The 250,844-nt window shown below is 42.6% G+C and overlaps 3 protein-coding genes across 5 annotated transcripts; 2 read left to right on the top strand and 1 right to left on the bottom strand.

The window, feature by feature from the left end:
* The first annotated feature begins 31,051 nt into the window (after window positions 1-31,051).
* On the top strand, window positions 31,052-171,700 carry epha10 (EPH receptor A10). The gene is made up of 18 exons (XM_066717577.1): window positions 31,052-31,184; window positions 55,869-55,933; window positions 56,676-57,345; window positions 114,192-114,347; window positions 116,067-116,402; window positions 140,763-140,887; window positions 143,829-143,991; window positions 146,260-146,368; window positions 151,308-151,403; window positions 154,201-154,256; window positions 157,699-157,824; window positions 158,029-158,214; window positions 162,552-162,613; window positions 163,033-163,236; window positions 164,193-164,345; window positions 165,648-165,841; window positions 167,231-167,395; window positions 168,692-171,700. Exons 1-18 carry the CDS (start codon window positions 31,100-31,102, stop codon window positions 168,804-168,806), a joined length of 3,066 nt encoding a protein of 1,021 aa, XP_066573674.1. The 5' UTR covers window positions 31,052-31,099; the 3' UTR covers window positions 168,807-171,700.
* Window positions 171,701-239,151: 67,451 nt separating this feature from the next.
* Window positions 239,152-244,154, bottom strand: cdca8 (cell division cycle associated 8). Of its 2 annotated transcripts, none has more exons than XM_066717574.1 (11): window positions 244,049-244,154; window positions 243,124-243,230; window positions 242,901-243,029; window positions 242,511-242,551; window positions 242,332-242,407; window positions 242,024-242,100; window positions 241,532-241,617; window positions 240,849-240,944; window positions 240,588-240,717; window positions 240,213-240,299; window positions 239,152-239,934 (listed from the first exon to the last, which is right to left on the bottom strand). In XM_066717574.1, exons 2-11 carry the CDS (start codon window positions 243,215-243,217, stop codon window positions 239,905-239,907), a joined length of 846 nt encoding a protein of 281 aa, XP_066573671.1. In that variant the 5' UTR covers window positions 243,218-243,230; window positions 244,049-244,154; the 3' UTR covers window positions 239,152-239,904. The 2 variants fall into 2 exon arrangements, with proteins under 2 accessions (XP_066573671.1, XP_066573670.1); XM_066717573.1 differs by lacking the exon at window positions 244,049-244,154 and adding an exon at window positions 243,906-243,927.
* Window positions 244,155-244,357: 203 nt separating this feature from the next.
* Window positions 244,358-247,207, top strand: airim (AFG2 interacting ribosome maturation factor). Of its 2 annotated transcripts, none has more exons than XM_066717576.1 (5): window positions 244,358-244,393; window positions 244,655-244,929; window positions 245,744-245,923; window positions 246,442-246,560; window positions 246,786-247,207. In XM_066717576.1, exons 2-5 carry the CDS (start codon window positions 244,661-244,663, stop codon window positions 246,824-246,826), a joined length of 609 nt encoding a protein of 202 aa, XP_066573673.1. In that variant the 5' UTR covers window positions 244,358-244,393; window positions 244,655-244,660; the 3' UTR covers window positions 246,827-247,207. The 2 variants fall into 2 exon arrangements, with proteins under 2 accessions (XP_066573673.1, XP_066573672.1); XM_066717575.1 differs by having other exon boundaries at window positions 244,391-244,527.
* Window positions 247,208-250,844: the final 3,637 nt, after the last annotated feature.

Genomic DNA, 250,844 nt, shown 5'->3' with positions numbered 1-250,844 from the left:
TCACAGTGTCCATTTGTGTCCAGGCAATTTCTCTAAATACCTTATATTTTAAGTTCTGGATAATTCCGGCCACAATGTGTCGACCCTTAATCTCTCCCAGATATAATCCCTCACACAATCTGCATCATGGATGAATCAAATGAGCCTTATATATATATATTCTTGTGTCGAAGGATAGATCGGCTTTATCTTAGAAACAAACCTGCATATTGGGGTGTTAAGTTAGTGGAAGGTCTGGGTTGGCCCTACAGTTTGGTATATGCAGTTGTCATTGAAATTATTCACACCCTTCATTTCAATTGCTGTGGTTCGGTGATTGTGGTTCATTGTGCTTCACTAATCATATAAAGACTGAAAGATGCCACTCAGACCTATGTCTTGCTTCTCTCTGTTTTTCCCCTCCTGAGCTTGTAAAACAAATTGTCAGGATTAATTAATTTGACGCGGACTCATCTGAGACTGACCCGTCATACGGCAACCCATCAGCGCCTCATTTCAGATAGTCTAAATGGACTCTTATCCTTATGATTTCTAATTGGTTTTGACTGCACCTCCACTCACACATACGAGTTCAGCTAAGAGGTACAGTAATGAAAATATGTTCTGTAAGAGGTTCTGTAAGTGTCTACAACTATCTATCGCTTTCCCCAGACAAGCAAATGAAGATGAGCAGTCTCAATTATCATCTCGCCTCTCATTATTGTTTTTATTTTATTGTAACGCTGTGTGTTTTTCTGCTGCACTGTTTTCCTGTGTTTGAGACATTAGGTTCAACTTTATCTTAGCAAGAAGTGTTTATCAGCCCCTAGTCTGCTGTTAAATGTGAAATTAAAGTATTAAAGTTGTAATAAAGTTATACATAAACTTGAATGATGGTAATATGCCTGAAATAATAGCCCTATTACATTTGTTTTGCTTTCAGGTATAATAAATTATTAAAAGCAAAAACAAAAGTGCAATATTTTACAATTTTAAATAAATTATTAAAGTCCATCAGAAACACATATGTTGCGGATATGTATGTCAAGAGAATACCTCTCCATGTCTGAGTCACATGTGAATGACGTGAGAACTTTGTAAACAGCAAAAGAAAGCATTAAACAGTAATCACGCTACATACACGCATCATGTGTTGTATGTTTTGTAATGCATTTAGACAGACTGTATTGACACAAACCTCAAAGACAGTCGCTGTAACACAATTTAGCATATGGAATGTTACTATTTATTGATGATGTGTGTGTGATGTATTGTGCCTGGTACCTCCATGGTGCCAGCTGGTGTATCTCTAACTTTGCAGTTATATTATCATCTGCCAGTGCAGCTCCTCGGGAGTTCAGTGGGCAATTCATGCAGCTCGACGTGCTTTTAAGCTCCATTTCCCAGAAACCTCTGCAGGTCCGTCCCTCCTGGGATCCAGACATCTTCCCAGGAGATATCAAAAAAGAGCTGATATGAATCTGGCTGTTAGAAAGAAAGAGAGAGAGAGAGTGAGAGAGAAGGCCTCAGGGATCGAGAGTGGCTTTTGATTGATTTGGTAAAGTTATTGATTGTCTTTTTGTTTTAAATTTTATTTGCATAGACTCACAGACCAGGAGGTTCATTGGTGTCAAACTCACATGTTGCGCTGCCATTTTTATCTTCTGAGTGACACAGTTCAGCCATTTCAAGTCCATCTCCACAGTCCCATCAGTGGCAAGCGCACTGGAGCGAAGATCTATATAACTATTTTTATATACATTTAATTTAATTCCTTATAGTCTTTTATTCTGTCAAAGGCATTAGATTTATTTGAGTTAAGTGTATATGCACTGCCTGGGTTGTACGAGTCAAGTATCCGATGATTAATATATTCTAAAATAAAAATCTGCTTGCTCAGCTCTTCGATTCAAGTTGTGTCAGTGTTTCCAGCGCCGCCCGGTCTCTCCCGCCTCCAGGAGTGCGCCGCCGCGCCGCCTCTGTAGTCGCCGGCCCAGGAGAGATCTGGTAACAAGCCGTTCTTTGCTGGAGCACCTCCATTGACCCCGCGGAGCTGCGGAGATGTGTCAGGCCCGATGAAAAGCCTCCCGCTCGCTCTTAACTTCTCCTGACGTTCGTTTCAAGTTGAGAAAAGAGAATCATTAATTGTTCTCCTTCAGCCCCAGGACAGCATCTAATCCCAGTTGCAGATCCGAAGATTTTGATTAAACCTTTCTTTTTCCTTCTTTGCTTTTAAGCTTTGCAAGATGGTTCCTTCATTATACCGTTTAAAGTAAATATATATTCAATTTTGCGTGACTGGACACTGGACACAGATCCCAAACTCATCCAATCCCACATAGAAGCAGCTCATTAAAAAGTGGGGCGTCTGTAAAGTGATATATAGTCTCTGTCTTTCTCGGTGTACAGGACATATACACTCACCTAAAGGATTATTAGGAACACCATACTAATACTGTGTTTGACCCCCTTTCGCCTTCAGAACTGCCTTAATTCTACGTGGCATTGATTCAACAAGGTGCTGAAAGCATTCTTTAGAAATGTTGGCCCATATTGATAGGATAGCATCTTGCAGTTGATGGAGATTTGTGGGATGCACATCCAGGGCACGAAGCTCCCGTTCCACCACATCCCAAAGATGCTCTATTGGGTTGAGATCTGGTGACTGTGGGGGCCAGTTTAGTACAGTGAACTCATTGTCATGTTCAAGAAACCAATTTGAAATGATTCGACCTTTGTGACATGGTGCATTATCCTGCTGGAATTAGCCATCAGAGGATGGGTACATGGTGGTCATAAAGGGATGGACATGGTCAGAAACAATGCTCAGGTAGGCCGTGGCATTTAAACGATGCCCAATTGGCACTAAGGGGCCTAAAGTGTGCCAAGAAAACATCCCCCACACCATTACACCACCACCACCAGCCTGCACAGTGGTAACAAGGCATGATGGATCCATGTTCTCATTCTGTTTACGCCAAATTCTGACTCTACCATCTGAATGTCTCAACAGAAATCGAGACTCATCAGACCAGGCAACATTTTTCCAGTCTTCAACTGTCCAATTTTGGTGAGCTTGTGCAAATTGTAGCCTCTTTTTCCTATTTGTAGTGGAGATGAGTGGTACCCGGTGGGGTCTTCTGCTGTTGTAGCCCATCCGCCTCAAGGTTGTATGTGTTGTGGCTTCACAAATGCTTTGCTGCATACCTCGGTTGTAACGAGTGGTTATTTCAGTCAAAGTTGCTCTTCTATCAGCTTGAATCAGTCAGCCCATTCTCCTCTGACCTCTAGCATCAACAAGGCATTTTCGCTCACAGGATTGCCTCATACTGGATGTTTTTCCTTTTTCACACCATTCCTTGTAAACCCTAGAAATGGTTGTGCGTGAAAATCCCAGTAACTGAGCAGACTGTGAAATACTCAGACCGGCCCGTCTGGCACCAACAACCATGCCACGCTCAAAATTGCTTAAATCACCTTTCTTTCCCATTCAGACATTCAGTTTGGAGTTCAGGAGATTGTCTTGACCAGGACCACACCCCTAAATGCATTGAAGCAACTGCCATGTGATTGGTTGGTTAGAAAATTGCATTAATGAGAAATTGAACAGGTGTTCCTAATAATCCTTTAGGTGAGTGTATGTTCAAGTGCCCAGCCTAAATTACAGGACTTTTTAGATTATACAACCAATGAACTCAACAAAAGCATCAACAGCAGACATTATTTTAATCTCAAACAGCGTCTTTATAGGAAATCATAAGCAATCTCAAATTACTGGATTGTCAATGGACCCAAAGTACAAAAGAAAGAGCACTGTGGAAATTGTGTATCCATTTCACTTGTCAGGGCAGTAAAGTTAAGTAAGTTTGAACAATGTTTCTCCTCCATTGTGTTACTTCGGTAACTATACCTTCTTTGGAAGTAAAACACAACCTTTGAAGTTGAAGCAGCGGAGGACCCGTAACATTGCGGCGGCGCCTTAATTACATTATAATCACGGTGCTTTACATTTCTTGTGCCTCAAGCGGCGCGTTAACCACAGGGCCGTTGCCTCCTTTTGATGGGTCATTCAATGCCGTTATCATTAACATTTAGATACGATTTTTTCTCTTTCCTTCCACGGAGCACAAAGCGGGAATGAGGCATGTGACTCGGCCGCTTGTCTGATTGGTTTTTAATGCTTTGTTCAGCTTTGCTGCTAAATATCTGCAAACCTGCTTTCTCCTCCTCAAAATACACTCTTGTGAACTCCTGGAGATGGAGAGCTTGCTGCCCGTGGGCTTCTCTACACTTTCTCCAGACTTTCTGTCCGTTCACTTGCAGCCAAGAAGAGTTCACTACGAGCCCCCCAGTCTTTTAAATCACATTTCCAATTAAAAGCCTTGATTAATAGTTCTTTAAACAGCTTGAGCTCCCTGTTCAGTTGATTTATTATTATTATAATCTTTTGTGTGGCACGTTTGAACTAGTTTTTTTGTGGTAAGAAAAGGTTTTTTAAATATATGCATAAAATCTCTCATTGTATTTTTAGTTTGGAAGAGAAACATTACAGAATAAACGTTTCATTGTTCACATAATATGACATCTATATAAAGCAATACATACTAAGTAAAAATCAACATCAAAAATCAAAGCTGGTCTTAAAAGTGGATCAGAAAAGCATGTTTATTTAACAGAATACAGGACAATAGAGAGAGAGAAAGCTTATGAATTAATACACGGAATGAGTCGATATTAAAGCTGAATTTGTAATCCTTCAAAGTTTATTAATCTGTACCTCTAGGACCTTTGTCAGTCACTGATTCCCAGCATTTTTATCATAAGGAAAAACTGCAGGAAACCGGTGTTCGTCCAGTTTCTATCGAATGCCTTTTTTGAAACACTTATTTGAAATAAGCTGATTGAACTGGTTTTATTGTAGATCTGGCTCGCTTAATTATAGTGTGTAAGCAGTTCAGAGAAAGTTTGATATATTTTTGTACACACGCCTTAAGAAAGATTTAGATACATTATGAATATTCAAATTAATCTGCATGTGTTTAGCTTAGTTTCTGCCTTTGGCCTTCTCACCTTTTGTGCTTTATTAAAGTTTCAGCGGTATGTAAACAAACTCCACGACACGCTTACTTGTGTTAATAATTCAGAGGAGCGTGACGTTTATCAGAGATTTCCAATACGACCAAATCTCCACATGTAAAAAGTACCCTTTATTACTAGCTTGAATTAAAGATGTTACAGATACAAAATACTGTACAAATAAGCAAGGACAGTTCTCCACCATTTCGATTTGTTTTATTTCACTATATGAATTGTCCAAATATAATTGTCGTAAAACTAAAATTGGTTCGAAAGGAGTTAACTGTTTATCTATCTAAACTAACTTTCAATCTAGTTACATTATGTTTTACACTTTGGGGAGTTCAATATCAAACACAGAATATGACAAAAGGTCTAATTGAATAGTTTTTGTTTCTGCTCAATCTTTTTGGACGCGTGGTTTTTGTCAGACTCTGCGTCTGACAGTGTTCATTATCCAGTGAAGTGTGTTTCATTGTTTCTGTCACGATCGCTCGTTCACTGTAATGATGGATGAGGTTTGCACTTGTTAAAGCCACTCAAGGGAAGAAGCAAATATTAACATGTCTGTAGCATTGGGCATGGTGATTGAATGTACTACACCATGGCATGGTGACTGAGTTCTTAATTAGAAGGCATGCGTCTGTTAGTGTCATTTAAGAGATGAGTTTAGTGGGCAGAGAAGAGAGAAAAGCTACTTTGCTTAAAGTTAAACACCTTGTTTAGGCCTCTCTGTCTGTATGCAGAATAAGTAACATTATATTCACGTATTTAGAATATATATTAGGGTGAAAAGTCTTGTTTATGTTTTCCTTTTGTTTTGCGATTTCATCCATTTTCGGTTGTTTGGGTTTCGAAACCGCAATGACATCACAGTGCGCAATCTTTTTCATTTGTGTATTTATTTAATTGGTTCAAGTCTCGTCTTGAACTGCTCTAACTGCCCTGGTCTCTGGCCTCTTCCTCGGTACAGAGTTCAAAACGTTTTGTAGCTTCCTAGTACATGGAATTGGCAAATTGGTTTTCCTCTTGGCTGTTGACCGTTTGCCTGACCTGGATCTCCATGTTCGAAAGCTTGTGCCAGGTTTTTCACTGTGAATTATCTGGGACACTTTGCTTGTCCTAATTGGTATTTTGCTCCGAGACCATCGGGGCCTTTCTGGGTCAGGAGAAAAGTGTGGTAAACAAAAACTTTCTTACGGAAACAATAACAACAACCTATGATGAACACAATGTCTTTCGTGGCAGCTTTCCCACAAGGTCACTTTTCAGATCATCTGTGCATGATGGGTTGAACGGCCTCCTCTTGTTTTTAAGATGTCTGCCAAATCTGCTGATAAAGTCCTGAGTCTAGTGAGGTGACGCATCCCACCGCCACGGTGCATAAGAACCGGAGTCGGGTCGTAGGGACGCACAGCAATCCCGGTAAAGTTACAGAAAAGTATGGCAAGGGGGGAAGGACAGGACGAGTTGAATGTGTGAGAGAAAAGCTGAGTGGTGTCCAAAATATCAGGAACTTCAACAAAAAGTCAGAGTTGTGTGTAGGGGCCAGTTGTGGTTTTTGTGACAACAGTTACATCATGATAATACTGTAGATGGAGTACAAACAATAAGACAAAGTATGACAAAGCACCGCGCATGCATGGTGGTAAAACTGGCAAATAACCGTGCAAATATTAATGTTGTAAACTTTCATAAGGTCACACATTGTTTTTGCTAAAATAAACTCAATTTGGTCTTAGAAAAGGGTGAGTACAGTTTCCCACTAGAAACCTTTAAAAACCCAGGAATTTGGCCTTTAAAGAAATAAATATGTTACTTAAAGTGATGTATTACTGCTATCTGTAGTTCCATTTTGCTCTGGTGAAACTGCTTTCTTCTCCCTCTTTATTCCATTTCTTTTAAAATAATGGTTTTGGTTGAGAAAAGTCTGTTTCACATTCTGCTCGAACACCAGGTACTTTATTCTGGCCTTTCACGGAAATTCTGTCTACTTTATAACGATCATCTTTCTTCGGTTGCACGAGTTGAAAAGATCAATTTCTCCCGAACAAATCAAGACGTATTCATAAATAAAATGCTGCTGGTTTTTATTTTGCTGTTATTCATCGTAATTATTCACATTGGGAAACGACTTGTCTCATAACTTAAGTCAATGGCAGATTTTCACAGTATTATTGATGTGTTATTTAGGAAAGAGCATCCGTAGAAATAGTATTGTTTTACTGCTGCATCTCTGAAGCATTATACCTCAGATAGTACGCACACAGAGATTAGTTATCATTATTTAAAATCGTTAATTTGCATATTTAAATACGGAAAAGACAAGAGCTTTCTTTCAGATTAGTGAGTGTGAACCTTGTTAGATTAGGTATCCAAAACAGAGCAAATAATAGGGTCCCTAAGAAAGCAGAGATTGAATAAAGACTCCTGTTGGGTAGCAATTTGATCCATTTTAACTCGTACAAAGTATATAGCCTACAGCAGGGGTCGGCAACTAGGTTTGGCCTCGGGCCAGTCTGCGGGCCAGAACATAAGTAGCATATAACATTACGGTGTTTTCTCCGGTAAGAGGCTTTGGGGGGCCAAAAAATATTGGTGGTGGACCAGATTTGGCGCTGCCTGTTGCCGACCCCTGGCCTACAGATTAAAATAAAGTATCATAATATTAACAAAGGATGAAGTGAAAAGCATTTGGAATTAGATCTACGTGGAGTTTAAAACAAGGGCAGTGATGTTCAGACTGTACAATGCACTAGTTAGAGCTCATCTGGATACTGTGGACAGTTCTGGGCTCCACACTTCAAGAAAGATATCGCTGCTCTAGAGGCAGTTCAGAGGAGAGCAACCAGACGTATTCCAGGTCTGAAGGGAATGTCCTACTGAGAGACTGAGGACCTGAACCTTTTCACCCTGGAACAGAGGAGACTACGTGGGGACTTGATCCAAGTCTTCAAAATCATGAAAGGCATCGAACACATCAAACCAGAGGAGCTTTTCCAGATCAGCAGGGACACACGCACCCAGGGACACAAATGGAAATTGGGCTTCAAGGCATTCAAGACAGAAAACAGGAGACACTTCTTCACACAGAGAGGCGTCACAATCTGAACAAACTCCCCAGCGATGAGGCTGAAGAGACAATTTGGGAACATTCAAAAACAGACTGGATAGGATCCTTGATCACTTAGTTATTAATGGACACCAAACGAGCACGATGGGGCGAATGGCCTCCTCTCGATTGGACACTTTCTTATGTTCTACACAAATACATACAGTATGTATAATTCATGAAAGTGCGATGCAGTGGGATCTTTCATCCTTGTGTGCCACGTCACAGTATTTCAGCTGCTTAAGTAAGTATTTTTCTCTTACTATTGTTTATATACAATCTTCATCTCTGTAAGTTCAATGCAGTCATCTCCTTGTTCCAATCTCGATAAGGTGGCAACCCCTGCATTTGTCTTTTCCCATCAAAGCTACTGTGGATTTAAGACGCCTACCACCATCACATACGCCCGCACTGAGGCAGGTTTCCATCCTGAAAGACATGGCATAGACTTCAAAGTTTCAAACTCCACGAGACGTGAATAATGACAATGCAAGTGACGGGCATATTAGAAAATCTGAAGCAAAGGACACAGATGCATGAAGCTAGATTTTTCGAAATCCCAGTATTTGTTGTTTATTACGTTAATTTAAGACTGAGGCCCAAATCAGGTTTGAGGTTTGTCTTGTTTGTGTACGGACCTCCGGAAGCAGCACATTAATGCAATGCGTTGTGAGTCCTAGGGAGACGGGGTAATAAGGCTTATATATGACAAGACCAGAGCATGCTGTAGTGCACAGCGGATAATTAACTTGTCAACGTGCATAACTGCAAATGATTTCACCGCCTGTCTGTCAGCTCTTTACGTGGCCACAAGAAAAGGTATATCAGTTGAATACTAATTTGTGCTGCAAATGTTCAAGGTTGTTTGTTTTTCTTGTTTTTTTTGTGTGTTTTTTTATTGTATTTCTTTTCTCCAGAGCAGCACTTGCTGAAGGTAATTGTAATAACTTCCAGATACAAATCTTGTGAGAAACAATATAGGAATGGAAATTTAGTGTTATTTATTTATTAACTTATTTCTTTTTAAGTGCAGCCTGGGGAAATTAGCGGACGTTCGGAGAAAAGAGTTTCCTGGATAAACCTCAGAATATTTAGTTTATTTTAAACATAAATGGAAGGTGTGTAGGTGTGGGGAGGAATTTAAGAAGGAGAGGGTTTTAGAGCTGGTGTGTGAAATTCCCCAGGGATGGGGGTGTTTGTCAGGAAAGAAATGAAACCTTGTTAATTACATTATGGCATATGCTACTTTTTTCATTTCTTCAGCCTAAACAGTTTTCCTTTACAAACACATGCTAATGAGATGGCATCTTCTGACAATCTGAATCATGTCACTGTGCATTACGACTAATGCGTACGGTTATATGGAAGATTACATTCCTCTCCTTCTGAATGTTAAAAGGAGACGATTAATTTGATCAGGAATGGAATATGATTTCATCTTAAAAGCATTCAGCTTAATTCACATCTCCTCCTGAAGAGAAATTATCCTTCGCAGAAAAAAACCCACACTATGTGATTCAGATTGTCACGAGGTGCTTTTCATTATCATTCATCGCTTGTAAAAATAACTGAGATGGGAAGAAGATAGGAAGGGAAAGTGCATCATACTGTTAACATGTTATAACGATTCACTTTCTGTTTCCAGTGACCGCAGTCTGCTTAAATTGAAGTGCTATTAACATGTTATAACAGTTGGCTTTGTTTCAAATGACAGCAGTCGGCTTAAACAAAATCAAAGCAGATACACCCTTAACTAAATGCATATATAATATATGTGTATATATTATTACACTGTGGGGGGCACCATGGTGCTGATACACAAAAGGCAGGGCAATGGTGCAAAATGTGGTGATTTATTATGCAGTGCAGGGGCGAAAACAAAAGAAAACCAAAAGAAAACCCCACCGTTGTCAAGTCTAGTCTAGCCTAGTCGAGTCTAGTCTTTTTTCCAAGGCCCTGGCAATAAAAAATAAACACAACAAACAGTCCAGACCAAAACCCTAAATCAAAGTCCCAGTCCAGATCCAAACGTTAATGACCGTGAAGTCTTCCTTCTCTCTCCCTCTCTCTCTCCCCCTCTCCTTCTCTTTCTTTGCCTCTCCACCTCTCCCACACCAACCATTTTGTGCTCCTCCAAGCACCGTGCCATACTATGTATATTGTATTCCAAACATATTCCAAATATATGAAAACATATAAAAAATATATTTTTACATTTACGTTTGCACTGCACGAAAAGGCTTTGATTTAGTTTGGAGGTTAAACTGGTATTAGAATTATAATACTAACTACATTAAATACGATCTGATCCTCTGTGTTGACATTTAAGCTTCAAAAGTAGCATTATTTAGATACAGGAATTAAACCTCCAGCAAAGCAGTATTATCCCTTTTTACTGATAATGAAGGGCTTAAATGTAATATATTACCTAGATGAATTATCTGTGCCTTACTGAGGCTTAAATATTTAAGATTAATACTGTAAGTACTGGGGATCAGAGAAGATAATATTGCATTGTAGTCCTGTCCGAGTCCGTACGGTTTTCTTGTAATCATTCTTCAGAAAATAAAATGCAGATCCCGTACCAAAACTGTTCGCCATCCCAACAGTGTGGACACACCTTTGGCAGATTTAAACCCACTGGGACTTTAAATCTGTGTCAGCAGGTTAAGAATAAAAACTTTCACCATCAGACATGAGTGCTGAGCTGTTCTCCGTCAGCCCGGGATGCCATTTGAATTTCAGCGTGCTCATTGCTCTGTTGCTGTTATTTGAAGCCACTCCATGATGTAAAGAGCTGTCAGCCAGAACCGCATTGTGCTGTAGTGCGTTGTTAAGATGACATGAATCTCCGGTTCGTTTATGAATGTGGCTGAGGTGCTTCCTGTTGTGTTTGTTCCCCGGAAAGAGACATCCGTTTTCTCTGTTGTATTTTTTCAAGAGTAGGGAAAGTGTATTTACTCACACAGTGGTGCTACACCGTAGTGCCTTTAACAGTGGATACGATACTTAATATATTTTGATATTTAATGAGATCTCGGCACTCAGCCTTAATGACGGCTCCAGTCCTTGTGACGGACGATTGGAGGAACACTTTGACTTGATTTCCATTTGGTTACTGTTGAAACACTCGGTAGAATCATGTTCCCCTGTAAGACAGAAACTGCTGTGTCCAGTGAGGGCGTAACTCCTATTAACACATATTCGTACCCCAGTTAGGCACTGGATTAACAGGAAGTGCAGTATACTAGAGGGGATGCTTTTCAATGGCAGGCAACATCTGTATGATGTTTTCAAATCCCTGTCTGGGGACGCTGTTGTCCTCATGTGCACAGAGAGCGACAGCAGTCATCTGTCCCGGCTTTATTTCCCCCCGCGGCGTTTGTTCTGAAATGGCTGTCAACACCAGGATGTGAACAATGAAAATCACTTTCATCTCAAAGTTGGGAGCGACTGAACTGTCAGACAGAAGCACTGACTTCACATAAACGTTGTAGTGCTTTCCCAATTCGGAAAGAGCAACTCCTGGACTCCTGGGTGAGGTTTCTCTGGTTACACTGGCATGTTTCCCGAATCGTTAGCTCATCGTCGTTTGCTTAATTTATTGATCTCTCCAGGAGGATCATCAGTAATCAATATAATCTCTTCAGACAACATTGCCTGCCCTCTCTAGTCCTCCTCGGGGCAGGAAATGAGAGGGCGAGAAGTGAAGAACTCTCGGAAGGTTTCTGGAGCTGGGGACGTCTTTACAGGGAGGACTAGCAACCTCTATCTTAGAAATATACGTTAATAACGACGCCTTTGAGATTAAATGTGTGTCTTTCACTCATCTTCTCTACACAGGACAGAGTGCAGAAGGAACCGGACTGTCCAGGGAAGAAAAAATGCATTTGATATTAAAATCACGAAGCTGCAGGTAATGGATTCAGGACATTATCTCTCAATGGGAGAAACAGTATTTGAAACTGCTCGTGGCCCTTAATTACTGTGGAATCACTTTTGTTTTGTTAATTACTGTACATTTCATGCTGGAAAGGAAACTATGAGTTTTAGTGCCTAAAATCTCCCTGATGAGATTCAGCACCAACTACATTCTGCGGCAGACCTCTCTCTCTCTCTCTCTTCCGCTCCGTCCCTCCCTCTCTCTCTCTAAACCTCTCACTCTCCCTGCTAATGTTTCCCCCCGGCTATCGCAGGGGAAATCCCTACACAGAGCAGGGTTAACGTATCATGACTGGCCAACCCCAGCTTCATTAATTAAGGCTAATGCATCCCACTATAGGAGTGTCCAGTGACTGGTCTCACTGGGGCTGGAGCGGGGCGGGCTTTGAAACGGTTTAATGTGAAACTGGATTAGAGACCAGCCGAGCCGGAGGGAGGCGGCGATTTCTGTTCTCTGAAGGCTGTGAATTCAGACTCTGTACTGAAGACAATCTTTACTATCATCCTCACTGGACTAAAGACTGTGCGACTATATCACCCTTTACGGCCGCAAGTAACCAGAACAAGGAACAATTGTACTTATCTGTGTTTACATAGTGACACTGTGTTAGGGCATTACACAGTAACACAAAGGCATTATATTGGCTAATTAGTTAAATACAGTACATACATTGTATACAGTGTGATACTGTAACCTCATCTGCTGACTCTGCAGTTACTTAAGGATCTTTTATTTTCAGCATTTCTTTCTGATGTGCTTTAAATTGCAGATGGCTAACAGTAGAGACTCAAGCTCCCCTGTATCCCTCAAAGAAATCTGCTCTCTGTGCGGCAGCATGAGTGAAAATAAACACAGCTTGTGTCTTATATTACCTTTGTTTAAACATAATAACTAAAGCACATAATTAGGAGAGAAACAAATAATTGTCAGAGTAATGAATCAGTCAGACAGTGTGCTGGTGAGGTTGTTTTTTTTCCCTTTGCGTAATTCCCTGGACTGGAAACGGGGTCTTGCTGAAGTCAGTCTTGGCGTTAATTGACTTGTCTTACAGTTTTTAAAGACTACAAAGGACACTCGGATGCAGTGTGTGTGGGCCGCCATCCTATTTACTAGATACATAAGTGTATGCATATGTATCACGCAAGGTTGTTTTTTTCCTTGCCTGTGCCAGCTGGTCCTTTCTGGCGCACATAGAGAGATGCGCCGGGTGTTAGATGTTCGATTTTCACATTTTCTAAAACGGCTGCCGTGCTTTTGTACCCGCTCCCTCCATCTGCGTACCTCTGCCACTTTAGAGAGGTACCAGAAGCCTTGTATGCCAATAACAAAGGTGTGCGTCTGTGGGTTACACAATATGTTCACATTTGCAGCTACAGCATATTTTGCTAGTGGGGGAAGGCAGAGCAACATGGCAATTTGTCTTTAATGATAAATTCTTAACCGGGTCCCTGGAGACGTCCAGACCGTTCTGGCAAATCAACACATTTTTCACCCCTCACAGTCCTCTACAACCGTATGCCACTAACCTATTTCTCAGCCCCTCCATCTGTGCGTTTATCTCTCCGCTGCTCGGTGCAGATGCACAAAGACTTCAACCTTCACGGGGGCTTTCTTTATATTTTATTTCGTGTATTTGTTCCCCCTTCTGCTGCTGCGGACACTACCAGACCGGAGCACGGTTTCACAGAGAAATACGATTTCGGCCTTTTGTTGAGAAGCGCCGTCACGTTGCCAGAGTCTCTGAGATTTGGTGATGGTGAAAAGAGTGATAGAGATTTATAACTACATTAGCTGAGATGTGTTACCTCTTAAGAAAGAAAAAGAGACATTTCGCTCCCAGCCAGTCTCCTAACTCCACTCCTTTTTAATTCAGCGCAGTTTATGTTGAATGGACGTTGTGTGAGACCTCCCAGACGCACGGATATATTTCATCAAGACACAACGCACGATTTTCCCAGCCGTAAGAAGGAACCCTTTCAAGACGTCTCTGATAATGCGATCTGACAGATTCAAAGCATCCTGTAATAGAGCCATCTCTGGCTTCTCGGCGACACAAAGCACATCACCTGGCATAATAAGGACCATCTGGAATATGACAGCTCTCCATCGAAAAAAAAAGAAAAGAAACATCTCCAAACCGGTCTTGATCCACGGTCTGAAATTACGAAATAAATAACCTCAGCGTTCCTCGTCTTTGGATCGACTGTTTTCCCGGAGATCGATTCGCATTCTGTAAAATTTGCACTGGATGCAAAACGGTGGCCCGGAGAGGAAATGAGAGATGTCAACATTGGTTTGGAAGGGGGGAAGAAATCTCATGCAGGCGGGGGTGTTATATACTGCTTCACTGCTTTGACTTTTAAATGAAGTTTGTTCCACCAGGGCAGCAGAATAAGAGAATGTATAAATTGTAGCACATGTATTGCCTCTCATGGAGCCCAAATGCTTTTGCAGTAACAGTTACTTTTAACTTCCTCCAAACACACTGCCTTTCGCTGATATTGGGCCAGTGAATCTCGCTGTTTCGCCAGCATTCACACAAACTCGCAAAGAAACATAAACCGCGTCAGTTCAGAGCATCCTGGCCGGCACAATCCTTTAAAGTCTCAGAGAAACTCAGATCTCTGTATCTGTATGTACAACCCCCCCCACATCGCTGCGGTGAGCATCAAGGACCTTTGCTTCGGGCACAACGGCTTCAATAGATCACTGTATTGTTTCTGATAATTTCATCACCGTTCTTAACTGCAGACGGCCACGCTTCAGCTGCGCTGGGCATGATGTGCGGTTTCTGTTTAGATTCGGGTTGTTTGTGTTTTGTTTTTTTGCGGAGGTGTCTTCTGTTCTCTCTGATTTGCCTACTTAAGATGAGGGCCTGTTACGAGTCTGATTTAATCTCAGATGTAATGGCTACTCCGGCAGCTTTAAGTGGGACCGGATGAGTGGATGAATGAAAATCAGTCTCTGCCAGGATTTCCCCATGTCCCTCCTACAATAACCTTGGTGACGTTTGCTCCCCAGAGCCAGCACAGATACTCAGTGGAGACGGAGAGAAGAACTCTGTCAAGATTTTGATCTGTCTCTCTTCTGCTATCTGCCTCAGAAAGAGCGGGCCTGCGACGGCTGGCGTGTGTGTGTGTGTATGTGTGTGTGCTGACATGAGGAATTGCATGTTTGCCGGGTTTCTCCTGCTGTAGCACAGGTTGCCCTCCAACAATGTCTGGTACATCTACTTAATCTTGTTGTCACATAACCTTATCCCACTGCAAACCCCTGGGATGTCTCGATAAGGATGCCACGTCTGGCGATAGTTGCTTTGTACCAGGACAGATATTTCTCAAGCCTCTCTGACTGTTGATTTGAAACAGTCAAGGTGTTGGTGTGTCCGAGTTCTCTCGTTTGGGAGGGAGAGACAGAGGACAGTGTTTGGACCGAGCAGATAGTACGTCTCCGTGCAGGAGTCGGCCGGGAAACTACAGAGATGCAGAATCCATCCTCAGCTGCTTTAGCGATGATGCATTCCGTGTAATAAAACGCGCCGTAGTCTAATTACTCTGATATAAATGTACCCGTATCTGATAAACCCTTAAAAAGCTTCGGGCACAATAACCGAATGATACATATCCTGCAGATGGTGTGTTAAAAGAATGAATAAAACAATGGGCATTTTAAAATGTATTAATCACTTTGCACAGCCTAATTAACTATTAAGCACTGCACAAGGCACTTTAAGTTGCTGCGATCAGCATATTTTGCTGTGTGAATCACAAATCACAAACGATATGTAATGTATGTATTTCTATAACTTGCAGATTTAATAGCATCAAAGGCAAAGACTAATTTTTCTTACAAATGACCAAGATCTGTATTACTATTTCGTTCCAGTAACAATGCGGTTATTGTCTGCAGATTAAACCAGGTAACAAACAAACAGCTACACTAAGCATACGTAGACCTTTATAGGAACACTGTAAGTGACTCTTAAAAGATGCCCTGCCAGATATTATAAATACAGAAATAAACACATCGAAATTTGTATTAATTGAACACATTTTCTGACAATATTGTAGCTGCCTGGACATTATATTTTTTGCGTACAATAGTTTCCAATCATCAAACATATACACTCACCTAAAGGATTATTAGGAACACCATACTAATACTGTGTTTGACCCCCTTTCACCTTCAGAACTGCCTTAATTCTACGTGGCATTGATTCAACAAGGTGCTGAAAGCATTCTTTAGAAATGTTGGCCCATATTGATAGGATAGCATCTTGCAGTTGATGGAGATTTGTGGGATGCACATCCAGGGCACGAAGCTCCCGTTCCACCACATCCCAAAGATGCTCTATTGGGTTGAGATCTGGTGACTGTGGGGGCCAGTTTAGTACAGTGAACTCATTGTCATGTTCAAGAAACCAATTTGAAATGATTCGACCTTTGTGACATGGTGCATTATCCTGCTGGAAGTAGCCATCAGAGGATGGGTACATGGTGGTCATAAAGGGATGGAGATGGTCAGAAACAATGCTCAGGTAGGCCGTGGCATTTAAACGATGCCCAATTGGCACTAAGGGGCCTAAAGTGTGCCAAGAAAACATCCCCCACACCATTACACCACCACCAGCCTGCACAGTGGTAACAAGGCATGATGGATCCATGTTCTCATTCTGTTTACGCCAAATTCTCACTCTACCATCTGAATGTCTCAACAGAAATCGAGACTCATCAGACCAGGCAACATTTTTCCAGTCTTCAACTGTCCAATTTTGGTGAGCTTGTGCAAATTGTAGCCTCTTTTTCCTATTTGTAGTGGAGATGAGTGGTACCCGGTGGGGTCTTCTGCTGTTGTAGCCCATCAGCCTCAAGGTTGTACGTGTTGTGGCTTCACAAATGCTTTGCTGCATACCTCGGTTGTAACGAGTGGTTATTTCAGTCAAAGTTGCTCTTCTATCAGCTTGAATCAGTCGGCCCATTCTCCTCTGACCTCTAGCATCAACAAGGCATTTTCGCCCACAGGACTGCCGCATACTGGATGTTTTTCCCTTTTCACACCATTCTTTGTAAACCCTAGAAATGGTTGTGCGTGAAAATCCCAGTAACCGAGCAGATTGTGAAATACTCAGACCGGCCCGTCTGGCACCAACAACCATGCCACGCTCAAAATTGCTTAAATCACCTTTCTTTCCCATTCAGACATTCAGTTTGGAGTTCAGGAGATTGTCTTGACCAGGACCACACCCCTAAATGCATTGAAGCAACTGCCATGTGATTGGTTGGTTAGATAATTGCATTAATGAGAAATTGAACAGGTGTTCCTAATAATCCTTTAGGTGAGTGTATAGAAGTACTTCATCTGTCAGTCACAGGACGGCACAGTCTGTTCTACCCTTTCTTATCCTATTAACCATTTAGAAGGAATGTTATTATTGATGAAACTGGATACATCTGATTAATGTATCATAACTGTAATCAAACCGAATGGCAGTGAATACAGGACTGACATGTTGTGGTACACAAGGAAACCTGTGACTGAAACAAACAAAGAGAGGAAATTAATACGACTTGATTTTCTCTCAGAATCAAATGCAGCTGCTTCGGCAACATAATTCAATTTAGATTAGACAAAGCGGGAAGCAGAAAGGACATTATTTCAACTATTTGTTACATCATACAAAAACAAGTGCGCGTTGACAGGTATGTGGGCGGCACACGGAGTTCACTTCGCCGGTAAGGAATAGGAAAGGAGGAAAATCAAAATGAATGTAGATTTAATTACTCTGTAACTGCAGTATAATTACAGTGTAGCAGCTCACATACGTTTACAATCTAATTCCATGGGCCGCAGATCACAGAATAAGTGTGTGTGTGTGTGTGTGTGTAGGGGGGTGTTTACACATTATAAAGCAATTTTCTCACATGTGCTTATCAACCGTATTATAAGTGCCCGGAAAGTGTAAATGGAGAGAAGTGCAATTAAGGAAGAAAAATCTGGTGAACACGTTGATGGAGGCAGGCGGGCGCTGGGCCACCGTTGGGGAGATTTCACAGATGGATGTTGATGAATTGCTTCCCTTTAATGCTTAATTCTCTCCATCCTGTTTCACACTAATGAAATCCTTCAAGGCTTTTTACCAGGAGTAGATTAATCTAATCATACCAGGAGAGCAGGAGCGGCAACGAGAACCGCGAGCACAATCGAATCGCAAACCGCTACCTGCACGAATCGCCGTGTTTGCATTTCACATCTGTCTGGGTGTTCGTAGGAGCTCGGGGTGATTCATAGTTTGAAGCGTACGTAATGTTTCACTGATTAGTAGATGTTGAAAAGTCACATTAAAACAACATTTTCTGTTAATTTTATCAAGTACACTGTATCCTCTGCCTTTTCTTTCTGGGTTACGAAGTGCCCAAGGCGTCCGGGTCAGACTGCAGTTTCGGAGTCCTGTATTAATTGCATTGCAAACGTGACGGGGACAGTTCAGAATAGAAACGGGTTCAATCGGAGGTTCTGAGTTGAGAGAAAAGTAACGGTGAAGACAATGTGTGAACTCTGCAGAACTTTCCCTTTTTTGTTAGTATAAAGCTGGGAGTCGGATTTAAGCTGTTTCTGTTATTCAAGGTCAAACGTGTTCCAAGAATTGTTCAGATATCTATTGTGTAACCGCAAGCTCTTTAGAGGATTTCCAAGTTCAAGTAATCCTTTTTATCTGCCTGTTTTCCCCAAAAAAGCAGAGGAGCCCATGAGGTCGAGCTGAGGAAGGCATACCAGAGGATTCCTCCCTCAAATCCCAGCCTGGCCTCCCGGCGGCCCGGCGACCCTCAGGGCGAGGCGCTCCGTCTTGCTTTTCCCCGGCCCGGTTTAATGCAAAGCCTGAGCACAAACTCCATCCCCATCTCACGGTGAAATACAGCAGAAACAAAGCAAAACAACACAGATTCACATGCAGATATTTCCTGCAGAATCTCATCAGATCAGGCATCCTGTTTATTTTAGTACCTGTTTGTCACAATGATACGAAAGCAAAATCATCTTTCTCATCCACTAGCCTGCAAAGTTGGTCTGTAATGTTATCTGCTGCTGGTCTCTCGCTGTGAGGGAATCTTATCAAATATACAAAAGTTCACCCTGACCTGCCGTCGAACAAGGAGAACGCGTTCAGTCAGGAGCGTGAGCCGACGACAGCTCAGATCGGTTTCTGTGACAAGAGATCGGCGTTACAGTGCAACTTAGTGATAATCTGTATTTCTTAGCAGATGCTTTTATTCAGGGTGACTTGCGATAGATGCTTTGTGAATATGTATCAATCATTTATAATTACGTCCCAATGCAATACGGCACATTGAAACAGAACGGAAGAATAGGATTTGCTGTTCAATATTTTGATTCAAGTTCAGTAAGAGACAGAGTATAAGTCATTTAGGGTTGCACAAACAGTGAGCCAACAGAGTAGTAGAGGTATACGTTTTAATTTGGACCGCTTGAACTGAAAACCTCTCAGAAGGTTTTGGCACCTTATTTTATGTACACTGACAGCAAAGCCATTTAAATATTAAAAATACCTTGTTGTCTAGCTATCTTGGCAGAGCATCAGTTTAAAGGGTACCATGGCAGTAGCGTTGTGAACAAAGTCATTTCACTACAGCCCAGCAACTTCATACAGCAGAATTTCTTAGCAGCTTGCTCATGAATTAGTCAAATAAATGTACAAACGCACATTTGATTGTGTTAAAACATTATGATGTTCTTTATGAGAACAGGAGGCAATAACTCGGGCTTCGGCAAGTGGAAACGGGAACCTAAATATCTTTTTGTTTAGGGGGAAAACAGTTAATTAACTTTACTGGGATTAATGCAACTAGTTATGTTGTCTTGCTTGATAGTCTATCTAATATACAGCAAATGGCTTTAATTTAAATTGCAGGCATTTTGTGTGTTGTTTTAAGTTTGTTTTTGGCAAAACTGCTGTGATTGATTATACTTAGCAAAGTGATTCTAAAACAGGATACAGAAATGACTGCGTTATTGGGTTGGACTGCGAGGGATTTCTGCTCTGAATACTAATACAAGCCGCCGAGCTCCACTCGCAATCCTGTCCCCTTGAAACTCCCAGCAAAAGCAATAAAAGCTTGTGTCGACCTCCCACCCTAGCTGTAACCCCGGGCTTGTAAGAGCTGCTTAATTAAGTTTAATTTAATTTGTATCACCTTGAGACAACCTGGTGTCTTATGCGAGTATAAGCAAGATTATTGGAAGTAAAATCCTTGTCAAGCTGTGTCCTGCACACATACACACACACACACACGCACACACACCCGGCTCTGTCTGAAATACCTGCAATGCTAATGCACTTTTGGAAATATGATGGTTTATATCACTTTTAGCTGGCATAATAATTACCACAAGGCACAAAATAAAGCAGCATTCAAAGCCAAATACATCTCAGTATTAAAGATCTGACTTCTATGGAGTGAAGAAATATATTTGTATATTTGATTGTCAGTAAATGTCAGTAATGTAAACAGGAAGTGAACTGAGAAGTATATTCACACTGTACGGATCCGAGTATGGGTTGGGTGTTTAGGAGATTAGTTCAGTGCTTCCTGGGAATCTGTTTAGGTGCTTCATTTCTGCTCCAGACCCCTGACTCTCCAGCCCTCCGTGCCTATTGGTGGAGATCTCCACAGACGCTCATAATAAACAGTATGTACAGTAGAGACAGAAGGTCCTATGTGCTATAAAAACCACACCCTCCACTTTCTGTTGGGCTTCTGATCGGAAATTAATTGAACAAATGGCTAATTACCAAAAGGTGGTTATAAAAAGGAACTGGCTCATTCGAGGGGGGCAAATCTGGAGTAAGCGGGTCGTTACGGGGGAGAGATTGAAGAAATTAGTGTGAATTGGTGTTTATTTTCTTAAGGTTTTATTTTGTGTATAGTGTTCTTTCTTTTATTGATGGTTATTAGTTTGGATTTGTTTTTAGTCCAGTGTAATTTCTTGTTTTATTGATTGTTATTTGTATTTGTTGGTTCTATTATGTTTGGGTTGGGTGCCATTGGGGGTTCTATTCTAAAATCTCCCCTTAATTTCCCTTCTTTCTCGCAGTTTGTCTGAATGGAACGTTTTGTGTTTTTATGAATAAAAACTGACTCTGAGAAATGTATTCCCAGACCTCCCTGGGATAATAAAGGTGGTGGCAGGAATTACGCTACTGGGTTATATACTGGTGAATGCTCAGTTTGGGACCCCCTGACCTGTCTTTTGGTTAGGCCAATTAGTGGTGTGTGCAGGTTATTACAAGTATAATTTCACAGAACATAATAAGTGCATAAAAGCATTGCCGTCAACAACCACACTTTTTGCATTCAGTGCTTTCATGGGAGAGGCGATCTTTTAAAGAAAGCGGTGCTGGTTTCTTTTCACATTCGCCGTTCGACAGTAACATGAATTGATCAAGACAGGGAAAAATATATATTTTAAATTGGTACTTAGAGCGCAGAAGAGACTGGCTAATGGCTCAGCTCTTTGCAGATGAATTCATAATTTGCAGTATGGTACCATCTCTCAGCGCAGTGTTTTGTTTCATAAAACGTTTTTGATATTTGTACAGTTTTTCATTTTAGGGCAAATAAGTGCCACCGGACATCCGGTCCTTTCTCTGTTATTCATGTCTCTCTGTATGTTTTACTCTTTGAACGTGTGCCCTAATGGCTATATTATAAAACTCAGTATTTATGGTACATTTCACCAGTATGTGCGAGTGTGTGGATCTCCGGTGTGAGCTCTCGTAGTCCTTAGCTGATCGATTGTGTATCCAGGCCCAGGTGTGCCCGAGCGGCAGGCTGTCAGAAGGATGGACACACAATGGCGATTGGGGCAGAAAAAGCTTTAGCCCGATTCCTGACTGCTGCCTGTTGACGGTAATCCCTCTTCGCCTTTGATTTAATAGGTTCAACCATAACATCCCTTTTACCAGATCAGCTGCACTGTGTTCTCTGTTCATTTCTTATTTAGAAAGCTTATATTTATTTATTCATGGTGCTCCTCTTGCAATTCTTTGTTTCTCTTATTCCCCCTTGCCAATACCTATCTTAAGACTTAAGATGAAATTGAAGCTGTGCATTAATAAGATCACATGTGGAGACTTTTGACCTCTTCAATCTCTTGCTGTTGGAGCAGTCAGCCTGTTTTGTGGCCAAACGAGTCAGGGTCCTTGGTTGTTATTAAAAGCACATATTGTGAAAGTGTTTGATTGTATCACACATTGTTATTTCTTTTGCAAACTGCAGAACTCAGTTATTTGCTTTTATGTAAACAGAGTATTTTCAAGGTAGAGAATCCCTTCCACATCATACTAATGTAGGATAGTGTTAAAATACAATATATAAGTTATACAGACACAGACTAATTTGTAATTCGAATTCTGTTTACTACCAACGTAATATTGGACATTATACTGAAGATGTAATCACCTGGAAATTGGAAATAGTCCAAACGTAAGTGGAACCTGAGGCCTGTTTTGGACCAGTCCTAATTCCAGTAAAATATGGCCGCTGTACATTGTAAAGCCTTGAAATGTCTGCATGACATATTCCTCACTGACATTCTTGTGACAGCACTCATATTTTTTAAGTAACGAGAAGAAGAGAAAAGAGAGAGGCCTGGGTTTCGAGCTGTGACTCGGGCTCTGTTCCTGAGGACAGCTGGTTTGCCTCGTCTGCTATTCTAAGCAGTGTCATCGTTACTGGTGCCGGGAATGACACGCGGATGACAAGGGGTCTCGTCATTGTCACACAGAATCCTTTTATCCTTTTATCTTCAGTGTCATTCTGCGGTACAGGCTGGCATCTCACGCATGCTGGTCTGCTCCTGCCATCACTGCCCTGGGAGAAACAGAGAGCACTTTTCCAAGCCTAACTATCGTGGGGCTTGTGGCCATAGATGTGCAGTACGTGGATGGATGTGAAAACCGTACACAATCTAAACCATCACTACAGTTTTCTATTTTCAAATCCGACAACTTTGAATGACCTCATAGACGATCCATATCGGCAGACGTCCAATCAAAAGAGCACGTACAAAACGACGACCAAACGGGTCCTTGTGTTTCCCACTCTGTCCTGAGACTGAGGAAGAGTAACTTCTGATCTCTCTGACTCCAGCTGTTCTTAGACCCAGCATAACTGTGTGATGGGTTTAAAGATGAATACAAATTATAATCATTAAAAAACACCCACGTCATGTTATCTGTACATGGTAAGGTTACCACCAAGTCTTTACATATTAAGTATATGAAAACCAAAACCAGCATCACGGGGTACATTATTAATTATGCTGAAACAATGTTTTTTTTGTTTTTTTTGTGTGTAATGATTTGACTTCATGTTTGGCACTAAATTGGCCCATTAAAACACCTGCACTTGACTTAACAATGGGTTGAATCAAGCGCAGGTAGGAGCTGCAGGCAGATTGATGTATAGGAGAAAGTCACGTGCCTCCTCTTAAAAAATACAAGACGTGTAATTAGGAGGCACAACCGCGACTCCTATTTTCTCCCCAATAATGCACCCTCTGAAAATCACCACCCGCATGTCTTCCCAGTTAGGATAATAGATCGCAAACCACTTAAACTGATATAAAGTACTGCATAACAAGTTGCCAAAGAGGATTTAAATGGAGAGAAAGGGAAAATCACCTTGTGCAAGTAAATGAAACCCTGATAAGGTCACCGAGTCCCGACAAACCGTTGCTTATCTCACATGTACTGTTAATAGAGCAGGTATGAATTTAACATTACCTCTCTAATTCAGAATTACAATTAATATTTCTACGCTATCAGTTTGAGTTTACAGGGCCGCTTTGACTGCCCCTTTAAATATACTTTTAATGCAAATAGCTGCGTTTAATGAAAATAGAAGCTAATGTGATCATTGCCATGTTTTCCCACGGGGGTTTACCATGCAAAGAGATTGTGTTTGGAGCCTGAGCAAATAATATAGCAGGAGGAAAGCAAATTAGGATGCTGCGGAGAAGAGGAAACCGTCTCGCACTCGGAGCTTCGAAACCTGCCTTTGTGTTTCGTTTTGTTTTGGAGTTGAACAGTAGAGTCCGAATATTGCAATCGGAAATGAAATATCTGTCAATGTGCCTCAGATGCAGTCGGACATTTTTAACATCATTAGACACTGGAAGCATCAAGGCTTTAAATTTAAAATGAAAACATCAAAACATTTCACTCGATATCCCACCCCACAAAATGAAAGCATACTATATTGTTGACGTGAGATTAAAGGCTGGAATTAAAATACCTTGTGCTCTTTCCTTTTAATGAATAGCTAAGTGCACCTGTAGTGGTTTGCTACATCATTGTAGTTTGTGTTTTTTGTTTTCAGCCTTTTGTGTTTAAAATCTTGTTCCTAGTTTCTTGTGTAAACTTGCTTATTTCTGATGACAAACCTGTTTTTCACATTAGTAATTAAGGCTCCGGTTTCACAGCTATCTGACACATTTACTGTTTCACGAGATGCCGTGTTCTTGTGTGTCAACCCTGGGTATTAGAAAGGTCAAACCCGTCAGTACCACCCGAAAAGTGTGTAGCATTTGCATTGTGTAACCTTCAGCTTCTTGACACGTCTACACTAGGATGATATGTTTTGAGTGGGAGCCATCTTGGGCAATGTTATCAGACAGCGCTTTTGCTGCCACGATGATTTCTTGTTGAAATCTTCTACACATTGTTTCAAGTTTGCTTTTTCATTCCTAGTTTATTTCCTTCTTTTCAACATCGGTTCATCATTTAACAGGAGATTCAAACTCTACTTTACATTTATTCTCACATAAATTAGTATTTATAGGTCTATGGTCCAATAAAGATACTCTCCAAAGCAGCACACTGTCAATAGTATGCATAGAGTGTGTTTCCCAGACCCTGTTTCAAGTGGCTGTATGTGAATAAACCTGCTTTGTTTTTATTTTTCTACAGCTATCCAGTAGGTGATAGTGCAGAGAAAAGAAAAAGACATGAAGCTCTGTACTCTCCAAACTGATCTTTAAGTCCAGGTCCATGTTGGTTATACTCTTTTCTGACGCATATTTTATGAGCCCCTTGAGATTATTCTCATTCTTGTTTTCTGATTGTAATTATCTTCCTTTTATTTATTCAATTATTCATCCCTCCCAATTTAACAAGTGACAGACATGTGCCAAGGTCAATCGGGGTCACTCACAATGTAAACAGCGGCCATACTGCCTTTGATTGCACATTTCAATCCATAAAGGCAAACTAGCCGATCTCCTGTATCTTATGGTCAATCAGTTTCTCCTCTTCAGTCTGCTTGTCCACTGATCGACTCACTGATGTGGTCAAACTTGCTGGCGGCAACATGTGCGATTTCTGAGAATAATCCTGGGCAAATTGGGAGACGAAGCCAGGTCATTTCACAGCACTTATATCTCCTTCCCAATGGCAGCAGGAGATGTGGCGTTTATTGCAGTTCATCAGAAGTTTTTATTTAAGAAAAGTGCAGCTGGGATTTGCGTTGTACTGGAGACGTTATCAACACGTGGAGGAGAATCCAATAAGTGAAATAAATCTGTAGCACAGCATGGTTTCTGAATAAGGACAATAAATGTTTTGTCTCTAAATCAGTATATGTTGGGTAAGGCAATAACTTTAAAAAAAGAAATTACAATATTTCAGGAAGTACAGTTCTCCATTCCACTATAAATCTGGAATACAGGAGACGTGTCTTACCAGCAGGAGAATGGCCTTGTTTCCGTTAGATGCCTTTAATATGCCAGTGTTATGCTGAAAGCAATTTGTGTTTGTAGTAAGTCTTGAGTAGCAGCTGATGTCAACATCACACTGTTGCAGCAAAGGTGGCATTGATGCCCCTTTAGATTTGCACCCAAAGACATCAAACTATGAGAATAACGTCAGCAACAATGTGTTCAAGAATAATCCCATATATTATTATTGTTATTAGAGAAATCTTCAGACAATATCAGTTATGAAACAGCAACAGAACAGGACCTTGGCTGGAACAAACATCATTGTAATAATAATAATAATAATAATAATAATAATAATTGTAGTTGTAAACTGTCGAGCTAACAGTGAACACGGGAAATAAATTACAAAGAAGCCATTTACAGTTTTTCACAGTAAACACCTGTCAATATCCAGGATGATCTCTGTGATCTGGGCACACTTACTACATACACACTACCAGCCAAAAGTTTTAGAACACCTACATTTTTCCAGTTTTTATAGAAATGTATGCAGTTTAATGTCTCAATGTACTCTAGTAACCAAGAGAAAAAGCTTTCAAATGATGTGTGCATTGTAGGAATACAGTGTCACTTCTATGCACAGGAACTGCACGTAACACTGGCAAATAATGCTTAAGAGGTAACCTAAACTTTGGCTTTTAACCTCAGGCAGTTTACCATTTACCTTTGTACCATTTCAGGTTATTCACTGGACTTGAACTGCTTGAATGGTAGTGTATATATATTTAAAAATATCAGACAAATAAAATATACTGCACACCCCAATAATTAGTTTTCATCCACATAATCCTTTGTGGAAACACACTAGTCTTTTGCAGATTAAAAACAGTACAAATGTTAAAATCTAAATTATTGCGCAAAGGTTCGTTTTCTTAACGGGCACGTTAGTAAATGGAAGACCGGGCCCACGGATTCGAAACAAACCAGCGCGTGTATGATCTGATGCTACAGTTCTGCTGGCGGCCTAAAACGACTTCCATTTCCTTGAAGAATGAGCTTAACTCGCCCCCCTGAGTCCTTTTAAACAAGTTTTTCTGAATGAATCTCTCCCCGAGGACTTCCTTGATTTGCCACATTAATACCTTTCCGTGAACCGAGGTAACACAATCCATTGTATGAATATTAAATGGCAGGCCGTTGTGGTGCCCCCCGAGGCTGCTAAGTGAGAACCCATACATTACGAAGCAAGGGGGCTCGTGTCATATTAAAGCCGTGCCATTTTAAAGAGCATCTTTCAGACACCAGCTCGCTTTTTTTCACACTCGGCTGATTGCTAAAATAACTAAGAATAAAGGTCAAGTGACTGGGTTTTTCTATTTTGGTTTTTAAAAATGTACTCACGGAGGGAAATGTGGCGAGTTAACCTAGCATGAAATTGTTATGCAGTTATGAGTCTTTAAGGACAGCTAAACATCAATTTAATTCCTCAGCTAACTGCCATCACTGGTGATTTTTTGTTAGCCTCCACTTGTGCAAAGTTACTGGAGCCAAAAAAACGACAGGCAGAGTGGAGCGAGCTCTCGTCCGCAGATCGACAATTGATTCAATCCAGATCGGACCGCTAAGCAGGCCGGCCGGTCCCTGGCAATCCGATATATTCTTATTTTGGCAAGTATTGATCAAGGTAACATATCACTTACCTATATGTTTTTTTTATTTATGTTGTTATTGTTTTTCTGCCGTTGAATTCCCCCTGGGTGATTCCTTTGCAATAATCACTTTCAAATGTGATCATTTTACTTAAAAACTGATTCTGGCAGTAATTGAGTATCTGGAATGCAGATTAGAGAAGTAGAAGTGATGCTACAACTTTCAGTTTAATGTCACTCACTGATTAATCATGTACAGCAACAGCAGAAAAAGTACGTCCTGTTGTAAATATAATGATTCACTTAAATTCTCCTCTGAGTGCTGTACTATAGTGTATCGTGCTTTAAATGGATCTCGATTTGATAACAGGCATATACTGTTGCATATATAAGTCTAAGGGTTGCAACTTCTGTGTAGAAGTTAATTCTGAACATTTGGTTTCCATGCTCTTCAAAAGGAAACGGACAGAAACGGTCCTGCCCGTCACAGAGTGGTTGTTCTGAACTCTTCCCTGGAGTGTAAAACACCGTCCTTGAGTTTCAGCAGGCGTCAGAAGAGAAGCTATGGTTCAATTTATTGTCTGCTTCTGCGTGGCCCATCTGGAGCTTCTTCAAGAGACGAATGCCTCAGTGATCCTAAGAATAAAACATCCAGAGATTCAGCTTTCTTAGAACAATGGTGTTGAAGAAACAAGACGTAATGTGTCGAGAAGCAACACATTACCGGGTGTGATACAGGGAGGGGAGCACGTGTGTTTGTGTTGTTTTTAATGCAGGCGGTGGGCTGCGATATTAGGAGAAACACAGGCTGTGCAGAAAGCTAAACACAATGTATCAGTGTTGACGCACTTATGTGTGTAATGTCTACTAGTTAGATTTAATAGTGTTTTTACACTATACACTCTTTTTATGTTTGTGAGCGAAGCACCAAGTCCATGGAGAGGGAATTGGTGACTGACTTTAAAATGGAAATCTGCAATGGTGGATTAGAGGCATCTTAAGCGATATCTGTACTTGGGATTCAGGGATTTGTTTCGAACCTTAAGCACCAGGAGATTGAAAATGGAGTTGCCTTCTTGATGGAGATTACAGCCAAGATTCGGTTTAATTAAGTTTAAAATGCGTTGTCTGGGAAACAGGATATTCTCAAAAACACTCAACACATGCGAACGATAACGACGATCGCACAGCGAGGTGTTTGCACATCTACAGCAGAATCCCACCACCAAGGCCACCGAAGCTCCGCTTTTACTGTATGTGGAATGATGTATAGGAATACATTTTTTGGTTTTAATTATTTATTTTGAAATCTGATCAATAAACAAATGTTGGCTCTAGCCTTATCGTTAGAGAGGTCAGACACGACACTGTTCTTAAAAGAAAGAAAGAAACAAGCAATTCCCTTTTCCATAACCTTTCCGAATCAATACAAATCCCAATTCACATGCCTTTGCTGTAACGGACAGCTGCATTGGAAAACGATAGGGGCTCAGCAGTGACTACTGCCGGGGGAGAGGGAACTGCACACTGCGGGGGCCTTTGATTGAGCGGAGAGACACAGCCGTCCTGCCATTTGACATCCCAGCAGGACGGCTGGAGAGAGTGGATCTATTGACCGTAAAACACAAACAAGGTCACCTCTGGACAGGACTGGTTTCCACTGTGCCTTCACAACTGGAAATGAACATTATTGCTGTAGCTCTACTGTAAAACACTTCAAAACCTCTAGGCTGAAGCATTGAACACACACACGCACACACACACACACACGCACACACACACATGCACACACACACACGCACACACACACACGCACACACACATGCACACATGCACACACACGCACACACACATGCACACACACACACACACACGCACACACACACACGCACACACACACATGCACACACACACATGCACACACACACACGCACACGCACACACGCACACACATACACATGCACACACACACGCACACACACACACACACGCACACACATGCACACACACACGCACACACACACACACGCACACACATGCACACACACACACATGCACACACACACGCACACACACATGCACACACACACGCACACACACACACACACGCACTGTATTTTCAAAGCCTACAGCATATTAACGGGTTGCCTGATTATTAACCTTTTTTTCTTAACCGTTTTAAAATAGTTTTGGCTGATAATATTGAAACAGATTAATCAATCTCTCATTTTCAAATCCATCATGTGCAGTAATTCGCAATGCACTTGTTAAAATGTTGGAACAGATATATTATTATTATTATTATTATTATTATTATTATTATTATTATTAAATACACCTCAAGCTGTTTGTAGTTTTTGATACATCTCGGGGAGGTTGTTGTGCATGCCTCTAAATACATTTTTTTGTGGTTTTAATGCTAAGATAGGTATTCATTTACATGTGAAAAATACATTTAAGGATTAAAAAAGTTGCTTTTATTTAAAGTGAAACTGATCGATTCCATGCCTAGTTAGAAATGTCCCAAAGAAAAAGCCAACACGAGTCCCGCATGATTGAACAATTACTAACATTCACTTTTTAACTATCTTAAATAATAGTGATAATTATTATTTGTATTTCACAATGTGAGTCACAGCCCAGGTTTAAAGTAACATTAAATAAACAAGCAAACAAACAAATCCGGCTGCACTGGGCTTAATTACCAGCCGTTACTTTATAAATAAGTCCTGCTGCTGAGCATTGATACCCCCATCCGCTGTGCACCCCCAGAAACCACACCAGCGATTCATCTATCTATCTATCTATCTATCTATCTATCTATCTATCTATCTATCTATCCATCCATCCATCCATCCATCCATCCAAATAGCAACTGAACCCCAGGAACCCCAGACCGCAGCGCTGTACCTCGAGTATGTATTTATATTCTTTCAAATGATGTAACACAATAGAATGCATAAGAAAAACAAGAACTCATTAATTTAAATAAATGGAGATATAGGAAGAGGGGGATTCAAATGAAGCTCCCCATCGGTCCTCAAAGCGCTCCAGTGTGATGCGCTGCGGCTCAGACTGGTTTAATGCAGCCGGCGGCGCACTGTGCTCGGGTGCGAACTGGGAGGCGGTTAAATGCTTTATTGTTTCTCCTCTCTGCTTGCAGACATTTATAATTGGGTTGATAAGCTTCCAAAGTAATAACCACATTGCCCTTGCATAACAGCGATGAGATAATTCGTGCACAATTGAGCAGTAATTAAAAGTGCGCCCAACTTGGCCGGCGTGCGGGGTGCATACGGGGGGCAGATGCACCGAGGTGGCCGTGAAGAGTTAACGCACTCCGGGATGCAGAGGATGAGTCTCGCCGCGCAACACCTGGCGGAGCATCTTCTCCCGCCTTGTGATTGGTGACCTTCTTTTACCCTTATCCCCAGCTGAGCGCCGGTTGGGCGGCCGAGCTGTCACTCCGCGCCCGGCGCCCGCCCCCTTCTTCCAAATATGGCAGCGCGGCGGAGCCCGGCTGTGCGCGCGGATGTGCGGGGCCGCTCGAGACGGCGATGAGCTGAGCGCGAGACAGCCGCACCGCACCGCCGCACCGCAAGCATGGCGCCCCGCACCCCGCTCACCCGCCTGCTGTGGACGGCACTGCTGCTGCTGCACAGGAGGCTCCACGGCCGCGCCGAGGAAGGTGGGTGCGCCGGGGGGTGGGGGGTCCACCGCGCTGCCCCGCTGCAGGTGCATGCCCGGACCCGGCGCCTGGGCTGGGGGAAAGTTTCACACGCTGCGGGGCAAGTGTGCGGGTTGCGTTAGCCTGGGCATGCCTGGCAATTACTGCCGCGCTCAGGGAGACAGAGCCGGGCATTGCTCTGATGTGCGGCGGGGTGACCACAGGATGCGCGCACAACCGAGCTCTTCTTGTTGGGATGATGATGATGATGATGATGATGATGGTTATTCTTTTATTGCTTTAAGTTTAGAAAGTTAAATACCTTTCTCCTGAATGCATGACATAGACTGGCTTTCTCTTTCTACCAAGAAAACGGACTTGATGGATATGTTTGATAAGTTTGAGTCTTAAATAATAATTCGATAATAATAGATCATTATTCAGTACTAATACTAATAAGGAAAGTAAAGCCGCGTTATTTCATATTAAGGCATGCCATTAGATGAACTGTTGTTGCTTGTGCTCCCGCAGTGGGGCGAGGGGCCGGGCTGGCCGTCTGCTGGCACAAATGGCACTTTGTCTGCTTTAATGCTCACAGCAAAGTGGGATTTGTAGTCCGCTGTGCCCGGGTTGCGCTTCGGGCAGCTCTCTCGCACTGTGCGGGATCAATGCAGTCCAGGTACAGCAGGCAGTGCTTCAGTATTCAGGGTGCACGCTTCATCTGTTTTGCCTGAGAGGATCATTGATACGCAGCCTAATTTAAACCATCCAGGAGAGCTCAAGTGTTGTGAGATCATGCATTTTCATGGACAAACGAGAGAGAGAGACAGTGAAATCCATAGTAGCCTTTTGTGATGAGTTGCTTTAATAATGTGACACGTTCACAAGGTTAATGGCACCAGTTAATCTGGGGACTGTGATCATTGTAGTGAAAATGGATGCAAATGCTGAGCAGTGGACTGGGTCACTAGATAAAGATGGGTTCCCTGTTTTCCTGAGGGTTGTGTAGGGGACAGATGTGTGGCGCTCTTGCTGTGAGACGGGCTCGTGTTGGAGCAGCAGAGACCAGCAGTGTCACCACATTGTCTCGGCTCTTTCACGCAGACCACAGCCTGACCAGGCTGCTCCCTATCCCCGCTGCTCCCTGTCAGTGGATACAATAGCGTCTATAACCGTCCATTCAGCTTTCTAAATCGAATGGGAACAAAGCTGGCAGTTTTCAGAGGAATGCCATGACGCCCCAGGACCGCAGATCTGTCCGTGTTGCCGGCATCTTCCGTCAGGGAAAGTTGCAACCTTAAGTGTGCGTCCTGTAAGGAGAGATTCCCAGCACAGATGCCCACAGACATCCTGCTGTATCGGTGGGATTGTGTCCGCTGTGTGCCTTGTGTATAACCAGTTACACATTGTGTTTGTAGTCATCCTTTCTCAAAACATGAAAGTGCTTTTAAAAGATCTTTCAGGTTACTACTTCAATAATAATATAGCTTTCCTCCGGTAAACCTCCCCACAATATAATTTTCCCTCTGGACTGGTTTGGACCGGTGTGTCTCTAAAATATCCCAGAAACCTTGTCAACTCCACTGAGTTTCATGCAGATCTGTGTGTCTGCGTCTGTGTGTGTTGCATCCTTGGTTTGGAAACATTTGAACGTTTTGCCCCCAGCAGTCTCCTTATTCATTTTAATTACATTCCCTCATGGCACCTGCTCGTTAAATTAATCATATGGCTCAGACCAAAGTGCGCGTGTCTCTGTGCGCTCGGGGGGCCCGTGTCTCGATCGGGAGAGAAGGTTGTGGACGGAGGTGGCTGCCCGTCTCCACAATCAGATACAGGTGACAGATTCCTGCGTTGTGTTGCTGATGGGCTTGGGATGAATCGCAGTGTTGAAAACAGTTGCGGGTCGAGAGATGCCGTGCAGTGTCTCTCCAGAGATGAGCTGGAGATCTCGGTTGAACTATCTACCTGGTTTGATTAATGCTATTGGGGGGAAAAAAGGATTGTTCAGACCGGCACCTTTCTATAAATAGATAATAATGCCTACCATTAAAAATAAAACCGGCAAAAACAGGAGCTACTGCTTGTGTCCGGGGTGAAATGTCCCTATGTGTTTATATTTGAGTGAAGTGTCTCGCTGAGTGACAGCGCAAAAGTCACGCATTACAGAAAGCACTTTTCACATTAGATTGGAGTGGATTTCATCGAGGTTACAGCTTTATCTGCTTTCAAGCCTACCGACTTCCCTCTGTGGACAAAGAGCGACAGCCTGTGGTTTCATCTGCTACAGCGTACGATCCGATCTTCTCGAGCGTCGCAGTCGAGCACCTTACGAAACGAGCACGAGAGCTTTCAACGGATTCCATGTGGTTCCAGTAACAAAAGACACAACTTACGCAACCCCCCGTCTCCGCTTTCGGCAGCCTTGCGTCCACTCTGCTCAAAACCAGCCCTTTTGAACAGATTTTACCTTGAAAAGACAAAGGGCAGAATGATTTTCCAGGTTGTCAGACGTAATGGCATCATTCATCTCCTGTATCTGGCGTTCGGCGCGTCTGGCGTCACCTGCAGCCGTGGTAGTGCCACAAGTCAGCGCGTGCGACTGAAATAAGAACCTTCAAATGCAAAATCCTTTAAATCGTCTTTTTAAGTATTTTAGCCTCCTGTTTTTAACGGGACCACGTTGAACTGCGGCCTGAATGGAAGCAAGATTAATCTTTTCCAGTCTGGCATTTGTTGGCTCGTCTGTCTGCCGTGACGCACGCTTCAATCTCTCTCTGTAAAAGCCACGACCCATTCAGTGTGAGCGCTCGTGGAACCAGGCCCGAATCCAGCCCATGGTGCTGCCGCCGTTTCTCCTGTCCGCTGTGTTGCACATTGTGATTCCCTCCCGTGACCAGTATTAAATCGCTGATATCAATCAGTGCCCTCCATCCAAAATCACTCAGTCTGAAGACAGGGTTACTGATGCTCAGATAACCTTGTGTTGGAGTGTACAGCCGCACACAATGCAGCTCTTAGATATTGCTTCCTATACATAAAGGGGAACAAAGCTGGCTCTTGTTCTCCGGCGATAAAGGTGCGGGAGACGTGCCATCCATCTTCGCGGATAAAGGGACGGCTTTCCGGCTGATTTCAAGGGAACACGGTCGTGTAAATAATCGCGACGGGGCCAGTGTCTAATTAAAGCGTTTCTTGGAGGAAGGCAAATACCAGGGAGCGCTTTTGTTCTCTCCAGTCGCCGAGCGCATTCCTGTCACCTTAATAAGCAGCGTGTGAGCGTTTCTGGTGCCTAATGGAGACGTTTACAGCGGTACTTATTCCTCCTGCACAGCGAGACTCGTGAAGAAAGACACGCATTTTCTTTAGATTATATGTAAAGCATAATCCTACAAATAACCTTAACAGCGTAATATATAGATGTGTTCTCTGCTTTTAGTTATAATCGTTATAACCATCTCTCTCTCTCATACTGTTCATTTGACATAATCTATGCTGATGAAAATATTGTTCATAAACTATACTTGAATGTTATGTTCCAGAGTTTATTGAGCATCGATTGTGCCTGGAGAAAACGCTTTAAAGTTAAGACAGTCGAGGGTGTCTAAATTGTGGACATCCACTCCTATTCCCTTCAATGTCAATTCTTTCAGATACATAGTGGTGGTCAGACAGACCGTTAGGAGAAATACTACTCTTAACAAATCTGTTTAGACTGTGCTGTGAGGTGTAGAAACGGTCTAATCTCGCACCAGAAATCTGATTAGAGTTCATTTTCAGCCAAGAGTATTGTTTCACTGTAGGGCTCAGAGCCTTCCACACATCGACCAATTGAAAGGAGGTGACTACAGAGGCTAGCCCTCTCCCTGACGGAGGAGAAAATCCCCTCCAAGAGCACAGTTACAAATGGCCTGAGACAATATTTCGAAGAACCCAAGATGCTCATTCCCCAAAATAGGAGTATACGTTTAAAAAATTAAAAGTAACATCTCCTATCGTTGCCTCTACTCTTAAGAGAAAAAACCCAGCACCACCGCCTGCTCCACTCCCTAAACCAGAGGCTTCACCCGAGCCGGACTGAGATCCCCCTCTGGCCGGACCCCCGGTCCCCCGGCTGTGATCTACCGCAGCACTAGGAAGAGACCCGGAGACGGAGCTCTGTCTCCCCTCAGACCCAGGGCCCCGACTGACTCCCCTACCCCAACCAGAACCAGAACTGTAGTAAAAGCCTGGTTGGTGTCGTCTGGCTCTATGACACTGTCAAGCACCGTTCTACCTGCGGCACTCGCCTGTCAGCACCAGCGCCACTGAGAGGTCTCTCTGTCCGCTGTGCAGTCTCTGTGTGGGCTCTGGGCTCCGCGGTTCGGCTACCCCGATCTCTGTCTCCACCACTCGCGTCCTCTGAACAATTTCGGCAGGCACCGCTCCCGCCCTGTTAGCAGCTCCGTTTTTGAGTGCAGGCCGGTTTCAAATGCCCTAACTCCCCACAGTAAAAACACAGCATAGTGTCTGAACTAATATATATATATAGTGTAGTCGTTACTATCTACACTAACCTTTAGCAAAATATCCATTACATCGTGCTGGTTATTCAGTAACATAAATGTTTTCCTCCTGAAAGACATAACATGTTTCATTTCAGGACTTTTGCACCCCAATGGTATCATCTTTATGGGTACAATAATTTTCAAACAAAATAAAGTTTGCCAGAGCTTCTACTCGCAACACCTCTGCACTCACCACCACTCAAGCCCCTCCCACTATCGAGAGACGGAGAGACACCTTTTCAATTCCCTCGAAGTGATTGCTTCATCGGCCTTGACAGCCGTCACCGGCCCGTCTCTCTCTACCCAGGAAGGCAACAATTGCTTTGAGTTGTTTTCCTACAGATTGACAAAAACTGATATACAAATGTCTCCTGCTTGTGCTCGGAAGACGTGCATCGTTTTTTAAAGTTACAGATTCAGCAAATCCACGAAAACGTTCTTAAAAAACAAATAACTGACAATATCACAAGTCCACCGAGTAATTAGTTACAAGGGAGGTGGAAGTGAACTCTTTTCAGGGCTGATGCATAATTGAGTAGAATACAGCTCACCTGAGCACCGGTACAGTGAATACCGGGGTTGCAGTCGTGCATCTGTGTTCAAGGTGGCTCGGTCCTCTCGGTTGACCTTCAAACAACACGTGCATTGCAGGAGATTATCATGGGACCAAAGATATTAATCAGAAGAGCCCCATTAAGGGTGGACTCGTCTCTGGGATTGATACCGTGGTATCTCGCCCGGCTCTTTGCAGGCGTATACTACCTTCACCGATTTGACTTTCAATCCATCCTGGGCCAGAGCAAACGATGGCTCTGTCTGCTCCCCCGAGAAAGCAATCTAACTTTAACACTGCTTGTGTTGGCTTTAAATGTGTTGTTTGCGTTTCGTTTTCTACTGTACGTGTATTGGCTGCAGCTGTGGTCTACACACGTGTTTGTATTGTGAAAAAATCTGATTGTCACCATAGACAGCTGCGTGTTTTTTGATTTTATAGAAGTGTTGAAACCATCTTTCTCTATTATAGTGTTGTCAATTTCTCTCTCTCTCTCTCTCTCTCTCCATTTCATCCATAGATTATAAAAGCTTAGCATAATTGCAGCCCCATACCTGGATGGTGTGTCAAACTTGTGAAATAGAGAGACGCTGCCCTCAGGCGGACACCCTGCTCTCGTGTGGAGGGCTGTGCTGTTGCGTTTTCATATCTCGGGTCGGGCAGATTGGGCTCAGGTGGAGAAATGTACCAGGAGCATAACCTAAAACAAAGTTGACATCTTATGAAAAAGCAATCGGTGTTGGAGGGATATTACGAGCACCGTGGATCACGGCCAAATGGTGGTAAAAATATATCGCACATGTATACATTTTGTGTGTCGGTTCCTGTGCAAACGCCTTGTGCACTTTCATCCTGTGTGTGGGCGTGCCTGAATAATAAATAGGCAGAGTAAACAGACACGCTTAGTCCATTTATTTCTCCCCTGAACCCATTCCTCCGACTCTGTCCTCACCTGCATTAAAACTCCCAGGAATGACACGCACACACTGAGAGGTCTCAGACACTGTCCTGTCCTCTTTAGATGCATCTGATTTGGGATTAGTGTGAAACGACAATACAGATCTCAAACTCAACACAGCACTCTCCCAATATCATTAATTTAATTTCATGTTCTGCCTGTCAACTGCCTGTCAAACAACATACCACCATCACCTTTTGCGTAACTGGCAGACATTGGTGACCTTTGTACACTTGTTGACCAGGGGAAGTAGGACCTACTAATTGTTCATCATTTCATCTGATATTTCCCTGTTTCTGTAGCGCAATAATAGTATCCATTAGGGGGGTATCTCGTGACTGCAGGATAAATAGTATCTCTCAATGTATCTGTTAGGAGTGCAGGACAGCGTGTCTGAAATTAGAGGTTTCGTATTAACTCGAAATTACAGGCCGTCTCTGCGTGCGCCGTCAGCGGTTCTGGGCGGCTGGAAATTAATTACGTGAAGACGAGAGCCAAACTTGTGGTCACAGACATGTGGCACAGTGGTCACGGACTCCAGTGTGTGTGCGTGCCGAATCCAAATCAAAATCTGTGCTGACAGACATTAGTTTAAATCAGTTTAAACTTAAATACAGTACAATAGAAATAAAATACCAGCACAATTTCAATTGAAGCGAGGGTTTGTTCTCTCCGTCAGCCTATTCCAACACTACTGTTGTCTTTCTGTCTAATTACGGTCATTCATTTGTGCTGTGAAGATGTTCTCCCGAATTATAATTTGTTGGCGCATAGTCTGACAAAGAGGTGACCCAAATTATATGCCTTTTAATTGAATGAACTTCTTATGCAATTTTCCCTTTTCACAGATCATTTGAATTATTCTGAAGTGTTAATACATATATTTTTTCCCCGCCGCTGCTTTTTTTGATTGACATAACATTTTACACCCACAGAAAAGTCCCAGTGTCTCGTTGACAGGGTTCCACAGTGATGTCATTCACACGCTTTGGGAACTGATTCTTTCAAGAACAAGCGCCAAGGCTGAGAACGAGACTATGGAGACGCAGAAGAAAACGAGTAGGAAATGCAGAAACGCGCACGGAGTGTAGTTTGACTTCCAGGGCACGGTTAGCCTGCTTGTGTTGTTCCCTCACAACTTCAAAAGATCTTTGCCGTGTTGCAGTTGGTTGCTGTTGTTTTGGAAGAATTGTAAATACTGTGGACATTGGCACTCAGTTCTTTGAAACGTAAATACAAATATTGTTTGGTCCCAGAACTTGAATTTTATATCATCTGAGATTACACTGGAATCAGAGATGACAAAACTTGATTATTTTTAAATGAGACTGAAGGAGCCACAGATATGCATACACAGCACTGTATATATAAAGTGTGGCTTAGATGTCTCTCTCGTATTGTAACCTATTTTCTAAAACATTTAAAGGGTGATGCATTGGAGCCTTTTGCTCCAGGACTAACATCTTTTGATGGACGTTGTAAAAGCTGAACGGTTCAAATCTAGCAAGTGAAGACCTGCGTTTGCTGGAGGGGGATGTTTTCTTCCCTCAAATGCCAATTTTAGAAAAGTGATGTGAATTTATTCAGAAAGAGAAAAAAACAACTAATAATTCTTCTGTTAGTTTCAGTTGAATCCAGTGATTTTATTAGTCAATAGAATAGAAAATTTAAGATGAAGCTGGCCAACAAACTACCTCCAGGGCGTGTAATTGGTGAATAGCAGGTCGGTTGAGACCTCAGCCCTCGTCTCTCTTATGTAACCTTCACTGGGTTCTTGTCTTCCAGTGTTTGCTTTTCTTTCCAAATGACACCCTAGTGAGTAGTTTGCATTATTTATACACTTTTCATAGTATTTTTTAATTGACTTCAGGTTACTGTACAGCGGTACTGTGCTAACTTATTTATCACACTGCTGTAGCTGCGTAAAAACATTCGCTTCATTCCCTGGACTGGGACGCTAATGAAAAATTCACTGCCTTTGCTGTAGTGTAAGCGGGCGCACGGTGGGGACTGTTCTTCTCCCAACCTGCTTTTCGTCGACTTGTGATTTGCTCAAACTGCTGAACGGTTGGGAGCTTGATCCATCCCTTTTGACTCCCGATGTACAGGTGTGACTGTGTCTGTGTAGGGGGTCAGCAGATGGAGGTGGGAGTCAAAATGTGATCTCCCACAGTCTTGGCAAAAGGTCCAGATGCGTAGGCGAGGCGGTGATTGTGGACTCCTTGTGCCGTGGACACGAGACACGGCCGTGTGTCTTACAGACGAGAGATGCAGATCGAATTCTATTAACATGTAATATGTGCATGTAAAATGCATGTTTTACGGTTTGTAATCCACCACTCGTGTAGTGAGGGAACTGGAGACGTTTTTAAATGTCTTTGTTTGGATTTGGAATCGACAGGGCGTCAGTATCTTGCTTGAGCAGACTGACTGACAGGTCACGTTGATGTTTTCCTCTTCAGCACCAAACCAGAAATTAGATTTTCAAAGTAAAAATTCAAACTTAAAGGTTATTTGCTTTTAAAGTAAGCAAAAACGGAGATCAATGTAATGACTGAAGGAGCAATTTCCAGCACAGTGATGTCAACAGTGTCTGTAACTCTTGTAAATTGATGTAGATTCTATAATGCTAGTGGTTCTGCACAAAACCCCATTTCTGACCCATTATAGGAAATGTTCGATCGAGCTACAAAAGTCTAAGAAGGTAGTGCATTAAAATCACACTTTGTTGCAAAATTATAGTCACCATTTTGTAGTGCCGTCTCCGGGGTTAACAATTATCTTGGGTCTCAGTCTCATTTCACAACTCCCTGAGACTGCAGTGTGCAGTTAAATGACTAAGAATTGTAGGCTGCTGCTCTGACAGATATACATTTTCTTACACTAAATTTTTATGGTGCTGTGTTATCCAAGCCTTAATAAACCCTATATAGGCCATCGCACATCAATCTGCACATAAATCATGTGTTTTTAAGCAAATTCTTCTATGAATGCAGGTGTACGATATTTACTCTTTTTTGAGAGTTGTGTTTTGATGTAGGAGATTGCTAGTCCTCTACACGAACACAACATAAACAACCAGAACAAAACCAGAAATATCCTTTGAGAAAAGATCCACCGAAACAAACAATCATTACGAAAGTGAAACGATTCCTGCTACTCCTTCTGTGACAAAAATAATTATGACACAGATTTTAATAGTGCTGCCATATGTTTCAAAAGCTTTTAAGACAAATGGAAAACACACAGGTATTCCCAGCGGGCTGTGTTTGCATAGCATTCCTCCGCTTGGCAGAGACTCGAGACTGACAAACATCTCAATCCACAAAGAGGTAAAAGGGCACCCCAGGCAAGGGCTCCCCGCTTGCCCCAGGGGATAATTAAACCAATGTGTCTCAGAGACGTGATGGTTTGCTGGGGGTGCTCCTCAGATTCCCGTCACGTGATATTCGGCTTTGAACGCGTCTCTTTCCACGGGATTCGCTAGTGAAGGAGTGCTGTTGTTTCCCAGAGCTAATTAGCTGTGAAATGGAGTTATGCTCGGCCTAAACCGGGCTGTGAAAGTTGAACGCCGTTGACGCCTATTTGTTGCCCGAAACAAGCGGAGAGGAAAGGGCAGCCAACATCTGGGCTCCGGTACGTACGCAGTCAAATGTGTAGCATTTGTAAACAGTTACAAATTGATGTCCTTTCTTACATTTTAAGAGCATAATTCTGAGTGAATCAGCCATGAACAGATATCCAGTTGAGACCAGATCAAAGCTGATCAAAACCCATCCAGCACCTGCGGAGTGGACTTCTGTGAGGCTCCACCAGGCAGTCTGTACCGGACCTTGCTGTGGGGGGGTCTTGGCTTCAGCTACACAGATAACAGCTGTCACTGTTGTGGAGGGGGAGTGAGGAGTTGTACATTTTTTCTCCTAAGTACAAAACCATTGGATTAGAAACAACTATTAACATGTCAGATGGTCAGGGGAGGAACACAAACACTTTTTCTTCTTTTTGTCTTTTTCGTTCTCTTTTTCTCAGAGGTTGTTGTTCTGGTTCTCTTGCCTACGATCTCACCCCTTTTGTGGGCTCACGCAGGGGAAGGTGTGAAACGCTCGCAGCACAGCCGGAGTCTTTATCGAATCACAAATGTGTCGTAGCGCTGTTTTTTTTTATTTTATTATTTAGTGGGTTTGTCTTTTTTCCCCCCTTTGTGTCCCGTCTTTGGCAGTGGTTGGGTCTGGCATGTAATTCTGAAGATTTTAAACTAGAGAAATAACACAGTGGTCAATGATTTGAATGCACTGTCCTGATAATTGCTTGACTTGATAATCCTGATCAGACCGTACAGCAAAAGAATAGCTGTGTACAAAAACAACCTTTCAGTCCAAGCCAGAGCTCTCTCCCCGTCAGCTACACTGCACCGTTAAGTAGCATGTGCTCAGGAAGAGGGTGCATTTACTGGAAGGCTGGAGAGAACTGTGATGCCTTTACTGTACAGGTGATAAATTAAATTAAGCCTTAAGTGATGCGTGTGGAGAGAACTGGCTTTGCTCTTATCTCGGTTCATTTGCTTCAGATCAAAGACGTTGCAATCTCTCCTGTTTTGATTCAAACTTACTGTATTTTTTGGTAAATGTATTTATTTATTTGTTTATTTATGTACGATTCTTATCAGCCACAGTAAAATGTTTATGCTATTGCCAATAACCGGATCCTATACTAATGTATGGGTTTGCTTTGCAGACACTGTCTACCTCGCTTGGATCTCTGTTGTTCTTTTCAACACCGAGCTCAGACTTGTCTGTTATTTTGATTTTAAGATTCATATTTTTGTTTCGGGGAGGGTCTGATGGGCTGACCTTTGCCCTCTCTGAACACCGGGTTAATGGCACCTGGCAGGGGGCGGGCGAGTTTTTGCAAGGGCTGCCCTTTCCAACGCCAAATCTCCTGAGCGGCCGCCCATCGAGGGTCGGGCCTGTGGTGTTCCCAGCGTCGCTCACGAGCAAAGAGATCGACACGGCCGTTACATTAAAGCGGGAGGCGCAGGCAGGCGCTCGTGAGGATTTGTCCTTGCCACCCAGGTGCAGTATGCGGGTAATGTGGTTTTCATTGCCCTGTTATAAATAGTTATCTGCATCCTATTTTTGCTCCAACGGAATGAGAACAATTCTCACTCAAGGAGCAGATCTCATCGGCATTAGTAATGCAATGAATATGTGATTGTTCTTGTTGTGGTTTTGTTACTCAGTCACTTAGATGTATGTAAGCATAGGTATATTGTATGAATTTGTCTTAATCCTCAAGCTTTTTTGTTCTTCTCTCCCCTGTGATCAAAAAGCATGGAGACTAAAGCTTCATGACATCCCAAACTCACTCTTATACCTTTTAAGTTGAAACCCCAATATAGTTCAGATAATGGGACAGCTGGAGGCTTCGCACTCCTGCTGCAGAAACCCAATAAAGTCCACATCTGTGCCTCGTTCAAACTTCCTCTCACAACACCTCACGTCTCCACAGAGTAATCCTCCTGCTCTTAACTGGAGAACGAACGCTCGGAAGTAAATGGAAGCGCGTTCGATCCCTCGGGGAAAGTGGGTTTCGGTGTAAGAGCCGCGTACCTGGGCCGTAATGCATCGCGGCCGATATTGGGCACACGCCACGAAACAACCTTGCAGCAAGGGAGACCTGTCAGCCGTAAGCATCGCCTGCGATTAAATCCACCGTGAGAACGTAACGGTGCGAATATTGCCTCACAAGAGCTCCGGGGAAAATCGCCGTCACAGGATGCGCTCTCGTTGTCTTTCGGGCAGGGGTGGAAGTCTGTGAGTTGAGCCAATCAAATTGCGACTTCAGTCTCACCCTTACTTCTCCTTACTTTGTGAATTTTAAAATCATACATGAGGCCACAGAACACATGTCTGTCTCACTTAGTCAATGATTGTCACTTAATTACTCAATGGATCTAAATATTAGGATAGTAACTCAAATCACCGGTCCAAGCCAGGTGTTCATCAGTCCTTCATCTAAAGGTACATTTGAAAACCAGCGTGAATCCGTTCATTGAGGACCAGAGATGCTCATCTCTGGAATAGATGTGGATCAGTAATCTTACAAACAAAGAAACAAACAAAGAAGAAACAACCCAGGGAAATGTAATTGGTTAAAGAAGTCTCTTTACAGAAGCTTTATGCCACCACTGTGTTCCTGCAATACAATTTTAAACAATCAGCTCAAAACACAGAACCGTCAGCTATTTTAACACGGATCAAATCAAGGTAATTAAGGTGTATAATTTTATCCGTGCGGGCCTGGAGGAGGAATTCAATTGCACGCGGTATCTAAAGATATTATTTGCGTGATGAATAACTGCATGCATTAAATGGTTAAACAAAGGGAGAAGATAATGTGCAAGGAGTTATCAAAAGTGGCAGTTGTATAAATTATCGCAAATTGCAACAAAAGCCGTTTCCCGCAGGATTTGCTTTTGCTCGCTGGTGGGTTCAAAGCAATCAATTGGGAAGTGCTTATTATCTTTTATTAATATTCTGGCTCATTTGATTAATTACTAAACTGTGATGTGTGTTTTGTCTCATCAGAAGTTTGTGCTGTATTTTTAATACGTTGATGGGCATCGACACGAAGGTTCGCAGTGAACACCGCAGGAATGGTTTATTAACAACCCGCATGGCCATTAAGTCGGGTATGACTGCTCTGGGATTTGTAATGCTGCTGGTGATAATACAATTTAGTTGTGTCTGTGTGTATGTTTTCGTTTAAACTTTCATTGAAACCATTAATGCAACAGAATGGCCGTAAACCTCCTTAGTTTACATTTATAATGGCGATTCCCTCTGAACTGCCTTTTCATTCTGCGATGATATCTAGTATTAATAAACACGCAGTTTAAGGACAGATAAATTACATTCACTGATAAACGGGTCCAACTGTTTCACGGCGCTTTGCTAATATGATTTGCTCAAGGCGTGTTCTGGATGTTTGTTTACAAGGAATTTGCATATCTCTGGGCTGTTTCCCCCCCCTCGTTTACAGGGCTCTTTCAAACCTAAATTAAGATGCCTATTAACAGTCATTCTCCGGTATTTGTTTGTGTATTTGTTTATGAGAGAGCATGTTGCATAAGCTCCCATTATTCAGAAAAGATATCCAATATGTTTTGTGTTCCACTCCACTTGTAGCAAGCACACAATTAAGGATGAACCCTCATTACGGACACATTTATGCAGAGATCTATGTTTGTGTGTTTTGAGTGCTTTAGCTGTGCCTCGGATCTGTTACCTTGATTGACACCCAGGGGTTTCCGCCCCAAGGCTCGGCTCACCTCTGCCTTTCACGGGACATTAGCTATTGTTTCCGTTTCAGAGAAGTGTTAAGAAATATGCCTTTGTGTTTTTGGACTGAATTACACGTTAAACCGTTCAGTGATATAATTGAAAACCTTGACGGTAATCTGACATCCCGGGCTGCAGGTGAAGGTGTGCTTGTTTTTCAAAGCCTCAGTGTGGAGATCATTGTGGAAGTTAGGGCTTGCATGATTGAATGAAATAAACTGAAACTATTTTATTAAATGCACATGTTCAGGGTCTCTAACCTCTTACACTTTGTGGTTGATTTGGACGGCTCTTGAAATTACTATTTTCAAGTATTTTTACTGGAGGAATCTGGTCTGAAATAAAAGCACAATGCAGACAGTATAGGCCTGTTACAAAGGCATCCGTAGTGGATATGACATTTAGTTTTTCCTTCATTTAGCTTCTTTATTGATTGATTGTTATCTCGTAGAAGGTTCATAAAGCCCAGACATATTGTTATTGCCTTTCCTGTGCTTTGGATATGATCATTTATCAATGGGAGATAGATAAATGATTACAAAAATCCTTTCCAGGAACAAGAGGTCCTGTTAGTACCGAGGGCTAATACTCAGTTGATATTATCAGAGTTGTATAAAAAATTACTCTTCGAGTGAGGACATTTGTATGCGCTGTGTCAGATAGGACAGTGCGCTACGCCCCACATATATCAAACAGATCTGGTTTATATTTCACCTTCAATTTTCTCAGTTTGGGTTTCGTTCGTTCTCACCCGTTTGCTTTTTCCAACGCATCTGACGGGGTTATGTAATGTTTAATAAGGTATCTCAGAGCAGGATCTACTGTTCAGATAGTATATAATTATGCCGTGTAACATCTTAATTGCAGGATCCATATTTAGTTATCTGTTGCAACGAGAAAACTAATTGTACGACTACAGCTGCCAGACACTTTATACACAAACTCGAGTGCGGAATGAGTGCCGTGGATTCGGGGCATTCGCTGAATTATTAAATACTGCCGAATGCACTTAAATCCCTTTTCTCTTGTGGAAAAACTGCCATTCATTTGAAAACATCTGCAGAAAGAGAAACTGATAGAGTTGTTCGGAAAACAAATACGAATGCTCAGCATATCCTGACAATCCTCCCAGTGACGAAGGAAGAATTATAGAATAGAGCAAATGACAGCTTTACAGCCCTTGAAATTACTTTAAGCGATATGTGATGGATGTATGCATTGAGTGTGTGCGTGTGTGTGTGTATATTATATACAGTCACCTCCAAAAGTATTGGCACCCTTGATAAAGATGAGCAAAAAAGACTAAAATGAATTACACAGGTAATGAGCTATATTTTATGCTCAAAATGATGGGGAAAACAATATTTTATTCTGATACAACTGCTCAGAGAAAACCATTTATTTTTGACAAGCAATATATTTTTTTCTCGAAACGATAGATGTCAAAATTATTTGCACCCTAAAGATTCTTCTAAATAAAATCAAACTAAATTAACATTCTACTAATATTCTAACATTTAAGTAAATCCCATTCCCATTCTTAAGGACCTTTATTGTGTCCCTACACGGCTTCCTGTTTCACTGGGGTACACAAATGAGGTAACGCCCAAGTAAAATCCACTTGTCATCCATCACCACAGGGAAAGGACTCACAAATGTACAGAGACAAATGCTTGTTGACCTTCATGAATCAGGTAATGGGTACAAAACAATGCCTAACTATACCACTTACCACTATTAGGGCAATAATTAGGCGGTTCAAAAGCAGTGGCACAGTGGTAAACCTGGCTGGTGGAGGACGCAGGTGCATCTTGCCCCCGCGCACAGTGAGGAAGGTGGTTCGGGTCTCCAAATCTACAATGAAATGCCACCTCCATGCCAAGAGCCTGTTTGGGAAGGTTGCCAGAAAAAGCCTTTATCGAGAGCAACCAACAAACGTCAGCGTCTGGAGTTTGCTAAACGGCTTTGGCACTTGGATTGGAACCAGGTGCTCTGTGGCCAAAAGTGGGGCTGGATGCGTGATGTTATGGGGCTGTTTTGCTCCCACTTGTCCTGGGGTCCTTGTTAAGGTCAATGTCATCATGAACGCTAACAAGTACCAGGACATTGTTGCCAAAAACCTGGTTGCCTCGGCCAGGAGGCTGAAACTTTACGCACGTGGATTTTCCAGCAAGACGATGACTCCCAGCACAAATCAGAATCCACACTGAAAGGGTTAAACCCATTGGAAACCTGTGGTTTGAGTAGAAGAGCGCGGAGCAAGGGATATGGAGGATTTGGAAAGGAACAGTCAGATCCCTTCCAATGTGCTCACTGATAAAGACCAATATATCCCACATGCTGGACAGATACCATATAGCTTTTTACCTGTGTTTATTTTATACAGCCTTTTTTGCTCATCTTGGTCAAGGGTTACAAAAATTCAGACGTGCGTGTGCGTGTGCGTGTGCGTGAATATATAAATAAACACACACACTCACGCTCAATGCATTCCACCTCTTGGCATCCCATGAATTCCAGTCCAGTTAGCAGCGATCACAAGTAACAGCCATCTGCTCGGCGCTTCGAGAACTAAACCTCTAAACTCTAAATTGACTTTAATAATTGATACCTTTGTTTGCAGTCTTTCGAGAGGCTAAATGGGCATCAGTACTGAAATGTCCTCATAGAGAGAGAGAGAGAGAGCCCCCCCCCCCAGGCGTGAGTGGAGCACACAGTGGATCTGTGTGAAAATGCGTCCCACAATGCAGCTGACTGTTCTCGCTGCGCTGAGAAAGTGTCTCTCTGGTGATGCAGCTCCCTTCACAACTTTCTTTAAAACTGGGGACTTGAAATCGCACGCATCACACTTCAGAGGTTCTGGAAGTGCAGAGTAATGGCAACAACACTGTCGGTGCCCATGAGACGGGCATTGTTGTTCTCGGAGGCGTTAAGACATCTGAACTGTGGGTATGGATATCGGTGACATAACTTCTAATCCAAACGCATTCGTTCTGTGGGACACAGGACTGAGAGCCCTGCGGATGTTCGAGTCGGGTTCCTCTCGTTTAATTTTATCTAGTGTTTCTGCTCGGAAACGGATCATGATTTCTAAAGTAGTGATTTGACGACTTCCTGACAGTGAGTGACTTATTTTGTCACCACTCTTCACCCTAGTGTATGTCTCCATGTCTCAGATCTCCCCGGCATCGCTTTTACAAGACAGACAAGCATGCAGAAACATGGGGCTTCACTCCCCACTGAAGAGGAAATGATACTTGATTAGTGTATTGACACTTTATTAAGTCTCAGGTGACATGCAGACTCGTGCATCCTCTCCTAAGATGTGTGTGAGAAACGCTTCGGCTTCGTCCCGCTGTCCTCTCGGTCTCCTGATCACATTAATGCAAATTAAAAAAAATAATCAGCAGTTTAACGTCCCCCCTTTGACATTAAAATTATAAAAGTGTAATGAAATTTTCATATTTCTCATTAAAAGGGGGAGTTGAATTTGCCTGGTTAATAAAAAATGAAAAGGTCGTGATTACGGTGATCAGCTGTGCCTGCACACTGTGAAGAGCACCTTGGTGCCAGAGCTGGAGAGTGACCCCAATTTAAGGTCCACACTTATTTGAAAGCCGTCTGAGCAAAATGGACCCGAGCCGATTTGATTCTCTCAACAGGCCGAGGCCGGCCGGACAGGATACAGATTCCCGATCCGTTCGTTCCAGAGAACCGTCCCGTCATCCTGCGATGCTCTCTATTCTTAATAAATCAAACAAATAAAAAAAAAAACACGTCCGAATGACGTAAGGGCTCTCAGCTGGCAGATCTTTTCATAATAAAGTTTCCGCAGATATCATTAAATTTACAGTATATTGGTTGTTGTGGGGCATCCATTTTTCATTACCGAGCGCGGAGTATACAACAAGAATGTATTATTTAATCAAAGTGTATAGTGTGCTGAAGTGACTGAGATTAAATTTGATTCTGTTATTATTCAGGTTGACTGTATTCCTCATTTGACTAGGAGAAATATCATCCCCTCTGCCTCTGACCAGTCACGATGCGTTACTGTAATTGACTGTAATACACACGTTTGAATCATATACATCTCTGTATCAATCATAATAACGGCGCTCTGGTATTCTCTCAAATAACGGTGGATATAATTTGTTTCCTGTTGAAGTGTGATCACTGCGGATGCGATGGAGGGAGAGATCAGATTGTGTAAAGCTGCCAGGATCGAGCCGGGGCTTTCTGGTGACGTGGGGTTTGGCTCGGCCTACACAACGGAGAGCTGAGAGCCAGAAGTCGAGGTTGTCTCTGACCGGCTCCGGGTCACGCTTTGAGGGAGACGGGAGCAGTCAGACTAGCGCCACGACTACTCAAGTGTCCTGGTTTTAATCTCTTTTGTGGTTTTCGGAAAATCCTGCAGCATTAACCACCTGGATTTCATTCCCCCCTCCTTTCCAGTGCATTAAAATAATTACTTTGGATGGAAAAGGCACATTAAAAACTGTCAAAATAAAATATCCAAATGAAATGATTGCAGGCTCCCGAGGGATGATTCTGTATTCATCCTTTCCTTTGTGCATCTGTCTGTGTGCGTGTCAGTGACTGACTTTACTGAAAGATACACGAATAATCCCTAATTAAATTATTAACATTATTGTGAGAAAACCACAGCAACAAAAAACATAGAAGTGTAATATTGATGTAAAAATTTAATTTGTAAAAGCAGAATTGTAGTGCAATTTCTCTTGGCTGTATTTTTCCAAAAGTCTTTGATTTTCTTAATGTTAAAATGGCATCGGGCTGGACGCACTGCAGGAAGAAGAACTCAAAGATGGACAAAGGAAGCTATTGAATGGATACCGAGAGAGTGGAAGAAAACCATATAAAAGATGGGAAGGTGAAATCATAAACTTTGCAGGTGTGACGTAAAATAAGGAAGCTGTAGATCGCAGCTGTTGTATATTCTGAATTGTCTGATTAGTCTTCACAACGTTATGATTGGAAATGGATGTTTTACCAGTCTAGAAATATTCAGCTGAAATGGTTTCAGGTGCGTTCAACTGCAACAAAATGGCATTTGATCAAGGAACAAACTCAAACGAATGTACTGGACTGTAATGTCACGTTTTAAATGTGACCTGGCTGATATTTCTCAGTGTTTAAAGGAGAGTTTAAGTCGAAACACACGCACGGCATATGTGAGGAAAGAGACTCCATCCGGAAAAGGGATAACTTGATTTTTTTAGTAGTGCGATTTGCATACAAACACCAAGCTGAGCTTCCCGAAGTGCTGTGTGGAATAATTCATTCTCCACAGCCCAGGAGCGGCCCCTATGAGTGAGATTTGACAGTTATTGTGACAGCGGAGATCATACCTATTTAAAAACCGGGTTGGGTGGAATACTGCGGGGTAATTTCGGGTACGTCTGGAATTTCAAATTGGAGATGTAAATGCCCAAGCTTTTTTTCCTCTCTTCATAAACCCATTAAAGTGAATTTCCTGTCCTGAGCTCGGTGCCGGCTTTAAAAACCGTTTAGTATACAGGGATTGAGATTGGTAGCGGTCAGGGACTGAGGCGCCGCGGCACTGAGTCTTGATTTTCTGGGCTGTCCTAGTTTGACTATATTAATTACACCGCCCCGCGCCTGGAATCGGCCTGTTCGGAGGATTAGTGAAGTGATATCAGTCAGTTCAGTCCGTAGGTCATTAACGGGATACCTGGTGGGGGTTGTCAAGGCAGCTTTCAGGACAAAAGATTTATTTAACCAGTTTAAAATCCATTTAACGGGAGGCCGATGCTTTAAATCTATCTCACCTTGACAAGTTAATAACTCTTTAAGGGTTCAAACAGAGGACTGCTGGCTGGGCGGCTTCCAGGATTTAGAGCGCGCTCTTTCTTTCAGCACAAACGGGGAGATAGCGCCCCTTTTCCGATCTGTCAGTAATCGTAGTGCTTTTTTACTGGTCCCAAAGTGCACCAAGCAGCACTCACTGAGGAGATGAGCCGGGGGGTTTCACGATATCCAATGACACACAGGAGAAGCACAGCGTGCGCTTTCAGTGTCATTTCAATTTGCAACCTTCTGCCAAACCCAGACCGTTGTTCATATCCGAGACTTGTCGGAATCTTGTGGGTTGTATCCTGATTTATTTTTATGCAGAAACTTGAGTCTGAAAGGGCTTTAGAGGTCATGCCGTCCAAATTCTTTGATAAAATGTCAGATTTGGTGGCTTAGCTCACGGGAGGCCAGATTCCCCGCCTCCGTACTTAAGATGTGGGTTTGAACAACACGCTCACCTGACTGAGATGTTTCTTTGATTGCACTGCGGCGAGAGCAGGAGGGGGGGATCCTGATTACAGCTTTCCACTTCCGAAAATACCTGATTTCTTATGTGAACTCCTACTGCCCAGTGATTGAAACACCTGCTCCACTAATCTACCTACTTAAAAGAAAATGCTTATGGCTTAAATTTGAGCTGAAGCCATTGAAAACACACAACTGAATTCCATTAGAGTAAAGGAAGGGGTATCATTCATATTACTACTATATTGCATTAATGTAACCATATGACTTTACAACTGTGCATATATTAGCTTATTCTGAGACCAATAAGGGTGAGAAGTAATATGTTTTCCTAATCAAGAATAACATTGACTAATTCTCAAATACCGATAAATAAGTCCTTCTGAGTGAGGAAGTGGTTCTGATTGGCTCTAAAAGCAATGACCCTAAATGCTACAGTTACTTTAATCAAACGTTACTTTACTTATAAGTGACTGTCGATATAATGAACAGTAATCCCCCCTCATTTGTGTATTACGCTCAGTCACTTTTATTTAATTGATAATTGATAATCATTGGACAATGAAGGTCTAGTCTGTTTGTGGAAGGACAGTCGGTCAACAACATGGTTTTGCCATTTTTACCGAGTCTGTGAGAGAGGAGCTCTGATCTGGTCTTCAGCACTTTAAGAAGTTTAAATTAATTCTGCCTCTTGCATAATTAATCTTTAGGTGAATGCTGCAGCTTTATTCTGTTCATTTAAAACGGTCCCATACTATAGAAACACAGTGATTACGCTTGAATTATTACTCAGAGGTTTAAATGTATAAGAGATTTATAGGCACTCGCATTAAGATCTAATTCCCAACGGGGCGCCAGTTGTATGAAAAAATGATAAGGGCCACATTTTTCTATGTAAGAGCAAATTCAATTTAAGTTGTAGTCCGTCCATAGCCAATGGAATTAGACCAGAACACGATGGGGATTTTTTGTGTGTGTGAAAGTTTTTGGAATAAAATAACGCTTTAAGCAAACGTGAGAGGCTATATTTGTAATATTGTGTAGCACTGCATTTGGGGGGCCGTTACTCCAGATACAATCTGTCCACAAGTTTTAGCGGAGGGGGGGTGGAAGCTGTGACATGTGGACGCATATTGGCGTCGTTTTTTAAACAATACCAACTTTGAAATGTATTTCTCGGGTCTTAATGTGGCGCAGCATCTGAAATGCCACAGAGATCCTGGGGGATCGAGTTAAAGTCATGGATCTCCTCCAGATAGGTCAGAAAAGACTCATTTCAATAAGCTCTCTGGAGCCAGAGGAGCACTGCAGGCTTTGATAAGACCTATCAGTCTGATACACGCCCGACATATTTTTACAGTGCGGTTCCCTCTGAAGAAGCAAATATTTACTCTCCCCTTTTCCCATCTCTTGAGGATAATGCGCATGCCATCGTGGAGTAAAATTAGCCCAAATCCCTCTTAATGGAAACCTTGAACTTCTTTGGCAAGGATGAGAGCTGGAGGTGTTTATAATAAGCGGACCAGAATCGACTCCGCACTTAAATCCGGCGGCACATTTCAATCCAACGCTCTTCCACCGGAGAACTTTGAACTCAGATACTCGTAGAATAGAGATGTAAAACTGTAACGGGGAAACAAGGTACATTAGTGGAATTCATCTTCTTTATTGCATCTGCATTGTGCTTTAAATACATAAAGAGTGGTTTTGTTCTAGTTCTGTCATCTCAGTTTTTTTGTTGTGTTTTGTCACCTGTGGTGTCTGTAGTGTTGGAACACAATGTACCCCATTCAAAGTTTTTGCCTCAGGACGAATTTGTAACTCCTATTCTCGCAATAAAATAAAGCATAACTTCCAAAAGTAAGTTTGAGTGAGGGAAGAAAGTATGAATTGTGTTTATCTATTCATGCAGAACAGCTTGTCCTTTGCTAGATCTGCTCATCTGGACTTTGCCAGGTACCTTCGATGACGAAATTTAGCTTCTGGACACAAATCTGTGTCGAATATGTGGATCAGATCTTGTTTTGTTTTCCCTCCTGAGAGCTGTCCGAGGTACTGAGGGGCTTGTGTCGATGCGAATGTTGAAAAGGCATTTTATACTACAGAAAAAAGGCGTGTATTGAATATATAAGTGATTTCTTTACACCTGAATCACGCAAGAATGCTCCTGTATTCATGTCGCCTCTGTTTGTCTTGTGAACGTCAGGGACGGCTTTATCTCTCTCTGGGCGTCAGTGAGCTACATTGCTCCTCTTACCTCTGCCCTGCTCTCTGGGTGATCTTATTTGTATTTGTCCTCCGTGCCTTCTGAAAAGCCCATTAGGGGACATATTGGAGTGAATTCAATTGATCCAAGGCATACCTTAAACTACAAATTACATGCAGGATAATGAAAACAAACAACTGCGCACTTCCTCTGGGCTTTTGCGAGTATTTTTTCTTTGGAAAACCAGCATCAAAATGTGATTGTATTGCATGAGTGTATCAGTGTGTACACGGCAAAAGCATCATAAAACAAAGAGTGTATTTCCTTCTTCTCACAACCAGAATGGCGAGAATCTGATCCGTTGTGACCTTAAATGATTGGGGCTCAGAAAGCATTGCCCATTGAGCCTGTTTAACACACCGCACATGATGCCCCACGCAGATATATTGCTGTATCGAAATGCCGTCAGTAAAGGCGTGAGAGGAAAGTGACAGAGAATTATGCACGGCCTCCCCCTGTCTCTGTACTTATGTTTTCTTTTCCCGCATCGATCGACTATCTAGAGGAAGTCTATCTGTATCTAATGAGCCTGCACTGGCGCTTTCCTTCAGCGCATACACAAATACAAACACTGGTTTGAATCGCACGTGCGCAAAAAATAAATTATAACAATCGACCGGAAAAAACGTGTGCTTTGATTCCCATGTCACAGAGAGGCAGGAGAGAGAGACGCATTGATGTTCTTCTAATGTTGTCTTCCCCTCAATTATAATTATGATTTTGTGTGGCGTTTTTTCCTCCTGGTTCAGAGAGGGAGCCAGACTCAGTCCCTTGTACGCACACAGTCATTAGTCTCATTGTCCCGTCAAGCTCGCCATTGCTCATTTCGTGACAGCTTGGCATTCTGAGCAGGGCCTCGCAGCCCCAGACGTGCACTATAATGCAGCCCTTGTTAATTGCAGTTGTTTTGCGGTGCAGTTGACGACTTCCCTACAATGAGAAATGCACCGGGGTTCAGTGTGTGGACACATGGCATATCAATTACAATCAGAAAATGTCAATAGAGGGCTGGGAATCGGCAGGAGGGTCTCGATCATATTTCTCCCCGAATGGAGGGAGATTCTCTCTTCACACTGGATCGAAAGGTCAGTGATTCTGTTGAAGAGAGGTGTGCGGGGGGGCAAACAAATCTGACCATTTTTAACGCTAACAGTTCAGATCAGGGCCTGCAGATTACATTTCAAGCTTCTGTGTGAGTTACTGGTCAGAAGTCATGAGTTAGTATGGCCTTGATTCAGATGAAATGCGTGTAACCAAAGTTTAAAAGCATTTCTAGTTTTCCTACTTTGATCCAAAGCCTTGATTGTGTGTCAGTTTTTGGTACGAGATGATCTGCAAGGTTGACTTTTTGATTGTTGCACTCGTGTCTCGTTAGCCTGAACACTCGTCAGGAGAAGACTAAGGATGAGGCGGCGGTGGTGTATCGCACTGTTTTATGTCCTCAACGCAGTTTTATTTGGTCTTGATGGTCTGTTTTAAATCCTGAGTACTTTTGAGGGCACAGCATTGAGTACCGGCCTCACAATCTCCCAGTAATAGTGGTTAGAGATGTGGGCAGCACATAAGTGGTCCTCAGGGACGGCCCATTCATACAGATAGGGCCCATTATGGATGGAAACGGCAGAAACAAAGCAAGGGAGTGATTATTTAGGCCCAGTCCGAGGAGCTGTGGAACCTCTCATGAACAGGGGGCCGTTAATTTGGGTCTGGAGCCACACTGCTGTTTCGGAGGCGGGGAGCTGCTGGGGGCACGGTTTGCTGTCACCATTATCCACCATCTCTCGCCGAGATCCTGGGAGCAGCGTGGCTGTTGTGTGCCAGGTTGAAATGTCAGGGAAATAATGAAGCTTTGGTTTGGGTTTCACACTGTGGCATTATACCGCTGAGAATGGCTCACTCCGTACTTTTTTTTCCTCCACACTGTAAAGCTTTTTACTTAATGCACCTGCTAATATGAGCGCACAGGCCCTAGCAGTGGGACAGAGGCCAGCTCTGTGTGCAGCAGAGAGCGAACAGACTGTTAATGCAAAATGGGTTCCTGCCGGCAGGCTGTTCACTCACCTGCTGAGTTCGCAACGCGCTCAAAGACGGTTTCATTTCCCAGAGTGCATTATCATATCTTTTCTGGATATCTATACAGTTTGGGGAAAAAAATGCACACAGCCGATTTCAGATAAAGGATAATCGTAGCTCACTAATCTCTTTATAGATCGTGTCGCAGTATTTACAGCCCTTATTTAGACAACAATGTCTGTTAAAACTGTACGTATTGATCACTGATCTAAATTTTTAAGCATTTCTTCAGCTCAGAACAAACTGTAGATTTCATTTGATCACACTGGTACAAGACTTTGGACTGCCACTGCCAAAGAAAGACAAAACTGATAGAAATACTGAATTTCTAAAAGACACGTCTGAAATGTGCCAGGAATGTTACTCTGTAAAAATAACATGTCAGGTTTGCGCCACTTTCCAGAGAATATGCAATGATTACATTTAGACTTGATTGAGTGTGTCCCTGCTTATCATAGTGTAATCCTTTCTTATTTATCGTCTTTATCCACAGTCTTCCGAGACAAATATGCAGAGTGACTCAGACGGGGGTTTATGAGTTAGAACAGCCTAAACCCTTCCACGGTTCCTCTCGATGCTTTCGTCTGTGCACTTGCTTTATTTACACAATGTGTTTTATTGCCGTGCCACAATCCTGTGCTAACACCCTCCCCTGTTTTAAATTGTAGTTCTTTTGCTGAATTCGAAAGAGTCGCAGGCAGAGCTGGGCTGGACCTCCCACCCGTCGAATGGGGTAAGTGTTTATTCTGTCGACTGCTTTGGCAACACGCCTGTTTGGGCGCCTGTTGTATTGTTAATTTTGCCCACCTGAGCATCAACAATGTCTTTTACTATGTACAGTTAATATGATGCACTATCCCAGTGTTTATAATTACTAAATACCAGTAAGACAACATTTAAATGTAACCCCACTTCATTTCATCAGTTGACTTGAACCGTACTTTATATGAAGGTCGATTTACAGAAGTCAAAATGTGTTCCCTGAGCTGTCGTTGAGCGCTAATTAAGACAACGAGTATTAATTCCACACCTTTGTATTTTAGGATTCGTTTTTGCAGATAAACCATTAAGCAAATGAATACATTGCTCATCCCATAAAGCAATCAAGTCATGTTTCCCCTATGTAACTAAAATAAATGAACGCAGGACGCTTTATCTCTCCCCATACAGAGCTTTACATTTTGTGTCGGTTTGTGGAGCATGTCACATTGGAGGCTGTTATTCATCTTGTTAATTCTACAAATGACAGTGATTAAATACAGAGTGCGATGGCACAGCAGATTAATCAGCACATCCACGACGACTTTCAAAGCTTTCCGCCGTCCTTTGTTTGCATCTCCAAGCCGAATCGAGTTTTCACCAAATAGTAATGTAGAAAAACACGACTTTGCGTTTCTCCTGGTCTGTTCAGGTCAACGGAGGTCTAGCTTTGGAAATCCCCCTGCTGAAATTAAATTAACTTTTGTACTTTTCAGTGGGAAGAGATCAGCGGAGTGGATGAGAACTACAAGCCCATTCGGACGTACCAGGTATGCAACGTCATGGAGCCGAGCCAGAACAACTGGCTGCAGACGGGCTGGATCTCCCGGCAGAATGGCCAGCGGATTTTCATCGAGCTGAAGTTCACTCTGAGGGATTGTAACAGCATCCCGGGAGTCGTGGGCACCTGCAAAGAGACCTTCAACCTGCACTACATCGAGTCGGACACAGACCTGGGCCACAGCATCAAGGAGAGCAAGTACGTCAAGATCGACACCATCGCCGCCGACGAGAGCTTCACACAGGGGGACCTGGGGGAGCGCAAGATGAAGCTCAACACCGAGGTCCGGGAGGTCGGCCACCTCAACAGGAAGGGCTTCCACCTGGGCTTCCAGGACGTGGGGGCCTGCGTGGCCCTGGTCTCGGTCAGGGTGTACTACAAGAAGTGTCTGTCCACTGTGCAGAACCTGGCCGTGTTCCCCGACACCATCGCGGAGGCAGCATTCTCCACCTTGGTGGAGGTCAGGGGGGCGTGCGTCAACAACTCGGAGGTGGACATGGATAATCCGCCCAGAATGCACTGCAGCGCCGAGGGGGAGTGGCTCGTGCCCATTGGGAAGTGTAGTTGCAGCGCCGGGTTCGAGGAAGGACACAGCAGCTGTGAAGGTAAGAGATGCCGGGACTTTTGTTTTCGCTCGAGAGCCGGATTAGTGCTTCTTCTTTTCACTCCACTCTTATTGCTGTGACTAACGGTGAATCGCACTTGTATTGTGCAGTTTGTGAAGCAGGTCCCCAGCATGTAGTGTACAGTTAAAGGTCTTGAATATTGGATGCCGTTTTTATTGTGTTAATGAGTTACTAGCGTCGCTACAGTTAGGCCCACAATTGTTTCATGTTAACAGTAGTGCTTCAGAAAACTTGATCAACCCAAGCAGGCCATCTTGTGGGATTATGCAACACAGGAGGTGTAAACATCACACCAAAGTTGTGCGTCTCCTGAAGATGCTCTTAAAAACAGACTTGCCAGAGGAGGTGGGGAAGAGAAGGCGACGGATCTGGAGTCTCCCGCTGAGAGACGTCCCTGGACCGACGCCACCGTTTTTCAGGGTGACAATGGCGAAGTGCGCAGTGGGAGAGGCGTGGAGCCCGATTTAACACGTCGTGCTATCGTGCGGTGAGAGCCAGTAACCGTGGGCCTGTGAGACGCAATCTGAACCTGTAGATGATGCGAGACCTGTGCTGAGAACAGCGCTGGTGTGAGGTGCGTCACTGAAGGTTAATTTCGAATGAATATGATTGACCTTTTCAGAATCCAGGACGTATAAGCCGTATTTGAATAGGAAGTGATGACGTGGGGTAGGGGTCTCATTTTTAGTAGTTTGAGTTCATTTTCATGCAGACGTGCTTACTTGCACAGCCTGTGTGTGTATGTATGTGTGTGTATGTGTGTGTATGTGTGTGTATGTGTGTGTATGTGCGTGTGTGTGCGTGTGTGTGCGTGTGTGTGCGTGTGCATATCCACACAACCTCACAATAAGCAAACGATCACCAACGGTCACATAGCAGTTGCATCTTGTGTTACGCAGGATTTTATGGAAACGATGGTTGAGAAGAACGGTATTCATACAACAGTCGCAGAAGATTGGGGATCTGCTGACCTATATAAATGTTTTACATATATTGCTTTGATTATAAAAATAAAATAAAATCACAGCTATGAACTCTATGAGCATTCGAACAGCAACAAAAACGCTTCCTTGTCAATGAAATCAAACCCCTCACCCGTTGCCGGGATTAATCGAGCGCTTTGCTTCCCTTCTCTCGAACGCAGCATGTCGGGCTGCTGAACTGTAGTAAAAAACCCTGAACGTTCCTTGTCTTTTTAGTGTAAATGATGTTGTTTTCCGCTGCATTCTCAACCTTTGCATACTGAGCAGCTGCCGTTTCTGTCGCTCTAATATTTCCATGCTTCATAATCGCGGCGACACGGCGTACAAGATGGAAAATTGAATTTCAAACAGAATTCTTCAAAGTCTGCAAATGGCGTTGACACCCCTTTTTTATTCTTTAAATGAAGTACAAGATATTTGTCAGCAAACAAGAGAGGCGGAGGATTACAGTCGGCAGGCTGTTGCTGCCGCAATCGCAATCCAATATTTCAAATCACTTCAAAGTCCCGTAAAGACTTTTTTTTTTTACGGCATAAATATATAATCACACTGGAGTTCCAAGGCTCCTGGTGACATTGATTTTCAGTAATGCTTGATTAAACTCTCGAATTAAAATTGTGCTGGCTGTGTGTCTGCGGTGGTAATAGTCACATGTGCATCGCAGGAATCGGAGCCGCTTTTACACCATGGACAATAACTATAGCCGATCTGTTGATGGTGGTTGTATTTTTGACATTCATGTACAGTAAAGACTACTGTTCTTTTTTCTTAGGAATCTTAGGTAGAAACGATAAATCTCTGTCAAACTCAAAGCTGTTACAAAGTATCGGGTTCCATCTATTTGGTGGAAATCTTGGAATTCTGTTTTTCGGCAGAATGGATGTTTGTGAAATTCTCTGTAATGAAATCTCTCTTTTGGTCTTTCTGATCTCTCGCTATCCTCAGTTGGGAGAGCTAAGCCTTTCGGAAACACTTAATTCATTTTTTATTTTGCATGATTTGCTTGACCCGGCTACACCGATGGCTGAACCCGCCGCGCACGAGAGGAGAGATCTTCCACGCCGTTTTAATCTCCCGTCCCGTACGCATTAAAATCCCCCAAATTGCCAATCAGAATTTCATGAGCTGGGATTGGGAATGCGGCGATAAACGCACATTTCCTCTCCCCTTTGTTAACCTTTTTGATTAAGTGCTTGTCAAATGGCAGGGCAGTCGCTTATTTAAATGCTAAAGCTCTGAACGTTAACCTTTCAGTCTCTGTCACAGTTGAAGATCTCAAATCAGCCGGCCAAAACGCATGAATTATATTCTCTGGAAGCGGCGGCCGTTTCATGTGCCTTAGAGAGACGGTTTTGAAAATCATCCCTCTGTGTTTGTTTTGTTTATATCTCACACGATTTCACTTTGTTATGTAAAAATCCCCTCCGTGACGTTAGATACACCGGGAGACGCACTCCGTATAAATAAATACACGACGCACTCCGTATAAATAAATACACAGCTGAGTAATTAAGAGTGAGCGTGAGATCAATTTTAATTCACGTATAAATATCAGATAAAAAATAAAATTGGTCGTGATTTTCTTCAGTTGAATGGAAACCAGAACTGTCAGAAAGTCGTGGGCTTCATAAATAAGTTGATTAGAGTCGTCTTAGATTCAGTCTATTCCCAGATGGGAGTTAAGATAATTCAGCATAGTGTGTGTGTTATACAAGGAACTAAAGGGATAGAAGAAGGACAATAAATAAATGATGATGCATAATGAAGTAACTAAATGGGAGGGATATTGGAGCACTTAATGAAATCTCAGCCCTGAAATGTAATCACCACAGGTTGGGGTTTGTGTGTCGTCTACCGTCATTGTTCACTAGACAAGAAAAGTTTCCTAAATTCTCACACACAAGGAGTAGAAAAATACAGTCTGAAGAAATACACCTTGTCTCAAACCTCCCGGCTTCAAACTTCTCAATCATTTTGAGTCCGAGCTACCTAAGAAACAAACTCGGTGTGTCTGTGTCAATAACAGATTACAGTAAAGGATTAAAATAGTCTTCCACACAAGCAGACTGGATTACCGGCGGTTTTATTCATGTTCTTAGTCAATATTTCCAGATATGCTGTCATGCTATCCAATCTATACCCTTCTGCTTGACATATGATGCATTGAATGACATCATCAAACATACTAAAGAGAAACAGGATTAAAATCCAACAGCTGTTATTACTGTGATAGAAATGGCCTCCAATCTGTTGAATCTGTGTTTCCAAATATTGTGTAACTTGTTGGATTTTTATAACATTCCCTGAGCTCCTATTTTAACCCTTCTGCCCTGTCAATAAATCTGTATTCCAGCTTTCTTTTGCACGTCCACATTTAGCCGTCGGAGGCCCTTCCTGAATATTAAGTGAGTGCAGGGAAACAAATTCTGCAGAGAAAGAAAAACTCCTGAGTAAATAGTGACCCTTCAGAACCATTTAAAGTGTTTTACATACTGGGACGCCATCCAGAATGCAATGCAGCTTCTTCCACTGCACATAAAATAAGGGTACCGCTTTTATTTTTATCATCAATATAGATAAATTGTGAACTGCATGGGGTGATTAAACACTGGGCTGCAGACGCCGCATAGCGCTTCAGATTTTATTCATTTTCTGTGTAGCTGTCTAGCATGTTCGGTTGGATGACATCACCGTGGCTTTTTGGACACATCCTCGTGTCTCTTAACACCTTTTTACAGGGTAACCTTGACTCGTTGGGTTTGCTGATCACTGGTCAACACAGGCTATAGGACTGCAGGGACTGCATATGGTTTTGTGGCTTGTCAACACTCCCCCCCCACACATTGTGTTGTGTGTTCTGCTTATATAACGCCAACGTAATTTAGTCTGCACACCTTGAGCTCTTTCTGCTCAGTTGAATATGTTCATTTTGTAAGCTCTGGCTTTTGAAAACATCATCCTCAGGACCATAAAACCTCGTGGTTTGTGTTCCTTCCCTACTCTGCTGCTTCGCTGAGCCCTTCATTGAAGCCATAGTTTGCCTTCTGAGACCTGCATCATGATTTGTGTAAATAGTATATTAATAATAGGTTTAATAGTTTGTAATTTGAAGTCTCCAGCTGTGTAAGAATCCAGAAGGAACTGGAATCTCCAAATCATTATTTGTGTATACTGTGCTTTTTAAGTCAGCAAAAAGTGCTGGATACAAATATAGATACAAATACTGAACACAAATACATGCAACAACTTTTTTTAAAGGAAATCAGTCCATTGAAATAAATTCTTTAGACTCTAATCTATGTATTTCAAGTCTCAGATTTTGAGGGAGCATTTTGTCACACAACTCAGATGTTTGCGACAAAACCACACATTTCAGAGTGGCCTTTTATTGTCCCCAGCACAAGGTGCAATGAAGTGTGTAATGATGCTGTTTAATCAGTCACTATAGAAGCGTTTTAGTTCATGAACAAGAGCAAAAACGGGACGTTGTGGCAGCAGCAGTGTGTCTCAGCGGTCAGGACTTGTGAACAACTGGGTTAGGTTGTCCTGGTCCAGGAGTGAGTGGCGTAGTGCTTTCAGGTTTCAAGGGGGACTTTGAATGGTCAACAAGCAGAGCCGTTGAGTTGTTAAGACTTAAACTTTGAGTGACATCAGAGGGGGAGAAAAAGAGCAAAGCTTTTGTCAATGGCTGTGAGTCTCTGGGTGATAAAAGCATTCATTTTGTACATTAGCTCTCAGTTGTACTGTATACTTAAAACGGTGATACAGTTTGGTGTCAGGACAGGAGCACTAATCTGCCGTCGCCGTTTGCAGGACAGCTCGTGCGTGCAAGGTGTGAGAGAGTGGAATAGGGATGGCTTTTTCTGGGAAGATTTAGCGGTGCATTAATGAGCCTGGCAAAGTGTCGCGCGCCGGCTTTTTGATTAGCGATTCTGTGTACAGTTACTTAAAAGCACAGGAGCGAGGCCTGGATCGGTCAGTCCGCCCGCTTCATTTTTGGACTGAAGCTCGTCTGTGCTGACTTCGGAACCTCCGCAGGTGAACAGGTTAACGGGCCTTGTTTATAAAATCACTTTAGTTAATTTGCTGTCGGAGAATTAACCGTAAAAGCATTTGCTACCTAACTACCACGGTGAGATCTTGTTATTGTTCACAGCTTTTCTGTGACTCGCGTTGGCACGGCGCCATGCTACGCCATCTGTTTGAAGTTAGGAATTTACATAGTGGGTCCCCGCAGACACTTGCTAATGTTTCAGATTTCTTTGTGTTGAGTTTAAATAATTAATATCCTCTCAGGAACAATATCTGGAGTTATTTAGTGGACATAATTACGTTTTTGGGGGGTTGGTTTCTTTGCTTGAAAGGGGGGGCTTAGTCCTGGAATGTGTTGGGACTCCACAGTGTTGTCTGGGTCCACAGTTTTAAATGCTGGGGTCGATCACACAAGAAGAGTGACTGATTGAAGCACCTCCTGGTTTCACCTTGATTTTTACCCCGGCCGTCTTGCTTCTACTGTATCTATCATTTAATTTTTTCAAGTGCTTTTAGAAGTTCCTTGTAAATCATATTTTTTTTTATAGTGCGATGGAATACTGAAGGTTTCTGTGATCGATCCTTCTGTCTGTTTTATGGACCACCAAGGACAGGTGGACCAATGTTTGTTTAACCCTTTTGATGTTAACTGCTTTTCACTGTATCTGAAGTTAGCCTTTCATCCCTACTTTTGTATTGAATTTTGTAGAAATACATAAAGAAGTGTTATTTGGAAATCCGCCACTTGCTCTTGTCCCAAAGCTGTGTAATTCATAGTAGTGTATCGGCTGCAGGGCTGTTTTGCACAGTAGATGGAGGGAATAGTAAGAATGAGGAAGGAAAACATTTTAAAGCTTATTATTGATGGCAGCATCTTTTAAACGTGCAGAAGAGGCTTTCCAATCATCCACTCAGCATCTAGTTTTTCACTTGATGAGTGTCTTGGCATGTGGAAATTAGCGGAGGGAGTCTGGGCTCCTGTCTGTTTGAGGCCTGACCTGTAGAGTCCGGGGATTGGGAAATGGAAAGACGCTGCTCGACTGGAACACTGTTGTAACTTTATTGTAACTTCAAGGTCAGACTTGAAAGAAGGATCTCCAGGAGACCAGTGGGATGTGTGTACAAAGATGCTCAGGGCGAGAAACAGGAGTCCGCTCTATAGCCAGCGCTGTAGGTTTGTGGGGTGAATCAAGTCGTGCTTTTGAAGTTCCTTCACCGAACTCATTGTGAGATTCTTGGATAATGATTGTTTTCACTACCAAATAAGCAAGATGGCAGACTGGCTTGCTCTGATTGGTAGACCTCTTTAATTTAGCAGGAAGTGATAATCCAGACCCAGGAATATAAAGTCCCACGTCGGGTGTTGCTGGAGCCACCGTTGTCTGGACAGTGTTGACCCATTGATGCACTGATGGATATTCCCCACCCGAGTGCTGGGGAGTTGTTACACAATGTTCCTTTGCCACATTGAGAGCAACGTGCCAATCGTGAATAGAAAGTGTGTTTTCTGTTAAACCTGCATTCTTACAGACCCACACACTCACACTGCAAACACGCATCTTCATTGTCAACAGGCTGCCCATTGTTATATAACATTTGTGTGCCGTACCGAAGAAAAGAAAATGTGCAAAGTGTTTATTGTGAAGTGGTACAAAAAACAACCCACAACAACAAATGCAAAGCCCTCAACAATGGTTGAATGGTTTTTAACCCCAGCATGTCCTGGCACTTTGCATGAACCATTTCCAATCTGTAAGCTGTGTGATTAAAACTCTATCCTTTGATTGTTTACCATAGTAGATTTGCATGGTGATGTAGCAGTTTTCCTGTGGTTTATCTCACAGGAATCATTTCACATGGGTTGTTTTTTGGTTTATAATGCATCTCCATGCTCTACCACAAATTCACTTTGCTTTTTGACATTTACTGAGCTTTCACCACAGTATACTGCAGCTACCTTTTTCATAAGGGTGAATTCAGACTTTTCATTAGGCAATCTCATTTTGGAGTCAACACTTTTTCTCTGTGGTCGTGGCACCATTCATGGCCGATTCTTTTCACTCGTTTTTTGTGCTTCGGCGAATGTCACACAGAAAGAACTCAGAGTTGAATAGGTCTTTAAACCGTGATTGTGTTTTAAACGGTGCTTACGCACGGCTCCTTGCTCACAGTTAATGGATAATGAGTTTATGTAACTTACAAGTACATTTTGAGTACTTTAACAAGGACATCTTTGAACAAACCAAACGGAAGGTAGCCACATAATTTGCACTCACTGAGAATAAAGCCACAATCAGTCTGGTTTTAAAGAGGGTTTGCCAGAGGAATAGCTGATGCTTTAATTAAGAAATAAAGACAATTAATCAGAACTAGAGCTTTTCTTGCCCTTGGGTTGGTCGAGCGTAAACATTGAAAAGTGGAAACTTTCTTGTAAGGCGTACTTCCAACCTGATCCTCTCGTGGGATTACGAATCAATTCCAGACAAGTGTCGTAGAGAAGTCTGCTCTCGTTTGACTCGAGTCAGTCTGGTCATCTCGGGGAAGGTGTTTGTGTACGATTTCAGCTCCGCCGTGCGAAACTCACTCAGTCAAGACCCACGTGTCTCTAGAAAACAAAGAGGAGGTCACCACAAGGAATAATTAATTATCTGGATGCAATTAACAGAGATGCGAGGGTCTGCATTTCAAAAAGCACAGCGCTGCTCGTATTCCCTGACTGAGCAGATGCATGTCTGTCTGCAGCCGAGTATCTGTATCTTATTTTGAGCTATCGGCCATCACGATCTGAGGGCTTTCCTGTAATAGTGAGATTTGTGAGTCTTTAAGACTGGATGAATGGAAGTTAATCGTGGTGGTATTTTAATCTTACATTATGAGCCGCTTTGTGTGCAAAAGGACTGTCTAATTAAACTGGTATGTTTAGCGAGAGTAAATACTACTTGTTTGTGTTGTACTGTGGGCCTTTTGCCAATCAGATTGGTTAAAGGGGAAAAAATACATTGATGGTTCACACTGTTTCAGAACTTAAAAACCGTGTTTGAAATTGGAAGTCCTTTTGGGATAATTATGCTTTATAGTATTGCTATGTTAAAATATAATATTCAAGAACTACTTTGGAAGAGCCTGATTTAATACAGTAGTTCATTACTAATGTAGAAACATGATTCCATCTGTGTTGCGGAGATGCGTCTAAATGGAAACAGTTCAATTTGTTCTTATTATGTAACGTAAATTTCCATGCACAATATTAAACCTGTGATGCATTTGTCAAGGATTTTCAACGGCAGCGGGTAGATTTAATATCAAAGCTGCTTCATACTCTGTGTGCTCTGTACACCCCCCAGCCTCCATATCCTTGATTAACTTCTGTGAATCACCCGTTTCAATATATTACTTTTATTTCTGGTGCATCTCCCTGCATTTTAAACAGATTTTAAGACAGTCTTTTATGTTTCTATTATTATAGTCGGGTTCAACAGACCAAAACAAATGGGGGCGGGGGGTGTCAGAAGTTGATGCCAGTCTTCTGAAGCGTGCGCTGCCAAGCCATGCGCTGCTTTTCACACCGCGAGTCCACGAGGCAAACGGCCGAGCTGGTGCATCATGGGAAGGGAGGAGGCGGCGGTTCTTGCTGCGATCGCTGCGGAGCTGCCGGCTCTCCGTGAAGCTATGGTTGCTGTTGCACGACGGGCAACTGACGCTCAGCCCAGTTCAAGCCCAGCAGAGCCCAGCCGTGATGAGCCAAGCGTGTGCCGCCCCGTGGGGAATCCCCGCCACCGTCAGCCTTCCCTCCGTGTTTACAGTTATTAAGCAGGCGCCTACAGCCTCGGATCGGGCCGAGGGCTCCGCAAGTGGCCTGTAATTAACGATGTCCAAGCGGAGTGTGGAAAATACTTCAGAAGTTGTAGACTTTGCTATACTGGGTAAGACACTTAGATCGGCCAGTGGCTGATTAAAGTTGATGGCCACCAGACCAGCAGACCACAGACAATGAAACGAAGGTTGACAGAAGCAGCAGAGCAGCCGTTGTCAAGTCTTTCCTTCAATTCAAAGCGCCCTCGTTTGTTTTGTCTGTTTTCAGGGCATCTTGGGAATATTCGGAGTCGGCTAATTCATCATTCCGCAAATGTGGAATGAAAAGAAACCTAATTATCTATATCTGCGCGGTAAACTTGTAGAGTTATTTTTCATTTTTTACTAAAAGCAGAAATCTGAACAGGATGTGTTCAGGTGTAGTAGCTGTTTGGCTCATTTACAGGCTGGAGCAGAGCTGTGTTTTTTTTTTCTTCCTCTAGTACATTCAAAATTAATGCATCGACTACAATAGAGAGATGAACTTTTGCCAGAAAAGCTTTTTTCCCTCCCCCTGCCTTCGACAGCGGTCCCAGCGCTGCTCCTAACTGTTGTGAGAGGTTTCAGTGAATTCTCCGCAGAAGTGCGCTTGAAACCAGATCAGTTTATTAAAGATAAACCCAGCGTTGTATAGAATGATCTGTTTAGGGCAACTGTGGAAATGTGGGAGACTAATCTCTCACTAATCATGTTAATAATAATAATATTTGTTTCATGCTGATGGAATCAATAATATGAACAATCTTTTTATCCGGGACTGAAGAGAAACAAACATCTGCTTTTCTGTAGCAAAACTGTATTTCACACCAGCAAACATAGACAGTTTTCAAAGCCTTTCATAGTAATAGCTTTTATATGAACTAATTTAAGTGAAAACATCATGAGCTCCTCTGCTTTACATTCACGCAGTGCTGGCAGAGAGCTTTACTGGTCTAAATGCATCTGTGAATGGATTGCGTGCATGACCCTGCTTTATTGCTTTCGGTCCGTGTGTGTGTGTTGTAGGATTTGCAGTAGCTTCAGAACAGTGGCGGATTTTATTTCCCAGGTCTTAATAGCGGGCGTAGCAGCGTAGAGACGATCTGTTGGAAATGCACCGAAGTCTTTAGAGACGTCTGTGAAGAGCCATCTCTTAATCGTGCGTGCAGGAAGAGAGAGAGACAGAAAACAGGCCAACTAGGCACCAGGTAGACCATTTTGGAAACTGCCTCTACTCTGACTCTCATTTCTTTGACCTTTCTCTTCTTAGCCTGGTTATAAAAGTATGTGTTCTTCAGTTTGCTGACTGCGGGATAAATTAGTCATGAACAGGACATCTTGACCGAGTTGGACAACGGTGCTCAGCTGTTATTTTACACTGAAAGGTTTAATCTACATGGATACATCGCAGTGTTATAAATACTGTAAATCAAACAAGACATTTCAGGTCATGTTTCACTTTGGCGTAAGATCCCAAAGAAACAAATGACACGTGTGCCTGGAATGGGTTTGCCATTCTGTTAACGGCTTTCACTGGCAGAAATACAGCCGCCTCGAGTCTAACAGCGGTATTACTTTCCCGTTTTGGATTTTAAACAGTTAATTTATAGCAGCACTCTGTGTTTGGCGAGCTCGAGCGTCCCTCCGTAATTGAAGTGAACCTAAGTGTTTTTTTATTGGACGTATTCGCTCTAAATTAAATTCTGCATTTGATTCACGATAGATGTTCTGCATTAATGTATTTATCTATCATCAGAAGCCAAAGCCCGGGTCACTCTGCGTTTATAGGTTCTGGTATAGCCGCAGAAACCCGAAAATGATTGACGCCACAGTGTTAATACCATCCCTGACATTTACACCAGCTACATCTCCACCGCGCCGCATCCCTCCCCACCCCTCACCTCCCGCTCCGTGCAAGGAGAATCTCAACGAAGCCCAAGGTTAATATTTGCCGACCCGATGCGTTGCAAATGAGATGACTCTGAGCAGACATTGAATTAATGTGATGGAGACCTGTACCCGCAAGAAGCCGGCAGCTGGTTGCTTTTGACAGCAACATATAGATTGTAAACTGCTCGCCCTGTCCGACTCTCCATTTCAATTTATTTCCCCTGTTTTGACAGTGTTGGCATGAGCCAAGTTTCCCTGCTTTGTCATTCTGCCGGCAAGCGTTCGCTCTTGGAAGGGATGCCAGAGTGGCTGTTTTCTCCTTCTCCGTCTCCTTCCCCCTCTATTGTTTTCACACGACTAAAATCATAAAAATGTAAAGCCTACCAGTCAAACGGTCTTTTTCATTTTATTTTGACAGCAATCTATTTAACAAGCATCCCAGCACCGCTCTCTCTTTGGTGTGCGTGTCAGAGACTAATAGCGCTACAAACGCACTCGGAGGTGCTGTAATAAATTACCGGCGCCGGGACCCCGGGAAGTCTCGGAGAAGCGAGGTACTTTATTTTCACGAGGGGGGCTGTTGAGACGGGGCCAACTGGGAAACTTGCCCCAGACAAATCCATCTTGAGGAGACCGGAGGAGTGTTTCAGAGGCTTGTCAGCAGACAGCCGGGGATGTGACGTGTGTCAGAATCTCGACAGCGCATCGGTAACATGCTAGTCGACGGGATGGGGAGATGACAGAGACTCTCTTGTTCCATTTCTGTGAATGATTATGAGCCGTGTTTAAAAGAATAGGGTCATTATCATTCTACGATGTGAGTGATGGCTGAGTATCTTCGGAGAGTTTAAGAAAAGGATTGATTTCATCCGGAGTAGAAGAAATAAACAGTGTTTTGCCAGAGACAACCCCGAAATATCTTTACAGTCCAATTCCTTTTTTGGTTGGATGGGGCTTATGAACTATTCATGCACTGCGGAGACTTAATTTCGGCAGGAATCCAGGGCAATTACTTTTACAAGCGAGCGAGAGCGCCACCCCCCACTGAGAGAGGTGGCCAACCCAGTCACATGACCACATACCCTTTCACAGCGCTTTGAAAAAGAACGAGAAAAAGCAGTATAGACCCTGATGTGTAACAGTAAAATCATTGATATACAGATATTCACTTCACCCCACTAGGCTACCCCATGGGGTCTGACCTCAGAAGCCCCTTTTTAAAAGATGACTTGAGAGGCATGCCCCAAAAGAGAGAGCTTAATATCCAAGAACGTGTGATTTACAAACACATATTCACCAAAATAAATCCTTCTCTCAAATGTAACTGTTTTTATTTTGTTATTCAATCATTTAACTTTCTTTTTCTTCCTCTGTTCATCTATGGATGCATTCATGTTTCACACAAAACTAAGAAAGATCTGAGGTACCTTTCTTTGTGTAACAAACGCACTGGGTTCTGGGATATCGCTCCGTTCCTGTAAGAGAGCACCCAGGGTTCCCTCTGATCCTTAAATTGACTCTCACTTGTGCCGCTTCTGTACTTTCCAAACTATGATTTGCTACGCGTTCGCAGCTCCATTGTCTCGAGCGCACGGGGGGGTGCTTGTAAATCGAGTTACCTGAGCTCTGCGGAGTCACTCGGCTGTGTTTAATCTCCCTCGGATTGCCAAGGAACTGCCTTCGGGGCAAAACCAGCATGGTGTCGTTTCAGATCCCGACGATCGGGCTCGCTCTTTCAAACTGATATTTTTGTGTGCGTCTCCCACAATGGAGTACAGTGCGGCGTTTCTCCTCTTTGTCGCTGCACATAACAGCGAGGATTACACAATAATGATTCCATAGGGGATATAAGCCGGTTTTTATGTCAAAACACATTGCCCTTCTCTGGGCTGCGTTTGTAAAGATAAGAAGTGGGTAATAGGTTGTTCTGATGGAAGTCTCCGTGCGCTGATTGTTGTTTATATGACTGTAAAATTCAATTAAGGGCTGGATATCATGGATGGCATTATGGGCCGAAGATGACATTTAATTTGCAGTGAATCAAACCACCTTGAAGGCACCCGATAGGTCTTGAGTTGTTTCAATAAACACCCATAAAACCCTAATGCCTCATGACCGTGTCACATAAATAACAATGGAGGAAGACGGGGAAGGCTTGTGCTTTTATCGAGCGCAAGCGTATGGGAGTTGTGTGTTCGTTAATTATGCTTAAGGCGTATAAATTTACAAATAATAATACAGACGACACACCAATGAAAATTTGATTAGCCTGGTGTGTTTGCGCTGTTTATTATCTTATCCTGGGAGCCAGACTTTGATGAGCTGAATTTGAATTACCTGAAGGCCGTGGCGATTCCTCACGCTTTATCAAGAGTGTTTTCTTAACTTAAATGAAAACGTCGTGGCATCAAATATTTATATTATTATTATCGTGCTTTTTTATTTTTATTGTCAGGCATTTTTCTCCTCATATCGACAAGAAAGCTCTCAAGAAATGGAGATTAATCATTCGTTTGTTGGTTGGCGAGGGCCACAACAACGCTTCGTGGGGATTAGTAAACACCGTATTATCTTTTTAGCACTCTTTCTAGGAAGATGCGTAGTTGTCTGGTAAAGTTTAGAGTTCATTCCACCTCTTTACAGCGTCAGACACCTGTATTTTCTTGATCTATCTTCTGTCAGACTGCCTAGGCTCTCAAACACAGATCCGAACGCCACTTCTTGTCCGTGGTCGTGAAGGGGTTATCTCTGGGGATACATTGACATGCTGGTTTAATGAGGAACTCTGAAAGTACCGGGCGGGTTTAATAGACTTTATTATCGTGCGTCTATAATTGTAATGCACTCACTGCTGACCTGAAACCTTACATCGACGGTGCAAGAGGCCGCTTATTAGCCAAGATCTGTTTCCATGGACGCTTGGCTGGAGCACCTCGGGATCCCAGAAGATTCCTTATCCTGCGCAAGGTTATGTCCAAGAAGAAGTGTCGCCTCAGGAAGCGATGCACTCGATGGGAATATCCGTTCCCTAGCAGTCGGGAGTAAATCGGCGATCGACGAGCAAAGTTTTCCAGCCGTTAAATGTTCTTGGGTTTCTGAGATACTGAATAAACTTTCAACATCAGAATTATTTTCTACATTTCTGTTGCTGTGCTGTTGGTTTATTTTATTTTATAAATTGTGCACAGTTAATCACTCTGTAAAGCGCTCTGTGGCTACACAGTGAAGGACGCTATACAAATTTAAATTGATTAATTGATCCTGTGTACATAGAAAAAAAAACTGCTATTTGTTCATTATTTACTCATTTAACACATATATATATATATATATGTATGCTGTGTAGCTGACCTTTCCAGTGTTTTCCATTGTAGGATTTTGGCACAACCCACTTGTATATTATTTGATTAATTAATAATCAGTTAGGTTACATAATTAAGCAGATGTTGAAATCAAAGACCTGCACTGAAACAGATTTGCTTTCCCCAGCTACACAAAGAGTTAATTACACTAGTGTCAAATGTCATTCAAGCGGATCTGTGTACGGCAAATTGGCACAAATATTGTGATTTTAATTACTCTCTGAAAACATATGAGAAACATCAGGATCCCAAAGGGAGTTTGGATTCAAACCCAGTTGTTTCTCCATCAGAATTACAGATTCTGCCTTTTCTTTGTTTACGATCTCCCCCTCCAGTCAGATGTCGAACCTGAATGTCCTTTTATGTGCTCGACTAAGTGCGTCTTCAAACAGAGAGGAGAAAAGATTGTGTTCCCGTCAAACGAGATCTCGGATTGCTCTGGGCTGCGCTGTGCAGCCTCTCTCTCTCTCCCGTCTTTCTCTTTCTTCTTGCTCAGAAGTGGCAATCACAGAAGTCGGGGGGACGGGAGGGACAGCCACACCGTGCGTTGTTTAACAGCGGAGGCTTGTCAATTAGGAACAATCTTCACTGACCAGCCAGTTTGGGAAGCTCAGATCTCAACTGGGGGCTGATTCGCAGACTGTGGAAAATTACATCAAAGATTGCTAACTGATGCCATAGAAGGCTGGCTAATGGGGCTGGGTTAAGTGGCGTGGAGGGAATATCAAGCTGACAGACATGAGAGGGAAGCGATCGCTGCGGTCTGTACAGGACCACGGGAACGCTTGAGTCATAGAGGGTTCGATCAGGATTCAGGATTGAACCGGGTGCCACCGTGGCTGTAGTGTCTGATTATAGTCAGTTGTACGATGTTGTGAGCTTCAGAAACTGCGTGGCTTCAACAGATGGGAGAAGAAACTCGACTGCATGTCCTTGAAACAGGTGTCAGGTGCGCACGGAGGAAAACAATCACCTGAAGAGGAAATATGTCTCCCATTATCATCGAGGACCTGTGCTTATTTAGTGCTTTAAATTATGTACTATAGTATATCAAAGTCAGTGTGTGTGCATTGTGATGACATGCGGGGCAAGAGACTGGCGACTGCCCCGACATGCGCCTAACCCCACCTATAGAAGCGTCTGTCGGGTTTTTTCAGGGCAGATCAGATTTACAGGGTTCAAGAATGCAGAGACCCACGTGTTGTGTGGTCAACAATAGTGCGTTTTCATTACCGTCACATTTACACCAGGGCTTCGTCTGACCTGGTGCCGGCTGATCAAATGGCCGCAAGTTCAATCAGTAGAGGACTGTGTTTTACTGCCTTTGTCTCTAATCAATGGCTCATAACACACTCTCCGTATTACTGTGCGGAGCAAGGCTGGCCAGCTGTGGTCCTGGAAATCCACCCATACTTTTGTTATATCCCAAATATTAACGATATCATAGTTTCAGCCATTTGGCTTAATTAGTAAAAATGGCCCTGTGCTCATCAGGGTGTTGACTGAAGACCTAAAATACCTCAAAGACCGTTCTGTTCAGGAGCAGGCCCGGTGCCCCGTCTCTCTGCTCGAACCCAATGTCTCAAAGCCCAAAGTTTGAAAGTAGTGCAACTGTATAATGAACACATGTATAATATGTTCAATATTGTAACAATCTAAAAAAGTGTTAATGATAGTTGATTACCTTTCATATTGAACAAAAATGTCTAAAACAGAACATATTCAAATACTTTCATTAATTGTGATTTACAGTTTTATTACATGTTAATAACAACGTTAATAATTCAATAACAGCAATTTTGGACATTTAGGCCATTAGTATTCTCCTGCTAGCTAATATGCATTATAATAATATTTGCACTTCTCACAAAGGCTTTTGCCAACATTGTCAGCATAAAGGGTAAGTCTCCGATTTGATCCTTTTTATTTTTTGTTCATAATTAACATGATCTCAGGATTTTCCCATTCTGGAGACTCCGGCACCCTTTTCATTATAGATGTATCTGTGCATTTTAATCTGGCTTTTCCCATGCAGACTTCCATCACGTTCATGGATATTTACCGTCACGGGGCATTAGTTTTGACAGTGCGTAATATCATGTATGGAATAATTATGGCTTCAGAATAATCTTATTCCCACATAAATTACTGCGTGACAGTTAATTCTTGTGCAAACTACTCAGAAAATTACAGGCATCGCAACACAGTTTGTGAAATGTCCGCGGTGGTCTGGAATATTAATAAACTCATTGGGAATTGATCACAGATTTGGGGTGTAGCATGATTTCATTAACGGGTTTCATTAAGTGTAGGGACTGAATCAAAGCTTTGACCTGTCCCCGAATCACAAAGCACAAATCTGCAGCTTTTCCACGGTTTAATGTATTTTTAGAGGCCACTTTCTACTATTTTTAAATTAAAACGTGACTTTTTAATTTGAGATTTGCGGGTGGGTCAAAGTTTTGATTTGGTCGCGCCGCTGTTTCAACTTTATGTCAAAAACTTCACACACTGTCTTCGTTTAACTTGAAAATTACAACCCCAAACCTGTTTCCTGCCGTAATTCAGTATTTTACATTTCTGTGCTGATCTGAAACATGATCGTCGTCACCCGCACTGCCGTGATTGGTCTGCTTAGTGAAACTGGATTCCTCTGGCGATACCTGAACTAAATTTGAGCCGTTCAAGCCAATGCGGACGGCGGTTTTGATGCGAAAATGACGGAGCATTGAGTGTTTTGGCGAGCGATTCACCACACTGAACAAACTCGTCACGGGGTGTAATGGCTTGGCATGGAGCGATGTCATTTTGTTATTGATCCCCCTCTCCCCGACTTTGTCCTCACTGCCGATGTGTCCTTCTAACAAGATTTTCCCTTCTTTTGTCACAGTTTGATTTTGTTACAATATCGCTCACAGTTTGCTGCGTATCGATCGGCTCTGTGAAGCTGCCGGGCCGGCGCTGTAATCTCAACAGTAGGTGAATGTTTTGCCGGAGGGGCCGGTCAAGCTTGTGGATCAGGGCCATTAACGTGTGTATATATAGAAAAACTCTGCACGTTTTCCTTTAATGAAAGTGGTGATTCACTTCTCTCATGTTGGAGGATGCCGTTGTTCCTGTGGAGCAGTAACCCAGCGATACACCGGTAGTTCACTACTCTGCCCTGTTGAAAGAACTGGGCCCAATAACAGAACTGGAAACGGACGCACACTGGCGCATCGGAAATGTGGGTCTCTTTCCTCTCTTGCTGGTTCGTCCAGTGAATATAGAGGACTGCGGTGCGGACTAGTAGCAGGCCAGTCTGAGTGGGAGCGAGCCGGAGCAGAGACGGAGACGGAAGATGATGGAGTCTGGAATCCGAACCTGGAAATGCTCAGGGTTGCGATTTCAACCCTGTATTGTGTTGGTGTGTGGAATTGGCTCTGTGTGTAGAGAGGGAGATGTGTTGATGTTTAGTTGAGGCTCATAGAGGAGCCAGGATTTTGTTCATAGTTCTGTATAAAATGTTTATCTTCAGTAGGGCTCTGTATATAAATATGCACCTGTTTCACTAAAGCCTGCCTATTAATCAGGCCCAGCACTGTGTACAGCCCACTCCCACACGGTGCCACAATATACGTACATACATATATACATGTTTTAAGGTATTCTTTTTTAATGTATGTATATTTTGTTTACTTATTTGGCACAGTTAGATGTTTTTTATAGTTGCATTTGCCAAGCAGCTCAAATGGAAGATCTAATATCTAAAGAAATCAACACTGCTTTATAATTGCTGTTAAGGGAACCCACTGCGTCAGGTTACAGACCTGGGGAAGAGAAGTCCTGTTTCCCTTCACCAGTGAAGTCAGATTTTGGTTTATGGCTGCAAGGAGGGCAATCGGGGGTTACATGCGTATATTCTACACGTCTTACCAGAACACAGATAAAGACGTATATTTATTCAGCTGGAACAATGCATCAGCCGCGGGATGCACTGAGGACTGAACTGCGTTTATTTACTGCCCCTCCGCTCCCCTTGCTGCCGGCCGTGGATTATGGGAGATCTGACGGCCGGAGCCACTGAGTCACACGACTTCATATCCAGAGAGGCAGAGGAGTGAGGAGAGGAAGACTTTCTTACTGAATGTAACCAGGGACTCATTTACCAGTGCGTTACATGACAAGACTACTACTACCACCACTACTACTACTACTACTACTACTAGCATTACTACCGCACCACTACTAACGACTGCGTTTCCTCAGGTGCTCTGTGTGAAATCAGGCTCAACACTGTGGAAGTGGCCGTGTGCTATAAAATCACACTCAGTGGTCAGCTGTATGTGGATTAAATTGTGCAGTAGGAGGCAGATTTAATTTTTCTCTTTCTGTTGCCAGAGTCCTGACATGTTTTCCAGAGATACAGTATCCTGTTGCTCGAGACGGGATGCACAGGACAGACAGAAGGGTGCTCTGTGCTATTGTTTCTTTGGAAGAACAGATATGACAAGGTCGTAGCGATGAAGATGGAAACCATAGATAGACAGTTTACAGTCTAATCCACCGTGGCACATCGTTGTAAACACCAGTCTTCTAATTAGTTTGGAAATATGTTTAATTAAAAGCAAATCTCCTGTCAAGGTACACCCCTGATACCATATCCTAATGAACTCTTCCAGACACAATTTGATTAATACTGTGGCAAATGAATTGACCTGAGGTGCCAGGAGTTTTTAATTCATTGACGGCTTAGTTATCGGCGCTGTGTAAACTTCCTTTTTAGCGATCTGAATTTCATCAAGGCCGAGCTTATGGTTGTGACACCGCGAGGTAAGCCGTCCCGTGTGCATTTCGCGGTGTACGTTTTCATTAGCGGCGCCGCCATTCTTGCGGCGTCGGGCTTTGTTTTAAATTGGACTGCGGTTCTCCCTAATTGTTCAAAACTTGACTCCATTCACAGCGCCTGATCTTTTTAATTAGCTGCCGATTCCCTGATTATTCCAGTTTATTTATTTATTTATTTATTTCATTAGAATGTGACAAAATGAATTAATATGTTCTGTCATCCCCCTTTTTGAGTATGAAACAACGGGCGCAGTATTTTCATTCGGGTAAATTTAGTTAAAACGACCAACAACAAGCTTGAATTTTTAGAATGTAATTAAATGTCACTTCTTTACACAAACAGTGGTGTATGCTTTACCAAACAGCCCAGACATGTTATCAAAGCAGAAGCTCTGAGATCCGTTGAGAATTTACGCCTGGCTGGGATGCTGGGGATCGGTGGCCTATTAGTCAGCTCTAGCTAATGGCGTCCTCTCATATCTAACCTTCCTTCTGATGTGCTGTGTCGGGCCAAAAAATCTCTACACACACACGCTCTTATTTTTATTGGAGTGACCAGAAACATACGTCTACATCCAGGAAAGTGGACGAGCAATCACATGAGTGAAGAAATAAGCCGTGTGTGAAAATCCCCGTACGCAGCCCTGGTGGCAGACATTTATTAAAAGCTATTTGGAACAAGATATCACCTCTGAGCGTCAAAGCAGCAGACTTTGCTCCAGGCGCCAGCCACCGCACTCACTGTCCTGAGAGTGAAAAAAAAGGGACTTTTCTACCTCCAGTCAAAATGTCAATTTTTTGTTATTTTATACACAGTCGACTTCCTATACTAGTTCAAATACGCTGTGTTTAATTACCTTAAGTGTTCCAAGTGTGAACGCAGGAATGAATGCATTGTTGTGTTGACGTTCGTTCCAAGCAATTAAAATCAAAGAGGGAAGGAGAATCATGTGGCAGGAATGCAGAGTCATCGTTGAAGAAGAGACCGAACTGTTTTGGCTGAACCCACTACACACGCACACACACACACACACACACACACAGCGCTAATGTTCCTAACAATCGCTGTCATAAAGTATCAGGCGTTTAAAAGTGATGCTTTGTACTTGGGGATACATTTAAAAACAATAACCCAGTAGGGATCTGTAAATATTCTGAGCCCTGGCTGTGTTTCTCTCGCAGAGCATCTTTATAGAAGACCTTTGGCTTTTCCCCGTGTGACTCACATGCTGGCAGTTAATCCGGCTCTGCCTGAGCTGAAGTGTGAACATCCTCCTCCTCAGCCAGTCGGGCCGGGAAGAGGTGCTTCGCTGATGATCGCTAATTTAACGCGGTTTAAAACGAGACCCGGAGCCACTTTCGATGGAACTGAACAGGCGCTCATTGGGAATCTTTTAATTTGAATTTGTCATTGAAGCAGCAGAGCAGAACCCGGAAAAAAAAGGCATTTCACACGTCTTTTTTGTCCCTATAGTGTCAAGAGGCTTGTCATTGAGATCTCGTACATTGTGTTAATCAGAGAAGACCCTGCCGTCTGCAGCCTGCTGTTGGGTTATAAATGACGGTGTACTAACATTTCAAATGTTTATAATATTCAGAAGTTGGTCAAATGGTTGATAATTGTTTCCTAATAAATATGTATATTTCTGCTGCAACAGATTTGGAGTTGAACTTTGTAACCTAAACAAAAAGTGGAAGGCGAATAATTTACCAACAAGTGTTCCATTCTTCCCCGCACACAATGAAATCAATTGCACCTCTGTGACCTTTTATTTACATTTTAAATGGTAAATGCTTTGGCAGACTTTTTCAGAAAACTAAAATAATATTTGTTTGCTGACACGCAGATGAAACAATTCAGAATTGTATCTTTTTATTGATCTTAGAGAAGCTGGGATTATAATGCACGATAGATATCTTTTCTCCCTGTAAGCGCTCTTTCCCACTTCTTATGCAGATGTATTCTCTCATTATGTGGTTGATATTACAGTGAAATCTGCCGTAACCTTCCGTGACTTTCTGGAAAGCGATTTGAAATACTGCCAGAGTCCATTCTCAAAAGCAGTGTGACTGAATGGGTGATTAAACACAATGGTCAATGTACCTGATGCCCCGAAGCTGCTGGTCCTCTTTGGTGTAGACTTTGTATAAACCACAGTTTGTTAACAATGATTGTCAATTGTATTGTGTACACTTATTGTGTCTTTTGAATATCCAGCTTTGATTGTGCTTTCAAATGATAAATATGCAATATACAATTTGAGATCTGTATCCCTTATAACACAACACCTACAGACAAATTTGTGTGCCCTACAAATGCCAAGCTTCAGAGTCAATTGTAGTGTCACATAAAGAATTGCAAGGGTCTACAAAACTGGCAGAAATCTTTGGCATTCCTGGACGGACAGCAGATTTGATTTGTGAAAAGTACAAGTGAACAGATGTCAAGAGGACTCACTCCATATTGGTTGGTTGAGGAGGTTAAATATGGAGAGAGCGGCACAGTGCTTGAGAGGACTGTATACATATAGCTCTAATGGCCGAAAACAGACAGGACTATTTCTGGAGCCCCAGACAGCAGTCTGTGATGGGTCAGTCGTCTGACACTTAAATGACAGCTTCACGTTTCGGCCAATTTAATAGCAGAACTTCTGCAGAGTGGAAGGAGCCGGTGTCTGTTCACACCATTCCCAGCACCTGCCCTGAGTCCTGTGGAAACATCGTGGGTGGATTTCACTGAAGACAGAGCGAATCGAAGGCACGGTTGCCGGACCTGAAGAACAGCGTTGGCCGAAGCTATAAATAACATTTGCCCAGCTTAATAGAAGCATTGTGCGTTTGTGAAAAGATGCACTAAACGCTAAATTGCAATGTCGATACATTTGCCCATGAATGATCTAATTCTTGCACAGTATGACACACACCATATTCATTGTTATACTCGTGTATTTCTCCCCTTAATTTAATCCACGTTGACCTTTATTGCACTGCAAATCCAGTATTTGTTATTCACTGAACATTAAAATCAGGAAATAATTTACTTACTGAATACATTGTTTGTTAAATAAACAGAGCTCATCTTATCTATCCAGCGACTGGCAAGAACCAGACTGCATTTTTAATGTTGTTTTTATTTATTTTTTACATAACCCTTTGGCTCAAGTGGCCGATGTCTTTATGCGAGGGACCCCAAGGCATAAACATCCAGTAATGCCAATTCTAATGGATTTTCAGATTAAAGCATCTCATCGCAACACCACAAAAATACTTAGGATCGTTGTGAACATCATATAACTGCGTTCTACAGGGAATTAGTTATTATGACTGTGTTGACCTGGATAAGGGCGTCTGCCAATAGATAAACAATAATAATATTAAACCTCATGTTGCAAAAAGGCGATGCTTTGAGATGAGGTCTTGTCTTGTGTTAAATAGATGTTAGACATTAACTTCTGCCTAAATAACTTCATCCTCTGCTGTTTGTCTCCTAATGTTCCCTCAGCGCCGCTGGATTAAATGGTCATCGATGCCTCACGTGGGCTGGGATATAGACCGCCACAGAGCCCTGATCGAAGTGACAACTGTGAAAAGACCTGCTCTATGTATATATAGTGTCCCGTTTACTTTTACGATCACTTAATGTATGGGACAACAAAACTGAATAAAACAGCCTTTGAGTCACCAGTTAGACGAATACCTGTCGTCCATTAAGCCCCAAGCCTACGGAAACGCGTTCAGTTCCACGGTCTTCAGCGACTGTGCTGCTGTGCCTCACAATGCCCTGATTTGCTGCTGGCTGCTGCTCTCCCGTCGAGTTGTGTTGTTTGTTAAATAAAGGCCAGAAAAATATGCTCCTATTTTCCCGGGCACCTGCCATCGCCTGCTGTTTGCAATGTGAGATCTATAAAATCACCAGATCACACGGAGGAAACACGCACAGACACAGAGTAATGGTTCTGTTGTAATTTTAAGCTCCCTTTGGTTTTGTTAGTTATTTTACACCCCTGAGTGTAAGAAGGCAGGAGTAATGCTGTTTATATCAAGAACACACTGGGCAAGAAGGGAATGGGAACGCACAAGAGCTGGGCATTGTGGGTAACTTTCCGGTGAAGACACGGCTGCACGACTCTGAACGAAGTATTGACTGAGAGGTGGCTGCATCCGAGTGAGACCGAACCAGTCGGGGTCAGCTCCTCTTCGTGCTTTTAAGTGTCTTAAGCAAAACACCGCAGTGCTCAGAGATATAGATGTTAAGACTTGACACACACACACACACACACACACACACAGGCGAATGTTCTCTCCCCTTGCAGCTAGCTGAAGGCCCTTGTCATACATTATTCATAGTATATGTGTGTATATTTTTTACTATACATGTGTTGTTGCATCTTTTGTCACAATATTGGGTTTTGACAGCACATGCATTACTCCTGGCTGTTTACAGAAGCCACCGCGGTTCCAGGCAGACGGGAGCCGAAACGCCGAGCAGATGAAACAATGTCAGTCCTTAAATACCGGCGGTAACAGAGCACTGCTTGAGCAAAAATGCGCACGAGAGACAGTCCTTGACTCGCCAGCATCTCTGTGTTTGATTCCAGTGGGGGGTGGGGGTTAATGGAGCTGGCTTGGGCGACTATCTTGATCTTTCCGTAACTGCTCTGAATGGACATCCGACAGACCTGAAAGTCTTTTTCGATGTCCCCCATCCCCCACACAATAATGACTCTCCCTGAAAACAAACAAACAGAAAAAGAACAACAACAACAACAACAAAAGTACATTAACCACAGAGTGTTTGTGTGCTGCGGTTATTGATGTTTGCAAAACCCTTGACCTCTTCAGCTTCCCGGTAGAGACAGGACACATGCTTTGCACTGTCACTTTGTTTCCAAGGCTTGTTTGATGGACAGGCCCTAGGTGCTAAAAACACACTCTCTCTCTCTCTCTCTCTCTCTCTCTCTCTCTCTCTCTCTCTCTCTCTCTCCTCTCTCTCTCTGTCTCTCTGTGAAACGGCTGTCGATACGAGCCGAAGGGGCCGAGGCAGCAGTGGAGCAGGAGGCTCTGTTAAATCAATGTAAGCTTTAAGGATTGTCAAAAGAGTTTTACAGCTCTGACCCCAGGACCTGCCATCAGAGGGGACAAAAGACGGGAGCGGACTGTGGCGAAGTCCTGCTAGAAACACAGTTCACTCGTGTCGGCCACGGCGCTCACAGAATTACAAACGGGCCAGTGGTGAACGAGTGCTGGGGCTCGGGACCTGTCCTTGTATTGATAAACCGTGCCAATCGGCTCGCTGGCACACCGGGGGCCGTGACGTCCATCCGTCTGAGGCAGGGGGGTGCGGGACCATTGTTTCAGTGATTGTGCCACAATAGGACAACTAATTAATCTACAGAATTTTTGGTATTTGCTTTGTTTGTTTATTTATTTGATCATTGATGCGTTTGACGTCTTGTTACTTCATTGTTATTGGAGGAATCCACAGATCTTCTCAACCAATGAAAGGCTCCTCTGTCAGCCCGGGCAGTGGGTGTGATGTCATCAGTCTGGCTGGTTGACGTTGTTGCCCAGAGAAGCAAAACCAAAAGGACAGAGAACCCTTTCAAAATTTAAAATTAAAAACCTTGGTGAACACAAAGAAAGATGATTAAGCCCTCGTTGAGTGTTGATGAGCTACTAGCCATTGTATTCCTTTCCTCAGTAATTGAATCCTAAGTGCTAATATACAGCACTGTTAATTAGCATGGTGCACTTTATTTACCAGGAAAAAATGTCCTGGACTCCTGTCTCAAAATACAATACACGTACAATTATTCATTCTGAACTTGTGAAAATGTGACAAATCCTCGGAGATATTCTGGATTTGAGTGTGTGTTAAGAAACAGACCGCCATATCGATTGCTCATAGGATAGGATTTTGTTTGGCTCTGTATCTGCGCCACTGCATCAGACCCCACCGCCGGCTGTACCGTAAATAATGGCCTCGGCTCGATCTGTTGATTGTGATTTTGTTGTAGCCTCTTGTACTTGTTCTGGCTACTCCAGAGACCACCAGCGAAGTTGAGCTTTTTGGGCGTCTTCCAAGCCAGGAAGGAGACTGCCAGACTGGCCGCGCTCAGCTCTTTTTTTCCCCTAGGTCTGCTGAGAAGCCAGGTATCGATTTGAAATATTTTTTTTCTACAGCGTTACCAGTTTGTTTGTACATTCCTTCAGTTAGCACCGGCCCAGTCTGCGTCTGTGAGACAAACTCACCGTGACGTGTCCCGCATGTCTCCGGAGATGCAGATCGACTGATGGGGATTGCTCTCCGTCTCGTTGCTTAGAATGTAAATAGATAATTACATACATACAAATAAACATAAATAAATAAATAGGCCGGACTGTTTTTTCTTGCCTTGATGGCAGCTTCTGTCAGTCCAGTCGTGACTGACTCAGACAGGGCACATAATCATGCACGGCGTGCTGCTGTTTGGGAAGGGAGATGTGTCGTGCAGAGCGGTGGAGTGCCGGCTGGCCCCCGGAGGTGATGGGGCTCGTTACTGCGGTGCCACTAGCGCCCTGTCACTCTTTATTGGCAGGTGCAATTACGGCGCCCTGCTGGCGGTGCCGCGTGGTTGTGGCTGTCTCCTGCGCTCTGCGGTGCCCCGGCTGGTGGGCTGAACGATTCGTCTGCCAGGGTTTCATTTCATTAAGTTGCGTTTCGGCCGCTGCTCCCAGGTTTCCGGGGTTGTTTCATTATAAATGGTGTGGGAGGGTGTGGGGCGGTCTCCCTTTGTCACTGAGATTGCTTCCTGCTTATTTTTTTTTTAACCTCATACCTATATCACACTTACCTATTTCTCCCGTCCCGAGGAACAGCAACGCTGCGCCGATCTGAAACCTGCTGAAAGATGTGCAGATGGCAATAGGACAAGGCCACGGGAGATTTCCGCCGTGCCTTGTTTATTTTAGGGCACCTTGTACGAACTGGCCCTGTTTCTGCCTTGAAACACTGTGTATTATCTGAAGATGTGCTTTGGAAATGTACAAATGTAATTCAGCGCTCTGATGATCCGCGCCTGTCCGAAATCAGCCAGACATAATCGATTGTGTCATTCTTCATGTTGTTGCCCTTTTACTCGGCCCTACCCTTTTATGCAATTACTTTTAAGAACATAAGACAGTTTCCAATCAAGAGGAGGCCATTCGCCCCATCGTGCTCGTTTGGTGTCCATTAATAACTAAGTGATCAAGGATCCTATCCAGTCTGTTTTTGAATGTTCCCAAATTGTCTCTTCAGCCACAGCGCTGGGGAGTTTGTTCAGATTGTGACGCCTCTCTGTGTGAAGAAGTGCCTCCTGTTTTCTGTCTTGAATGCCTTGAAGCCCAATTTCCATTAGTGTCCCCGGGTGCGTGTGTCCCTGCTGATCTGGAAAAGCGCCTCTTTTGTTTGTTAATGCTTCCAAATACAGTGAGAAACGACAGCCTGTTTAATAGCAGTGGGGAATGGTGTCTGTGTCCGCGTGCCATTGCGTGGCATCCTCCGTGCTTTGTTCGGCTCTGACAACAGTGATTGAGTTTAGTCGGACTATCCGTGTCCTAGTTTTCCAAGTTCATTTCATTACAGACTAATATGAAGTCTGAATCGATAGTAATGACTGCTATCAGCAATACTGGAGATTCTGTACAAACAGCATTTTTTTTTTCTACTTTTGATTGATGACTAAAAGAATTGCATTTGTTCAGCTGAAGGTGACAAAACACACCCATTACCACAGATGACCTTGCTGGAGTCTTTTTCGTAGTTAAATCACATTTGCTGGAGATTTAAGCCGTTTTGCTGCAGTCTTTGCAGTTTTTTTGTGTGTTATTTTTTTCCTCGGCGAAAGGTACACTTCAGCAAATGACTCTCTTTCATATCAGAGAAGTCATTTGAGGTGATATCGCTAGACTGAGGCAATTATGACAGCTGATACAAAGCCTCGGCTTCTTGCAATTGATGATAATGCGCCTCGATTGGCTGTCTGGTCTCTGCACTGAACTATCTTCCATCTTCGCTTTAATTCTTAAATTGCAATGTTTTTTTATTCAGTCTTGGTGTCGTCTCGTAATAGACAGGAGCAAGTGTTATCTTATGGCACCAAAGGCCATTACTGCATTACACGTACGTTCAATGAGCTGCTATTTGTTTAAAGCTGTGTTGGGATATCGATCGTGTGTGGCTGAAATCAAAGACTGTTGTGTGTTATTTTTAAAACCATATTCAAAAAGCAAACGCATAATAGTGCCAACAGAATAACAGCAAAGAAGAGTTTTTATGTATTATTCCTGCACGGTGTACAGGTCTCTTTACATCGCCAATCACTAGATACCTTAAATGCTTGGAATTGTTGACCTAATTAAGTTATTGGCTCAATTAAGCAATTAACAATCCGAATTAAACAAAAACCAGGAAGCACTGCGGCTCCCGAGGACCAGGGTTGGCCACCCTTGCTCTAAAGCATGACAGATATTTGTTTATACTACTTTTACAGATTTACAGGAAGTAGCATCTGATGTGCATTAGTACTGTAGGTGACAGGAGGTTACAGTGTGTGGGATAGGGGTCTCAGTGACATGCTTTATAACAGTGTAAAAGCGAGAGCATTGTAGTTAAACACCGACAGTACAGTGGCACAACATAAAATGCAGAACAGCATCCTGTAGGTGAGGGGTAACATACTCTGTCTCGCTCTTGAGATGATAAAGAAGTCAAGAGCCACAGCGCTGGAGTTGGAACGGGAATGCAGAGAATGGCACCATCTCCGCGAGGCCGAACCAAAAACCTGCACAGAAGTGTGCCGAGGGAGGGAGAGGCAGCAAACCTTCAGGCTAATACAGCTGCCGAGCGAGTCTGCAGCAGATATTGATGTGGAAATGTGTTATTTGCATTTGAAGGGCCCTGCGTGTGATTGAGTGAGAGACAGGGCCGTCTAAAACAGAAAAGGACTGACTGACTCATCTGGTAAAACATGGAATACAGTTCCTCTATTAAAGAACCATGTTCACATCATATGAGCTGGGCTTTATTGCCATTAGGTGCTTGTTTACTTCACTGGCCAAACCTGGGAAAGATGAAACCAATTTATATATGGTTTTGCAATTGCTTTTCACTGAAGCGACGTCAGGAAAAGGTCGAATCGTTCTTGTTCTTGTTAGGGAGTGATGCAACCCACACATTACTGACAGCTTCACAGAATCAAGGCCCGCGAGTCGGATGACTTTACACAATGGCAAGAATCACCCTCCTGTTCACTGTGGTGGGCTTTCTGACGTCACATCCATTTTAATCTTTGCAAGAACTGTCAAGTGAGTATGTGTTTCAGATTAGCTAGTCATCGTCGCTGGTTTTGACCGAATCAAGCTGAACTGTGATCGAAGTATTACGTGTCCTGTTATACTTTGTTAGCTTAGACTTTGGAATTGTTTTTCTGGTGCATTTTCCATCTTTTATTTAGTGTTGCTTAATTAAAGCCAGTACAGCACCCTTAGATAATGTGGTGGCATCCACGTGGACACAGTATTTGCAAATTTAGTTTTATACATGTCTAGAAGTTGGTTGGAATAGAAACACAGCAATGATTGTGTGGGAAATGCAGGAAAGTTGGTTGACAATTGTTTTTTGCAGAGGAAAGCCGTCATTGATTATGCACTTAAACTTGCTAAAAGAAACTGTTGCCCAGCAACCCTTGCATTTACTAGCCAATCGTGTACAGAGATAAATCTAATTGGCTTTCTCATCAATCTCCAGCGATGGGGATTACGGTTTCATCGAATCTGGTATTTTTAATGATAAGGACCACTGTGGAATTTACTGGAGAAAACTGTCCTCTTTCTTATTGACGAAGGCGCATTAGTCTTCCCTGTGAAGTGCACTATTGTCTGGCTTGACACTTGGCTTTGTACGCAGGATTGGAAGGTCAAACAGTCTTATCTCATAAATGAATTGCGTTGCATTGTTGCATTAAGAGAAATGTTTGCTGGCTTATAGCCAAATGGGTTCAGGGTAGCAAAGTGAAACTTCCTTTTGTGTTCTTGGGTGTATCTTGGCATTGCAAGCAGGGAAGAGTGTTTTTAAATTAACTTTAATGCAATCTAATCCCCCACTCAGATTTTCAATTACTTTTAGAGTCGCTGCCGTTTTTTGTGCGGCTTCAGTATTATTATTTGTATTTAAAGTAGCACTGTCAATCAAGTGTCAAATCATAGAGTCACACCTGTTCCCATCACACTTTTCTGTCCTGTTGAGGGTACAGCGTAACTCCTGTGGGATGAAATTAACACGTTACACCAACAACAAAAAAGGTCTTCATTGATATTTACATTTACAAAGAGTTGGCCTGTGCTGTGAAGACCTTGGTGCAAAAACACGTGGCACGCACACGAACCAGGCCGAACTCTTGAACACTGTTACACTTCAACTAGAGGAATATCTTCTCTTTTCAATACATCAAATGCTTCTGGTCACAGCCGTACTGCCATTGTTTATTAAACGCTTGATCATATTATTTACTTACAAACAGTCATATCATCCTTAGGACAAAGGAGTGGTTGCTTCTAGGTAATCCCAAAGTCACAGCCTCCCCAAAACACCCCTCCATCTGAGCGGCATCTGTCTTCTCACAGCAGCCATTTTGCCGCAGAGATATCTCAGAGTAACGAGCTCCACAGGCCGCCTCCTTGTCCTCCAATGTAAACATTTTCAGAGATGCTTTCCGCGTTCCTTTCGAGTAATCCTCAGTGGCGTCGTGTTAAGGAAGCTTGGGGATGTTTGGGCTATTTGTCATCATCTCTTAAGGGCGGCGCAAGATCCGTGCTGTGAATTGCTCGGTCAAGACTCATTGACGACACAATGATGTCTGTAATGGTGCTGCCACTATTGAGGTATTAGGGGCAACAAGAACAAAGGCCAGGAACGCCAGGCGCCTGACACGCAACTCAGCTGTGATGTCAGCAAGAGAAGGGATCACGAATTCAGAGAAAGATGGCCGCTTCTGTCCAAATCCACACCAAGTTGTCCATGAAAGATCACATTCATTTATAACATGTAGTTTATTAAGAAAAACAACATTTTTCACATGTGTGTTTTCCTCTGAGCATACTAAGAGGGATTTAGGACTACGACTTAATATTGAGCAGGAATGTGAGTCTTTTTCTAGGCATGTTGTTGTATCTGTTTGATGGAATTGACCAAACGTTGGTCCTTGGATGAAGCGCTCTGTGTTTCACAGATGTTTCTTTATACACTTGTGTAGTGTGGGCTTGTAGCATTTCAAAACAAAACCAAAATACTAATTCTGCAATTAAAAGAAACATAGCCGATCCAGTCTGCCTGTGTAACACTGACAACAACTGTTCTGGGTCATCTTAAATCCCCAAAAGTTCAAGACCTCTAAATGGTGTTAAATCTCACCAATTAAGCACATAAATTAGTTCAAGTTAGTGTCTGAAGGCTAGGGAGGAATCCACAGCCCTTAAAGATTGCAACTGGATACCCCTGCATTGATTCCTTGAGGAGTAAATCATAGCAATTAACAGAAGGAACTACTTGATAGAGAAACTTTCAGCCTGTCTGCAACTGGAAGCAGAAGTGCGGTGCTTGGTAGAAGATATTGAATATTGTGACAGGAAAAATCTGCGACCTCAGAGCCAACACCGCAGCTTGTCAGTTTATTTATTTATGTATTTATTTATTTATCAGCCGGAGAGTGGGCATGGTGGAAATGATGACATCGTTATATCGCAATCGCTGACATTGAATGACCGGTGTACATTTTGTTTTATTTCGCTGTTCTTCTGTAACCAGAGCTGATAAAAACACAGTGTCATTGCTTCGGTGGCTGCTGTTGAATATCTATGCAAAGTGAAATAGGTTAAAAATTATTAAGTCCTGAGCAGAATGTCTTCCCCGACAGGCCAAGGCCCCCGGTACGGTGGCAGAAAAGACTGGCCTTGCGTTGAATGAACCACCGCTGATTGTCGGCTGCCTTTATTGAGTCCTGAATTAAAACAGCTCGTGCTCGGAGGTGGAAATTGCAGAGTGCGATAAAGAAAATCCATTTAATTACATTTTAAGGTCATGTGTTTAACTGTTTAATAAGATAATCTGACAAGTATGAATTTGATTATGAGTGCCTGGCTTTTTATTTAGCGTTTATTACCTCGGCTGGAGTGTCGCGCTGTGTTGAAGCAGCATTGGATTTCAGTTTGGTGGCTGATCTGCGCAAGGCCTTGGCTGAACAAATACATTTTTCGGTCACCTTTGCCTATGATATTGACAGGCCAAACAAACAAGCAACAGCTTCTCTTCTTATGTAAAATGTGTTTGCAAGTCACAGAGTGTATTTAGCAAGAAATTAGAAGCTAAAATAAAATATTTGTAGTGTTTGACAGAATGCATTAAAGATGCTGTATCACATTCCTACAGATTCCTATATGATCCGCTTTCTGTTTTGTTTTACCATGTGTGGTCAAATGCCTGTTAATATCCAATAACTGAAATGTGTGACCCGGCACTAAACACACTACAGTGTTTATTCAGTGCCCCCCCGCCCCCTGGCTTCATATTGAGATCCGTGTTTGGACAGTACAGTCAGATTCTGTTTCATCAAATCTTAGCGGGGAATCTCGGCAGTAGATTTAATCTGCACTATGCATTGTAATTGGAGCACTGAAAGTTTCATATTTTGATGACAATATAGTTGGTTTTAATATTCTCTGCGAAATAATACTTAGTCAAAAGCGATGCAAAACTAGGACAATTAATGATCACAATGCCCCGTCTGTTTTTTGTCCGAAAATGGAACGGGTTTCAATAGATTTTTGTGTTTTTTCAGCAGCATATATGCTTAAATGTGAAAGGTAAGATTGGATTGCATCTTCTTAAAATGGTCTTTTCAGAGACTATGATATGAGAGCCTTTTATGATCATCTATACCCCCAGTCAAAGAATAAACAATGTGATTATTTTCAGTTGAATGGAAAGGCCAACTGCCGTGTTGTTTTCCTTCCCATTACTGGATAAGAAATCTCACCAGGTTCAGTTTCAGTCTGACACATAAAACCAGTCAATTATGTTTGTACACAGCAAATGTCTGTTATAATATAAGAACTAAAAATGTAAATCCTTGCTCTGAAGGATTAGTGCTGCTCGTAGTTCTGCTATTGGTAGAAATTCTTGCCTGGATAGTCTTACCATTGTGTATTTGTGTTGTTCCCCTGATCCCAACCAAAACCCACAACTTAATCTGAATTGCGAGGGTCGAGGGTCACAGTAGTACAGGACCGAACCCGGGCTCTGTGTTGTGAATCCCATTAACGAGCCCTAACTACAGACACCTCTGGGACTCGTGTCTAATGCATACACAGTGTTTGTACATTAATTAGTTCCTGGCCAGAGTTCTGTACTTGGCCCAAAAGTGATGAAAAACTTTTTCTTTTAGTCATTTATCAGGCTGTTATTGCATTATGCAGTTAAGTGCATTTGCTCTAGTGATAAATTATTCAGCACAGATGAAAATGCTTTTATGTATATATAGTCTAACAATTAAGAGACATTTCTCCCAGCCACAGGCCTGCTGTTAATTATCTGATGATACGTTGCGTTACGCAACTCCGCCAAAGTCATGGTCCGATTCGGGGCTGCCGAAATGGGTCAAGACGTCCCAAAAAGAGGGAATAGCGAGTATCTCGTTACAGAAATAAAGGACAGTCTGCTTTATGAAGCTCGGAAGGGGCTGGCGGGAGTAAGAGATGTCAGCAAGTCAGACTGTCCTCGGCAGTGGCAAACTTTGAACACAATCACAATGCAGCTTTCACATGCTGATTGGACCACAGCGATGGGGTAATCATCTGACTTTATTGCTTTGGAGGAAAAAAACGGAAAAGCATCTTAATCTCAGGTGGTTGGGGTTGGTCTGCTGATTGTCCGTCTCGTCTTTATAATCACAGCGTATGGCAGAACTGAAAGGAACAGCTCTGTTAATAACACAGGATTACAGCGTGATCAGTGTTCGCCCGACACCACCCCGAAGTCCCCGTCACACTTCCAGCACCTTCACTGTAGTTATGCTCGGCTATGACTGTGTATGTAAATCTCGAGGCAAAACAATAAAGGCAAAAAAAAACAAAAAAAACACAGAGAATCACATTACAAACTGCAAGACAAACAACAAGGAACTACAATGCAGAGTCAATTTGAACCAATTGCATTACAAATAACTCTCGCAAAGTGCTGATGGGGAGGAAATGGTCTTTCAGAGCGCCGTCCCGCATCTTAATGATGGAACGCAAGTCACAAATTATCTCACACACGAGCAGCATCCTTCATTAGGTTCATTAGGTTTTTCTGTATTTCTGTTATTATTCTTATTCTTTGTTTTCATTTTCAACTGTAGATCAAATCAGACCGGGTGACATCATAAATGTACCACACGTTGAGGTATTCTGGACATTGGTAGGTACTAGAGTAGAAAAGCAAAAAGTGAACTATCTCTACACATTCCTTGTATTTTATAATATTCCTGTACTGACATTGTGATATAAGTCTTGTCAGATTTGTCGGAAAGTCGACCCAGAATGTTTCCTAGATTATATTAAAAAACACATTCTAATAAAGTGAGTATCTGTCATGACACAGTAATTACATTTTATCTCCAACATGTAGACACCTGTAAAATTGCATAGCTGTACGCTATTATACACACAACCTTATGAGAAAATAAAGCACGGTGCTGATGTTACACAAAAGATCGACACGGGTTTATCTCCAGGCCAGGACCAAGCCCGCTAAAAGAGCCAGGCCATTTATTTTGTGTAATCCTTGGTGGCTTGAATAAAAGTCTTACAGTAATCAAGGTTTCATCGCACTGCTTATAGAATATGTTTTTATATCCTGATGAATGTATCCGCCATGAAGCCGTCGCAGCGTTTACAGTTGTGAACCATCATTCAATGAATCACGGGCCTAATAAGACCATGGTAAATGATTATTGATTTCTTCCCATAGTAAATCAATGCTGCGAGGCCCCCTGACTGGGGAGTTAAAATATGTGCAGTGTGTTCCTTCACATAGACATTCAGGCTGAATAAATAATGGTGTCATTAAAAACACATTGGAACCGAATGCCTCTTTCGGCAGCAGACGCGGCCTAACGCCCCCCGAAAGGCATGGCTTCTCGCGCCAGGAACGCTCCGTGTGCCGGTCAGAGACTCAGGCTGGGCCTTACTGAGCCTGAATGTGCCGTATCTAATCCGTTATCTGTTTTATTAGTCATGATAATTTCCAGTAGAGCAATGTGTCGCCCGATTCGCTCCTGGGTACTGCGCCGTAATCCCGGGTATTTAAAAGCGTGTAAGAGGAATCAACACAAATCTGTCCCGGCGAGGTGAGACGCGCTATTGGATGACCTACTGCGTTGGACACACCTGCTCGGCTTCGTTGTGAAGTCGCACGCCACCCGGGGACGTGAACCGTGTGGAGGAGAGGTGCATGCTGGGAGTCTGTTGGACACGTGTTTAGTGGTTTGAAAAGAATGGTCTGATAATAATAGAACATTGGTCAAACTTTAAATTAATTCATGAATCTGGCTTTTGTATTTGCAGGCGTTTCGTGAGGCTCAATAGCGGTTCTTAAAACATTTGTTGATTTAGTGTGATTGGACTTAGCGTTAATGCCGGTGTGATTAATAGAGCCCGAAACGACTCCTAATTACACGTCCCCGTGTGCTCGCTTGGCCGGCACAGGTACTTTTTAATTAGGGGATTTTAGCAGAACTTTAGACGATGGGGATGGGGTATTACTTTGTCTTGGTAGTGGAGTCCTAGATCAAATAATTTAATTGCTTTTTTTTCCTTCCTGAAATTGTCACACTGAGAACGTATGTTGACATGTTGAAACCAAGACAATGCGTGTTCCTCCTCCTTTAGCATGAACAGTATCCTGTGTTTCCAGATATTCTTTCATCTGGCAATACTATAAGCATGTTTAAAGCTTACATTATTCTAATTCCTTATTGTATTTCTGGTGAGGCCTTGTGTGGGTTGGAATAGCAATTTTACTTTGAATACCAGAAAAGGAGACTTTAAAGAGGCATTACAGCTTTGCAGACGTGGTGTGCTTTGTGACTGACTGTGATGGAAATGAGATGAAGAGACTCTTAACCCAAGTCAAGAGAGTGGCCAGATCCTTATCTCAGATGCACTAAATCTTAGTGCCCTTCAGAGGGAAATATCAGGAACAAAATGCTTTATAAGTGACTGTAAATGTTGGGGGTTCTCTTTGAACAGCAGTCTGTTATTCAGATCGAACACTATGTGATTTTCAGGGCAGGGTGCCTGTCTGAACTTCTTTAGTTTTGGGAGTGTTAAGTGGGGGGAAAATAGGCCCCAGTCTAATGCCGTTCTCAATATCGAATGCAGAAGTTTTCTCTTGAGCTCTGCACCAGTCCTTGCTGTGGTTCGATCCTTCTTCTCGAAGATGGAGTCGTTGACTCATCTGCCCTCTTTTCTGGACGTACACTTCCATGTTTACAGTTGTGATCTCACACACTGGACCTTAAAAGCTCTTCTCCGTCTGATATGTATTTTCAGTAGCTGGCTAAAGATGGTGTCAGTCATGACTAATGTAGCCAATTAGTTCAATTCTATAACCACAAATGTTGTGTACATAAAAACAGAAGACACGGTAGCTGTTCTGGATGGGAAGGTGTGAGATCTCTGAGTTACCTCATGCGATGCCTACCAGCACTCTCGGATAACAATAAGAGTTGTGTAACAATTGTGTACATTACTCGTCAAAGCAGATAATCATGATTTTCAATAGCTGTTGGCCTGTAAAAGTGAAAACGCTTTTTTATTTGTCATTAGCAGGTATAGTCTCACGCTTTGTCAAATCCTGACCATTAAAAATAGTTTATACCTGCGATTTGAAATCCCGTGTCTCATTTTCCATTGCGTTACATACCTTGAAATGTATTTTTCTTAAGTATAATTGGGAAGGAAAGTAAAAGTGTTAATTGCAACACAAGGTCACTTGCTTTAACCTTCGCATCTTGATGGCGCCTCTTGTTCTATTTCACACACGTTTTAATTCCGACACAGTTGACAGATAATGTTAATTGCTCTTCCCTGATCCATCCTTCGCACGGCGCCCGTAGAGGTCTAATTTGGCACCCAGTGGGATATTTACTGTTGTTGTTTCGCGATTTTCCCCCACTACTTTTAACAAGATGTTCTAATGAATTTTATTTACAGCATAAAACAAGTAGGCGTGCTTGGTACTCTCATTATACATCAATTTGACAGAGCCGTGATTTGCAGAGAAAGCCAACAAGAAACTAACTTCACAGATCTCTTAAAACTTTGCGGAGACGACCTCGCCGATATCGCCTGATTAATGTTTTAATAGATGTGTGGAGATGAAAAATAAGAGCGGAAAGGTTCAAGGCCTAGTCCTACCTGTAAAAGCCCATTTGTGCTTTTCAGTCAGCTCTCCCTGACAGCCAGTCAGTCAACACGCTTCCTGCGGCTCGCGTGTGCTCTCCCCACTCGATGCACCGCAACGTCTGTCACGCTGACAGTCCGGACTGGCGCTCGTATTGACAGTCTCAGCGAAACACCCGACCGGAACCCGCGATTTCAGTGAATTAAAAACAAAAGCAATAATGCGGCGCGGTGCTGGGTTTCTAAAGGGGGTGTTTTGATGGCTGTGTCTCAACAATAACTGCAGCTGAGCAAACGCGCTTTTCTGTGAAAGAATTGTTTGTATTTCTACATGTTGGTGTCCCGAATCAGTTCTTTATTTCATTTATTAACATACAAGGATAGCTACATACATATTATTGAATACATTTCTTTATTCGTGTATTGATTTGGCAGATGTGTGTGCTGGTGTTTACACAAGCATACATGTTTGCAGGGACTCAGTGAAGGTCTGGCAGCTCAGCCAGTGAGATTTAAATGTTGTGGCTATTTTAACAACTCAGAAAATGTATTTGTCCCCTTTTTTATAATTGTCATTGTGCCTGACAAAATGTTTCTTTATTCCCAAGTCTTCCTTCCTACCGCTGTCAGTAATAGAGAAAGAATTAGAGTAGAGATCAAAATGTTCTCATAGTGATTACGACTGTGCTGCTCGGGAATGAGTTTGATGAGAAGATGACTGGAGACATTGTGTCGAACGACACCCTCTGTTGTCACCCGAACACTTACAGCTTTATTATTCACTTGTGTGACTTTTTGTATCTTAATAATATATCCAGCCGATCCAAGCAGTTATAGTCTTCTGCATTCTGCATGTGGGGAACAAAAAGAAAGAGTGAATCATAGAAGAGGCGCATTGTCTGTGTGTGTAGGTGTGAGAGTGTGTGTGTGTGTGACAAGGATATTAAATGTACCTTCATTTTCAGTGATGGGTCACCAATCAGATTGAGGACAGGATCTTAAGATAGAAAGACACTTCAGAATTTTGAAGTGTAATTAAATGTAACTAACAAGGACGTGGGGTTTCCCACAAGAACCAGTCAGAAGCTGGGCTTGGGGTTGCATGACTGCCCGATTGGAAACAGGAAACTGTAGTCCTGGAGCAGATTATCCATGAAGGAAAAACGCACCCTTTTAAGGAGTGGAAATAGAATATTTGAAGCTATTGATTGGTCATTATTAACATTTCGGAGTGTCTCCTTTATCCACGGTGCTTCACATTCTCTGAGAAAGTGTTTTATAACTAAGCAGATCGAATACAGTACAACATCATTAAAAATACAGTGAAATCAACATATACAACACCGATTTAAATTAAGCTGTTCGGCCATGAGCTGGGTGAAGCAGCATTACACAAGCGATACATCCTCTCCCATTATTTCAATTACATTATCTATTGATACACACTTCAGTCAGCTGTGTTTTATACGCCGGGGATCTTTGCCCCACTGTGTTTTGGCAACAGCAATAACGCTAAAGCCCGACATCAAGGGGCAAATCAAAATCCAGACCTATCCACAGAGCGTATAATATGGATCTGGTTTCGGTGTTAATTTTCTCCTATCGCTGCTCTGAGGAGGCAGTTTCTCAGAGCCTCCGCTTCCTGGAAGATAACGCCGCTCATGCAGATCATTCCTCTTTATGATGATGACTCGGTGTCATATCTCGGTCTGGGTGTGTATTTAAACAGCAGTCAGACAGAGCAACGCGCACATAATGATTTCCGTCAGACTCTGCCTGGGCCCGGCTCGCTGCGGCAGAAATGCTAATGTCAGGCTGGCAGTTAACGGGGTTAGTGTAGGACGGGCCTCCGGTCATTGTTCAGCTTAATGTTTGATGAATGTGAATGAATGAATATCTTTACAGCTTTAAGGGGTACAATCTCGTAGTTCATTCTTTACAGTGGTTGGACACACAATTTTGTCACGCATTGAGGAACAAGCAAAAGAAGATGTAATCAAATGAACGCTTTATGGTGCCGATTCAATTTTGTTGCAGCTCTGGTCTTTTCAGGTGTCTGGTCTTGGGATAAAATGCGGCCGTGCTTCTCCCCCAAAATAATGTTGGGAGATTTTTCTGTGTCTCATGCTAAGTGATAATAGCCACCGGGTCTCTCTCTCGTCGTCTTGAGAAGTGATCTGGGTGTTGCGTGTGGCATGACCGATCGTTCTGCTCACACACTAATTCCTCCTCCAGCCGAGCTGTCCATCACGAGAGGCAGTGTGCTGGTTGTGCCTCACGTTGCATATGATGCCATACTGATAGTGTGTCCAACATCTACATGATTTAATGTAGCCAGTCTTTCCAAGTAATTTGTGTTGATTTCCATTGTGTTTCTTTACTTTCAAATATCGTAATACGTGCTTTGCTGTTTAATGCCAAGTCAGCTGTTTAGAATAAAACAGACTCTGCTAAAGTGTACTTTTTTGCTCATAATTGATGGGGAAGGTGCCCAAAACTCAATATGAGCTACTGCTTATTTCAGCTTACACTAAGATTGCAGTTCTTTTATTCGTTGTGTGTTTATAATCTATATAATCTTCATTGCATTCATTTATATAGCGCCTTGTCGGGATGTCAGGGTGGCTTAAAGAGCTTGACAATTAAAATAATAGACATCTGAACCCCGTAACAAACAAGCTAACTATTTGGTTATGGTGTTTCTTTGAACCTACAAGTGAAATGGTTTCTGTGCCATTTTTCAGTTTTTTGTGTTATTGTATTTCGTCAATACATACCAAATGGAGTATTCCTGATTTGTGTTCGTTGTGAATTCAGCACTCGTTAGGGAAATGAGCTTGTATGGTGGTGTGGTGACCTTGCTCGGTTTAAGTTCTTTCTGCATGGTCTGACAGTGATCACTCCTTGAGCAGTCTTGGTCATTTTGCCGGTCCCGTCGCTCGCACGTCCGCAGAGATTGCATGTGAATGAGCCGGGAGCCTTTCAGCTTTGGTTGAGAGGCCAAAAAGAAAAAAACAACAGAGGACATGATAAATGAACCTTCACTGGATGTTGAAATAGCAGAGCACTGAGCCCTTCTCGCTTCAGGACATTCGTACATGATATTGAATCGCTGGCACATGAAATGTCTTGTACTCTCAGGCGAGATGTTGTGAAAAGAGCCCAAAGTTTGTTGCCTCTTTCTTTTGAACGTCCGGGATTTTTGCAGCAGAGGAAAAAAACACCCAAAAAAGTCTGCCGCACTTCAGATCAATACGACGCGGAGAAATATTTAGTTTAGAGGCCGAAAGGACGCGAGAAAAACAAGACCGTCGCTGCTTTCTGCCTCGTAGAGGTGGGTTAATCAATTATCTGACTCACGCCGGCAGCGAAAATGACTTGTCTCTGTTCTACCGACTGGATCCTTGTAAATTATTATCCTTTACTGTAAGAGAGAGGACCTTTCGCAGGAAGGGGACGATGTACCGTCAGCACGGCTTTGAAGGCGTTGGTTATTTACTGGGGCTGACAGCTTTTGCTCGCTCAAGTTTGTGTGAAAAATGGCAGAGTCTACTCCTCCTACCACGATACAGGCCAGACACAAAACTCACCAGCGCTTCCGCTCGCCATTAATCTCACGCAACACATCTGATATTCCTCTGTGTGGAAATCCGTGACCCATATTAAATAGTGCTGTGTGGTGCATGCAGAGTGCCTGACACTAGATGGTTACAAAGCTAGGCTGAAATGTCGATATGTGCGTGCCCAGTAAGAGGGGCCATACACTGTAATTAAAATGAGAGAAATTACACTGAAGTTTGTTGGATAGACACTTAAGAACATCGGAAGAAAGAACATAAGACAGTGTCCAGTCGAGAGGAGGCCATTCGCCCCATTGTGCTCGTTTGGTGTCCATTAATAACTAAGTGATCCAAGGATCCTATCCAGTCTGTTTCTGAATGTTCCCAAATTGTCTCTTCAGCCACATCGCTGGGGAGTTTGTTCACATTGTGACGCCTCTCTGTGTGAAGAAGTGTCTCCTGTTTTCTGTCTTGAATGCCTTGAAGCCCAATTTCCATTTGTGTCCCCGGGTGCGTGTGTCCCTGCTGATCTGGGAAAGCTCCTCTGGTTTGATGTGGTCGATGCCTTTCATGATTTTGAAGACTTGGATCAAGTCCCCACGTAGTCTCCTCTGTTCCAGGGTGAAAAGGTTCAGGTCCCTCAGTCTCTCAGTAGGACATTCCCTTCAAATCTCTCCTACCGATGAACGAAAAGGTATTTAATTTTGACTGAGTTTGCCGTGGAGTATCTGATGCACAAATAGACCATTCCGCGTTGGAGACAGTGTGACAAAGGACTACTAGTTTAATAGATCACCATCTCAGTTTATTTATCAGTTCTGGTCCGTAAGCACTAACCTAAATGGACAGGCGGTCAGAGTCGGAGTTCGTACGAAAGCTTGTTTACGGTGCAGCATTACTGAACCACGAAGGAGCTTTTATTTCAGATGCACTGATTAATAGTCTGTAACTGAAAAACACAGTGTCTGGAGACTGGAGACCGAGGTGGACCTGATCACAGTCCCAATGCGACTGAGGCCAGAGGAGAGGGACTTACATTAGACAACAATTACTTTCCCTCACAATTGAGACAAATTGGGGTGAGGGACGCGTGGAAGCAGGTTAGAGAGGAAGGAGTGGCTCTGTCTGTGATGCAGCTGTGAAAGCATATTGCCTCCTAAGTGAGGCAAATGGGAACGATCATTCATAACCCGCACTCTGAGATTTATTAACTAATGACCGGGAGAGCGTCTAATGGCCAGCGAGGCGCAGACGCGGACAAACCCCACCAGCTTGAGACTGTAATTGAAAGCGTATGAACATCAATATTCTTAACGTGGTTAACGGCACGATTGCCGATTGCGGCGAGAGAGAGGCGGTGAACACGGAGGCATTTTAACTTTAGTGAAGTCAGTTCCTGTGTGATCGTACGATTACGAGGACTGCTGGGAAGGAAAGGGTAGACTTGAAAAAGACAACGGAAATCCGGTCACCCCAGAAAATAACTGTTCTTGCATTTGTCTGAACCCCAGTGTGATATCTGTAGAAAAAGGTAAATGTGGTCACTTGGCAGTTGTCTTCTGTGAGGTAAAGGAGATCCTCGCTGCTCAGTGATCCATTAAATCAATGTTAGGCTTTCGTGTTCTGCTGTTTTTGTTTTTGGTCTGACAGATTGCTGTCAAAAAGCCCTCTCTGATATGAAGACCACGAGTCCGTTCTGTTTAGGCTTTGTTTTTCTTCTGCAGGACTCGTACTTGACAGAAACGTTGATCAAGGATGGCAGGGCCTTGATTTATTTATTCCTCCCCCTGGTTCCTCTGGGTTTCGTTAGATGCTGCGTTTCTGTGTGCTGCAGGAGACGGCAGCGAGTTGAACCTGGTATCTGAGAATGCCTTCCTCTGATGTGTATGAGTTTTGATTTGATGCTTGAGTGTAAAGCCAGTACGAATGGATGTGTTATGGCCTTCATGAGCCCAAGTCTTATCCTATATGTGTATGTAAATATTGTTTAAAGCAACCAAATTGGGTGTAAACAAATCATTCTGTCATAAACATCTGATGCATTTGATCAATATATATGTTATTCCAAGCATACATCTCTCCGTGCTCCTTTGTGTTGTCCACAGTTTCTGTATCATTTTTGCTCTTACTGACCAGGACTCTCAGCAATAAGTATAAGAATATATTGTTCAATTTGATGACTGTGTGTTTGTGGAGGAGATCAGTCTAATTGTGTTTGTATAAAGTGCTCAGAGTCAACAGGTCCGCGAACTCTGTCTGATTAAATACAGCTCTCACTTGGATTTAGAGGACTCTGCAAAATACATTATCTTTCATTGTGTTTAAAATGCTGTATTGCGCCCTGCGTGGGTGATTTAAAACCCCAGACTGCAGTCTCGGGCACAGGATCTGAAGCGCCAGAGATTGAGAGAGAGCAATGTGATTAAAAAAGGAGGAATTATACGAAGCCAGATCATGCGAAGACGCTTCTGTAGCACAAGCTCGTCTGTCACTCAGAGGACGGATCTGCTCTCCCCGTGTGGCTTCTGAACCCTTTGCCGGTGACCTTTCTGTGTGTGGGAACAAGAGATCAATAGGGACTGGATCGGTGCCCAGGCACTCCAGGGGGAAAGTCCTGGAACGGTGAGTTTTGGCATAATTACAACTTGGGACTCTACGAGGTTAGCAACCAGCCAGGGCCAAGATCTGGCTTTGTAGTGTCTCGTTGTTTTAACCCTCACAGGCATCTGAGGGTAACCGTTTTTGTCTTTTCTTCGCTGGTATATATATATACACTCACCTAAAGGATTATTAGGAACACCATACTAATACTGTGTTTGACCCCCTTTCGCCTTCAGAACTGCCTTAATTCTGCGTGGCATTGATTCAACAAGGTGCTGAAAGCATTCTTTAGAAATGTTGGCCCATATTGATAGGATAGCATCTTGCAGTTGATGGAGATTTGTGGGATGCACATCCAGGGCACGAAGCTCCCGTTCCACCACATCCCAAAGATGCTCTATTGGGTTGAGATCTGGTGACTGTGGGGGCCAGTTTAGTACAGTGAACTCATTGTCATGTTCAAGAAACCAATTTGAAATGATTCGACCTTTGTGACATGGTGCATTATCCTGCTGGAAGTAGCCATCAGAGGATGGGTACATGGTGGTCATAAAGGGATGGACATGGTCAGAAACTGCTCAGGTAGGCCGTGGCATTTAAACGATGCCCAGTTGGCACTAAGGGGCCTAAAGTGTGCCAAGAAAACATCCCCCACACCATTACACCACCACCACCAGCCTGCACAGTGGTAACAAGGCATGATGGATTCATGTTCTCATTCTGTTTACGCCAAATTCTGACTCTACCATCTGAATGTCTCAACAGAAATCGAGACTCATCAGACCAGGCAACATTTTTCCAGTCTTCAACTGTCCAATTTTGGTGAGCTTGTGCAAATTGTAGCCTCTTTTTCCTATTTGTAGTGGAGATGAGTGGTACCCGGTGGGGTCTTCTGCTGTTGTAGCCCATCCGCCTCAAGGTTGTACGTGTTGTGGCTTCACAAATGCTTTGCTGCATACCTCGGTTGTAACGAGTGGTTATTTCAGTCAAAGTTGCTCTTCTATCAGCTTGAATCAGTCGGCCCATTCTCCTCTGACCTCTAGCATCAACAAGGCATTTTCGCCCCCACAGGACTGCCGCATACTGGATGTTTTTCCCTTTTCACACCATTCTTTGTAAACCCTAGAAATGGTTGTGCGTGAAAATCCCAGTAACTGAGCAGATTGTGAAATACTCAGACCGGCCCGTCTGGCACCAACAACCATGCCACGCTCAAAATTGCTTAAATCACCTTTCTTTCCCATTCAGACATTCAGTTTGGAGTTCAGGAGATTGTCTTGACCAGGACCACACCCCTAAATGCATTGAAGCAACTGCCATGTGATTGGTTGGTTAGATAATTGCATTAATGAGAAATTGAACAGGTGTTCCTAATAATCCTTTAGGTGAGTGTATATATATATATATATATATATATATATATATATATATATATATATTAGTGCCTTCATATTGCTCTGGCTTGGCATCATTTACAGATTCCTGGGTATGGACAGAGTCACATGTTCACTCAGAGCCTCAGAGCAGAGGAGCGGGGGTTAATGTATATGTGAAGGATGCAGAGATGCCGTGTGCTTGCTAAACAGGACTCAGCCCTTCAGAACCGGTCAAGTACTGAGTGTCTTGCTTTGGCACAAGATTTATTTTTTGCAATTACAGTCATGCATTTCATTGTTAAGGGAATTCAGTCCAAATCAGGCCACAGAAGGGTTTCTAGTTTAAGTGCATTTGTAAGACTGCATTAATATCGCCTCATCTCGGAAGGACGGAGGGGAGTATCAATTATTCACAACGGCAGCTGATGCATTTCTGTGGGACCTTTCTCGATTTTTTTTTTTTTCAACCAAATTGCACAGGAGGTTAAGGTTAATAATAGACATTTATTAAACAACAGATCTGAACCCGAAGTGTTGTCCTCTGAGGTCCAGCCCCTTGCATTTCTGATGAAAGAAACCCTTTTGGGGAAGCACAGACTTTTTACACAAGCACTAGAGGGTGGCCGTTTCCACTTTGTCGAGCCACTTCGGGTTTACAGTCCTGACATACCAAACACTGGCCGAGGCTGAAAGGATATTCTTGGAGGCATACATTTAAAAAAAAGGCATTATTGTCTATCTTTGGATGTCCCTGATGTCTTCACAAGGTAATCGGTTTTGGGCTCCTGTGTCATTAATTCTAACACCTGGCAGATCAAGAATAGAAACAGTATCTTTTATTCCTCTATCTCACACCTGTAAGCTTTTTTAAAGATTTATTTTCCTCTGGAGTAGAAATTATTACACTTTCCCTCTCCATACTACACTCTCTTCAGCTGTTTTGCACTATAGTATAGTTGTGTCCCTCTATACCACCATCTTTACGACCCCAACCGCCACTTATAGCCAACTGAAATTCCCATCCCAGGCATGGTGATATAAAGAGGGATTGTCTTGTATTCTGAGAGATTCAGGACACCTTTTCTCTGAGAGATACCAACAGGAATAAGATATGGTTGGCTGAGATGGGCTAAGAGACCTTTTCTCCTCTGTGAACCTAAAAATGACTTAATTTCCAGCTTGCGGATGTCGGACGTTGACGGGAACTCAGTTATTTCTTTAGTAGGTTATCTCTGTTGATCAAATTCCATCTGAAACGTCTTGAGTTTTCCCAGACACAGAAGATACAAAACAAACCTCCACCAGAGAGCATGCTCTCGTCTGAACAACACAGACACACGGTAGAAATCAGTTTTATTAAAAAATTTCCATCTCTTCACCCCTGACAAGCTTGCGTTTTCAGTTCTCAGACTGGCTTCATCCTGTAAATTTTGTTACCCCTCCCACCGCTTTTCTCCCGAGGAACAGCGGCCTCCTCCCCGCAGTTGTCTGGGAGTATTATTGTGTGATTTCTGATTTGGATGTCACAGATGGCATTGTTACAGAGGATGTGAAATCATGGAAATGACTGTGGGGAATCGTTCGCATGATTCCGCATTGTTTCTCTGAATGTGGCATTCAAATGTAAATTGAGAAGAGTGCGTTGAAGTAAATTGTGGAAATTAACACAATGTCATCACACGGATATGTACTGAGTACGTGTGTGTGTGTGTGTGTGTGTGTGTGTGTATCTATCTACAGCTCTGCAAACAATTAAGAGACCACTGCAAAATTATCAGTTTCTCTGGTTTTACTATTTATAGGTATGTGTTTGGGTAAATCGAACATTTTTGTTTTATTCTATAAACTACTGACAACATTTCTCCAAAATTCCAAATAAAAATATTGTCATTTAGAGCATTTATTTGCAGAAAATGACAACTGGTCAAAATAACAAAAAAGATGCAGTATTGTCAGACCTCGAATAATGCAAAGAAAATAAGTTCATATTCATTTTTAAACAACACAATACTAATTTTTTAACTTAGGAAGAGATCGGAAACATTGTCAGAGCAGAAGGAAGCAAGTTGTAGGTCAAGTCATCCTACGGTTGTTGAGTGACATACAAATGAGCTGGCGGTCATCCCGGTCTGTAGCTCTGTTGTCCCCAATGTCTGCTGCTTGACCTTGTTCTTATGAACCGCCGTCTTTGACATTTCAAGGATGGAAGCAACCTGATGCTCACTGTATCCCTCTGCCAGTAAAGCCAGAATTGAACCCTTCATTTCCTCACTCTTTTCCTCACTCAAAACTTTCCTCGTTAAATAAGATTTGTAGCTCATTCAGTACAATGAGGCGTGCCTGTGTTGGAATCCAACAGACACTGGAATGGAATGGCTGCCATACATGCAGAGATGCTGATTTAAGAACAATTTGCAATGGTCTCTTAATATTTTCCAGAGCTGTATGTGTGTCTGTATGAATAAAGACAATTAGAGGCAAGGAGACTTTTTTTAATGTCCACTCCCTTAAGAATTTACATTTTAAAAACTCAATATTTTGTGGAGTCAACATGACATACAATCAAAAACATGGAAACTGAGACATAGGCACAGGAGTAAGAAGACTTTCAGCTCTTACACGACTCTACTGGATCCATCCTGTAGTCAGAGATGCTTTAATAAGTGAAAAGCAGTACAAAGTCAGTGATCTGAATAAGTTGCTATGAATTATGAATTGTGCCACCCGCGAGCCTGCCTTGACATTTAGAGAAACGATCTCCTTAAATAATTAAGTATAATGAGATCAGCAGAAAAAGGGTTATGCAAAAACCTTGTTCATATCAGTAGTTTACAAGAATGTAAGGTTTTTAAAAGGCTTTTCGAGGCATTGGATGATTTCTGTCCTAAGTTTCTGTGGATTTAGAGGTGAAGTGCACTGTCTGTGTTAAAAAGAACAGGCGATATTAAACGGTTTCGTATTGCTGAGCGTCTTTGCAGTTTTTTGTTAACTATGGATCAATAGACATTTTCTCCCCAATGCAATATAACTTTTGATGGAAAAGGAGAAAAATACATATTCCAGGATGAGGTAAAGGGCCAGAGGTTCTTCCTACGGTTGTATCGGCCATAATTATATAACAATCAATGGATAGTTTACAGCACTAATCCTTCCCTATGTTGCCTCGGCTTGTCATGCTTAAGAATTAATTTAGTCTTATCAAGCGAAGGCCCAGACCAAATTAAAACATCAGCCCACCAGCCAATTCCAAATTAAAAACTTGACTGCGGGTTTGCAAACAAAAATCTATGAGGTATTGAAATTGTAATTTGTGATTGACAGGCCGGGCAAAGTTCTGATTTAGTCTGGGATACGATACCATTAAACCGACAAGGGTTTTAGAATAAAAAAACTGTCTGTTTCAATGTGTCAAGCTGGGCGAAAATGCAGCGGAGAAAGAGTGTGTGGTGGATTGTGGTGAGTATGTTTAACGCTGTACATCTGTTTTCTAGTTGAACTGGATTCATGTGTTTCAGAAGAAAAAAATGCTTGGATGTGGTTAGATTTTAATTGTTAGTTATGATACACATTCAAAATTTGACCAGCTCACAATTCATGTCACAGCCACGCAGTAATTACCGAGTTTGTTGTTGTTAATGTGAGAACTCTGTGAAGAACACAAAGTGCAGATCTCACAGTGCGTCCTTGAAACCTCAGCTCTTGTACTTATCAAGATTGCGCTCGCTATTAAACAAACAAAACGTGCGAGCTGAGGATCTAGCTGAGAGGGAAGCTGGCAGTTGACTAGGATTTCCCACCAGTTGACCCTTTAGACTTTGTCCCCATTCACCCAGGAATCTCTGGTGATGAACAACAAAGCTATAAATGGCAAATCCGCCTCTCCTCTCGTAAAACAAAACACAAACACTCATGTTTATTACAGCTCAGTAAGTGTTACTGCGGCAAGGTTGTACTTTTCAGGAAAGATAGCAAAGACTAATTATTTCCGTGCCATGACAAATGTAATTTAAAAGTGAAAACGAGGTGGATCTTAAATGTACACTCTAAGGCCCCTCCAGAGCTTGAAAAGAGACTGTCTTTGTGTAGTTGAATACATCCATTTGTGTTCACTATATCCACACACACATTGGTGAAGGTATGTGTGTGAGGAACTTATATGCTAATTGCAGTCTGTCTCGGGCACAATGCTGTGTGAACTTCAGAGCTGTGTGTAGCGTTGCTTGCAGAGGCAATGACAGCTGCAGCCGTTCGTTCACGCGGCCCGCCTGTCATTAATAATGCTGTCACTTAATGTCGCCTGGCCTTAATGGAAATTCCTCTTTACAGCCTGGTAATTGATTTAAGATGGAGTGTGTCACAATGTCACAACGATAATCAAGTGTGACTCAATAAAAATAATACCAAAAATTAGAACCCTGCACTTTTTACTGTAGTTTTTTTCTGCTTGTTTTGTCTGTGCTTGTAAATCACATCTGTAGAAGCCTGGAGGGTGCTTCTGAAATAATAACACATCGCTTTAAATATTTATTAATACAGTAGGCATGTCTCAGATTTTAATTTAAAAGGTAATCTGCGGTGGCTTAATTTGCATCACAAATGAGTCACGTGCGGGAGATGCCGCCTCTGCCAGGGTAAACTTTATTCCCAGCATATGGACAGCGGGAGCATTCCAGATTTGTTTTTAATAATATGCAATATTGCGACACGGCTTCCTCAAAACCCGGCTTTTGGAGGTTAGTTCTCAAGGTTAAGCCATTCATCATAGTGACAACCTCTTAAACTGAGCTTTTTATCGTTCTCAGGTTGGTTTGTGGATAAAATAATCATATTTGCTAGAACACATTTGCCAAAATCCAAAATGTAATCTTGAGAAGTTGCCAGATTGGGGTCATCGCAATTATGAGAATGGAGCAATGAGACAGAGATTGGATTGGATAGATTCGAGTGTAAAAAAACAACCCAGAAAAACCCAGTTGTGCCATTTTACTATATTCAGAGATAGTCTGTGTGTGCTATAACTTAACACAGTACAGAAATTAACCAAAGCTGTCCAACTGGAGTGAACTTGAAGAATGAAAAGTGTAAACCGTGGAATAATTAAAAAGCCACAACAGGGTTAAAATCGAGAGCTTGGGATGGGAGGGAGTGCACAGCAGGGACGGTGAGGAATTGGCCATGCACGTGCAGCACAGATAAATACAGCCGGAGTTTCTCCTCTGTGGGCTCGGCGCTGTGTCGATGGCGCCCGCAGCTCCGCAGAACTGCTCACACACGTGGATGTGGAAATTATTTAATTACTTTCCCACCTATATCCCTTTGTCTACACTGCCTTTGTCTATTCTCGCCTGATTACCCTGTGAGTATGAAGTGCTAGTAATTCACTCCTGTCTCACAGTGACACAGCGCCGCTCCTCTCTGGGCAGCCAGCTCTGCCTGTGTCAGCCCGTCTCTCTGGCCAGGCTGTGGTCACTGAGCCGGTACTGGGTCAGGATCCGCCTCTGCTTTGTGTTTGACAGTCTCCAGGTATTCTGCCAGGCTGTAGTTTCTATTGAGGGTCCGATAGCACTCCAGTGTGTTCTGTGTTTTAGTGTTGGTTACCCAATGGGTCAGATAGGAGTGTTTGGGGTGTTGTGTAATTTGGCTCAGTCGAATTGGAGCTGTTTGTGCAGTGCTGTCCTGCAGCTGAGCCTCAGGACCAGCTGTCTTAGGAGCCTCTTCTCTGGGCTGAGCTCCTGGTAGGCTTTGAATAGGTGAATCCAATATTTCAGTGCTCTTTTTTGAATGTTAATAATCAATGGATAGAGGCCTAATTCAGCCCTGCATGCATTGTTTGCTGTATTTCTCTGAACTTTCAATATATGTTTACAGAACTCTGCATGCAGGGTTTCTGTGGGGCGTTTGTCCCAATTTGTGGACTCCTGGTTGGTGATTGGTGATATCATGACTCTGGCTTTATTCATGTTTACTGCCAGGGCCAGGTCTGACGGTGCTGCTCTAGCAGTGACAGCCCCTGCTCTGTGCGCGTCAGCAGCACCAGGTCGTCTGTAGAGCAGGAACTTAACTTCAGTGTCATGTAGGGTGAGGTCGGACTGCTCCAACACTGTGGCAACTTATTGAAGTAGATGTTGAACAGTGTTGGGCTCAGACTGCAGCCCTGCCTCACTCCCCACCCCTGTTGTGTTCTTTTATTGTCAATCTTTACTCCACATTTATTTTCTGAATACATCGATTTGATGATGTCGTATACTTTACCCCCTACACCGCTTTAGAGTAGTTTGAGAAATAGTCCTTTGTGCCAAATTATGCAAATACCTTTTTAAAATCTATAAAGCAGGCGAAGATTTTACCATTATTTGTTTGGTGAACGCGTTTATTAATTTAGGGTGTGTAGGGTGTAAATATGATCAGAGGTGCGGTTTTTGGGAGGAAGCCAGTCTGACTCTGTGTGGTAAGGAAGGCCAGTATCCAGGCGTTGATGATGCTGCAGAGCACCTTCCCCAGCTTGCTGCTCACACAGAAAGTTAGTTATTACTGTCCGATTTGTCTTTTTTGGGTGGTATAATCCCTTGGTTCCAGATTGAGGAGTTTAAGCAGCACCTCCTGCAGCTTAGGGCTGCTCTGCGTTGATGCTCTCTGGCTTTCTTTGATTCGAGGGCCGTGAGTTTGTCGCTCAGCTCCTCTGCTGTGATCGGGGTGTCTAGGGGTTCTGATTGTCTTTAATACAGGATTCTAACTGTATTCATGTTTCGCAGATGGAAATCTGAGTTTATTTTTTGTTTTCTACTTTGTATTTTTCCAGATGTTTCCATTTTGGATAGCCATTTCTTCTTTATTTGTTAAGTTTAGGTTGTTCTAGGTTTCCCAAAAATTATTGTCATTTATTGACTGCTAAATTTCACTGAGCAGTCTGAGTTTTTTCTTTGTCAAATCATTTGTCGTTGAATATATAAATTGTTATTTTTACGATTTACGTTTTTTAATTTGGATTTTTCTTCTGCTTTTTTAAATCATTTACAGTTGTTCAGCTCACAGGGCTGTGTGTGTGTGTTACCCTGCTGTGTTCTCTTTATGAACACAGTGATTTGGCTGTGGTCTGACGGGGGGTTGTGGTCTGACAGTGAATGCATTTATTAAGGAGGGATCCATGTCTGTGATGCCATAGTCCACTACACTGGATCCCAGAGCTGAGCAGTAGGTGAATCTACCTAAAGAGTCCCCTCTGATCTTGCCATTAAGGATGTGTATACCCAGGGCCCGACAGAGATGCACTAGTTTTGTTCCATTGTTGTTAATTGCGTGGCCAGAGTTGTTTCTGTGTAGGAATGTGGGTGTGAGGCACAGAGGGGCCTGGCCGAATACATGGCTGTTGCTCTGTGTATTGATGCAGTCGGGCTCTGAGCCGGTCCTGGCATTGAAGTCTCCACAAAGCAGCACGTTACCCTGGGCCTGGTAATGGCAGATTTCTGTCTGGAGGTTTGGGAGATATTCCTCATTGTGATATGGAGAGTCAGAAGGGGGGGATGTATGGTGCAAGTAATTATCTTTTTGGGAAAATGTGATATTTTTGTTTATTTTCAGCCGTATATGGGACTCTCCTCTTTTGATTGGGTGGATTAAGGCGGCCAGTCCCCCTCTGTACCCCCAGCGTCTCTGGCGTGCCGGACTGTGCTGAGTTTCAGAGAGGGCACTATGACCTCCCTGTAGCCTGAGGGGCAGCGCCTGCACACGCCCTCACTGCACCACGTCTCCTTATCTTTGCCTGGGGGGCTGGCTGGTTCTCGGCTCAGTGCACAGTCTTTCAGGGTCTTTGCAAATATTTTGAGTGAGGGCAGTGCGTTTGGCGGGGCAAGGGGCAGTGCGTGTGGCGAGGGCAGTGCATGTGGTGAGGGCAGTGCGTGTGGCGGGGGCGGTGTGTGTGTGTGTTTGTGTTAGGGGAGTGTTACCAGGGTGGGGGGGGTCATTACTGTGGGTCAGTGTGTGCGCCCTGGTTGGTGTGGCCACTGTGTGGCGGGGGGACTGTGCTCTCTTGTGGGGGGGTGATGGGTAGGGGCGGTCAGTCAGGTGGTGTAGCTGCTCTCTCAGGCCCTGCAGTTCTTCGGTGAGGGTCCACTCTCTGCGCTGCTGCTCCTCTCTCTCTGCTGTCAGCGCGCCCCTCGGCCCCTGGTTCTCCTGCTGCAGTCCTGTCAGTTGAGGGCTCAGCTTCCCCTGGGTGACCTCGTCTCGCAGCTGCTGGGTGAGGCTGGCCTCGGTGAGCCTGGCCAGGGTGAGCTCCCTGAACTCTGCCAGGCTCTCCTTGATGTGAGTGATGGTGCTGCTGAGCCGGGGGCTGAGGGGGAGCTGTGCTGTCCTGGTCTGCTGTTTTGGTGACTGGGGTGATGGCATCACAGGTGACAGGTGTCTGGAGTGATTTCTCCATCTCAGCCTGCTCCTTTAGACTGAGAAAACACTCCTTGTCATCTGTGCCCTGGACAGTATAGTCCCGTTGTGGTACACATTTACAGTGAATATTGCACCATCTGGATCTGATTCCCAAACCAAAAAATCTGGTTTAGATGTTAAACGATATATAAAGATATATTAAAATATTGATCTCTGCTATAATTACTTTATATTTCATTCAAAATAAAAAGCTTTTTTTTTTTTTTTTTAAGAGCTCATTATTTCCGTGACTATCCGCTCAAAACTCTCTCTCTCTCTCCTGTGTGGGGAAGTGTCAGACACAGAGCCAGGCTGAGGGCTTTACAGCGTGGGTCTCGGCATCTGCTGGTGCAGCCGAATGCGAGTGAAACATTATAAGCTAAATTAAGCCTCTCTTTTGACATGCACGTTTGTGTTTCTGCGCCACTCTCCCGACTCCCTACTCTCTCTGGGGATTGTCATCTGCTGTGTTCACCCGCAGGGAGAGAGTCAGCAAATACACTCAAAGAGGGAGAAACCTGAAGCTTCAGGATAGTCGCAGAGTACGAACAGGATACAACAGTTAAGCGACCGAGAGCTCAGCGAATGCCACCAGGGTAGAAGATGCGAAGGTGCTTTGAAAACAACTGACAGAAATAGTATTGGAAAAATATGCCATGTATTTACTGTAGTAAACCGTACCAGTAGATTGCCCTGAGAACGAGTTGCTTGTCTATGTGCATTGCTGTCACGGTTTGTTATTACAGTTCATCAAGGTAATTAATGACCTTGTCGGATTTGTTTGCAAAGTCGCTGTCACTCGTACCAGCGTGCTTCACTCCACGGTCAGGTCTGGTTCTCGTGACCTCCCGGGCGCCTGTCAAACCCAATCATGACAGCCTCTCTGTGCCGCGGTGGTTTGTGTGAGAAGCGTGCAGTTCTGTCTGCAGTGATGCCCTCCGCTGTGAGGTTGTGCAAATTTACCAGAGTGTAACAATGGAAGACTGGACACATCCTTTATACAGGCGTTTTGTAAACCCTAGACTGTCTCAAGCAATCCAGCACCATTGTGTTCCTTCTGAAGTGTAAGCTGAAGCACATTTGTAATTCTTTCCCGGCGAGGATTGGAGCACCACTCGGTGCCTGGTCTGACCACGGTGTGTGGATCCACATCTCTCCGACAATAGAGGCGTCTTAACAAGTGCTCCACCAACACAGTGCGCAGATCACTCTCAATTCTCCTCCTTGCGCTGTATGTTACTCTCCATTACGCCCCTGCAGATGTCCGCACTGGAAGTCAATTGACCGAAACACCATCTACGATGAGCTGTCCTTTAACCCTGTCCTGAAAACTAACCCCTTCCTTTTTTTTAAACCCATTTTAGTTTCCTGTTATGAAGCTGTAGGCCCATTTCCCAGAGAACCCATGTTTACACCTGAAATGTGTATGTATTTATGAGCTTAAACTGTATTTATAATAAACTCATATTTTGTATCAATATTTCAAGTACATTTATTCTGGAAGTAAATACATTAAAGGCCATTGTGGGAATTAATAAGATTATAGTTTGTTAAATGATATAAGAACATAATAAAGTGTCCAGACAAGAGGAGGCCATTCGACCCATGGTGCTCATTTGGTGTCCATTAATAACTGAGTGATCCAAGGATCCTATCCAGTCTGTTTTCCAGGAACCCAGGGTGGCTCATGTGCGTGTGCGTGTGTGTACCACGGGACACTGTCACTCCGATCAGGAGAGGGAAGAGATACAATACATGACACCAAAACACTGGCTCTTCATACAGGACACGCACTCTGTGTAGAAACATAAGAAACATAAGACAGTGTCCAATCGAGAGGAGGCCATTCGCCCCATTGTGCTCATTTGTTGTCCATTAATAACTGAGTGATCCAAGGATCCTATCCAGTCTGTTTTCCAGGAACCCAGGGTGGCTCATGTGCGTGTGCGTGTGTGTACCACGGGACACTGTCACTCCGATCAGGAGAGGGAAGAGATACAATACATGACACCAAAACACTGGCTCTTCATACAGGACACGCACTCTGTGTAGAAACATAAGAAACATAAGACAGTGTCCAATCGAGAGGAGGCCATTCGCCCCATTGTGCTCATTTGTTGTCCATTAATAACTGAGTGATCAAGGATCCTATCCAGTCTGTTTTTGAATGTTCCCAAATTGTCTCTTCAGCCACATCGCTGGGGAGTTTGTTCAGATTGTGACGCCTCTCTGTGTGAAGAAGTGTCTCCTGTTTTCTGTCTCGAATGCCTTGAAGCCTAATTTCCATTTGTGTCCCCGGGTGCGTGTGTCCCTGCTGATCTGGAAAAGCTCCTCTGGTTTGATGTGGTCGATGCCTTTCATGATTTTGAAGACTTGGATCAAGTCCCCACGTAGTCTCCTCTGTTCCAGGGTGAAAAGGTTCAGGTCCTCAGTCTCTCAGTAGGACTTTCCCTTCAAACCTGGAATAAGTCTGGTTGCTCTCCTCTGAACTGCCTCTAGAGCAGCGATATCTTTCTTGAAGTGTGGAGCCCAGAACTGTCCACAGTATCCAGATGAGCTCTAACTAGTGCATTGTACAGTCTGAACATCACTGCCCTTGTGCTCAATTCTACACTTTTGACAATATACCCCAGCATTGTGTTTGTCTTTTTTATTGCTTCCCCACATTGTTTGGATGGAGAAAGTGAGGAGTCCACGTAGGCTCCTAGGTCTTTCTCATGCGTTACTTCATCCAGTTCTATTCCTCCTATAGTGTAATTATAGTGGACATTTTTGTTACCTGCATGTATTACCTTGCACTTGTCCACATTGAATTTCATCTGTCAGGTGTCGGCCCACAACTGAATATTATCTTTGTCCCTTTGAATAGCCTGTGTTGCCAAGATTGTATCTGCTGAGCCACCTATTTTAGTATCATCTGCAAATTTGACAAGTTTGCTAACTATCACAGAGTCCAGATCATTAATATAGATTAGAATTCTGTTTCACAATTAGTTTTGTTTGTTTGACTTCCTGCATACACAAAGGGACATATTTAATTATCAATTTGAACCAATCACAATCTCCCATCTCTTAATGGCGCTTTTTCCTGTTCCACTGGTGTCTCAATGGGAAGCCGCTCTTGGGCAGTGGATATAAACAGTGCTATTTGAGTCGGTCATTTTAAATTTGGATCTGGGCCAAGCAGACGACACAGGGAAAGGACGAGTTTGCAAATTCACTTTCACAAGGTAACAGCAAAGTGAGGGAACGATTAATAACATCCCCCATGTGTCAATGTAATGCCAGTCATCATTTTAAGAGCATTTTATCAGTGTATCAACATGGAAGAGGACTTTAGGTGACACACTTGGGGGACGAACACGTTGATTGGGAGAAGGAGAGGAGAACTGACTTAACTGCTCCTACTAAACAAAAAGTTTGCCAATGTAACCTTGATGAACCTGCCTGAAAACCAATAAGACAACGAGAGATTAAAAGTAATCTCCGTCAGAACTTCATTTAGGAGCTCTGTGAATTAAGCCCTGCTTGGCTCCCATTTCAATTTTCCCCCGGACCCAAATCTTGATCGCAATCCCTCGCCAGTCTTGACACTAATTGAGTGCTCTAATTCAGCAGAGTCAAACTCATCTACCTCGCCAAGGTCACAAGGACGCTTTCAGACAGGGCTACTGGTGGAAACTTTTACCTCGTGTATGTGTGGGTGAACAGAGCCAGGTGGTACGGCATTTTAATTCAGTATCATGACCAGAGAGGCTGGTGAACAGCAACGCACTGCTTTCAATGTGTTCTGGCATTCGTTTATCTATTTTCTCTGAATGGTCTACATCAGTGGTGCTCAAACACTGTCCTGGAGAGCCTCTATCCAGTAAATTGTGTCAGTCACCCTAAATTGCGAATGTCGACAGATTGGGAACACGTGGAAGTTATTGATCAATTCAGCAATTAACTAGTTCAATGAAGGGAATTCTGGTCACTGAGAGCTGAAAAGGGTAGTTTTCTTTTTACCAAATCTCTACACAAGTTAATCACAAATCACCTGCTGAATTGATCACATTGAAATGGTTCCAGGTGTTAAGAAATCGGTCATGGATATAGGGGCCCTTGAGTTTGGGTTTGGGTAGCACTGGAGTAAGTCCTGCTTTAGGAAAGACTTTATTGAATTATGTCCTACTTTGTGTGGACTTCAGACCCCAACACGTACCGCTCTGTTTAATCAAGTAATTAGATTGCAGACACGTGATCGAATACGAGAATGCGACGATGCGGTTGCTTCCACACCTATCTGATCAATGTCTCATCTCCTCCGTCGCAGTTTGACATTGCTCATGTCACTCTCCAGTTAATTACATAAGCGCTCCCCTCACCCGCAGTGTTGTCACGTTTGCGCTCTCGGATGTACTCCGGTGTAGACAGATGCTCCCTGCGATACCTGCGGCCGCTCTCCGGTGCCCGTGCTGACTGTCTCCTTTGTGCCTCCCTCAGCTTGTCCCACGGGCTCCTACAAGATGTCAACCCGGCAGCAGGAGTGCTTCCCCTGCCCCGAACACAGCTTCACGGACGAGGAGGGCTCCGTCCTGTGCGTCTGTGAGGAGGACTACTACCGGACACCCCTGGATTCCCCTTCATCGGCATGTACAAGTAAGCAGAAGTGTCTTTTCCTGCACCTAGTTGAAGCACAAGCACGTGCCCTGTGAGCTCATATCCCCATAAATACGTAGAAAATGACAGAAAAAGATTGTGTACACACCCAAATAGAGCAGCACAAACACACCACCATGTCGGAGACTGTTTATACTACAGGTGTGAGATTATGATGGGAAAACTGTACAATCCCACTATGTTGTGACTTCTCTCTGAAATAAGACAGTGCCAAAGCATGATTGTGTGCCCCTGGTGAGACTTGCCCTTTGATCGGGGTAAGAAGCGCTCTCTAGTAAACTGGAAACCTCCATCAGGGCACATGATTGGAATTTGTAGCTGGCAGGCGGATTGAAGTTTGGACTTAATCTGGGAAATTGCTGAATCTTTAAAGGTTAGAAACTTGGGGGAGAAATGTTAATTCTGACCGTTTAAGACAATAATACATTTAATTAAGTAGTGTCGAGGGCTGTGGGAGTGTAAAACAAGCCACAAATCTGTCGGTCGTTGGGAACATACTGTGTCCGCATCCATGTATATTTCGTTTGCATTGAAGTATAGGAGCAAACTCGATTCCTCTGATGGACGATGGCGACGGCTTCCTCCCTCAGAGCGAGTGCTTTCTTGTTTGTTCGCAGCCTAATCAGCACGGTGCACAGCTGGTTTGCATTCACAGCTGAGGGCTACATTGAATTACACGTGCGCCTAATTGTATAACTCTCGATACCTTCTGTGCAATTGCTCAATTCGTTTTTAATGACATCATATGGGGAACAGAAGCAAGCGGGGGGGTTTCTGCAAACATCTGATGTGGCGCGGTGCAGTGAAACGCAGCACTGAGAACAGAAGATGTGAAGACAGGATTTGTTGTTACTTTTTATCGATGGCTCTTGGGTGACTGGTCGAACGTGCCTCGTATCATTACAAAGCGCCGCAGATCGGGCCTCGGGGTTTAGGCTGAACGCAGTCGGATCTCAGGGTTTGGAGAGAGAGAACAGAGCTGGGAAAGCTTGAAGATGGAGACACGAGGATGGGTGATTGAAGTGCACTGCAAAGGCTCAGATCATAAATGCACTCGAGGTTAATACACATTTCAAAGCACGCCATGTACGATTGCTGTGCCTTGTGGTAATCCCTGTTTTTTTTGTTGTTGTTGTTAAATTACTTTGAACATTGACACCAAGAACATACTTGACATGTTTTTTTTACCTGTCTGTAAAAAAACCCATTTCAGTTCATTATTTAAATGGGTATATACAACCTGAAGTACGGTGGCCCCCAGTAACCAAAAACATTCATGTTGAAACCCAAATCGAAGGCCATTTGTTTGTGTGTTTGATGTTGTGCTTTAGTACTTGTGGATTGTAAATGCACAGTTTAGAGAGAGACATTTATTGTAATAGAGTTCAATAATGTTTATTTTGTAGCATCTCTTCTCTGTCACTTACAGCAATAATAAAATAAACTACTTTTTTAGGTTATTTTTTTATGAATTCAATTAATTTTATCGCTTAAAGGAATTGGGATGCATCTTGTACAGATTTCACGCATATTATGAAACAGGCCTTCACAGAGATTGTAAGTAACGCTGGAATTCTAATACTTCCACAGTAATTTGGAGAAAACACACACACACTGTCACGCACACACACACACAAATAAACAAACAAATGGCTTGTCCGGTCTAAAGGCTAACAAATACTTTCTGGTCACTTCCAGGGCCTCCGTCTGCTCCCAGAAACCTGGTCTACAGCGTGAAGCAGTCGACTCTCATCATCGAGTGGGACCCTCCCTCGGACATGGGGGGCAGAGCGGACATCGCCTACAGCATCGTGTGCACCAGGTGCACCGGGGCCGCCGGGCGGTGCGAGCCGTGCGGCGGCAGTGTGGGCTTCGTGCCGCAGCAGAGCGGGCTGCTGGACCGCACCGTCACCGTGGTCAACCTTGCACCGCACACCAACTACACCTTCCGGGTGGAGGCCCTGAACGGCGTCTCGGACCTTGTGCCGTCCAGGAGACCGTTCGCGCAGGTCAACGTCTCCACCAGCTTGGCAGGTAAGGAGCGGGCTTTGTTTGGATTAGAGAGAGCGAGACCGGGAGGGAGAGAGAGGGATAGAGAGAGAGAGATAGAGACTGAGAGGGAGGAAGAGAGGGACTGAGACCAAGAGGGATGGAAAGAGGTACAGGAAAGGATAGCGAGAGAGACCGAGAGGGAGGGAGGGAGGGAGAGAGAGGGACTGAGAGGGATAGAGAGAGAGAGATAGAGACTGAGAGGGAGGAAGAGAGGGACTGAGACCAAGAGGGATGGAGAGAGGTACAGAAAGGGATAGCGAGAGAGACCGAGAGGGAGGGAGGGAGGGAGAGACAGAGACCGAGAGGGAGGGATAGAGAGAGAGACAGAGACCGAGAGGGATAGAGAGAGAGACAGAGGGACAGAAAGGGATAGAGAGAGAGACAGAGACCCTGAGGCGATGGAGAGAGAGACTGGGAGGGAGGGAGAGACCGAGAGAGGGAGAGAGACTGAGAGGGAGGGAGGGAGAGTGACCGACCAAAAGGGAGGGAGAGCGAGAGACTGACAGAGAGAGGGAGGGAGAGAGAGAGAGAGAGAGAGAGAGAATACAGAGTGGGAAAACGTGATTTCTGACGTAGGAGTGAAGTCACACGTAAACCAGGTGTAATGTTGCGTTGATTACGTATTTTAAGGATTCCCATAATTGTGATCCAATTCCTCCATCGCTTCCCTGCCTTTCTCCGGTACTGAAATACCCCTCAGGCTACGGGCTGGAGTCAGGCCAGGGAATCTGCATCCTACCTGTTCACTGAAGAGGAGGATGGCCTCAAATCAAGAGGCGGCGATGCGTTCTGCCGTACGGTTTCATTCCCACCCAGAGACGGGGTGGGCTGGCTGGCTTGCTTTGTTTGATACGCTGGAACATTAATAAACAGCCAGTGGTTTGACTGCGGTGTTTAAAAGCACAAGGAATGGTCTTTTTGCATGATGTGGAAGCTGCATAAGTGGCGTGCGTAGGATTTTTTTCTCTCCGTGCAGCAGAACCGGCCTACTCTCAGACAGAATAAATCAAGTGTCCCTCTGCAGGCTACACAAATTACAGGATGAGCCTAAATGTCATGGGTGTCTTGCTTTATTTATCTTGGACAAAACATCACATTAAATAACATGACTGCATGCTTTGTGATTACAGTCCTCTGATATGACTTAAGCAAACATATCGATTGTGTATGGAAAGACTTCACAGGTCACAGAATCGTGTGTTTTTAGCGTCCGGACATGTGAAGGAGCGCTGAATATTTGTTAATTTAAAGTGGCGTGGGCCTGTGCTCTTTTTTGGGACGAGAACAGGGTCTTTGAAGAAACAAACAAGACCCTGACTGTGACTCCTGCATATATAATGGACTCGGTTGTCGTTACTCATGTTTCAGACCTGGCAGCGGTCAACAACTATTGTTTGTTGTTTTTTTTCAGAGCATTTAAATTTACACTGCATACAGTGCCTGGCTACTCACTCCTTGTGTTGTAAATTGGACTAATTTAACTGCGAGGGGGAGCTACACATCTGTTCGCAGTGGAGAGCGCATCAGTGAGATATTCCCTTCTTTTTTTTCCTGTAACATAATTAGTCTTTCAATTTAGCACGCTCTCTGCATTTCTTTTGTTCATTTACCTGCCTTTTCTCAGATTTGGATCCAGTATGATTTCTTAATTAAAACATTTCAACTCTCAAACACAGTCCGTTTCGATGTTTTTTTCCCCATAGCTTCGATGGTCCGTTTTTAAAATGATTGCACACCAGGAAAAAAAAAAAAGCATCCGATTCAGGTGCTAACAAGATAATTGTGCCCGTTTAAAACAAAGCCAACTGTGCGCCTGCCAAACTCATACCAGACCCTTCATTTAAGGAAAAATAATTACACGATGGACTCGTTTTTACATTATTATCTACTGAAGCGTAGGCAATGAGTAACACAAACCCCCAAAATGTTCAGACAGCACTTGGAGGCTATTAATAGGCATTGCTGTGATCTGGATAATGCAGGTTTATTGACTTTTGATTTTAGCTCAAATACAATTCCTGTCAATAAAATAATACCCAAAGCCTTATCTATGAAATTGGAAAGTACGGGCGGTGAGAACAACGCCCACTGTCTTCCCCTCGCGTTTGACTCTGATCCTGAAAGCGCGTCACAGATGTCATGAGATCCACACGGCCTCCACCCTCACAGAACTCATCCCGACGTGAGAAGAACGGGCTCTCTGCCCTCAGCAGTGCCGCCCACCGGCTTTCTCCCCGTCACCTGCCCTACCGCGAGCTGATGCCTAAAGGGCTTTTGACTCAGGTCTCAGACACGACGGCTCCCTCGCAATTCACACTGAAGGCGAACCAGAGTCACAGCTCTTGAGTTGTCAAGAGCCGCGTGAAGCTCGATCGCTCACGACTGGGATGAGCAGGCGAGGAACGAACGCACGGACTTTCTCCCTCCTCGAAAGCAGTGGTTTGATGCTCTCGAACCTGGGGAAGCCACAGTCCTGCTCTTTATTGGGAACCTTCCTAATGGTCAATGAGCAGATGCCTGGAAGACAGTTTGGCTCGCTCTGACGTAGCAAACCATCAGTCCAGTCTCCCCATGGCTCTCAGATTCTACGATCTCCGCTCCATGTGCTAAACGTGTGACGTGGTCTAGTATTCCAGGTCGGTGTGATTGTGGAGCTGTGCACTGAATCTGGTAAGGGCAGGGTCTGAGACGTGAGAAAATAACCGTCATTGGCCGATTTGCTTTCGCACGCTTTATACTCTTGCTTAATGGCTTGAGGTCAACATTTGGAATTCAGAGGGTTTTAGTAGTGAGTGAAAAACGAGCCAAAACACGCGGTTGTCCGGGCCTGGGGGGTTCCCGGGAATGACATTTTGTTTCTCTGCCACTGGAGGGGAAACAACCGGCTTTTTGAAGTTCACCTTCTTCCCTTGCGTGGTTTCGTAATATCTCATCTGGGGCTGTGAGCCAGACATCCCCGAAGCCATGGACCCGATTCAGAGACGTCAAATTTGCTTGTATTGGAGATTCAGGGGCCAAAACCTTGTTCTCTTGTGCGTTATTATTGATTGGGATTTAAATTCTCATCTGATGAATGGAAATATTACAGGCTGACGTATTGTGTTAAATATTCAATATTGTATAGTGATATTTTATGTGAGGATTGGTTTATTATGGACAAAGCATGCAAGGTTATTGATTGCATCTATCTAGAGATTTATGAATTCATTAATTCATTCATTTTTTCTTCTAGATTTTCATTTTACTTATGTATTATTGTGTCCAGTTGCCCATATGTAAAATACACCATTGATCATGATGTCTCAATAATATATACATGTTGGCCTTGTTTCTGCTGACTGCTGATCTAATGAATACCACCTGATTTTAAAATCCATAGAGTTCCTGCAAAGAGCATTATAGTATTAATTAGGGCCGATAGAACAGCAAGTATTGGCAAATAATAATGACATTAAAGGATGGAACAGATTGAAGATGCTTCATGTTTTTAGAAAACCTGGGTGAGATCACTGTATCGTCTTGTGTTTATGGTAATTAAGCCACATTATGACTTTGGCAATTCATTGTGAGCAGTTGTCTTCGGTTAAACAAGGCTCCAATTGGCTTAAAGTGTGCGCGGTTCAGGCACAGTGACAATCAGTCGCTTTAACTCAACACTTGACTCACAGAGCCAGTCTCTACCTTGCTTTATGAATTACAGAAGAAAATAATGAAAACGTATGAAATAATGACTTGGGGAGTTAATTAATTAATAGCTTAATTGACACATGAATAGTTGAGAGCTTTTGGCACAATTTGCTCAATAGTTAACCACTAGTCTCTTCTTTTAAGCTTTTGTTTTTTAAATCTTCACAGAAACAAAGTCTGCTTCCACTTACAGACAATTGAAAAGGCTTCTAAACATTCTTCCCAGCATTTCTATTACCTTTACTTTTAACAAACAGGGAAATAAATCACCCACTTATCTGTTTCTGGGCACAATTATTCAAAGCCTTTTCCTCTTCTTTTTAAGATGATACATCATAATCACTCTCATCTGATATCCTTCCCAGCCTCCATTAGGCTAATGTTGCAGTGTACCAGTACAGCCTCGATAAACCACGAGGTTTCTTTGTGTATAGATCAAAACGCTGTCTTGTTGTTTTCAAATATACGTTTCACTAATTAGTTAATGACATTGTTTAAGTATAGCATCTGCATATAGTAAGAGTCAGACTGGGGGAAAGAACAACAGCAGGCTGATTTGTGTGTATATGTGTGCATGATAGCCTGAAGACATACTGGGAAAAATATATAAGTACATATTCATGCAGTGGCTTATTGTGTTTAATGAAATCAGACAAAGCATGGTTGTTCTAGCAGCATAATCAAGAGCTGTTATTGGATTAGTTGCAGTTAAATGTTACTAGATATGCGTTAGTAGTGTTTTCTTCTCCATAGTGGCAGCCTATAAATTGGTTCTACTTTCACAAATATCCCAAAAACATAATTACAGTAGTTTCTCAGGCAGTCCCTTAACTTCACATTGTTTAGACCGAAGAGGAACCCAGTGAGACGTTTATGGAATTGGGTTCACAAATGTCATAATTACTATAAAGAGAAAGTGTCTGAATGAGTTCTAATTTGAGTGATTTTGCCATGGTGAGCAGTATCTCAAAGTGCTTTACAACCTCGCTAAACAGCAGGCTGACAAACCATACAGGTTGCATTTCAAAGTACCTTAAATGTGTAGCACTATGTCAAAACCTTAGAAGAAGGCTGAAATCCTTCATGTAAGGTCGAATAAAGGCTAATGTTTAACAATGGTAGATTGTGCACATGGAAAAGGAGAAACCTATATTATATTGAGGAAACAAAATGGGGGTTAAAGGAATTTGAGATTTTTTGCCGGCCTGCATTATTCATTCACCAATCTAGCCGAGGAAGACAAGCGGCCGGGTGAGGATCTCTTTAGGAGAGTAATGGACCGGAAATAGCCCTGCTGAAATGGCAAAAGCACACCCTGCTGGAGGAAATGGATTTGATGTGACCTTTGTAATTTCTAGTACCTTGCTTTAAAAGACATCCAAATCAGTGCTTTAAATATACATGTTGTGACTCAGATGATAACATTAATGCAAAGCTATAGCACAGAGTAATGCGTCAACTACACAAGTGGCTGTGTGTGAGTGTGCAGATGCATGCGACAGTGCGCTGCAGTGGGAAGTGCCCTCGCCGTGGCGGGGGGGAGGCTGGCGCGGCCGCGTGTCAGATGGTGAGCGCTGCATGGGTGTTAAGCCAGCCATTTGTTCGAGCAAGTCATGCACAAGAAGTGAATCTGTAGTCGTACCGCTTGTGACTCAGACGAGGAACAGGACCAAGAAGCAAAAGAAAAGAACAAACGTGATTTAGTGTGTTGTGTTCCCAGGATAAACAATCATTCCAAGAGAAAGCGTGCGCTGCGAGGCCTGGTGCCTGCTGGGATACCGTCTCTAACGGTACCTTTGCCATGGCTGTGGAACCAGAGCCGACGCTGTGATCTGACACCGAAGGGCCACCGTCTGGATCAGCGGGGTTTGTAAGTCTTGAAATCGGCAACCCCTTTAGTAGAAGAAGGTCAGATCGGTTCGATGATGAAAACAATTAGTTAAATTATGTTATTTGGGGTTCAGGGGGAGCGAGAGGCAGGAGTCGGGCGTCTCTGGTCTTGGAGGCCGATACAGTTAAAGACTGGAGCCGCCCACTGCTGCTGTCTACAGTTCAATGTGTTTCGATTATACTTTTGATAAACATATACATTAAATTATAGGTCGCTGTAACTGCTCCCGTTAATGCAGTGTTTCAGCGTATGGTCAGCGGGTGAGTGGATCTCCCTCCCCACATGAGCAGAAGCGATACAACAGCAGCCCCGCTAATTTATAACAACCTGGAAACGTGTATGATTTAAGTGATGCGTTGATCGTGCTGAACTAGGACTGGGCGATAAATCGATAAAAATAATTATCGCGGTAACTATTTATCTCGATAATGATATAAAGACGTTTAGATACATTTTCGATAATGTCGATAATTCGGTACAGCAGTCCAGTTCACCTCTGTGACGCAGCAGCAACGTGCAGAGAAGTGACAGTAGCCTGCGGAGAGGAGCACCCACTGAAACACTGGCGCCTCGGACCCCTGGCTCAGCGCCGCGCCGCCCCAGAGCTGTCTGTAAAACCTGGCCGTGTCGGAAGTTCATTTGCTGTGGGAGGAGCAGAGCGACTGGGTTTAGTTAGTGTTTCGTTTTAAAAACAAAAACCGAAAACAACACTACAAGCGATACAGCCTGATGTGGAGAGGACTTGTGTGTCTATTTTATTTTTTATGCTTTACATGATTGTAAACAGCGTAATAAATACACTTTTCTGTTAAGAGATATTAAGAAGAGCTAAACGTGTATGGACAACATTATATTCAGACACGCATTACGTTACTGTAAGAAAACTTTTCCATGTGCAGCAATACAATATTCGCTATTGTTATTATGTGGTCATCAGCAAGATATGTGCTTGTAGATATATATTTTAAACGGCACAACTTGACTCCCTTAACGTATTACTCTTTTGACCGTATTATTTTTAATTTTCAGAGGAGACGCTCTTAACCAGCGCAAGTTACAGTTGAAACAAAATACACATTTCACGATTAATCATAAGTAACAGCAGATACAATATAGCAGGTTTAATTTAACTAAAGTGTGCACGTTTCAGCCATGGCGTTCATGGACGCATTTATATAATGTTTTAGAGGGAAACCCAGATCTGCTGTATTTATTTATTTATTCATTCATTAATTTAACTTGTAAATGGGCACGTTAACTAAATCGTGTTCACCTTCATGCTGATTGTCTCTGCGGGGCTGTTATACATCAGACTGCAGATATTTATGTTGTTGAGGAAAAAGGACTGAAAAGGGATTTTACTTAATTATACTCATGCATATTTTTATGTTGAAAAAAGTTTTCATTATAATTGTTTTGAATGTTCTACCTCAGATTTGTGAAATGATCCACTGTTTGGCAAGTGTTTGTCATGTTCTGACCATAAATAATAGTTTAAAACCACAATTAATCGTCTGGTTTCTTCAACTTTCACTCAGGAGCAAAAATCAGCCTTTAAACCTGAAAGAAATAATGATTTGACATAATTATTGTGATATTTATCGATATCGACCGATATTTTTTTTATCATGATAACATTTTTGGCCATATCGCCCAGCCCTATGCTGAACCCCTCTTACCCTGATGACACGATCCATGTGGTTAACCTACTACTACCTGCTGTGAGTTCAATGTTTAATTTCTCGTCTGGAATTTTGGCGGCAGTATGACAAGCGTGCGTCTTAATAAATGAGCTTCATTGAAGGATCTCCGGTATTATGCAATTCTGTTTTCATCCAGAGGTCCCAAGGGCTTGTATCATTTTAGGATTTGATTATATATAACATGCATTAATAGCCCCAAGGAAATAACTAATACTTCATTATGTAGTGGTTATGTAGTGGGACTAGTTGAGCTGCTTTTGGGATGAAACAGGAAGTGATTTATCTTCTAAATAAACATGTTAAGTCAGCTGACATCGAAGCCAGAATAACCTATGACAATATTAAAAGGTTTTCTTACCATAGATTGAATAGATGAGCCGGAAACACACGGACAGATGGATGTCATTTGAATCGAAGTTTGATAACATTAAGACTCCGGGACCTGTGTGGTTGTGGCGGTGAGGTTAGGAACTGAAGCTACGTATGATAAGACTCTTCCTGCTCTTAATTTGATTTACGGTGCTTTTAAGATATTACCTGAGCTGTAAAAAGACAGCGATCATGTTCTGAAAGGGACGTTTACGGGGAAAGTGAGAGACTTTTAAGATCATTTACCTGCCATTCAATAGTAATAAGCGGTGTTTACTGGAAATGATTCCGAGATTTTATATTTCCATTATGTTTTATATTGTTTGTAATGGAAATTGTAGCCGGGTGGGTGGTTGGCTGGTTGAATTACTATCACTTTTGAGCTCTTGTTCGTGTGTGTATATATATCATGTTCCCTCCTTGCCGTAATTAATTGCATAGCTTATCAATGCACCTTCAAGGTAAGCTTCAAAGATCATTAGGGTGTAATTCAATTACTTTCTGCCCTCGTAGATATTGTTCTCTCCATGCTTGATTACATTCATTTTTTGATTTGTTTTGAGCTGTAAATCGGCCTTTTAAGATCTGAGATATTTTACAAAGCGGTGTTTTGATCTCAGGCCATGGGAAAATGTGTACGGATCCAACAGCCTGCGGTAAAAGATGAATTTAATAAAAGCAAACTAAAAAAGGGGTTGAAGTGATTATATGAAGTTAAAATACTTTGTTTTAAATCATTCATAAGACATTGCAAGTTTACTAAGATGTGTATCTGCATTTGCAAGAAAACATGCAAATATTTGTATCCATATTCATCTTGCAAAAATGTAACATGTTATTCACTAATGCAAAACCTATACTCTTGTTAATTAATCACATATATATATTAAATGCAGCTTCCACATTGTATCATTCTCCTCTACATCAGAAACTGCTTCCTGACAGAAGGACTCCCATTTATTCCTGAAATGGCCAGACACTTAAAAGCCATAGCTTCAGAAGGTTTGACAACTTCCTCCTGCCAGCCGGCGAGGTGACATGTTTATCTGCGATACGAGATATGGAATCACTGTCGTCTCGCTCCATAATGCATGCAGGTTCACCCAGGTGGGGCGTGAACAGCGGTGCATGCGAGTGTGCAGGAACGCCGAGGGCTTTTCATGCTCGCCTGGATGTCGGGAGCCGGACTCTCATCGCGGTGGGGAAGAGCTGGGCTCCCGCTGTGCGAACGCCCCGCTGCGAGCGCCGGCCCCGAGGGGAGTGTGCAGCCGGCGCCGTGTAATCATGTACTTAAACACCAGTGGGGAAGGAATTGATGAATGACACAGAGTGGAGGTGACTCGGTGTCGGGAGCGGGAGCTGCGAGGGATCTGAGAGGCGCCGCCGTGTCCGGGTACACAACGCACTGCGGGGCGTCGCGGCCCTGGGGTTTGGCACGGAGATGATCTGCGCGATGGCGGCGGACTTGGGTTAGGCGTAGCGGCGGTGTCTGCTGGTCGGCTTCTGCTGCATAAGCCAGGCCTGGAGAAATATACCTGAGCCCACATTTAAAAAGAAATGTGTGTCACCATATACACTCACCTAAAGGATTATTAGGAACACCTGTTCAATTTCTCATTAATGCAATTATCTAACCAACCAATCACATGGCAGTTGCTTCAATGCATTTAGGGGTGTGGTCCTGGTCAAGACAATCTCCCGAACTCCAAACTGAATGTCTGAATGGGAAAGAAAGGTGATTTAAGCAATTTTGAGCGTGGCATGGTTGTTGGTGCCAGACGGGCCGGTCTGAGTATTTCACAATCTGCTCAGTTACTGGGATTTTCACGCACAACCATTTCTAGGGTTTACAAAGAATGGTGTGAAAAGGGAAAAACATCCAGTATGCGGCAGTCCTGTGGGCGAAAATGCCTTGTTGATGCTAGAGGTCAGAGGAGAATGGGCCGACTGATTCAAGCTGATAGAAGAGCAACTTTGACTGAAATAACCACTCGTTACAACCGAGGTATGCAGCAAAGCATTTGTGAAGCCACAACACGTACAACCTTGAGGCGGATGGGCTACAACAGCAGAAGACCCCACCGGGTACCACTCATCTCCACTACAAATAGGAGAAAGAGGCTACAATTTGCACAAGCTCACCAAAATTGGACAGTTGAAGACTGGAAAAATGTTGCCTGGTCTGATGAGTCTCGATTTCTGTTGAGACATTCAGATGGTAGAGTCAGAATTTGGCGTAAACAGAATGAGAACATGGATCCATCATGCCTTGTTACCACTGTGCAGGCTGGTGGTGGTGGTGTAATGGTGTGGGGGATGTTTTCTTGGCACACTTTAGGCCCCTTAGTGCCAATTGGGCATCGTTTAAATGCCACGGCCTACCTGAGCATTGTTTCTGACCATGTCCATCCCTTTATGACCACCATGTACCCATCCTCTGATGGCTACTTCCAGCAGGATAATGCACCATGTCACAGAGGTCGAATCATTTCAAATTGGTTTCTTGAACATGACAATGAGTTCACTGTACTAAACTGGCCCCCACAGTCACCAGATCTCAACCCAATAGAGCATCTTTGGGATGTGGTGGAACGGGAGCTTCGTGCCCTGGATGTGCATCCCACAAATCTCCATCAACTGCAAGATGCTATCCTATCAATATGGGCCAACATTTCTAAAGAATGCTTTCAGCACCTTGTTGAATCAATGCCACGTAGAATTAAGGCAGTTCTGAAGGCGAAAGGGGGTCAAACACAGTATTAGTATGGTGTTCCTAATAATCCTTTAGGTGAGTGTATATTCTGGCGTATTGCATCTTCTTTTTAGGAAGCTGTTACTGAGCTATTACCAAATTCATCATCCTCGCTAATAAAGGTAAATACAGATTTGAGAACTGAAGTCGCAGGAGTTTTTTGTTAATATACTCCAAATGTCAGCCAACAGCCCTGTGGAAGAAATCCTTTGGATTCGGAAACCCTCCATCAAACTTTTAAACAAGCCAGCTGTGCCAGAGCTACTCTAAACATGGGGCTTTTAAAATCCGTTTAGGCCGGGGCGGGAAATCCTTTTGCTGCGAGTAATGTGGTCATAATTACTGGATGGGCACCATTGTCTGAAGTGAATTAGAAATTGAGTGACAAGGACTGTTCTTTCTGATATCAGTAGAAATTATTTTAGAATATTTGTTTATTTAGAATCATCTTTCTGAGAGAGAGAGAGAGAGAGAGAGAAAGGGAGAGAGAGGGAGAGAGAGAGAGGGAGAGAGAGGGAGAGAGAGGGAGAGAGAGGGCCCTGTTTAATGAAACTCCCCTGGTAATAATCAGCCTGATGCGCAGACCTCGGATTCAAAACCCAGTCGTGAACTCGGATGACGAGTCAGCGAATTCTTCAGAACAGCACTTGTGCAGACTAATTCCACTCTGTTATTCTTCCTGAGATGCTTTTAAGTGTCTTTTCATTTCTCTGAATGTCTTTATTACTCAGTTGTCACTTTTCATTTTAGGCTATTTTCACGTTGTTGCCAGTACAAAGGAAGATGAAATCCACCTTGTTTTCTGGATTGCTCATTTATTTATCGTTTTATTTTGAGTAGCAAGAGACGCCTTCAGACTTTTTGTGCCACAGGTCACAGAACTCAAATCGTGTAGATGTTTTTAACAGGGAGAATATGATTACACTAAATACCCAGGAAAACTGTTCCTCTTGCGGTTTTATTTCATCCCCTTCTTTGTCGTTCTTTCTCACAAAGCCAGGCCTGGAGTATTTGGGCATCTCAAAGCCTCGCCTGATTCCTTAATGCAGAACAGCATTTGTGCCACAGAGAAGCCAAAACCCTGAGACTGATCTGGCACAAGTAATATATCTAACTAACAGAGCATAAACATACAAATGAAAGCAACTCCTTGGCTCACTATAGAGTAAAGATCAAAGATAGAAATCATTTCAACACAATGTACACAAAACAATAATAACAACCACAAAATAAGAATAATCATAATAATGAAACCCTATAAAGTACAATTCTACTTCTGCAATGCTGTCTGTTTTATGGACAGTTACAAGTTTTGCTTAACTAATAAGCTCAAGAGTCAGTCTTGCAGTTAAAGGAAGAAAAAAAGCAGCACCACTTTCGGCATCATGTTGTAATTTATTTTGATTGATTTGCCATCCAGACCTTTTTAATATATATTTTTCTCCCTGCGATGTGTGCGTAAAGCATTCTTCCATTGTAAGCATGTTTAGATTGCTTTGTGGCGTAGTTAATTCCCTGTTCTGTAATGACACATCTTTGCACCGGGAACGTGTTTCTTACCGAAGGGCCCACTTCACGGGCCATTAGAGGGAAACAATGCGAGAGCAATTTCAGAGATGAAACCCAAATTAAATATGTTTAATTTTTTGGGCGCTTTGTATGAGAGGCACTGAAAGACGTCGGTGCAACATTAGTTTCTCTCGCTTCGGCATGAAAGAGCATTCGTCTGGAAGTGGTTATTTCTTTCTTATCTCCTAATAGGGAGCTTCTTATTTGTGTTTTGTATTCACTTGCGTAGCAACCCGTTTCAGAGCCAAGGTTAATGGAGATGAATGGCAGCGCTGGTGTTGCTTAAGAAGAACAAGAGGCAGTGTTTAATTTAAAAGAAGATGCTCTTTGATTCTGCTGAAAATCACTTTATGGGAGTTTGATCATATTGTTACAGTTGCCTTCCTTTCCTTTCCTTTTCAAAGCTGGGGCTGGTTGCATACAACTTTATTAGACTAGTCTAAACTGTTAGACTGTGTTCTGTGTTATTTTATTCCATGCATTGTGTTTGAGTGTGTTCAAGAACATTTCAACCAAAATATACAGTGAGGGAAAAAAGTATTTGATCCCCTGCTGATTTTGTACATTTGCCCACTGACAAAGAAATGATCAGTCTATCATTTTAATGGTAGGTGTATTTTAACAGTGAGAGACAGAATAACAACCAAATAATCCAGAAAAACGCATTTCAAAAAAGTTATAAATTGATTTGCATGTTAATGAGGGAAATAAGTATTTGATCCCCTATCAATCAGCAAGATTTCTGGTTCCCAGGTGTCTTTTATACAGATAACGAGCTGAGATTAGGAGCACTCTCTTAAAGGGAGTGCTCCTAATCTCAGCTCGTTACCTGTATAAAAGACACCTGTTCACAGAAGCAATCAATCAATCAGATTCCAAACTCTCCACCATGGCCAAGACCAAAGAGCTGTCCAAGGATGTCAGGGACAAGATTGTAGACCTACACAAGGCTGGAATGGGCTACAAGACCATCGCCAAGCAGCTTGGTGAGAAGGTGACAACATTTGGTGCGATTATTAGCAAATGGAAGAAACACAAAATAACTGTCAGTCTCCCTCGGTCTGGGACTCCATGCAAGATCTCACCTCGTGGAGTTTCAATGATCATGAGAACGGTGAGGAATCAGCCCAGAACTACACGGGAGGATCTTGTTAATGATCTCAAGGCAGCTGGGACCATAGTCACCAAGAATTGGTAACACACTACGCCGTGAAGGACTGAAATCCTGCAGCGCCCGCAAGGTCCCCCTGCTCAAGAAAGCACATGTACAGGCCCATCTGAAGTTTGCCAACATCTGAATGATTCAGAGGAGAACTGGGTGAAAGAGTTGTGGTCAGATGAGACCAAAATCGAGCTCTTTGGCATCAACTCAACTCGTGTTTGGAGGAGGAGGAATGACCCCAAGAACACCATCCCCACCGTCAAACATGGAGGTGGAAACATTATGCTTTGGGGGTGTTTTTCTGCTAAGGGGACAGGACAACTGCACCGCATCAAAGGGACGATGGACGGGGCCATGTACCGTCAAATCTTGGGTGAGAACCTCCTTCCCTCAGCCAGGGCATTGAAAATGGGTTGTGGATGGGTATTCCAGCATGACAATGACCCAAAACACACAGCCAAGGCAACAAAGGAGTGGCTCAAGAAGAAGCACATTAAGGTCCTGGAGTGGCCTAGCCAGTCTCCAGACCTTAATCCCATAGAAAATCTGTGGAGGGAGCTGAAGGTTTGAGTTGCCAAATGTCAGCCTCAAAACCTTAATGACTTGGAGAGGATCTGCAAAGAGGAGTGGGACAAAATCCCTCCTGAGATGTGTGCAAACCTGGTGGCCAACTACACGAAACGTCTGACCTCTGTGATTGCCAACAAGGGTTTTGCCACCAAGTACTAAGTCGAAGGGGTCAAATACTTATTTCCCTCATTAACATGCAAATCAATTTATAACTTTTTTGAAATGCGTTTTTCTGGATTTTTTTGTTGTTATTCTGTCTCTCACTGTTAAAATACACCTACCATTAAAATTATAGACTGATCATTTCTTTGTCAGTGGGCAAATGTACAAAATCAGCAGGGGATCAAATACTTTTTTCCCTCACTGTATATTATTCTGCATTATATTTCAATAACTAATATAGATTTTCAGTAACTGTTAGCTGGGATCGTCGTTGTTACTGAGAAATGTTCAAGTGTTGCGCGATTTACTAAAACCAGTCGAAGGAAAGAGTTTCTCGTTAGTATGACTTAGTCTGTTTATTCCGGTCTATGATAGGGTATTAAAAATATCATTTTAAAGTTAATTGAATATATACATTATACCTATATCCATTCGTACATCCATATTCAATGACCGCTTCATTCAGTGCAGGGTTGTGGTGAATCTACCCCAGCAGACACAGGGTTAAGGGCAGGGCACATTATATGATAAGAAAAAGACCCCTGTACCTTCATTTTGGAATCTGCCCATCTTTAGCTTCCAGGCATGCTCTCTGACTCTTCTTCCTGAATCCTATAAAAATAAAAGATCGGCCCTCGCTCTGTTTATGACTTGGATGGCTATTATTTCCCTTAAGGGCATCATTGTTATGGCAGCAGCTTGTTCAGTTTCATTCCTCAATTACCGATTCAAATAAATCAATCTGAAGTGGCTCTGTTCTTGCATCCAGTGGAATGTGCAGCCCTGCCAAGCGAAAGTCTGTGTGGAAAAAGGGGAATACATTTCAGCATGTCGGTGCCTGACCCCTCCACATTGCACTCCTCTGAAAGGTTTATTACAAACAAAGACGTGCTATAATAATCTATTTTTTGGATTCAGATTGAGGACCAGAACTGAATAATATCAGTGAGGATTGTAAATCACGGGAGGTACGGCCAGCGTAGTGTTGACACTGCATCTGTCACATGCTAAGTGCTGCGGCAGAGGATTTGGGAAAGGAAAAACAATAAACAAGGTTTTTGGATGTGGCCATCGGGTACAGTGGACAAAAGTGGTCAGATGCACACAGAAAATGTCTGATTACCTTCACAGATTGAGTTTTAACTGAATGTGCTGCATGATACTCTAACAAAGAGAGAAGTGAACCATTTTTATTGCTTTTGTCTCGGCGTCATTCAGAAGATGCTTTTATCCACGGTGACGTCCAGGCTGCTCAGGCTGCGTGGCAAAGGGTTACAACATCACAACGAAAAATAGATCGAGCCTCACGTCCTGTTGAACAACATCGTCGTATCGAGTAGCTTTCAATCACAGGGGCCCAGTTAGCTCACAAATCAGGGAGCTGTAGCTTCGGAGAGTCAAGGCTAGTAATTTAAATCGAAAGAGGTGGAGCGGACGCACATATTGACAGTGTTGTGGGGATGGATTTTGGTTCAATCTCATTTATATAGTTGTTATACATACATCAATAAGACATCTCACCAGGTGTACACAATTCTGGTTTTGGAAAGCTTTGAGGTATTCATGTTTTCATTCAGAGTGTACATTATTTAACTGAACCACGGGGAAATGGCGTAGGGGTCCAAATGAAATAATTCTGTGTGACCTGTGAAATCTGATGTATCGTGGACCTCCTCGAACGCAGAACTGGTCACACCTGCTGCCGGTAATTTGTTTTAAATTTCATCACAGTGAGAATATTCCAGCACATGGCGAAGGCTGGCAGAACGCGTCTCCGCTTATTTAAGTATCAACAACCATTCAGATTTAGCTCAGCTGGTAATTAAAAATTTAATTGCGCTGAATTCTTGAAAGTTAAACACTCACCAGGAAGTGAAGCTGGATGCAAATTACTTTCAGGTCCCCCTCGTTTGCAACAGGTTTAAAATAAAGTAACGTGTTCGGCATAGCAGGACACAGCGAGGGCGTGCGGATTTAAAACACAGGAAGCAGAATCCAAATCTTAGTGTGCAAAATACTTTAAAAAAAAAAATGCGTCTTTATGAAGAGGGGCCACTTCTTTCTAAAATAAAACACACAAACACACACAGATGGGGAGCAGGCTGTCAGGCTGGTGCAGCTGCAAGCAACATAATTGTGTACTTTAGATGTAAATTTATTTGTTGCCGTTCTGTACTTTATTCGATCCACAATATGTCTTCCTAAGAAATGCAAACACCGACTCCGAGAAGACTTCGTCCTGGGGGACCTTTTATTTCCCAACACAAGGCACTTTTTCAATTTCAGCGATAATATAAATGATAATACCTGACTGGGTATCAAACGCCTCTAGCTGTGAAAATATCCAGTGCAATATTCATTTTGTATATTTGACCCACAATAATTTGCAGTATAATAGCAGGTAGAATTGCATTAATTTCCAAAGCCAGCGCAGATGTGTGTGAACCCTGTCCGACCAGCGGCATACTGATTGCCGAGATTAAATAGATGTTCTGAACCGGGGAAGGAAGTAGTTGATATTACATTATGCTAAGTATGACTTTGGTGGGTTGGGAACAAACTGTGGTACAATCTCAGCTGGTGCTCTGCTTCCCGTGTGGAGTTGTGTATCGGTCAACGTGCCGGACAAAATGTTTTTAAACGCCACGTCTTTCCGGCAACTCTCGATGGGCAGAGCACCCCTGGGGGACGAACGGACTAAGTTGCTTTTGCAGTGTGTGACCGATCAGTTGTTCATTTGTTGATTGCAGATTGGTGTTTAAAGGGGGAAGAAAATCATTCCAAATTGGTAATTGAAAAGGCACAAAGGTAACCTTGGTAAGTTATCATCTCCCCATCCTGTGTTTGTACTGCGATGACAAATGCCACCCGTCCCCTGGCAGCGGCGGTACTTAAAGAGCCATATTCTCAAAGGATATCTTTCACAGGAAATGGGAAATGCGTAAAATTTTATTGCACTCACCGCCGTTTTGATGCGTTATGGACCTAATTTTGTTTAATTGAGTTAAAACTAATCATGGGCTATTCACACCTATCTCAGTTGGGTCGTTTTGCTCTAATGACTCCAGTAAAACTGCCGACTTGCTTTTAAATATTCTATGGCTTTGTGACAAGTTTTTTTTTTTCTTTTTAAATGGCAGATTCTAAACCTTGGCAACTGTCCAGCAGAGGTCAATTAAACGTTGGTTATCTTTTCAATTTCCGTTGATTCGTTTTATAATGTCAGGCTGGGTTTCAGCTTGCAAATGTATTTCTGTGCGGACGGCCATTAGTGGGTCTGAGGAGACGACTCCCCAACGCTAAACCAATCAGATTCGTTTTTAAATCCGCGAATAAGGGAATGATCCGAGCGAACGATCTTCGGGAAGGACGAGAGACTTTTCCTCGGGAAGAGAAGTGCAAAGCGCTTAACTAATTTGTATACAACGAAGAATAGAGCTAATCTCCTCGTTGTAGAAATGTTATAATCATTTTTAAATGGATCTTAACACGTTACAGCACTTTATTTTAGCAGCCTATTTACACACCCTCTCTCCCTTGACATTTCGCGAGGACCACACCTTTTCCTTTCGCGAAGTTCAGTCGCGTCTAAGTAATGCTCAGACTTCACCTCGGTCTCTGTCTCGGGCGGTGCTAAGCTGTCCTGGGCAGCTGTGTCTACCGGGGGAGTCTGGGAGCGAATACCGGGGCAGATTGTGTGCGCTGAGATCCTGTCAGCTCGTGCCTGTGCGCCTACCGCTAGCACTTGGCTTAACAGTGTGGTTGCTGGCACTCGTACGCAGCATTTCCAGAAGGCGCCAACTAACCCCGTAAATGTAGAAATCAACCACACTGCCAGAAGGCATCAGGATCCAGGAGCTCATTTTTGGCTAAACACTGTCACGGGCCTCGGGGTCAGAGGGCTGTGGAGTTTGTGGTTTTGTGGGCACTTGATTATGTCATTGAGTTCCTGTGGCGGGAATGGGGCCGACCTCTTACACTGGAGATGTAGCGTGTCAGTAGGCTGGTGATCAGATCCTGCAAGTTTAATGGTAAACTTACAACAGGACTATCTACTCCTGGACCAGGGATAGAGACCAACCAGTTCAACCAATCAATACACGTGGTGCTAGCTGAAACACTAAATGTATCACAAATGAATGCTACAGTTTTTAAAGGAAAGCAACACAAACTGCAGCATCTACTCACAAGAACTGCAAAACTAATCCTCATAATTCTCTGAGCATTGCTGTGCTATTGAGCAATGCATTCGATCTGACACAAGGAAAGCAGTTCAGGATTAAAAATGACTTCGTTTTGAAGTTATTGGCCTCAAATGCACCGTTTCTTACCTGGAAAAATAAGTGCGGGACGTATTTCGAGTGTGCATTTATAGAACGAATCTCTGGAGACGCGACTCGCCTCTTTTCACTCGGAGAAAACACACATAGAAGTTTCATGGCTTTTATTTTTGTTATAAAGAAATGAAGACTGTCAGCAAGGGTCTCATAGATAATATTGAGAGAGCACAGCGACGTTTTATCAGCATTGTGCAGCAGACAACCCAGACAGCCTTTGGCAAGATGCCCAAACAGCTATCCTAAATGTAACCCGGGATGTCAATCAAAATTATTCCACTGCAGGGAAATACACCGGCGTCCCACTAACATTTTTATGTTTGTCTGTTGTCGGAAATGGCATTTTCTCTGTGGTTTACGGTCCGACAAATTAAGTCGCTTCAGATTGATAGTCTGCCAAGGAGACGTTACTCCACAGATCCAAACATGACTCTCACTGGTCTTATCATTCAGCGACTGATCGCAAGTTGGGAGGAGTCCATTTGATTGGATGGCGGGGGTTTTGGAATTCGTTTTTTTTCCTCTGGTTGAAAACTGTGCCGGCAGATCTTGGCTCTCAGCTGTTCCTCGAACTTCATTTCAATTCCAGTACCAAGTCCCGCAGGTGCACAAAACAACAAACAACATATTTATCTTGAGCAATTTGCGGCATCGTTAGTCGGGTGAAATAGGGCCGTTCTGGTTTGGCTCCAGTTTGTTTGTCAGAGCAAGGACTAGCTGATCATTTTTGCAGACTTCAAAGAAACAACAAATATGAATGAGTAAGCTGCCGAGCGTGCCCCCCAGAGATGCTTTCTGATTACATATTTTTTTCCTTTTGACCGAAAAAAAATGGCTTAAAGTTTATATTTCCAGCTTGATACACAATTCAGCTTTGAAAGTTTCTTACTTTTTTTTCCTTATTGAATTTTTTTTTAGGTTTTTAATATTGAGAGTTTAGGGAACAAATACACGGCACAAACCAGTTAAGCGGCATAACTTCATAAGTCTGTACCGTTGCCTGCAGATATTGCGTTTCTGTGAAAGAATCGCGTGCGCCCATTTCAGAACCGCTACCAATATATTTTAATAAGCTCTGAAAGCAGACAAAACCCTGGAAGCACAGTTTTCACCTTCTTATGTGCTTATGCTCTTCATCTTGTTTTGGTTTTATGTTCTGTTTTCATCCGGATGGATAAGATGTTCCAGATCACAGAATCCTCCTTCTGCTATTTTCTCCTCCTCCTTCTCTTCTGAGCCAAGGGAGGCTTCGTCAGAGACAAGAGTGACTGCCTTTTGCGTTTAATATTCGATAAGATGGTCTGATGAAGACAAATCGGCGTTCTGGTTCTTTGTAGCGTAATTACAGTGAATACGTTTGCCAAACAAAAGGACAGAGGGATCCTAAAATCTATGGGGGGCCTTATTTTTAAGTTAGGGAAGATCACATTGTTATGAAGGCACTGCACGTTATTTTTAATTATTCTTTGAATTTCCGTTGAGTATAAGTGATCAGTTCCAGCTGAGAAAATGTTATGTATTCGTGGTAATGGAAATGATAAGTAAAAATAAATTAGAAAATCCATAATTAACACGATCATAACAATGAGGATGTGGTAAAGTCATCTTTGCAATAATACATTTTAAACCACAATCCTTGTATAATTTCAGTGGGTGGGCTTGCACTCAGTTGAATAATTAAACACAATCTTTTTGAAGTATTCATTAAAAAATGACATTTGCAGAGTGAAAACAATGCTTCTGTTTGTTGAGTTGTTTGTTAGAATGAGACCAACGACAGCGGCACGTACGGCGGCTCTGAGGGCTTATTCCTCACACACCAGACCCCGTGGGCTTGAGAGCAGTGAACTAAAGGCTAAACTCTATGTGTAACCCTTAGGCTACAGTTTACTACAGAGATTTAACTGTACTGACAGTGTGTTATATATCCCAGCACACAGATAGATGGAGAGATGGATAGATACAGGTTTAGGTTTTGAAAAACTGCATCTCTGTCCCTGTGTGTCTGAACGCCGTCCCTGTCTTACTTGAAAGTTTACACCGATCATAGACCAAAGAGTAAAGATAGATCCTAAACTTAGGTGGATAGATTGATTGATTGACAGAAGTAGATGTATATTGTGTAAAGCAGGAATTGTCTTGTATTTGTAATTATTTTCAATGCACACTGGTATCCAAAGATGGAGGGTCACCAATACGCTTCCTCTTCTTGGTTGTTCTCGGTTGTTATTTGCGATTAGTGTTGTCGCCTTAATTCCTCTGACTGAAAAGCAGTCAGCCGCCTCTCGATTTCAACACAGGCCAGGTGTGATGAGGCTCGGCCCGAAGGGATGTTGGGAAAGTGTCCACTGATTAAACTAATGACGTAGAGGCAAACGGTCAAAGGATGAGTGCTGTGTTCCCAGTGAAGGACTGCTCCTGAGAACCTGGGGGAAAGAAAAAGGAAATGGCTTGTGTTCAGAGTTGACAAACAATAGGCGATTCCAAAATAAGTTATTGAAAGACAAAAAAAAAAATGCATTTTTTTCTGCTATGAAATGAAGGGCGTTACATTCACATAGCGCTATGGAAGTGTCCCACAGCTCCTAAAGATCAAGCCCCTCACACAGGTATCGGCGTCTGACATTGTATTTGCGCAACGGTCACGAGTGCAATCAAGAGCCAGCTGTACACAGATGTGCATTTTTAATTGGGTGCTAATTGCAATCACGGGTCATGGGGGTTGGTTACTGTTCCTTCATTATCCCAGCATGTACCTCCCGGTATTAAAACCGCGTCAACATGTAAAGCTTGGCTCTGCACGATCCCTGGAGCACACGTCTCCGAAGGAAAGCAGTTTATGTTTGGAATGTGTCGATAAACAACACAGCGTTTGTTTATAATCACTGCAAACTGCCACAAGAAAATGCTGAGGGCCCTGTTTGAATGATACTTCTCTGTGCCATGTGTTAGGCGCTCTTTAACAATAATCATTACGTGTATTTAATCATAAAGACCTGTGCGGTCGATTAGTGATGGGGTTTCCAAAGCCGGCATCAGAAAAGGAAGGTAACCTCGAATTCCTCCATCTTGCAGATTCTCAATAAGCTGTTTTGCCATTAATATTCCTTGACAAAAAAACACTGAGGCAAACCAGAGCCCCCCTTTGGTTTAAAATTTGTCAGATTTGCATTATATTCGGTCTCACCTTCTTACACTTCCATAAAAAAGAGGGAAGAATCATTTGCATTCAAGTCGAATCCTCATCCAGATAATTATCAGCATCATTAATCCCAGATCTTGTTTTAGTTTTACAAGCAGACACTGCATCTTAATTTACAATCACGGCCGTGGAAATGTAAGTGTCTCTTCCAGGGCCTTGTCTGCACTCGACGAATTTGTGTTCAAGTCAACCGGTTATACCTGCGAGGTAAACGGTTTCACTCTTCGTAAGGGGCCAGTGATGATGCATAAAAATCAGATACGTCTCCTTCGCAATGCAGGAGATAGTTATGGTTTTCCAGAGTCCAGTGATGTTTTTGTGACTGTAATTTCACTCTTTAAATTGATGCAATTGCAGGTTCTTCCACTCACAATACATTCATGTAAGTGAAATCAATTAATGCAAGTCTATTTGTATATAAATTTAAAGATAGTACTTCATTATGAATTAATTAAATTGGTCAGTTTTACAGAAGGCCTCACAATAACTTCTCCACAATTATTTGGAATTAAGTTTCTTTTTCCACTTTAATTGCCAATTTAGTGTTTTGTTCAGGCCTAATCAACATCAGCACAAAGACAGGAAACAAACCGCAAATTGACGTTCACTGTCCTTCCCCCTTTACAAAGAGGAAAAAAAAGGGCTTTCTTTTCTGTCCAGCAGAAAAAAGTAATTACCTTGCAGTGGTATCAATCTGCACATTTTCATCCGGCTACCACTTCATTTTTAGTGCTGCATAAATATGGTTTCAATTAGCTGCAGTATTTTAACGGTATCGATAAGAGCCGGGGAACATTCCCAGAGCACTAAGTCACTCTGTCGCCGTTAGACACGCGCCGCCGCGCGCCGCAGAGGACAATAGGTGCGGCATCAATTCTGTGCACTTAGGATTTCAGTCTCTCACTGCTGCGGACCCTCGTTCTCATTTTGAGACACGCAGCACATACTTGACTCAGGAAATAATCAACGCTGAGCAGAATCGCTGGTCAAGCTGGTCAAGCTGATCCCTTCATCATCAATACCTGCCTTATCCAGTAACAGGACGCGGTGAGCCGGAGACACGGGGAGAACAGGCAAACCGCACACAGACACCTGAGGAGAAGCGAACCCGCGTGCCGGGAGCCCTGAGGCACCAACCACTGTGCCACCCCCGTGATGATAAAGATGTTCAGTCCAATTTGAAAAGGAGATGAATGTCAGTTAGACGAGCTGAACTTGTGGGCCCCGTAGTGTCACCCGATTTTCATTCCAGCCGAGCTCTCAATTACTTAAGTGAAACATTCATTAATTATAATTTACATAAGAAGACCTTTTTAATCACTCTCTCCACCGCTGAGAAGTTTGCAGGTTTTACAGTTGACTCAGAGTCTACAGCTGATCAAGACTTCAGCGCGATCTGAAACCTAATTAAGCAGATTCTTGGAACAGTTCAGGGTTCGGGTGACAGCGAATACACCAGCGTGTCTCACGGTGTTTCTAAAATCTGTTGATAAGATAAAGCTCTCATTCAGGACACGGGTTTATCTGTTGAATTATACAGCTGAACGAAAACTAACTTCGTGGTCAGACAGTTATTAAAATAGATCGGCTTAAGCCAAGAGAGACGGGTGAAGAAAAAAAAATCAAGACTTCCCCTGGAAAACGTTGTAACAGATTGGCAATTGGAGAAGGTTTCGTTAGTCTGTGACCACAGATCACGACATGCCTTTGAGTCAACCACAGCCCCCGAGTGTGATGTTCTCATACGTGTTCAGCTCTGGGATACTGACACAAGTGCCCAGGTGCCCAGGAGATGTCGGCTGTGGTTTTGCAGGTACAGACTGAACTGAGCGGGTGTGTCTTGAGCCGACGCTGGAAAGAGAGAAACTCCTCAACCTACGGAGCACACGAGAAAGAAATTCAGGCAGTTGGCAGTTGGCCATCATCAGGTTTCTGTTTGTGTTGTCTTGACTCAGACATCTTCCTCGAGCCAGACAGACAATCACCGTGATTGACAGGCAAATTAGGAGGAAATGTGTGGACTTCATATATAAATTAGCCCTGCACAGGCCCAAGGACAAATCCCTGTGCAGTTGTGACAGAAAACCCCCCGAAAGTGTCATTTTCCTGCTCGGCACACGAGAGTCTCTTCAAGAAATCTACGGCAGTCCGCTGGATTCAAGCCTGACTGAGAGAAATGTCTTCACGAGTTATATGACGTGTCTCCTGCCACCTTTGGCTGTAATGCTATTGCAGGAAATTATGTTCAGTAATGTTTCAGTTATTTTATGTCAGGAAATTCTCATCACTAACGCTGAAATCCTCACCCTGTTAGGGATCAAGTCTAGCTTTCAGCCACACAGCCAAACCCAAAGCTGTCGGGATTGAAAACAGTGATGTTGTGACTTTGCTGTGTGAGACGAAATGTCTTCTTTATAGCTTTTGTATGGAAATAGACATCCTACTACTGCTTCCAGACTGTCACTGTGAGTTTTTTGGGTGAAAACAACATGTTTTAAAGTGCCATACACAAAAAGTTTCTCTACTTAGTGTTAATAGCTCCAGTATAGTAAAAGCATTTTTAAAACATAGAAAAGGGCTGCGATCTTATTTAATTAATTATTTATTTATTAGCTGGCTGAATTGAGAGCAATTTAACAAAACTGTTAGTGTGAAAAAGTTACTCCCAGGGACCGAAAGTGTTGGTGGGTTCGAGTCGCACTGCATTTGTATGGGGTAACTCATTTGCACCGTGAAGAATGCGTTAATTATTCATAACTGTATTCTTCTGGTAATGATAAAACGGATTAAAATAGCCCGTGGTGAAAGTGCAGGTATGTTTACCACAGAAGAAGCTCATGCCAGGTCTTGGCTGTTTTCGACGCGAACACTGAGAATATTCTGCGGTTCAGTGGGCTCGGCTCCGGGGTCTTATCTCTTCTCTTTCTTTCTCTTCCAGCCCCTTCCCTTATCAGTGACATCCACGCAGACCGGATCGAACAAAAGGCTGTCACCCTCACATGGCGAGAACCCACCTACTCCGTCAACAATAAGACCGAATACGAAATTAAATATTTCGAAAAGGTATTTCCAGCTCTGTCTCTCTGGAATCAGTAATCGCTCAATCTCCCTGCCAAATATTTCTCCCATTCTAGGGTTTTATGGGTTTTATCTGCCAAGAAATGAATATTATTGATCTGAAAGTGGAGGAGAACTATATACAAATAAAATATATCATCCCCTATAACACATACAGCAGGATTTATTTTGTGGCGCTACAAGAAAGAAAGCAAAGTTGTCGTGTGTCAGATTCCAACGATCAGATTAAATCAAATAAGTACATGAAACTGCTTTTAATCACATGATGATTGGAGTCGAAGCAAATTTATCTTCAGCACTGGATACGATTACCTGAAATAAAAACCTGCACATGTACAGCTAATCCTGTGCATTTATTGAATTAAGCTGCCTGCTCATTTGGTATTCCAGAAATATCCATTCTGACTTAAAACAGATGAAATTACATTTGGTTCGAGGCAAGTAGAGTATAAATGCCATTACATTTTTAATTGCACTTGCTAATGAACATAGTTTTATAGTCTGTTTTTGAATATTTGCTCAGAAAGTTTGTGTCTTACATAGAGCTCACCTCAGTACAGTACAGTTCTGGGCTCCACACTTCAAGAAAGATATCGCTGCTCTAGAGGCAGTTCAGAGGAGAGCAACCAGACGTATTCCAGGTCTGAAGGGAATGTCCTGCTGAGAGACTGAGGACCTGAACCTTTTCACCCTGGAACAGAGGAGACTATGTGGGGACTTGATCCAAGTCTTCAAGATCATGAAAGACATCGACCACATCAAACCAGAGGAGCTTTTCCAGATCAGCAGGGACACACGCACCCGGGGACACAAATGGAAATTGGGCCTCAAGGCATTCAAGACAGAAAACAGGAGACACTTCTTCACACAGAGAGGCGTCACAATCTGAACAAACTCCCCAGCGATGTGTCTGAAGAGACAATTTGGGAACATTCAAAAACAGACTGGATAGGATCCTTGATCACTTAGTTATTAATGGACCAAACGAGCACGATGGGGCGAATGGGCTCCTCTCGATTGGACACTGTCTTATGTTTCTACACACAGAGTAGAATGAACAGAGAACAGAGTGCGTGACCTGTATGAAAAGCCAGTGTTTTGCTGTCATGTATTGTATCTCTTCCCTCTCCTGATCGGAGTGACAGTGTCCCGTGGTACGCACACTCACACGCACATGAGCCACCCTGGGTTCCTGGAAACCGTAGCGCCACGATATATCGCACTGCGGCTGAGCAATGAAGTTCAGGTTCGGATAAACATTGAAAGTTTCTCGATCATCAGTCACATTTGAATTTTCCTCAAAATGAAAAAATGATGTCAGGTTGACAGGTGATTTTACCGCAGTTTTATTTAGCGCAGAAGACATGTGCCCCATGTGCGTCTGCCTGTCTCAACAAACACGCAACGCCCACGCCAACGTATACATGGATACAAAAGTTACTACCCTTATGCTTGACTGACAAGAGCCATAATTAAATACGCTTCTGTGAAGAGTATTGTAAATGTTACACCTGTTCTTTTTCACCAGCAGGAACTGTTGTTGTTATTATAATAATAATTATTATTATTACAGTAATTACGGATGTGTGCATAAGTCTGCTGTGTGTGGAAATGCTTCTCTTATTTCGTGTTTGACTATGTGGGGACTTGATCCAAGTCTTCAACATCATGAAAGGCAACGACCACATCAAACCAGAGGAGCTTTTCCAGATCAGCAGGGACACACGCACCCGGGACACAAATGGAAATTGGGCTTCAAGGCATTCAAGACAGAAAACAGGAGACACTTCTTCACACAGAGAGGCGTCACAATCTGAACAAACTCCCCAGCGATGTGGCTGAAGAGACCATTTGGGAACATTCAAAAACAGACTGGATAGGATCCTTGATCACTTAGTTATTAATGGACACCAAACGAGCACGATGGGGCGAATGGGCTCCTCTCGGTTGGACACTTTCTTATGTTCTTGTACACAAAACTAAAGATTACTCTGAAAGCATCATTCAGAAGATGAAATGACATGCAACGTTTAGAAGGATAGCAAATATTTTGAGTCCGGTGTGATGGAGTCAAAGCATCTTCACAGTCTGTTGGTGAGGGTTTGGCCAAAATAATAATAATAATAAGTACTGTCTCCTTTCTTTCAGTGCCCTTTGATTTCAATATCTTTTTCTGCTCTTAATTTCATTTTTTTGCCTTCTAAATCCCCTTTATACTGAGATGCCAGATCATATCTGAAGAAGAAATAAATGTAAAAAAACGTTAAATGTAATGTTATAAGAAAGTAAACTAGCTGTGCAAGAAATAAACTTTCCAAATGGATCAACTTCCAGACTTGCTGAGGGATTGTTTCTTTATCGTCAGTTTAAATGTAGCCACCAGTGCCTTTCTCTTAAATAAATAAAGCCGGATATTTCAGAAGAGGGTGAAGGCTCCCAGAACTACAGACTGAGGCGAGTCTCTGAGCGCCGGCCAGATCGGTCAGTTGACATGATGCGCACATACACATCCCCTCCGGAGGGCTGACACGGGGAAGGATAGAAGTTTAACTTTAAAGATGGGATTGGAAATGCATACACATACGGCTGTAAAAACTGTCCTGGTTCTGAGAGAGCCATAACTCTGCCGGTCTGAGACGTAGCGCAGTCTTTGATGGCTGAAGACCTGTGAGAAGGAGAAACGGGGAACCAATCAATCAACAACTAATTAATCTGTGAAGAAATCGTGAAGAGATGTATCTCCCCAGGGTCTCTGATTTCGAGTATTGTTTAATCATAATCGAAGCTGCTACTGTGAAGCAGCCATTGGGCTGATCAGTTGTCAGTTGGCCTCAATCTCATTCGTATACCTGCTAACATACATGTAGTTAGGAGTGTCTATTACTTATTTATGTATGTATTTCTTCATGTATGTTTCATTCTCCAGGACCAGAAGGACCAAAGTTACTCCACGGTGAAAACGGCCGCCACCACAGTGACCGTCAACAACCTGAAGCCCGGGACAGCCTACGTCTTCCACATCCGCTCCTTCTCCTCCACCGAATACGGAGCCTACAGTCCCGCAGTGGAAGTGCAGACCCTGGGAGAGCGTGAGTGTCTTCGATCGGTGACGAGAGAGAGATAGAGATATCGGATACGGGAGTGGGAACTGGGGTGTATTAAATCCAACAAATACAGTTAATCCTTTTAGTCACATTTTGAGTAAACATCTCCAGTCTGAAAAAAGAGCAGCTGATTAAAAAGCTGCCATTAAAAAGCGCTGTGCTGACTAATAGAATTATGCTGGAGGGTGAAGGTCGAGATACGTAGAATTAGGAAAGCTTTAAGTGCAAAACATGCTTAAAGGTACTTTGATGAGCCATTTTTCTTTTGACAACAGTTTCTCCGTTATTATAACATTATTCTGTTACTTACCCACGCCGTCCTCACCGTGCTCCCCTACCCAGCAATCATGTGCGCTAACCTGTTATTATAAAACGCTGAGCCGCCGAGAGAAAGCGTATAATTCAGACCAGCTGCTGGAGACTCTCCTCATAATGCAGAGAAACAGTCCCCAGAATTGCTGAAAGCTCGAGTGTCAACTCCTTTAAAGTATCGCTTTTGTGCAGCTTAAAATTCAGCCTCCATATATACTTCCACTAATCATTTCAGTACGGCGGATCCGGCTCCGATTCGGAATCAAGTGGAGTGACATTTCTCCCAGCCGGCCGCTTTAAACGGCACGGAAAAATCTGAATGAGATCTCCCTCCGTCTGACTCGGAAAGATTGAGTTTAACAGGGCTTTAAATTGCCTCCGTTTGCCACAGCGCAGCCTCTCTGGGAATGAAATGAATCCAATAACGCTCTGTAAAGGAGTGTCACAGCCTCACACAGACCCCTGTTTGGGAAGGAGAGCTGTTAGCACTGAGAAGAAAGGCGGGCGGTGGTATTTATTTGCCGCGGGGTTTAATAGCGATGTACACGCTTAGAGGGGAAGTGGCTGAAGGTGCCATCTGAAGCTAGAGTTGCTGACGGGGAATTTGGCGTATAGGCAGAGCTAATCGGTAAACTTGGGTCGCTCCGTACCTAATCGGCAGTGATGCTGTGATTTAAAAGTCCAAACACTGCTGTAGAAGTGTAAGCCAAGCGTGCTTTTAAAGAGAGCTTGTTTGATCAATTTATGTATATATTTTTAGGATCACATTATCTTAATCTATCCTATAAGGCCCCAATCACGTGCTTAAATGGTCACAGAGGGTTTAAATTGAATGAGGATGTTTCTGTCACTTAGGACCAGAGAGGGTTGACAGTGGAATCGCCAGCAGTGAGTCATAAAAAAGAACGAGAGAACCTGTTGTTCGAGAAATGCAAATGTTTCTTCGCTATCTACACTTGGAATATCTGAACAGCAGATTAAAACAGAGAATGCAGATTGGGATGATTTAAAAAGGAAAACTCATTCGGATGTTGATTATGAAAGCTGCCCACAAGGAAATGTCTGTTTGATTCATAACACCTTGAAGTGAATTTCGAAGGAATTGCTGTGGACTTAAAATAACAAAGACTCTTCAATGTTTATCAAGTGTGTTTCATTTACTGCTTGGATGCATATGCTCAGAATGGTTTGTTTCTTCATGTCCTCCAGTGAATTGAGCTTGTAGTCTTTTTTTTCTCGCCTCATGTTTATGATAATATGAAGCACAATCAAATGTTGTTTGTGTTGAATGTCATTCATTATTTAAATGTCTTTAAACAAATAGTGGATTAGATGTTCATAAAACACACACACACGGCAGCCCAAACTATATTTTAACTCGCACTATAACACTGTGTACATCCTCAAACATTATTTGACAGGCAGGAATGGCTGTTCATTTTTGAGTTGCGCTGAACTGCTGTGGGAACACAAGAGGACTACAGGGCCATGTTAAACTGCCCACTTCACAATCACTGTGTTTGGGCCCTGTCTCTCCAGAACAGATGTTCATGCTGAATTACATCACTGTGCTAGCTGTGGAAATGTGAGTTTGATATAGTTGATATAGTTTGATATAAAATAAAATCCATGAATGATCAGAAAGCATCGGAGCGTGATACGTAGGAGAAGCATCATTACACCGGTGCTCTGGTTCTTATGTCCTGAAAGTGGATCATAGGGAACCCTTTCTGGGACTGGGAGACTTTTACAAGACTGGGCCAGGCCTTGGACTATCTGTGGAGAATTTTCTGGTTCTGATTACTTAACGCTCTGAGTTAACAGTGACAGGGCAGCCCACTGGTGGCTCCACAGGTTGTGTGAAATGTGACCAAGGCTGTGGACAGAGTCTGGGCAGTAATATGAATTATTCTCTCTATCTCTCTCTCCCTCTCCGTGCAGTGGCTCTGGCCTCCAGCGAGCAGAACCCTGTGATCATCATCGTGGTGGTGTCGGTGGCAGCTCTCATCATGCTGATTTCCATGGGCGTGGGTCTCATGATCTGGAGGAGGTAAGGGTGGGCCGTTCTCTGCGTCATGAGAGAGGGACAGAGAGGGACACAGAGATGCACACCATTGCGTTTAAAACACGACTCCCCTCCTGCTTTTGAGAAAATACTGGTCATGTCGGAGAAGTGAGTGAAAAGACTTGGAAACAACTGAGCTTTTTAAAAAAAGAGTAAAAAGACTATTTAAAAATAAATGAAAACTAACATCATTATGTGGTAATTCTTCCCAGACTGCCTCAGTACTTTCTCTCTGTCTCTCTCTTGTCTTCACCGTCTAGGGCATTGTGTGTTTTTTGGTAATTTTGTACCCCTGTGTTGCGATTTACCCACCTGGGGGAGAGTGAAGCGGCGATTAAAATCCAATATTGGCGCCCACGAATCCTCTCAGGTACATCAAGGGCAAACCTACTGAAGGAATAAAAAGTTTCATATCCTGGAGCGCAGCATACTTTTCCGAGAGAAGGTCTGTGGGTGTAGGTGTGAGAGTCAGACCCGCCAAGACTCAACATCTGCAACACGAAATCCATTGGCGGAAAAACAAAACAAACGCCAAGTAAAAACCGTGTCTGTAATCTCTGTCTTTGTATCCCATTGCAACTGTGATTGGCACACAGTGAGGCCTTGTCTGACACATTCCTGTTAGATGTTTTGTTCAGATTTTACCAGTTTCAAAGTATTGTGAAAGTTGGACCAAACAATGCATGCGACTAAAGCTTCAGAAAACTTGGAGAACGTGACCGCGTGAACGAGCTCAGTGATTCATTAAAGTAATCATGTGTCTTTAAGAAAGCAATACGTTAGAAAATTGATATTTCCAAATGTTCATGCACAGTTTTAATATATTAATGAAATAAATAAACCGCTGCAATTAAATAATAATTTTTATACAGGGATATGAGGATTATTAATGCCGTTGAGTACACTGAAGCATTAGAACCATTTAATTGTTCTAAATCTAATTTTCTGGTTCCAAAATCCGCCATTTCCCACAAATGAACCAATCATTTTGTGGCATTTTCCTGGTTTAATTTCCATTTGAGCTTAGTTTAGTTTAACGGTCTGCAGTTTTATTATTTAACTTTAATTACGTAGTGTTCGTTTGTTTGTTAATCACTGAACCAAGCATGCAAACAATCATGAAATGTAGTACTTTTATTCCTTCTTTTAGAAAGTATCATGGTTTACATTAAGTAAATTAAAACCTGTGTACATCCCTTTTAATCACCCATATCATTAAATGTGTCATTTTCCACTCAGATGAGTCTGTTTCCTATTGTACGCTGGAAAGACGAGATATCATTTCACCCTCGTTCATTCAGGAATTTGAATAATGTGTAAGCTATTAATATAAATTGGATGTAAACTTGGGAAAGATTGCATGAAAATACTGAGGTGGCCATTTTCCCCAAATTTGACAGATGTCTAAAGATCTACAGTTTGTTAAAGATTGATTCTTCCAATCATTATATATAGATTTGTTTCTTATTGTTAAGTCACCCCAAGCATGTCCTTTATTTTAATCACAAATGGGATTTAAATCTAGAACAATGCAACAATCCTTCTTGAGCCTACAAGGTACTGCTCCCATTCAGAAAAAAAAAAACAGTAATTCAAGTATCCAGGCCCTTGACTAGAAACAGTGTCTTCATATTTAATTTGAAAAGCATTTGTACTATATTATCAATCAACTGTGGAACCAATAATGCTTGGGAAGTGTGGCGATTAAAAATGAAAAATAATAATAAGAAACATGAATAAGGAATTTGTTTTTTCTCTCTCAGACTTCGCCTTCAATTAGCATTTTGTGTGCTAATACCTGACCTTGACAAGTCCTTCGCTCTGCCATCACCTCCATGCCCCGCCGGGAGCCGGCATACGCGATGACAAACCGAAAAGTCTTTTGCACATTTCCCAATGAAAAACAATCCCACCTTCACATTAATCTCACTGATAAAAATTGATTAAACCGAGTCACTGTGAAATGGTTTTCATTAATTCTGATCTAAGAATATATAGTAGATTTCGCGGAGCGCAGTCTATCATTTGGAAAACATTGTCACCATGCGTGATGGATGTGGCCCTCGCTAAAAAGACTCTTCTATTCAGGTCAGCGCAGGCCTGACCAGGTCCGTGCCAACGCTGCCCCTCAGCTTCCCTGCGAACAAGACTATTAATTTAGAGAAGAGCAGAGCATAATGAAAACGGATAAGTAATCTCTTCCGGCTGGCACATATATATTGAACGGTGCTGTTAAATATCCCCACGCCTCCTAGAACACACTGTTTTAATTCGCCAGCTCAGTGTGTCTTTCATCCGTCGGTTTTGCCAGTCGTATATGAATTGAATTTCTAGCCAGTTTCATATTTTACAAAAGATAAAAGCACAAATTGATGACTAGTTCTGGTGGTTTGTCTTTTTATTAATTGGTGTCTGCTCAAGTGCTCAAGCAATGCCTTCTGGGAGTGAGAGGAGCTGCTTTCTGACCTCGGTTGGCTTTTTGTTTAGATGGTTTCAGTTAAGTGCGAAGGTTAATTAAGGCATACAGAGCTTTTTTAAAAGTTTGCTTCATCCTATCGTCTACGCATGATCATTTTGGTCCTCAGTCATCCATTCCCAACCCCAATTCCACGGCGAAGATTAAATTTTAAATTGTAAATTAATCCAGTAGCCCAGGCTCATAAATGATTCAGAATTTGCCACTTTATCGTTTAACAAACCAGCATTGCCTGATCTAAAGCCAAACTGACTATAAATCAAGTCTTGAAGAAGGACATTTACTCCCAAGTTATCACACACAAAGGTGTTTTTATTTAAGACTGGTTGTCTCTAAAGTCGATTATTGTGTGTAGTTGTATATCTGGGAGGTCTATTTACAGGGATATGAAGTTGTTAGTGCTTGATTAAAACAATATAGGTAAACATATATGACAAATTTATCTGAAACGACCAGGAGACAGACTGCACATCCAATCGTGTGTGTTTGATGGTGTTTAAGTGTCGGCTGCAGGGCTCTAAGTGGGTATGATTGCAATAGAGCACGGATCTCAGTCGGCGTTTCTTAATGTCTTCGGAGAGCCCGGAATTATTCCTTCGTGTGGGAATCCGAAACCCCATTTAAATCCGCCCACTTTAGAATGGACGTGTAACTGATTTTTCAATCCGTTAAACAGCAGCTCTGATCAGCGTGACATCTAGACAATCCCAGCGCTGCCGCGAATATGACATGCAAATACCAGCGCTACATCCCTCTCTTTATAGCTGTCATCATTCATTTCTCAGAGGCGCTTCAGACCGTGATCGCCCGAGCGCGGCGCGTACGGAAATTTGCGCCGACGCGTCGCTAATGTCAGAAGCATCGCTTTTTTAAATGTTTTGGGGTTTTGTCCTGAATATCTTTTGTTGGAGTTGTCGCTTCCTTTGAACCCACAACACTTTAATCTTCATAATTCTCGTTCAGGGAATGGACCGTTAAAACGCTGCACCCGTACGCAGCAGTGAGAATGTACTCCAGAATAAATTCATACCGGGCACTTGTAATTATCCATATTTGATTGTTTTAACCCTTTAACAGAGCGTATAGGCTGATGAGCAGCTGAGATTCATGAAACGTGGCCAGTGTTGAAGACTCTTGGAATACAAGAATTGCTCTCTTTAACACAATTCACTGTATAGGTCAAGACATGTTCTTCTACAGATGTGTGTAGCCACGTCTATGGCACTGCATAGATCCTGACATCAGCTGAAATCCCAATCCTTCTTTTTATCTTAAAAACAATTGATCAGTACCTCACCTTGTATGCCACGCTTGGCAAACTGATCATCAAATTATACACATTGAGTAATTGTCCCAGGAATGCATTTAAGCCTGACTCAGCAGGGCATGTGTTGTTTTTGTTTGTTTTCTTCTTCGTTGTACTCTGGTCTTTGTGTGTATCCATTACTGTGTAGACTGTGCTCGAGTTAACAAAAAGGCCAATATACACATTAGGAAGACGAGTTGCTTCCCGACAAAAGGCTTCCCTTCAAAGGCGATATCCTAACGAGTTCATTTACCGCTGTGTGCGCACATACACGACTCCACAGAGCGTGTGTGCATGTTGTCTTCACACACACAGCCATGAACCCCATCATATTTTATGGCATCATTAGAGGCATGAATCCCTTTCAGAGAAAACAAAAAAAACATGTTCATCGCATCTGTCAGTGGTAGAACGCCCATTTGTTACCGGCAACAGAAATATTGTAATTTCTCCCTCCAAGCCCAATCCGCTGCCGTGTTTACAACAGAATTTGTCACCAACTGCCGCCGTTCCTGCGCTTGTTTTCTCAACACGATTGTTATGATCACTATTTATACACCTATAGGTCATAACACAGCTGGGGAGCGGACCTAGTTTTGTGTCTTATGCTGCAAATGCTACCCCCACCCCCTTACTGCAGGCAGATGCCAAATTTGGACGAGCGATAATGAGGAAGGCACCGCGAAAATTTATGATTCCGGTAACAGCATGCAAATAAAAATAAAAAATACGGATGTAATCTGATCAGGGGGAACATGGAATAATGACCCGGTAGCAGCTGTCAGGCCATTAACCAGTAATAGCACATCTATTCAGCTACACATCTCCAGCACATTCACTCAGCCACCTTTTTTAATAAGGTCCACCCAGATCATTCCCTGAGATCTGCCTTCATTGGATTACTGTTTGTATTGTTCTCAAAACACAGGCAGCCACACGGTCACTCCAATCATCTCACTGTCCTTCATGTCCCACCGTTTCCTGAATGACTATCACCCAACCATCCCTTCATCCCTCACCCTCGCTGTGTCTGAGCCCGGCACCATTTCCCCCCCGTGGTTAAGCAGTGCTGGTCATCCAGAAGGATACACATTGTGTCACCCTTCCTCCGCACGATAGATGACATACCTTTTCTTCTTCAGCAGTATCTACAGCCCTTCCAATATAGCTCCAACTAGTGTGGTTCTGCTCTCCACCTCCTTCTCACCACCTCCTTCTGCCTCCATACAGCCTCAGAGGTACATTAATTTCTGCACTCTTTCTTCCATCTCCATCTCTGTGCCTGCTCAGACCCAGCCGCCCGCCCAGCCAGCGTCCCTGGGGTTCGGCTGTCCTCCGTGTGTGTCCCCTCTCCGCATGCTCCACATTGCTTTTGCCATTCTTCTACCCGAGCGAACGTGGCCAGGGTTAGAGAGAGAAGTAGTTGTGTATTGAGTGTTGCGCTCAAAAGACGTTATTGACTTGAGTCGAGTCTGAAACTCACTTTCCATCAGACTATTTCCTTTGTAAAACTAAAACCCCAACAACACAAACAGTTTGATTGGCAAGAGCGTTTGCGCTCATTATCTCCTTGGAACAAAATGACAAGAAAACCCAATGCGCTGTAGTCCTTTTACTGATCTGTGATCCCATCCATTTTGTGAAGGTGACAAGTGCCAAGCATCTAAAATAATCTGCAATCTACCATCTGTGGCTGTGTGCTTTTCCTTAGTAGTTTAAATTAAGTGCATGTGTGAAATGTCGAAGTTTACACGGAAATGAACTATCCAAACTTTTTTTACACTATTTTTTCAGAGATATGCACAATTAAACTACAGGAGCAATGAGGTGGTCTAATACTGGTTACTGATTTTATAGACGAGGTTGTGTCCTGTTTATTTTAACTTCTGTTTATCAATGTGAGTTCTGTGAAAAGTCTTTATATGGAATAAGAACAGGCTGCAATAGAGAGGATGGACAGCTCTGGGATTTATACTAAAGGACTTATGAGCAGGAGAAACAAAATCTGATTGACTTCACTCATTCAGCAGCCATTTGCCATGGCTCCCACGTATAATATTGTAGCAGAGCCCAAAAACTGAGCCTTTTTCCATAACCCTGTATTATAAATATCTGCCTGCTAGGCCACACAATCAGTTATGGATGAGGTGTTCTGTGCTTTGATTTGTGCTTGGTGTTTTATGAGAGATGAGTGTCAGGGTGGCTGAGTTTTACTATGGAAGGGCTCTGTACGATTCTTCTTCTTCTGTATAGTCCCAGAGAGGATTGTGAAGATTGAGAATATATGGCACAGCTTTTCAGCAGTAACTCGTTAAAAAGTTCTTTACGATTTTGTTCTATGATGTTTACACATGTGGTCTGTGTGGTTGTGTGTTGGTTTTTATCTTTCTGGACTGACTTACATATTGACTTGATATAGAACAGTCGAGCATGAGGTGGACAAGGTACCGCTTCCTTTAAACACACCGCCACCCTTGCCCTCGGTTCTGAGCCACTTCCTCACTTCCTCTCAGGGCAACTACTGCCCCAATAGAATCGCTCCCAAGTTCGTCTCCAGTCCTAATCCTCCTTCGGTGTTTATCAGAGGAGGCAACTTTGTGTTTGTTCTCAGAAAGAGTGGCTGAGGCACAGGAAGAGTTCCAGGTTCTCGTGCCAAAGCTTTTATTGGTTCAAAGGCATTAAAACCCCTGAGCCTCCTGTTTCCTCTCCTGCATCTCTGATTGGATGAGGTGCCGTCTGCATTTTAAAAAATCAATTAGGACCTTGTTGTTAAACTTGATCGTCTCTGTTCTGTTGGATAGTCTTTCCCTTTCTCATTTCCCTTTCATTCCCCTTTTCTTCCTTCACACGTCTTGAAATGCATAAGCCCTTTGTATTGATTTTGTATTATTTTTATTCGCTAAACAGAATAATTGAAAGAGTCCTCTATGGCAATAGAGCAAATAGAGATAAGTTAATAGGACTTCACAGTGCTTGTTCATGTTATCCATTTCTTTCCTGTCGCCCATCGCTTTGTTACTGTTAAATATCAGTGGTCCATCGATTTTAGTAAATTAAAACCTTCTACACCAATCAGACTGTACAATGGAAATGAAAGACACAAATCCACTCATTGTTTTTTTTTTGGTTAGTTTAGCCTGGTTATGTTGAGTGTGTCTAAGACTAAGAACAGTTAGAAACTTTACAAAAGTTTTGCACCCCAGAGTGCCCGATTATCTGAACTATTTTTAAAATCTGCAGCTAAATTCTTAAAGATACAACAATACATATTAATTTGTATCATTACATCTCTAATCCTTTAAGCCTCTAATAACCAGCGTCCTGCTTTTTGGGATATTTATTTCAATTAATCTTCTGGTATTATATATTCTTCTGCTGTCAATGCTAACGTCCGGTTCAGCCATTTTTCTGTGATTAGGTGTCTCTTTTTACAGATTTCTGGACCAAAATCTGTTATGACTTTTTAAGAATAGTTTGCAAAATGTTGTTTTGATAATTGATGTCATGTTTCATTCGCTCCTTCATGTTCATGGCGTAACTGTGCATAAGGAATCTGGTTTAAATCTTTAATACAGAAAACTAATATTATGGTAATTGCTTGACACTGTATTTCAACACACTTTTCATTGAAAGCATCGTGTTCCCGAAAACCGCAGTCAAGATCACAGAACACAACTGTTTTCTACTTTACCATCGGCTATTGATTCATAAGTTCAGTGAAATTTCTCTGTCATCTCAATTGAATTATTTCATATCAAACAACCAACATTGCCACTTGATTAAGATGCATGAAGACATTAATGGAGGCACGGTATCCCAGAGAAAACACGGGCGATTGTGACGTGCACCCGGCCTCTATTGGTGAGAGAAACCAGTGTGTGCCGCTGATTCGCTGAAATTTCTTGCAGAACACATGTTTTAGATCCTATGAATTAAGATTTTCCATTCATATCAATGGCATTTTTATATATCTGACTCTCTTTCTATCTGTATCTGTCTGGTTATGGTTAATGATTTTTGTGTTTCTCATTTCAGACAATGTGGCTACAGCAAGGCGAGCCAAGATGGGGATGAGGAGCTGTATTTTCAGTGTAAGTGCAGGACACTTCTCGTATTTCATGCCCGACATGGTCACTGGCAATAACGCAAGGCTGGTAGGGGTGAACTGGTTTGAGGCAAAAGTTTGAACGGACAAAATGTGTACAGACTGACTGGGGCAGAGGGCAAATTGCAGATTTCTTTCCTTCCTGCTCCCTGGTCCTGGTGTTTCAAAGGCAAGTCCCCCTAAATTGATTTGCCGGTCAAGGTTTCCACGCTCCCCAGTTGTTCAGCTTTCCTAGTAAAAGGCAGACACTGAAATGAAGTAAACACTCCACTATTTTCATCCTGTAAAATCTTATTTAACCATCATTCACAGCCCCCTGGTATTAATCTTTACTAACACTGATCACTGGCATTGATATCATATCATGTTCTCACTTTCCCTATCATTCGAATTGACAGTATCAAGATTCAGATGCGTCTCTTCTTTCTCTCGTATCTGGTGGAGATCAGATGTGTTTTTGGTTATGGAAATAAGTAAACACCTGACCAAAATGGCGCTTTCGGGCCAATGCATAATAAACTCTGATCAGCCCCCTTAAAAGAAGAAATACATGTCTCAGACAGGGCTTTGTGGAGTAAATCTTAGCCTCCCTTCCCGAGCACAAGAGCCTCAAAATTATTTATGTGCCTTTTAACTGCATCAGCGCATCTTCAGAAGCGTATTATCATATGGCTCTGTCCCAGCGAGTTCGGCAGTGCTGTAATAAACCTCCCCGGAGACGGCCAGACGTGACAACTTCATAGCCCGGGCCGGCCACGCTGACTGAGCACCGACCAGCAGGCAATCACAGACGTGGCATCCACGCGTCAGGGGGTGATGGATGCTGTGGACATGCCGATGGGGCTGGAGTTATTCGGCCCACTTCTTGGTGGCCTTTCTGGGGAAGTGGGGCTGGGAGAAGATCCAGCTTTCTGTAGAGAGTAGTTTATATAGAGAGAGAGAGAGTGAGTGAGTGAAATGTGAGGGAATTCACTCCCTCCCAAGATGGGGGACTGGCCAGAAACCCTGAGAAAGGACAGAGCTTTAAGAATTTGAATTTAAACTTGTTGGTGATGTTTTTTTTACTGAATACTCTGGTCCTTTGAGAGGGACTTCTAGTGCCAGGAGAGCACTAGGAGGTCTGAAGCTCTCTTGCGTTTGTTCATGGTGTGGGAACATCTCAACCAAACCGCACGTGACCTCTGCCCCCACCGCTAATAGCGTTTGATGTCAATACATTACTAATACATAACACAAATGTACCATGTGTCCCGGAATCCACAGACATCAGCATCCGTCCACATGCCCTGGGTAAATATTTAACATCTCCAGGAGGTGGGCGGCTGCATGGCTCAGCGGGCCGTGACTGTAAAGAGTGAGTGACTTCACAGGCAGCTCTTGCCGAGACACATTTTAAATGTCACCCTTGATATCCTCATTTGATGTCTGTCATCTGCCAGTTAGATGGGCGCTGGAGCGTCAGAGGAGAAGTGGCAAAGATAGAGGATGTGATTATTCTCCGGGGTCACTCCTCCTCTCCAGACTGGAGATTTATAATAAATGACTTGTGTGCTTAGCGGATGTGCCGGTTTAGAAGACATTGTACTCGGCGTATCTGTCAAACGTATCTGATCAAGTCCAATATCCTCGGCCTGGTGATGCTCTTTAGCAGCGAGACTCCTCCAGGCACCGGCAAACTCTTTTTAATACGGCAGATATTCGGGAATTACTATGCCTGCAGTACGGACCTTAAGTAACTCGAGTGCATGAATTATTGTGAAGGAGAGGATAGAAGCAGCATGTTAATAACATGTAAAGGGCGACTTTTAAAGTGAACATCGGACATGTTTCCCACTGCATTGTGGGATTATGGACTCTGAAGCTCAGAGTTGTTTTAGTGATTTCTATAAGTTATGACCCGCTTCTACTTTCCTGTACGTGTAACAGAGAGAACATTTATAATAATGCTCAGCATGAAATACTCGAGAGAATTCTATTTCAAAGCCAAGCAGTGAATGCTGGAGACTGCAGTGTATTCATGAAATGCTAATGATCAGGATGCTTTAGGTGTGTACCCATATGACAAAAATTGCCCGACACAAAACTAACACAGTAAACATACCTGCTTATTAAGAGACACATTTACTGTTTTTCCAGCAAAATCTCTGTCGACAGAGGGCTTTAACTGGCATGGTTTACACTAAATAATAAATACAATTGTACATGTTTTTTTTGCTTGTGGGATGATTTGCATTTCATTGAGTTCTATTAGTTATCAGAAAACACACAGAATTAAAATGACAGTAGGCCTCATACCGAAGCATTAAAAAAAGAAAATAAATAATTAGCACAACCATGATTATTTCTTGCTAAACTTCATTCCTGAAAGTAGAGTTTCGATTGAGCTGCTCATTGCTTGGCAATTTTATATAGTTTTCCCACTTTTAATTCAGTTTTATAATTGCTCTTGTGCTCTTGATGTTCCAGGTTTTGTTCGTGTGTCAGGTGCTAATCGATACATCTTTAAGAGCAAGTAAAATGACTCCAGTTTTTTTGGGGGTAGATTATCCCAACTTGGCAGTGGCCGTAAGAAATGTAATCAGAGTTGTGAACGCATAGATAGCTTTAATATATTTATAATCTGATCGAAGTAAATAAACTGTATGCAAACTGTCGGAACCATAAAACAAATTTGAGGGAGGGAGGTAACGCTTTTGCTTTTTAATCATCTGTTTTGAAAGTGATTGAGAAATTGTTGTATTTCTTGCATATATATATATATACATGCAGGGTCCTGTAAATGTTAGTAGGTCTATTGAAACAACTGCATTGTAAGAACTATGCACTGCAGAGCGATGACTTTAAGTACACATAGAAATGAGCCCACGGGTAACACATCCACACAGACGATGACAGCACACACAAGAAGATGCTCAGTGTTGACCATTTGTGTCTGCGATGGTTTACGTGCATGGGAGCACAGGGCGCACAGATACATTAAAGAGCTCAGAGTTGTATTCGAGAGGCTAATATGATGTGGGGCTGCATGACCCCCCCACGGTCCTATTTGTGTTTACACCAAATTTCATTGCTCCACGTTGCACCGTTCTCACAACACCGCTGTTTGAGCAGCCCAGCTTTACGGGCCCCTGTTATAGAAACACTGGTGGGATCAATGTGAACCACCTAAACCAAAATATGAATCTCTGTTCTCCTGCCATTAGCACACGCTTTGCTTTCTCAACCTCTTCACTGATGCCTTGAAAGGTCTGAAAGCATGCAGTGTCTGAAATACACGTATCTAGTGGCTTTACCCAAATCTTTGATGCAGAGCTAAATAGTTAACATATTTGTAGACACTTCCTGGTGTATTTGTAACACTGGCAACTCTATAAGGGAAATGGTTGCCCTATTTACATTCATCCCTTTTGTTTCCCATTTCTTCACAGTTAAGATTCCAACCAGACGTACATACATAGACCCCGACACCTGTGAAGACCTCATCCAGGCCGTCCATGTCTTTGCCAAAGAACTGGACAACTCCAGCATAAAAATTGAAAGAATCATCACCACAGGTAGCTGAGGTTTACATCACACTGGTGAAAGAAAAGGAAGTTTGTAGAAACCTTGTGTGTAAAAACATAGTTTAACTTCCGTCTTCCCCAGTTCATTGCTTGAATAATGATCTTCACGTATGATAACTTCTTTAGACCGATCTGGGCAGAGCTGTGTATGACAATTATTGATCCAGTAATATATGAATGTGGTTTGAAATGCAGGTGAATTCGGAGAGGTCTGCAGGGGCTGCCTGAAGCTTCCTAGCAAGAGAGAGCTTCCCGTCGCCATCAAGACCCTGCGATCTGGCTGCTCGGAGAAACAGAAGAGGGTCTTTCTGTCCGAGGCCGGGATACTGGGCCAGTTCGACCATCCCAACATCATCCGCCTGGAGGGGGTCATTACCAGAGGTGAGAGGAGCTCTTCTCCTGCATGTCTCTACAGTCCCACCAAAGAGAAAAGCGATCGATTCCAGTTCTGCACAGAAACGTTTTTTTTGTGTGGTTTTTTGCCTCTTCTGAAGCAGCCCTGAGGAAATTCCTGGAGGATGCTGAGCTAAATTAATTCCATGTCGAGGGAGTGCAGATTCAATAGTTCAGATCTGTAGTCTGTTTGAGAGTTACTTTCGTGCAGCTGAAGGACTACTTGGCATCTGATGAGAAGTACCTTAGATTGTGCCAAACATGAAACAAAGCCGTAAATATCCGTAGAAAAAGGAATCAAAATGCATTAAAAATATAGATTCATAGATAGAGTGACAGAGATAGATATAGATACAGATATAATCATATTATCATCCTCAGTTTTTGTCACTTCACGGATGGTTAAGGTCTCCCTGAGATTCTTATATGAGTTTCTCAAACTTGTTTCTTCAAACTTCTTGACTTTGTCTGGCCTTCTTCCAGGAGGAGTTTATTTCGGTTGTATTATTGCCAGTTTGTTATTCAGCATTTCCTGGACTGGATCCAAACCTGATCCAGGGATGCTCAGATCTGCTTGCCGTGTGTCTAGCCTTATTCACGTGAGGTCCTTCACTCTTTGCAGTGACGTCCCAAGCCTGTGTTTGCTTTCTTACCCGGTCGTTCATCTTCCTGTCTCCTCTCGTTATCCTGAGCTTGTATCTTCCGGGCTCAGTTTTTGTATTAACTGTCACATCCTGTGCTGGAGAAGTTGAAAGGCACTGGACCAAATTACTTTATTTTTGGGCCATTTAAAAAAAAAAAAAAGCACAAAGTGGGTCTCGGCCACTCATCCAAAGAATGTAGGCAATTGTACGTTTTGTGTGATTCTCTGTCTTTACATCCTTCTTTCTAAACACACAAACAAACATATATATATATATTTATATCCTGTACATGCACTATTTAACCTCAGCATTCGAAGGTCACAGAACCTGCTGGCGGGAAGCCTTCTCATCTCATTCTCAGGAAGGTGAATTGGACTATTAATCCACTGTGTAAACAAAGAAAGTTTCCCTGCGTCTGACCGTGCGTCGGGTTAATTGTGTTCAGAGTAGCGGACGACTCTGTGGAAGTGACAGGAGGTGAGCGCTGAATACCGGCAGTGCTGAGCGCAGGGATCTCATCGCTCTGCATGGCCCCGTAATGGCTGCCGCAGCCGGGCTCAGGCACAGCGTGGAGGTCTTTTAATAGGCGCTAACAAAGATTTCCTGGAGTTAACGGCACCGCGAACTTCATTACCTTTTTGACATATAAGCGCTTCCACCTGCGTATCCTTCCTGACTGGCACTCATCCGCCGCGCTCCGATACCTCGTCCTGAAAGCCAATTACAGGGGGAAATGGTTTCATATCAACAGCAGTTTTACAGCGGGAGGACAGACCATAAACCCCTGAGATCAAAGGTGTTTTAGACAGATGTACGTGGTTTCAGACATAGGTTGTTTGATGCAGAGTTATCGCCGATTCCCAGCTGAACAACAGAGGGTTTGAACTATGGAAAATTGATTGTGTAACAGACAACAGCACGGAGTACACAAAAGGCTCAACTTAATGTATAGATTTATATATACAGACAGGTGACAAATTAAAGGAAAAACCCACATAAAGTGTCTCAGTGAGGTGTTGGGCACCACGAGCCCCAGAACAGCTTCAATGCTCTTGGCACAGATTCTACGAGTCTCTGGACTCTACTGGAGGGATGAACACCATTCTTCCAAAAGATATTCCCTCATTTGGGGTTTTGATGACAGTGGTGGGAGCGCTGTCTGACACGTCTCCCATAGGTGTTCGATTGGGTTGAGATCTGGTGACTGAAGGCCATAGCATATGATTCACATAATTTTCATTCTCATCACACCATTCAGTGACCCTCGTGCCCTGTGGATGGGGGCATTGTCATCCTGGAAGAGACCACTCCCATCAGGATGGAAATGTGTCACCATAGGATAAAGGTGATCACTCAGAGTAACTGTCATGATTTGCAGTGACCCTTCCCTCTAAGGGGACAAGTGGAAAATTCCCCCTGCAGCATAACAGAGCCTCTGGACCCCCTCACTGTAGGGGTCCAGCAGTCAGGCCTGTCCCGTTCTCTTGGTGGCCCACACATGCACTCGTCCAGAATATGGTGAAGGATGACTCATCTGACCAGATCACTTTTGTCCACATCTTTGTAGACCAGTGCCTATGGGTTTTGCACCACTGAACTCTCAAATGTGCATTTGTCTTTGTAATGAGGGCTTTATGCACTGCCACCTTGATCCACAATTGAGGTCAACTGGGCCTGCTCAGCATTTGTATACATACCATAGAGCATGATAGGATGTTAATTGCTTAATTGTATCATGCAGTACACCTGTTTGGAGGCATTTGCATTCGTTATGTTCCTCCACTCATTTATTCAGGTTTTCCCCAAAAAAATTCACCTGTCGGTATATATATATGATTCTGCTCTTTGAACTTCTGAGCATCGACATTGCGCCGTAAATACGCCTGGTTCCCCGGCTTTTGCAATGGATTCGCTGCACCTGTTCCGTCAGTAAAGATTATTTCCACATATTCCTCCCTAATCCGTGTCTGGGAAGGATGCGCAGGGGTAATTAGTGTGCGCTATTAGGAGGAATTTGATGGTGCCGTTTTCTGTCTGAGTAATCCGGATCTGTATTCGTAAACACATCTTCCACAATTATACCCCGTTTTATGACACCGTGGAAATTAATGGATCTTACTGTGATAATTAGAAAGACAAATTATCTGCTTACATTATTTTCCACCATTTTAGAAACCGCGCGTCACGCTGAGCGCCAACACATAATTCTCACAAATGTTTTTTCTCTGAAGTAATGGAATGGGTTCGTCTGAAGCCATTAAAGACTTAAATGCTTTAGGGAGGTGAGACAAGAAGTTTAAATAATCTTCTCTTTGAAGGCATAAGCACCTTTCTCGTAACAGTTGAATTATTTAATGCCGAGGCTGTATGTCTTAGGTTATAGACTGTGCCAGGGCTCTGTGAGAGAGCATGTGTTTTAATATATAAATACATATCTATCTGGGCCTTCATATATATAGAGACGGTATACATATATATATTCACCTGCTCTATATATGAAGGCCTGCAGAGACAATTTAGATGGACGATGTATCGTGGCCATTCGTACATTTACAATACGAGTCAGGTGGCCTTCAGAATTACAAAAATACAAAATAAATAAGTGTGGTTTTATGTATTGCGTTCATTTAATTGAATGAATGTAAGGTTCTTCTAAATGGTAAATCTTCTCAAATAGAATTAACAGCTGTTTTTCAGATAGAGTTGGAACTAAAATGTAAAGTGATCGATGCACAAGAGGTATAAAAACATCGGCTCGTCTTAGAGCTGAGTTTTGAAGTAGTAGATGCCTGTGTTTGTTCTGTTAATTGCTCACTACGGATGTTATTTGTTGTTGCTGATGCATTTTAGACAGTTCTCTGTTCACTTACTATCCCAGCAACTACAGCCGCTGAAAAGAGTTTGCAAAGCCGCCTGCCAGTGCAGTCGAGAACAGACTAATTACTTTTGCATCTCGCCTCCTTCCTCCTGGACAAACATTAGCAGAGTGACACCCGCGTGCGGCTGCTTCTCATTACCTCTCACTCACGTCTGCGAGGGGAAGCTATTAGCACGTCAGTCTGAGCGAGATCAACAACTGGAAGGTTTTACTTGACGCCGAGAGAAGAGACAACTCAGATGTGTGCTGCTCCCGTATTATTCTTTCGAATGACCGGCCTGTCGGTGAACCGGATCGTTCAGTCCGGCTCGGGCGAGCGGAGAGGGACGTAATTCACTCGGCACGGCGCCCGGAGAGTAAAGAGCAACGACTTGGGCATCCTTTAGCTCAATCGCAGGATCGACCCGTTCCCTGTAACAGAGGATCCCCTGGAACGCACCGCGGGTTACATAACCGGAGAAATGAAAAGGAGAATGCACGACATGTAGTGACTCACGTCAAATAGAAACTGCAAACTCGTGAGACAGTCTGACTCAAGAACATTTGAATACCTTCACACTGACGGGGAGTTTTGATGTCGTTGCCCTGAGTCATTCAGAGGACTGCGGTTAAACTCAATTAAAGTGTTTCCAATTAAACGAATACTAATTGTACATACTAGTAGTTGGAGAATACTTTCACTGTGGATTATACAGTGTTACTGGGGGGACAGATGGTTTGGACTGACAACGAATCTAACTACATCTGTCCTATGATCGAATCAGTATAATTATTGTTATTATGTCCTTTTCTTCCCACTGAAGGAAACACGATGATGATTGTAGTCGAGTGCATGGCCAATGGAGTCCTGGACTCTTTTCTGAGGGTAAGTCAGTACTGAACATCTGCTGGAATGAAAGAAAACCCCCACAATGCACTTGTAAAGCTTGATCTGTTATCCTGATATTATCCTAATGGCCTTCGGTGTGATTACAAGAATTCTCAAGTCATCTAACAGAGATTGTGATAAGGGGAAAGAAACAGCATGCTTTTTAATTTACGTGATGAAGAAAAGACAGATTAAATTAATATTATACCCAAAATGGTTACTATTGAAAATTAGACACCTTCCCTGCTGAAGTCATTTTAAACCCCTAAACTGATTATTAAGATTCACAGTAGGTGTGAAGCCTGTTTATGATTGGGATTTCACACTGATATACTTTAGCACTCCTTCAGTGCCTGCGGTCTTAATACGTCTCTTCTTCCCGGTGAAATGAAACTTGGTGTATCGGTCTTTCACAGAAACACGAGGGCCAGTTCACCGTCATCCAGTTGGTGGGGATGCTTTGTGGAATCGCTTCGGGGATGAAGTACCTCACGGAAATGGGCTACATCCATAAAGGCCTCGCGGCCCACAAGGTGCTGGTGAACAGCAGCCTGGTGTGCAAGGTGTCCGGGTTCAGACCGTCGGAGGAGGAGAAGATCGAGGCCGTGTACACGACCCTGGTAACGATCGCCGTAGTCTAAGCTGACACTGCTTTTCACATCGCGGCGTAGCGTCCGGTGCCAAGCGCTCGGGTTGTGAAACCGCCTGTGCAATTAACCGACTGATCAGAATGCTCTAATGCTACATTTATGGATCAACGCCTTTTATTTGGGAACACCTTAAATGCACAAGTCATTCAGGAAACACTGTCACACATCTGTTGCGTATTACACTGCTTTGAATATATCTGGGGATGGTTTCTCCAACCATCTTGGAAGCAGCCCAGAATCAAAACACATCTGTAACACCCTGAGAATCCATCTCCCCGCGCCTGTCTGAAGAGTTGAGAATGTTACTTTCTTACTTTGCAAATTGTCACTCTTGTCTAATCTCCAGAAAAGGAATTTTGCTTTTTATATCACATTAATTTGGCCGCAAGCGTCTCTGCCAACATCCATTTATTCTAAACAGGTGTTGCGGTCCTCGGTGGTCCACCGTGACACAGCGGATCTGTGCTTTTCCATCGTTTGGTACTAAGACTAATGACAACAGGATGGTTGTGATTGGCAGGATTTGGCGATTTGCACACAGACACGGTTCATCAAGAATAATGATGACTAAACCGAGCCAACCTTGCCAGCCAGCCCTCAACGGGAGTAAAGCCAAGAATCCTGTTACGAAACCCTGCAGAAGATTAATAGCAGGAGCTCTGGAGATCATATAACTCTTCTCCTGTGCCCAGTGTGTCAAGGGCTGCCCCTCTCTGGTCCTGGAGATGCGCAGGTTCTGCCGGTTTTCTCTCCAGACACGTTCTAGTTATGCATGCGCCAATTATTTTGATAATGACTCGAGATCTCCCTTAATCTTTTTCCTAATCGCCTCATTCAAAGCTCTTGTTGAATGAAAAGGCTAAGACTGCGTCGCTGCCCGAGAGAGCTGATGTGTGAATCCTTGTCTCCGATGTCCTCTTCTGCAGCACGGAGGCAAGAGCGCGGTCCTGTGGACGGCGCCAGAAGCCATCCAGTACCACCGGTTCAGCTCGGCGTCCGACGTGTGGAGCTTCGGCATCGTCATGTGGGAAGTCATGTCTTACGGCGAGAGACCGTACTGGGACATGTCCAACCAGGACGTGAGTACTGGAGCAGACAAATGGACGAAATAGGAGGGTGGTGTGGGGATCACTTACATATATTTTCCCACTCAGGAATAACAATGCGTTCCTTTTGTTGTAATTACAAAGACTCAGATGATTCTTGTAACTGATACATTTAATGAAAACAGGTTGTTTTGGGGAAAAAAAAAAAACTAACAGTTAGCTGCAGGTGATGTACAAATTACTGTCTTCTAGGCCAGCTTTGTGAGTGCTTAATGTCATTTTCAAATGGCTTGCCGCAGGCTCTGAATACGTTCAGTGATGGGATTTTTTTCTCTAATAATGCATATTAACTCATTCAAATAAACGTATTAATGTAGACAGAGAATTGTCAGGCAGCTTATGAGCGCTCGTGATGTACAAGACTCATTTCAGCATCTCCTGATATTGCTTTCGCTGGGAGCCAAACGCTGCCGTCGTCGGGAGCGAACAGCCCGTGCTGTCGGCAGCATCTCGGAACGAACGCAGGAATAAATTAAAGAACTGAACTTGCATTTAATCGCAAAGGTGTGGAAAGGCAGAGGAAAAAACCCTGCTGTTGCTGTTTGAATGTCTTGAGCTGATTCCCAAGAACAGCATTTGAAAAAAGACTTCAGTTATACCCTGCTTTGTTTAATTGACTGGTATTTACAGTTGTTTGAGATTTTCTTTTCAAGATAAAATATTGCCATATTTAAAACGCACTGTTTTGAGAGCCTACACAGCCATGTATATTATCCCTCAGATCCCACACTCAATACGTTCATGGCAACTCTCAGGCATAGTAGAATGACATCTTCAGAAACGGGAGAGAGATGTGGAGTCGAATGAATGATAATAAACTATTGAAATGGTTTGAGCTGCAGAAAATGCCAAGAAAGAATCCCAATCTGTTATTATTCCTATTATTTTAGAAAAATAACAACACTATAAATTACTCCTGGTACCTTCTGGCATCTCATGATGATATTCAATCTAGAATTTCATTTATTCATATCGATGAGGTGGGGGGGGGCGAAGATTCAGTTCACAGGTAACCACATGATATTAGACTCGGCGCCGTTCTGCAGAATAGCTTTCCATTTCAGCGGAGAGTTAGGTAAATGGGTTTCAATCAGAAACCCAGAGAGATCTATAACAATATAGCATCTGAAGCCTCCCTGTTGCAGTGATACATGATGAACCAGGCAGTAATAATGGCGGAGAAAGGGGAGGTGCTTCCCTAGCAATCCAGACAGCGCCGCCAGGGTGGGGTGTCACCTCTGAACCCGTCTCTGTCGCGCCCCGTGTTTCCCGCAGGTCATTAAAGCTATCGAAGACGGCTTCCGCTTGCCCGCGCCCATGAACTGTCCCACCCCACTCCACCAGCTGATGCTGGACTGCTGGCAGAAGGACCACAACGACAGGCCGAAATTTGCACAAATCCACAGCATCCTCAACAAGACGGTCCGCAATCCCGACAGCGTGAAAACATCCACGATCGCCCGCACAAGGTATGGCTTTGTTTGTGGCCGTGTCTGTGTGTTCGGAGTGGATGTACTGGCCTGTTAATACAACTGACTAATATTGAGTGGATAAAACTCCTAGGAAGTTAGGAAACTGCTACAGATCACCGTCATAAATCACATCATTTTAATTAAACACTGAGCATTGCATTGACCTATTTTGTGTCTGTATACCACAATGTATTTAACAATGACGGTGTCTGTCACAGATTACAAAGATAATACAATCAAGTGTTCATTTAGACAGATTGTATCTTGTGATTATTTCAATTTACAAGATAATTTTAGAAGGATCGTTTTGATATAAAAAAAAGGTTGGAGGCCGTAGGTTCCTCAAACTAACAAAAGGCTTGAAATTGTAAATGAAACAGGATATTTTCAGGAATTTGTCATCATTTCTGTAAAGATGACAATTTAAAAAACAATAAATCTAACCCAGAGCCTTATTTTCAAGAGAATAATAAAATGCACGACTCCATTATTGATATTGTGTTATTAATGTGTGTACCCTATCATGCCAAGTTCAGAAGTGTCACGCTGGATTCTTATTTTAAATAAACCGGTAATTGACGTGGAATTCCCTGATTACAGACATGAAAAACTACAACCGTTAACACGAGGAAAATGTTAAATATAGTAATGATAGTAAATTATAAGAACAGGAAGAAAGTCACCACCTTTGTGGGCTAATTTAATGACAGAACTTGTGTCACTTCAAACACTTCCTGCGTCATTCCAAGGCTGCAGGGATTTTATATCTTGAGCCTTTTCCTTATCTTACTAAATTCGGCACAGGATCGGTGCCTAAAATCACAGACTGTGTTCACTCCGTTTGTAAATTAGTCACTGCGGCCTTGTCGTGAATTATTGGTCTTATTAATCTGTGCATATGTCTGTGTTGTCATCTGTGTGTGTTTAATCGTTATTTGCTTGACCTTCTGGCGACGGCGACTCACACGCCATAAGGAAGTGTAAACAGTGACGTGGCACTAGCGTTTGTATGACGAAAACTATGCACAATACATTGCAAACCTCATATGCAGAAATGCGGTACAAGATGAAGCGAAATGAGACAAAAGGTGCAGGAATATCGTACGCTTGAACGGAGCGTTCCTGTGATCTGAGATTCCTCGTTGCACAGGGTGTATTTATGGGATTTGCCATGTCTGTGCACTGCGGTTCTGAAACTCTTCTCAGTGTCGCATTCAAGTGTATAATTTCCCTCCCTCTCTTGGTTTTGTGACCCTGGGAAGCGATAGGTGTCCGCTGTGTGTCTTTTGTCTCGGTCCGCGTCTCTGTCTTTAGTCGGGGAGGGGAGTCGGATCTGCCCGTGCTGTCGAAAGGGAATTGACGAAGATGGCTGTGTTGTTCTTGCAGGACTCTGAGTACCTCCATCCCGCTGACGGAGCGCACCTTCTCCTCCTTCCCCAGCTTCAACTCTGTGGGGGAGTGGCTGGAGGCGTTCGAGATGGGCAGGTACAAAGACAACTTCACAGCAGCGGGCTACTGCTATCTGGAGGCGGTGGCGCGAATGACAGTCCAGTAAGTATCGGGGGAGAAGACAATCGCGGTGTAATCATGTGTCTCGAAGGGAGATCTTGTCCTTGACAGTCTTTCACTCCATTATCGCAAACAAAATCCCCCTTTGTTTTCCCTCTGTGCCCAACGATTCAAAGAAAAGTGTTGACGCTATTCTGAAAGCAACTGTAGACTGTTAAAGCTACAAACTTAGCAGTCTCTCAAATGTAGATGTAAGAGAGACAATGTAATGTTTATTTAGATAGATGTATGATGTATAATATCAATATAGGCTCAGTTGAGAGTATATGGCAGTATTTTCTCAAATGCCAGATAAGTCTTTGCCCCTTATTTTGCAGTTAAACACCCAAAACTTTATTGATTGCGGAGAATGATTGGGAGACTATTTAGTAAGAGACTCAAATTCCCTGACAGCACAACACAGCTGCTTAATAAACCTTTCAACATCGCCTGACAGAGGACACGCAGAGACTCGTGTGCTGTACAAGCCGTAGTACAGTAAATTAATTAACTGTGTTAGGAGAGATCACATTCTTCCTTTACAAGACAAAATGTCACTTTAATTTGCACTACTTCCAATTAAAAGCTGTGGGGACGAAAATACATTTTTCAGCGTGCATGACGTTTGGAGTATCGTTTTTTTTTTGTTTTTTTTTTTTAACTTAATGAGGATCATTACTGCTTCATTTGTTATTTAGTCATTAGTCTAATTTTATAGCATGGGTGTATTTCATGAAATGTTAACCTTTTCACCGTTTTAATTCTTTTAACTCAAAGAAAACGATCCTTTTAATTTCACCAGGCGCATAAATATTGCCTGCCTCTTTGTGACACTTTGAATAACAATGTGTTTTGCGTCACTTCTGCCTGATTTCACCGGTCCGGTCTTGGGCAATATTGGACCAAAGCTAAGAGATGCTTTCGCCTCAGTCAGTGATGTTTGCCCGGCTGTGATTTCTGTACTTTGAAGTGAAGGATTGTCAGTCACAGACCCCTTACAGTGCTCAGATAACCAAAGAGCTGAAATATTCACCAATGGATAGAAGGTAAGCCGTGAAGGTTACATTTAACACAGTGTTTCTGGGCAGGGGGAGAAAAAATAGGCAGTTGTGACAAATTGCATCTGCTGTTAGTAAAGAAATAAATAGAGAAGTGGATCAAGAGGGAAGGAGGCAATTCATAGTGTGAACCCACGGCCGACATCGCCGGGCCGAAACAGGCTGCGTGTCGTTACTGTCTTCCTAATGAGCGAGGCGATGCGTGAGGGGTCTCAGCTGCTGTCCCCGCTCTCTTCCTCAGGGACGTGATGAGCCTGGGGATCACCTCGCTGGATCACCAGAAGCAGATCTTGACTGCGATCCAGACTTTGAGGGCGCAGGTCATACAGATGCACGGCCGGGGGGTGCAGGTGTAGCCCCGACGGACCCGCGCGACGGACTCTGAGGTGACGGAATGAAAACAGAACAGGATCAAACTGCCACGGGTCGCTGGCAGCATGTTTACAGACCGAAAAACGCCCTGGAGATGCCCCCCCTCCCCAGTCGGACATCCGGCGGAGAGAATCGGTGAGCTGGCAGGCCCCCGGAGTCGGCCGAGGTCACCGGGGCAAGCCTCGCCCAGCCGCTTCTGGCCCAGTTCTCTTTCCGCCCCAGTACGGACAGCATCCTTAACCCGTCCCGTATTGGCAACGGCCCGTTCTTGTACACTTCATTTCCACCGCGGCTCCGGGGTTGACCTAGGGATGTCAGAGGTTAACAGTCTGGTGTAACGGTGTGCGTTGGGCTTGGAGGAGCCGAGTGTCGTGGGATTTGTGCTGTATTGGGTTTGGGTGTGTTGAATGTCTGAACGGAAAACGCCGAGGTATGTGAAGAAAACAGTTCATTCTCTGCTTTTGTTTTCTGACATTTTTAATTCCAGAACTGAATTTACATTTAAGTTGTTGTCGTTGTCTTGTGGTTGTAGCAGATTTTTGGTTTGTCACTCCAACACCTTTATTGGACAGTTTTGTTTCTCCAGTATTCTGTGTTTAAGATGGTTTCTCTTCTCTCCAGACCACAAAATCGGAGATTTTTCATGACATTTCCACACACGACATATTGAACTTTAAAAAAAAATAATACACTGTCGACTCTGGAACTAAAATATGTTTCTTTTTGCAACCGGTCACACGTAGGCGCTGCCTAAATCAAATCCGTTATGGCTCTGTGTGCGCGCATAATGAATGTGCCTTGTAAATTTGCAAGTACATGTTTTTAAATGCCCTACCAATCCATCACTCTCTCTCTCCCCGGAGACCATTAACCTTTTATGCAAGCCAAGCCATCTGGATTTGCATTTATGAGCCTTGCATAGATAGGTGGTTAATAAAACTGAAAACGTGCAGCAGTGATTATGATCGCAGTATGGACCAGGATGGGGTTTTTTATGTGTTTTCTAAAGGGATTGAAAGAATTTAATAAAAACCTAAAGGTAAAAATAACTTCACACTGATTTCAAAATGTTTTGCCTAAACTGGGTATATTGATCAAAAGCAGTGCAAGGACTAAGGTGAGGTCATTGCCCCACCCCCAAATGGGAGTGGCTTGTACCAGAGGGGCTATGCTAATTTAATAATTGGCTTTACTGATTCGTCATCAAGTTACTGATGAGTGGGAGGTGACATTTGTTGACCAATCACCCGTTAGTGGCTGCCGACAGTCAAACCAGAGCACTCGGCCGTTTTTTATTTAAAAGAAAATGTCCACGCATGCAGGAGACGCTGCCGTGTTCATATTAGTTGACCATCACACTACATCAGCCCCCTTTATCCCACACGAAGAGGAGGAACACAAAGCAGTGGGGACGTGTCTCGAGCTGTAGTTTTATTTCGTTTCACTGGGTGTTTGTTCTTCATCCTATAAAAAAAGGTGGTCAATTAAACCAGACATTAATGTTTAAGAATATGAGCCGATATCTTTCTATCCATCTACCTGTATATTTATCTGTCTATATTTATTTGACTGTTTGCCTATTTATATAAATTATACTCGCATTGTATTTTCTGTTCATGTTCACTTTATACCCTTCGACTTTATCCTCAGTCTGTGTCTTTCACCACTGTGTATGAATGCAGTAATATTCAAAGTAGCTCATGCAGCATCAAAATGAAACAAAGTCTTCTGTTTCCCCCCAGTGTCGGCCTTTGCCACCTGTGCTTTGCCTATATTAATCAGCAAGGACTGCACTTTCTGACAAATGACCATAATAACACGCAGGCCTAATCATGAAAGGGTAACATTTGCAAGCCATTAGTCATGTGAGCGCAGCAGGAAGACGGAAATTGGCAAGAACACGTAATACAACATTAATTGTGGACAGCTGCCTAAAATACAGTATTCTTTTCTTATATTTGCTAAATATATACCTTTTGTTACCTATTGTTAATTTAAAATATGTATTTTTTTTTAAATACAGCAAAATATAAAACAGTTTTTGTTCTCCCTGCAAATATTCTCACATTGCTGTCATTTCTAACTGATATCAAGAAGAAGGAATTCAGTTTATGTTCATTGCAAGCTCTTCTGCATGTGGGTTTTCTCATTCTCTGCTCAGTAATCAACTGGAGCACTGCAGCAAACCCCTGATGGTCATTTCAGGATGTTTGATGTACTCAGTATTTTCTCATCGAGGGACTATAGATGTATTTTAGTATCTGTGCAATTGAGCACATGGACTGAAAAAGCCAGGGCCTATTTGCAGCTATACAATTTGTGTTATCGCTTTCAGTTATTGCTTGAACAATTGCTTGGGCCAGTCCGTGCTGGAGAACGTGAGATCGTATCGGGGGCTTCGTTTCTTCCGTGCTGTGGTCGATGGTTTTGCATGGAAAGACTGTTAATTTTCCTTTCTTCGTTTCTGTCTGTGTGGGTTATGTTTCTTTGATCGGGGCTGTAGGCAAACGCAGTTCGGCGGATTAAGCAGAGACTCTTGGAACTCCAGGTGTTGGTTTTGAAAACCGTGTGGGTTAAAACAACTGAGATGCAGTAACTGTGGAGGAACTCAGGGCAACATGTTCCAGAACACTTTCAATTTTCTTTTTTGTAATGAAATTTTAATATAAGAGCTGCATTCCTTAGTCTGAAGAATATGGAGTTTACACCAACCTTTTATCACAAGGGGGGGATCTTAAATACCACCTTGCAATAGAACTGTACGTTTCTATTTCGCTTTGAACTGGGAGTATTTTATTTGACAGTGCCCTGCCGTCTCTGCAATGGAAAATTGTAAATGTGCCGTTGTAAATTAAAACCATGATACTGAATAATATGATCCCGGGGATCCTTTGTATTTTCTTGATTTAGTTTTTTTCCCCCCATAAATAGAGATGTCACTGTAAGTTTGAACCAGCTTCACTTAGAAATCCCAATCTTTCTTTTCTCCAATAAAGTACTTATTTCATATTCTGTTGTTCAAAGCACCTAGGAAATATTGCACAGAGATGTTTATCCTATTTTTTACACCAGTTGAGATCCTTAACCTCTTATCAGAAGATGCCTACACAAATTTGTGTTATATTGTTTAATTACCTCAGAAAGTCAAACATTAATTGAATCCTGTGATGTTCCTACAGAAATTGGCTAAACTATGATGTCTACTGTTTGGTTCAAATAACATTATTGATCAAAACGAATTGAGCACTGATTTTCTGAATCCTGTACTTCAGTTTACCATGAAACACGATAAATTTTTTGTGAAGAAAAGGTTACACATTTTAACATCTGTTTGAGTGCATTTTTCTAAGGACAGAGCTGGTTAAACTTCCTAGGCCGTATTCTGCAGCAAGTCAGTGTACAAAGACTTATTTTAAAAAGGAATACTTCCGTGGAAATGTTTGATCCTTCCTCTACATCTTGAAAGCAATTGTATTCCTTTCAGAGAATTTGTCTTTCTTCACTTGTTGCACAGTGTGGCTCTATTTTATTTTGATTCTTTGTTTTATATATATATATCATTATCTATATGTTAAATAATGTAAATATGTATTTGAAAATGCAATCTATTTTTATAAGTTGTTTGAACAAGTGTATTAATATATCTGCTCACTGTAATGATTTTACTGTTTGAATTAGGGGTATAGTTAAGAGAGTTTTGAGTGTTTCAGAATTAAAACAAGGATTTTTTGTTGATAATTTATACTTAATTAGAACTGAGTTTGCAATTGCAATATAAAAAGTGTTATTAAAAAAATTGGCAATATAAGATTCTTGTCTTTTTTTTGTTTGAGTACCAGTTACATAGCAGCCCTTCATCTATAAAGAGGTTAGAATTGAAAGGAAGTGCACATCGCTTTGAACCTTCATTACTGACATTACTGCCTTGTAAACCGGGTCACTTTTTTGAAAGCACAGATATTGTGAACGACATCAGTGTACAAACGCCAGCTTCCATGTTTGACCTCCAAACTCGCAGCGTCTCTTCCTTCAATGTAATGAAGCCCCGGCTGCAGGAGTTACCACTTTGCTTTGTTTGTGCGCTTAAAAATACAAGCACACACGATTGTTGCCGAGGAGGACGTGCCAAATCGTCCAAAATCCTCAAAGCAGTCCATGCCAGCGATCCCTGCAGAGGAAGGCGCAGTACATAGCCCTTCAAACACTGCCGTCTCTCTCCCCTAAGTACACAAACGCGCACCTCCACTGTCCCTGAACAGCTGCCATTTCGGTCCCCCCGGCTTCCCAAACCCGAACTGTTTTCTTCTTTTAATTTGTGTGGCAGGATACCATCCGCAGAAGGTAGGTCTGGCCAGGAAGCTGTCAGGGTTTGTTTTCCTGTTTTTCTTCTCTGTGATCAGCGGGGAAATGAAGCTTGTATACTCCAGGCATTCGGAGGTGCCAGGAACTCCTTCTCTCTGTGTTGATGGTGTCAAAGCAATTATCTGCCTCTGAACAAGGCAGCACATTCTCGGCGCCGATTCTCTCTGTAAACTACTCGTGTCTGCCTTTTACATGCCCAAATGCGACCTCTTCATTTAATAAGTGCCACGGAAGCCTGGCACACGCTGGACTCGCCCACCCCTCTGTGCCACTGAACAGCCCTGCCCCGCCCCCCCCATCGTGACAGCTCCTATGGGATAGCGTACTAGGATGCATGCTTACTGTATTTTGCACTAAATGCTAACTGTAGTTCCTGTCCATCTTATGTTAAGAGGTGTGACCAGAGCTGTTATAAAATCCTTGCACAGAGTAAGGGTAAGACACGGGTTCCCCCAATAATAACTCACTCCTGCTGAGCTTGTGGTGCTGATTTCACTCTAACTTTCATCCCTTAAGGGTGTGTGCTTCAATTTACACAGAGTTGAAAAGACCTTATTCCTATTAAATATAGCGCATGATAAAGAATAAATAACAGCAGATTTTGTATTCCAAAGAATGAACGGCCATATTGGCTACTTTGACGATTATACCAATGTGCAGCTTTTCAATAAAAGGTGATATATTTAAGTATTGATGTTCAGCTTCTGAGATACAGCTGTAAAAAGATGAATAATACAAGTAAAGAGCAGCTACTGGCTGGTGACTGTAATAAAAATAAAGTGATGTCGGGCGCGCATGTGCTGCTTCTCTGTCAGACAGAGCTGCCGTAAAGCGTGTGCTAGTGACGCGCACAGGAGCGGCGGGATCAGGCGTCTTTGCGTCTGTCCGAGAGAGTCGGGGCTCAATTCCCAGTGTCTCTCTCAGGCAGCGCAGCCATTTTAAAAACATGTCTTATAAGCTCTTCCAATTCCTCGACCCATACCCAGCTGATCACACACTGTGCAGTAAGACGAGGTCACTTCTCTTCAGTGCCTCCACTGCCATCCTGCCTTACCCGCTTCCCGGGGATTAAAGGCGCCCGTTTTTTCAATTCATCCACCCGATTTGTCAGAACACGCTTCTATAAACCCATCTGAACCCAGATTTAGGGGACCAGTCCGAAAACGGGTCAGGCCTGGGTTTCCCCAGAGCAACGTCACTGTGGGCGTGTCCTTCACAGCGTAAGCGACGTCTGACGTAGACAGGAAGCAGGCGACTCCCGGGTTGAGGCACAGCGTGGCCGCGCCGGCACTTTAACTACACACCTACACAACTACACACCTACACACCTGCACAACTACACACCTACACAACTACAGACCTGCACAACTACAGACCTGCACAACTACACAACTGCACACCTATTCAATTTGAGCTTGGAACGCAAACAATGTAAAAAAGGCCTTCAGTCAAACTGCTCTGCACAGCTTTATACACGTTTATGTACCGAGACACTCCATTTACCTAAAGAGATGTAACGTGGGGACATATTAATACCTATTTTTACATTTGAGCTTGGAAGGCAAATAAAATGAAAATAATTAAAATAAATAAAATTCACAACTTACCCCAGAAGAGGCTGCTGTTTGTGATGACGTTTGTCAGGGTTTGTGAAGACACCACGGCATCCTGCCAGAGAGACAGTCAACCTTCATATCGGGCACTGAGGTGACATGTGAGATCTCCATGTTCATTTCTAAACCCTAGTACAGCTAGTTGATGAGAGGCCGCTGGCAGGGCCTACAAAAGCAGAGATGTCGTTACCACAGGGCAACAATATTCTCCTTTCTAACTCCCAACATTTAAACATTACCCCGACCACCGAGTCATTCTAAACCTTAGTACAACTCAGTGGCAGGGCCTGAAACGGCCATTATGTGACGCACAGATGTCCATACCACAGGGTAACGATATTCTCCTTTCTAACCCCCAACACTACACGTTGCACCACGTCTCCTCCACAGCCACTCCTCTCTGATGCCCAAGCAGTGGCATGACCTGCCCACCGAGCTCAGCTGCCCAGTCCCTCCTCCCTCTCTGCTGCAGACGCGCCTGTTATTAAAGCTCAATATGGCCTCACTGTTAAAGCCCTTTCACACTCACACTCATCTGCTCCCCAGCACTGGTTCAAACCCGTATCTGTACATATTCTTGCACGGTTAATGTTTCTTTCTTGACTTTGGCCTGCTTGACCCCACACTGTGTCTATTAAAACACTACACATGACAGCTGACCCTAGCACCAGGACAGAGGACACATGAACACACCCCGGCGGACGACACACGCAAGACAAGTTGCACTAAATGCTAGAACCAAGCGCGATAATCAATACCACGTCTTAAAACGCTCAGGTTTGAAACACAGATGATACGAAGAGCAGAACCTGCAGAAGAGGGGGCTGCCGTGGTGAGTGTGATGCTCGTGGCCGAACTGCAGAGATCTCACTGCCTCCTGAGGAAGAAGAGAAGAAGTCACACTGGGGCCTGAGGCAATGGCTGTGATCCCTCCTGTTCATCTCTAAATGTTCACACTACCGGTTCATAACAGGTCAATGGCAGTGGTGAAAAGCAATGGTGTCTCAAGTGTGGCGATGCCACTTGTGCTCTTGCCACGGTGTGTGCTGATTGTGACATCGTGTGATCTGAATGAACCCCAGGCCTGTGTGTCACTGAGCATCTACGCCGCCTCGGCACAGTCGCTCTGCCATTGCCTGAGAATGAAACCGAAAGAGCTGCAGAAGGAAAGGTCAACTGCCATTGGACTCGTACTCTATCGGGTGTTACACTGTTGTTTTCCATTGTTCAGACACAAGGATTTGATATGAATGAATGGATTTTGTGCATTTCCAGGTAGTCTCGCCAAGCTGTTCACCATTGTATTCCCTTCTGCTTTGTAGAAACGCGCTGGTTAGGTTCAGGTTAGGGTCACTAATGTACCCGAGACCTTCAGAGTGGCGTTGGTGTGAGCTCAGTGACAGGAAGGATGACCAACAGGCAGAAATGAAGCCGCACAACTGGCTAATATGAATATGAATAAGTCACAGACAGCCATGGCACGAACTGGATAAGACAGGGCATTGTGTGTTTTTTGGTAATTGTGTACCCCTGTGTTGCGATTTACCCACCTGGGGGAGAGTGAAGCGGCGATTAAAATCCAATATTGGCGCCCACGAATCCTCTCAGGTACATCAAGGGCAAACCTACTGAAGGAATAAAAAGTTTCATATCCAAGTGTGGCCTTCAACGAAGCATCAAATAATAATAATACTATGAGAAGGTATTATTACAGTTGGAAACTTTCTTACGGGAAACGTATCCAGAAATATGAATGCAACTCAGCTGGCATTGGAGGACTAAAGCCATCGTTCACAGCCTGGATTAACACACCAGCTCGTCATGCACATTTCACTGCAGGTCATAGGTGTCAAAGCCTGACAACTTCTCCTCACTGCTCGTCACACATTGACTTTGACTCTTTTAAACACTCGTCTCCAGCTGTAAGAAACCAAACCCTAGACCCGCTGTGTTTATACCTGTACACAGTTAACTGCGGTGTGTATTATCATCAGCTGCCTTAATAGGGTTAACATTCAAATACAAAACAGCTAACTCACCCGCAGTGGTCGCTCTTGTGTTTTTCTTTCACTTGTTGAAATCGTTTGGCCAGCGTTTCAGTGCCATCCCGAAACAGCGGCTGGGCTGTGTGTGGAAACAGCAGAGCGGCTCCACTGGAATACTGTTGTATTGTTGTGCAGTTGTGTAGGTGTGCAGGTGTGTAGTTGTGCAGGTGTGTAGTTGTGTAGGTATGTAGGTGTGTAGATGTGTAGTTGTGCAGGTCTGTAGTTGTGTAGGTGTGTAGGTGTGCAGGTGTGTAGTTGTGCAGGTCTGTAGGTGTTTAGTTGTGCAGGTGTGTAGGTGTGTAGTTGTGCAGGTCTGTAGTTGTGTAGTTGTGCAGGTGTGTAGGTGTGTAGGTGTGTAGATGTGCAGGTCTGTAGTTGTGTAGGTGTTTAGTTGTGCAGGTGTGTAGTTGTGCAGGTCTGTAGTTGTGTAGGTGTGTAGTTGTGCAGGTGTGTAGGTGTGTAGTTGTGCAGGTGTGTAGGTGTGTAGATGTGCAGGTCTGTAGTTGTGTAGTTGTGCAGGTGTGTAGGTGTGTAGATGTGCAGGTCTGTAGTTGTGTAGGTGTGTAGTTGTGCAGGTGTGTAGGTGTGTAGGTGTGTAGGTCTGTAGTTGTGTAGGTCTGTAGTTGTGCAGGTGTGTAGGTGTGTAGTTGTGCAGGTCTGTAGTTGTGTAGTTGTGCAGGTGTGTAGGTGTGTAGATGTGTAGTTGTGCAGGTCTGTAGTTGTGTAGGTGTGTAGGTCTGTAGTTGTGTAGGTCTGTAGTTGTGCAGGTGTGTAGTTGTGCAGGTCTGTAGTTGTGTAGGTGTGTAGGTCTGTAGTTGTGTAGGTGTGTAGTTGTGCAGGTCTGTAGTTGTGTAGGTGTGTAGGTGTGTAGTTGTGCAGGTGTGTAGGTGTGTAGTTGTGCAGGTCTGTAGTTGTGTAGTTGTGTAGGTCTGTAGTTGTGTAGGTGTGTAGGTGTGTAGTTGTGCAGGTCTGTAGTTGTGTAGGTGTGTAGTTGTGTAGGTGTGTAGGTGTGTAGTTGTGCAGGTCTGTAGTTGTGTAGGTGTGTAGTTGTGCAGGTCTGTAGTTGTGTAGGTGTGTAGGTGTGTAGGTGTGTAGTTGTGCAGGTGTGTAGGTGTGTAGTTGTGCAGGTCTGTAGTTGTGTAGGTGTGTAGTTGTGCAGGTCTGTAGTTGTGTAGGTGTGTAGTTGTGCAGGTGTGTAGGTGTGTAGTTGTGCAGGTGTGTAGGTGTGTAGTTGTGCAGGTCTGTAGTTGTGTAGTTGTGTAGGTCTGTAGTTGTGTAGGTGTGTAGGTGTGTAGTTGTGCAGGTCTGTAGTTGTGTAGGTGTGTAGTTGTGTAGGTGTGTAGGTGTGTAGTTGTGCAGGTGTGTAGGTGTGTAGTTGTGCAGGTCTGTAGTTGTGTAGGTGTGTAGTTGTGCAGGTGTGTAGTTAAAGTGCCGGCGCGGCCACGCTGTGCCTCAACCCGGGAGTCGCCTGCTTCCTGTCTACGTCAGACGTCGCTTACGCTGTGCAGGACACGCCCACAGTGACGCCGACCTTGACATATATTTGGAATCGTGTGATAAAATGGCCGCACATCTTATTTTAAACAAATTAATCTTCCTCTTTGAAATGGCTTCAGACCCTTTAAGAAGTTATTGACAGGCAGCTATAAAATATATCCCACAAAATATTCTATGCATAAAATGTTATTTTTAATATGTTTGTATTTACTGGTAGGGACATTGTAACACAGAAAGCCCCTTATTAATTATAGTCTTGACAGTGTGGATTTCATCATTACTATATTTTCCAAGAATACAGATGCCACTCTATAATTTGCAACTAATTACACGTAAAAAAAAGAAAAAAAAAGAGATGTTAATATTGAAAGCCATATGCCACTCAATATTTCACGTTCAAATATAACTCATATTCATTCATAAATAATAATAATAATAATAATAATAATAATAATAATAACCTGCATAATACATCTTGGAGCACCGTGATGATTCAGTCTATATTGTTTTGTTTTAATCACATATTTAATAAATCTACATACGTGTTTTTAAACCCATTCAAATGTTTACCCCCTGTAATCTTTCCCATCGATATTTAATTACAGATAAACTGCATTTTTGAACAGGGCTTAAAAAACATACATGATAATACTCATGTAATCCATTTGTTTATTTTAGTGCAAACTCCTTTTTTAATTAGATTTCCCCCTGTCGTCATTACAGTACCTGCTCACACAGTAGCCCTGTTTCTATTCTCACCGGGACGCACTTTAAATTACTTCACCACAAGTTTGCTGGCAGGTTACTTCTGTTTATTTAAATGCACCGCTTTCATGCATCCAACCCTGCGTGGAAACAATACCTCAAGGTCGGCCAGTTCCCTCTGAATGGCTTGTCTATTACAGGCATTTGAATTGCGCATACTTTCAAGTAAAATAAAGAAATACATGCATAAACACGTGGCACAGTCTCAAATAAATAATACATATAATTCTTCAAAATGATCGACCTCAAACCCAGCTTGATGGATCAGATTCCCATTCATTCAAAAAGCTCTTCACCTAATAATAGTTATTACTAGGCCCCTACTACTTCTACAAACACTAGCACTAATACATATAATAAATCTGTAGTACGCCAGACTGGGATTCTTATAGTATAGAAACTATGCGTCTCACAATCCAAATCGAGCTCGTTTGGTGTCCATTATTAACTAAGTGATCAAGGATCCTATCCAGTCTGTTTTTGAATGATCCCACATTGTCTCTTCAGCCACATCGCTGGGGAGTTTGTTCAGATTGTGACGCCTCTCTGTGTGAAGAAGTGTCTCCTGTTTTCTGTCTTGAATGCCTTGAAGCCCAATTTCCATTAGTGTCCCCGGGTGCGTGTGTCCCTGCTGATCTGGAAAAGCGCCTCTGGTTTGAGGTGGTCGATGCCTTGAATCCGTACACTGTTGTAACTGTGGTCCAAATATGAAGCCACAATAATCTCAAAGCCAATCCTTCGGTCTAGTGAAATAATAGGAGCATAAGGACATTTCTATCAGAATGATAGCAGAGTATGAAGCTTATTAGCTTCCTGGACAAGGAGGTAATCCCCCCCACCCACCGAGGTTGAACAAAAGCATATGTATGATATCTTTAGACCTGCAGACAGGAATACTAGCACCTGTCTGAATTTGATCTGTATCTGGAATTTTTATTACCTCTTGCTAGGATGACTCAGTCGTTAAATGAACTTATACTTGTCAGTTGAGTAAGTAAGGTCGGTGTAATAATCGATTTTTACTTTGCTGCACCCATAACACGACAGAGAGACAACAAAGAGGAAATTAAAACAAACGACATGCATGGTGTTCTTTCAATATTAGTGAGACTAAAACTAATCTAAATGCACATCCTACCTTAATGTAAGCTGCAGTTAAATAGCTCATTTTCAGTGGTTGAATTCGGGTACATGACTCTGTGACAATCATGTAAGATGACTGGAGAACAGGCTCAGACGGCCTCAGACAGAACAAGCGTGTTTGCCAATCCCGAGTTGCTGTGGATACAGCAGGTACTGAAGCCAAAAGAATTTAAAGCACTTGTACAATAGTATCCTAGATCTGAAACCATGTGACACTGAACGTCAGTCTTCTCACATGAAGTTAGGAGACCAGCTAGCTTGTAAATACATAAACATACACATACATTTACTTCCTTACTTTCCAAGTACATCCAATGTGATCCAAAACAGAACCTTTCCTAAACAGTTTATCGAGATGTCCGGCTGTCGTGCCAGTGAAACGTACAGCAACGAGTGCAGAATCGACACGCTGTCGCCTGGAGTCACCATTGTCCACGGCTGGCTTCAGCAAACGAACAGCGTTTTTCCTAGATGATCAGAAACTCTTGCAGAGTTTGGCCACCATCTTGCGTAAGGCTGTCTCATTCCACCTGCATAATACTTAGAAGCTGTTTAACACCGAGAAGCTGATATTGTGGAGCAGTATGTGTTGCTCTGGCCCAGCTGGTCCCAGGTGAACTAGGCTCTGCGATTCGATTCATCTGTGTACTTCCATTCGGGTAATGATGACCGTAAGGTGGTAATGCGCATACTTGTCTTGCAACAGGCATTTAGTGGCAGTGAAATCACTCATCAACAGAGCCCCGCTCGGCATTTCCACAGACCTTTTATTCCCCACTCCCGCAGTGCCAATTGTTGCAACCTGTGACTTCGAAAAACGCTGCATAATGGAGTATCTCAATGTGGATTCTCAAATAAATGACACAGCTGGAGCAGTGCTACTTAACGCCGATGTCTCCCTGTGGTAATCTCCGGCCTCGGCGTCGGGAGCAGCAGTCCCGTTTCAGTGCTTGTCTGAGTGAATCGATAGCGGCCCTGCGATATTCAGAGCAGCCTGTGTGCAGGTCAGAGTTGCTGTGATGTGAAGTAATATTATTTTAGGCATCAGGGATAACTGGATGAGATTTTCTGTTTTTTATTTTTCCTTTTGTTGTTATGCATTTGTTTTGGATTTTTTTAGCACATCTGCACAGATAATTGTCAATGAGTTTTTATCCAAAAAAATAAGAAAAATAGGCATCAAAGGTCTTGTGCATCACAGATACGCTGCAGGCCTCTGTCTCCTCCAGATTTGGCCTGACTAATAATTTAGATTTATAGTTTCCTTCCTGCCGGTTTCATCCCACCTGAGCTTTTAATTATGTAACTGACACGGAGCTTTTAATGTCGTAAATCACATGATTATTTGCCTCTTTTTAACTAGTTTCCTCAATTTACTGGGTCTTATGTCTTTTGATGATCTTTAATCTTTGATGATGCTTCTTGCTGGACTGTGGCACACTAGGACCAAAGCTGATTGGTTTATGTAAACTGCATTAAAATGAGCTGTATTTTTGCTGGTGTAAATAGCAGCCTTTTGCCTCACCAAGCACAAGCCAAAGATACTAGATGCAGACAGTACTGAGTCTCATGCTTGGTGTTGTGTCGTCTCTGCTGGCGGTGTCTCAACCCATTTTGAAGGATCAATTTAAGCCTAAATGAATTACAAACAGGCAAATTGTACAGCCATTTACTGTAAGGAACGTAAAATAAACTTTCCTCTTTTTGATTAAAGAAAAAAGAAATCTGCGTGCTCATGACTAACGACCCTTTCAGAACATGAATCTCTGTGGACTTTCACTGTCCCCGATTACATAATCACCACCAGAAGGCATTTCTCCAGTTGAGATCTTTTCATTTCCCCTCTTTCTTCTACTCTAAACTGTGTGTAATTTTTTCCTAACTGGATTACAGAAATGTAAGCAAACAAACAAAAAAACAAATGTCACTTTGACCTGCTTCAATGATTGAGGTCACAACCTCTATTTGTCCTTATTAATGTGAGCTGAAGTAGAAAATCTCCAAAGATAACAGAGACCATGGGGTCGAGCGGTGTTTGAATGAGGGCAATTAGAGGACCGATCTGATCATCTGAGACCTCCCTTCCTCTGAGAATGGACGTTCATCTGGCTGCCGTGGCCCCTTCGTGGTTTTGCATACCTTTCTAATACAGGGTATAAAGCGACTGGACAGATTACTGAATATAATGACTCTGAAGCGCATTTCACTTGCCTGTGAGTGTGAAATGGGCTCATAAAAAATGCATTGTAATTTGCAGTAAATTGGACATAATTAAAAAGGCAGTCTCTTCTCTATGGTCCTGCTTTAATCAGTTTCCTTGACACGCAAAACAGGAATCAAGTCATTCCCGTTTTATTAAATGAAACCCTAAACAGGAGTCTTTCTGATATTATTTGAATTATTAGTACACTTTTCATTCATTTCAGGGTCAAACTGCTTGAAATCATTTTGGGGACAAAACCCTGATCCTTTCAAGATTCCTGGGGGTTTTCATAGTGACAGCCGTGTAAACAGACTGCTGTACTTGCGTGGTTTTGCGGGAGGTGTGTCCGTGTCCGCTGCAGTATCTACAGTGGCATGCAGGACTGACTGAGTGAGGCCACATGCCGCACATTCAGGTCTTCATTGTGCAGAGTCGCGAAGTAAGAAAAAGATACTAGTATGAGCAGATATGTTAATGAAGACATTTCCTACTCGTGTGTGACAGGTTTACGAATCCTACACACAAGCAAACCATTAGTACATCTATCCAAAAATACTTCTGTATGTGCTAATGAAAAGCTGTGGGTGAAACCACTAGCATTAATATTGTTTTCAAATAATGTTGTTTTTAATGTTGTAGTTAAAACATTATTATATTACATCTTGTAATACCACGCTATAATGCATTAACAGTTCCCGTATAACAGAACGAAATACAGCAGAAACTTTTTTTTTTTAAGAAGGGAATTCATTATTAGAAGATAGAAAAAGCACAATATTACCGGTTATTGTTTGACACTGTACTGTCTCAGAGGAGAGCAACCAGACTTATTCCAGGTCTGAAGGGAATGTCCTACTGAGAGACTGAGGACCTGAACCTTTTCACCCTGGAACAGAGGAGACTACGTGGGGACTTGATCCAAGTCTTCAAAATCATGAAAGGCATCGACCACATCAAACCAGAGGAGCTTTTCCAGATCAGCAGGGACACACGCACCCGGGGACACAAATGGAAATTGGGCTTCAAGGCATTCAAGACAGAAAACAGGAGACACTTCTTCACACAGAGAGGCGTCACAATCTGAACAAACTCCCCAGCGATGTGGCTGAAGAGACAATTTGGGAACATTCAGAAACAGACTGGATAGGATCCTTGATCACTGAGTTATTAATGGACACCAAATGAGCACGATGGGGCGAACGGCCTCCTCTCGACTGGACACTGTCTTATGTTCTTATATAACATCACTATTAATATTACCTTGCGTTATGTTTGACATTTGGCGTGCCCTATAGCTTTAAGTGTCTGATGTTAATTGTTAGTCACCAGTAGCTTTATCTACTTCTGTAATGCATCAATATCTATGGGCAGAAATGTCAAATTGTCTCTCAGTCAAAACAATGCAAACATAACCTCTTCTACGGGCGACTGTGCAACCCAGGGAATGACTCTCGACAAATCTAACTGAAAAGAAAGCAAATACAGTTTACCATTTAGTTAATGAACTGGAAAATACCAGAATATTGGTATTACTAATAAAATATGGGATCCAGCAAACAAAAGATAAGTCAGGATCATGACTTTCTTGTTTGAAAACAATATTCCTTTACAATCGTCTGTACAACTGCAGACTCCCCTGATCTGCGCTGCATGACGTCCCACTTTATTGATGTTGCTCCTAATGCGTGCTTTGAGAAGACTTCATGCCAGAAACAAATACCTCTACAGCAATCTCTGTGCCCAGAAATGACTGCCATAATTGAATTTAGCCTTTACCGATATATTCCTGGAGTAAACCACCGAGTAACACGAGCCAGCGCGGTTTCCACTGCCAGACTGCCTCGTCACGTTGCTGCGAGTCCGCTTGGCTGCTGTTGCCTTTTAGAAATTATGAAATATGTTTTAAAGTTTTTCAGTTCACATTAGTCACAAAGTAACCTCGAGCGCACGGTGAAATGGAGCAGCGTCAGCACAGTTTGCATTTTACAGATAAAAAAAAACACTTTTACCTCTAAGCAGTGTGAAGGGGAAACCTTTCGATTTCCATCACAGAAAGACGGTCAAATCCGCTTTAAAAATTAATTTCCCACATTTCATCTGAAGAAATAAATGTGGGGAGAGGGGTGTGGGGTGTGGGGGGGACAAAGACGCCTGGCCTTTATTTACTGTCTGCCTTTGCCGTTTGTGGTTTTGATCGCGACTTCTTTCTTCTCCTCAGAGCTGAGATTTTGAGCCTTTGTCGCGGCTCCGATAAAGCTGTTCATGGTATTAGGCTTTTCGTTTTCTTCTTTTTTTTTTTAACTGGAGCATTTCAGCAGGAGGCTCAGAGGTAAGAAAAGAAGAGTAATCTGCCGAGAACAACAACAACAACCAAAAAAACACACAAAAACGAGGACAAGTAGAGAGAGGAGGAAAATAGAGCAAAACTCTGCTGGATGTAACCTTAGGTGTCCTCTCCTTCCTTATTGATTAGCTCCCATATATTCATCTGTGTTTCAGCCATGGGCTTCCTAAAGGCTGCTCTCACCACTTGGGCAATTTAATTTCATAATTAGGAGGGAGACTGGGGCTTTTATCTGCTCCATATTGACAGCCACCTTGGAAGTCAAACAAAAGACATCGCCCTTATCGTCCGCCTGCACACAACTTTGATTTTTTCGGGCCGTCAAGCCGATTTGAATACAACCTCGGTGGACACAAACAATACCGGGTAGCAGAGGGATAATGAAGCGAGACTTGTTGTTTTTTTTAGTATGCAAGACCACTCTCTCTCGTTTTCCCCTGAGATCGGCCTGGGCTAGTTTACGTGCCTGTTCCTGAGAGGTCTGGCTCTTCGTCTGTCTCGGTGTGACATTGCCGCACTTCCTCAGGGTTATGACTAGTGACGGGGCCCATTTTCAGCATATTTTCTCAGAGACTTAGAGCCACTGAACCGATGAAATGACACGGCAGATTTCCCTCGCCTCTGCGTCCGCCTGTGATGCCTGCCATCCCAAGCAAGAACTTCAAGAGTAGATCGCCAGGAACTAATTTCATCCCCTCCCTCGTTAGGTCACGCTTGTCAAGTAAAAGATATAATACAGGAAAGTGGGGAAACAAGAGGTCTTACAATATGCACAGAAGCTTATGCTCGATTGTTTTATGTGTCCTGGGCTTCTATTTCGGAAGAAAAGTGTAGGATATTTTTGAAGCCATCTTAATTGTGACATTTCCACAGCAAAGAAACTGAAATTACGCCTCCTCTCTTTAGGGTTAAGATTAGAATTGTTAATTAACAAGAAAGAAAGAATACATCTGCGAACGATGGCTTGGGCTTTATTTATTTATTATTATTATTATCCAACCCCCCCCCCCACAACAGGAGGATTGTTTCAGATGAAAAGCGCCAGTTAAGAAAAGCTTTAGAAAAAGCCCGAGGGATGCTCGTTTGTCCCTCACTCCAGGCATGAAAACGAGAGCAATGAAGAGTCCCTTAAGCTGGATATAAAGCTTCACTTCACTCTGGGCTTCCTTATTCTTTTAGGAAGAAAAAAAAGGAATTTGGAGAGTATCAGAAGTTCAGCTTTTATTCTCAAAGTTTTAAGTCTGAAGATTAAACCTTCCTATCGAGGCCTGCTTGTAACTGCTTCTTAATCAGCTTTCAGTTGGGTCCCTGAAGTGCGGTTCAAGAAGAGGTATCGCCTCTTTTAAAGTACAGCCACGCTCCTTATGGTCACTGATAGTCCTCGAGAAGGAGAGACCGATCATCCGGAGTAATTACCGGGCAGCCGAAAGCTATCCCAAGGTTAAAGAAATATTTGAGGGAGTTTCAACACACTAAACTAAAGACTGAAGACACTAAAGACCCCAAACTAAGACATGCAGGATGCCTACAAATACAGAAGATGGTCCACACCACCAGTATAAATTGATACCCACAGCAGTAACCTCTCCCTCCTGTCCTGCAAGGCCAAGGTAAGAGGTAAGAGTTTGTATCTCCCCTGTTTTGTGCTTACATTTCACAGAAGTAACAACTGTAATACTGATAGATGTACAAAGCTAATTTATTCCTCCCCCCACAACATGCTTCTCAATATAATTTGTTTGCAGGCATCAAGTCTTTTGTCTCGCATGCTTCAGATCCGGATGAATGAAAGAGGGGTATCCCAAGGGTTTTCCACAACGTTTATCCAAAATATTAATGCTGTGCGCAAATTAATCTCCTCTACAAACATAACTGCAAACAAGTTCAGAGAATATAACAGAGCAACCTAGTTTCAAGGATATGTGCTGTCCACATACTCGTACTAAATGTACAAAGTTTGTTAGGTAACCTAGATAGTTCCAAGTATTCTCACATTGGCAAGTCATATACACTATCAGTCAAAAGTTTTAGAAGATCTCAATTTCTCCAGGTTTTATAGAAATTTACACAGTTTAATGTCTCAATGTACTCTGAAATTAAAGCATAGAACAAATAAACAATTGGAGATAAAAAATAAATGATGGAATTTTGTTTAACAAAATGTAACCCCTTAAACTGACAAACCCCTCTGGTACCTTTAAAAGGGCTCCACCATCCGTGTGCTTCTCTTTAATCCCATGTGTACTCTTCACTGTTGTGTTGTTTGCCAAGTGTTTGGTATCCCATGAAAGCTTTCTAACGATGTAAGGCATTCTCTGATGTGAAAAAGTTGGTTTATCCAAAATCCGATCGAAACTGAGTGATCTGTGACCATCTGAATGAGAACCCCTCCCCCCAGAAACTGTAAATCAGATGTGTGTGTAACCTTTCAAACGATGTGTGCATTGTAGGAATACAGCATCACTTCTATGCACAGGAGCTGCGCGTAACACTGGCAAATAATGCTTAAGAGGGTGTAGTAACACAGTATGTAACCCTGAAATGTTAATTATTTTTCAACTTTTGGTAACCTACACCTTTTTTTAACCTCTCGCAGTTTACTGTTTACCTTTATACCATTTCAGGTTATTCACTGGACTTGAACTGCTTAAAGTTCAGTAAAAACTGGAAAAAGGGGAGTGTTCTAAAACTTCTAACCAGTAGTGTAGTTTATAGACCACAAGCTATGTAGATTCACTCCAAACAGCTCCAGGAAGCTTGCCTCCAGAAGCAGAATGGTAGAACTGAATGATGCCACTTTCACAACTAGCTTACTGAACAAAGAGGGTTCGGGGCTTGCAAACGGTGTTGCGGTTAACCACAGAACAGCCACAGTTACATTCAAATCCACTGCAGGCTTCAGCACTAAGTTCTTTGCACATCAAACGAAAACTTGATCTGCAGAATAAGATATAAGTCAGAACCAGACGCCTAAACCAGGACGCCCTTGCTAATGAGATTGAGGACAATATACACAACTACGCAAAAGCAAACTACACACAGACAAGAAGGCCGGCTTCAGCCCAAAACAATATCTTGGAAAGTCTCTTTGGTAATTCAGTAATCTCTTCTCATTGATGTCATCTCATTGGTGTGAAAATCTATTTTAAAAATATGCTCAGGCTGAAATAGAAGGCCTCCAGCAATGGGACCTTATTTAATGTTGTTGGAGAGAATTTATTTTAATAGGAATCCTTGAACTTCTCCTCATTTAAAAGGTCAATTCCTGTCATAAAAGGTTAGGGATGGAAAATGGTAACTGTGTTCTGGAATGCTACGAGTGACCTTCAAAGTGAACGGAGAAATTCATCTTTAACTCTTTTTTTCCCTTTTTTTTAACGCCACCTGAGAATTTCTGGAAATGTTCGATATGTGATGAGGTAGACTTTTCAAAGCACCCCGGCTGCACTTTCATCATACTTTGAATGAGCAAACAATACTGTAGACTCATTGAATCCTGTCAAAAGGCGCGGGGATGAGATCTCCACTGCTTACCTATTATAAACAGCTTACTCATCACTTTCAAGGCTGCTAATAAAGCTGCAACACAAACCTTTAACGTGTACGGCTTTTGACAGGAGAAATGCTCCTTGGCATCTCCAATGAAATTCAGACAGCTACGATGTCGGGAGAAAAATAATGATTGCTAAGGTTTTGTTTGAATGCAAGTTATTTACGAATATATATATTTTTCCCTGACATATAAAAAAGCACTTTAAATCTCTACCGTAAAAATAAATAAATCAAATAATGCATCTAAATTTGTGACTTGTGAATATTTAAAAAAATCCTGGCGCAGAGAAGTTGGTTGTAACTGGACTAGGCCGCAAACTTGCTATTCTTCAGACAATGGACTACTGACATCCCTTGGGGTGTCCAGGTCCTCACAGTTATACTAAATGGTACATTTACACATTTAATTGCAATTTCCCAGTGCATCACATGCAAATACATCAAATAATACAAATAAGATCATACTAAAACTGTGAGCATTTTGGACTGAAACTATACAGCATGTCTCAACACCTTACAGTGGCAGGGGTCAGGAATAAAAAAAGCCCCAGACATCTTCTGACTCTCTGGGATCCTTCCTTGAAAGAAAAACTGGGCGAGAGTCTAAGCTACTAATAAACGCACAAGAATATGGGAGAGAAGATCTTGTTCTAATACTTCGTTTTAAACCACAACTGTAAAGTAATGCGAATAAACATCACCGCTCTCGATATCACAAAACATCGACCGTCTCCGTCTGTAAGATAATACTCCCGATAATGAATATAGTCATTATGCTGAAAGCAACATAAGCTCATTTTTTGTCAAGGTGCACTATTATGAAACCGAATCCATGCATTTCAACTTTGCGCTTTTTGAATGTGAAGAGAACTAAAGGGAATCCGTCGCTAATGCCCACGATGCCTTGTGCGGTCCTGGCATTGGAGATTTGAAAAAATCTGAAGTGCTTTAAATGCATTTACTTCTGTCATTTTATAAGTCGTTTCATTATATATATTCCAAAACTTTACTTGATGTTTCCCAAATGAATTTCTATAACTTTCAAGTGCAAAATCAGATCATGCCAGCAGTCATCCGCCTCCGTGTGGAATTGCCTGGACAGTTTTAATATCTGCTTATTAAAGTAATCGGAAGGTCATTACCTGCCCCAAGAGACCCCCACCGAGGCATGCGCTTCACTTTTAAGCTGTGATGCAAGTGCGGCTCCAGATTAAAAACGGTAATTGATGTTCCAAACCAAATAAGTGTAATGAGAGCCAAATTTAGCTGTCTCCAGAAGTTGAAGGATAAGCTCTTGTTTTGACACAAATGGATTATGTGCTGCCGTTCATAAAACTTTGAAATAAAAAAAGGATTAAGCAATGTAATCTCCTCATTGGAGCCAGAAACCATTAACATTGTTCGCGGCTAAGACAGCCGCCATCTCTTAACCAGATAAATACGGCCAGGTATTGAGCGTATGATAATGCAATTTATTTCCTGATTAAATCGAGAATATTCAATTTGAAGTAAAAGGGCATATCAGGAAAAGTACAAATGAGATTATTCTTAGAAGAAAAATTAACAATTGGCTGGGGAGAAACCTATTTGTTAAAAACCTTAAATTCCACATGTGTTAAAGGTTATCAGATGCAATCCACCCAACGACGGTGTTACGAAGATCTGGACAGATTTCAGGCCTGGCTTTGGACTTCACCTCTTTAGTGAAAACTTTATAAACACTGCCACTGAATTAAAGCTGTGATAAAAAGCCTTGATGTCTTAAACAATACTGTAGCCACTCAGTGACAGACCTGCAGACGAAGGTTGGCCTTAAACACCCTCGATTTCCACTTTTTCTTCCAAAAGACAGACTGCAAAAACACAAAATGTGAGAGAAAAATTAACAGGCTTCCTTGTAGTCAAGTTAAACACACACAGACGCATTAATATGTGCTCCTGAAACTGCTCCTTTTATTGAATTTATCTAGAAGAGCAATACAGGCATGTAACAGTCACAGGAAAATAATCCTATTTAGCCTTGCAAGCATAATTATACACATTACCAGCAGAGCCCAAAAGCAAGGTTCAGCACAGGGTCGACAGTGGATTAGAGAGGTTTATATCACCATAGTTTTGTTAATGTGTCCCACGGTAATGTTACAGTTAATACCCGACTCACGACAGACGGAAGAAAGACAAGATTAATCAGAAGTGCTGATGTTAAAATCAAGGACATTAATCCAAAGTTTCGTTCACAGGCGAGGCCGTGGCTGGTTTATTAGACATTACCAAAGCCAGGAAGAGAAACAGGGATCTGCGTCCTGGAGAGAGGCAGTCTGTCAGGTTTAGTGGGTAATGGGCAATGACTAGAGACCTGCAAAAGGTTAATTAGTACTAATTAGGCAAATAACCAGTCCCATGAAGTAATTCAGGTCTTGGCTGCAATGATAAACAAAACAAAAACAATATTTTAAGGTGAAGATGGTTGCAAGCCTCTAGCATAGTGCCTTCTCAGTAAAGGGTTACCTTGAAATACACACACACACACACACACACACACACACACACACACACACACACACACACACACACACACACACACACACACACATTTAAATAAATAAATAAACAAACAAATTCAAAGATAATAAACAGTATATCAGAACTTTAAATTGATTCTCAGTCACCAGAATAGCGTTGTTGCCTTTCATTCAAACAACAAAGTGATAAAATTGCTTCAATACTGAATATTGAAGGCTCAGCGCAGAGTATCTGTGATGTATTTAATGATTTCAAACACACCTGGGCTATTTTCTGATTTTAAAATTACATTCGTGTATATGAAGAGGGGGGAAAAACAACGACGCCAGATGAACAATTTTACTGAGAGCGAGAGCGGTTTAGATGGAGAGAGAGAGCGACTGTAAATGTGGAGGATTTAAGTAATCCCCCCACCTTCATGCTCACCGAGGTATTAAGCTGTGTCACTATTTATTTTGAAGATTCTTGGTGAGACTATGCCATTAGTTCCCCAGTTTTCCCACCAATGTAGTGAAATGCCTGCATATTCTAATTGATCCTGCGCCTGAACCATTTAACAGGTTCGTTTCAAACTCCAGCATTAGCGGAGTTGACGGGTCGATGCTGGGTGACCTCATCACAGAAGCATCTCTTTTTCCAGCCTTTATATAATCATAAACCAGTCCCCCCAACATACATCTGTAATACCATGTCAATTGAAACAGTTCCAGGTTTCAAGTGCCTCTAAATCAGGACGTTTATCACATTCAGCAGAAAACATGAATCTTAAGTTAATTAGTTCCCCTGCAAGAAAGTCACTTCTTGGTGAAAACAAAGATTGTTCTTCTGTATTTGTGCACTGCATCTAATTTGCAAGGTGTCCTGCTCACTGCTAATCCAAAGCAACGCTAAAGGGTGTTGAAGACCAAGTCAAAAAATGAAATCAAAGTAGGCCTCATCATGTCTGGAGTCCAGCCGTCTGGGGCACATTTCGATAGCGTGGTGCCCTTTTTATTTCCCACTTTTTCCACTGATCAACAAAGCCAGTCTTGAACGGTTCTCCTCAGCCCTGGTCCCGGAAAGCCACAATCTCTCTGTGTTTATAGGTCTCGTCCGTCAGTGCTCATCATATTACTGCTGAGTGATTATGCCAATGATTCGGAGGTCAGTGGAAATGAAAACCAGAAACTGCCCATAAACACGGAGAGAGAGCCTAATTTAGAAAATGCTTTCAAGAATTAAACTAGGGAGAATTGTACTCATCTGACATCAGTGTACACATACATAATGTCAAGGAGTTTTATTTCACATAAGCACTGATTAGATACCACGCTTGTACACATTATGTTTTTCTCCCCATTTAATCTGAGCTCCCTGTGCATTTCCCGGTTATAAATAATAATAATAACAGGTTATTGACAGGCAGTTTTTATCATCTGGGACAAATATTGCTTCAATCAAAAAGTAATTTTATATCTACGTAATGGGTTTCCCCTCTAATGCACACAAAATATAAATGTTTATGTCTCAACCGAGGTGATTATCCGTATTAATTTGTTGTTTCTCCCAAACCACACAACTGTCCTTCGGGATGTCTTGGAGGCTGTGGTCTGATTTTTAAAGTTTTGGCATAATTAAAGACATAACTAAAGTGCACTCTATCCCTCGTCGGGGAGAGTCCCAGGCTGTCAGTGTGTTTTTGTGTCTTCGGTCACAAGCCAAGAACAGCTAGGAGAACCTGTATATCTCAAAGACTGGGAATGGGGAGCACATCTTCCCAATTACGGCTCTTAAAACGGCATTGTCTTCTAGTTCCGACTCCAACTGAGCTCTCAATCACTTAACTGAATGCTGAATAAATCACTTAATTACACTTTTTCAATTGTCATCAGCTCAGAAAAAAGTTCCAGATTGAAGCCACACGTGCATTTCGATAAGGATCTTGAAATCTTCCATAGTCCCACAATTGAAAACAGTTTAAAAAGCGTTCAAATAAACATTTGATTGCGTAAGCCAGGGCTTGGTAAGGACTTTATATAAAAACTAAACTAAACCCATGAATCAGGCTGAGGAAGCCCTGCTTTAAATATATGTTCAGTCGACCCAAAGTCCGACATAAATAGCAGAAGGTTAGTATGACTGAGTTTGGCATCAACTTGTTTGACAGAGGGGAACGATGGCAAGCCATGGGGGGTGAGGCCAGAAGACACCCACATCTATAGCGATGAGCCCAGGCTGGGATTTAATGTTTCGTTGGAGATTTGGGCTTTGAGATCTGGTGCTAAATGATGATCGCAGCGTTGCCCTAAAATTAACACAAACTGCCACTGAAGCTCGCTAGCAGTAAAACTCACCGTGTCGTACCTCCTGCGCTTCTAGACTCACGGCAGATCGATAGTGGGGGGAGGCTGTCAGCTCACAGAACAGCTGCAGAACCGCGTCTGTGCCATGGGAACAGCAGACACGGCCAAATGCGTTTAGGGAAACAGAAAGAGATCCTCTCATTGTGCTTTATTGGTTCAGAAGCTGGTGATTGATTGGAGTGGGACTGATGGATGTGATTTTATACTCAACTCCTGTAAATGCCGTATAAAAACCTGCGGGACACCGGGGCAGCCGCTAAGCCACCGCCAGCTGCCGCGGGCCGAGAGAGCTGGCAGACGGGCCCAGTAACCCAGGGGCACCGACTCTGCGATCATTCGAGGGGCTTTATTAGAGTATCAGGTAATCTTGATCAAATTAACAAAAATGAAAATCAATCAGGGTGCGAATGAAGCCTCCCACAGGGAATATTTCTGAAGCTTTTCGGGAACTATTACGCCAGCACCGGGAAATGAAATCAGTCCACTAGGCCTCCGTGCAGTGCGCCAAGGAGAGATTGTTTGCGTAAACGTCTGACTGCCAGATCTGCTGCATCTCTACACAATCGGATCAGAACTGACACCGAGCTGCAGGACTGAAATCGATATCCTTCTCATAGGCGTAGGGGAACTTTTTTAAATGCAACCAGTTGATTCTGTGTTTATTTTACTCATAGAAACACCTGGTCCAGTGTTGGTTCAGTGTAGTGTTGTAGACCTACTTAAGGAAATTATCAGGCTGTAAGGTGTTACAGCTATATCTGTGTGTATGTGCACTCATCATGGATTCAGCTATAAACACCTTCCAAATCTGAAATATGGACCAGAGGAGAATCATGCTTTAGTTACTTCAGCAGCATATTACAATCCACATGGTACTAAAAGAGAAAATTAAATCTCTCCCGGGTCTCTGCACGGCTGATGTTCCCAGGAGATAGTTTCACATTTCCATCTGCTTTGATATACTGAAGATTATCACAATTTTACAGCTCCTTTCCGATTGCTAATAGATGACACATGTTATTCATCACCGGCATTAGCGCGGCGCTCACCGCAGCCTCCATGGGCATCGTGTGTGGATTTTACACCCCGGCTCTAACCTAAAGTGACATGTCTTCTTCGCTCCTAACTGAAGAGTGCCAGGCCTTGTGTGAAGCAGACAGGAGTCCCAGTCCACACGGATGGGGGTTAAATCTGAAGACTCAATGAGATCTAACTTCAGACCTATTGTCATGAATGCTTCTTGTTTAAAACCAGCTTTCAGAGTTCTCACCACCTAGACACATATTGAGTGTGTAGCTGCAGCTCCCCCTGGGGGCATCTGTGGGATGTGCAGCCATGTGGTGAAAGAAATCCTCTGCTCCCACTCTCACAGGGGACAGGAGATCTGAAATCAAGTCACACTTACAAATTGCGCTTTTAACCAGCAAATGAGGCTGCAAGTGGGAGGAATAGATTCTGACTTACATTAAATATTCCCTCTCCCCCCAAAAAAACACGTTCAGATCATTACATTTCAAACATGCACGCTGTACTGTCGAAACGCCTGGGTGGCAATATTAAATAGGGATTTCCCCCTACAGCGATGGCTGACATGTTTGTGAAATAAGCCCACATCAAATGGAATACAGATTCCTCATGTAAGTAGGTACTAAACTCTAAATGACCCCCTTCCCAAATTCTAACTTGTATATTAAGTATTATACAAAAATATATATCACTCAAAAAGCATATTCCTTGGTATTAATATGGAATTGTAAACAAACAAGTAAATGCATCAATGCATGCACATTCAAATAACACAAAAAGTTTCCCTGGCTTTACAGACTCGACTTTTGGGGACACCTGTCACATGGCATTGAGGAGCCTTCACGTGGAGATTGTGAGTTTCTGAAACAGCACCAAGCACAAAACGGAGCAAACACAGACACCTCATGCTAAAGCAACGTGCCCAACCCTGATGAGATCCAGAAAACATCCACAGAGCATTAGAAGGGGAAAATGAAACTCAATGATTATTCCTAAAGATGTATTTGCAAGCACAAGGGGCTACGATCAGAATATATGTCATGGTGTGACATCAAACAGCCGGCAGTGAAACAACTGGCGAGGAGGCGACTCAGGAAAATGACAACGGAGAGGAGATGGTGTAGGAGACTCACTTCGCTGTAACTCGAGGTCTTGTCAGGGAGACACATCTCCAGATTGGATATCTTTACTTATTAAAAGACAGCAGGCTGAGCGAAAGTGACAGACGTGTGAACGGGGACTGGTGGTGTTCGTGTCCGTGCATCTGATCCCTAGAAAATAGAGACAAGCGACTCGACCGCCTTGCAATAAAATACATGATGGCTACTGTAAAACCCATCCCCAACCCCCACCTCCTTCAGATCCTAACAAATCACAATTGCTTGATCAATTAGCCATGAATTATTGAAATTATTAATTCAAACTATGCAGCCTCAGGGGAACAAAACAGTAGAGCTATAAATAATAAAAGGACATCAAAGGACAGGGAAGGACACTTATAGCACACAGCTAATGTGATCAGCACGCAAATATAACCTCTGGCGTTCTTTGTCCGATGTGTTATGAAGGCACTAAAATCCCTCATAATGGAGACGCCTGCCATTTTACAATCAATATCCCCAGCCATTTTTAATGGGATAAAACTCTCTCTCTCTTTTACTGCTGGTAAGTGTTCAGCCCCCACAAAACTACAGATTTGCACACAATTTAAAATTACTTAAAGTTCAAAGCTTGCAGGCATAATAGTGTTTTAAACAGTTGCATCTTTTAATTATTTCGAAAGCATATGATTTTAATTAGAGTCAAGTGAAGTCCACGTTGAACTTTTCAGACCCACATACGCGGCAAGCTGTCATCCTCCCCACGCCGAACTATTTCAGCGATGACAAACACCACTTTTTAGACATTAAATGTGAAACACTCACAGGAAGACGGCGCTTTCACACAAACGTTAATTAATTGCACAGTTTTGGAAGTACCAGCTGTCACTGGCAAGGCTGTGTTTTCTTTTAAGCACTGGAATTCAATATCAGGGATTTTAAAAGTAATTGATAATTCTCTCAAATAAGAGTGTTTTTCATTAGCCTTATTTTTTAACATATGGATCCATTTCTTGCTTAGTTTATGACAAATCCTCGGCAAAACAGAACTATTTATAACACAAAAATACAGAGAGAAACGCTATATATACTATGGTACCATCAGAGATACTATAAGAACATCATAACTGAAGAAGAATTAAACGGTGAATAGGCTACGGCACCTGTAGGCTACACGGTGGTTGTGTTTGTGGGCTCAAATAAATCAGATATCGATGTTATTTTATTGTTCTTTGCTTCAGAAGTTTATAAATCAGAATCTGACACAGAATACGGGCCTGGATTCGACCTCCCAATGCCCAGGTAAATACAGGCTCTTGCAGCATCTGTGTGTATGGAGAATGAAATAACCACGCACAGAAAATGACACGTTATGTATCACTAGGCCCGATTATCCTCAAGAGCCCCTTTCTGAAGGGAAATGTATAGTTTCAGTCGAATCTATCGGGATACACACACACACACTAGACCCGATTTATACAAGCACGCGTTTGTGCAAACAGAACGGTAATGAAAAGCACTTTTATCTCGAAAAAAGCAGGCAATTAGATGTTTACGGGTTTTTTGTCCCCAAGCAAAAATAACTAGTGGCCTTCAGCTTCTGCTTCAAGTCCTCATCAGCGCTGTCAGAGTCCAACCGCATCATTATCTGTGCAGGTTTCATGCCTCCACAAGCCTATCTGCTCTTGTATAGGCAGCGGCCGCCCTCGGGGACTGGGGAATATATTACAGTGTCTCCGCTTCTCTCTATTCGGATGTTTTTAAAGGTGTTTGGTGGTGACATTATCTCCCTGACCTTTTGTTTAGCCATCATAGTTAGGCATGGCTTGTAAAACACATAGATAGGACCCCCCCACACACCTCCAAACAACGGGAATGTGGGTGTTATGCACCATTACCTCCACTGCAATGTTTTAGAAGAGACGTTTAATCTTAGAAAAGGATTCATTGCAGTTTCGACAGTAGCTCATAAATACAAGTGCCCGGCTGCTATGATTTCAGTTGCTGGAGCGCAGGGAATCATTTTGGGTCGCCGTACATGTGGAGGAGAAGGGGACTAGATTAGTTTTTCAGACACATCGAGAGTCAACTGCAAATATGCCCGGTGTATGTGGGTCGGTGCGGTATCTGTGTGGGAGGTGAACGAAAAAGCTGGACAAGAAAAGAAAAGAAAACAAACAAACGGCAGCCGAGCATTTCTCAAAAGTGGCTTAATTTAATCTTCCTGTGCCTCGTGAAATGAGTTGAGGCGGCGCTGGGTATGACAGGTGGTTAATTCATTAGCCCTTCACCCACCGCAGCCTGGCGGGTGTCCAGAGAGTAATGAGACGGAGAAATGTGCAGAATCGGCTACTTATTTTCCGAAGGGACCGGCGATGTTACCATACTGAGCTCGAAATCATTGTTCAAAGAAAACCACTTCTATGCATGCAGTTGCCCCCCCGCCAGGGATATTCACCAAAATATCCAAACAAGCAACCCTCATGCCTTACATTAACCAATTTTTACAAGCATCTCTCCGTTTATCCTATTTAGCTCCTCTGATGCAACGGAGAAGGTCATTCTGGACGTTACAAAGCCGCTGTGGGTGAAGGCGCTGACCTGCCCGACCGAGACCTTTCGCTCCTGCTGGGAGGTTTTGTGAGAGAAAAAAAGTGTTTGAAAAGAAAAGTATAAGAAGAACTGCCAGGCGATCGATCTGAAGACTGAGGGAGGCCAGAACAGCAAATGGAAGAGACGCAGACAAGACAGGCAGACAAGAACCTCTCTCAGTACAGCGAATATGACCTGAAATGGTCCTGTAAGAACCTGCACGGTCCACAATACCAGAGGACAGACAGGAGTGGTATCTGGACACTGTCTGTGGTCTGGTCGTGCTTCATCCACACATAAGTAATTTAAGCCTCGCATTAAGAAGGTGATAAGAGACTATACATATGATATGGCCCAGATAAGATTAGTGTCCCCGTGTCCACATCCTGTCCTGTCACGAGAAAGGGGTCAAAGGGTAAAAACACAGCGTCTTCCAGCTTTTGTTCCAGCAGGGCTCAATCACAGTCCTGTCTGATTTCAATGCATGGATTAAAACATGTCCCTCAGGTCTCAATTTGTTTTATAGCACTTATTCTATGGAGCCCAGAAGAAAAACTATAACACACACACATATATAAGAAACAAATCTAAATGATTACAGTTCTTGTAAACTCTTCTGTAAACTATATTATTTTCAAGAGCAGAAAACTATATTTGTTATAAAAATGGTATTTGGGACAAAATACAGCAGTAAAATTATGGTTTCTGCTTAATAATAATATCAAGTGGTAGTATTATAGTTTTCTCAGTAAAACATGTCACTTAAACTTAATACTAATAAGGAAATTATGTTTGAAGAAAACGAATAAATACTGGTCAGGTGACCTTCAAGGACAGCAGTTTGTGACACATGACAGCCACCGTACTCTCAACTATTGCTATAGCCCTTTATTCACAGACACTAATCAATTGCTTGAAATGCCACAACCTTGTGCGTTGAACACAATCACTGATGTTTCACCCAATAAATATACCGTTGTTGTTTTATCTCAGGCAAATATTCCGGCATTAAATCGACCTGCAATTACTTCTACATTTTTGTCTGATTCATCCCTCTGTAGCCTACGTATAATCCATTACTGTTTACAAGTAATTTACTCTGGGAAGAACAGAAAACACAGACAGTTGCAGTCAGCAGTTGTACACCTGCATTGGGTCTCTTTAATACAGACCTTACTGAAGGCTTTGTAGTGAAGAGTTTCCAATATTTAGGCGTCTATCGCAGTGTAAGGTTTGCTGCCGTGCTTTCTTGCTTCTTCTGTTAGGCACCCAGAAACAACAGCCTTCAGTCTCTCAAAGGGATACGTTCTTCAGCTTTGGAAAAAAACATTGCAGACACAAGTGTGGAAGAGAGAATCTAAAATGTCAAGGCTGTGCCAAATATATGTGTGTGTGTGTGTGTGTGTGTGTGTGTGTGTGTGTATTATAAAGATATAATGTCAGATATACTCACTAATGAACAGGAGGTCAAAGTCCAATACAAACGGAAATAATAAGGAGCGATTTCAAATGTAAAGATAGGAGGAAAGTAGTAGATTTAAGCATAATCATGTCATATTTCTATTCTGCCCTCAGTCCTGTCTTCCGTCTACGATTCAGTGATGGGATGTATCTTGAGCAGGCAAAGACAGAACAATGGTTTGGGAGACACAAGTGGTTAATTATTCGTTATTAAAACAAACTAGACAAACACACACATACACACAAAACAGTCTTTGCTCCAACTTCAAGGCATGGGAAATTGTCTTTCTGCGATTCTACCAGGGGGATTCGGTATGCAGGGCCATGGGGACTTTTTATTTTCCTACTTTTCTGTTCAGACGGTGAATTTTATGTGGAATATTAAAACGCATCTCCGCCCATTGTCAGTCACTGGGCATTGAACAATGTGCATTTAAAAAATGTAAGGGTGAACGTGGAAAATGTTTAAGCTGAACAATGAAGCTTGCAATTCTCCACTGGTGTTGTAGATTTATGAGAGCAATGAACTTTTCAAGGACACACAGCTTGTTAGAAATTTTATTTTATATCCATTTTATTTCGCCCCGAATGGCAATGTAAAAATCATTCGGCAACCGACGGTTTTAAAAGCAAGAACCCGTATCAGTGTTGTGTTTTTCTTTCTTTTTTTTTTTTTTGAAGCTGGAAGGGGAAAATACGAGGTTTGTAGCGACAGAGCAAATATTTAGCTCAATCGCACCGCAGGGCCCACACTTTTAAAGAGCCTGAATGAAACCATTTTCCTTGGGTGCAGCAGAGATGTTTGGGCTAATGAGAAAAGCATTACCTTCCCTTGCTAATCAATGTGTAAAAGAGATAAGCATCTCTCGGACAATAAAAATATGTCCGTATCGAAGTCAGTTTGTGACAAGAGCAAGTTAGATTAACACAATTCAGATCGATTCTGTTCTGAAATCCACTTGCATGACTTCAGACTGCAAATGAAGTTGTGCAGCACTTTATGCTAATGCACAGCCGGACTCAACGCTGTAACTGCGTTGTACCTTCTGGGAGCTACAAAGGAAGATAAATGTGATAATGTGATTAAAATATAAAAAGCGATTAGATCTTCGTGTAGGTGAAGGACAAACACCAGACAAAGACTTCGGTACACAATTAATATGAGCGGAGTTTATTCTATGGTGGCTTTGCTCCTTGTCGTGAGACCTAAGGCACCAGACCTCCTCGGAGAAGTTACAATACCAGGACGGGGATGCAAATGCAACTACATAGAGTACCGCGCAGCACCCAGAGTGGAAAAGGACAGACCCGGGTTGAGGGAGTGAGACAGGGACACTCCCCCATCCCGTGACCTTAATCACTGAAGTGGTGTCGGCCCGGGGCTGGGAGATTGACAGACTGACCTGACTGAGAGAGCGGTCACACACACCTGCGTCACAGCGCGCGGCCAAACTCTTAATTAGGCGAGGAGAGCTGGGATTTCCACTCTAGAGGATAGCAATAAAGCATGGCGTTAGTGCAGGCAAGTCTTGGACTCGGCTGAGAGCACAGATGTCTCCATGCAGGCAATTGTTTGTTTTTTTATTATTATATTTCTTATATTATGTAAGACTACTGGGTAACGCTTTATTTGAATGCAGCTTTGTGTAGCCTACATAATGCCTCTACAGCCTACGTCATATGTCATAACAGCAGTCATAACGCATTGTGACAACTTCTCCAATGCGTCATAACAGAAACATAATTATTCATAACACACTCATAACATTTGTCATAGCATTATGAAAACATTTTGACAACACAGAACTGCATTCAAATAAAGCTTTACTGACTACTCTAACCCAGGGGGACTTGGTTACAGTATATCACAGTAGTTTTTACATACAAATACCCATTTATGCAGCTGGGTTTTCACTGGAGCAATCTAGGTACAGTGCTGTGCTCAAGGGTCCAACAGCTGGGATTGAACCTGACCAATACTAAACACTACTGGACTAATTTTACTAAGGGAACACCAGGGGTTTAGCTTTAGGGAGTTCGGTTCTTTATTCGAGATTCAATTTTGTAAAGTCTCGTTTTCAGTGCATTTTAGTGTAATTTCCTAAAACTGAATTTTGTGTCACACATTATGAGTAATACAAAGTAATCTTGTGTGATTTCTGATTATAAATGCATTAAAAGAAAGAGATGGAAGGATGGATAATGAGACAGATAGATAGGAAGATGGATAATAAATACAGACATACATAAATCTGAATGGTGTGGATGAAAGGCTGTTTAGAGCAAAGCAAATCTCTGTCTTTAAATCCAGGTAGGACCCAAAGCAGAGGAGACATGAATATACAGTGACAGGCTTTATGATTGCCTTATTACCAGGGAGTATTGCTTTAAGGTTTTGCATGTGGATTGTGTGGAGAATCTGATTTATGAATAGGTGATCGGCGTGACATTAAGAGAATATAAAAAAGGAAAAAAATACGAGGAGTCTGGCATGTTTAAAATGCTAATCATGTGTGTTTTTATGTTGCGGGCTTGTCATCTCGAGCTCGGCAGGACTTGATTGCATTGTGTCGCTAGATCAATTTGGATTTTATTACTTTTTTCTTTTTCTTTTGGGAGGGGGAAAGGAAAGAAATACTACTCTATACTTGTGTTTGATTCGACTTGATTACCCGTAAGAAAAAACATATTTTCATATGAAGAAAGATCCCAGGCAGGACAGTAGGGCTTCCCAAATCAAATGGAGCCACAGTGAGAGGATGCAAGAAAAACGAGAAACTGCAATTAAAGCATTCCCGAGGTTGGACGTCAGCTCACAAATAGGAGCCGTGATTTAATGTCGGGAAAGCTTAATGAATATAAATTACCCTTTGGAGATATTTCTCTCCTCGAGTCGACAAAATATCTATTTCTCCACCCCTCCCTCCCTCTCTCTCTTTTTCTGTCCTTTTTGGGTTTAATGTATGATCTCAAACCACCTGCTTCTCACACATTCTGTGATCTATAAAAAGCAGTTGAAATGAAAGTAAATCTTTTTTTATGGTTTAATAAAGAGCTGGGGAATTGTATGAGAAGAAAGACAGAAACATATTGAAGAATCAAGCATGTTTAAAATAGAGGTTGCAAGGTCGTATCTTTGGAGTCTTCAAAATAATAAAGCAGTTAAGACTCTCTCAGGGGTTATCCAATCTACATTTTTCTGGAGGTGCAACCAAGACGCCTCATTTCACTCAGATTTCCCATTAAGACAAGGAAGCTGGCCGACTCTCTGTGATAGTGGTTCCATTCTGAGTTTAATTCAGTTCATAATTTGTAGAAGAAAAAGGCAGAACGGTGTTGCTTTTCTTTGACATAAAAAAAGGAGACATTCAAATAACACAAAGAATCTGGCACTCTTTTCAATTCTCGTATTGTTCTGGCAGAGGTTTAGCCAACTGCCTTGCAAAACACGTCCTGTGAAGGTTTTTTGACTTGATTACAAGATGGAATTCAAATGGATTGCAGTGTCTGTCTTTTGTACATCCCTGGCCTAATCTATTTGATATTAATAATGATATAAAACAGTCTTTCACTTGCAACATGTCTCATATCTTGCATTTGAACACCGTTTCAGACAGCCTACTTTGAAGACAGTGACTGTTATCATAGAGAGGATGTGAACAACACTGATCTATCTCCAAGCCCCCGTCCAGGAGAGCTACGGGTTGTACTGGTGTTCATCCCAACACATTTCAGTTACTATACTGGTCCAATTACTGTCTCAATGGTTTATTAACCTGCTCTTCAACCACTGATTGATGGCTGTGAAAGACTGCTACTCTCTCAGATCCAGGGCTGCAAACCATTGTGCTTTGTAGTAGCAAGCCACACACCGAACTAACTGCATCACCATCTGAAGAGGGCTCCAAACATATTAAGACGTTGGATTTCATTATCCTGTGTTTTATTGGATGCTCGTGAAAACAGCCTCAATAAACAAGGCAAATCTTATAAAACAGATCTCAGTTTATTGCATTAGCCCATACGGAGACTGAATTATGGCCGACAAAAGGAGCTTTTGACAGGAAAAATAATCTCACAAAATTAGCCAACACACCTGTCTGCTTCTGATCAAGGAGACATTAAAGTGACACACGGTGAAGAGAGAGCATGGTTGAAACAGGTTTCGTTTAATAGGCCTTGGGAGATGTAGTTTTTTTAGGAGACGTTATAAGCCTTCAGATTCAATCACGCATGAGGCGTTTACTCGTGAATGCTCAAGAATGTCGCCCGCAGAATATAGTCGATGCATTAAAGTTCAATTGATCGATGGTAAAATCAAAGCCAAAATAAATTAAATTCATGATTTAATTTGAAAACATTTTAATTGCAAGTGCTGATGAATACATATTAAATCCCATATAATTAAAACATCAACGGGCCAGGTACAAAAAGAGAAAACAAAACGGAGCTGATATAACAAAGATATTTAATGTACACTGTACAATAATCACTGATTAAAAAAAAACTCATATTGTATAATGGCGGTTTAATTAATTAACGGTCTGGGATACACGTTGAAGTTTAATTGGAGTTTATAGATATTTCAGTCAGTTTTAGTGGAGAAGAAAAAAAAAAACTCAGCTGTCCACCTTCTTGAACATAATGAATGGTTAAATTTAAATCCGCACAGAGGACTCCAGTCTAGATTTCCAATATCTGTGTCATAATGTTATTCGTGTCTAGCGGCAGTACAATTATTACCATACAGTATCAGGACAATAAGGCGTGAGAAAGACAAACACATTGAGGGTATTTATGCATCTGCTGTTGTTCAGATTTAAGTTAATCTGCGGTGATGCCCGCATTCCTCGTTTCACCTAGAGTGCTTTGTGAAATAACAACTCTAACAATATGTGATTGTCCAAACACCTGTGTCTTGCTACTACTGCTACTGTGACTGCGTTCAAAGATGCCCAGATCTCGCTTTATAACATATCATATGGAGACTTAATGACGCTCTCAAGGCCCCGAAGAAACCGCTATTTAAAAGTTTGTGATTGTAAAGTAGACTTTCTTTCCTTCATTCCTCAAAATTCGTACAGCTAATCTTTTGCTGAGTTGTGACTTGGTTTATTGGAAACGGGCTCCGTACCACATAGGAGCAGTTCCTATGAAAGTGGAACTCGCAATTCATGGGCATTTCTTTGGTTTGGACTGATGTTTGCAAAGATGATGCCTGATGTTTAGAAAGGTGGAAAAGATGCGCTACGGTTGGTGAAAGAGTTAGGATGGGGAGTGATGGCAGTGCAACAGATTCCATTATAAAGATATAAATGGGAGTGTGATACAATCCCCAGATGGTTTATCTACAGAGCACAGGATATGTTCAACAGCCCAGAGGTCATGGATCAGATTCAGGCTATTTCATTTGCCTTGTCTTCTCCTTCAACCACAGACAGGGTTCTTCCAAGAACAGGTTCGAAATAATCTGGCATGAGTTGTCAACTGACCGGTGAAAGGAATTCTGGGTGTTTTGAGGGAAAGCTCATTTTTCCACGGATCTTTACTCTGCTCAAGGTAAGAGGAGAGAGTATAGATGCCTTGCCGGGGAAATTAGTTGTGCTAGGAGACATTGAAATATACAAGATTGCTTTAACTTTGTTATATAAAGATGAACAAATTATGAAAGAAACAACAACAATAACAAAAATGAGAGGGCATATTTCCGCAGACGAAATGATGCACCAGAAACAATATAAGGGAGACAGATTCTTAGGGATGAAGAAGCTCCAGACATACTTTAGAAGCGGTAGAAAAACGTTTGCTAAAACATGGCTTGGTTCTGTACTAAGCAGCCGGGCAAAACTATGACTTGATTACCTAGGGGGTAGCCTTTCAGCTCGAACAGAAAATAAACCTCTCTACCTTGCAGTTGGAAGTAGTTTGAGACAGAGACGTGGTGGAGAGGAGGGTTTCTCATCAGCGGCGAGCGAGAGGTCTTTGGTTTTCAATTCCCTTGTCAGACCGCCTCCCCTCCCCCTCGGCCGATCTCTGTCAGAGCGCATTTAGCGAACATTTAGATCTGAATCTGCGAGTTTTCCATGGGGGTCGGCTCCAGACTGTGCACCCAGACTGCTAATGGAGATTTCTACCCTGGTAATTTGCTGCCTAACTGGTGCTGATGAAACCCACCTTGTATCCAACACCCCCACTTGCTCTAAATAAATAAATAAGACCCCTCTGCATGTCGCGTATGAAATTTAATCAAAACGGAGCCTTATTGACTTACAAATCATAAAGTGCAGATGCATTTCCAGTTTGCAGAGCCCGTGCCGGGAAGGTGAGGAATAATTCACGAGCTGTAAAAGAGGGGGCTTGCCTCGTTATCATATTAAAGAGCACAAAGCCAGGGTTGGTGATTTTTGTAATCTCATTATGGGACCAAAATCAGTTTTTCCCCCTCCTGGAAAATTATGTAATACTCTTTGGGCAAAAGTAAATAAAAATACTTTTCTTTACCACTAAATGAATCTACTTTCCATTTCTGGGATCAGTAATAAACATTTTCCTGTTAAAAGCTGAATACTCTAGCCATGCTGTCGCAGCGCACCCTACAGGTCCGACCCAGTATTGTTCTTCACTTTCCAAACACTGTCCTCCTTCTCTCAAACTGAATTAGAATTGGCCACAATATATTACAATAACAAAATCAAATAAGCACCTGTTTAAGGAAAGGGGATAAAAACACTGACGGCAGGACCACCGACCTACTTGCTGTGTTTGCTTGGTTCCTGGTTTACTCTCTGGCGGTATCCTCTGGTAACACATTTCCATCCCATGGCTAACAAAGCTCTGCTGGCAGTTCTCTATTTTAGGACGAGGGCTTTAATTCCTAACCCTCCCTCAGTCACAGTGAACTGGACACCTGTCACACCCCGTGCTTGTGTCTGTAGACATCAGTACAGCTTTGCTTGTGACATAAACACTATTGTTTAGGAGGTGATATAATTTGCGGCCGTAGATATAGTCTTGTTTGTCTGCTACTGTTCCCTTTTACAGCTTGACCTGCAGTCCACCTGAAAAGTACATACAGCAGCCATCGTCGAATTCCCCTGCATGCCAGGGCAGTGTTTTGGCACATTCATCACATGAATCAGTAGATAATGAATTATATGAAAAATGCTGAAGCAATGATTGTGCCAGTTTTGAACTACCCCTGGAGAAGGTCATCTTAAACTGAGTCTAAACCAGAACCCACATTGTTGACCCTACACATCTTCTCCTATGCTTTATTTCCTGTTCCACCCAGTATGGCTATTGAATCTCTCTCCCCCTTTTTTACTTTCATGTTTTCACTTTCCACTACATTCACATACATGCTCTGATCAACTGCAAATGTATGATGTCACTGGTAAGTATGTTGTATCATCGTATCAATATTAGCCCTACTCCTCCCCCAAACACACTCAGAGAATGCAATTTGTCAGGTGGAAAGACACTAGTAGTCATGTTTTCAGTATCACAACCATTTTGGAAACAGGATCATGGGAGCGGAAAGTCAGCACAGGACTCTCAGATTTTTCAACCGCGAACTGGTTGTCACGTACTGGAAAAGATGCTCCCTGCGTCTTTCCTGCTTCCAGACTGTGATGCACATCTAATTATGGACTGAAAATTACATGGTTACCTTTTGAAAGGCAGAGGTGAGTAGCTGATCAGGGTAACCATCAGGATTATCCTGATTTCTTATTCCGTTGCATCGTACGTCTTGTCCCACATCTGGAAGCTGCAAATGAAAACCAGAAAAATAAAAAGTATGGCTTAGTAATATGTAGATCTCCTTGATTTTATTCAGCTCCAACATTTCATTCTAGGTTGAGTTCCTTCACACAGGACAGACCTGACACACCACGCTGGGTGACAGGAGGAGAACGCAACCCTTGCCATTTATAACGGCTCTTCATTTTCCAGGTCATCTGTCCGATTACGGAGATGAGATCTTTCAACTCTTGCTATGCCCTGTGTGGGGTGGGTCAATCTGTGTGCTGGGAGTTAAAAACGCATCATTATTTCAGACAAAGCTCATTTGTTAACACACACGGCTAAAGTCCTGCTGTCAGTGTGATTCATGCAGGGTTATTTCTAATTGTACCACCCAGCAAGAAAACTAATAGAACATTTCACATCGAGCTGTAGAGGCGCCAGACATGCCACTGGCCCCGTCTTAAACCTAACAATCTCCACCCTCGCTGGGATAGAAGTAAACAAGGCTTATTTTATTGAATCCTGATTTTATCTAATTTTCTTGACCCCCAACTTCAGTCCTGGAGAGACACAGGGGTCTTTGGGTCTGCAGTGGCTCAAGTGAAATGATTATTGATGTAATTAGTGACGATCGAAGTGATCTTTAGCCAGAGGAACCAGGGTTTACAGCATGAGCCAGGCTTCGGGTCAAGAGTATTTGAAGAACATTGCAAATGCAGCTGACCCCAAATCTGGCATTTGCAGAACTTTTGCTTCCGAAAATAAACAATTACCATATATACATTCAAAATCTACGCAGAATTAGTATGGCTTGTCAACACACCGGATATCTTCTGCATCTTGCAGGTGGTCCTACTATGGACTGTGCGGTGGAAACCATTGGCACAGGCAAAATTCTAAACCTTGAAATGCAGTAAAGTTGTATCGAAGGCCTGTGACACACCATGCTGTGTCTCTCTCTCACTAATAGGAGTGAGGAAACTTGAGCCGCACAATACACGAAGCTCGATAGGAGAAGTGTCTATTCAAGCCAAGCAGATGCCAGCTATTCTCCTCGTCTCCGCCGATGTGGGGGCACTTTCAATAGCAAGGCTTCGAGAGAATGAAGCGCTAATTAATATTACGCAATGGCTCCCAGACGCCTCAATGCGTTTATGCAGCTCTCCTTCCAGCTTTCAAGTGCAAAGCATTTATACTAACCGGCAGTTATTCCACTTTATTCAAAGCGCCAAGGCTATACATTGAGCTTTAAAGAACACCTCGTGCTGTGTGCATCCCATCTCCCCCCCAGCCTGCTTTTCCACTGGGGGAAACAAAGGGACGCACTTTATTCTGTCTGAAATTCGGCAAAGCGGACAGAGCTCTGAGCTATCCGCTGACGGATTTCTCTGCTTATTTTTCCACCAGGCAGTTTTGTCTAACATTAAAGGAAGTCTTTTTAAATTAATGAAAGGGAATAAAATATGAGCGACTTTTAAAAGGAGTGATCATGAATTAAAAATGTCTCCGGCAACTGAGGTCAGTTGTTATTAGGATGGTTTTAGGCCCCAGTTTCACCCCCCTCCACCACCTGGAATTACACTGAGACATTTATCTCGTAATTAAAAGGGAATCTCCACTTTCTTACGGCCGATGCCTAACACGCACAGTCATCTGAGGCCGGTGTACGTCAAGAGGAACTGCTTTCAAGCAGGAATTCTCTCAAATTGTCAAAGTCACCAAAAATGCATGGCAAATGAGGCCGAGAGAGTTGTTTGAGCATCATACACCATTTACGATGCTGAACAAGTTGGCTTAATGTGAGACAGGGTGCAACAAAAGGTAGTAACGGGAGTGGGAACCGTTCTGTAATGATCAAAGAGGTTTTACAAAAAAAATATCCTCTTGGGCCATAATCTGTATTATAAAACTAGAATTCTTCTTAAATACATTTTCAAAATGCCTTTAAATTTTCCAGTTGCTCTTTGTTAGCAGTAACAGTTATAAAAGTTTGATTACACTAACAACACCCTGTCTGGATAAATATTGAATGACTGAGGAGTTTTCTGCTCTCATAGATTTTCTCTACTTTGTTAGCTAATAAAAAATCTGGAAAAAAGAATGATCCCACATTGCTTCTGTGGTAAAACTAACATGAATCATAGTTACGATTAATAAATACATGCCAAACAAACTTATAGGGTATGGCTATATAATGATAAATAACCAAGCAGGAGGGCAAGAAACTAATTGTTATTCATAGCCACCTGTGACTGTACCAATCTGAGAAAGGCAACGCCAACCTGATGCATCATAATCTTTAAAAGTCAATTTCATATTCCAGACTAAGAGATGAATTTTAGGCCGTGACAATAAACAGTTGCATGAAAAAAGGGAGAGGAACCACACACCTGCAGGAACGCTGTGGACATTGATTACTAGCCCTGGCATCCCACTAGGGCTCAAAATGCCAGCGTGTAATTGATACTAGGCAATTAAAACCATTAATATAACCTCGGGGGGTGGGGCTGCAGGAGGAGAGAATGTGGATAAAGGCAGAGTAAGCGTTTATGCGATCTGTAAATACGTAGGTGGCCAAGAAACGCCTGACACGGACCAATCCCTCTCACTACAGGGCTGCAGCCAAGAACGGGGCTTTCATTTTCTTTCTTTTAATGAGGAAAGAGGAGAGTGCACAAAGCAGGGGATTGTAGGTAATGGTGCTGACCGCTCTCTGAATGGGCCGTGCGTTAGAAGAGCGCCCACCAACACAGTAAGACAGCATCTGCTAGGCACACACACATCCCACCGGCAGCTGCTCCGAGCCGCGGCCCTGACAGAAATAAATAATGCAGGCCCTGACTTTGGGGGCCAAGGACGAAAGCAGGCCTGGGATTTGTACGACTGGCTAATTTAGAGGTCTTGTTTTCTTTTTTCTTTTTCTGTTGGCACACAGAGAAGGTGAATCAGCCTTGAAATAGGCAATAAATGTATATCTGATATAAAAATTATATTAAAAAAAAATGAAAACGTCAGTCTGACAGGGGTTTCTGCAGCACCACTCTTTTCCAAACTCCTTGACTTGTGTTACTTTGAATATGTCTGAATAAGATCTCAGTGAGTAGCTGAAAGCTGACTGTGTGATTAAATTGATTAATTAAGATCTCAGGTTTATATTAAACATAATAGAATCTGATTTTCATTGCATACTAAAGTATACATTTTTGGTTAAATAATAACACTTTAGGAATTGTCAGTTTCTAATCTCTTTAAACTGGCTTAAGGTCTGCGGGTTTAACCAACTGGTCCTGCAAAGGATTTCTAATATTTATTATGTTGTTGTATACAATATTACTCAGTTAATGGGCTTAATTTATAGGCAAGTCCTTGATGAAGTCATTAATTAAATATATCTATCTCTAGAACTAGAGGACTATGTTCTTATAACCCAATGGGGCCGCTCTCTACACCTAGAGAAGACTACGTGGGGATCCAAGTCTTCAAAATCATGAAAGGCATCGACCACATCAAACCAGAGGAGCTTTTCCAGATCAGCAGGAACACACGCACCCGGGGACACAAATGGAAATTGGGCTTCAAGGCATTCAGGACAGAAAACAGGAGACACTTCTTCACACAGAGAGGCGTCACAATCTGAACAAACTCCCCAGCGATGTGGCTGAAGAGACAATTTGGGAACATTCAGAAACAGACTAGATAGGATCCTTGATCACTTAGTTATTAATGGACACCAAACGAGCATGATGGGGCGAATGGGCTCCTCTCGATTGGACACTTTCTTATATTAGGAGGCAGCTAAGTACCCAGGACATTTGGTGTGTCTGAGACTTTGGAGAAACCTGTATCCCCCTTAACACAGAACCTTATAGGAAACAAACAGCGTCTGATCATATCTCAGAATGTTCCCTCCATGGCTTTAGAACCCATTCAAGCATCTGCGGCTCATTTGAAGAGTGTTTATCTTCCTACTCATTGGGTGTTTAAATTGACTGCATCAACTGAGCACTATTGTTCTCCTTACGATCCCAGGGAAATAATTTACTCAAGGAGCTGGATGAAAGGAGACACGGAGAGTGGATACCTGTCACATACACAAAGAGCAGCTGTCGGGGGAGGGATGCCATCAATAGACCTTTGACGTCGGCAAGACTGTTATCTTAATGAATGCACGGAGCCACTGTTGTGTTTTTCTTCAGACGAACGCAGGTCAAGGTCGTGGACCTCGTGGGAAATCCAAGGTAACAAGACCTTCTCCAATGTGCCGATTCAGCAGCTCTCCTCACCTGGAAGCTTGTTATTGAGAAACTGGAAAATTGTCGAGACCTATGGGGGGGTTGGGGCAACAGCTGCAAGATGCTGAATAGAGTGATGCTAATGAGACAAGTGAAGAAGCGTTTGCTGACACGTTTTAGAAGCTCTCCTCTAATTAACGCCACTCCTTCCCTCTTTCACAAAGCTTACATACAGTCCCTGCCAGCACGCCATGCACAGCTCCTCTGCGATGCGTTGGGCGGAGCCATCTTAGAAAGAATCCGTATGGAGAGGGTGATCAATAATCGTATGGTTTATGTGGAGGACAATGGGCAAAATATCAAGGCTGGTGTGTAAATGGGGGATGCATTACATTATGATAAAGTAGCTGAAATGATGCCATGATGAGATCTACTTAGTTACAAACTACTGAGGCACTCAATTCAGAGCACAAGTTGGGCCTCATGGCCTGACGAGAAATGGATCAGATATGAGCTTTATCATTAGCTGACCGAGACCTCAATCACTGCAGGGTTGGTGCACGTTTGGCAGGTTGCAGCCAGGGTTGCATGGGTTTGAAGATGGTGGTGCTTCCTTGGCTTGGCTTCCTAGGTTAACTGCAAGTTTGCGGGACAATCCTGAGAGCAATACCCAGCCCTCTGACTGACGCCTGAAGTTCATTAATAATTTCTCAACTGGGTATACAAGCGATCCGATTAGTAGGAAAGACAGTATTGAATAGTTCTGTGTGCCTCCGGTTACATAACCTGAACCATTCTTGATAGAAAACTATAACCTTAACAAGTCTAACGTCAGCAACTTTGGATAAGGCACTAGAAGGATATTACGATATTTGTCCAGCATGGCCATCACAATGGGGATGATATGAAGAGTCAGATTGAAGAACGTCTCCCTGCACAACAGAGCAAAGCAGCCGAAAACGAGGCTCCTGCTTCAACACGGGCTGATTCTATTACGGATTCTAATGTCAACAGCAATAAAAGTCACAGACTTCTTGGTTAAACACTAATCCTTAATCCATGATTACTCCCACAAGACGATAAGGCATCCTCATTAACACCATTACACGCAGGGTGTTATCATACATTACCACCACGCTCGTGGCTAATAAACCCTCCCCGGCAGGTCAGGCTTCTTAAAACAAAATAGAAAACACATCAAACACATCCTCCGCCTTACAAACAATGATGATGTTCAACTGCCAATTTCAAAAATTGGAAATATAGCGCCCAAGCACTGGGAGAACATGCCCAGTTTTTTTTCACAGTAGGACAATCCAGCGAAATGAAACAAACGGCTGATACGTGAGATGCTATACTGATTGTCGGTCTCCTCTCTCAACACTGAAGCTTGAGCGCAGAGGTCAATTATTTTTACTCAATAGAAAATCAATTAAACACTGGGGAAAGATTTTTGCCTAAAACCAGCACAGTGTAGTATTGATAGCCTGGGGTGTCTCCTGGCAAGGCCAGTTAATGGGAATGGTAATTAGGGAGAGGAATGAGACCCTTCTGTACAAAAGAGGTAATGTTTTAGATCTTCATCTTTGGTGAGTGTTTCATTGTAAAGCCTAAGAGTCCATCTACCCCATGTCGGAGGTATAATAGCCCTGTGAGAGAGTGATGGCGATCCAAACAACCAGTGCAGCATAAATAGCTTTTGTTTTAGAGGCTTGTTTAACTACCCTTGCCAATGAGATGAGCTGAATGGGTTTCTCATTGTGTGGAAAGGAGTGGGCAGGAGAGTTCAGACTTCAATCTTTCCCAAACAGCGGAGATCTGATTGGTTTCCCGAGTCGAAAATAAAGCATGAAGTTCATAAACATAAACAGGGCTCCACAAACACGTATTTAAAAATGGAATGAACACCTGCCAGATGTGACGCACAGCAGTAAGCAAACGTCCTCGTTCTTGAATGGATGCAGCTTATTGTCCCAGTTTGTATTATATGCTTTACTGTTGTGTTGTGTAAAAGCATGTTTTAATGCATTTCAATAATCTTATTTTTTTTTTTTTAGAAAGTATAAAGTTCTCCTGGAGGACTTTACAAACTGCTACATGAAATCAAATGTACTGTCATCATTATTGATTGCACTAGACATAGGGTGGGTCTCTCAGTCTGGGGCTTTGTAACTCACCTCTGTTGTGTTCATTTCGCATGTGATTTCGTTGGGGTTGAAATAATGAGCCTACTTCATCTCTGTCTGGTGATCTATAAAGCCTGCAGAATCCTGGGGAAAAAGCGAGGGAGAGAGACGGAAAACATACTAGTTAGATAAAAGAGCCGAGTATCTTTGTTTAGGGGATGTTAACCTCCAATGCCTTTACTCTATCCATCTATGCATTGAGCAATTCCCCCAAAACACCTTCTGGAATCAAAGGGTACAGGGCTTTCAGGATCGGTAGAGTGTCCATAGGGATTGTCAGATTGGATATTTATATAATAACAAATATCATTGATATGACATGAACGTAAGAGATTACTGTTTCCATGTTACTTTGTATTTCTGATAAACTTTAAAACTACCAAAACCATTTGCCATAATACTGTCTTTTATTTATTATATTTTAAAACAGTTAGGTTTTAATGCACATAGTATTGGATGGTCATTGACCTTGCCTTGCGTTGGCTAAAGTCACACATAGGCCTGCGATTTTAAAGAAAAGGCGACCTATTCAGAGAACGTGGGTATTTAAAAAACACAGTCACGATAATGCAATTTAGCAATAAACCTGTAAAACAGTGTCACACGGTAAACACTGTCTGCCAAGAACAAGCGCACAACATCCCCCCATTGAATAATTCAGAGCTATTCTTTGGTATGGATAGTGCAAGTATAGTGCACACTTCTCCCCAGCCTCGAAGCGGTTGGGTTTCACTGAGCAGAGATGATCTCGCAGATGATGAATGAGATGGGGATGACCAGTTTATGAGTAACAACGCAGAGAGGGAGAAATTACAGGGCATCTGCACAGCGTGCCCACAGAGTGATAAGCACAAAACACCAAGTGTCAGGAGAGGACATGTAGCGAGGTCATACGTAGTTGTTTTATGCATAGTTGCTTTATTTATTTTTTAACTCTGGTCCAGGGGGAATGGTTCAGTGACATCGGCTTTGCATCCTTAAAAACGCAGATGCGTACAGCTCTTTTAATTAGTCGTAAGTCATGCATAGCGCACCAGAGGATGTTAGTTGTTTAGTAAAAACACTTTCTTTAAATGCTTCTCCACTTGGGGTTCCCATATGACTTTCAAATCACACTCATATAAAACTGGGAAACAATCCTAAACACAGTGGTTCACATCAGAAAATGAGAGCTCGTGTGGGAACATAAAAAAAACAGGTAACCCAGCATATAAAGTCATAAAGCTCTCATGCCCTGCTGTGCCACAAGACTCGACAGTGAACGCTACACTAAAGCACCTAAAAAGCATCCGTTTTAGCATGAAAATGAATAATCAACATTGGATAAATGGAGCTCGATTTCCAGATCGGTTTATGCGGTTGGTTAAACATTGACTCAGGACGTGAAAAGGCTGTGCTGGATTATCACACACCAGGCCCTTGGAGAAACCGAGTCGACAACATCAGCAAGCGCACAAAGAAGCAAGTGTTTATCCCTCATAAAGGAATCACTTTAGGCGGCCACCTCTGGTTAATGATACATAAAGGACCTTCACGCGGAGCCCAGAGACCAGCGTTGCGTTTTGTCTTTCCCAAGGGCCAGATCTTCCTGTTTTACACCCAGGCTGATGAAAAGCTTGTAAAGCTGATCCATCACAGAGCGATAGAGCAGCTCCTTCACGGGAAACTATTATTCCTTGGAGCAAGGTGAGCTCTAATCCATTTCCAGCCACCACATGTCCTTAAAAACTGAAGGCCAGAGATCCCGCTTTAAATCACTCCGGAGGTTTATTCTTCGGCAATGGGGGGGATAGAAGGTCTGTGAGGTATCCTTATGCTTAATCCAAGTTCACAGTAAAATGGATGTTTCTAGGACTTTCACAAATGTGTTTTGATTGACACTCAGCAGTAAAAGGCCACAATTGCGTGACAGATTAGGATGGGCCGCTGATTCAGGATTTATTTTGCTAATCTAAGGTAGATTAAAGGTCTTGCCCACAGCTATAACAAATTCTTTATATACGACATTGGCGGCCAAGATTGGCTGCAAGTTACGATCAACCCAGTGAACACATTTCAGGCTATACAGTTCGTTTTATACCACAATTCGTATAACCTAATATATAGCCAGGCCTCTAGGTCAAAGATGTCAAAGTATGAAAATCAAACGTTCGGTCCAAAGCTGTATATTAAGAAGGAAAGCTCAGCCCAACCCATTCAGAAAGCCACAGTGCCAGGTCTTGCTTCATGCCAAGCGCGCTGGCCGACACATTGACCTTCAGTTGCGCGTTGATGTTGTTTTCCGTGTTTCCCCGGTGCAAAACAACCTGAACATCGACTCTGTGGAGCTGCTATACCCACAGCACCGGCATGGATCTCACATGCTGTCTCTCCAAATGCAAATTCACTTCTAAACCTGAGGAGTTATGCTGGCCAAGGCCTGCAAGGTCACCTCGCGTCACCCCGATTGACAGGATCTTGATAGATGCAGTCTGCCTTAGCTGAGCTTCTCTGCATCTCTTACTGGAGGATTAAATATTAATAATATTAGGCAAATGAAGAGCAGGGCAAAAAGCACTGGGAGACCTTAAACTAATTGCTTTAATTGTTGCAAGAAGACTCGGAAAACATGTGGCACAAAGCGCACGTATCTCGGGGTTTGCTTTGTCATTTGATTAGACGCGCCGTTACAGTCCATTGGAGGAAACAAAGAGAGAAAATAGGCCCTGCCACCGCCGAACGGCTGCAACCGACAATTAGCAATGCCAAGTATAAAAATAACCGGAGCAAATGCACAAGGATCTCCCAACTTGTTCACAGACGCTTGAAAGCTTTTTTGAAAAGGTGATGTCAAGCAACTTTAAACAAGGAACACTCTGCTGCATCTCTTCACAGAATAGCGGTTTATAGGGAGAAGTATTTAGCATGCGTAGACTGCATTTATTTCCTTTTCTTCTGATGAATCATCGGTGAAGGATATAGACTGGTTATAAAGAAGTACGAAGACATCAATTAACCATATCACAAGTCTGTTCTGGGTGGCCAAATGGATGCGTTTTTCTTTTTTGAAGACGACGGTGAAATCGTGCAACATATTTGGCTTAATTGAGGAGTTTAAAATACTAACATTGGTTTAATTTGCTTCCTGAAGAGGACAGGAGGGAAACTATCGAGGCGTGAGGAGCTGCTTGCGTGCGATATTGTACCGTAACTAAAGAGCAGATGGGTGTGCAGTATACGGTATTTGCAAAGCCTCAAGACATTCGCTCTTGCAATGCTCCACTGTGCTTTAAGAAGCCCCTGTTAAGAAATCGCTGGCTGATTGTTAAAGAAATGCAGCGTAAAAAGAACATAATGAAATATTTAAAAACATTGATTTATTTTTATCGATCGCTTTTGTTAGGAGGCCTCCGAGCCCCATACAGCGACTCCGAGGAGGAAAACTGCGAGGCCCTGGTGCAGGTGGAGATGGGAAACTGAAATACGGACAGAAACATGAGAGTTGAGGTGAATGACCTATACGTGCTGCCAATGTGTATGTTTTTCCTACCAAAGGATAATAATTTAACGGCCATTTAAATATCCAGGGGAAAAAGTTGAACAGAGTAAGACATATGAAACTTCCCATCACGGAAGGCGATTGTTGATTTATTGAGTTGCCATTCTTATTCTGCTGACTACACCGCTATTTCCCCAACCCCCTCCTCTGTCTTTCGCTTCCACAAGTTTTGCTTTATTTGACGAGATCATTCATCTAGCTATGTAACACCGCCAGAGATATAGCTTCCATTCCCAATCATTATGATCAAAGATGGAAATGCATTATAGGTAATTAATCAGGTGAGCCGGGAACAGAGATGATGGATGAGAGCATTACGGTGCTTTATGGCAGCCGGGAAAGTTTGGGTTTCGAGACTAAGCTAACCACTTTCAACTCCTGAACAAGAAGCTGATGCCGTGATGGGGTTTTCGTCAGACGGTTGTGGAGAGAAACTCTGCTAAATGCATCTACCTTTGAGAGGAGCAGAGACGCTGTGAGATTCTTCTTCTAATGGGCATTGCTGTTGGTATGCAGACAGCGTTTTAAGTTAAGCACTGTGGTCGCCTCATGCAGATTGCATTGAAATACTCATAAGGTGCTGCAAGCAATCCTTTTAAAATGTTCAAACCATAACCAAGCTGGAATTCAAATAGTATTTAAATTGCACTCGTTTGACCTCATCAGAAGAGTTTCTCACACTAAAGACTTCCGCCGGGGTAAAAAGGTAAAAATAAAGGAATCCGGCTGTTTATCAAACACACATTGAACAAACTGGAATACTATGGTTACATTTACCCTTAAATCAAACCTAATTTGTTAACTTGTGAATGGTAGGCTTTATATATCTGCAAAATCCCCGCTCATTTCTGTAAAGGATTTGCCTATATTTACACTGTCCCTTAAACTTCACAAATCATCCTAGTGAATCTTAATTATGCATTTTTTCAACTCAGTGGCTCTGTTTTGTGACAGGGTTATAATAAGCCATATTTGAACTCTCATAAGGAATTAAACATGTAAGAAGTGCCTGACTAATTTACAGTTACCCGTAACGGGCAGAAGAATGACATTTTTTTCTCTGAGGTCTGGAGGTCAATGCACTCGATCGGAGCGACTTTGTGGTCGCAGCTGAAACTCAAACAGCTCAGACTCAAGGGTTAATGCTCCTCATAGCGGGAAGGCAAGAAGTGCGGTGTTAGAGAGTGCAGGTTTATTTCTTGCAAAAAGCCGCTTTTTTTCCACAGCTTCACAGAACTTCAATTTAAGAGAGCAGATTTGTTATTGAGAATCAATTCCGATGAAAGAACTCCTCCATTTTAATTGAATGTTGTGAGAATTTCTTTCACCTCTATCAGTCCAAGTGGGAGCAGCTGTTATGCAATTAAAGAGCTTCATTATTTGGATTAACACCTTTTTTTTCTCTATAAGACTACTTCAGTGGAATAGCAGGTGGGGGAAAACATTAAAGCAACTTCTTTTAAGCTGGAGGGGGGAAAAAAAGTTTTCCTTTTCAACTGGTGCAAAACAGGACACGGTTATGAGCTTTACCACTTGGTTGCTGAAATGGAGTGAATGGAAGATATTTCTATTTATTTTATGTCTCTGTAAACAGTTATTTTGTTTCAGGTTTCAGAAACCAGATGTGAGGTGAACCTAAACTCTGAGAATCTCTAGAGCAAATCCCAGATCAGGAAAACGTCAGAATAAAATAACTATACTGACTAGATATGGACCAGAGTTCATTGTACTTGAGCCAAATATGAATAAACTTCATATTAACCTGATAAGAAACACTATACATACAAAATAACAGACCAGATATTGATGCGGTTCTAGTGCTAGGATTTAAATAGATGCCAGACTATGTTTTCCAGCCTTCCTGAGTCAGGGGGGATATACCACAATGCATATTAATAAAACATTTCCTTGCAGACAAGAAAACAGCACAATCTAGTTATGTCACTGAAAAGGAAATCCAGGTTTCTTATGTAAGCAGAAACTTTGGGTTTCATAAGAGTAAGTTTTTGTTTTCCAGACCAGTCCAGTCTTCTCAGCATGAAGGGAACAGTTGTGCAGACCAAAGAGTAACGGCCTATTCTCCAAGGGAATGCACACTGTTAGACTGATGTAAAGTTACAGGGCGTTTGCGCCTAACAATTTGGTTAAAACAAATGTAAAATATATATATATATATATATATATTTTTTTTTTTTTCCAGAACCACAAGTAATACATGTTGCAACATACAGTTGTGAGCAAAATTATTCAACCCTCATTGCAAATCAGGCTTATTGTCAAAATGTGCAGACTGTCAGCTGTTTGCAATGAACAAATCAAACAAAAGCAATTGACAAATCTCAACACAACGAATGCTTCAAGTGGTTTCCCCAAATTCAACTGAAAATGCAACTTATAATGACTTCTCCAGTCTCACAATTGTTCAACCCCTTCATGGCAAGCATCTTTAGTACTTAGTAGAGCACCCTTTTGCTGTTATGACCTGCTGCAAATGAGATGCATAGCCAGACACCAGCTTCTGTCAGCGTTCCTGAGGAATCTTAGCCCATTCTTCATGAGCAAAGGCCTCCAGTTCAGTAATATTCTTGGGTGTGCGTGCTGCAACTGCCTTCTTCAAATCCTGCCAGAGATTTTCTATGGGGTTCTAGTCAGGTGACTGTGATGGCCACTGTAGAATCTTCCAGGACTTCTTCTGCAACCAAGCCAAGAATTTGAGGTATGCTCGCAATTATTGTCCTGTTTGGAAGGTCCAATGACGCCCAAGCTTCAGCTTCCTCACAGACGGCATGACGTTTTCTCCTAGGATTTCCTGATACTTCAATGAATTCATCTTGCCTTCCACACGCTGCAGGTTTCCAGTGCCAGAGGATGCAAAGCAGCCCCAGAGCATCACGGAGCCACCACCATGCTTAACTGTGGGCAGAGTGTTCTTTTCAGCATATGCTTCATTCTTCTTCCTCCAGACATACCGCTGATCCATCGTGCCGAAAAGTTCCAGTTTTGTTTCATCGCTCCAAAGAACAGAATCCCAAAATGTCTGTGGCTTATTTATATGATTTTGAGCATATTGGAGCCAACTTTTCTTGTGCTTTTGGGTCAGTAGTGGTGTAAACCTTCTGTGTTTAGTACACGCCTGAAACCTCAGTGCCTGTTGCCACCAAGTCTTGCTGCAGTTCTTTTGCAGTCACTCGAGGGTTTTTCACAACCTGCCTTCTCAGCCATCTGGTTGCAGCCGTTGATAGCTTCCTTTTACTGCCCCGTCCAGGTAGTGTAACCTATTCCTTTCACTTTGAACTTGTGAACTATGCTTCCAACGGTGTCTCTAGGAACATTCAGTGCCTTCGCTATCTTTTTGTATCCTGTAACGTTCCTTGTTTGTGAAGGGCGATGATCTCTTCTCTTAACTTTTTGGACCATTCTTTTGACTTTTTGCCATATTTGTAACATGCAGTCAAACGTGACATTCAACAAACCCCTAGCCAGTTCAGGTATTTCATGTGTTCTAACTTAAGCACACCTGGTGCAACTAATGAAGCCCTTGATTAGTTGCATCGGGTGTGCTTGAGACACCACTTGTTTTGCATATTTGTGCATATTTATTCAGGGGGTTAATAATTGTGAGACTGGAGAAGTCATTATAAGTTGCATTTTCTGTTGAATTTGGGGAAACCACAGCATTCGTTGTGTTGAGCCATGTCAATTGCTTCCGATTGATTTGTTCATTGCAAACAGCTGAGAGTCTGTACATTTTAACAATAAACCTGATTTGCAATGGGGGTTGAATCATTTTGCTCACAACTGTATGTGGTTGTAGCACTTCATATTTTTGGCCTCCAAGTGATTTGTTGGCTCACAGGAAGACATGATGTGCGAAACACCTTGAAATACGCTGTCCTTAGATATCGTATGCAATTACGATACGGATACTCCAGTGGAAAAGCATTAGGCTTATCTAATGTGGATTTCTAGTGTGGATATGCTTCAAGCGATCTGTGTAGTATTTAGGGTGTTTGCTGCTCGATCTGTAAACACAGCTTGTGTGTTTGTGTGTATATATATCATTGACTTCAACAAGCATGTGTACAAGGAGGGCTGGATTCTCCACCCTTACTAATGAGTAAAGATACGCATATTCATTAAGGTGGATTTAAATCTGAAGTCAGTGCTTGTGAAATCCATCATTAAGTTCGCTGAGAGGTATAATTACTCAGAAACATGAGCACATTCGAAATCAATGCACTCCACAAGACAGGAAAAATTATAAATCCTTGATCCAGGATTGGGAACGCATGCCCCAGGTGTATGAAACTGCTCATCAGAGGGGGTTTAGACAAGTCAGAAAGGGAAAACATGAAACCAGAGTCACAACACAATGGACAAAAATGTGTACTTCAATACACATTTGTATTAGAATCATGGTACGTCATTAGCTTGAGAGATGTTTTTATATTTTTGTCTCTTATATTGATGCACTCACAGTGTGTGTGTGTGTGTGTGTGTGTGTGTGTGTATATGCTATATAGGTATGTAAGTACATGGCATATATTGTTTTCTTTGCCCTAATGTGTTTTGAGTCAGGAACGCTAATACAGAAATACATCACCAGATGCTTCTGTGCGCAGATCATTTTCTTTCAAAATGAGCACAGGCTGCAATTCATAAACCTGCTGCTGGGAAGGGAAGGATCAATAAAAGATAGCCTAGACATTTTATATGAATTTTGGTGCCGGAGATGAAACCTCACTGTCCCTAAAATAGAGTAACAACAATCTCTGTCACCAAATATTCATCGGAGAGGGGAAGGGGGGTTGGGGACTGCGCCGTAAAGATTAATCATTTCTCAATGACGGCGAGAGAGAGTCTATATCCTCTCAAGAAAAAAAAATGGAGAATACATTTTATTCAGAGTGATAGAATCTAATTGAGTTCATCTCTTAATGTTAACATGAGCTGTACTTGTGAGTCATTAATCTCAGATCAAGTAATGCGTACTCTTTAAATTAGTCATAAGACCCCACTTTCCCCGATGTGCAATAACCTATAATATGCATCCCGACCCTTAATGGAATTAGTGTATCGCAACCTTCATGGCCGCGCAGAGGAGTCCTTGGCTGGCGTGCTACACCCAGTCACTTACATCTCAAGTGCTGGAGAGCCGGACGTCGAGGGGCTTTAAATAAGCCGCTGTAGTCAGAACGTGCGATTCACGGTCCATAATGCACGAAGAGATCACGGTTTAATAAAACAGTCAGTGTGAAAAATTGCCCTGATCAAATAAAGGTTGCATCTCTAAGGCGCGGGACCATGAATCAATAAATATGACTTTCATAATGGTTTCAGGTTAAAAACAAATTTTTATTGCACCGGATTTTTTATTTATTTATTTTTTAAACGCGGGGCTGAATTTTTCTTTATTATTTTCCTTAAATCTTCCGAGACAGGGTGCAGACATATAGGACACGGGCTTTATGACATTTCAAAGCCAAAGGAGCTGGAATTCAATATGCTGTGAGTCTACCTGAAGGATTGATGTATTGTGGATCTACTCTGTATATATAATTGTTATTATCGGTAGTAGTAGTAGTAGTAGTAATTGTAGTTTTTAAACTTATTCATGTAGGCTATAAGAGATAAACACCACAGAAATGTCTTCCAAGCAAAATAACAGATAGCACTTCAGTTATGTATTCACTTATACATGAATATACTAGAAGGTTTAATTGTATAAAATGATTTCCTTCCACATTCATCTGGAACTACAACAATAAAAGGAGGACTTTAGAAGTGCCCTTTACAGGTGTACACTGTTTATTTACAATTTTGCACAAACCTTAGCTGATGGCAAAGCTGCATTTAGAGATTTTATTATTTGATTTTTTTAAACAAAATGTCTTTGAGGCTTTTCGGAAACCGAAATGACCTTAGCTGTCCATGTGGATGCTGCCTGTAGCAGCGGTGTACAGGTGAAAGGTTGGTCTGCCCTACTGCCAATCCTCCCCCAGCCCCCCCACTGCTGGATCAGAAAATATCATGCTAATAAAGGTTGCACCTTTGCAATCTGCTCTGTTAATTGTGTTTTCCAGTCAGGTAGGAAAAACAACAACACAAACAAAGTGCGGCAGACTTTGCCGAGTACTCTTCTGCCATCCCCCCAGCAGCAAGATCCTCCCAGGGTTAAGAGGAAGGTCAGTTGGCCAGATCCATCACTTGAGCAGAGATCTTGAAAAGTCTCCACAAAGCTCACGGGCTTAGACAGCGCATGGTAAAACCCTGCGGAAGAATCCCTCGATACAATATCTTCAAGGCAGGGAAACGGTCTCCTGAGAAGTGCCCGTATGAAAAAAAGCAACTCGAGTGTCCCTCTGCAAAAACAGAGCCGTGGCACAAAACCAAACAAACAACAGTCCCACTCTCTTCTCTGTGCATCAGTATCCCAAAGGAATGTATTCCACAGCTGCATAATCACATAACAAACCAATTAATGTTTAATACAACTCTAAACACACTTTCTAACACACACAACAGCAAGCTGAGACTTCATTAGTTCAGTGCCTCACACATCCACAGATACTGTGAATGTTTCGCTTTTTATTTTAATCTTTCCGAATTGCCTTTGAAGTCTATAAAGCCCAGTTTTTGATGCAGGAAATGGGTTTTTTCTCTTTCAAGAGCAGACGACCGCTGGTCTTCACACAACAGGCGAACTTCTAACAAACACGCTTTCTATCGCACTTAAGAGTGGCCTTGCACTTATGCAGATACAGATGAGGCATGAATAAAGCACTTACATAAATAAGTGCTGTAGAAAACCATTCGACAATATTTACAAAAAGATCTCTAATTAACTTCAAAATAAACCTTAATATTATATCATAGTCTGCTGTATTCCCATCAATTTAAGCTGCCTGAGTACAGTTCAAAAGGCCAAGTTCCTACAGTATTTCATACATGTATTCAGAGCAGCACCTACTGCAAATGTACCTCACTTTCTTAGGCCCGACTTATTTCCAGTCCACGGCCTGACATACAGCTAATTGCCTTAATGGAGGGAGCTCTGAGTCGGCACTAAACACCACTCTGGCATTTCATTACCGGGGCATTGGAAGCCGTCCGAAATGAGCCGAGGGTGCAGCAGGTTCGGCCACGATCGAAATCGTCTTCAATCGAATGATATCATCACACTCTTGGATAATTAGCAAAGAATATCTGCACAGAATCCTGAAACGGATCAGAGAAGGGCCCGGGGCGCAATACATTATTTCAGTGACTGCATATTACTACTCCTTCTCTACAGTGCATTACAGCACATTTAATTGATTTAATTCCACTTGTACGCAAAGACCCATCCCTCCTCCAGAACAGCCTGTTAGTATCGCATATGAGGCCGAACTGAGCTGCTGTGCCTTTCATAAAGCGACCGTTAACCCCCGGTTCACTGCATATATTACACACAGCGAGGTCTAATACGGAAGTTTAACTCCACATTACACAGGGGCTCGATATACATATATAATTCCACACACAAAATCTATAGCACTACATTAAGTCAGCACAGTTTGAAAGACTTTGCCATGTCTTAATCACTCCGAGCATGTTTTTCTTTTCTTCATATTTTATCCCATCAATTTTACTTTAACCAGTTACTGTGACCCACGCTGCAGAGGGGAAAGACAAACCCACCGTCTTCTCGCAGAGCATATAAACATATAAACACTTTAACCTCTTTGGGCAAGCGTCCAGCTACAGGAACTACGTGAAAAAGTCTACCCCACCAACTTGGACCCGTGTGATCAATTTCCACTTCAACAGTTTGTCTCTTCACTGGTACCAGTTTGGGCGAATATTAATGTTGTTTGTCCCAGTTATGCAACACTTTCATATGTTTGCCAACCTGGGTTATCAATGGGGGAGTTCAAGGTGGAAGCTGGAAGAGACAGAGACATCGTAGTGTAAAAATAACCCTCAGAAATACAGTGCATGTCTTGTGTTGAGCCCTATTCTTCGTGGTTCACTGTTTAACCGGAAGGGGTTCCTAGGTGAAGCCGTGGCAGCGATCCAGACCCGACTGGCCTGGCCTTATGCCGTGAGAGCCGAGCGTCGCTCCCATCAAGTCTGCCTGACAGATGGTCCAGGAGATTACAGTACTCTGGCGCCGTTCAGAGACCTCTTCCACTCGCGCAGAGCGGTCCAGACCGGACAGAAACCCTCAAGCCGGTCAGCGGTTCAACCTTTCTGCTGCTGCAGCGGCCGGCTCTGGTGCTGAAGGAATTTCGCTCTGAGATTTAGCCTCCGCACATGTTGCAGGCTTCATTAATTTAGCCTATTTACTTTCACTGGAAGTAGTTTGACGAGAAAGTGCTGCAAAAATCTGCTGTGACAACTTACTAAGAAAAGCAGGCTTTGCACATATGTATATATAGATTTATTTTATAAAGACAACCTAAATATGTTGAAACGAAGATATCTGGGTATGATTCTATAGTTATTCTTTGGAATCATGTATTAATAGAGAGACTTTGGGATGGATTAGGTGCTATTAAAGAACAAGGGCATCATCTCATATGTTCTGATGCGTTTGGTTTTAAGGTTATAGAATTATTCTGCCATCCCTGTTTTAATGCGCAGACAAATTAAAATATTCCCCTATAAATAGAATTCCCCTAAATATTCTAAGTGATAGATTGAGTATAGGGAGATCTACAAAAACATCCTCTCTTTTTCCTTTTAATTCTTTAAACTATTAAGAATGTGCTGATTGCAGTGATTGCCTCTAAAGGTTGTGCAACAAAATATTAGGTCCCATCATTTTTGTCCATGTCATTTTCATTTATTATTAACAATATTATGTTGAAAAACAAAATCAAAAGCCTGCTTTCTATTAAATATGGAATAAACAATGGTAGATGCCAATTACTTTTGTCAGTTTCAAGTTATTTCAGAGGAAATTGTGCATTCATCCCTAATACCAATATAAGGATTCATTGCTGCCTTATTAAAACAGACCCTTAATCAATTACTTGTTAAAAGACCACATGCTGGGGATGGTTCAGTATTGTGGTGTAGGCAGAGCAGCTCATTTTCTCATTTCGGAAAAATAAAAGCAACACAACTAAAGTACAAATATGTATTAGGAGAAGCTCGTCTTCCCCAGCACTAACCAGCAGCATTGTGACTAATTCTCACCTTGGAGATTGCTTTTCATCTTGTAATGTGCTTACTTACAAACCAGCACAACATAAAGGATACAAGGATAATGAGCACGGGTTTACTATTATACATTTCCATTTATCTCTTTATTAGTCAGGCTGATATAGGTCAGAAGATCATGAGTTAATATGCACCGCTCCCAGGGAAGCTACCTATTCATTCGAGTTAAATTAGCAGAGCAAGGAACACAAATTGATCCCATACAAACATCTTAAGTACAAAGCTTAGCTGATATTAGGCTTTGTATTTCTAGTTACTACCAAGTGCGCGCTGTGCTTTGACCTTATTCAATACTGCTTTGTAGATTTTAATTGAAAAATAAAGTCAATAAATCCAATACATGAATGCCTAATATTTATGTATACATGTAATAATACAAAAAGACCTTCCCCAGTGTGACCTGCTTGATGATTTCCTATATATTCAGAGCAGGCACAGTCACATACCGGCCCTTTACAATCAATTGCAGTGCAGGAATGTGACGCAAAAAGCTTGTCGGATAATTAATTAATTATATTTCACTCACATTGGAATGGATTTGAAAGGGCCAATAATGTAATGACTTAAACTACAGTTCACAACGACCGCTGTAGATAAAGCGTTCAGCTAAAAACATTAATACAAACAGTAACAATGGAGACGCATTTTCTTCTCCTAAACACACAGTTGAGCTTTTTTAATTGTAGTCCATGTTGAGGTTTAGTTTTGGTTTATAGTTTTTATCAACAGGTTTTCTCTTTAGTCGACTGGCTGAGAGAAGGTCTCAGCGGCTCCGAGAGAAAGCAACTGTCTGTTCACATCTTGTTCTGGCTGCTCAGTGTTATATAACTAGTTAGATACATTTTAGATGGAGGAACACCCCCTCCCCCAACACACACACACACATACTGTTTGTAAATATTTAAAAACATCTGAATTAGTGAAATCTTGAACCTGCATTTCCAGTTTCCCATTTCCCATTCATTGTGGATTTTTTGACATCACTTTAAAGAGAGAAGAGCAGGGTTCTTAAAAATGTATTACTCTTCCCCGAAAGTTGCTTCAGCTGCTGACGTAACAGGCCTGCAATGGCTCTCTCTGGTATATCTTCGCCATGATGTGTTTTAAAATGTAGACTCACAGAGACACACAGGGCTGCGTCTGCAACGGCTGCTGTCTGACGGACATCACTGCAGCTACTGCCAAAATAACTGCTGTGTTTCAAAACTAGTCGGGATGTGAACAACAATAACAATATACAAGGCACTTCAGTTAAACAGTGGTGTAGAGAGCTATATATTTAAGACCGCTGTTATTTGCTCTATAAATCGTGTTGATCCAAAAACATGAAACATGATGTTGGTTAAGAGGTTTGTAGAAAGAGAAGTTGTAATTACTTCATTTGCCAGGTTGTATTTAAATCTTGTTATGAACATCTATGTGATAAATGACTAAAAGTCTATCACCATGTTTCATTATTTGGGAAGCAGGCTGGCCTCTAATGGGACACTGATGATGCTGTCCATTAGAAGAGTAATGGGTTTGCATAGTGATGCGAGATTAACTGAGCACAACCCGACACCAATGCATGGCCGTTTCCATTGGTCCACACCGAACCCGACACCCACGCATGGCCGGTTCCATCGGTCCACACCGAACCCGACACCCACGCATGGCCGGTTCCATCGGTCCACACCGAACCCGACACCCACGCATGGCCGGTTCCATCGGTCCACACCGAACCCGACACCCACGCATGGCCGGTTCCATCGGTCCACACCGAACCCGACACCCACGCATGGCTGGTTCCATCGGTCCACACCGAACCCGACACCCACGCATGGCCGGTTCCATCGGTCCACACCGAACCCGACACCCACGCATGGCCGGTTCCATCGGCACAAATTCTGACAAAGCTCTGCAGTGAACGCACTTGTACTCCTAGATAAATTATGTGGGAGGAAGTGCTGATGCTGGGGAATCTCAATCTGCAATAGGCCAATGCAGCTTGTTAATCAATGTTAACACAGAGTGAAATGCACAACAGGAGAGGAAGCAACACATAGCATGGAAAATGTGCAGCACCTTAAACACAGTGCAGAGAAGACTGCATCCAATTTGAGTTCTTTGCATATTTCCCTGAAAAAAGTAAGAAAAGAAATTGATGTGCGTTGTAAATGTTTTCAACACAAGAACTAAGTGGCACAAGTAGTATTCCCGAGTAGTATTGTTAGTATTTTGCAGCAGGGCTTATGTATGTAGCACAAAGGGACTGGCCCAGTTTCCCCCTTTCTCTCCACAGTACGTCTCTCTCTCATCAGCAGTCTGGAGATGAAGAGCAAGCTTGTAAAGGTGGGGGAGAAGGACAGCATGGCTTTTTAGCATTACCAGCCAAGCTCATCCCATTGCTTTATCCTCTCTTCTCCTTTTTTTATAACCTCCTCTAAATCCTTGGCTTGTCAGCAGAAGCCCCAGGAAGGCCCAGAGATAAAAGTCTGTGTGTGTGTCTATATATCCTCGAGCTGGTGGAAACAACTGTAGCGCAAACCTCAGAGCTGAGATGCGTTCGGTTGCAAGAGGGTTAAAAAGGAAAGATAATTTAAAGTTGATACATTTTTGACAAACAGTCTTTCATTCGCGTTAGCTGGAGGATCGTCTGCATCATCACAGAGACGGAGACACGGTCACGACCCACAGCGACGTACGGGGCCCCAGTGAGAGATTACTCTTCAAACCTCCTCAGCAGCCACGTGGATCAAGACAATGTAGGCAAGAAACTAACAAGCATGGTAATTACTAATTGCCTTCAACAAGCTGGTACAGAAATATTAAACTTGTAAGCGGGGAAAAAGGGCCATTAAATCAGACAGGCCTTGGGACCTAAATGCAGTAACTTGTAATATATGTTTCTTTTTAAATTGAATTTGCTCAGGCTGGCTGATGAAACATGGAGAGCACTGTTCCAGTTGTGTCTCTTTGGAGACGAGCTGAATTGAGACGAAAGGCAAGGAGAGGATGATGTATTACCCAGAACGTCTTGGAGGTACCCTGCCGAACACACTCGCTTTATAACAACCTTCAGATGACTCCCCGGAAAGAAACGATCGCCAAGTGAAGACAAAAGAAAAGAAAAACCACTCGGTCTTTATCCTTCTAACATAATCATTAGTGCACCATTACAAACAACGACATTTAAAATGAGACCTTGTACTTTTAAAGCAGACACTCGAATGCAGTTCAGTTTGGGGATAATCTTACATGTGTGGGGAAATTACAACTAACTTTTACTAATCATACTAACTGGGGATGATTTTATGGCTGAAATGCTAGTAGCTACATATCAATTGCCACAAACTGCTGAAATTAGTCCCCAGTTCTATATAAAATATATTTTCAAATGCAATGAACCCAAGGTAACATCTGCTGCCCTCTTTTGCGAACACTACACCGCTCTTTCTGCAGACGAAGCAGTTTAGTCTTGTACAACAAGCCCGTACACTGACGCGGCTGTAAGGTACACGTTACACATTTTTGCCCATTAGTGATCTGTTTCAGGACCACACAACGGCAGAGGTCTACAGTCCAGGTCCCAACACATACATCTGCACATACTCTCAGCTGAAGTGCTACAAATATGAACTTCCATGATGATTCTTTTAAACTTGTATGCATAAATGTATTACAAACCAAAAGGAATTACCAAAATGTTCAGTAAGGTCAGCGTCTGAAGGGTCTCCACGTGTCTCTGTATTATGTATCCGTGAGAAACAAATCTAATTATTCCTCATCTCTTAAATGTTTTAGTTTTAATTTGTTTCCATTTTTATGGTTAGGCTACAGCGCTGTAAACTCAGCTTCTGTTGACCTTCAGATCTTGACAATGCAAGTTGACTGAGCGACGATATCGAGCCATGCCGGCTTCACAAAGTACTGCTCGACTGTATCAAGTGACATGGACAAAGGATGGTGGTTTCTATTGAACGTTTGTATCACGTGAAGCTCTGTAAATTGTTAAAGTACTTTGTAGTTATGAAATGACTAATTGAGATGTCGGTTAGGGATTTCTCCATAGTTGGCTCACAGAAGACGCTATATTGGCCTCTTGGTACAGAGGGACTGAAACACAGGATGAGAGATAAAATTGCAGGACCCTATTTAAGATGAAAACCACAATTTCCCATTGCCACCATTTTTAAACAGACGATGTCATTTGATGCCCTGTAAACACTGTTCACAGATGTCAGGGGTGTGCGAGGCAGAGGGGATAAAAGGTTACGGATCGCAGTTGCTGACACTGCGAAGGAAAATGAAGGAAGGTGTTATTTCTCCCTCTCATTAAAATTCATCTCAATCTGTCTCCATCGCTCGCTTGACTTAGCAGGCAAAGGGTTAATGAGGTGTTCAATCATCCCCCATGCAACTCCATCGACTGTCTTCATCATCGTCTAATTTGTTTCTGAGGACTGAGGGCGCCAAGAACATGCAGGCAACACGTAGCAGAGGGGAGGAGCGGGCAGTATGCGTGGCTTAGTGTAATGGCAGGCCGTGGAAATGAATCTAGTGACGCTGATGTTAAAAGGTTAACACACAGGGTACAGTAGGCCCCATTCATGCCCTTCAGAAAAATATGAAAACAGATTGCTGATGCCGTGTTGAAGAACTGCATGCAAGAATAAGGAATTCAGAGGAGAGGAGAGCAATATCCCATTACTTCAAACCCCAGTGAAGGAGCACAGACTGTTCACAACACGTTTCACTTCTTTATAAAAACAAAAAACTAAAAAAACTAAAAAAAACCTAAAACTTCTTGCCTCTAACGCCAATCTAGCGTGCACGGCTCTCCGAGTAAACAGCACCGCAATTCATCCTCAGCAGCGTCTGGGAAGTGATTTCCTGAAGGAATATATCAGGTGTTATTTGCCACAGATAACGTAATTGCTTTTGTTTCAATTGTTCCCCTGGGGGATGCAAATCGCACTTGGGGATGCCAGAGCTCGTATTTTTCGACGCATGAGCTTTGTGACGCTCGTTCTCGAACCTGCAAGGAATTTCAGACCCAACAGCCACGCCTGTCCTTACCCACATTTTGAAAAACATACAAACGGTACCATAACTTGTTACAAGCAACCCTGTGAAATGGCTCACTTTCATTGTATCCTAAGTAGCCAATTTCAGAAACATATGCTTTGGGTAAAATAAGACCATTTGTACCAAATATAGGAACACGCTGGCAGTCACGATGCGTTTCACAAAAACGAATCCTTGTGCAGAAGAGTACAATCCATTGGCAGCAGAGAGAGGACTGCCTGTACGATAAGTAGAAACATTTTAAAACTTGGGCTTATAAGATCTTTTAGAGCAGGGGTGTCAGACTCCAGTCCTGGGGGGCCGCAGTGTCTGCTGGGTTTTGTTCCAGCCCAGCTCTTGGCTCCTTAATTGTTCTAATTAATCAATTAACTGGATGAATTTAACACTTCTCTCCTGACTCCGAAATGTTCTGTGGGTTCACTGTTTTGGGTCATCAACACATTGTAAGGGATCGGCTATAAAAAAAAAAAAAAATGAACGTTTTAGATAAGCCTACCTGAGTAAATAATTATATTTATGAAGTAACTGGGCGCTCCGGATGAAAAAAAAAAACACCAGACACTACGGCCCCCCAGGAGTGGAGTCTGACACCCCTGTTTTAGAGCAAACTAATTAGATGTTGCATCATCTCCACACAGATAGATGGATGTGCACAGAGCCCGTGAACGGCCCGAATTTCCACTGCTTGATATTTTATTGAACGCCCCTAATGTTTGTGCTCACGTAATAAATTGGTTTTACCCTATTTGGCAGCAAATTACCCTTACCTCTTTTCATATTTCTCCAATTTATTATATAATCTCTAAGTAATTCAGCACCACATCAGGAGAGATTACTCTTAAAAACAGGGCGATGCGTCTTGCTGGAAAGTGTTATAATTGCGAGGCTGTAAACAAAATATAAATTCAAAACCTCTTGCGGTATGTGAAAATAATTTAGGATCACTCAGAGGGTTGTGTAAAATGTGTGAAACGCCGAGCTGTTAGTATACGTCCGTGGAAGATTTCTAATAATCTTGACGTATTAAATATAGCAGATAAGAATTACTGGCGCGATATTCATGGGTCTGTTTCAACCAGGGAACACACCGAAGGTAGCATTATTATAATTTCTCTCGTACGTGGCGAGTTTCAGTCTATATTCACGGGAGCACAGACCTGCAGTGAGCTGGTTAAATCTCATTCGGTTCCCTGCCAACGTCATTTGCAGTGCTGAGTGCTGATCATTTAATTTTGGCAACAGATGTCAACTTCATTGGTCCACTACGTTGCATGATTGTTTAGTCAACAGGGTTCCAAACTATGGAGAGTAAAAGCCATCAAAATGCTATTAAGGCCCCCGAATCATTCACTTTTGTCAGTGCCCAGACTCTCTGCGGAACCGGGCTTCTGTGCCCAAGGAACCACGAACCCGTGACCTGATTGCTCAGCTTCCACAACTTTTCCTTTGTGCAAAACGAAATATAAGGGTGCGTGTTAACCTATACTTAGGTTTGCGATAACATTGACACTATGAATGCTTCTTAGCGATAGCAGTGATGTCAGAAAAAGAGTAAAAGAGACTAAACCGAAAGGCACCAAACGGAAAGACGATGAATGGGACCTGGGGCGTGCCAAAGAAGTAATTTCATCTGTGGAACGCCAGCCAATCTCATCTATTCTGTTCAATTTGGTAATTGTGTCGATTCGGTGTATTAATCTCACTGTTGTCTGATAATTTGAGTAATGATGCATGCAAGAAATAAAAACAGGCTATACATCAGCAAAACAAAGGAAAAAAGGCGACCGACGGGAAACAAAAGTAACACTGAGTGTCAAACAGCTGCCCCAGTTCGATATAATAATCTAAACTTGCATCTTTACTCTGAGGTCATCAGGAGAGCCATGTGTAATACAGGCCTGTACAGGGTTCAAAACTGGCTTGTCTGTTCATTTACAAAACGTTTGGGAGGTTTTTTTTACTTCAGAAAAATAAAAAATTGACTTTTCTGGACTTCTTGGAATGGAGATCAATAGCGAGATTTCTTCAGATGTGTTTTCTTGAATGTCTCTTCCTGAAAGTGGGCCTGATTCATTTACTACAGAGCAGGCGGTTTGCCCACAGCAGAAAATGAGGACAAGTGTTTTATGCAGGGAACTCGAGCAGCACCGGTCACATCATGAAATTATATACCTGTATATCTGCTGGATCAGGGGACGTTGCTTGATTGATTTCCTCTTCCGCTGTGTCCAGTTGTCACTTCTTCCACTAACCACTGAAATCTCAGATGTGCGGCAGGGTGAGAACAAACAAACAAAGACAAAACAAATTCGGCGTGTCATTGCATATGATGTGATGACACTCTCCCTGTTGCTCTGCCTCTGTCTGCCTCCCTGCCTCGATCTGCATTCGCAGCCGGGAGATACTGTGTGACTGACACTGACAAACAATGACTGCAGATGCTATCAGTCACTGGCACAGCCGAGTTCAGCTCCCCGGCGCACGGGTCACGGGGCCGCCTGTAAGTGGAAAATGTGCTTCACCGTTCCTTCGACTGAAATTCATTTAGATTTTTACTCGGGAATATCTGAATCTCATCTTAACACATGCCCGCTGCAGATATTCCCATTAACTTCCACTGAAATCATGTCTTTCTCCGACTTGGTTATGAATATTTTATTTCTATGCAAAGTCTTGAATGTTTATGAAGAAGAAAGGCTGTTTACAGACAGACACACACATATATATATATATATATATATATATATATATATATATATATATATATATATATATATACACACACACACACATATACATATCAAATAAAGTTCAGAGACTATCCTACCCTCAGTTACTCACTGTTGCATGTTGTTTACTTGTGACGATTTCCATTTCATAGACACCCTGAAAGACATATCCACAATGCAAGATCTGTTGAGGAAAAACAGAAGTCATGGTCCCATCAGTAGAGACAATAGTCCACAGACCCAGTACCAAGCTAAACCAGCCATCGCCTGTCCTGCTTTTGGGTCAACAAACAAAATTGATCAGGGTTGACATTATTGATGGGTCAGCCTTCTGTTCAGTTAAGTACTTGAGAGGGAAACAAATCGTAAAGGAGCTCATCATTTCACAAGGGGGAAAGAAGAGCAGCACTATCTGATCTGCGCCCTGACAGAGGGAACCCATTTGTTTCCATCTCTCCAATAATTGAGATAAACGGTACAGCACCACGACCAGGGCGAGAGTCCAGTTGTGTTCTTGGCTGTACCATCAACTTCTGCAAAGCCAAGAGCCCCTGTCACAGCAGATCAGTGAACGGATGGCCAACTAGAACAGTTTGGAGAGATTTGCAAAAACCCAGGTGTTAGGAATCAGAAGCTGATAATGTTGTGACATAATGGTGCCATTTTACCTTTCCGCAGATTTTTGATGATTTAAATTCCGTCCCACGATGGATTCTTACTGGACGATGCAATTTACTGTGACATGAAAAGTCAATAAAGCATAAACAATGATTAATAATAATAAATGGAGATCTAGATTCAGAATCGAGGCAACTAAATTACATGCCCCATTGAATACTTAAACAGAATATATAAGAATGCTAAAAACCATACCAGAAACAACAAATATCCAAAGACAAACATCCCATATATAGTGGCCTTAAGAGTCCAAACCTGCAATTGAAAGATGCAGCTCAATATACCTTTCAGCGTATTTTATGATGAAGTGTCTGAACTTGCAGGTCTGTGATTCTCGCTCCTGTTTCTGGACGTCGAAGCAGTCATTCCATGTGAACTGTTCTCTTCGTTAAATCCCCATGGATTGGCGAGGCCTCGAGACTTCGGCCGGGGTCTTCGGTTGGTTATTGGGGAAGTACGCTCTCCCAGTTACCCAAATTGTGTATCAATGCAGTGAATGCATAACTTTACATTGTGTTTACAGAGCCAAGGTGGTCAAATCATATACAATTACATTCCAGATAAAATCATGAACAAAATGCAGAGTAAAAGTTTAAAATACATTTTGAATGCTGTAAATGCATGCAAATTAAGAAATGTATGCTTTGTATAAACCAGAGGGGGTAAAAAGGCACACAAATGAACGCAGAGTCTTCATAAAGTCAGGGTCTCAATGGAAGTTTTTACAACTCTAAGAAAGAAAGATTGGATGGATTTTACAAAAAGTGTGGCCACACAAAAAACAAAACAGACTACACAACTGCGTGTGACGGCAAAGCCTGCTCAAGGAACAGCAGCCTATGACTGAAGGATGAAGTGATTTACAGCTTAACAACCAACCTGGGGAATGCAGGGAGACACAGGTGAGTAGATAAACACTAATATCACACAACACCAAAATGAATTATCAGGAGCCATTGGGGCTGGAAATTGATTAACCAGAAGCCATGGAGAGGTGCAAAATTTATCAGTGTCAAGAAACATTTACACAGAATAATTTATGTTGCACCAAGAAATATTTATCTGTAAAAACCTCTGGGTTTTGCAATTTCAAATAGCCCACCATGTCTGTATTATCCTGGGCGCAGATAAACAGCAAATCTTTAAATCTGAGACATGGCACCAAATCCAGATGCAATCTTAATTTGCCATTTTCTGATCGATGTACGCTCCATCTGCACTTTAATGCATATTTTCATCGAAGGGGAAAGGCTATTCCAGCAACGTTGTCCTGTCGAACCAGACATATAACCCGTCAACTTAAATATTTTCTTTTTTGTATTATTATTTTGAAAATCCAAGCAGGAGCTACTGTACCTCAGGTGACTTCGGTCTCAGCACACAAACAAGCCCGGCTTCTCCCGCTCGTGGTAATTAGACTATTCAGTCCTCGCCGAGCGCAGCAATAGGCCTCAAATTAACTCCCGTTTATGGGCATTCGAACATGCAACATTATTTGTCCGGGAGATTAGGCTACACAGCATGAAATAAGATGACCTGTACAGCAATAAGGTCAACACCGTTCCTACTCTACACATTTATTCTGGGTATTTTTCAGCCAATTACCTACACAAAAAATGTCCCCAAATGTCTGTTTCTGTCAGTCAATTAGCCTTTCAATGAGGGACCGTTGTGGTGGCAAGCAATAACAAAAGCTCTTAAAATGATATCAATGCCCAGGACAAGGATGTCTGCTAATAAATACATAATAATATTAGGCTTATTGAAGGCTTAACTACAAACTCATTAACTGTTTGGGTCCCCAAAAAAAACAAGTTCTGAGGACACTTGTTTTATTACGAGCCCCCGAAAAGGTATTGTTTATTGCGGCACATCGGTAACGGCTACATCCTGTAAATGTTAAAGGAAATCCCACTGATCGGCTGGAAGGCCAAAGTGTCAGTCCTGCTTCACCCAATGTTTCCCGACTGTTGTTTTCTTTTTAGTATCAGAAAACCGATTGCTCAAGGCCACACAAAGCCACAGCCGAGGTGTTTGCAGTGGAGTAAAGGACACACTTTCCTGCTTCTCTCTGAGATAAGATGTAACCTCTGCTTGAGATTACAAAGTTTAATAAATGAAGTTGAATGTAGCCAGACTCACCCGGGCGCCTTTTCCTTTTATTCTCTGCTCTTCGCCCACCTTAGAGGAGTAATCCCCTCTGTGTCAGGTAATCTGCAGATACGGATTTGCATTGAGGCCATATTTAGCTCCAGCTGAACTGAGAAGACATTTCATAAAGCAAAAAGAACAGCTCGGGAATATTAATAGAGCGAGTTGTGTACCGAATAGATCTGCAAGTTGCATTTACAGGAACGGACGAGCACAAGTGGGGTTTGGATGAGGTGTTCACAATCTCCAAACTGAACGGACCAAGGCTGGGCGAAACAATAGACCTCTGTAGCCCAGATGTGCGGTGGAGACGCAGTCGATGCATAAACACTGCTGGGACATGATCATATACGAGAAATCAATATTCCATTTCAGGAGCGTTCGAATTTGGAGTAACCATCTCTGAATGGTTTTGGTTCGAAGCAGCAAAGTCGTCTTACGAACTTAAGGACATGTAATTAAAATATATTTTCCCCTGAACAATAATTTGCAATACACATCAAAAGATACATTTAGACTCACTTTTTGGTATTATTTCATACAGATTTCTGACTATGGGCTGGTTTACTCGTGATTTGATTTCCATTAATGACATTTTGCATTTTTGGGGGCCTGTTGCAAACCATTTTCACGAGACAATCAATTTAACCATAAATCTAATGAACATGCATAGTGCCAGATCACATTAGTATACCCCTATACCTCCAGAAACTAATCCTCCTCCGTCTCAGTCTCCATTTGGAGGAGTAGACACTCAGTAAATAATTCAACAAATACAATGCAAGGGAGTCTAAACTTCGGGGTTCGGGGAGGTAAATAAGATGGGAACATTGGAGAGATTTAAATCACTCGATGCTCACATGCCTGAAAGCAGTGAATAAAACTCGAGTCTTAATCTCTAAAGAGCGGATAATAAAACCAAAGGGGATTCCAGCTGAATAACAATCGCTTCAGCCAAATCATATTCCCAGTATGGAACAGAGCAAGTGGGAAATTAAATTTTGAGGAAAGAAAAGAAAAAAGCAGGAAAATGAATCCTTGCATAGATACAGCAAACTGACATAGATGTTCTGAACGTCAATATGACCCCATGGAGTTGTCGATTTTAAGACTAAAACACAATAGATGCATGGTTTACTTTTTGAGTTATTGAAAGGGCTGGTGTCATCAAGCAGACCGAGTTCAGGAACCATCCACAGACAAAATTAAACTAAAATAAGTGAATTAGATTTGATAAGAACAAGATTTGTGTTCTATTCATTTATCAAAGAGGATTGTGCAACTGTGCCTTATTAAAAGTATTGAACCTCATAAGCAACCAGCCAACTGCATTATTCTTGCAATCAACCACTTAATACAGATCTAAAATGTTTCTTCTCCAATATTTGATTTCTGGGATTATCTTTTCCAAATATCCATTGGTCCTTTCTTTAATTAAACAAAACTCCTTCGCTAGGCGGTTAGGAAAGACATTGATAATCTGTTGATTCGCAGATGGCAAAAACTAATGGTTGCACCCGGGAGCCGAGCTGAAGGTACAGTGAAGACCATGGAGTGAAACTGCTGAGCGAGGGCACCCTCTACTGACCAAAATGCACACCACACATCAAAAACACAAATAAACATTCATTCTTGCATTAAAGAGACTGATTTATACCTTTTTGTGCTGATTTATAGGTTTTCGCTTTTACCTGTGCATCGTGCATTTGTGTAAATTGGTGATCAGCCATGGATAACTGGTCAAAAAGCCATGGATTATCCCGAGTCCTATAATGAATCCCAATAATGCGATTTCTCTGCAGCCTTTTCACACACAGCTCACACGCTTAATTGAATTCCCAGTAAATATGTTGATCTGTCATGCAGCGAAATTAGATTTTCCCTGTGACAACTCCGAACAAGACCCCAGGATCAAAACAACACGAGCGCCGTTTACGGGGGATTGGTTCCCTGGAAGAGGAGAACGACGCCTTCGGTACACAGGTCTGATGAATGTAATTTATTGCTCTGCCATTTTTAAAAATATATCAAATTAAATGTATATGCAGTAAACGGCTGAATTAATTTCACACTAAATCACAGGGCTGACATGATTCTCAATCAAGCATGACATTAGTTTCACAAAGTAGAGACACTGATGGGGGACAGGGTAAAACAATACGATGCACTGTAATTTGGCCACCATTTTTGTTTAGCTATATAAGGGGTAAAAAGCAACACAACGAAAGCAGATGTAAAGCCTTTATTGTAGATATTTGAGGTCTCTGAGTATGTAGGATATGTACATTGCGCTAGAACGAGACAAAGGTTGAACAATCTCAGCCCAGCGCCCCTCACATTTAACAGCTGTACCACTTAAAAAGCTTTTAGAGATCTTTTTATATTTGGAAACACATCGAAAGGCCTCCTAGAATTTTTTTTATTTTTTTTTTTTAGTTTCAAACGGTACAGTATGAACTACCGTAGACAGGTTACAAAGCGAAAAAAGGAGCATTACAACCACGCTGGTATGGACGAGATATTTACAAAAGGGTTGCATTTACGGAACTACAGAATATTTACATGAGCAATTTGTGAAAGAGAGAAAACCCCACAGAGGAAATCTGAAACAGAACAACATTGAAGAAAATTTGTTAAAATTGAATAAAAGGAGAGGACTGAGCATTATTTCAATATAAAAACCAAAGCCAATAAGACTGAAGGCCTTGCAGAACGATCACTAAAAGCACAGACGGCTGCTTGTGATACCATCTATGAGCATTCCTCAAGGATCAGTTAAAAGAAAGGTGAGTTTTACATTTAATCAATATAGAAAGGGTGATTTGGAGGAGAGAAACATTGAAAATGAAGACATGTTCATTCCAACATTGTTCAAGACAACAAAGTGTTAAAAAAATAAAAATATCAAGACACCGTCAAAGGTGGATACTGTTCTGTACAAAAGCAATATAAAACGTTTAGGTTATTTCTCTTGAAGACGTCACTTCCCACACAGATTCGCAAGACGATTCTGTAAGAGATCAAGCAGAACAAACAAGACAAAGTTAATCACCCTCTCGGCGAAGCATCCGCAAGAGACACGTGGACAGGTACACAAGAGACGGCATCAACATGCAGACAGATCTGAAACCAGGTAGAGAAGGCAAACGAGCAGTATCTCGAGACGCAGAAGTGTGGGATCTGCTTGTCAAATATATAGATTACAGATTGCACACAAGCTCAAGGTCATACTGGGTTGAAGCAGGCAGCGCTCGGACTCAAGGTGATACCCGGGGAACAGAAACCTACCTGGAGCAACCGTATGCTTTGCACCGCCTGCTCGTCCAGCTGACTGAGGTCCACGGACTCCATCTCACTTGCAAGCAGCTGGATACTCTGTTCGGGAGAAACACAGACTGTTCAGAACCGTAACTGTGCACCTCACACCATTAGTAAAAAATAAAATTGAGGTTAAATGCCTCGGCTCAAGAGTTTCAGCTACATGGCTCACAGGGGCAGAGTCAAGCGCTCAGAAGCCAGGAGGATGAAACCATATTGCGGGGTCATCGATTAATTTTTCCCTTATAGGAGAGGTATACAATTTTTTGGCAACACTACGAAACCGTTTGTCATGCCAATAAAGCACCCTTGAATTGAATTGAATTGAATTGAATTAAGACGCACCTCGCCGTTCCCCAGGGGTACGTTGATGAGGATGTCGTTGCTCACTCCAGCGATGGGGCTGCCGTTCACAGAGATGCTGTAAACCCTCTCCTTGTGTCTCGGGTTCCTCACGGCGGGCGTCTTGGGCAATCTGTGCCAAAGCAAAACTGAGCCGTTAGCTTGCAATGGAGTCAAAAACAACTGCCGAAAGGTGGAAACGGGATTATAGAAGACACCATTTGATCACTTGAATCTTATGACCGAGAAAGCCTCTCACTTTACCTCGAATCGAACCTCGGGGTGATGAGGGGAGTGGGGCCCATGAGAGAAGAGTCCAGTCCGCTCCTCGCTGGGGTCACCAGAGCTTTCCGTGTTGACCTGGTCACAGAAACACAACGGCGTCAGCAATACAGAAGGGCGTCGTGTTCCCAGTGTAATCAGCCTGTCAACCGTTCACTTTCAGGTCCAGACCCTCGTTTTGGAGATGACTGACAGGTCCGTTTCATCCCTGACAGCCGGCATCGCGCTGACCGTTCAAACACACCGGTGAAGCAACCAATTCCTCTCTCTAACGGTTTCTGTTGGTTATATATTTTTTACACTGCGCTCGTTGCTAAAATATTAAAACCACTTTCCAACTTCAAACATCTTTTAGATTACATTTCAGTAACAAAGGGGTTCTTTAGTGTCGGGAGCTGAAATGAAAATCGATACAATGAGAGTTCCCTGCCCCCCATTTCCAGGTGAATAATTCAGAAGATCTGCCCATCAGAGGATAATGGAACACACGTGCTCTTAAACTACCTTTCTCTGATGTGTAAACCTCCAGTCCCCCTTATTCCCATAACTTTCATTCGGGCAAAAGTGTTTGTCCACAGCCGTACCCATACCTTACACACATTAAATATTGAAATCCACCACAGACATGAAATATTGATTGAAAGAGGAAAAGCTTTCAGTCGTACTTTCGAATGGAGGAGTTCTGCTTGCTGACAGACAGCGCTCGGGCCTTCTTGCTCGTCGAAGGGGCTTTCTTGGCAGTTGCTCTACCCTAGAGTAGAAAAACATAATGGAACACTTTTCAGAAAGTACTCTTGAATACGGTATTCCTGGACCATTACAGAACTCCCTACATTCATTATTTGTACTTTTAATTGTATTCACTCCTCTCTAAACAAAAAATAGGACAAGAGCTCCCAAGTACATGTGCCAGACAGAAGCAATCAATACTGCCTGATTGAAAAAGGTTTCTACCAACTGCAAAAATTCAGTCTTTTCATCTTTCGTTCCATTAAAAAAAAAAAAAAAAAAAACTTAGTAGCGTGAGTGAAGAAATTGCAATGTACAGAAGGAAAAACAATCTCACACTCTTAAAATATAGGTTTTTTTTTAAATGCACTTTTACAAGAATCCGTTGCGTTACTGGAAAACGTCTATCCTGAAATCACATCACTAACCTTTTTGGTTGTTGACAGGTTATTTGAAATATTCTCTTCCTCTGCAGAACTCAACACAGCTCCTTTTCTTTTGCTTGCTATATTACACACATGTAGGGATTAAGAAAGAATGAGATTGGAGAGAAAAAAAAAAAAAGAAGTGAACACCATTAAAATCAGAACTTAGCATAAACAGAGATGGACTGACCGAGTGGCTATGAGAATCGGTGCTTAAGGTTCAAACCAAAAAGCACTCTGGATTACCTACCTTAATTATGCAACACATACACACACTGAATAACACATCCAGAAGTCAACACATCACTCACCCTTTTTGGTGGATTTTTGTGGCACAATTTGTGCTTCAGAGACGATATTGGCTACATCTGCATTTTCCAGTTCCCTCTGAAATAAAAGTGGGATGCAGTTGAACAATCTACAAAGTATCGACTACGTGACGTAAAAGCAGCGTTTACAAATCAAAATCAAAGACAGGCTGCAGGCATACCTTTGCAGCTTCTGCGATGGCTTTAGTTTTTCCTTCTGGAGCTTTTTAGTAGAAAGAAAAAAAGAAAATGAACAGGATTAGGAAGATCCCCTGTAATAGTTTCATTTTAAGTCCAATATCTGCAATATGGATGACATATTTGGTGATGCAAGTATTCTGCACCTGCATACAGAATCATACCTCCAGCTCCCCAAAGTTACTTCTTTATAAATATTCTCAAAACAAAAATAGTGACTATAAACAACTAAATTAGAGGGAACGCTGTTATTGATGAAATTGCAAAAGCAAAGCAGATATTAGGCATCAGGATACCCAAGAAGTATTCATATCAGTGTGACGTGCATAGGTGAAAAATTGGTTTCATAGGTTTCTGCACTACTGACGTCATACCCGAGTATTCAATCCAGTTGAGCTGCCGGTCCGCCTTGGGAAGCTTGATGATGGCCAGATTGTATAAATTATCAGCATCTTTCAGGAGACTCTTGGTCTTCTCTTTCAGTCTGTCGATGATGGTTTTAACTGGAAAGGCAAACAGTTTTGTGAAGGGTCTTAGTCAATGACAAGGTTTATCTGCAAGTCAGGCTCAGTCAGTATCGCAGGTGGGTGGCGGTACCTTCGCTGTCGAAGTCGTGGAGGAAGGCGTCCAGCTTATCCATCTTGGGTTTGTTTTTGCGGCTCTTGGCGGTGGTCCTTTTTCTGGGAGCCATGATGACAGGACACCTGAACCCAGAATTACACCTGAATTACACACCATCAGCATCCGTCACCGCAACAGCCTCAGGGACAGTACAGACACCGGCATTGCATATCGCATGTGCAGGGAGAGGAACAGATGTGTACAGATGTGTGCTGGTTAAATATGGAAGGGGATAATGGTTTGCTAAAAACAGTGCAGGGTTAACTTTTTATGCATTAACCCACATCGCAAAATTATCATTTCAGAAACGCGATCTAAACATTGCAGTTTGGTTTGAAAGGCCGCACAGCCATGCATTTGCACGGTCGCGATTACGTGCAGAAAACGTGAGTAACGTTGTTGTCAAAACCTTTTGTTATGACGTTGCTTAGCTGGGACGGCATTGAGGATCATGTGCATACAGTAAAACTACATTTACTAACGTGGATGTATTGCATATATAATTAATAGACAACTCCCGGCTTCTGTCGTGCATCCTGCAGGGTTTCACTACTTGAAAAGGAAAACAGAAAAGACACGCCTGGCCTGGAAGTGTTGAGATCTTGGGCACAATTAATTATACGACTCGGTTGCATGTTTTCCGCGAATGATGACATATTTCTCAATCGCACACACAACCGCAACTTTACTTGACGGATGCATATTTCACACAATGCGTAAGAGAAACAAACAACAGTAAACAACAAGGCAGCCATTACCCACACTCACTCCGAGCCGACTGGGTTTCAAGTGTACGTTTTCCATATGAGAAACGGTTATGCACGTTATTTAAAAGAGAGAAACCCATCAGATACCACAGTGCACAATCGTGTGGATTTAAATTGTCAAACAAAGCACTAACCTGGCAGCAGCTGTGCGCGGATTTGTACAAAGCGAGGTCTCCACTCCCACAGTGATCCCCTTCCTTGTGGAAAAATTTCAAATGTAACCGCTTGAGCCCAGCCAATAGTACGGCTCCCATGATGCAACGCGCCACCCTGGTTTCCTTTCCGCCAATCAGACCGTGAGAAAGGAGAGCTCTTGCTATACCGACCAATTAGAAAGCAAAGGCGTCGGCCAACCACGAAGCGTCCGCAACTACCAATAGGCGGTCAGGGATGACAGCGTCGGGCCAATCGAATTAAAGTTGACCCAGGTCACGTGACGTGTGTTCGCCACATCCCGGAAGAGCGTGCGCTGTACTCCGGTGAGGTGCACGTGTTTTTATGTCATTTCGTTGCACGAGATGGGACTGAAATAAGCGACATTTCTGGTTTTATGTTGAAAAACAATGATTAAAATAATGCTTTTAGGTTCAATCAAGGCGTCGATTGTCTAATGGTATATCTGTTTTCTTTTAGTTATATGTTTCATTCACGCGTCTTCTAGTTGTGCGTTTTGATTTGGGGCTATCGAGATAATCGTGATTTAACCAGTCTTATTACTCTGATTTTGTTTCTCTCCCAAGTTAAGGATGTCAAACTCCGCTCTTCTGTCGCTCCACCGAGTCCTACAGAAGTGCTTTGACGTCATCACGCAGCAGAGGGACGTGTGGGCCGGCGTGCTGCGCGACTGCACGCCGCTGCTCGGCTCTCTGGGGAACCTGGGGCAGCAGCTGCAGGCCTGCGCAGAGGTGGACCTGAGAGCCACGCCTCTGCAGCGCTTCCCCGACCTGCAGCAGCGCCTGCGGTACAAGCTGCTCAACGCGGTGGACACGGTGCTGGGACAGCTGGGAGACAAGATGTAGGGATTTCTCAGAAACTGTCCTAATAACAACCATGCATAGCAAAGGGGAAACCGCAAACTGACCAGTAGGGAAGCATTTATTGCACAGAGGAGGTTAGCAGACAAATGCATTACATTATATGCTTTCTGGTTTCTCCAAAGAAAGCCAGCAGGTTGAAATGTCCTGCACTCGGGCTTATGAACCGAGCTGAAGCCTGCTTGTTAAAATAAAAACCCGGAATGGCTCAAACTGCTGTGCATTCGGACTAGAAGCAGGCTTTTAGTAGATAACAATTAAGGCTACCAACACGTTGCTGGTGGTAAATCAACAGTTGTAGGCTAGAGGTTACTTTTATATAATGGGAAGTTCTTGTTGGAGGTGAACGACTTATTTCCACCCACTTTGTTGTGTCAGACAGTTATCAACACAAGAGACACAGAAACGTTGACGGCAGCAGCAGCCCACACAAAGCAGAGTTATTAACACCTTTGTGTGTCAATCCTTGGCTTGTGCATCATAAAGGAGCTGTGATTGGTTGCATAAGACATCTGGAGAGAAGTTTCCCCTTTGTTTTCTCCTTGTGTTTTGGGGCGTCGCACAAAGCATCAAACACCTGTCAGTGTGCTTGCTTCAGGCAGAATCTTCTGCATTTCATGCTTGGGTTATTCCTTTTTCATGTTTTATCCTGCAGGGCTTCAAAAGAGCTGGGCTTATTGAATGGCATCAGATCCACTCCCTTCTCCCTATTACCGCCATTTTGACAAGAGGCAGCTTTCACTCGCGTTCCCCCGGCTTTGCTAGGGCAATGACCCGTGCGCTCGTCTGTTACAGGTGTGTCCTGCAGGCCGCGCGGGACGCCATCAGCAATCAGGTGACGCCGGTTTTCCAGCTGTACGAACAACACATAGACACCCTCGGTCTGGCAGCCGCGGTCGAGAGATCCCCCCTCGCTCCGTCTGTGGCGGACATGCTGGAGTGGCTGCAGGACATCGACAGGTTCTACAGAAACCAGTATCCTTTCACCTTTGATATGCCACACAGCTTCGCAACAGCCTTTCCGAGCGAGATTCCATGAGGAGGATAATAAAAAGCGTTCGTGACCGATCTGAGAGCATTAAAACAAGCACTGCTCTGAAATCTTGAGTTAAAAATGTACCAATCAACTTTTTTGCAATCATCTTTAATGTTCTACTTCTGATTGAGGCAGCTGTGGATTATACTTCCCATTAAAAGTGATCAGTTTATCATTCTTAACATCTGCTGTGATTCTCTAAAATGGTTTTATGAGTGTGGAGACAAATATCTCACTGATCCAGGTGCTTCCGGAAGGAATTGGTATAATGACAGAATTAAGACAAAGATTTGCTGTCTTGTTTGGGATTTGTCTGCCATTCAAGAACAAACCCAGAGCGCCCAGTACATGCTGTGGACTTTTATAACAGTTGGCACAGGTTTTCCATGCTCTTAATCAAGTTTCTCAAGATGAAAAATTATGCATTGCCCTTATTATTCCTTAACCATCTCTCGAGGTTCCTGAGGAGGAAGGTTTTGCTTCAGTCGATAAAACCTGACAACGTCTCGCAGCTGCTGTCTGTCCCTCAGGCCTGGAGCAGACTGTCTCCGCCCGACAGCGAAGACTTTATATCAGGTACTAAACGCCACGCTGTGCAGCTTCTGTCCTCTGTAGCTCTGCACAGTCCCTTTACATTGATACTGCAGTCCAGAAAGGCATCAGCCAGATCATTTATACTAATCTGAAATTTTAACAACACAGTCGCTTGAGAAGGTTAGCTAGTGTTATAAACACCCCGGGTATGAATGGTTTTCTGAAGGACTCCCCATTCATTGGAGCGTTTGTTTCCTCTAATTTTAGATGCACTGATGAAGGTTTCATTTTTTATGGACTCCCGTTGAAAGTGACCTGAAAAGCAGCGTTGATGCTCAAGGCGTATTGGAAGCGCTCCATGGAAAAACAACACCCGTCACCTGTGGAGATCTTGAGCAATCGGCCGAGCAAGGTCAGGCGAGACGGGAGAAGGACGCGGGGCCCCGAAGACACGCGCTCGGACGTGTGCCGTGTGGACTGGACGGACAGACGTGTGGGTTACAGTGACACGGGACATGCCAGAACCCTGGGGGGGACGTCACGTCACTGGGAGAGTGCATTGAGAGATACGGGTCGACTTCAAAAAGCCTCGGAGGAGATCCACACTGGGTTCTGGCCAAATGTGGTTTGTGGAACGAATAGGTTATAATATAAAGTAATGCAAAAAGAAATAAAACCTGCCCATTTTATTCCTGTTCTCATTTATTTCTCCTCTTCTTCTTCTTATAGTCGGTTTACTGAAGGCCAACATTGTTATACGTTAGTTTGTGAATAATTAAAACAAGGACTATCAAAGCTTTCAAAAACAGTATGTTTATACATATAGAGATATAAATATAGATCACTACTGACACTAAGGGCAGCATATGAAAATGGCTGATGCCTTGTTATAAGTGCTGATTCAAGGTAGGTTGTTTTAAGAAGCACCAGCGTGGATTTCTGAGATACACTCACCTATAAAGCTGGTGACCAGTAGAAACCCCAATCCAGAGGACTCTTGAAGTGGCTTTTGTGGTTGTCCATAAGGGGGCAGTGTTGTCTCACTACAAGAGCAGTGCATTTCAACTTCCTTTTATCATTTGTATGTTCTTTTAAATGGGAATATATTTGGTAGAAGTGTAGCAGGTCACTAAACCCGTTGTTGTCACCTGAAAGCGTGTCTCTGTGGTTGTGCTCTAGTATAATCTGGGTGACATTACGTAGCGTGGACCAGACCCAGAAACCTCTCTCCCCAGCTTGACTGGAGGGTCTGAACAGCTGAAAGCGATTCTGCTCAGGTCCGCAGCATAAACACTCGTTTTGAAGAGGCCTGGCACTTTCTAAATTTAAGTTGTATAAACAGCCACTTTTGGACTTGGGCCAGTCATTTGTCTGAAGATACTGATAATATGGAGACTATAATATAACAAAAGTGAGAAAAAGCCCCACCACTTAAGGAAAGTTTGAGAGCTTTGAATAGAGACACGGCTGAAAAAGACTTAAAACTTGCTCTTGACAAGCGCATGACCTCAGTTTAATCATCACGAGTTATTCATCCTGAACTGGACGTGATTATAGTTAATATCCGTGTTATGCTTCCTTTGTAAGTAAAAGGTTGCATTCAGTATTTCAGAAAGAGAGTAAACACGTTATTTAAATAATTTACTAGGAACAGTACCTCTTGTACGCAGAAGGTTTTTTTTTACAGATGTTTTCTCTTCAAGCACTCATCACTGAGCCGTTTAATAGTGAGATCACAGCATCAAATATATTTAAGCTGCACAGCAAATCCACAGCCCTCCCCTCCAGCTGCAAAAACACTTAATCTCTCCCCACCAAAGTACCTGCCACACTCTGGAAATGTATACATTATTCACACAAGGACATGATTTGAACCCCCAACCTTAAGTTTCCCAAAAGGTGCTTCCCAAGCGCAAAGGTTGACCTTTAAAAAAACATATTCAAATACTAGTATCATGAGACCACATGTTCTGTTAATAGAAAACTAACGTGGCTAAAATGTGTTGATTGCCCTTCAGTACACCTGTGCTCATGTCCTCATAACCCACTGTATCTGGCCTGGATTGAAGTACCGATCCAAGCTACCATAAGCAGATGCACTAGAGTGTGCTCCATTGTGTGCTTGGTGTTGTGTCTCAATAGTACCATTGTGCTCCCCCCCTTACAGACCCGTGATCTGTCTTGTTCTTTTCTTTTGACTGAAAATCTGGGCGTGTTCTTTTAAAATACATTCACCATTTCAATTTAAATCCATGAGAGCATAGATGCTGCCCAGATAGTTTTCTTTCCTGTGTCTTGATTTAGTCTGAGCCTTTAAGAATGCATTTCTCCTCCTCGTGCATCTTGCCTGAGCCGGTGCCAAACCAGTTTCCGTGGCACAGTCTTCTAAACCCTTGATTTAATAGTAGTTTTAGTGCAGTAGTTCACAATGTAGAGGTGACTGAACCAGTCCTGTGCCAGTCACATGATCTACTTCACATATTTCGTGTATTTCATTTGATTGGTGTTTTGATTTAATTTCGCTTGAAGAGACAACACCAGCCTATCGAAAAGGGAAACTGAAAAGAGAGGGAAAGAGGATTTGTAGAACCGAGGTGTGAAGGGAAATATGTGACCTTTAAGTGGATGTTTTTTTCCATTCTGTGAATTGGTCTCCTGTATACAACACAGAGCAGGAACTGTAGTCCAAATACACAACTGTGGCTTGTTTGGAATGATCATTTGAATCTCAGTGTAAGCGCTCCTTATGCAGTGGGATACACGGTTAAAACACAAACAGACGCTGGGCTATTTATACGCTGGAATCCGTAAGCTTCACATGTTGCCATCAAATTGGTTCCTAGAGTTTACTAGATAGAATGGGATTGTTTTCCCGGGCTGTTCCCAGTTTCCAGTAGGAAAAAAACAAACTACATAAGAGATTCAAGACTCTCCGCTGCAGTATTGGCTCTGTGTGCTGAACCCACTATTGGATTTCAAGGCCATGCATTTTCTACACAGCTAATTCAAATCATTGATAACGTTCACAGAAATGATGCTGATGATCAGAATTATCAGTAAATTGACTACAACCGAAGTTCTTGATTTGAGTTTTTGTGTAAATGTTTAGGGAGGGAAACTTTAAGAGATGTTTTTAGATATTACCATTGTTAATACACCAATTCTTACCATGGTAAATGTGTATGACACTTCTGCACTTTTACATTGCTTTTACAAGATGCCAATCACTGGATTTTCAATTTTGACAGGAGCCACATTGCTTTAAATGACTTGATTATCCCTTATGTTAATTCACCCTGGATTTGAGCACTTTTAACCTTTTACTGTGGATTTACCATAGCTTTAGTGTTTTAAACTTGTCTACATTGTGGATTACTACATCAGACCATGGGAATACCATGATACACACAATGTAAAGGCATGTTTACTATGGTAGGCCATGGTTTATTCATGGTAGAAATTAGTAAAACACAAGGAACCACTGTACACCCCTGATTCAAACATAGTTAAAGCACGTTAAAGGTGCAAAAATCCTACAGTATTTACCATAGTCAACTTTCCAGAAAGCGGTAGAACAATCCCCTTATGTAGGTGTGTGGAATTGTATAGTTGACGAGTTAAATCAATCGTGCAAAGTCTGGAACACAAAGAGGACGAGGTTATAAGGGATGTCAGGGCAGTAATCTTCAAACATTATCCATGTTATTACAATACATCCATGATATATATATTCTTTAAACATATTCGATTTTTGTTTTTGTTTTTGCGGGGAACATTCTTCTCAACTGATTCACTGAGACGGATGACTGTGTTACGAATGACATCATCCACATTTTAAAGCAAACAAGATGTGGTTACGATATAGGGAATCCATGGACTCGAACACTGAGAGGCAGCTCAATATTTTAGCAATTTCCTCGAATATCGATTTGAAGGAGAATAGCGCCAAGAAAAATGAATTTACAGCCCTGCTAAACGGAGTAGTTTCTAATCAGTGCAGAAACTGCCGAACTGGATACGAGACTCAACAATAACAACAACAACAACAACAAGAGCCCGTCATGAATTATGAGTTCATTCCCACTGAACACATTCCAGGAACTCCTGGGGCGTCCATTTATATAGAAATAATCGTGTACAAAATGGTTCCAAATGAGGTTTTCCCACCCATGCTCTTAAAATGGATCATATCCACGTTTCTTTTTCCATCTCATCATGTAAACAAGGCCTAAAAATATATCCCCCACATAATTGGAATGGTTTAAAACTTGAGGGGAACCTGTAAATTGATGTAAGTAGAATTGAGAACAAGGGCAGTGATGTTCA

The sequence above is a fragment of the Amia ocellicauda genome, chromosome 11, assembly GCF_036373705.1.
Source record: "Amia ocellicauda isolate fAmiCal2 chromosome 11, fAmiCal2.hap1, whole genome shotgun sequence".
Classification (NCBI taxonomy): Eukaryota; Metazoa; Chordata; class Actinopteri; order Amiiformes; family Amiidae; genus Amia; species Amia ocellicauda.
Note: the sequence above shows the minus strand (reverse complement) of the source record. Positions and strands in the feature narration are given on the sequence as shown.

Excerpts from the sequence above, each read along its gene's own strand:
- epha10 (XM_066717577.1), top strand. The coding sequence starts at position 31,100 with ATGGCGCCCCGCACCCCGCTCACCCGCCTGCTGTGGACGGCACTGCTG. Across the intron at positions 31,185-55,868 it reads CCACGGCCGCGCCGAGGAAG|TTCTTTTGCTGAATTCGAAA; the intron begins GTGGGTGCGCCG and ends TTTAAATTGTAG. Across the intron at positions 162,614-163,032 it reads TCCTGGACTCTTTTCTGAGG|AAACACGAGGGCCAGTTCAC; the intron begins GTAAGTCAGTAC and ends GGTCTTTCACAG.
- cdca8 (XM_066717574.1), bottom strand. The coding sequence starts at position 243,217 with ATGGCTCCCAGAAAAAGGACCACCGCCAAGAGCCGCAAAAACAAACCC. Across the intron at positions 240,718-240,848 it reads ACCCCGAGGTTCGATTCGAG|ATTGCCCAAGACGCCCGCCG; the intron begins GTAAAGTGAGAG and ends GCTTTGGCACAG. Across the intron at positions 240,300-240,587 it reads TACCCCTGGGGAACGGCGAG|AGTATCCAGCTGCTTGCAAG; the intron begins GTGCGTCTTAAT and ends TCTCCCGAACAG.
- airim (XM_066717575.1), top strand. Across the intron at positions 244,930-245,743 it reads GGACAGCTGGGAGACAAGAT|GTGTGTCCTGCAGGCCGCGC; the intron begins GTAGGGATTTCT and ends CGTCTGTTACAG. Across the intron at positions 246,561-246,785 it reads CAGCGAAGACTTTATATCAG|ATGCACTGATGAAGGTTTCA; the intron begins GTACTAAACGCC and ends CTCTAATTTTAG.